The sequence below is a fragment of the Odontesthes bonariensis genome, chromosome 1 (assembly GCF_027942865.1).
Source record: "Odontesthes bonariensis isolate fOdoBon6 chromosome 1, fOdoBon6.hap1, whole genome shotgun sequence".
Lineage (NCBI taxonomy): Eukaryota > Metazoa > Chordata > Actinopteri > Atheriniformes > Atherinopsidae > Odontesthes > Odontesthes bonariensis.
In genome coordinates, this window is record NC_134506.1 from 14282297 (window position 1) to 14522346 (window position 240050).

The 240050-nt window shown below is 40.1% G+C and overlaps 10 protein-coding genes across 13 annotated transcripts; 5 read left to right on the plus strand and 5 right to left on the minus strand.

Moving 5' to 3' along the window:
- Positions 1-3855: 3855 nt before the first annotated feature.
- On the minus strand, positions 3856-10717 carry fgf7 (fibroblast growth factor 7). The gene is made up of 4 exons (XM_075470421.1): positions 10486-10717; positions 9443-10086; positions 5963-6069; positions 3856-5778 (listed from the first exon to the last, which is right to left on the minus strand). Exons 2-4 carry the CDS (start codon positions 9726-9728, stop codon positions 5563-5565), a joined length of 609 nt encoding a protein of 202 aa, XP_075326536.1. The 5' UTR covers positions 9729-10086; positions 10486-10717; the 3' UTR covers positions 3856-5562.
- A 28853-nt stretch (positions 10718-39570) lies between these two features.
- cops2 (COP9 signalosome subunit 2) lies at positions 39571-47240 on the plus strand. Its single transcript, XM_075478183.1, has 13 exons — positions 39571-39715; positions 40168-40281; positions 40385-40462; positions 40554-40679; positions 40772-40861; positions 40960-41037; positions 41458-41632; positions 41742-41920; positions 43658-43710; positions 45081-45178; positions 45284-45366; positions 46260-46318; positions 46703-47240. Exons 1-13 carry the CDS (start codon positions 39662-39664, stop codon positions 46845-46847), a joined length of 1332 nt encoding a protein of 443 aa, XP_075334298.1. The 5' UTR covers positions 39571-39661; the 3' UTR covers positions 46848-47240.
- A 94-nt stretch (positions 47241-47334) lies between these two features.
- Positions 47335-65782, plus strand: secisbp2l (SECIS binding protein 2-like). 2 transcript variants are annotated; one of them, XM_075478163.1, is made up of 18 exons: positions 47335-48239; positions 52231-52421; positions 53428-53755; positions 53867-54005; positions 54559-54782; positions 55126-55150; positions 55257-55369; positions 56038-56148; positions 56275-56385; positions 58039-58206; positions 59506-59647; positions 59799-59974; positions 60116-60248; positions 60361-60523; positions 61450-61670; positions 62146-62300; positions 62518-62737; positions 63145-65782. In XM_075478163.1, exons 1-18 carry the CDS (start codon positions 48219-48221, stop codon positions 63789-63791), a joined length of 3288 nt encoding a protein of 1095 aa, XP_075334278.1. In that variant the 5' UTR covers positions 47335-48218; the 3' UTR covers positions 63792-65782. The 2 variants fall into 2 exon arrangements, with proteins under 2 accessions (XP_075334278.1, XP_075334287.1); XM_075478172.1 differs by lacking the exon at positions 47335-48239 and adding an exon at positions 49018-49325.
- Positions 65783-68682: 2900 nt separating this feature from the next.
- Positions 68683-86390, plus strand: LOC142384293 (SHC-transforming protein 1-like). Its single transcript, XM_075470433.1, has 14 exons — positions 68683-68941; positions 69156-69225; positions 69310-69860; positions 71079-71149; positions 75543-75603; positions 75694-75813; positions 75919-75972; positions 81213-81264; positions 81381-81501; positions 81584-81776; positions 82561-82633; positions 84573-84669; positions 84783-84930; positions 85028-86390. Exons 1-14 carry the CDS (start codon positions 68936-68938, stop codon positions 85154-85156), a joined length of 1746 nt encoding a protein of 581 aa, XP_075326548.1. The 5' UTR covers positions 68683-68935; the 3' UTR covers positions 85157-86390.
- A 22795-nt stretch (positions 86391-109185) lies between these two features.
- On the plus strand, positions 109186-184561 carry fbn1 (fibrillin 1). Its single transcript, XM_075478071.1, has 66 exons — positions 109186-109484; positions 109681-109956; positions 112826-112908; positions 114644-114742; positions 115593-115688; positions 117312-117407; positions 126577-126774; positions 127676-127801; positions 128861-128986; positions 129996-130148; positions 130255-130488; positions 134202-134357; positions 134449-134568; positions 134661-134786; positions 135278-135400; positions 136289-136411; positions 139009-139161; positions 139693-139746; positions 139871-139996; positions 140100-140225; positions 140334-140453; positions 142589-142726; positions 143336-143386; positions 143492-143617; positions 143723-143950; positions 144041-144166; positions 145176-145304; positions 148320-148445; positions 150238-150363; positions 150479-150601; positions 151380-151505; positions 152102-152227; positions 157263-157385; positions 158592-158714; positions 158813-158938; positions 160578-160700; positions 160884-161006; positions 161117-161284; positions 163933-164001; positions 164084-164209; positions 165602-165724; positions 165821-165979; positions 166057-166128; positions 166220-166345; positions 166499-166621; positions 168645-168770; positions 168874-168990; positions 169074-169199; positions 169293-169412; positions 170039-170164; positions 174142-174294; positions 174417-174479; positions 174573-174692; positions 174823-174942; positions 175020-175142; positions 175663-175794; positions 177231-177356; positions 177881-178087; positions 178765-178890; positions 179129-179251; positions 179743-179859; positions 181162-181290; positions 181385-181504; positions 182109-182340; positions 182417-182588; positions 182918-184561. The coding sequence occupies exons 2-66, from the start codon at positions 109763-109765 to the stop codon at positions 183302-183304; spliced, it is 8706 nt and encodes a 2901-aa protein (XP_075334186.1). The 5' UTR covers positions 109186-109484; positions 109681-109762; the 3' UTR covers positions 183305-184561.
- Positions 184562-184946: 385 nt separating this feature from the next.
- On the minus strand, positions 184947-187820 carry dut (deoxyuridine triphosphatase). Of its 2 annotated transcripts, XM_075470446.1 has the most exons (7): positions 187672-187820; positions 186889-187045; positions 186559-186650; positions 186386-186430; positions 186219-186293; positions 185272-185342; positions 184947-185087 (listed from the first exon to the last, which is right to left on the minus strand). In XM_075470446.1, exons 1-7 carry the CDS (start codon positions 187784-187786, stop codon positions 185031-185033), a joined length of 612 nt encoding a protein of 203 aa, XP_075326561.1. In that variant the 5' UTR covers positions 187787-187820; the 3' UTR covers positions 184947-185030. The 2 variants fall into 2 exon arrangements, with proteins under 2 accessions (XP_075326561.1, XP_075326570.1); XM_075470455.1 differs by lacking the exon at positions 187672-187820 and having other exon boundaries at positions 186889-187616.
- Positions 187821-188753: 933 nt separating this feature from the next.
- Positions 188754-206334, minus strand: slc12a1 (solute carrier family 12 member 1). Its single transcript, XM_075478195.1, has 27 exons — positions 205679-206334; positions 203108-203395; positions 202143-202283; positions 201778-201853; positions 200974-201069; positions 199296-199435; positions 199079-199189; positions 198870-198981; positions 198627-198754; positions 198340-198424; positions 197978-198144; positions 197777-197884; positions 197552-197675; positions 197028-197129; positions 196286-196441; positions 196099-196198; positions 195861-195972; positions 195460-195600; positions 194713-194819; positions 194524-194606; positions 192578-192697; positions 191920-192048; positions 190719-190830; positions 190437-190523; positions 190157-190292; positions 189989-190056; positions 188754-189878 (listed from the first exon to the last, which is right to left on the minus strand). The coding sequence occupies exons 1-27, from the start codon at positions 205709-205711 to the stop codon at positions 189746-189748; spliced, it is 3195 nt and encodes a 1064-aa protein (XP_075334310.1). The 5' UTR covers positions 205712-206334; the 3' UTR covers positions 188754-189745.
- A 5046-nt stretch (positions 206335-211380) lies between these two features.
- Positions 211381-214013, minus strand: ctxn2 (cortexin 2). 2 transcript variants are annotated; one of them, XM_075470469.1, is made up of 3 exons: positions 213700-214013; positions 213287-213512; positions 211381-212813 (listed from the first exon to the last, which is right to left on the minus strand). In XM_075470469.1, the coding sequence occupies exon 3, from the start codon at positions 212742-212744 to the stop codon at positions 212499-212501; it is 246 nt and encodes an 81-aa protein (XP_075326584.1). In that variant the 5' UTR covers positions 212745-212813; positions 213287-213512; positions 213700-214013; the 3' UTR covers positions 211381-212498. The 2 variants fall into 2 exon arrangements, with proteins under 2 accessions (XP_075326584.1, XP_075326593.1); XM_075470478.1 differs by lacking the exon at positions 213287-213512.
- A 5205-nt stretch (positions 214014-219218) lies between these two features.
- myef2 (myelin expression factor 2) lies at positions 219219-228723 on the plus strand. The gene is made up of 17 exons (XM_075478219.1): positions 219219-219405; positions 220374-220576; positions 221341-221393; positions 222294-222301; positions 222414-222507; positions 222895-223086; positions 223168-223321; positions 223418-223467; positions 223561-223621; positions 225445-225546; positions 225917-225958; positions 226041-226145; positions 226260-226355; positions 226560-226625; positions 227834-228009; positions 228086-228137; positions 228335-228723. The coding sequence occupies exons 1-17, from the start codon at positions 219290-219292 to the stop codon at positions 228496-228498; spliced, it is 1734 nt and encodes a 577-aa protein (XP_075334334.1). The 5' UTR covers positions 219219-219289; the 3' UTR covers positions 228499-228723.
- A 508-nt stretch (positions 228724-229231) lies between these two features.
- On the minus strand, positions 229232-236730 carry slc24a5 (solute carrier family 24 member 5). The gene is made up of 9 exons (XM_075478208.1): positions 236574-236730; positions 234376-234555; positions 234144-234227; positions 233805-233908; positions 233544-233644; positions 232656-232939; positions 232320-232526; positions 230221-230322; positions 229232-229801 (listed from the first exon to the last, which is right to left on the minus strand). The coding sequence occupies exons 1-9, from the start codon at positions 236728-236730 to the stop codon at positions 229479-229481; spliced, it is 1542 nt and encodes a 513-aa protein (XP_075334323.1). The 3' UTR covers positions 229232-229478.
- Between the last annotated feature and the right edge of the window lie 3320 nt (positions 236731-240050).

Here is a 240050-nt window from a genome sequence, read left to right on the forward strand (position 1 = left end):
CAAGGTTCAATTCCCAGCTGGGGCCTTTCTGTGTAGAGTTTGCATGTTCTCCCCGTGTATGTGTGGCTTCTCTCTGGGTACTCTGGCTTCCTCCCACCACCCAAAAATATGCATGTAAGGTTAATTGGTGACTCTAAATTGTCCCTAGGAGCATGGATGGTTGTGTGTCTCATTTGTCTCTGTGCAACCCTGTGATGGACTGGCGACCTGTCCAGGGTGTACCCCGCCTCTCGCCCAATGACAGCTGGGATAGGCTCTTATGGGAATTTTGTAATGTCTGTCCGTAGTCAAGTTCCTCAGGCTTCCGTGTCAAGACAACTTTCATTGTGTTTCATGCAATTTGCCAGAATATTCAGCAATTTCCCCCACTCAGAGTCTGTAGTCAGGCCTCTCTGCCATAACAACCTTACGTTAAAGCATTGACCAAAAAACAGAAAAGTTTTTCACTCTATACATAATAAAAACTGTTTGGCATTTCTGTGAAATATCCAGATAGTCTAATTTGTGATTTTCTAAAGCTCCACAAAAATCTGGATGTTATACAACGTTTAGTTCTCAAAGCAATATTTTACCATCTCAATATAGATATAATTTTGCACACTCCTAAGCCTGCTGTTATTGCTGTAGGATGCTGTGCACGCGGCACATGGTCGACTCCCTCCGTGACTAAGAGACACAGGGATCTACAAGCTTTTTACTGTTTTGGAGCTGGTAATATATTTCTTGGATGGATAGGCTACATTAGCTACAAAAACTAACTAACTGATGCTTTCCTTGACACCAAGAATATATCAGCATTACCAGTCGTCCAATTTTACTCACACCTTTCTATTAAAGTGCCGCCTCTTCATCTTTTCTCCCGTACAATTTGTGGTATGACATCTCCAGGAGTATTGTGGCGTTCATGTCATCCTTACTGTAATACAGTTACAGTAAAACAAACCATAGGTGTACTAACTGAAAATTACAGTTTGTAGGCCGGTCTGCAGCAGATTTTGAGAGAGAGGTTTGGTGGTTAATTCACTGACTTCTCTCGCTTCACTAACTGTCACAAGATGTTTGTGAAGCAACAACTTTAACAGACTGTTGCACACTGTGTTAAGAGTCAGTGACTCAGTACCTCTAATCCACAAAACCTTTCCTTTGCTTTTCTTACTGGAACAAATACACTTAGGGATCCCTGTAAAAAGCTATAAACATAGAGGGGTAATTTAAAAGCAGAGAGATTCATGACGGGTCAGAGTTGTGTTACTTTACCAAGTGTAAAGACATGTGTGACTCATTTGCTTGGGACCTTTTCAGATTTTAAAGATGTGGCCCTTCAGATAACGTTACACTTGAGTGAATGTAATGGACCACTTGCGCAACATTTGAGAAGGGTTTTGAGGGAAAGATCATGCTGTACGTGGAAACATACAGTAAATTGGTTTGCAGCATCTTTTGCACAATTGAAGCTAAAACTTCCATTAACTGACTACATGTATGAGCTAGATAATTTGATAAAATAATGCTTAAATACTTATTCACTTGCAGATGTTACCTTTTTAGATTTTTGTTTGGTTGTTGACAGTTAATCATTCATCTCTTTTGAGGCACCGGATGAAGGATATGGTGCTTGACAACCTTTATTGTTGACTGTTTTATATAAAATCAAAGTTGACACTGAGAGTGACATTGTAATATTTAAAGGGATATTCAAATTTATGTTTGTGTTCATGTCTGTACTTGCAGTACACAGCGGTCAGAGCGCTCTCAGTTAGGAGGATCGGAGAAAAATTCTGTGTGGAGTTTGCATGTTCATCAGAAATTCTGATGTGGGCGCTAAGCTAATAGTTATTCAGAATGGGGCAATAGAAGAGCAAATTTTCATCATGTAAAACCAACTCAAACCTAAATGTTGTAGTGGTCTGTGAGTACGCCATAGATAGCGATTTTTAAACCTTATCAATTCTGACAGTTGTTTACTTTGTCACTATTTTCTCAAAAGAAGAAAGGTGCTATGCCTCACTGTATGTGTATGTATGTATAATAAAAATTAGTTTAAAAAGCCTTGAAGAGACACTTCCCATATTTTAAGTTCTTGCAAGCTATCCAACACGTCTGACACTACTCTGGATAGACTCAGCTGAATAACTTTTGCTCAAATTGCTGTGAAGTATTTTAGGTTTAGGTTTATTCCGGCTCTGAGTAACTGTTAGCATAGTCGTTGTTAGCCTGACCTCATGGTTACTGAATATGTTGGGTTGATTCTTGTCTTTAAAGGTTTCAAGTGAGGAGAAACATCTTCTTTTAATCATAACGTCTTTTCTCTCTGTGGTAATTCAATTCACTTTCAGTAAAACCATGTTATTGCAATGACTTGCTGGGGGTCCTGACCTTCTTTTCCCTCTGCTCTGCTTTTCTGGGGGTTCCGTGATAAAGGCTGCAAACAAAGAATTCCCCTGGTTGCATAACAACAGATTTCCTCTTGGGAAATGAAGGTTTACGGCTCTGAGATGTATCAAGTTCAGTTGCGTGTTCCCTCTCCCCCTCAGGGCCTCCCCTTTCTCCCTCTGCCCCAAAACCAACTCTCCACGTCGCACGAGACTCCCTTTCTGTTTGTCTTCGCCTGCCTTACTTCTCATTCCCCCCCTTTTTTGATTTTCAGCTCTGTTGTTCACAGCTAGACTCAGACTTCACTCTTCATGTAGACATTGCCTTTGTCTGCACATGCAGCTTCTAATATGGGACACATGTGGTTCTCTGTTTATGCTTCCACAAAAATGCTGTTCTGCTCTTGTGAAGCATTGCAATGAAGAGGGAATTATTGTTATGGAATTATTCTTATTCCCAGGAGGTCCATCAAATTGCACAGTAGCTCTGTAATTGAATTATTCATGTCATGAAATTAAGAAGTATAGATAAGTAGGTAATAGAACATTACTCTAAATTGATAAGTTTTGCTTTGTGCTGTACTTTGAAGCCTAACAGAGTCATTCATTATAGAATTTTGAGTTTATTATCATAAGCCTCATCATTTGACCTGAAATTATTGCTACATCTGGTAAGAAATAAACGGCATGCAGCTATTAATAAAACAAAATAAAAACTATTTAGACAAGCAGTTTAAACAGTTTACTTGCCTTTGGTCATTGACGGTATTATGAGGCAATATGTTTTACTGTAATTTAACTGTTGTTACTGGTAACAGCTCTGTCCCTTTTTTTTTTTTCTCCAAATAATAAAATGGTTTGTGTTTTCAGGAGCATTTTGATAAACAATGTTAATACCTTTGAACACCATGTAAGTAACAATTTATGTGCCCAGTGTGACGATTCTCTCACAAAGTGGTTGGCTGCAGCTTCTCCTCGCCCGGCTGGGAATGCACAGCCTTGAGTCGGAAATTTGTTTACATTTTGAGCATGTTACAAATTATGTGCTAAGACTAACTTTGCGTGACTTGGCAGAAGCCTTCACCTTGCTCAGATGTTGTTTGGGTCAAACGTATTTCAGAGGTTTGCTCTCTCAGTTTGACTGTCTTTATCTGACAGTGGTTCTCCAAGCCAGATGTGAACCCAGGCAAAAGGTAAAACTTCTTGATGTCGGTGAGCTTTTTTTGAGCCCGAACACTTGTGTTTACATGAGTATATGCATGCGATGGCACCCTGCCAATACGTCTGCAATATTTTCCTTCACTGACACTTTTACTTTATATTGTATAAACTTTGACCAGCTCGATATACTTTTTACATTCCATCATAAATTTATAGATATATTGTATCTCTGAGCAATATCTCATCTCAACCTCCTTTGACAGATCAAAATATCTCATATTTTGTTTTTAGGATTTTCCAAGGACACAAAAGATTTTCCAAGAGTTTATTTGTGCTGGATAATTAATCATCTTAAAGCCAACTTCAGCATCTCAAATTGAAACACTGCAGTTGCTTCATCAATGATACATTTTCACCAAAGGATTATGTGAATTCTAGAGTTAAAGTGTACAGTAAGCTCCCAAACAGTCATTTAGTCATCTAACAAGATCAAAATTACAGCAAATAACAGATCAGACATTTTGTTTAAAAATTAGGCCAAGTTATGATTAAAGAAATTCAAAAGGTTCTGGTTGAATGACAATGTTGTCATCGTTATTAGCGATAGACAGAATAAATAGTTCATTCAAAATGCATAGTGCTGTTGCAGAGATGTGCTGATTTTTTTATTTTTTCATCACAGTATGTAAGCAAAATACAATTCTTTCTTTTCATTTTGCTCTCTAAAATGTTTTGTGCTCAATAGCATAGTTTCATTAACGGCAGGATGAAGGCTTTGTTCATATGATTCGCGTGCAGCTTTTCTTCATGAAAGTGCAAAAGCACAAAGTCTCAGAATAGAGCAGGTAAAAATACTTGAATATGTTGCAAAAACGACATCTTTCTTTCCACTGGATTTATTGTTGGGCAGACACTTGTTGACTTGTCCAAAAAAGGAACTCTATAAGCTAGTGTATATGAGTTTATTTTAAGGTCTGTTCTAGTGGAGAAAAACCCATGAATACAGACTGTAAAACGGCTTCAACTGTTTCACAGTAAACGATCAACAATGATCAATGCACATTGTAAGAAAAAGTGACACTTTAACATATAACAAATCTGCTTTATGTAAAGAAAAAAATAACTTATGATCATAAATGAAAAAGCAATTGCTGGGATAATGTTGGTGAAATGAGTATTTGATCATTTGTGGTGAATTAAATGGATCTCCTGGTATATTATTGATTGGAATGTCTGAACAGAAACGAAAGAAAATCTCTATACAAATAAATATGTGATCTTTTAGTGTACAAGATTATTAACTTTGTAAGAGATTATATAGTCTACACATTAACTATGTTGTTCAATTTGTGTTTAAATCTAGAGATCTCTTAAGCAGCAGCAGAATGTTTTAGCATTTCAAAATCACACCTTTATAATGAAAAGGGAGTCAATGAGCAGCTTCAGTGTGTTTGACCAGAGTCTGGTCTTCTGCAGAAAGGACAGACAGACCAAAACACATCATTCACAAATGGCTTGCTTTATGTGTGCTATTTATTCATTCTATTAGTGGATATGCTATTTTCGTTTATTGCGCAGTTGGGTGTACTTTAAGCATTTGTAATTAAAAAGACAAGTCCAGCTTGCTTCAGCACTACTTGGTCAAGCCAAAGATTCATTCTGGACCTTTCTATTGATTATACAGGTCTCCTCATCTCGCAGGGTGTGGATTTTCTTTGGAAAAGGGTTCTGTACTGATTGTGTGTAGTACATTTTTCTGTTTGGAAAACACTTTACATATTTTACTGAATTAAAAATGCCAATAACACTGATATTTTGGGATGGTGTTGTCGTACTTGAAGTTGACTGGGGCAATTTAATCCGAACATCTGAGTCTTGTTGTTTTCTGTTATTAAAATGATATAAACGATTTTCTAATCTATAATTCAAAGAGAGTGGAGTGTGATGTTGGTAATGAGGCTATGTGTGTCTGCTAACATGTATATGTGACTGAAATCATAAACAATTTGCAGCTCAGTCCTTTGCTTTTTCACTCCACTCTCCTCTCCTCTTCCTTGCATTGCATTGGGATGAAGTGAGATGACACATGCTCCCTCCTGGTCTTCTTCCCTCGCATTGGCCTTCCTTTCTGAGACAGGGCTATGAACATTGCTTTGCCATTTTTAGTCCACTTTGCAGAGGAGTAAGCGTTGAAGTAGTTTTCTAGGAAAACCTCCTTGAAGTTGCAGTTTTCATTGTAGATCCTCTGTAATGGAAATATAACAAACCATTATTGCTATGTGGTGCGCAGTTTCCAGCATTTGTCTTTGTTGTCAGCTCTTGGTCATGATGATTACAATGGATATAATGAACTCTTGTTTTCTGTTACTGCGGGATCACGGAGTGGCTGAAAAAAAGCACATGATTTTCTCATTGAGGATAAATATTACCTTGCCTTGCAGCTGTCCAGCCTTGTTCATACAGATATAATACTGGCTTTTCACACCTTTGATAGCCAGAATGCCGCCCTCAGAAACAGTTCTGATCTCCAGGATACCTGCCAGATAGTCAGACGGTCAGGAAAAAGAGACACATTGCAGGACAGATAAGAAACTGTCAACATCCATCCTTCACCCCAGCTCTGCGCTGCACTCTACATTCATCTTCATTAAAAAAGGAGATGGAAGTTCCTGTGATTAATCAGTCTGTGGTCTCTCTGGCTTTGTTCAAGTCCTGTTAACTTGCCTGGGTGGCCATTACACAAACCACAACCTATGCCATTGCACATATGGGAGACAGATTAGGCCTCTCTCCCCTGGGATTGAGAAAACTACCTCCTGGCATGTGCTTTGCACGCTACAGTTGAGGTCTGCTCTTCAAATTTGTGGAAGGGTAAAAACACACATGAAAGGCTATTTTGCTTTGTGATTTTTAAAGATTTTGCAACTTATGAATAAATGATAGTGCTTTGTTAGATTTGTAAAAACGCAAACCACTTTAGTAAAGCCACAGTGTGCCCCGTGGAATGTGAATACATTTTATGTATCATGTAATCTAACAAATACACTGGCCAAAAATTATTTATCCAGAAGTCATATGTCCATAAAGTTAGATGACAATAGAGTGTAATTGTGGACGCCCTTACACACATCATACACTGTTTGCCTTTTGATTAAGGGTATGATGTTTACAAATGACAGATATGTAGCTGTAAAACTGAAAGGCTTTGTGTTACGCAAATATGTATTTTGGAAAAACAACAAGCTACAGATGACAGATTTTCTGGTACACAAAAACCTTGTAATTTCCATTGTTTCACTGCTGAAATTTTCTCATTTGACAGGCAGAGGGAGAAAAAGGGGAAAAGTCTATCAAAGCTCTTCAGAAAGACATTGAGCATGCATGCATTTTAGTGTTTGCTAGATCACAAACAGATGGCAGTCTCCCAATCGTGGAATGTTGTTTTAGCTCTGCTTGCACTTTATATTGGACTTAATAAGTCTGCCCTTTCACTGTTTGCTCATATTCGCTTAACTTGATTGAATTTTTTCACCATGACTTTAGGTGAACTTGATCTCAAATCCCTGATTCAATTAACGCCAGCGGACCATTTGTTTCCTAATAACGCTTACAAGCTGAAGATGTAACTGCATCTCATACTGTGTCAGTGTTTACCATAAATGTGTAACAGATACAGGCTTTTGGTGCGCAGTGAAAATATGAAACTCATTTTCACTCACGTCCATGCACATTCTGTAAAAATGTTGGCGCTTTAGCAGTCCTCAGCTTCAACAGATTTTGTATCACACACTGAACATTCGTAGATAAACAAATAAGTGGGTAACGCCTAATTGTGCCTTTTCTGAACAGAGTTCAGCTTTCAGGCTTTTACATTTACTGGTAAGAATGCTGAAGACAGCAATGCATGATTGTGCTAGTTGGTATTCATTTTGAATGCTTTGTATGAAGTTCTATAGAATTATACTGAGAGGATTTCTGATCTGACACATAGAACACAGCTGATTACCTGTTGTCAGGTTAAAATTTGCAAAGCAAGTTTAATCCATAGTCCCACTTAAATTACAAATACCCGTTACATTCATTAGGTAGAACGTCAACAGTGACGAGAGCAGTCAGAGCACAACCTCCACCAAAGCCAAAGCTGTGTTTAAACCTTTTAACTAAAGCTATCCTGATCTGCACCCAAATTTAACGAGTGCCTCATTTGCCTGTGCTCTGAATCTTCACCAAGTTTAACGAAATTCAGCTCAGCAGTTTTTGCACAATCATGTTAATGAACACAATGAAAGATCGCACACTTCGACTTTCGCTTTTCCTTGCACTGAAAAGTCTTATTAGAGATCTATTAGAGATCCTTAGGCTCAAATATACTTATTTTTTGCCATGTGGTTAAGTTTTTAGTTTAATCCTTTTAAACTTTGCCATTTGTAGGGTTTAGAGATTTTTGACTGCATCTTTGTTGTTTGTCTATTTTTGTTTGCTTTTGATGTGTTTATACATTTAGAGCAAAATTGTACAGGCAGATAGCAAAATATTCCTAACAATATACAGTTTTAAAGAAACATCTGTACATAATCTAATTTATTTGATGATGTCAAGTACAAGCATTAGATTTTAGCTCTCTCAACAGAAAGTTTCAGGAAAACACAACAAATTCACAGGCAATTAGATTTATGATCCAAGCAACGATTTGAAAGATAATAAAGAAAGAACAAATGTGTTGTTTGGTGAAAACACATAAGCCTTTAGTTACAGAGGAAAAATGAAAAGCAGAAACCAAAAAGAAGATTCAGATTTAGTTTTTTTCTTTTTTTTCTTCCTCTTTTTTGTCAGAAAAACCTTTATACAAACGACTTTTACACTTCTGTTTTTAGTGCAGTCAGAAATATGAGTCCAGATCTATGTCCAAACAAGGCTGGCAACATCAAATAAGCGTTGACTAAATTTATTGAGCCACATATGGGTCTTAATTCTTCTGTCTTTCATTGCCAGTTGTTGCACAAGCATCTTTCCAATGAGCCGTCTCTCTTTAAAGCCAACATTCCAGTCTTCGCCACATTGTCAGATAGGAGGAAATGATAACTATGTTAAACATCCTTGCTTTGATTGAGACATGTTTTTGTAAACTTTAAATTTTCGAAAATGTTGGACACTAACAACTTGCTGTTAAATTACAGTTATTGTAGCTAACTGTAAAATAAAAATGTCATTCATTGATTGTATTAGTCATAAATTTTGCCTTTAGTTGTAGCAAACGGTATTTTTGGGTCAGACAAGGCATGTTGTCTGTCTCTGTGAGAGATGTCAGATGCTAATCTTAGGTTAGTAAGACATTTGAACTTCATAGTTTTTTTTTTCATTTAAAGAAAATGACTAATTCTTTGTTCCCAAATCTCAATCTGACACCAAGTTTATGCAGCCGTAATTAAGCTGGACAAATGTGAGTCATTGCCATGTGGGTCTGGGACCGCTGATACCTGGCACCCTTAAGTCTTCAAGAGCCTTCAGTTTACCTCATTGCAGCCTGTGTTTGGTGTTAACAAGCCAAAACCCCCACCTGCTTTATTTTACCTCTGTCACTTTGGCTGCTCTACCAAAGACAAATGACTCATTAACACTGTTATTACACTGAGGCGAGTGCGATACAATAACATCTCCCACGTGCTTCTGTCACCTTGACAAGCAGAAGATTCTTTACTGACTGAGTGGAAAGATCTCAAACCTAAACATTCAAAGTTTCATACTCTAAAGTTTAAGTGAATCCACATTTAGAACATTTTTTTCTGGCACATTTGTCATGGCTGTATTAAGTAACACTAACAGAGAATATCCTAATGAACCTCAGCTGTTATTATTGGACACAACGAAAGAAACAAGATTTGTAAATCTAAAGAAAGAGTGATACTCACTGTGGCAGTTGGTGGGATCTTGAGTCCCGTTGATATTGCCAGAGTCATCAATTGTTAGGAACCACTGCGTGCGGCTGAACAACTGTCGAATACGCACATCTCCTCCCTCCATGTAATCATAGTTCCTTGTGTGGCGCTCATGTTTGGAGCAGTTCATGATGGCGGCAAGTTGTTCTGGAGTGCAGTCACTATAGACCACACACACACTGCCAAACAGGAAGATTGCGTGCAGGTAGAGTCCCGAGAACAGATTCTGAAGGTTCCATGTCAGCATCCATTTGCGCATTATAATACAATACAGTGGGGATCAATGAACAACATACTGAAATGCGAGATTGAGAGCGATGTGCTATCCCTCAGCCCAGCAACCCCCCTGATCCCTGTCTTGTTAGCTTCAGATCCTTGTTTCTGTAGAAGGGATTCCTGGTGGGATGTTGTGACAGAGCGTTTAATGAGAAGACTTTGTGAGGCTGGCTTTGGGTGGCTGGTGAGGAGTCTCACGAAGAAGACAGCTGACAGTGTCAGGAGATGATGTTTGCGGTTAGTCCTCAGTAACAGTGCATATTGACTGCTCCATCCTCTTGAGACCATAGTCCGGCAAACAGCGTCATAATCCAGGTTAAGAATTGTTGTAGAGGATGTCACTTTAGAATAGAAAAGAAACAAAGAACTGTTTCATTTTTGAGAAATGGTATATTTACAAATTAAAGGACAAATTTTAAAAAAATAATTAAATGAGAGCTGGAAAAAGCCCAGCTCTGTAGTGGAGCTGTTGCAAAACACATTTTGAATAATTTCTGGTTTCACGTGTCTGTACAATTTTTCATTGTATATTTCCTAATAGTGACGAAAAAATGTTGTGGTGCACACTGACAGACATGTGGCTCCCTGTCAAAGACCCAAAACAGGGAAATATTTCATTCAGGCTATTGAATTGCTCCCCAAACCATGCTCTCCTCTGTGTGAACATATGTACATATGTGAATAAACAAAATACACTCCTATTCTTAAAATAAATAAAAATCTGTAGTTTGATGACTTACACGTGCTCTTAGTGATGATAGGAGTTGTCAGATGTGTGTTCCTTTCCAGCCAGAATTCTAATGCGAAGACTCTTTGGGTCTAAAGCCGTGGTCTCAGTGGTAAACCAAGTCCAGTGATGCAGTAAAGTAGAGCAAGAGCTGGGAGCTTCTGTCAGGTCCCATGTATGTTTCTCTGATTCTGGCAGGCTGACTCTGTGCATCATCTACTGTTGCTGTGTACTCTGCTTAGATAAATGCCTCCTGCTGACCTCACTTGAGAGCAATTAGATCCCAACCAGTCAGCTGTCCCTGGCTGAGATGCAGTGGAGAAACACCCTCTGCCTGCCTCTCACTGTCACTCACTCACCAGACATGAGAGGGAGCTATAAACTCTTGGAATACCAGACTCTCCTCGGTATGCACTCATAAGTACTTTAAGAACATTTGCATACACACTCATTCTTACAGAATTTGCTATGACCCCTCTGAGCTATCCTTGTAAAACCTTAGATAGGTAATGCTTTGCATATTAGAGATCTCATAGGGACTCACATTCTTTTGGATGTTTTTTCATATATGCTCTTATGACAAAGAATTTACTTCCTATCATTTTAAATGTCACAATTAATTAGGGGTTTTACTCAGCCGCTCTATATCATTGGTAAGGATTTATTGACTTGAGTAAAAGACTTCAAAGAAGTCCTTTAGTTCTCATTCTTATAGAGTGTAATAGTGGGAAGCAATAAGTTATGGCTGGCAGGTATCCATCCAAGGGGAGAAAAACAGAAGACATCACTGCTGAGAGGTAGTCATCTCCATGTCAGGGGTCATGCACTCTTTCACTTTTCTTGTTTGTATTTAAAGTCACAATTTATTGCTCTACATACCTGGCCTTTCCTTGGACTCACTACTTCAAAAGTTTATATGGGCCCTAATGATCCGCTCCCCTGGGAAGGTCAGGACTGCAGGCCTGAGAGAGGGGGACTTCTGGCCGCAGCAGGTCTCCTTCTCATCTCTAAACTGATGGTCATAAAGACCTGATCTATTAGTTGTCACTTTGGCCTGTTCAGCTGTCCCTTTTATCACCTCAGATAGTTCATGCTCTGTTCTTTTGAATGCATAGGCCATGGGAGCACCACATCAGGAAAACACCATTTTAGAAATACTAGACAGATTCACATAAAATTGACTGTTTATAGCCTAGATTTTGATAAATCCATTTTACTCCTGAACAAGAATATTATTTCATATTGTACAAGTGATTGGGAGAAAATATTTTACGAATATATTTAACTTTCGTGTGTCGAAGGGAATTGCTTTCCCTGAGGAGGTGTGTTGTCATGGGCATGTAGCACCTGGTAAGTCCCCTGGGGCGTATAGTTTCAATGAGAGGGACCAGGCAAAGTGATTCCGAAGCCAATGTGAAATGGTCTCAAAAGACATGAATGACCTTGCCTGGAATTTGAAATTTGGACTCCCCACCTGTAGACAGGCCTGTGAACAGACTTTGCAGGTGAGACCTTAGTCGAAGCTTAAGACAATGCATAATGTCCATGTTGGCTGATTTCATGTGAATATTTGTGTATGGTTATACCTCCATAATGAGGCCAGTCCCTTGGCTTTGAAATATCACCTTCTTGCAGAGAAAGGACCTGTAGACAGTTGTGCTAGTGCAGAAGGTTGATCGAAATCATCTTTTCGATGGAGACTGATTTCAGTCCCCTTCACATATACCTCAGATGACAGGCAGTGAGGAAATAAGAGGGATGTAAGGTTTCATTGAACAACCCAGAGGGCTGCTGTGTTTGTTATTCTACAAGAGAGCAAGAAGGTCACTATTGTACATCTTTATGTTTGAGTGTTGAAGGCTCTGCCTTTCATCTGTTTTTAGGAGTATCCGGCCCTTGTGGTTGGTGACCGGAGACAGTGTTAGGAAGACATAACCTTGTAATAACCATGTCTATCTTCTTCTAGAGGTCAATGATTTAAGCTCCATGCTGTCATTATTCAGTGGTACTTGAAGGTCATGAACTTTTCTTTTTGAATTAATTCTATCCCAAATTAGTTAAAATCTCTTCAGGTCTTTTTCCAAGTCAGTCTTTATACACCAAGCCAACAGTCTGCGGTCTGGCATATCACGAGCATCAGTGAACACTAAGACCAATAAAGAAAGTCTAAGTCCTAGACTGTCTTAATCTTCTTGATCAATGTCAAAATCTTCCAACACTCTAGGTTATTTTCACAACCTATTACCAACATGACTTTGACCTGCATGCATTGGAAAATACAGGGAATGATCACTTTTTCAATTACTCTGAGAGATCTCTTCCGCTTATCTCTTTGAGTGCGTATCCACATACAGAACATTTCCACACATGAACACTAAAGATTTCTAGGTGAAAGTGCAAACAAATTGGTACAGTCTTTTACCACAGTTGCTGTTCACACGGTACATCATAGCTGGAAACAAGCTGGAGCCAGTGTGGGGGAACGGGTGTCTAGAGCACACAAGACGCAGCAAGTGATGCAGAAGCGACAGTGTGGAAATCACTGTGTTCTCTTGCAACAAGTTGAGGATGGATGTAGGCTATATCTGTACGCAAAAGTAGGTTGCAGGTGGAAAGTAGCATAGGGCCTACAGGTCAGTAGAACGGACGAACTCCTAAGTCCTAAGGGGCTGGGTGGAAATTTGTGTGTGCCATTGCTCTGGAACACCTCTGGAACACTGAAAGACTTCTGTTCAAGTGTGAAAGAGGCTATAGATTGTTTCTGATACAAAAGCACTGGCACAGCACTGGTCTGTGCTTCCTGACAGCTTTTCATCAAAAAAGACACTGAGGTTATTTGTCTGTTTATCTAATTTCTATCTATATTACAAACATTGTGTCAATACAAATTCCCAAATCCAAAACAATTGTTTTATGATAAAACAGCATTAGCTACCTCTTTGCTACGTATGATCCATTTGGAAGTCTATCATTTGTTTCCATGAGCACCAAAAGACACTTGCCCTCATATTGCCAATGGATTAGCTTTGATGCAACTTGATATGACCGCTTTAATGCAAGGAGATTTTAGGTGCATGACACGATTTGGGACAGCAATATGGTGAATCGGGATTTTGTACAAGAACCCTAGCCCGGTTCCAGACTTGTTTTAGGTTAAATGAGGGGCAGTTTTTTAGGAGGGCTTTCTGTTGGCAAGTGGTTTAATTTCCATAGCATATAGTTCAGGGAGAAGGTTAGCCCTGCAGCGTGCCTGTGTGTTCATTACTGTCACCTGGTGGACAGATGGCTGTTCGTTTTCATTTTAACAGGAATTTTCAGCTTTGTCCTCATCATGTTATTAATATTATCTCCAGCATCATTCAGTGTCTTCCTGATCTGGGCTTTTCTGTCTCTGTAAGATAGACACAACGACAATCAGTTTCTCAATCTTGCCTCCGGTTACCATGGTGATGATCTTTTTCAATTGTCATCAGTTCTCTGAAAAAGATGACATAGCCAGCATCTATTTGAATGCTGCGCTATTAGAATTATCCAAATGCCTCTAGTTCAGAGCAGCAGCACAAAATAAGACAGTGAAAAAAAAGATACTGGGTGCATCACTTTCCCCCTGGCTGGCCAGAGGGCAATCTCCTGACCGGGAACAATTGACAGAAACAAACAAACAAACAAAAAAACTCTGGCACACAGCAGAAAATAAATCCTATATGGAGATGAGCCTTTAAACACACACTGATCATTTCATGGTATTTGGTGTGAAGTTAAGAATTGTTCAACCAAGAACTTTTGTTTCCCACCAATGTTTGATTTTTGAAAACCAGAGGATGATGTTTTTGGCGGCTGCTTTAGAGGCTCAAAACTGGGTAGCTGAAGAGTTAAACAGCAGCTTTAAATGCAGCCAGAGCTCCTTCTGAATAGCTGATTTCAGTACTCTAATATCCTCATTTTAGAGTTCTAAGGTCAACAGCTGCATCACAGACCTTACAAGATGTGAAAAGGGGAGACACGGAGGTTGTAGACAAGGCAGATTAGACTTTTTAAAAACATATTTTAGCACCCCTTGCACTTTCTGCCCCTTCTTTGTTCTTCCAAGATATATGGGTATACCCAGGTGACCTTTACCTTAACATAAAACATACATAAGATTTATTCTCTGGACGTATAATTTAACTTTCCTAAGAAATAAAAGTTTGACACCGGTTTTGTGTGTCAAATTTCTCTTAATGTTGCATCATGTCCTCACCTATGGGGTTTTACCACCAACCCTTTGAGACTGTAAAATGATCCAAATCAAGCCTTATTTCCTGTCACACCTGTTTCTCACTGTTTTGTGCTCTTTTTCTTCTTTCCTTTAATTAACAGTAAGTAATAACACCACTGCTATGTGTAGTTTCACGTGTGAGGGTTGTATTTTTTAATGTAATTGTGAATTTGAAATATTCTTAAGAATATTAGTGCTTGCCAACCATATAATTAGTGGTAGTAGTATTATTGTAATGGAAGTGAAAAAGTCCAATAAAACGATGCAGCGATAAAAAGCTACTTGAGTGTGCAATTAGCATTCCTGGAACTGAGACTTGAAAGATGTGTGTTGGTTAATACGTCATGCAAATACTGTCATCAGAAATGACTTTTACTTAAATCTTGTGTTTAGGTGTGCACACGCATTTCTACTCTTGCATGTACATGTGTGTGCAGGTAGTTTGGTTTTATAGGCTAAATGGCTGCCCGCTGCTCCTCCAGGATCAAAGTCCCAGCACTGTCTGGAGTTTACAGTAGCATAGGAAGTGCATTGGCCGTGAGGCAGGCACACTAGACCTGCGTGAGTGAGGCTCTTTAAATCTCAATGACTGAATTCCTTCATTCCCCATCTGTCCTTCTTTATTTACTGTATTTCTCTTTTTCTCTGTTATTTGTTTGCTATTGTGACGGCATTTAAAATTTAACAGCTTCTCCTAATTTATTCCCACTGTTGATTATTTTGTCAAATGTTAAAGCCAGCAGAGAGTCTGTAAGGGTTTAAATAATTGCAGGGTAACACGCAAACATGTAAGCTTCCATAAACTTAAATCCAATTCCAACTACAAAAAAGCAGACTTACCACCAGCTCCAGTTTCTGAGCCTTTTCATCCAGCATAAACCTTTGGTAAAATCACCATTAGTTAGTTTCATTGTTGTGAAGTCTTTTTTAGACATATTTTTGCCATCAAATAGCTATAAAGATAACTGAATAAAATGTAGATGCTTATGAAGTTTTGTAAAGTTTCGATATTTTTTAAAAGTAAGTTTTTTAGTATATTGCTGACAGACATCACACGCTCACACAATTTATGGTCTTTTGTATTACCGTTCTAAAACAAATACAGTGTTGTGGGGTTGATCTGGCAGCTAACCAGACATGCAGTTGTTCAGATAGCTGTTTATTAGTCTTCCTAGGCTGACAGGAATATTGCTATTTGATTTATACCTCTGTTATATCTCAAGAACTTCTTAGATTGTTAGCACATGAAGCTACATCCAGAATTTATTATACTTTCCGCTATTACTGCAGAGACATCTGCCTATACACAATATCTGTTCTCGACACTCTAAAAGCATTCCTGGAGAGAGAAGAGCCTCCGTGTCTGTGTCTGTGTGTGTGTTTGTGCTTTTACCCTGTCTTCCAGTGATATGACTGCATTTTTAATCTGGGAGAATGCATCCTCTCTAAGGTCTCTCTATTTTTAGTACCATTTTAGACTGTTTGGGTTTAGCTTTTGCTTTCTAAATTCCATGATAATTGGGGATCTCTTGGGATGGAGCCTCACAACATTAGCTCCAACTATAGATATACGTGTAGCTTACAAACACACACTCTCATGCATGCAAACTACTCATACACAGACTCAATGACTGCTTTAAAAGTTTCCCTAAACAACCCTTGCAGATAATCCGTATGTATAAATATTCAGATTCTTTACAGATCTGGGCAGAATTGCATTTGTGTTCACTAAAGCAACATGTTTCCCATCTTGAGACTCTACTCACCCTCAACGACATTGTACAAGGAGTAATAGTGAAGCTTTGACTGTGGCAGTTAACACAGATGTGTATACAGTGTCACACACTGCCACTTTGCTGGGCTCTTTGAAGCATCTCTTCCTGGGTACTGCTGTCACGCTGAGTGTTAGTGCTGTAAAATACAACACATGGCCACAGCTCAGTAAGTCCCTGCTTCCTCTGTCTTGTCTGAGGTGAGAGATTAATGTTTCAAGTGTTGCTTGGTGTCTCTCAGTAAATGTAATAGTCGACGGGGGTTTCATCTGGAAGCAATCTGTATCTGTAAGATGTATTCAGTAGAACTTAATTGAATGCCATGGAGGTCATGTTGCTGGATTATACAAGTGACAAATCAACATTTGGGCAAGGGTGTGTGCTGCCAAAAGTATTAATACCAAGTATACACAAACAAAGATTATTGCAGTAACTATTGTGTCCCCATTCGTTTTACATTGTGTCACATTGTAAAAAAAAAAATAATAATTTTGGCGCTTGTACAGCCATGTGAAAAAGAAAGTACACCCTCTTTTAATTAAAAAAGTTTTACAAAACATAGCACGATAGTAATAAAACAAATCATCCAGTCATTGCCAGATATTAAAATGAAGTAAATACAACCTCAGATGAACAACAACACTTTATGTATTACATATTTTCATTGATATTTAGCACTAACTAACTAAGCCAAAAAGTAGAAGCAATGTGTGAAAAATGACGTAGAAACCATTCAACAGCTTGTAGAACCACCTTTAGCAGCAATAACGTGACATAATTATGTATGATGTTATCAATCTCGCACATTGTTGTGGAGGAATTTTAACCCACTCTTCTGTGAAGTGTTGGTTCAGTTAATTGATGTTTGCAGCTATTTGTTCATGCACAATTCTCTTAAGGTCCCACCACAGCATTTCAATTAGGTTGAGGCCTGGACTGGTGTGCTGTAGATTTGCTGCTGTGTTTGGGATCATTGTCCTCTTGCATGACTGAATTTCATCCCAATTTTTGGCTGTCAGACAGATTTGACACTAGAATACTTTGGTATACAGAGGAGTTCATGGTTGCTCAATGACTGCAAGGTTTCCAGGTCATGTGGCTGCAAATCAAGCTCAAATCACCAGCCCTCCACCACCGTGCTTGACAGTTGATATGAGGTGTTTGTGTTGATATGCTGTGTTTGGTTTTTGCCAAACAGGGCACTTTGCATTATGACCAGACATCTCCACTTTGGTGTCATTGGTCCAAAGGACATTGTTGCAGAAGTTTTGTGGTTTGTTTAGGTGAAACGTTACAAACCTAAACTGTGCTGCCATGTTATATTTAGACAGAAGACACTGTCCCCTGGAAACACTTTCAAACGATCCAAACAGTCATTTTCTAATCATGCTTTCATGAACTTTAACACTAACATGCTAACTGAGGCCTGTAGCATCTGAGATGTAGTTTTTATGTTATTTGCAAATAAGCTTTGTTCAGTCTGAGCTTGTGGTGAACTTGTTGGGACATCCACTCCTGGGAAGATTGGCAACTGTCTTGAATTTTTTCCTCTTGTTGATAATCTTTCTCACTGTGGTACGATGTACTTGTAACCCTTCCCAGAGTGATTGGCTGTAACAATCGCTTCTCTGAGATCATTGCTGATGTCTTTCCTCTTTGGCATTGTGCTAACACACACCTGAAAGCTTCAGACCAGCAAACTGCCAAAACTTCTGCTTTTATAAAGGTGCTCACACCTGCTGGTGATCAATTGATCAGAGTGTATTTGGTCAGCAGCACTTGGCTGCTTGTAACCTATCCTTTAAAATTCAATGGAAACAGTAAGGGTGTACATAGTTTTGCACACGCAGAGTAATATGTCATTGTTGTTCATCTGAGGTTGTACTTGCCTAATTTTAAGACCAGGTAAGGACCAGATTTTTCTGTTATAACGTGATATGTAGAACTGTAGAATTGAAAGAGGGCGTACTTTCTGTTTGACATGACTGTATACAGGTTACAGCTATCACATTTGATGAAAATAGTATGAATTTTCTTAGAATGTAATGACAACACATCATGGCTGCATGCTGATGTGATCAAATGAGGAGTATCAGTTACTGCAGAGATTTTCTGTGAATTATGTATTTAGTTGTTGCTAGGCACACTTCAAGTTCTGGGCTGTTTTGGTGCATTAGAGCCGACATAATCAGCCTTGTTTGAGAATGTGAACTGGTGTTGTGCTTCAGTGTCAGGGGAATATACTGATCCCATCTAATGCAGGAACAGCTGTTAGGGATCACAGTCTTAACCACTCACCATATCTGCTTATGTATCAGAATAAGCAGAGCTCTGCTTATGAAAACATTCTCTTCTTCAGTGGCTCTAAAGGAGAAACGGGTTCTAAAATAAGCACTTTTAAAGTTTCTAAATCGAAACAGTTGACAGTTTACATAACCTCTAATTCAGGTCATGTTTATAATTGTGTAGATGAAGAAAATATACCAGCTTTTTTCTGTGGTATAAATATGTAATTTTTACACCCTGTAATTTTTTCTGCTTCTGCCATTTTCCCTCATATTAGGTTTTGATAGCAGATTCATTTGATGTCAATACAGTATATAAATATATATATCCTGTACATTTAATGTGGACTAAAAATGTTATTTTAACATTTAAAAATATGCTTGAGGTCGACGCAGGCTATAGTTGTGGGGCTTAATATAACATTTTAAAGCCATATGGATAGCTTTTGCATGAATAAATATCTTCAGAATATTCTCATGTCAGTAGACGATTATCCCTGTGTGTGTGGGTTGTATGACATTTACATACACAGTATCTCCAAGTGGCTGGTGCAAGATTAGATGTAGAGGCTTGTTAACACTTCAGCGGCTGACCTGTAAAAGAGTTTAGGAGTAAGATTCTTGTTATTTTGTGTTTTGAATACCTAAAATGTCATTGTACACATTTGAGTATTACAAAACCCAGATGGTTCCTGAAAATGTCTGTTTTCTGTCTCATATAATTTCCACTTTCCACTTTCTGTCTTTTCAAATTTATCTACATTGCTTTTATAGGTATGAGGATTAGGGTAACATGGACTTTACCGTATGAGTTAGTAGGGACGTTTAACGTCCAACCTATCTTCAGTCCGTGTATAGAAAACATGAAAACCTGTGATTTTTTAAGAGAATGTGCAAAAATAGACTCTTTCCATTGTTGCTTTTCACTTATGTACTTAAAGATGGTAGATTTTCTGTTGGAGCTGAGCCATCACAGCATGAGACATGGGGGAGAGGATGACAAGCAGCGCCTATCCAGAGAGCCCAGGACTTAGGGCATGATGCAAACAGTATGGTGTGGAATTCATTGTATAAATATGTCTAGAACACATTGAGAACAGAAGATGAAGCTCCTTGATGAGTGTTCATATACAACGCACATCTGAAAACAATATTAATGAGTTAAAAGCAAGGGTGTCCAACAAAGTAATAGATCATTGAAACTGTCAACATTATTCCCAACTCAAATTAAACCAAAGTTCTTGGCAGACTACTCCATGTTTTTCAACTGAATCCTTAAAACGGAGACATTTCAACCAAGAAAACCGGGATTACTTAAATAGTTCATCTTTAAATCAAAGGTTGCTTGGGGAACTGCTTTATGCAACCATTGTTGTGTATGCTTCAGTCATGTCTTATATGACCATACGTGGTCCACTCAGATTTTCCTTTTGACTGAATTAGGCAGCAAAATGACATGTCATTTATAGTTATGCTAATTGTATTTGAATTGCCCAAAAAGTAAAAATGACCAAAATTGTTTAACAACCTCACCAGGATTATCTAACATCCAGTCAGTTACTTCTTCTTTTTCATTCTATGGTAGTTTCCAGGACAGGTACAGTTTTTATTATTTAATACATACATTTCCTACATCTCACCCCCTCTTTGAATACCTCACCTATTTCCACGATGCTTTTGGAGTTTTAAAAAGATATTGTGTCTTTATGGTGAGTTAAGCATCAGTATTAGAGTATGTAAATAAGTTGTGATCATGACCAGCAGCCATGTGTTAGCTAAACAGAGCTGCATTTCAACAATTATCTGAAATGAGTATGTCAGATAACAGTTTGTGCTCAAGGAGATTCCTGTCACGACCAATTTCAGAAATATAGTCGCTTTCCTCTTTGACTCAAAACGCTTCCAGATGAGTGCCCCAGTTACTCCTTTACTCCCTGAGTTCTGTTTTCCTCCTTTCATTACCATTACCTCTTTGTCACATTTACTGTGTTTATGTTTGTGCATTTGCCATGCAAACCCCTTCTCGACACGCTTTTTAAAAACAGACTCAAGAATACTGTGCTAATAAAATATCATGGCTCATCTAGGTATAGCACTTTAGATTCTAGTCTCATCATAAAAAGAGTTTGAGGGGTTCCAAGCAGCAGGGTGCAATGATAATAACATGTGTGGGGTTCAAAAACACAGAGCATGCTTACTTCATAAAAAAACTCAAACATGGGGCTTTGTGGAGTTAAATGGGGCTGTTAATGAATCTGGCACGAAAGGGTTACATCGTGAAAGGGCGCTGGAGGGTTTGGCGGGACAAAAAACAGTTTTTCATGGTGTTTTCAGTGTTCCTCTTGATTTCAGTGGCACTTGATCAGTGGGGACTTTGCCAAACTCTTATCAGTTAACTAGAAATTAGGGAAATTTAAAAGGAATTAAGCTAAATACACGGCCTGACATTTCCTGTTCTTGCACACTTTGTATGCAAGGTTGGGAAAATGTATTTGTATAGCCCTTTAGTAGAAGGCTGTAAATCGAGTCTACAGTGACCTACATTCACAACATATGGCCTATGTCATTAAAGCCTCTATTTAAATAGTCCTAGTTGTTATAGTTTTATTGGATGGATGTAAATAGTTAATTTGCTAATCATACCACTGTTACATACAAAAGACTGCTGTTGACAGACCGGCGAATTGGTGAAGAATTGTCGTTAATTCCTTAACACCAGTGGGACAAAAAATTCGCTATAGAGTGCAGCATAAAAACTACATTGGTTGCCTTTTTCCATCCATCCATTTTCTATACCCACTTAATCCAATTCAGGGTTTTGGAGGGGGGTCTGGAGCCTTTCCTAGCTGTCATTGGGCGAGAAGCGGGGTGCACCCTGGACAGATGACCAGTCCATCACAGGGCCACACAGAGATAAACGAGATAAACAACCATGCATGCTCACACTCACTCCAAGATACAATTAGAGTCACCAATTTACCTAACATGCATGCTTTTTTTGGCCAGTGGGTGGAAGCTGGAGTACCTGGAGAGAACCATTGTCTTTCTTAGTTTCTTATATTTTCCATTTTTATTATTATCTTTTTAATGTTCTTCTCCGCCTTATATTGACTCAGCACTGTGTTTCCATGTACATTGAACCTGATCTGTAGATCAGAGGAACTATCCAAATCTTTGGCAGATTCATCTGTCATGCCACCTACCTATTGTCTGTGTCTATTTTTGCATGACATTACACAATGATCCACTCATAAACCAACTGCTCCAAAGACTACACTTTCAGAGACAGGCTCAGCTTTTATTGAGCTTACCTCTACATAGACTGATTATCCATCATCTTCTGCGCAATTAGCCCTTTTTAAACTGGTCAAAAAACTGCTAACACCTGCTAACATTTGGCTTTTTTTACTTGACTGGCTCAAGCTGCTATATTGCCACTGAGGGGATCAGAGCCTGCAGATGCACACTCTCATATTCAATTAGGGCGCTGCGTTCAGGGCTACTAGAGTGGCCTAGAGAGGCAAATTTTTTCCATATAGAAACTCACTTCCACAGACCATAACAACTCACGTGTGTGCTGTGAAACTAACAACAGCAGCAACTCACAGACAAAAAAAGAGACAAAATTCATTCAAATTGACTTAAAGGGAGTTAACATCTCACTGTCTGCTTGTGTAAAAAGTTATAAATTAGCTAAAAAAAACTGATCATCAGCCTGAGCTTTATTTATTTATAAGTTTATACTTTTCAACATTTGCCATCAAACATGTCATCAGCATTTACCATAAGGTTAAGTAAAAATTTAGATAATTCAAATAGATGGGACATTGATCAGCTGTAGACAGAGAAAAGCAGCTGCATCAGATGCAGGTATGTTTTTATTCATTTATTCTATCAGTGGCGACAAATATTATATCCTACACCATACAAACTCACAAGTGTTCTCTTTTCAATCTCATGCTGTATATGATTGGCACTACATAAAACATCGATGCAAAATCGTATGATCCAAAAGTGCTGAACCTAGGTTTGATTTGAATTGATAACAAATAAACAAAGTGAGATAAATAAACAAAGTGAATGCTCAGGGAATTACTTGGAACACTTGAGTTATGGTGTGGTTTGGATTTGTCACAGATATGCAGACAGCAGCAGGGGCCAGCGAGGGAGGCAGTGAGTCCAGACGCTTTCAGCTTGTCATAAGGCACACGCGCGCTAATCAGCTGTCCTTCACTTTTTTATTGGCACTGCTAATTAATGAAAACAATAAGCACACAAAACAGACTCATGATCACAATTAATCTCCCCCGAATGAAAGTCCAAATAAAATTCCCTCTGGGCAGAGCTCGTTTTGGATCCATCTGAAGTCCTCCTTAATCTTCTCATAGCTACTGGCTTTAGTGGAGCCATAACCATAACACTGAGTCACTCAACTGTTCATTGGCTTCTCAGAGGAATGTCTGTGTCATGTGTTATGACAAAAGTTAATGAGAGACATTTTTTTCTGTTTTATTTTCATAACCTTCATTCTGAAAGGCTGACAAGTTCCCGACATATACACACACATAAGCAACCGAGAGTTTGTTTGCAAGCATATTTAAAAACCTGTAGCAAAACACATATGTTTTATCAAGTTTCCATCCATTTCTTTCATCACTCGACATAATCTCTGTGATATTTGCACATTTACTTAGTCATCCTTCATGTGTGAAACGGTTTGTGCGTGAACATGCTGAGGCACATCTATGGCCACGAGATGGCATTTGTGTGGTTTTATTTTTGACAAGTAAAGGACTGCGGTCTGTGTTTTTCAGATAACAGTACCTCTCTTGTGCCTCCCCTCTGTCTCATTGTAAGGACGGATGTCTTTTTAATGGTGGAGGTGGGAGAAACAGAGTAGAGCTGGAGAACGGGAGCTGATATCAGAGGGAGAATTACCCCCAAGAATAATTGATAACCACTAACTCTCTAGGAAATATTTCAATCTGTATCCTGTGATTGGCCTTGAGTTTGCTACATGATAAAGTGACGATCTATATCATGGCAACACACCAGCTTTTCCTCCATTACTATAGCCTTAATTCCATCCTCCTTTTCATCATGACTTTTATCTTGTTCTGGCTGCTTTGTGTTATTTTCTGACTTATTCTCGTGGGGTTACAGGTCACAGTTCCTTAGTGTTTCATTAAAGTCTTCTTTCACTTGTGAAGCGGAGTCATGCAATAAATGGAGGAGCTGAGATATTGATGGATGAATTACAGTTGTTCGTGTGGAGAACAGGTGTTGTCCAGAAGAAAGGGACGAGTGCATGTTGGTCAGTTATGTGTTTGCATGTGGGCGTCCAATAGAAACCCATGTGAGGGAAGATGTAAGCAAGAGGCCAGGCTACAGGCCAGAGGAAATAACCTCTGTGAACAGTTATGTCCTGGATTAGCCTGGTTTATAACAAAAGGTGTGCTGCTGTCGTCTCCATGAACAAAACAAACCCACAAGGGTGACATGTGTTTCTGTTTACCCGAGACATCTGTTGAAGGGAATCTGTCATAAAAAGTACTGAAAACATTTACTGAACTGTCACTCTGTTTAGTAACAAAGCAGGCGAAGAGAAAACACTTAACATTTTTGAATGAAAATGTTAAAACAATTACTAAATTAGTGCAGAAAAACTTGATTTTTTTTGAGAAAAAAATGTATTTATTATATTTATTTATTTATTGTATTATATATTCTTTTTTTGTACTAAATTTCCAGCTATCTCTGCCAGGTGTCCAAAGAATTAAAAATTTAAAAGTAGATTGTATGTAGTGGTTTGTTGCATCTTAAAGCAGAAACATGGAATTCTATAGCATAGATGGTAGGGATGTTGATGCTTATTGTTTGTTTGTGGCAGCTCTAACCAATCTTTCAAATGTGGCAGCTATACTTACAGTGAAATGCATTAATTCCAGTGTGCTTTTTTAAACCATGTTTTTTGGGATTGTCAGGCTGTACAGGTGCAGCTCAACAAGCTAAGCAATGTCCACTTGAATCTTACTCGAGGTAATAGAAGATGCCAGCTTGTAAGTATAAAAATATAAGTATATAAACCTTAACTTGTTTTGTTAAAGCAGAACCCATTTTAAGGGGATAATGACAATTTGATGGAAAACATTGTGGTTTTTTTCAGTTGTCCAATATGTTAATGAAAGTATAAAGTGATTAGTATTAGTGATTAGTAGTTTGTACCTTTCTTTCTTATTCATTATCATTGATCAACCAAGTCAAGATAAGTGTCATGTCCAGTGTTGGGCAAAGTCATTTAGATGTCCGGGAAACATTGATAGTGTAATAACACTTTATGTAAGGCAGTGGAAACCACTGACATTTTGACTGAACTTATCATAGTTTTCAAGTATATTATGAAATCAGATAGCTTATTTTATTTATGAGTTAATACAGTATAACACTGGTCAGCATCCTTGCCTCATTGACTACCATTCTCCCTAAAATGATTTCAGCCTTGCTCCCCTCATAGAGAAACCTGAATTTCCTGTCTTGCTTGCATGCTTTTTCCATTAGCCAAAGAGGGCATTGTTACCCTTATTTCAGAAGAGTGGCTGAAAGGATGAAAACACTGAATAAACAACCTTGGCCAAAGAGAAGGATAGCATGAGTTTACAGATTAGTCCTTCCCACAGGGCAGAGGGGCCTGGTTCACAATGTGCTTTCACTCAGCCCATATCTTGAGTTGCGTGAGAGATTTCCATATCTCACACACTCTTGTAAATCACAATTGAACAGTAGTAACTCAGAGAATGAACTCCAAACACGTCTGTTTTCAATTTGGGCCCAGGGGTCCTGCCAAGGCTGGGGCAGCCTCAGAGACCACCCCCTCAGTGCAGATTTACGGGCCTCGTCACCTCTTAAGACTGCAGAAGTGTCTGCCCTACTCCCATCACACCAGGACACACGTCTCACTCCTATAGCTGGGGGTGGTGCAGGAGGTGGTGGAATATTGTAACCCCACAAAACTCACTCTGATGACATGCACAGTAAGAAGGATACCACTTATTGATTTGGTAAAGCATGCAGTTTTTGTAGTTTGTTCTCCTCCTTTACCTCTCACTCAAAGCTGCACACTCCGCATATGTTTTAGAATTTTACAATAGAAGTAGAAAGAGACTTTATTAAGAGATTTTTCCTAAGTATGTGAGGCATCAGCTTAAAAGTATCAGGTGCACTTGGCATGCTGATCTCTAGCATTACACAGTTTTTACAAGCCTTATCAAGACAAGTCTCATCAGCCCCTTGCTCAGCAATTGGAGACACTTACTCACAGTCTGGACATGATAATCTCTGGTAATCAGATTGAACAGATTCTGATCCTATCAGAATACATGCCTGTATCATTTTCCGAGTTTGTCAATATAGTTTCTGCTCTGTGACCACGTAGAACTCATCTGTACCATTAACTCAGAGTCCATACCGGAGGAGATTACAGTAATGTTTCAAAGTAAGCTGAGATTTTAAAAACGCTGATTTTGTATCAAGTTCACTTTGCTTGTCATGTGCTTGCCATAACCCAGAATGCGGTCTTGCAAGTTGGAATCTGCATAAACAGTGGGTTCGGCGCTCTGTTAGGGCCTCTTTTAAGAGGGCTGAACAAAAGTTTTAGTGTAAAGGAATACACATACTAATGCAGCTGGCAATAAGTGTTGGATTTCTTTGAAATCTCTTCAACACTGTGAGGGTTGTCCACTTCAGTAAATAAATTACAAAAGCAAAGTTTTTTGTGAGAGCTATAAAATCTATCATGGTTTGGTTGAAAACCATGACAACTCTGACAGAGAAAGTGACACGAAGAAGACATTACAAAACCACATTCTGCATACATTGCAAAGGCATGGCTTAGACAGAGAAGGGTATGATCCAAAACCTGACCTATTTTGGGTTCATACTGTCTGCAGTGAATTAAGAGTAAATCTTAGAGTCACTGTTTTGTTTCTTATTTACATATTCTACAAAATACAAACTTTTTTTTATGATTTTGGTTTGTAAAAACAATAGCCCCTGATGTCTACTGCTTGCATGGTTACTGGGACCTCACAGGAATAAAGTGTCATTACACTGATTGAGTCATTGGCAGTTTATGGAGCAAATTCCAAAGCAATGAAAGATATGAGTTTGCCATTATAGTATTTAATTTCACATTTCAGTTGTCCTCTAGTAAAACCATGAAGGAGTTGTGGAGTGCCTGCCAAATTTTTGGCAGATCAAAACCCACAGTAATTGTATGGCTAGGAAAAAGGGAGGTAGGTAGAGTAAACATAGTTACATGGAACCACACACAAAGGTCTTGTGAGAAGTGAGGGGAGCTTATTCAAGCACCCAGAATAATGCATGAGAGAGGGTCAACACCACTGTGTGTACAACCTTTGCAACCTGTGACAGCTTCATCATGCAGAGGTGGCTCGCACGTGGCGGTTTTACAAGGATGTATGTTAACGCATTTCTTGGAACACATCATTCCTTCTAAAGCTAATTACTAAACCCCAAAATAGCTGACTGTATTGAATAACGATTAAAAAAATGCCCTCATGCTCTGTCTGTGCAGTCATTGACGGATGGGAGTCTCACATGAAAAAGTATGACAGAATTTTTCTAAGACCCTGAATAATCAGCTTACATTGGAGCTAAGTAGGAACAGAGGGTGGTGGACTCGTGTTTGCTTTCCACTTTCAGCTCTGGCACACATTCAGGCCACCTTGAAGAATCTGAAAACCATTACCCGGGACAGTTGGTCAAAAGTGCAGACTGTATAGGATATCCCAGTGCTGTGCCTCACAGAGAGACAGGGTGATGAGAATGAGGATGGGGACGGGAGGGAGGGAAGGGGTGGGGTGGATGGGGGTATCATGGAAGAGATATCGTGCGAGAAGAGGAGAAATTGAGACTAATAGATGTTCAGCATGCCTTCCTGCATAGATGTCTCAATTACAGCCAGCTCGTCATGTCATTCACATAGATGTGTTGTGTTTCACAAAAACAAAGGCATCCTCACCAAGTGATGTGATTCAGAGCATCCATGCCTTCATGGTTGTCTGACACATCACATTTAGCATGCAACAGCAGATTAGCTTAAGACAGACCTGCAGACAGGCCTCTCCCTCTCTATTGTTTCCTCCACACGCACCCACTGAACGTGCATAAAGAGGGGTCACGCATACAGAGACAACATCAATCGTGCTCTTATATGACACCCAGTGAGCTGCTGACTGATGCCTTTTAAAAGAAGCTCGTGATAAAAATAGGTGTGTGCAAATGTAAGAATGTGAGTGTGACCTGATGTGGGCTTCTTTCATGTGCATGGTGTAATTGGTTTGGCTCCACAAATATGTTTATATTCTAGCGTGCCACTGGATTTAGGAAGCAGGTCAAATAGTGTTGTCCCTTTTTACATCGTTCCTTCAAGGAAGGATTGTTGCATATTTGTTGCCACTCTATTTGCACAGATACAGAGGTGGAGTGGAGGGCCAAAGTATGTGGTGCGTGTAAAGGAGAGCCAAAAATGCAGAACCTGTCACCCAAGACAAAGACAATGTTGTCACTCCCTTGATTCTGGCATCTTATTTGGAATCACAGTGCAGTGAGTCACCACTGTGACTCACTGCACTGTGATGCAGTGAGTGCCTGGGAGTTCTTTGCTGCTTCGTAGGACTGCAGTCCCCGAGACAGAGACCTCAGATGTTATAACTGAAGGAGCCGATCTCACAATTTGTGGGTTATATCCCCTAATGCTCCTGTTACCTCTGGGATAACTTACAACTTCTCCTTCCACATCTGTTCCCGTTGTTCCTACAGCCCCTTGTACCTCTCGCTCTTCTCATGCTATTTTTTCCTGATGTTACCATCAGCTGGAATTGCCACATCTATCATTACTGCCATTTTCTCCTTGTCCACCACCACAGCATCTGGTTGCTCTGCCAGCAGCTCCTTGCCTGTCTGGAACTTGAAGGCCCACAGGTTCTTAGCAATGCTGCTGTCAACTACTTTGTGTGATGTCACAGCTGGGCTTCTAACCCGTAGTCACAGATGTAACTGCACACTATCCATTTGTTATGCCTGTCAGTGTATGCTTTCTGAATGCTTGTTTCTTACACTATATTATATGGGTGGACTGACTTTGTGTTTCAGGGTCAAAACATATAAGTTTAGATCATCTCTTTTAGCCTTCTATATTGAAATTATGCAGCTTACATTGAGTCTTATGGGTGTACAGTTGTTACAAGACTTGCTTACAGAAATATTGAGAACTTTTCCAATATGCAGCAAGAACCTTAATCTGTAGTTTGTTAACTCTGTTGAACTATTATTTAACTGACACAAGTGCAAAGGAAGTTTTCAGTGTCCTCACACCATCTTTATTGCATTTACAAAATATGAACAAATCTAGAATTTGATTCTAGCAACACATGACAAATCTATTGTGTGATTAAATGGTTCCATTTAATTTGACTTTTTAATTTTGAACTTTTTAGGCATTCTGACAATAGGTGGTGTAATGGTTAGCACTGTGGCCTCCCAGTTCCAGTATGTGCATGTTCTCTCCAGGTACTCTGGTTTCCTCACTCAGTCCAAAAACATGCATGTTAGGCTAATTGCTGATTCTAAATAAGAGTGAGCGTGTGTGTGTGTTTGTTTTGTTTTTGTGTGGACTTGTGACCTACCAAGGGTGTACCCTGCTTCTTGCTCGATAGCAGATATACCCATGATCTTGAACATGTGATGGCCACACCTGCAGCCACACAGTCGGTAACCCCACACACCAACACTTTTTCATTCTGAGTTTACATATACACGCATACTGCAGCACAAATATATGGGTTGTTTAATTTCATTTGACAATATTGAAATACATTAGTTCTAATTGTAGCACGCACATTTAGTTAGCTTTTGTATGTTTAATTTTGTCAAATACTTAATTTGTTGTGCTTTCTTTTGCTGGTGCTGTGGGGGAGTACAGGCTCGTGTATACTTCGCAGCAGTGTGTCGCAGTGAGCTTGTCGCAGACACGACGCAGTTATTTTTGATTTATGCCTTGAAGCGCTGTCTGCGCTATGTTAATCCCACGCCACAACGCAAGAGGGACAATCACGAACAAGCTAGGATTGTGGGTGTTACGGTTACGGAGGTCATTCAACAACAATGGCGACTGGACGAATGCGCACTTTGATTGAGATGCAGCTGATCGATCTAGAAATAGAAGAAATATTGCTACTACTGGAGCTGGCAGAGAGGCGAAAGAATCGTCACGGTTAGCGTCACCATTAGCCGGTTAGCAAACCGGAAATACGCATAGTGTAGAGCGGATGTAGAGTTGACCAATCAGAGGCCTCCTTTCTCTCCTCCCTGCGGCGATGTCTGCGTAGGGGGCGGGGGCATGTCTGCGTTAACTGCGACACACACGCAGACGACCTGGTTTCCGACCATAAATCAGGCTTACCTTGGACTGCGCTGAAACAATGGACTCTGACTGGCCCACTCCAATCCCAGATTGACTGGCTGATACCATCTGGAGTTCCATGGAGGAAGACCATGGAGTCTTCATTCTAATTTTTGCATCAGTTCTCTTTGCTTTTGTGATTTGCTTATTTTGTTAACTTTGTTTAGTTATTAGTCATTTAAGTTGATTCTTAAGCTAACTGTGTTTAGTTACTTTTGTTAGTTAAATTTGTGTAGATGTTTCCCTTCCCTCTTCCTCAGTGTGTCAATATGGACTGATCAGCCAGTATTTAAGTCCCCTTTGTTTGTTGTGTGTCAGGTCAGTTTTGTTTGTTTTTGAGCTGTTAGTTTGAGGTTATGTTATGTTAAAACCTTGATTTTTGGCTTTGAGTTTAGTTTCTTCATTTGACCTCTTTTAAGGGCCCTGCAACTATTGTTTGAAGTTTGTTATTTTTTGGGGAATAAACCCATTTAAAAAAAAAAATTATTTCTGTGTCCTCATGCTTGACCGGCTGTTGTGAGGGCCCTCACAACATGGAAAATAAATTATCGAACAGACGGTGTTAAGTGTTGCAGTTTTGCATGAGTAACCTATGTTAATTCTTGCTGAATGCAATTTCACCTGCTCAACAGTCCACTGATTCTCCTCTTCTGGACTGAGACAGAGTGACTCAGAAACAGATTTGGACTGCAGACAGGTTGGTCAGATACGTGCACTTTGTGTCCATAGACTGTCCCGGGAAATTATGTCATCTTCATGGTATCATATGTCTCTCCAGAATTTCAATATACTGTACACTTACAATGGTACCTTAACACATCATCCATTCCACAGACACAGATGCATCTCGATACCATCACAAATACTGGCTTTTGCACCTGTCACACTGACAACAGCCTGGAAGGTATTTGTTGCTATTGGTTAGCTTGCTGAACCTGATCTCAGCTTTTCCCAAAAGCAGAATGCACTGTTTCTCTGTGCGACAGAGGTGAGCCCCTGCTCAGAGAACTCAATGCTGTTTCTGCATAGAGTTGATATATGGCCTCCTCCTTGGATAACATAGTTTCAGGTTACATTTGTAGATGGAGCAGGGGACTGCTTTAAGTGACAATGGTTTTCAATGGTCCAATATAGCCAATGTGGCTATACTTATGATGGCATCATGATGGTTTCTCATGCAGTGCTGCCTAAAGGGCTCGAAGTGGACACACCTCCAACAGTGGTGTCTGACCTTGGCCTTTACAGCATGGGATTTCTCTTGATTCCCAGAATATGTTCACAATATTTTGCACTGCAGATGTTGACAGACCAAAGTTCTTCGGTATCTTGCATCGACAAATTGAAATTGAAATTTGAAATAATCAGTGATTCTCTGACAGTGTTTGGGACAGAGTAGTGAGCCACAATCCATCCTTGCTTGATAAGACTTTGGTGAACACTCTTTTTATAACAACAAAAAGGGCATTGTCACTGACACCCTCGCCTATCACCGATTAATATGATTGTAGAATCATCCAGAATGCTGTTATCTGTGTCATTTATAAACATTTCTGTCTTTCTTTGCCTCTATTCCTATTTGTTCTTGGTGTGTTGCAGGCATCAGATTCTGTTTGTATTTAATGTATTTTCTAAATATAATGGAATTTGAAAGTAAAATCTTAAGTCTTAAGTTTTTTCTGTAGTTTGGAAAAGGTTCCAACCTCTCTGCAGATGAGGTTTGTACATACTTTTTTTTGTATAAATACCTAGGGTAAGCATAAATGTACAAGAGTTTTATGTTTTACTTTATCTCACTTTATTTTCAAATATTCTGCTAGTTAGTTTAGAATGTTTTAAAGATGGTTTTGCTCTCTTTTATATATTTTCATAATTTGCCGACATTTTCATTTTATGTACATTCTTCATGATATCAAGGCATAGCACAGTTTAACTGAACTTTGAGTCAAAGTCCATCACGAGGAACAACAGCTTCAGGACATTGAGCAACTCCTGTACTACGGTGGTTTTGGGTCAGCTGCTTCAGTTATTTTGTTTGAAATATGCAGAAGTGTGTTTTTGCCTCTCAAAGTGGACATACATTGAATTCACTTCTATTCCCATGTCACCATATGATATATCGAAAACTTTATAGCCAAGTGATTTCCACAGAAATAGAAAATACAGCTGTTCAGACTGTAAATCCTAAAGTTAAGAAATAGTCACTGGTAATTCAGTGTTGTCTCTTTCTTTCTGTTGTAAAATAAAAAGGTGCTATTTCACAATGTTTTTAATTTTAGTTGATGATATTCTCTGTAAATCAGAGGAGAAGAAAAGGAGTCCAGGCTGATCACAAGAGGCTATCTCCAATTATTATTGGACTGTAGGGTGATATTTTTTAAAATGTTAGATCATTAAATGAGATCATCTTAAAGTAATCATGCCTTGACAGCAATCATGAGAGATCCTCAGCAGTCTGCCTCTGACTCTCACGCTAGCATGCTGATTCATAGTTTTTATGTACTTTCATAATTGTTTGCCATTAGATAACAAGCAGGTACAAAAAGAATATCACGAGCAAATGATGAATAATTGACTCACTGAATGCAATGATTAAGAAACTTCATATCACATGTGACAGGTGATGAAGCCCCCTTCCCTCCTGCAGAGAGGCAAGTGCAGAGAAGTCTCCAATATGTTTTTATTCTTTTTCTTCATAGTCTGACCACCTGCAACTTGCATGTGTCATGCTTGTGCCAATTAAGACATAAAGTAAATGAAAGCCAGACTTGTGCTTTGGGGTCCAGAGGGTTGTAAGGCGGACGTGTAATGGGAAAGCAGCACACTCCCTCTGCACTGTACACAACAGTCATTAAGCAACCCATCTGCTCAATGCTTGCATGCTAAGCTGTAATTTTCAGGCTCTGCTGTGTGTGTGTCCATGTTTCTGTTTTAGTTTTTTTTTTTTTTTTGGTTGATGTTGTTTGCTGCATGTGTGTGTGTGAGTGTATGCGTTGGAGAATCCAGTGGTGGCAGACTTGAAGCGGCAAAGATGCGTGTGTGTGTGTGTGTGTGTCTGTGATTGTCTATTATCTGGATGTCATCACAACCACAAAAATCAGGGCCTGATAGTATCTTCCCCTTCCCCTGCTCCTATCCGCAGCCATAGTCACGAGAGCCAAGGGTCCCTTTGACCGCACACACACACACACACGCACACACACACACACACACACACACGCACAAACACACACACGCATAGACACTGCATCGTGCTTGCACATTTTGTAGGGTAAACATCTCCAGATTGGTGAAGTGGGATGGAATTCCCGCCTTTGTGGGAAATTTGCCCAGAACCATTTGTAAACCCTCTTCTCCGCCGCCTCCTAACTCTTTACAGATTGTAACTCTGGATTTCTATATTAGGTTACTTTGCTGAGGCTCTTGACCCTTCTTTCCAAAGGTTTTGACAGACCAAAAAAAAAAAGAAAAAAGAGTGCAGTGAGAAGATGCAATATCTCTTTCTGACTGAAACGTCATAGGTTTAGTCACATGTATTAATTTCCAGCATCTTTTAATAAATGTGCACCCTATACTATACTCTAGCGAGCTGCCTCTATGTAAGTATGTGGTAAGCAGCCTTAAGCATTATATAAACAGTTTGCAAGTCATATCTATATAATTCACATGAAAGTAATTTTAGTTTATTATGTTTTACAGGAAGGCAGTGAGTTTGCTCCAGAGGGAAACTTGACTGTTTCTCTTTACAAACAATCACATGAAAGAATTGGCTGATGGCCACACTTTCCTGTGGTCATGGCTCAACCTGAGCCATATGCCAAATTTAAATCAATAATAGATTGTGATATGTGGAATAATATTTGTTTTATTATACTTAGCACGAATCCTGTGCTCATAAAGATGGAATATTTTGGCAACTGAGGTTGAGAGCATAAAAACATCTGCACGTAAGGTGTCATCTGAGGATCCGAGGCAGCACTGGTCCTTGTATCTCAAACACTGGGCCTTCACTAAACCCCAGCGCTTGGTTTGGTCCATGTTACAGCTCCAGTTTTGCTTCAACACCTGCCATTTTCTGGGCTTTTCTCTGTTATTCAAACTTATCCATGATCAGCAGGCTCTGACTCATACTGTATGTAATCACAGAATGCTGAACAGTTATTTGTCCTTTTTATTCCCCTGCCTAAAACTTGTCAACCACAACATTAAGTTTTGTAGTTTATACATTCACTGCATGCACAGGGGAAAACAAATGTGCGTTTGATCATGCTTCTTGTTTAATGTCTCTGTTTATGATAATCTGAGATGCCTGGAATAATTTGGTGAGTTGACACTTGCCTCATAACAGCGGCCTGAGGGTTGACAGCTATGCGTGTCACCTTCACTGCAGCTCTTTATCTAATCTGAGCAGTGATCTTATCCTGTGTCAGAAATTGAAATCCAAAGAGGATCATTCATCTTCAGGGAAGTTGTGCAACATAGACAGATACAAACTAGATCAACACACTTACTTACCAACTAACACTTGTGCACCAACAGGCAGATGGTCATACACTTACATGGCCACTTGTTGTTGGAACATAAATAAGGCTTGAGCCAATGAAAGGCCATTAATAATCCACACTAGGATCAAGATGTATTCTTCCTACTTAGATGCCTTTCCAAGAACTGTAATATGGTTCCATTTAATTCACTAAGGGCAGAGATAAAGTTATCTCTCAGCAAGTACCCTGGCTCTATGTAATGGAAACTTACTATTTGTGAGTGACTGTTGGAAATTTCCCATGCCTTCCTGGTCTTAGATAACCGGTCTCGATGCAGTTTAAGAATGAACAAAGTAGATCCTGATGGATGAGTGTGAGGGCTTTTATCTGATCCAGGAGACGCTCATGTAATTTAGCTGCAGGAATCAGAGCCTGCGGTGGAGGCAACAGGTTCGACGCACAGGGCTACAACAGCCTCTGTGCCATATCTACAGTAAAGTTTCTCTCACTAACCATATTACTGCATAATTCCACCATTCAGCTGTGAACTATGGCAAAATGTAAAATCCTTGTCAACAAAATGTTTGAGATTTTTTATTGCTTTGTTCTTTGAGCACAGTTATACTTTGCAGCTCAGAGTTTAACACATTGTTGTGGTGGGAAAATCTGTTCCGCACACTGATTTTAATTTAATCCAGTTATGTTAAACTGTGTTACTCATTAAGCATTGGATCACATACAAGCAGTTACTCACATATCTCTAATCATGAATTATCAGCTTACAGAGACACACTGATTAAATCCATATCACTGCCAGTACGCGGCTTTTATTATTGACTATTCAGACCACAGTATGCAGTAAATAACTGAAAACAACACATTAGATTACACAGAGCCAAGACAAAACAAACACTAGAAAGCATATATTGTATGTTTCCAACTTTATTTTGCTGAGAATAAACTGCTTGATGAACCAGTCTAAAAACAGTGTAGACAGTGTAGTATAAACTACAATAAAGTATGCAAGATAAATATTATAGCTGCAGTTTTTCTTAGCTCGTTGAAATGTTTCTACAACAGAGAGTATTGTTGCACCTGTAATATTTCTCTCAGTCTTGTAAAGCCTGCTGTCATTTTCTTTCCCATGACAGCTGCAAACCAGCGAGAGGTGACAAACAATAGACTGTAAACCAGACCACATGGTGAAATTTGCATGAGAAAGACACCCAGAGGAAAACAGTAATCTAAAGATAGCAAACACGGCTGGCACTCCCAGAAATGGGTATGGCATGTGTATATTTACAGTAAATGCGAGCTCAAGACACATGAAACCCTTTTAACCGAGGGAAAGTTGTTTGCAAGTGGATGTTTTATTACTACGCCGCTGTCAGGTACTTTCACAGCCGTACCTCATCTGTGATCGGCTGTCAGCAAATGTGCATAAGTCATTCTGCTTACCCTGACAGGTCAGCACCATGACAACGGAAGGTAAGTTTACTGTCAGGGGCTCAGTCTGAAGATTTGACCCTGTTAATGAAAGCATCTAAAGAGTCAGAATGTACTCCTTTTGCTTTGTATAAATGTAAAGTATGAAACCATCAATCCCAATATTCATCAGTCTTGGCATTTGAAATATGTAAGGGTGCCTTAATATACACAATCTCATTGCAGAGGGGACAAACATACACAGATTGGACAGGACGAAAAGTGATACTCAGTATGTTACATAGCTTTGTCTTGCTTTCTTCATCATGGACCTGACCTAAAAGCTGGACTGGCCTTTGAACCACATCTGTTATATTTTTATCAGGAGAAGAAGACTGTAAAAACAGAAAAGCTTTTAACTGTTCGCCCATCATCCCATTGTTGGGGAGGAACTCACGTCAGTAAGATTTGCTGTTATGAAAAATAAGAAACTTAACAACAGCATTAGTACATTTTGTAGAAATGTATATGCAAGTTGAACTTCTCTGAAATTTTTAAAAGTTGGAGAATTGTTTGTTGACATTCATCTGCGCTGTCTTCCTGTAGTTCTGTCACAAATACAAGCCAAGAAATAGTACAAAACATTTAGTACCAAGAGCAATTCATGTTTACTTCATCACAGTGTAAAATAAGCGTATTTGACATGTTGAGTTCTAACCCCAAAACCTCTACCCAGATGACTTCAGTGAAGATCAGGCATGTCAAACCTAGTTATAAGTTACTCTGATCTCTGCACTGTGTACTAAATTATCTTGAGTACCTTGTTTTGTCCTAAGCCTACCCAAATTAAAGCAAATTTGTCCACTGGGTAGTATTTCTCAACTTCTATACATTCATAACACACACAAAATCCCAAACCCCCTTCAAGCCCAGACTATCAGAGCACATGCTGTACCACAGTTTGCTCGCGTGAGATGCAGGAGGAGTGCGTGTGGATGGCGGCAGTGACTGTTACTACCCTTGGAAGTTGGAGTTCATCTGGAATAACAGCCCCACATCATGGAGTTTGTTGCATAAAATTGAGACATGCTTCAACCTTCCTTGTTAAAATGAAAGCAAAAAAGAAAAAAGAAAAAGAAGAGTAAAACAAACATGCAAGATGCGTGACTGGCCAAAGTTGAGAAGGGAGAGCAGCTATGATGGCCTAAGGGTAGGCTGTGTAAGACCAACTTTGCAGAGTGTGATTTTGTGAGTGTTATTGTTAATGTACAAGTAATGATTTACTAGCTAGTTGGCAGCAGGACAGCAAGAGTTAGCAGCCTCATCTGAGCACTCAAAAGTAATGGCAATTAGAATATAAAAGCATTTGCCATGCTAGGAAATGTACACTGCATTTTGTTGTCAGATGCACAGTTAGAGATGATTAAATCCCACTGGATACTCAGAAGACAAGGGAATAATATTACTAAACTAATTTCATGAAATGATTCAAAAGCAAGTATCTGAAATAAGAGGAGCTGCTTTATAAGATTTACTGCCTCATATTTCGATCTCTACATAGTTCGTAGGGTTTCATGTTTGCGAATCACAAGTTTGTGTCAGATAAATACAGTATAGGTCTTTTGCACTACGTGGGTCCCTGATATGTAGCTGTCGGAGCATAATTAAGCCTGTGCTGAGAGGGTTCCTCTTTGCCTTTCAAATACAACCACAGCTGGGATGTGCACGCTTTTGTGGTTTTCACTGTGTAGAGATTTCAGCAGGGATAACAATGTATTTCAGGTATTTGAATAAGCCTTGTGCCATATAATTTGAGGAGGTTGTGTGGGCGTTGTGTGATTACAAATCGTGGCATATTAGCACCTACAGTATGTGTCTTTTGTCTCAGAACCCCAGCTTTTCTGACATTGATTCTTTATGCCATTACTGTTGATGCCAACCCATGCAATTAATGAAATGCTGACAGACACAACACACACCACTGCCGCTAGCATTATACATCTCATGAATGCAGCGATCGGGTGTGCATCAGCAGTATCATGTCACCACAATGAACAAACACTGACAAACACATCACTAGTCTGTGGTTTTTGCTTTATCCTGGTTTCCATGTAAAGCTGGTTGACAGCCACTGCATGACATTATGTAAAATAATACAATAACCCTGTCAGAGAAAACATGAAAGATAACATTGCTGCGGAAAGTGCGCTGTCTGTTACACATTTATACACACACACACTTGCACAAGTAATATTATTCTAGACATTCTTTTTGCTTATACGGTAACTCATTCTGTGAATACATTCATCCCCCTACTATTGGTGTTAGTGATTTGTGTCTGGATACCGTAAATATTATGGCCAAGCTGAACTGTGAGTCTTTGATAATATAATCATTCATATGGTCCAAAGTTGAATTAATCCCAGGGTGAGGCAGAGGGGTTGTTGATGGGATTCTGCCAACAGTCTCTCTATGTGGCAGCCAACGCTGTCGAGAAGTCACGAAATCCATTTGACATAAACCTGATTCACCAGGCTGACTAAAATCTGACACACACAATTGGAGTTTATGAAATATTTTCAGTGGTGGGAATTACCAAAGTACATATCTCCAAGAATTCTATATAAGTACAACGCTGTACCTTTACAATTAATGAATAGATATGTAAGTAGACTATGGTTCCCACCATAATTTATATCACTAAAAGTTACTAGTGGCACTATGACCCAACAACAAATGTAAGTTATAAAAAGTACAGATGAACTTTAATCATAATTCATGTTTAAGTTGTTTTGTTTTACTTGAAAATGAAACCCAAAGTGCTTTAAAGACTAAAAACAAAACTTAAAAAGTACACATGCAAAAGCTATTTGAAAGAAAGAGTAAAAGTTAGATCAAATTAGGAAAACAGCTGTGCAGTAGAATGGACAGAGGAGCCAAATGTTTCACGACTGGATCATTATTGATGTATACATTATTATTTAATTTAAACTACTTTATGTTCAAATCTATTACACTGAATAATGTGCTCTAAACTGATAGTGTGGTATCTGAATCTTGAGAGTAAACACCTATATGTTTTTCATTAGTATGGTGGAGTAAAAATTGACAAATTTTAAAGAAAATGTAGTAGAGCAGAAATATGAAATGTCATTGAATCAAAAATATAATGTCTCAAATTTAGGTACAATACTTAAGTAAACTCAGGCAAATAATTACCAACACTGAGCGCGTGTTTAATACTACTGATTGTACAATACACTGGAAAGAGAGAGAAAAAAACATGTTAAAACCTTGTCTTGTTACAACACAGAAGACAAGAAGATTCTATTTACAGGTTGTATCAAACGCGATCTAATAGCGCCATCTACGGAGGGAAATATGTCCCTGCGTCCTACCGCACCGACTCACCACTTCACCGCTGCAAAACACTGCACAGGCCGAGCTACTGATTGTCTCTGAATAACGACAAGGAACACCATCAAGATGTCTGACATGGAAGATGATTTTATGTGCGATGATGAAGAAGATTACGACCTGGTATTTACAACTGATATGACTTGGCTTACTTGTAAACTTTAGACGTTTGTCCGCTGAGCGTTGACAGTTAAGTACCGATAGCACGGGTTAGCTAACATTAGCTCTTTAGTTAGCCTGTTTGCTAATATCAAGCTGTCAAGGTAATAACGTTAGCTTCATAGCCGGCTAGGGATTGTTGCTAGAAGCTATTTTACAGCTAAGTAATGTTAACAGTAAACTTAACGGATATCTAGCTTTGTGTGCACGGGTTTCAATGTATTTAAATTGCTTTCTCTGAGTTACATTTCAAGCCATGGCGTGGGCTAACTTAACGTTAGCTCATGAGTCATATCTGCAGAATAACATTAAATCTGCCATGCTTGGCTTGAAGTTAGCTATCTGAGAGTTTCTAGCAAACGTGCAACTAAGATGTTGTGACTTCAACATTGACATGTTTGTATTGTCTAACTTAGGAATACTCAGAGGACAGTAATTCAGAGCCAAATGTGGACCTGGAGAACCAGTACTACAACTCCAAAGCTTTGAAGGAGGACGATCCCAAAGCAGCGCTCAGCAGTTTCCAGAAGGTGGAGTTGCACTCCATGAAAATGATCTGTTCTGCGTGGTTTTCGGTGTATCTTATCACTTATAAGCGCAATATTCACTGACCTCTCTTGATTTCATGTTTAGGTATTGGAACTAGAGGGAGAGAAAGGTGAATGGGGATTCAAAGCACTTAAACAGATGATCAAAATCAACTTTAAGCTGGTATGCTATGTAAACACATGCAATACTTTCTTTCACCTTTCTCGTCAAATCTGACTTATTGATTTTGGTTTCCTGTTTCTCAATTCTACAGACCAATTTCCCAGAGATGATGAATAGGTACAAGCAGCTCCTTACATATATCAGAAGTGCTGTCACCAGGAACTACTCAGAGAAGTCCATCAACTCCATTCTCGACTACATATCTACCTCCAAACAGGTATGGAATGCAAGTAAAAGATCCATATGTTGTTTTCTTCTTATAATGTTATAAATCAGCGCCTTTTTGAAAATCGCCAACTATGTTAACAGATGGACCTGCTACAAGAGTTCTACGAAACCACACTGGAGGCTTTGAAAGATGCAAAAAACGACAGATTGTGGTTCAAAACCAACACAAAGGTATACAGAGATACCTGAATTTAAGGTCGTTTTGCATGATTATTGATGGGCACTCTGATATCTTTTTCTTTTTTTTTTTTATGGTTAATTTCCTTTAGTTGGGGAAGCTGTATTTGGAGAGAGAAGAGTATGGAAAACTGCAAAAGATCCTTCGGCAACTTCACCAGTCATGTCAGGTAATGAATCCCTTTAATCTGTGCTTTTTAGTATTGAATCATTCCTGTATCACTAGAGATGTGCAGGAAATTGTGTGGACAATTTCTCAGACTTTTTGAGCAGTTGCATGTTCATACACCCCTGTGCAGTGGAGATACACAGATGGTAGAGCCTGGCCTTGGCATAGGTGGTCATCTTCTATTCTCGTGTTTTAATGTTCTTTGGCAAGACTGGGAGCCCCACATAGCCCCTGATATGCTCATTGTGTATTCTAGAGGTGAGGAAAAAGTGCTAAATGTAGAGTGTTAAAATGTATAAAAAGAAGTGCTGCATAAGTGTGTGAATGGGAACACCCAAACCTAAAATACAGTTTAATGGTGCTATAAAAGTGTGGCATATGTAGTGCTGTATGTAATATTTCTCACATTTATCAACTGTAGACAGATGATGGAGAGGATGACCTGAAGAAAGGAACACAGCTGCTGGAGATCTACGCTTTAGAAATCCAAATGTACACTGCACAGAAAAACAACAAGAAGTTGAAAGCGTTGTATGAGCAGTCACTTCACATTAAATCAGCCATTCCTCATCCACTCATAATGGGAGTTATCAGAGGTAATATTATTGATATTATTGGAGCAGTAGTTTGTCTGAGATGTGTCTGTCACATTGTGTGGGCCCAAAGCTGTTTGCTGAGTAACCTGTTCTTGTTTGATCCTTCTAGAGTGTGGAGGAAAGATGCATCTGAGAGAAGGTGAGTTTGAGAAAGCTCACACAGACTTCTTTGAGGCCTTTAAGAACTACGATGAATCCGGAAGCCCAAGAAGGACGACATGCCTGAAGTACCTGGTCTTAGCAAACATGCTGATGAAGTCAGGAATAAACCCCTTTGACTCTCAAGAGGTATGGAAGCAATTTTCACTATGTTAGATTTGAGCTTTTGGTAAACGGGCATATACTTTAACCAAGATTGCAACCAGGAGCGAGGCTGGCTGCTTTCAGTCATTTAAAATTTTTGTTAGAGCACAGCTCAAAACTTTAAAAAAAAATTTTTTAATCAGATTGATTTGTTTGAATACAACCAAATTTCCAGAAAAGTTGGCATGCCCTGTAAACTATAGATAAAAACAAAATGCAATGATTTGCAAAACCGATATTTCATTCACAATAAAATACAAAAAGACATCTCTGTGAACACGGGATACGGCCGAAAAACAAAATTCGATAAAAAAAAATTTCATAATTAAAAACAGTCATAATTCCGTCCGGGAAATCACTGCATGGGCTCAGGAACACTTCCAGAAGTCATTGTCCTGTAAACCATGCCATCCACAAATGCAGGTTAAGCTTTAGTCATGCCAAGTAGAAGCCATATGTGAACATAATCTACATTTATGTGCTGAGGCAAAGTTTAAAACTGCTCTGTGGGCAGACAAATTGAAACTTGAAATTGTTTTTTTTATTTTTGGATGGGGGTGCATTAGTAGCCTGATTAACATAGACTTTCAAATCTCTTCGAGATTCTGGTCTGACCAAGACCATAACGAATACGATTCGAAATGGCCTGGTCAACCCGCCTCCCTCGGGTTGCTACTGGTTGTGGCCAGAAAAGGCTGTGCCTAAGCTTAAGCCAATCACACCACTCTTTCCTCTGACGTATGATTTAGCTACCAGCGGGGCTAACTGGTAGATTAAACTCTTACCAAAGCCAGTAGGGAGCAAGGCGAAAACGTCTTTCCTGTCAAGAAATGATTCAAGGGCTGTTCTTTGCTCGATTTTTAACGAGAATCTCCCGTCGAACACTTTCATTACAGCATCTACAGCAGTGTCAAAAGCTTGACGCTGCTCCATGTTGATATTGAATGAAGCGCTTCCGTGTACAATCCATGGGTTGAGTGGCAGTTCAACCACGTCACTACCTTGAACACGCCTCTACCCTGGGCCGTTGGCGCTGCTCAAAGTTGATTGCTTCCCGACAAAGTGGGTGGAGTTCCCATTTTTTCGGGAACTCGAATCCACCTGAATGAGCAGTTTGCCTGAGTAAGTGTAGCAGAGCCGAAGGTGTTGCGTCACTGCGAGGGCAGAGCCTGGGTAGTGCATTAGTGCCTGTGGACCTTCTGAAAAGGCACCGTCGGTGCTGAGAGGCAGATGCAGATTTTAGAGCAGCATCCACACAATGTGTTTTGCACGCATGTTTTGCATATTTCAGACAAATACAAAGCTCAACCACAACAGCATGGCTTTGTAGTAGTAGAGTGACCTGCCTACTGTCCAGACTTTTCACCAACTGAAAATATTCAGAGCCTTGAAACTCAAAATGTAGACAGAAGAAGATCCAGGACTGGATGTTTGCAGGCAGTTGTTAAAAGAAGAGAGGATGCTACACAGGTGACATGTTGCTGCCATTGAATTCGGGATGAGTTGATATTTTTTATGAAATAGTAAAACGTCTCACCTCTAAAATGTTTTATTGTGAATAAAATATTGGTATATGAGATTTTTCAAATGAATGTATTTGGTTTTTATTTACATTTTGCACAGCGTCTCCACCTTTTTGGAATTGGGGTTGTGTACTCGGTGACAAACACTACAGCGGTTTAACTTCATCTCTTCTTTGTTTTTTGTTTTTTTTCTCCAAAGGCCAAACCATACAAAAATGACCCTGAGATCCTAGCGATGACCAACTTAGTAAGGTAAGTGCCAATGTGTGTTTAAATGTTACCAAAAAAAGAAGAAAAGTGTTGCTTACAGGTTGTAAATTGCGCCGCTGATTTATTCCCGCTGTGGATGAAAAGTGTAATGCACACCAGTCTGCTTGCAGTACCTGAAGACCAGGTCCACGCCTACTTTTGTCTGGGACTTGGTGTTTAGTTTTGCACTACAAAATTCACCATGGTGTCTTTTGCATTGCTCTACATTGTGTTGACTCGTGTTGTATTAACTAAAACTCTGTTGCGATGGGTAGTATTTGTAGTTTTTTGACATGTATCTTGAATAAGCTGGATTTTTATTTTATTTTATTTTTTATTTTTTTTGGATGGTGACGCACATTCCCCGTGTAGAGTTGTTAAGGAGGCGTGGCATATTATCACCAGTTCATCGTACTTTATACCTTAAAGCTGCAGTCGGCAGGTTTTCAAAATTGCGAGTCTAAAGTCGGAAAATTCGAACTGATACAACTTTCAGGTCCCTCCCCCAACCTCTAACAAGCTCCGAATCGCCCCCCCAAACCCCTCCCCCTCTGTGGACGAGGTTGTGCACGTGAGTTCACACCAGTGTGAGCGCACACAAGCTGGGGCAGACTCACACTCAGCAGCGTGTGCACAAGCTGTGATTGACAGGTAGGATTCCTCCACCCTAACTTGATTGGTTAAAAACAGCCGGGAGCGCTCGGTTTTTGCAAGCATGATTACAGGCTTCAGAGGGAGCTACAGATTTCGTTATTTTTCCTAAACAGCCTATTTAATATTCTACTTCCAGAATCCCATGACAGTTCAAGCTAATATGACTAAAAAAAAGTTGCCGACCGCAGCTTTAATTTCCCAGTGCAAGAAAGTTGGTGAGATATGATAATTGCATAGTTACTTCTCATATCCAGATCTGTTTAATGTGTGTTTTTGAGCTGTTGCACACTTTTTAAAACAAATGTGAGCAGTTCACTTGGTACACAGCGAAACGGTATTAATATTAATGGCCATGATATCATTTATTACAGTTGGCTAAATGGGTGAACACATTTCAAAGAATTATTTTAAATCACTATGAACCTCAAATTACTTTTGTCTTGGCTCGTGCTTTCACTGATCTTTTGCTTCTTTTGTTCCCTTATTTACATGTATATGAGGCGCTGGCTGTGGTTGCTTATGTTCCCTGCATATATTTATGATTTTTATTAAGTAAACAAGAAACTAAGAACGCACACCCAAGTCTGTCGCAAGAATGGTGTTTAGAAGAACGCGCAATGTTTTGGAATGTGTTTGATGGCGATCAGGATGAGAGTTTTTTTTTTTTTTTTACACACAATGTATATCGTAAAACAACGATGACTGTTTTCCTTTTTCAGCGCCTACCAGAACAATGACATCACCGAATTTGAGAAAATCCTGAAAACAAATCACAGTAATATAATGGACGACCCCTTCATTAGAGAGCACATAGAGGGTGAGTGGTGACCGTGACTTCAGTCCAGATATGTTGGGGAAACATTAGGATTTCATTTCTTTTCCATTAAGTGTAGCCTATTGATTATGTGATCATGTCTTTCAGAGCTTCTACGTAACATTAGAACTCAAGTGCTTATCAAACTCATCAAACCATACACAAGAATACACATCCCTTTCATTTCTAAGGTGAGTCGAACGTATCACAAAGTCTCCCATGAGGTGACTGAACTGTCATCTTTCCTCTTTTATCACATTGTCTTGAACAGTTCTCAGATGAACGTTAGTGCTCGTGGTTCGAGTTTGTATATTAATTTGAAATAATGTAATTATTTATACTTTGACTCATGAATGCTAAACGTTTCTCTGTCAGGATATTAGAATTAAAGCCGAGCTTATGTTAAACTTATTCATCTTTTTGTACAGTAATTATTTTGAATGTACTTTTTATGTCTTTAAAACTTTTGCTCCATTGCTGTTTGGCAATTTTTTTTCATGTCTAATAAGCTTTGCTCATCTTTTGGGTTTAGTTTTATTTTTGCTCCATGCTTTTAAGCTGTCCTTTTTGTGCTGTAAAGCGCTTTGGGTTGCACTTGATCTAATAAAGTGGAACATAAACAAAGTTCAGTTGAGTAGTAATATTGCAGTTGGCTGTTTTTTGATCGATCGATTAGCATTCTGCTTGTAAATAACGCTCTTTTCCCCATTCTGTTTTTTACTTGTTAAACTTTTTTTTTTTTTTTAACTGAATTTGTCTTTTTCTTATAGGGAAATTTATATACATCTTATTTTTTCAATGTCACAAAGTAACTACAGAAAAGAAACATAAAGGACAGCATTTACATGCTGAAGATTGAGTGAGATTACTTTAGTAATAAACAAACTCGTCAACAGCTGATGGTGTCTTAATGCTTTTTCATTCCAGTCTTTGCCTTAAATAGAATTTACATGGTAGTTTGCATTGGATGGGATTTGTTCCACGGGTTTATAAAACATTTGCAGTCATTCGCAGTGGAATTACTGTGAAACTACACTGCACTAAATTCCGTGCGTCCTTAAATGTCTTTTCCTGTGTGTTTCAGGAGCTGAACATTGACGTGTGTGACGTGGAGAGTTTGTTGGTGCAGTGTATCTTGGACAAGTATGTCTCTCTCGCGTATGCTGAGACGTTGACAAAGACAAACGCTTCCCTTCTTGTACATGGCAGTAGTTCCCCATAGTTTGCATCTTTTGGCCTTGAAGGGGGTCATGCAGAATGAGCTGAACTTCAGCTGTGTCTTTTGCTTGATTGATAGCGATCTGTCCTGTTCTATCCGTAGTGTTACGTAAATGACTGAGGAAGTAGGAAGTGAAAACACTTACTGTAATGTTCTTTTAAAACATGCCATTTATATCTTTCTTTGTCTTTGCAGTGTTGTGCATATCTGATCTTCTGGCAAAATAATGGAAATTAGATTGACTTTTGATGTTCCAGATGTGAATAATTTTTCTAAAAACTTATCTTTTTTTTTTTTTTTTTTTTCAGCACAATCCATGGACGAATCGACCAGGTCAACCAGCTACTAGAACTGGACTACCAGAAAAGAGGTGGAGCCCGCTACACTGCGTTAGACAAATGGACAAATCAGTTGAACTCCTTGAACCAAGCCATTGTTAGCAAACTCACATGATGGCACTTCAATTCAAGAGACAAAGAAAACGGCATGTTCGCAGACATCCACGAAGTATACTCCTGTGCTTCTTCAAGTATATCTGGCCAGATGAGATGCACACCACGTTTTAAGAATGCGTCAGTTTCAAGAAGACTCAAAGAACCCCAAGAACATGTTAAATTTTTTTTATTATTTCTTTTTTTTTCTCCCTTTCCTGATGAGAAGAAATCACTGACACTGTTTTTTTTGTTTTTCTTGTTGATTGGCAGATTCTTCCATGTGCAGCAGACAAAAGCTTCAGTTGTTCAAAAAAAAAAAAAAAGTCCAAATGTGTATGAAAGCGTAAACACGGTATTTTAATGTATACTGTTGCCTGTTGGTAATAAACAGATGTCTCTCAGCACTAACAGAGCTGCCTTTGACTAGTCATGGGCTGAATATGGAAGATAGTTGGTGTTATTATTATTATTAGTGGAAGTCGTAGCAGTATTTTCTCTCTAAGCACTGGTCAAGTTTGAGACTTTGTGCTATCTTGTCATACCCTCTTTTAAACTAAAGGAAAGAAAACAACAAAAAACAACTTTTTTTTTGTTGCAAATGCAAAGTTTAAACATTCAATGACTAATTTTCACATTTAGTCACAACAGATCTGAACAACTGTAATTTACACAGTTTTGAAGATGATGTAAGAAATTGGTATGGGGGTATTTTGTAGTGAAATACATTGATAAAATCTTTACAGGTAAATCTGTGTAACATTTTATTCCTGCAGATGACCCTTTTTAAAAACAAACAAAGAAAAACTGATTTGAGCGGTGCGATCACGTATACTCTAAACAAAATGTTACAGATTTTTTTTTTTTTTAAGTTATTTTGCAGTGATCAGATCTCTGTTATTGAAATTTTTACTTGTATTTTTACATCTATTTCAGAACTAATACAAAAAAAATCAACAGGGGAAGTTAAAGGACTGGTTGTTCTAGGCTGAATGTGGAGTTGGAGTCAAAGAGGGGTTTTTAAGTAGTTAAAAAATAACACAGAGTACTGTCTTCTGTCCTTGATTTGAACATATTTTTTTTTGTATTTATTTCTGTGGATTCGTGACGAACTGTAGTTTGCACTCAGTCCGTACTTTTTGGCCTTCGACGGCTTTCGTTTCAGGTGACTCCCATTTGCTCACCAACAGCAGTTTTTCTCCGCCAGGGCTACTAGCTAGACTGAGGCGAGCACAGCTAGCTGACGCAGCAGCAGTTAACGGTGGGGTCCAGTTAGTGAGTCGCTCTAAGCCTTTAGTATTATTTTTTTTTTACAATGAAGAAACTAAAAGGGCCTTCACCCTGACGTCCACATTGTGGTCAATGACAATCTGCAGCGGCGCTGGTGACTGACATGGACGCTGGTGACATTAAGGTATTTTTATTCTAAAAATTAACTGTTTCTGTTGGAAGCTGCCAATGTTTTAGCCCATGGAAATAAGGCAACGTTAGTTTGAAATGTCGAGGCCGAAAATGGGACTCACTTAACGTGATTAAGAAAGGAGCCACTCTGTAAATACAAATAAAAGCGTTACTTTTTGCTGACTAAAATGATCTACTTGAGTCTTTATCCACACTAACACCCTGATGGGTTTACGTGTTTATCATAAGCGAAAGCTTGATAAGCAGTTATCCCGTTTGGCTAATAAGCTAACATTAAAACGGCAATAACGTATCCAACAGCACGCTATGGGGGGGTTACCCACACCATAGTCATTTTATTTTATTGCAGTTTTTGTGGTTTTTTCATGTTTCAAAACGGTGTAGAAATATTCAGCACTGTATTGAAGTGCGTTTTGTTTAGTGTTGGTAAAACATTAGCTTGGCTAGCTGGCTAAAGCTAACTTAAACTATCTCTGCTGACTTTTTAGGGCGATCGTCATTTAAATCAGTGCCAGTTTAACTGGAGCAGTCGGTGGGTTTTTTTTTTACATTCAGATTTGTGTTTCTATCTTTAGAGCAAGACTTGTCAAAAGGGTTTCGGTCAAGAAGGAATGCATGCATGAATGTTGTTGTCAGGAGAGGCGGAGACGTGTCGTGGACCGTCAGTAGAGGAATGTCTGGTTCTTCTGCATGTATGTCATTCCTCTGCTGCTGTCAGCTATGCAGAAAAGGTGGTTCGTTTGCGGTTGAAGTTCCTATGTTTCCTTTTAAATACCAATGCCTTTAATTGACCTGTTACTTAAAGAGCTGAACGATTGTGTTTTTACCGACTGAGGAGAGGTCACATAAGTCAGATTTCCTGATGGACTGCATTTGGAACTCGTCAAGTGTTGTTCCTCCTGTCATTTTATTCAAATAGCGCTTTTAAAAACTATACATTTATGTATATATATTTTTATAGTAAATGTTGACTAAGGACCTGTAAAACTTGAGATAACATTTTAAAAAGCAGTCTAGAGCTTAAGAGAGAGCAACAGGTCTCACAGATAATTTGGGACTGGACCATTTAAGCACTTAAGTAAGTAATCTACTTTATTTTATATTTAATCCTGCTGTTAAGAGGTAGTCAATGTGACAATGTCATGATAGGCATCAGTTCTGTTTTCATTAATGTGAAAACTCTTAAAAGCTTTGATGCACACAGCCTGCCCTGCGTCAGAATGGAATCAGGTACTTTTCAGTGTTGTGTGTGTGAGAATAAATGCTTGCACAAACGGAGGCCTGTGAGATCAGTAAAACCCAGTCGATTCAGTCGAGTTCTGTCATCCCCAACGGATGCACATCTGGGTCTGACCTCATTGTCTCTTTCACAATCACAGCTATTCTCAATCACCCTCTGACAAGCACACAGATGGTTGAATCGAGAGATGAATCGCCTCACCAGCTCTGTCTTTCTCCACATTTTCCATAAATGGTTGGATTTCTCCACCATTATCTAGAATTCAAGATTCACTCTGAAAGAACATGAGGCATCCATGTTGAGGCTTGATGGATAATTAGCTTATCCTGTGCTGCTGTTCCTGCTTTATCCTCTCAAACTAAATCCTGTAACAACACACTACGCTGTAATATTGTACACGTCCAGACCAGCTACTGCAGTGCTAAACCCTGTAGCTTTATCGGTCTGAGCTTGGAGACTGCTATCACTCTGAGGTTTGTGAGTTTCAGAAATCTCACTTTAGGGCTGTGATTTGGTCCTCTGTACTGAAACGGGCTTTGCAGCCAGAACAGGCTTCATTTATCTGAACTAGAAAGGATGGGATCTTAAGATCACCTCAGGGAAACCACCCAAAAACAGTAGCAGTTGAAGACAATAGCTGTCTGTGTGACATCCACTGGCTATACTGATACTCTATTCATACATACCAACCACCATTTCAGAGAGAGGGGGTGCCTTTGTGTGCTGAACCCTGTCACCTTTTCTCATCGTTTATGGAAAAAAAAACACATTTGAATTAGACAAGTGGCACCATGAAATAAAACAAGGGACACTTGGTGTGAATCATGCTCACTGATAGCAGTGGAAAATCCAGAGGAGGGCAGTTGAATTAGTTGTGAGGTTAAAGATGAAAAATAATTAAGAACGTAAGAAAATTGGGTAAAGGGAGGCATTTTTGTCTGACAAAAATAAGCGTAATTCTTACTTTCAAGGAGTTATTTTGATAGTTTGGTAGTCTAAAGATGAAGTTAATGCATGTATTAAAGCTCTAAAATCCTGATATTGTGTTGTTAGGACTTTAAAGGGAAGCTCTTCTAGGTTTCAAGTGAAGTATAATGTGTGGAACGTGACTCAATTACTTTTTACTTGTAATGAGTATTTTGTAGTGTAAACTAATGGCCTATTTTAATCGCTACTTTAGATAAGCACAGTGCTCAGAGAGCACATCCTCACTTGAATGGACTTGATTTTTGCCTGTTCTCAGCTTTTGAAACAAATTTCCCTAAAATTCAATTCCTTCGTTATCTAACAACAGGCAAACAAACAAAGCTTACCCATTACATAACGTCCTTTACTGAGGTAATCATTCATCAGGTGTGTTGGCTACGTATTAGTTTTTGTTATCGTTCATCTCACCCTCCTCCTTTGGCTCGGTGCCTCGACAGTAAAACTGTCTCATGTGACCCATTGAGATCGAGGTACTCCTGTGTTTTAGTCTAAAACTTCCCCCGCCAATGCCATTTTTGTGTTTTGCCACATCACATTTCTTACAGCCTAGCTGCTCACTTATCAGCGGAGTGTGTTGGCACCATAAATCTGGACACCCTTAAAACCAGAACACCTACAAGTGCATTTTTTTTTCCCTTCTATTTTTCCAGCTAAATGACATCACACGTTGACTCGGTTGCTTTTAATTGAAAGTGAAAAATATCTACATAGAAAATGGGTTTTCTCAGTGCTCCAAAGCTCTGTGTTGTCCACTCTTTCAAATAGAAGTGATGCGGCGGGGTCATCGTTCCGTTGGTGTCTTTATTCCCCAAAACACATTGTAGTGACCGAACGGTGCTGCAGATTTAATTTTTTGTGGAGAAGTCGAATCCTTCTGTTCGTGTGCTCCTTCGAAAAAAGATTCACGTGTGTGTAAAATATTTTGGAGCCTGTGGAAATATGTGACGGCTTTCTATCGTGGCAGATCAGTTACCTTGTTGTTTTATGCATGTTGTGTGAGAGCTCGGAGCTGGTTCAGAACTAAAAACTTTCAGTTTTCAATAACATAAGCAAATGTACGGTATGTGTCTCGTAACGAGGCCGGCTCTAACGTTTGTCCCGTGGCACACTTCAATCATTTGAAGTTATCATTATCATTGCTATTATTATTCTTATAATTTATTATTTTTTTTTTTTAATGCATTATAATTTTCTTCATTTTTCACCTCTGTTTAGGTGATTCAAAATTTCTCTGAGAAACTGGGTCTCAGAATGGTTGGAGCCATTTTTGATATGTCGGGAACTTTGTTTAGAGCCTCTGAGAGTTGTACGTCACGGGAGATATATGCGTTAGCCTACGTCATATTTGAACTAAAAGTGATTAATGTCCTGGTGTTAAGGCACTTATCTCTTTTTATTTTTATTGGTGATTGTACGCACTCAAGCCTGTAAACTCAGTGGATTAGATGAAGAAACAAGTTGTTCTACCATGATTACTTTTAAGCATATTGGAGTTTGGTCAATCTGCTTGTAGACTGAAAAGCACTCCTGTTTCTTATGGACGCTTCGAGATGTGTTTAGTTGTGGGATTGCAATAAAAAAAAATAAAAAAAATGGCAAAGACAAACTGTGAGCGTCATTTTAAACAAGCAGAGAATGTGCTAACTGACAAACAGAAGAGAAAGACCGTTTTTTTTTTTTTTAACAGATGCATGGTGTAATTGCCTGTCTTCGCTCACACTGTGACTGTAATGGCTGCTTATTTGTCTTTGAGCAGGATGTGAAGCTTTCACCTGAAGTGGAACCATTCATCCCACAGAGGAAAGGTCTCGAAGGATCGCTTGTCAGCATGAGTCTCTCTGGTGAGGCCGGTGGAGGAGGAGGAGGCAATGGAGGTGTGGAAACCACACCCATACCCAGCTACCTCATCACCTGCTACCCTTTCGTCCAGGAGAACCAACCCAACAGGTGCAGTCACAGTGAAGGGGACATTTGGCAGTGGATAAAACTCTAAAGGCAGTCGATTTGAACCCTATTTGAATATGATCTAATGGCCCCAGTGGTTCAGATTCATGATGATTATGGATTGTGCCAGTACTATTGCCCTTAAACATTGTCATTCTCTAAAAACATTATGGGTGAACTGCCCAAGAATAACCATTTTTCACCTGGACGATTCCCCACTTCTATTTACAAAGACACTCGATAACTACACTCTCTCAGTTCTAATCCGAGGACGTGATTGTCCCGCATTTTGTTTCACAAAAAACATTGTTATTAGACCCTGTTGACATGAGTCTGAATCATTAGATTGCTCTGCACTGTAAGAGTGCTCACGTATGAATGGAAGCCTCCCCAGTTTTGGAGTTTACTTCGAACCACAACATACTGTATGTTTCCAGTGGCTCTTCCTTTGTTCACAGTGATCTGCTGTATCCTGCACACATCCGCTCCTTTGTTTCCTTCTCCACTATTTGAATGCAAGGAAATGCCCACTATTGTAGGCTGGCTGTGAAAATGTCAAATGGATCCTTATCAGCATTTGTGCATGCTATGTACATACCTCTAACAAACTGTAAACATCAGCGCTGCATCACAGATGTTAACCTCTTTAGAAGGGGTTGACATCTGATTAAAGAATCTCAGACAACGTTGATTGGGAACATTGATTAAAGGAACACTGCTGTATTTTTAGACTGTTTAAAAAAAAAAGAAAAAAAAAAGGAGGAAATGAAGTTGAAAACATTTTGCACAATGCCCTCTTTATTATGTTTTGCATTTCTCACTTAATTTGGGTGCACACTTGGCCTAAAATGGTCTACTTTGAATTAAAATTTAACAGTTGAATACATAAAGCATAAAGTTAACATAACCGTCTGGTTATGTTAACTCATGCTCAATGATTTTTCTATACTTGTTGAAAACATGAAATATTAAAAGCAATCCAACACGTCACCTTTCTTCTTCTCTCCAGGCAACATCCTATGTACAACGGAGGGGAGCTGCGCTGGCAGCAGCCTAACCCCAATCCTGGTGGTCCGTACCTGGCGTACCCCATCTTGTCTTCCCCTCAGCCTCCTGTTTCTAATGACTACGCTTACTACCAGATTATGCCAGCTCCTTGCCCGCCTGTGATGGGCTTTTACCAGCCCTTCCCTGGCACCTATGCTGGTCCAGTGCAAGCCGGAGTGGTCAGTCCTGTATCAGCAGATGTCAGTGAAAGGCCTCTTTCACTTGGGCCAGCTTATGGGATGGCCAGTCAGAGGGGGAGAGGCATGGTCCGATCTAATGTTCTCCCAAAGGTACAGAAAATCAACAGTTCCAGTGGGATTCTGTCACAGCATTGGTATTTGTTATTTGTACTTCGTCATTCTTAATCTGTTTAATAAGGGTGCCCTTTTTTTCTCCTGCAGCAACATTTGGGTGTGTGTCAGCCTCCAAGGGGTCGTCGGCCTCCTACCAGAAGTGTCGCTGTGCAGAAGGAGGTGTGCACCTTAGGACCTGATGGCAGGACTAAGGCTGTCATGTTGGTGGATGCAGCACAGCAGACCGGTAAGAATAATGAAACAATCACCAAAGATTAATTTAAATCACAGCATGCAAGGCTGTATGCAACATTAAAAAAAAAAAACTTGATAGCTGTCACAGTTTTGAAAATCTGAGTTTAACTATGGCAAATGTCAGGGAAGATCTTCAGCCCTGTGACTGAAAAAAGAGGTTTAGCTGAATGCATTCCAGATTTCCTGCAGGTTGATGATACTCGTGCTTAAACTTTGGAAGAACTGGAATGCTGAGATTCCAGTCGGAGAAGTTGACTTTAGTGCAGCTCATTGCGCCACCAATGATATCTCTGTTCTTCGGGGAAGTTGCTGAGCTTGTGCAAGTCCTTTGTTTTCTCTGCTGCGACACTCTTAACATGTTGCATAACAAATGCGACACAGGTAGCATAAGCAAACTTTGTCCCGGTTTGTTATTCAGTGACTCTCCGTAGAACTATTGTTGTTTTCGTAAGAACAAACTTAATGCCATTTTCTTTATGAGAATTATAGCAGTTTTAGAAATACTGTGTGATTTCATGTCTAAGTTTCCATTACCGTGTCCTCAGATTTCCCGGGTGATGCGTCAGGGCGATGTGCTGCTGAGCGGGTAAGTCCGCTGCTGTGGAAAAACCGAACAAAGAGAAGACGGGCTTCCCAGCCGGCCGAAAACTACAACGAGCAGGGCGCCAGTGAGGCAGACATAGACAGTGATAGTGGCTACTGTAGTCCCAAACACAACCAGGCAGCTGGAATGGCACAACGAACAGCAGAAAACGCAGCAGCACCTATGGTACGTTGGGTCGTTACCGCCTGGAAAGGATGCATTCGCAAGAGTTAAAGAAGACAGAGAGTGGCACTTTGAACAGTTGTTGGAATTTTTATTTTCATCTGGGGATCACTCTGTGACAATTATGCATTACACATTTTAGCAGATATGATAGATATAGATAGATTTGAATCACACTCTGAGGATCTTAGTTTGGGTCAGATGAACAACTTGGACATGTGAAAATATACTGCACACTCAGACTGGGGAGGTGTAATCCAGTCGTAGAGTTTTCTCAGCTCTGACATCATTTATTTATTTATTTGTTTCTATTTTAATAGCCTCTTTTCTGTGTGTTCTCCTTTAGGGAGTAGAGACCGGTGTAATGACAGGTAAGATTGATTCAAAATGTCTTCTTTTCAGACCATGTTTTCATTGCCAAATTTTTATGAACCCAGGATTTAACATATTACAAAACTGTGTCTCCTTTACAAATAGGTAACTGGGTAAATGTAGCATCTCAGGCTACAGCAAAATCCTGGGGCGACAGAAATGGACAGTTTCACAGAGCAGATCAGAGGAAGAATCCTGAACAGAGAAACTTTTCACAGGTAAAGTGGATCACTGAGTAAAAGGCAGCTCTGTGTCTACTGAACAACTCTTTAATTAAGTAATGGCAAAGCAAGAGACGCTTAGAGTGTAAAGGCTTTATTTTTTTAAGCATCACTTAATACCTCGAACAACAGAGGAGTATTGATTTACACTTTACAGAAACCCCACTTAAGGTATCTGTACTTTTCACATATGCCTCTCAAGCGGAGACTGATGTGCTTTCATTGCACATTGATGCCATTTTTGAATGTACAGAGGCGGTAGGGGGGGGGTGAGATCTGCTTCTGATACATCTCCAACTTCGCCACTATGTGGAAAGGGCTAATGAATGTTATAGCAGGAGAGAACTGAGTTTTCTTTTCCTCTTATTTGACATCACAAAAAGGTGATTAGCATTTCCAATTAGCTTAAATTAGAGATGCAAATGAACATAATTTTCTGACAGTTTTGAGTAATTATAGACATATGGGTGCAGTTCCAAAATTACCTGATTCATGAGCATCGCATTGTGCTATTTTAGGACCCCTTAATTAGCTTGCAAGCTGCTATACTCTGGCCTCCTTTCCTACCATGTCCCCCTCAGTAGACAGTTTGTGCACAGGGAACGCATGCTAGGGAATAAAAACCTTTTGATTTGTATGTTAATCTCTGTGTGTCTGCCTTCCAGGATTTCCACAGTGGCTATCCAGGACGTTTGCCACCCAACCAGTCAGAACAAAGGACACAGCCAGCAGCTGTCACCAGCAGCAATCTCACTCCCGAGCCCCTCTACTTTGAGGTGAGAAGAGACTTTGTTGTGAATTTCAGTGTAATGCGTTTTCAGCGCCGCACTGTTACAGTCACACTCGTGTATCTCTGAGAGAATTTCGTTGAGCTAAAAAAATGGTTTCCGCACATTTGCTAGGATGAAGATGAGTTCCCAGATCTTGCTGCTGGAGGGTCTGTTCAACGCAACAACAAACCAGAAACTGCTTCCGCTCAGACACAAGCGCAACCTAAACTGCCCAAAAACCTGGTAAGGGAACGTGCTTTATGAACACCTGAAGTAGCGAAATACAAAGCGTCTGCAGCATATTTTCATCCGAGATGATTTGATACTTATCTAGATAAACAATGCAAGTAAATCTGTATCCTATAATTCAACAATACAGATGTTTTTTTTAAGCTATGGATTTGATATTTGTACTTTCATGGTAATAAATGTGGCTAAAGTGCTTTTTTCGCTCAGTCTTATTCCAAATACTCAATCAGAAATGCCCCCGAAAGTAATTTAGTCTTTACTTGAACATAACTGAGTTGTAATCCATGAATTTATTCTTGACTGATGCCACAAAGCTTCTGTGACTGTTTTGCCTTAAGTCAGCAGAAGCTTTAAAGTAGCTTCTTCTACTGACTGTTGCTTTCTGCTGCGGTTTTAACTGTGGGTGTAAATGTCAGCATTCTGAGTTGGTAGATGACCGTAACTTCAGGAACTGCTCGTCCTCAGACGGTACTGAATGCGCTGACAAAAGCCGCTTTCGGACTGTAGGAACCTTTGGCAGTTCTAATAACCTTTTAATCCGCGGGGCCGTTTTCTCCCGTGTTCGGACATACAGGAACTCGGGGCTTTCTCCCTTAGTTCCTATAACTATTTAGCTCCTTCTCCGAGGTCGGGTCTTTTCATAGTTCTATAGAACTAATCTGACGGAGGTGTGTGGTGGTCGGTAGCTACGCCCCATGCCATGCTATCACGGCTGAAATGTCTCCTCATATGACACAGACACAACCGGCGGGTGTTCAATAAGTTAAACTTACACTGGTCTCATTTGTCTGCAGCGCTCTGCTCTCCTTTCTTCCTTCATGAAATAAAAAAGTATTGTCTCCTGACTCTCTCTGTGAGCTTTTCCAGCCTCGATATTAGACGCCTGATGTGATTGTCCATGATTAATATCACCATCATGCAGATCATAAACACAGTGGCCTCCCCGCTCTCCATATTAGCTTCTTGGTGGTGTTTTTTTTTACTCTCATTACTTTTACCGTTTTGTTTTGTGTTTGAATGTAGCGCTAACGGCTAACACGTCACTGAAGCAGACGGCTGCGCGCGGCGCATCAGTCCCTATCAGGTCCCGACTCATGTGCGAATGCAGACTGAAACAGTTCCGCTGGGGAAGGAGAGTTATCAGAACGAAATTCGAGGAGGGTAGTTCTGATAACTACTTTCTTAGAACGGTCTGTCCGAAAGCGGCTATAGAGCACTGAGAAACATGGACCGTTTGTGGTTGTTAACCTGCAGAAGAATCGGGTACTTTATCTCCAGGATTTCACTGAATTTTGCTCCGCTGCATCGTGTCAGTGATGCCACACAACTTCTCCCCACTTTGGGGACATGTCGGAATTGGAAGCTTTTTTTTTTTTTTTTTATTCTCTTAGCAGTTACAGTGTCTTGCTTCCTGCCCTGCTCATCCACTCTGTGTAACCTCACACAACTTTTAGCGACAATAGTCAAGTCACGCATTTTTTATTTTTTTAGAAGATCCTTCCTTCTGAAACGTACCATCCCTTATGGTTATAGGTGGTGCACCGTTGCAGCCTGAATTAAACTGGATTTGGTGGAATCCAGGGGTTAAACGGCTTAATCTTTACATTTCTTCTCAGTCATTGATGTGTGTCTCTTTGTGCATTTCAGCTGGATAACCTACCAGAAAACTCCCCAATCAACATTGTGCAGACGCCCATTCCCATTACTACTTCTGTTCCGAAGAGAGCCAAGAGTCAGAGAAAGAAGGCTCTGGCTGCTGCCTTGGCCACTGCACAGGAGTACTCTGAAATAAGCATGGAACAGAAGAAATTGCAGGTATAGACCAGAGTTCGCGTTAACCGACAATTCTCCGTCATTGACGGATTTTTTCAGCTATGACGGAAAAATTTGAAGGACGTCCGTCATTTTGACGGATTTGACCATTACCATTACCAATAATAAAAAAAAATAACAATAAAACACACAATTGAAATCATAGGCAAGTTATGACATTTTTCTTACTCTACATAAGTTTCATTGCCGTCACCAACTTTCAATCTGAGTCGCAGCTTTGGTGTTCAGTGGGCCGATACATTGTAGCCAGCTGCGCGAGGGTGTTCTGATAGCCGCCCGTCTGTAACTTTGACAGATGATGAATCATAAAAGTAGCCTACCGGTAACCTCACACCCGACCTGGTGGTGGCGAGCTCGTGCATATTTATTAGCGATTGATTAGCTGTCATCACGTTCAGAGGCTCTTGCCGGCTTCTTATCGTTTCATTGGGAGACATGTTTCCCGACTTCAGAGCTTTGGCTGAAGTGGCGCTGGTCATTCCAGTCTCCAGCGTCGCAGCTGAGCGTGGGTTCAGCCTTCAGAATAAAATTAAAACCTCAATGAGAAGTCGTCTGTCGGAGGCAAGGACGCAAAATTTAATGACAATCGCCTCGGCAGCAGTCTCAATTGATGCGTTCGATTACACACAAGCGAGCTCCCTATTCAAATCAATGCGGGCCAGAAGGAAGGTTTGAGCTACAACAGGTCAATTGCAGATTACCACTGCAACCATTCTAATTGGACTGTTCATATTTCACTTCAACTGTTCTAAGTGGACTGTTCGTATTTTCACTACAATTTTCTTCGTTCGACTACGTTATAAAATAACATGTTCATATGCCCAACAGCCGCAATGTTTTTAGCAGCGAAAAAAACGAGTTCACAAGTGACCGAACGTCAATCTCTGAAGAAATGCATAAATAAAAAAAATATTAGATAATACACACGTGTTCTGTGAATTATTTTTTAAAATTAAATAAGTCAATAAAACACGAGTTATTATAAGCATTAGGATATAGCCTGTATATTAGCCTACCATTTAAAAGCCTGTATATTACCATTTAAAATAAAATGACGGATAATAATTGGCAATGACGGAATTTTTACGACCCTGTCCGTCAAAATGACGGACAGTGAAAAAGTCTAGCGCAACCACTGGTATAGACACAACCTTCTAGTCTTCACCACTGCTTGGCTTAAGAGTACCAAACTGATCCTCACTTGCGTTTAACCATTTTGTTGTACGATTTATTTATTTTTGTTTGTTTTTTTGCTCTGCCTTTTCTGTCCTCGCTTGGCAGGAAGCATTCACCAAAGCAGCAGGGAAAAAGAGTAAAACCTCTGTCGAGCTGGATCTAGGAGACATGCTGGCAGCTTTGGAAAAACAACAGCAGGCTATGAAGGCCAGGCAACTCACCAACACCAAGCCACTGTCTTTTACAGGTATGAGTAAACACTAAAGTGCAAAACACATCAACAATCTTGCATCTAAGGTTTGACTTAGAAGAAGATGATTAAACCCAGTATTCTTTTTTTTTTTATTTGAAGTCCTTGCACACAGAGGCGCTCATACTAACTTTGTGTTTCTTTGCAGTTGGAACAACCGCTCCGTTCCACAGCTCGGGCTCCACCAGCATGCCGTCCATGATGAGGGGTCATCAGCAGCCATACGCGGCCGCACACAATGCTCTCGATTCTACTGCGCCCCGTATCAAGAGAGGGAAGGAGAGAGAGATCCCCAAAGTCAAACGGCCAACGGCTCTTAAAAAGGTTGATTGTTTAGAGTTAGAAATGCACAGATGTTGAGAGGGAGACGTTGCAGGGCCACATGACAAAAATTGGTCAAAAGGAAGGAAAGTGTTTGAAGTGCTTTCGTCCCCAACATATTTTTCTTGTTCTGGGTTTCTGTAGATTATTTTGAAGGAACGGGAAGGGAAGAAAGGGAAGCCAAATGTAGAACAAGAGTCTGCGGGCCATGAAGAGCATGGTGATGAGGCTCTGCAGTTCAGTGATGATCTTACCTGCGAGCCTGCCTCCCAGGAAGGTAAATAAAGTTTGCGTATTACCAATAAAAACGTGTCGGTTGGAGCCACTTTCTCTTTTATTTATTTTTTGAAACCTTTTGACTCAGTCTGTAATTAATGTTTGCACCACAGAAAACGGTCTGAGTGTGCCCAGTGATGCATCCCTTTCCCCGGCCAGTCAGAACTCTCCATACAGCATCACCCCAGTGTCCCAGGGTTCGCCTGCCAGCTCTGGTATTGGCAGTCCTATGGCTTCAAATGCCATAACCAAGATCCACAGCAGACGTTTCAGAGAGTGAGTGCTCACTCTTGCCCTACATGGAGGTTTTCTAAGAATCCCTGGCATTGGAATGTTTGAAAAAAATGCACTATGTGGTAACAAAAATTGTGACTGAAGCAGATATTTGTCCCACTCAAACATCACAGGGCATTGGCTCCGAGAAGCATCCTCTGAAAGTTAACGGGTGGTTTTAAGGTTGCAGCTGTACAATAAAGAATTGAAGAGTATGGCACATTGTCCTTTCTCGGCAAAAATGTATGCGAGGCGGCACAAACAGTGCTTTGTCCCTCTGTGCCCTCCGCTGAAGGCCCATTGTCCTAGCCCACCCTTCTCTAACAGATTTTGCATTTAAAGCCTCCAAAAGGCCTCTGTAGCCAAGCTCCTCCTCTTAGCTATGACCTCCAGGACACTTGTTCCTCAGACCATACCACACAAGTGTTCCAAAAGATATTTCAAACCCCAAAGCCGTTGTAAAGGTGCAAGATAATTGATTGGTTCTGCTTTGCTTAGTATGATAGAATAACAACAATAGAATAAGCTTAGCTAACAAGCAGTTAAGGGTTGCCATTTACATTTGTGTGAGATTTGAGTTAGCCGTTTTAAGGACGACAAAGTCTGAAGGTGTGCAGACCTAAACTAGCTATTAGACTACTCCGGTCATTTTTCAGGTTATAAAATATCAAAAAATGGTGATAATGGCATGATTCATTAGACTTACGAAAAAGGAGCAACTTTAAAACATTTGAAAGGACCCAAGCAAACAATGGTTCTCAAAGTTACAACAACAAATTTGGGCAGATTTCTTTGTTTTAGCAACTGAGTATGCAAGTCCTGAACCTTTAACATGTTGCTGCATCCTTTGTCCTAGTTAACATAAATGCCACAAACATCTCAACCTCCTTTATCTTTCCCGTCTCACTTTGGTTTTTGTCCTCCCGCAGGTACTGTAACCAAGTGCTGAGCAAGGAAATCGACGAGAGCGTGACCATGCTGTTGCAGGAGCTGGTTCGCTTCCAGGAGCGGGTCTACCAGAAGGATCCCACCAAGGCCAAATCCAAACGTCGCCTGGTGATGGGTCTCAGAGAGGTCACCAAGCACATGAAGCTGCACAAGATTAAGTGTGTCATTATTTCTCCAAATTGTGAGAAGATCCAGGCCAAAGGTAAATGTTGTGAAACGTTGTGTATTTAATGTTTACATCGAGGGTTACTGGTGATGTTGAGTTTGAAGGAGAATTATCTCCTCTACCTGCAGCTCACCACTGTTCTGTGGAACATCACACCACATATCAGTGATGGCTTGGCTGTCAGACCTGCAACATACTTTGAATTTACTGCAATTTCTGTTTCAACAAACAAAACCTTTTAAAACTCTGCACACCTATTACTCAGTAATATGTTTTTTTCTCAAGGGCAAAAAGTACGACTCAAAAAGACTTTAAATGTTTCTAGTGTGTGTGTGCAAATAAGCAAGAGTTTGCTAACAAGTGCAAAATGGATTTTACAGAAACGGCTTTCTTGCTGCTTTCTGTTGTTGAAGCCATTTTGTATTTTTTTTGTTGGTATTTTCTGTTCCGTTGTTTGTTTACTCTCTCAAATTTACCACTTGTGAGCCATCAAGTGTTTTCTGTTTTGCAGGTGGTTTAGATGAAGCTTTATATAATGTGATCGCCATGGCTCGGGAGCAGGAGATCCCGTTTGTGTTCGCCTTGGGCAGAAAAGCTTTAGGACGCTGCGTAAACAAGCTGGTGCCTGTTAGCGTTGTGGGCATTTTCAACTACTCTGGAGCTGAGGTAAAGCGCTGCTATCCCTCTGAAACCTTTTGATTTTAATCGGTTGTTGTTAAGATTTTATCCACGGAGTCTAGCCATCTTCACACCGGATGATTGAATGAACAAAATGAATATAGACAAATCATCAGAAAGTAAAGCAATAGAGACACAGGATCATCTCTAAGTATCTCTAAGTATCCATTTATTATTAATTTTGTTGACTCTGCTCTTTCTTCAGGAGCTGTTCAACAGATTAGTGTCTCTGACAGAGGAGGCGAGGAAGGCCTACAAGGACATGGTGTCGGCTCTGGAGCAGGAGCAGGCAGAGGAGGCTCTGAAAAACGATAAGAAGGTCCCGCATCACATGGGCCATTCCCGCAACCACTCTGCTGCCTCGGCCATCTCCTTTTGCTCCATCTTCTCCGAGCCAATTTCAGAGGTCAATGAAAAGGAGTATGGTGAGCTCATTTCTTATTTTTGACTCTTTTGAATCGGTTTCATAATTTAGCTTTATTTATAATCACTGAAAGCAAATATTCAAATCCTTCACTTAAAGACAATCAAACGATGTTAAAACCGATGAGTCTTTGTGCCCAGTACAATTTATCATGGCGGATATTTGTTGTGGAGTTTAACTAGTTAAGATGTTTGTTCCCTACTTACTCGCCAAGTTGAGCCAAAATTCTGCAGCCAATATTAAGGTTTATGAGACCAGTAATTTGATGAAAAGATGAGGACACAAACTTCCAGTTGAACGTTTTTTTTAAGATTAATCTTGCGTTTGTCGTTAAGCAAATTTAGATCATTATCACCTGTAATGTTTCAATATCTGTTGCATTTTTTAATTTTTTTTTTGTTTCTCCAGAGACCAATTGGAGGAGTATGATGGAGTCCTCAGATGCCCCGGAGCCCGCAGAGGCTGAGCCAAGTCGCCCTGCTCCTGCCACAGCTGCCCAGAAAGACACTGAGGCCCTGGCAGCCACCACCAACAGTGTCCCGCCTAGCTCCGCTGCTCCACAGCCCAGGACGGGGCCCCTGACGCAGGGTACCAGCGACAGAGACGAGGTCCGAGTCGACGACCGGCTAGAGCTAGCTTCTCAACAGAGTACAGAGACGGGCTCATTGGATGGGAGCTGCAGAGGGCCGCTGAACTCCTCCATCACTTCCACAACTTCAACCCTGGTCCCAGGAATGTTAGAAGAAGCAGAGGAGGAGGAGGAGGAGGAGGAGGACTACACTCCCGAACCTATTTCTGTGGAGGTTCCTACCCTTAGCAGCCGCATTGAATCCTGGGTGTCTAAGACCTTAGAAAACCTGCACCTGGGAAAGAGCCAAGAAAGTACAGAGGAAGAGGAAGAGGAGGAGGAAGAGGAGGAGGAGGAGGAGGAGGAGGAAGAAGAGGAAGAGGACAGGGGGCAGTCTGACCAGGAAGAGGACCTTGAATCAGCAGAAATCACAGAGGCGAGAATGGAGGACAAAGATCAAGTGGAGGCTAAGAAGGCCACCGGCTGAAGTCGCTCCTCCATCTGCTCTTGCATTGGTTCATTCCCGCTGTCCTCTGTCGCTCTCACACACCCATCTTTCTCCTGTGTCTCTAACCCCTGACACCAGGCATTATCTCAGGTATACAACCAACTGACCAACACTCACACACTCTGCAGAGAACCCGACCAGCTCACAGGCACACAGGGTCACCGACCAAACAACACCTAACACAGTTTGAGGGGTTGTAACCAACACATCTTAAATATCACCACAAATAGAAGAGTGGCCTCACATCTTCGGCCCATAACCTGCAACACTTGAATCCAGAGGGAATCTTTTGATTTCCCTCCTCCTCAGCTGAACTCTTTTAGAGAGATTTGTGGGAGCAAGTGATGGGAGCTGCTGCGTGTAGCTCACAGAGGGAGTTTGGGGTCTCCATTCAGAGCTCTGAAGGTTTACAGCTCTGCTAGTATTTGCGTACTTTGCATTTATTTTGCTGTTCATTGGCTTTATCTTTGTAGATATGTTTATTTTGACCTCGCTGCTCCACGTGGGAGGGAGACGTGCGCTCTTCCTAATAACAGCTGGCTTTCACCGCACGTTGTTAAAGTGTCAGGGGTTCTGTCTTTGTACCAAAACCACTCCCACCCATCAGTCTTTCAGTGTTTTTTTTTTTTTTTTTTTTTTTTAATGTCCAAATAACGAGTGTTTCATTCTGTATTTAGATTATTCAAGTGACTTAACTTCTAAGAAGCAAACCAAGCTTTGTGAATATAACCTCGTCTGGGTGGTTCTACTACATCATGTAATGGTTTGTCATATTGATCTTTCCTAGTGTGAATCTGTTTGAGGTTATCCCCTAAATGGAATTGTCTCGAGTTTCAGATGCTGTCTGTGCTTCATAAAGGAAAAAAAAAAAAAAGCTCCTCCTTTTGTTCTCTCCAGTGTTTGTTCCCCAACGGGATGAGAGACGCCCTCTAACTGCATATTTTCAAGGCTCCGAACACCTTTTTTCTATCGTAAACACGCAGATCTTTTTTCCATCCAGAGATAATTTTGGCGAGTGTTTTGGTAAAGAATCGGGCACAGAACTTGGTGGTGAGACTTCCTTCACATAAGAAAGCTCTATGTGTGTCGTTTACAACATTATTAACCAAGATGCTAGAAAAACAAGCAACAAGTTTACTGTTATTCGTGAAGTATGCCCAAAAATACAGTCGTGGTCGTTTATAAGTGACATGAATCACTCTTCTACATTTTGTAAGCAGATTTTTAAAGGCGCGCAGCCGCTCGTGAAGCGAGTTCACCACAGCGGAGAAGCTCCCTTGGCATGCGGAGTCGCCACTGTCGAATAAGTCAACACAAAGTCATGCACATACTTTTGTAAATACAAATGTATAAAAGAGATTTTGATTTTGCATTGTATTAAAAGAAAATGCAATCACCCGGTTCTCGAGGCCATTTGATAGTTTTAACATTTTAAAAGTTGGAATCTAATTTGATAATGGTGTTTGATGTTGAGTCATGGTGAGATTTCAGCCTGTCGATAGTGATGCAGTGAGTTACCGCAGTATGTTGGGCCGTATGCAATGTGACGCCCTGAGGTGGGAGATGTCTGTGTGCTGAATACTTTGAATTTATTGAAAGTATTTCTGATTTGATTTAAGGTACGCTCTGTGTGTGCGTGCGTGTGTGTGTGTGTGTACTTTTTGTTGCTATGACTTCCATCAAAGTGTTTCAAGTATGTTAATTGACAGCAAGTGTGTTTTTGCACTATGTAAATACAGTTCTGTTAAAGGTGTTGCAACTAATGTGAACAACAAAAGAAAAAAAGAACGGTTCAATGAAGTACTTTTTATTTTGAGTGTCTTCCTCGTCTTTATATGGATATTTAAGACCGCCTCCCTCTGACTGTACATCACTAGCGACATTGTTAGAGGCTGTTTCTCATAATCATGTTATCACTCTTAACCTATATGAACTGATGATTAACATCATTAAAATGTTGTTTAAGTAAATCCTTTGGACTGATGCCTCGTCTTTCCTGCAGCATGCACACAAACACTTTACAGTGGAGCAAACGATGTATGTTACATTCAACTAGTTTGATAATAAATTCAGTAAAAAAATAATCATCCATCATCTTCCGCTTCTCCGGGGATCGGGTCGCGGGGGTAGCAGCTTGAGCAGAGAAACCCAGACGTCCCTGTCCCCGGCCACTTCCTCCAGCTCTTCCGGGGGGACCCCGAGGCGTTCCCAGGCCAGCCGAGAAACATAGTCTCTCCAACGTGTCCTGGGTCTCCCCCCGGGCCTCCTCCCAGTGGGACAGGCCCGGAACACCTCACCAAGGAGGCGTCCAGGAGGCATTCTCACCAGATGCAACTTCCAACTTATACGTTTTTTTTTTATTTTTAAATTTTTTTTTTTTATTTATTTAAAAAAAAAAATAATAATAATAATTGAAAAGAAAGCCAAACTCTTTGCTTCCAAACCCTGATATTGTAAGATTGTGCACTGATGGTCTACTAAAACAAGCAGTCTAAATAAGTTGGAGCCTTTTTTCAATGATGTATTTTTTTTTTTGTTGTAACACTCCGCAAATTGCTTAAAAAAAATGAGCCAAAACAATTCTGAAATCATATAAAGTGGGGTAGGCATACTAGGGCCGACGCATCCGTTGTTTTGGAAGATTAATAATTTTGAATTTGATGTCAGTAAAAATGTTTTTAAAGAATGCATGCAATAAGAGCCCGTTTACTACTTTGTTGTAATATCAAATCTTTTATCAACGCTGCTTGCTTTAGTTTTTATACAAGAATGTTTTTTCATTCTAGGGTGACATGTGATTTCTTCTTTTTTCATTGAATGTTTCAACAGTTTTCTGTGGGATTGGACTGCAGCTTCGCTTCCTCAGTCCTCTCCCACATTGTGATATATTGTGGTAAAACGTGTAGAATTTGTTTTAGCTTTGTCTTGCTGAAATAAACAAGACATTCCCTGAAAAAAACATCTGGATGGCAGCATACTTTTTTCCAAAACCTGTATATTTACAGTGAATAAATTCAGCATTAACGGTGCCCTCAGAGATTATTTTTCTACTTCACCTCAGTCCAACTTTAATTAATTCAGGCTCAAAGAAGGCTTCTGTGCCTCTGCCTATCTTGAGAATCTACCTCCCTAAGATGCTTTTTTTTATACCCAATCATGTTACTGACCTGTTGCCACTTAACCTAATTAAGTCCCAACATGTGCTTCCGGACTGGCGGCCTGTCCAGGGTGTACCCCGCCTCTCGCCCATTGACCGCTGGGATAGGCTCCAGCCCCCCCGCGACCCGACCGACGGATTCAGCGGTATAGAAAATGGATGGATGGATGGATGTGCTTCCGGCTGTTTATTGGGAGAATCGTCTACTTTACCCGCCTTTAGCTGCCTGTCCCAAGATTTTTTTCAAACTTGTTGCTGGCATCAAATTTACGATGAACAAACTTTCAATTCAAAATTTACTATGAACATTTACTATGTTTTCAATTATGAGTGAGATATTGGTTTATCTGTTCATCTTTATGTTCTGTTTTTAATCAAATTTTACTCAGAGCTCAGCTGCTCTTTGGAACCATCTTAAATACGATGCAGTGATTTGAAAATTTTTAGCTGTTTTCATTTATATTTTACACATCATCAAAGCATTTTGGAGAAGTTGTAGCAAAAATAATCGAACAAATAATCAAGAACTTGGTCATTAGATTAATGAACTGAGTTGTTGATTGTTGCAGACTTAGATTGCACTTATAATGAATGACCACTAGGAGGAGACAAAGCTCGCCGTGCTTTTTTTCCATAATCATATCCGACTTTTTTACAGGGTACAGTCAACAAGTCATAGTAATGAAGTTTTTTTTGGTCATTTGTTTTAAAGGAAAGTCTGAGTTCATACAACACTTCATACAAGACCACCAGAAGAATGGAGGAACTGTTACATTCTCCTTCTTAAAAGATAATAGTCTTCTTATATTGACTGAAGCTACTTGTTGACCAGCTGTTTCAAATATGAAGCCTGTTATACAATATGCTTTCTTATAGGGGAATACATTTTCAAATCCACGTTTTATATATAGAAACTATGAAGTAAAAATAGATAACTCCAAACAACAAAGTCAAGAAGAGCCACTAGAAATCAGAATTATAATGTGCTCATTACGTCATGTTAATTTTTTTTTAATCATCATCTATTTAAGTCTATGGTTTGCGTTATTATCGCTACTGTATGTCGTGTGTTCCTATGGCAGTGTTTATTTCTGTGTAAAGGTTTGCATATTCGATGTCACTATATTTGTATAAAAAGGCAATAAATACAGTTTAATAAAGGAACGCGATAATCTTTTAATCAGGAATGAATACCATATGTAAAATACTCTCGCTGGCGCCTGGCATATTGCTTTGATCGGAATCACACGGAAATGCAAATGTTTCTCTTAATCCCCTTCCTCTTGTGTGTTCATGCCGGTCATGTGAATAATACATTCACATGGTGCACTATGGGATGTGTATCATTGCGTAGATCGGGTCAGTCTGAGTGATTTCTGCAATGCAACAGATAAAATCCCCTTTTCCTGAAATTAGGTGAAAACATTTCAGGGGGAGTAAGCCAATCTAATAATGTATTCATAATACACTTTAAAAGCATCTCTGAGGTGCAAGTGATGTCGGAGGAGAGGGATGAAGCACTCTGGCACTCTATTGGCTCAGCCTCAGTGTATAACTGTAGGTGCGTATGTGTGTGAGTGTAGAGCATGAGTCACCCTGCCCGCCTGTGATTGGATGGTAGTTTATGGATGAGGGAGGGGTAAGAGTGCCTGAGGGGCCGTCTGTCAATCTCTGCTCTGCTCCATTCACACATTCATCTGCGTGCATCGTCATAGAGGGACAGGGGGAAGTGAGCCAGAGCCTCTCATTCATAAAAAAAAAAGAGAGAGAAAGTTCATTCATAAAAGCTGCACAATTCTGCGTTGTCTCAGAAAGAAAAGAGACTGGAGAGAAGTTGATGTGGAGGTGAAGCAGAGCTGGAAGCCGGGAAGCTGACTGAGAAAGTGTATGGTTCAATGGGATGGTACTCAGCATGACCAGAGCGAAGCAGACTGGATTTTAGGCTACACAGGACAACCTCAGTCCCATGCGGGTGAGTCGGATCTGGTGTAATGTGCAGTTGCATTCCCATTAAATAATCTGAGGACACTATCTCCCAAACACATCGATCATTTTCCAAAGATCATCTTATTCACAAGACAACCAAAACTTAGAACTTTATGTTTTTTATGCCTCTCATTTCATTGCTGTGACTGTTTATCTAATTCTTGGTAAGATTTCCTTTTTTCTTCCTCACTTTATCCCAGTGTTCAAGTCCCCTGATTATGAGAGAGCAAACCGTACCCTGGTTCAAATCACAGACAAGACTCTTACCAGGCAGGTCCCTTTTTGTAGTCATTACAGGCATAAAGAAATCACTGTGCTGCACATGTGATTGTAACCCTCTTTCATCCTCTGCAGGTATGCTGAAGCGCACTAAATACAGTCGTCTGCGCAACGATTCGTTGACGTCTTTGGAGGATCACCCCCAAAGAATGCTGCCCCTGAAAAGGGATCTTTGCTTAGACTCTGATTTTGCTCAACTGGATCCTGGGACGCCCCATCGCCATGGGCCATCCACCCTAAGGGACTTCATCCCTCGCGTTGCCAACATCCGACTGCAAAGTCCAATTTCCCTACGAGGCCCGCGGGCACAGGCAAACACAACTAGGGACAGAGCCATTAATGGACACACTGAGAAGCCTCTGTCCAGAACAGATTGGCGCTCAGGGCTTGATGAGAGATTTTGTAGCCACCCTTCCCTCAATGTGCCCTTCTGCAGTGGCCAAAACTCAATTCACCCATCTCTGCCCTGCACTAAACGACCCATCACGCTGCATCGGATCGCCAGCCTCCCCTGCCCTCCGTGCTCACAACACAGAGGTGGTCTGTGCTGTTTGAAGACTTTATCTGCAGCAGATGACTGTGCAGTGGTGAGGACAGCAAACAGAGCAGTTCACCATCACATTAAGGTACTTCTGACCTACACATGTCAACGGTGCATAAATACACACTGCTGTGCACAAAAAGAAGTCTTGTTGTGAGACTGCAACAATGGTGTGAGAGACTTTTCATGCCTTACTCTTCACTTTGACAGTTTGCCTAGATTTAGTGACGCAAATAAGCATCACTACAACAGCACTTGCGTGTCAGTGGGAAGCTTCTTTACCTACATGTACTTGTGCAAGCAAGCGTGGATAACTTCCTGACAGCCAGTCACACCGCAGAGCCGAGACACATGGTTTAATTCCAACCAGTGTCAAAGCAAACAGACATATTTGAACATCAGAAATACACAGAGACTCACTGCATTTCTCTCTGCTCTTTCCGCACCATCGCACTCACTTTAGTGCGTTCACCCCCTCCCTCTCAGATAGAGCTTCCTGTGTAGGCAGTAGTGACTCATCCTGCCTCTCTGCTCCTCTCTAGATCAGCTCTGCTTGTGTGTGTGTGTGTGTGTGTGTGTGTGTGTGTGTGTGTGTGTGTGTGTGTGTGTGTGCGTGCGTGTGAGTGTGTGGGTGTGCGTGTGTGTGTGTGCGCGTGCGTGTGTGTGTGTTTGTATCCGGTATCAGCAGGGCTCACGCTGTCCTAGAACCCGGAGGTGTGTCCGTATGGATGATTAGGAGCGGGGTCTGAGAGCTGACGACTGATGGAAATGAGAATGGACTGTCTGAATGTCCTCTATAAACAAGCACACACACATATCACACTTCCGCCCTCTGACCCCACCCACATGCACACTTATTGATTTAAGTCTGGTTTCATCAATGGACTTACTCATCCTGCCTCCAGCCTATAGGGTCTGCTTTACTCAAACTCCCGGCCAATGGAAGTGGGGCTGGCAAAAGTGTATTCAAGCACATGTTGCCTTGGTTGCTTTAAAGGCTCCTCCATCCTCTTCACACTTTTATACTCAAATACAAGTCAGCTTTTAGTAGTATTTACATTGTTGTTCGCATTTCCAAATGTTAGAATTCTAATCAGCTGTATTAAGACTGTGAATATTTCACTTTCTTCTGAATTTCATTCATATTATTCAACCCTTGTGAAGGTTATGTTCAGCAAAGGAATGACTTTGTTAACATCCCCACTCTGTCTGACACCACCCAGACTCTTACTGTGATTGTTTCGCAGCCTTTATTTTACTCTTCAAACAGTGAGTAAATGTTGTTTCTGTTGTGTTTTTCAAGTACATGGGTAGCGTGGAGGTGACCCAATCCATGAGAACCCTGGACTTTGACACAAGAATGCAAGTCACACGGTAGGGGTGCCCCCACAACACACATACACGCGCACACAGACACACACACACACAAGCAAAGAAAAATTAAAAAACTCCAAAATGTAATAATTTCCGATCAAAATATTTGCGTTGGTATGATCAGTTAAGTGAGCAGCAGGTAAATTATCTTCAAAGCACGTACAGATGAAACATTCATTCAAAAATGTGTGTATTATTTTTGGTTTGTGCAATTTTTGAATGGGAGAAAAAAAAAAGGAAAGGTGCCCCTTGCAGAAGTTTTGTTTCAGACCTTAATGAGCTTGTTAGCCTTCTCGTTGCTGGACAAAGGCCAGCCAATAGAAGTTTCAAAGATTCAGAAAAACTCAAACTGTTATCCAACAATCAGCACACGCCACAAGCTCCTCTAAGCAGCTGTCTAGCATGCAAGCAGTTCAACCCCACATAACTGGAGAAGTTTATAGGATAGCTTTTTTCTTCAGTAAGTAATAGGATTAAGAAATGTCAGTAAACAGGAATGGTGGAGTTCAACTTGAGGTCTTGAAGAACAAGAAAGAAATTTCTTTCTTTCTTGAGAACTGCATGTAGGATTGCTAGAAAGGCAAGTTGCAAACCCTGATTGACTTCAAGACAATCAGGAAGGTTTAGCAGATTATTTAGGTGCACAGTCATATCTGCTCAAATCAGAGGAAAGCCTTTTCTGTGTCTGTATGACAGACTTCAATGTCAGAAGTCTAAAATAAACATATCAACAAGTCTGACGCATTATGCAAAGAAGTCCTCTGGACTGATGATGAAGGTAAAACTAAAAGTATTCGCTCATCTGCTTTTACACGCATATGAATTTAAGTGGCATCCCATCCTTAATCCATAGTGTTTAACATGATGTTAGCCCACCCTTTGCAGCTTTAACAGCTTCAACTCTTCTGGGGAAGATTTCCACAAGGTTTAGGAGTGTGTTTATGGGAATTTTTGACCATTCTTCCAGAGGCGCATTTGTAAGGTCAGACACTGATGTTGGAGGGGAAGGCCTGGCTCGCAGTCTCCGCTCCAACTCATCCCAAAGGTGTTCTATCGGGTTGAGGTCAGGACTCTGTGCAGGCCAGTCAAGTTCTTCCACACCAAACTCCCTGATCCATGTCTTTATGGACCTTGCTTTGTGCACTGGAACGCAGTCATGTTGGAACAGGAAGGGGCCATCCCCAAACTGTTTCCACAAAGTTGGGAGCATGAAATTGTCCAAAATCTTGGATTGGTTGGCTTTTCCCAGCTGTCATTAGGCGAGAGGCAGGGTACACCCTGGACAGGTCGCCTGTCCATCACAGGACAACATAGAGACAAACAACCATGCATGCTCACACTAGGGACAATTTAGAGTCAACAATTAACCTAACATTCTCTTTTTTGGACGGTGGGAGGAAGCCAGAGTAGCCAGAGAGAACATCCAAACTCCACACAGAAAGACCCCTGTTGGGAATTGAACCTGGAATCCTCTTGCTGTGAGGCGACGGTGCTGACCACCGCACCACCTTGAAAACCAAGACATTTGTAGCTTATTTAAATATGTTTCAAAGAGAGGAAATCAAATTAAATGTATAATGTTTCATAAACCGGGGCTTTCTCGTCATCATTTGACATTGACATCCTAGTGCAGGATGCTAACACACAGCAACCTCTGTTCAAAACAGCAATGCTGAATGATGAAGCAGAAAATCCAATTAGATGAATTTCCTCCTAATGATCTCTCATAGTCTTATTAAAAAGAAAAAAAGCTGGAGAAAGACTGCAATCCAGTACATGCAATTTGTTTCCAAGGAAAAGAACGTCTCTGCAAGGAAAACATTCTTGCTACCTAAATAGCTGGATGGTACTTCTGCGTGTGCTTGTATGCTTTGACATTTCTGACCCAAGTGTCTGTTCTCTGAACACAGTGACCGCAGTGCTAAAAAACACTTAATATGAAGACACAGTTCCACCTTACTATCATTGAAGCTTTTATCAAATAAGCAGAATGAATGAGGTGGAGCTCATTTTAACTACTTCATGGTTGGAAAGTCCATCCATCCATCCATTATCTATACCGCTGAATCCGTCGATCGGGTCGCGGGCGGGCTGGAGCCTATCCCAGCAGTCAATGGGCGAGAGGCGGGGTACACCCTGGACAGGCCGCCAGTCCATCGCAGGGCCACATAGAGACAAACGAGACAAACAACCATGCACGCTCACACTCTGGTTGGAAAGTATTTTTTTTTTAAAAACCTTGAAGAACCTTGACAATGGAACCTATAGATATGCTATATTTCTTGAAGTAAGATATAGATTTTACATAAAATAGGAGTTCATAAAGTGTCAGGACTTTGTCTTGAGAGATCTTGAAAAGCTTGTGTAACATAAGCTTGTTTTTTTATTTCTTCTTTTAATGTTAAAAAATTATATGAATTAAGGTCATAGACATGTGATTTCCTTAATAGACATTCTTATTCTCTGTGGGTGACAGATCTGGACTGTGGGCAGGCCAGTGCAACACCCAGACTCTTTCACCGGTGACATCATATTGTTGTCAGTTTCTTGCTATAATAATCAAGGGAATGCCTGAAATAAACACTTTGAGCATGGTTACATGCTCAGTTGAATCTAGCTGAAATCATAGTTCAATTTGGCCAGTACCATTGTCCTTGTCTCAGTTTACATGCATGGGAGGCTGGGAGCAGAATCAAGATATTGACTGAAGTATGTCTGACACCTGATACTGTTTACTGCTGCACATTCGGCTGCTTTCAACTTTGTCTGTGGGAGATGATGTAAGTACATCTGAATTCACTGCACAGATGTCGTCTTTAAGTAAAGAAATCAGGATTTTATTAGAGCAGAGCTACATCTGAAAATGCTTTAACCAACCACAAGTTGACAAGTAGTCTTAATGGGCTGGTTTTTAATCGGAATTTCTGATGTGTCTGTCCATCTGACAAAACAAATAAAACAATATGAATGGGAACAGTTTACTGGTTTTGGCCGTGTGAACAAATTACTGTCTGGACTGTCTTAAAAAGAATTTCAAATTTTGTTGTCCTAACTACAGAACAGTTTTCCTCTTCGTGTCAGCCATTCATGAACGGGCTCAGATAAAACGGCAGCATGTCTGAACATAGTTTTAACTTGCATTTGTGGATGCAGCTACCAGATGTGTTTACTGTCACTTGTTTTCAGAGGTGTTCCCTGAGTCCATGCAACGATTTCCACGACAGACTCCACCCCTTGTGTACCAAGATCATTTTGTATTCTCTGAGTCCATTTCATTCCTGTCCTTGATATGAGCTTGCTTCTTATTTTTTTTAACCAATTAACCCATTCTTTTAAGAGCACAGTCTTTTTGTAACAGCTTGCTGATGTACAATTCTGTTTTTATTTACGATACTGTTTATTTATTTATACAAAAAGAACTATTGTGTCAGTCTAACTAAAACTGAACTTTGAAAGTACACGTGAACATGCACTTTTTTTAGTTCAGCTTGGAAAAGTGTGATTGACTATGATATTAATCAGACTAACACACCTAGATAGTGCAGCTGGGAGTCGAATTACTGCTGCATGTAAACACATAACGGAACTCTAAATGGCCAAAGTTTTCTGCACATGCTCCATAGTTTCCACTCCAGGTTTTGGGCAGGAAATCCAGAGAAAACCTGAACATAAAAGAAGAAGAAGAAGACACAAGTGACAACAAATAATAACCACAAGGGATGGCATGCATCTGATTAGTAAACCTTCCAATTCATCATTCAACATGGAACCCATTTGCCCTCAGCTAGATTTCTTTTGTCTGCTGTTTTGCTCTGTGACTTAATAAGTCAACTTGAAAAAGCTGAATACAAACAATATGAAAAGGGGACATCTCACCACCTTTCGTAGTGAAGTCAGGCATAGTTCGATCAATAAACAGATTCTCATTGCATGCTTTTATAGTGGGACAAGGAAAGTAGTCCAATCAAATCTCCCAGTCAAGATAAAACCAAAGCTATCTTTACAGTGCATGTAAACATACTGAGAATCTTCACTTTATACAGTTTGTTGCATTTGTACTATTTTCAAATATGAAAGATAAATACTAAGTCAAGAAACAACCAATTCTCATTATTGTATTTATTCATTGAACTTTTCAACTGTATCTACCGTAGATTCATTCTTCATCGGTATACCAAGCTACATGGATTAAAAAATGTTGATATGTTTTATTTCACTGCACAGCTGATGAGCAGCTTGTAATGCAGTTTCCTCCCACTCGTACTCTCACATGCAAGTCACAGGGTGCACCGGATCAAATATATACAAAGGTATCTCTGTGCTTGTGCACTTGAGTGTGTACATACTTATAATCTGTTTGTGTACATGTCTGTGTGTGTGTGTGTGTGTGCAGAGAGGCAATCAGTAGACTGTGCGAGAGGACATCAGCGAAAACAGCCGTGAAAAATAAAAGGGTACAGCACACACACACACACACACACACACACACACACAAGTGCAATCAACATAGGCATCTCTGGAGTAACAGTGACTCTTATCATCAGCCTGTGTGCAAGGGGCTGTCTGCTGTTCTGGGTCAAATCAACATGCAGTTTTCTGGGAGCAGGGTCATCCTCACTATCTCCACAGACAGCATGACTCTGATCGCAGCCTCCTCCTTACAGGTAACAGCCTTAACATACTTCACTACATTATACCTGCCACAAATCTGGATTGTTGAGTAAAAACCATCCCTGCCTTTGTATTTTCCCCTTCATTCTCTTCCACAGAGGATTGCCCACCACCCCATGCAGGCCATTTCATTTGCCTCTGGAGGAGACCCAGTATGTCCATGTTCTCTAATGTTTCACATTCACACACACGTTCATGGTCAGAGAGGGACAAAAAACAGCATGAGTAGCATGTTAGCAAACCCACGCACAGTGAGTAATTTGATTTAGCTTGATTACCACTCAGCTTCCTACCATGTGTGGAGGATTATATTATTTCCTACCTCAACTCTTGATCATAGTAAACTTTTAAAAGGTGACGAGAGGTCAGATTTGCCATTATCAACTGACAAAACTTAGACTCGGACCTAAGCGTGAGGTGAAATAAGGTCACAGACTTTCTTGTTGGTCAAAGCTTGGTGTGTTGAAATGTAAACGCCTTGCATTTGACTCAGATTTGAACATTTGATGGGATGTTACACAACTTGTTTTTTTCTTTGTAATTGGCATTTAGGAGGAATGCAAAGAAATAGCAATGCTTAAAGCTTTCCAAAGTACTTGTCCATGAGACAAGTACTTTGTCTCGTGTCTGATTAAAACACAATTTGCCACTATTCTAAGAAAGGTTTGAGCATGAAAGACTCTAATTGACAATAATTAAAGTAGATGTTCTCTGTAAAGTGTAACATTTTACTCAATTAAGTATGTTTAGTGGATAAAACTTAATTTTAATCAAGTTGTTATTTACACTCTTCTTAAGCAAGTCATGTGCACTTTGGCGTAAAAAAAAAGTAAGAGAAAAAATGCACTTGAGTTGAATATGTGGTGCAGTAGCTTTCATGACACTTGGACATTTTATGATCATTTCAGTAAGAAATAAGGGCTTAAAAACAAATGATAATGTAACAACTCATCTCTAGTTTAGTTTTCTTTTTTCTTATTGAATCAGAATCAGTTTTTATTGTCATTGCACAAAGGCCGTACAATGAAATTTAAAAAGTGCTTTCAGTGAAACGTCATACATTCGCAAATGATACACAATAAATTGCAATAATCAAATACAATAAACAAGTAAAATGCGATACGTTGCACATCAAGACGGAGGGAGAGAGTTGAGCATGGGGGTCAGACACTGTGTCTGTTTAATTCAGTAATGGCTCAAGGGGAAAAAAAACTTTTTTAGTCTTGATGTGCGAGCTTTAATGGCTCTGAAACGCCTCCCTGGTGGAAGTAGGGAGAAGAGGTGATGGCAGGGGTGGGTCCCATCTTTGCAAATGCTGTTGGCTCTGCGCAGACAGTGTGTCTTGAATATATCTTCCGGAGAAGGCAGGGGCAGTCCAATAATTTGATGACCCTGTGGATGTTCTTCCTGTCTGCAGCGGTGCAGTTCGCACACCAACCTGTTATGCAGTATGTCAGACTTCTCTCAACACAGCAGTGGTAAAAGGCCTTGAGCAGCTCTGGCGGTAGTTTGTAGATCGTCTCTACCTCTTCTCCACCGATAATTAGAGGAGCAGAGTCTGTGCATTGCCTCCTAAAGTCAATGATGAGCTCTTTGGTGTTGCCGAGTGTGAGGTTATTGTCTTTGCACCATTCTGTTAATTTGCAGACATCATTTCTGTAGGCTGTCTCGTTGTTGTTTGAAATCAGTCCCTCTACAGTATTGTCATCTGTGGTTTGCTTTAAAGGCATACTGGTACTGGTCCAGGCATACAGGAAGGTTGGATTTGAACTCTTTTAAAACCAGTCTTTCAAAACGTTTAGCAACAATGGGTGTCAGTGCTAACAGTCTGTAATCATTTAGGCAAATAATGTTACTGTGCCTGGGAACTGGTTGGGAAATGATTGTGACTGTTTTTAGGCATGTGGGAACAGTGGCGTGGCAGAGTGACAAGTTAAAAATGGCCGTAAACACGCCTGCGAGCTGGCAAGCACAGTCACTGATGACCCTCCCAGGGATCCCATCTTGTTTCTCGCTGAGATATTATGATAAATGAAACAATATGTTTTTCTTTTGCTTTTGCAAACGAGCACTTCCGTCACTTCCAATGAAAAGCTCAAACTCCGCTTTTAGAGTTTTGATGTGATGCCTACTTTCAACGCGGTTTTTGGTAAAGTAGTCAAAAGAAAAACATTATTTGGTCATCATGTCAAATGCCATAATACAACTTTCACTGTAGTTTCAGCTATAAGCAAATTGCCCCGAAATTAAGAATACAGCTCACCAGTTGTGATGATAATTGATAATGAACTATTTTCAGTTCATTTCAGCTGTTGCATGTGACTGCTCTCACAGCTGGGTAACTTTCATGTCTTCACTTTTTGAGTCATATCCACCACAGAGCACAAAAAGCTGTAATTGAGAGATATCCTGTTGTTTAAAAAGCAGCAGTTGCTGCACCACAACAGAGAGGTCAGTGGCGGGGATCCACAGGTTAGCAAAGCGTGCTCCCTGACGCACGTCATGTTCCCCATGTGAAACTGGCAAGGAGAACAGTTTAAGTCTATCAGGAAAGTGAAGTGTCAATTTAGTATCGTCCTGTGCATTGACAATGAAAATAAGTTTTACCATTAAAATGCATGGACTTGAAAGTTTTCAACCTTATGTAATTACAGCATACACAGATTTATCAAAGTTTTTCAAGTTGTCATCTAAATTGTTTAAGTCACTGTACACTGTAGAAATGATTGGCATGGTTTTAAAAATTCTTTCAAGTAATTTTCATCTTATCAAACTTTACAGTGGTGCGCTTCAACTGTGTTCAGATTTGGTTGGGGAGCTGAGAGAAATTCTGACCTTACCTATATTCATTCACTTTTGAATCCACAGAAGTAAAACTCTAAATTATTCCTGGACTTCTTCAGGTCTAACTTTGACTGGTGATGAAGATGGGGAAACATTTTTGCGTGTCAAATAGTTTTCCATCAACTGAAGTAAACAGTCAGGCAACAGTCACATTATTATTATGTTTACTGCTATAAGGTCTCTGAAGTACCTGAACAAACAAGACAAAGAAACGGAAGTTATAAACAGCGTGTAGGATAAATATTTTCCCCTGATTGGCTGTTTCTTCGATAAGCACAACAGTGACCGATCATTTGTTCTACATGAAAAATTTAAGCCAGCAGTCTCAGACCCTTAACTTCACATAATTTCATCCTCACTTGTTTACAAAGAAAGTCCATTGGCAACCAAAAAAGTCAGGGAGTGGGAAGTTTAAGTTTTTAAGTTCCAAAAACTGTCAAATTGATAGCGAGTGACCATTAACAAAATGGAAGTGCTTCACATTCTTACATAAATACTTCACAGCCAGCAAACAAGTATTTTACCCCCAACTGTCTTCCTAAATGTATTTCAACAACCTTGTTGCTCAAAGTTGTTGAAATCTTCCCCTGTGACATAATGCGCCCATCAAAGCTATTATGTGGTTTTAACCTCACCAGATGTTCTAAAGTAATTACGCTTATCTTGTTTCCCTCTCTTTCCTCCCGTCACTGCACGTTGTTTTCAGTTGGCTGAATTCGGGTCATTAATGCTGAGCTCAATGCTTATAATGCATATAAAAATCAATTCATCCCTGTTAATTCCTGAACAACCAGCAGGAAATCCCAGCCTAGGTCAATCCCTGCAAGCAGCTTGACAAGCAAAAATTTCTGGCATCCATGTTCTCAAACAAGGAATGTATGCTGTGCAGACACTAATATTTCATTGCTGTTTTAACAATGGGGAGTTGCAATGACAAAAGATTAGAGAACAGGAAGGAAATATCTCTGAGAAACAAAACACTAGCAAAACTATGGATAGGATTATAGCTTAGTGCTTAATTAATTAGCTAAAATAATCTTGCAGTGCGCTCTAAACTTTTGCTCAGTTGTCTTGGGCACCCGAGCAAAAGGAATTAAAATCAATCTGGTACAGAGGCTTTGTGTTGACACATATTCAGCTGACTCTGTTCCTGTATCAGTGCCAGTCTGATAGGGAGGGAATTAATCAAATAGAGGATACACATGCATGACTGTTTTACTGAAAATGTTGGCTGTGTTTCCAGTGATTTAATGTGCCACCACAAAGGTTATTAGCTTATTAGCACAAAGTTATTAGTTAAGAGATAACTAACTAGATGAACAACTTTTAAACTTATAGCCAACAATTAGTCCATTCTTAAACATGTAAATATACATATTTAATTACATATTTTATTTAGATAATAAGAAATATCAAATCTTCAACTTGGAAATGCAATTGTACTCATTTCACAGGTCTCTAGCTAATGCTAATAATTGTCCGAAAGGCTAACATTAGCAAACTTTCAACAAATACTGTTGTGCAACTGAAAGTCAGTTTTCTAACTTTTTAATTTTTTCAATTCCATAACCAGTCTGCATGTATATGCTTTCACAAATATCACTCTCAAAGTGTCACTACGTTTCGTCATGTCCCTCTGGCATCACAAATCAAGACAGAGGGTAGGCTACCCTTTGACTATCCACTTGGTAAAAGTTGTGAAATGATGGCATATTTTAAGATAGACCACAGTATTCTATGAATGCTAACTGAGTAGTTTTGGCACATAAACCTTAGGTGGGTCTATTCGAACTCACAACTTAAAAGGTAAACAGTGAGTGAAAAAGCAAATAGAAAACACAAAGAAGCTAAGTGCTAGTTGTTACACAGTGTTACGTGAGACTCAGTGGATTAAAGTTCTCTGACTTAAATCCCCCATGACCAAACCATGAATTCAGAGCCTTTGCTCTTAGCATTAAATATTGCCGTGGCCATATTGCCAGTGGAGACGTGCATATTTCTGGGATGCCAACAGCATTGACACATGTGCAGTAGTCTTCACACGATGGAATGAGAACTAGATCCCATTAAGTCTAATCATGTTGAGGTCTTTGTTTGTTAGCCACAAGCAGCCGGTGTAATGGCAAACTGAACAGGCTGCACGAAAGGGACACTTGTACTGTTTTTACTCTTAAAAACAACATGTGTAAATGTTTTGTTTTTCTTCAATTGGAGGTACACCCACTAAAATAAGCCAATTAAAGCTTTTCCTTGTGACCCAAATAATGACCCCAAGAAACAATCAGGCTTGCATACTACTTTAGAATAAATGGCTACCAAAAAAAATTCAATTTTTGTTTTTTTTTGTCTGCAAGTTGTTGCTGTCTCTTACACTTAAAAGTGTAAAAGTGTACAAAAAGGTTTACATACACTTTTAGTATACTGTACATAAGTTCACTATGTCACTGTTACCATTTGTTGCCACTGTGGCCACTGCTGAGCAGAAGCTACACCACACTGCCTTGCTTTTAGCCTTGTGTTTGTGATGTTTATCTTAATTTATTTACAGGACATGGCAGACTACATCGCCTATGTTGCAAAGGACGACATCAATCAGAGAGGTAGGTTGCACTTTGGACTGCAATAAGCTGGCCATCTGCTCAAGTTTCTTGCTTCATTGTGAAAACACACAGGATTTGCAGCAATTTTCATGAACACATGATTCACTTTCTGGTAGCTTGTCACATCCTGGAGTGTCCCCAGGGTCGGGCCACTGAGGTTATCAACAGCATCGGTCAGGCCTTTGAGACTCGTTTCCGGCAGCTTCTCAGCCAAACATCAACGCTCCTCTCTCCACGGTTGTCCAAGTGTTTGTGTGACACAGCATAGTGAATTCACTCGTCAACAAGGTCTGAGCTTTATGCTATTTTTTGCATTCAGGTCAGCGGTGACAATCTGTCCCAAATGGTGTCCTAAGGAAACGACAACAGATCCAAAGGTCATGCGGGAATGTGAAGTCAGCGATCGGCGGGACTACTATAATGTCATCCCAGAAAAGACGCCACCACCTGGTGGAAAAGATGACCTATGGGTCACCAAGGAGGAGAAAAAACTGGATGCAGATGTAGAGGAGGTGAGAGTTTATTGAAACACTAAAAAAAAAAAAATAACGTTATGTTGTCAGTTGAGCTTTTTATTTATTTTTGTGAATTTTTAAATTAGAAATCATAAAATCGAAATTTTTAGGAGGTTTCTGACCACGTCTTATGATCTTCTTCACATTATAAGTTGTTCACAGTTAATAAGATGGTTTAATTGTCATCACACCCTAATGATGTAATGTTTTAGTCAAATTATCAAAGCATATTTTGTATTGTAAAAAATACGTGTCCATTAGTCAATGAAGCAACTGACTAGCTCCGCTACTATGTAATAAACCATGATTTACTCCACTGTGTGAGGTGTTATATTCCTGTAACTGACTTATGATGTTTGCATGACACCCTGAAGAAATTTTCATTCTAAATTCAAAGGGAAATAATATTTCCTAATAATCATACCAGCATGATTAAACATATATTGATGACAAACTTTTGTCATTCTTTAACCGAGATTAGTTAACTGAGCGCAACTGTTCGTAATTGCACCTCACAGCAGCCCACTACAGCGTGATCATTCATGTGTTGATCGCCTGGGAAAAGCAAGGAAGTGCCTTACTCTGTGATTGGATATAGAAATGCTCCTCAGCATTGCTCATTCACTTCTCAGAATTATTGTGCCTGTTTGTTATTGAATAAGCGACTTTCCTCACATCTCTAACCTTTAGGCCATCACCGAGCACACGCACACTTAAACACACACACGCACAAAGGTACCTGTCATGTTCGGTTTGAATGACTCATCAAGTGTTGTTGCAGGTCTGTTTGTCTCCACCAGTTTCATTGTATGAGAACTGCTCCATCACAGAAGAGGCTTCAGCTCCACCTGCAGGTGAAAGTCATTTGTAGTCTCCAGAGCCAGCTTAATATTTATCTATACACTGTCTGTGTGTGTTACTGTATGGATGCACTGTTGTATAGGCACACTGTTGTATCGGGCAGATTTACTCAAGTATTGCCTTTAAGTACCATTTTGTGGCATTTTCATTACTTTCTTTCATACTTCATTCTTCTACTCCACAACAGTTCAGAGGCAAATCCGTATTTCAATCTGCTGCATATTTTTAAAAGCTGTAGTCCAACTAGTTATATTGCATGATAAAATTAATTGTACCAAAATATAATCACAAGATAATTTATTATATGTTTCAGTTGATTGAAAGATATTTGCAGGTTGGACTAAGTATCACTGTACTTAAAGTGCCTGTAATTCAAATGAGTTCAACCTTTACTAGCAGCTTAACATTAAATCGATCCAAATATTTATGCAGCATTAATTAAAACATATCAATAAAATATGCATGATTAAAAAAAACATTACTTTTCTGCATAGCAAATACTTTTACCTTTAGTAAGTATTCTGATGTTAATTCTGGTGTATCCTTACTTGTAAGGGATATTTTTGATAATGTGATATTGCTAATTTTACTAAGATTAAGATCTGTGGGGGTTATTCCGGCATTGTGTTTATATATCAGGTAAACCTAGATTTGATTAAATCCGATCTAATTTTAGTCAGATTCAGTAGATGTCACTTCAAATATCTTAATCCTAAATATAGAAAAGACAACCATCACTGCTACAAACATTAGTAATTTTTTATTAAATTATTACAAAACGTGAATTTCAGAGCTTTTTTTTTTTTTTTGCTTTTCCCCCCTAAATGATGCAGACTTGTGGGTGTCACCCACGTTCAAGATAAAGAGTTTACACAGTCTATGAAATAAAAAGCTTTCAAAGTCCAATACATTTTTACAGATTCAAGTTACAGATTCCAGGATTTTTGGTTTTGGTGGTCTTGAAACAAGCAGTTAGCAGCAAGGGTCCCATTTCAGAGTTAACAGTCCCAACAAATACTGAATTTCCCTTCTAAATTTCAATTCAGTTCAATTCAGCTGAGCGCCAGTTCCCAACACGTCATTTAAAGGCATTTCAAAAAACAGTCTAAATCCTTACAGTTCATTGTAATTCAGTTATAATGCTATCAAATCAAATATTCAAGCTATATTAGTCCAATTCATATAACGCCAGTTCATGACAGGGCAAGCATTATTTTGTGAGTAATATTCTTACAAAGTAATGAATATTTATGCATGACTTTCACTAGCTCTTCAACACTCAAGCAAACTGTGGTCAGGCTGTCAAGTGCTTTTTACACAACTTTAGTGTTTATACATGCTCTGTGTGTAAGTGGGCACACATGGAAAATGAAGGTGGAAGGCTAGACTTTTGTGATTTCATTAATATGAACCATTTTAAGATACAATCACCACAGTAAAGGCCAATAAGCAGTTAATACTAATTACAGCTTAATTGATAAAACTTTAAACCATGGACGTGAGCGTCGATACCAACGTTCCAAAATGGCAGATGTCTGGACAGACACACACCTATAAAAACCTGTGTAAAATACTTTAATTTCATTTTTTAAATATTGACATCATAGTTGGACTAGAACTCTGTTCGGTATCAGGCTGTGATATGGATGTGCTTTCCAGCAGAAAGAAAAAAATATAAATGTGTGTTTAAACATCCTTTACTCTAAGTCGATCTCACTGTCTGAGAGAAATATTTGGAGTGTTGCCTTTTATATCAGTTTGGATATGCTAATGTGGATGAGACTCTGTTAAACCAAAAAACCTGATTTTAAGTTGGAGCTGGTTTAAATGTTGCTTTGGTGTAAGTGTGAAGATTTGGCATAAATGCATGACTTGTTTGAGCAACTCACTGATGTTCACTGTTGTATTCCTCTTGTATTTTGGCTCCATAAGACTCAGTGCAGTCTGAGGTCAGTGCTGAACAAAGCACACTTGTCACCGAGACCCAGGTCCAGAAGTTGATCCAGGAAGAAGGCTGGTTTCACGGCAGGTGGATACCTCTGTGCTTTTCCCTATCAGTGACTTACAATTTTTAATGTGTTTGTCTGCAAATGTACCTATCTATGTCTTCCTTTCTCAGGAGCTTTTTGTTTTTCACCCCAGGTTAGGCAGAGAGCAGGCAGAGTCTCTTCTCACCTATAGCGGGGATTTCCTGGTCAGAGAGAGCAGCTCAGCCTCTGGTCAGTACGTGCTCAGCGGTATGGAGGGAGCCACTGTGCGACATCTACTACTGGTTGATCCACACGGGCAGGTAGGGCTGTTGTGTTGGACTGTGAACATCCAAGCATGTCGAGAGGAGGATGGCTGCAACATTTAAGCATGTTGTCTGTGCTTTTTCGTGTGACCAGGTGCGGACACGTGACCAGGTGTTTCACAATGTCAGTCACCTGGTGCGGTTCCACATGGAGAAACAGCTGCCCATCGTTTCTGGAAGCAGTGAGCTGTGTCTGAAGCAGCCAATCCTAGAAAAACACTAACACACAAATCCATAGACTGTCACATGTATATATGAGATCTGAGCAGCTGATTTTTGAGCTGAGACACATCAGGCAGAAGTAAAAAAGCCTGATCATATTCAATCAGCATGTTGAACATGATTTCTGGTGAGCTGTGATTGTTTGTGTACAAACTGCATCAACGATAATACAAACGCTGTATTATTTGATCATTATAGTACGTGTGTTGTTTATGTGATAATTTGGTATCCATTTGTTTCTTCTGTCATGAGTAAATTCTCAGCTCTTGTTCACACCGTGTTGGGAACAGCGGCTGGCCTGCAGACCAGCAGAACATCCGGTCTCTCTCTGGCTAAATTTGCTGTTGTTTACTCAAAGTTGAAGCACAATCTCTGGTGCCAGGAGGAAATTACCAGAATGTTGGCTGACTTTCCAGATATTTTTTTGCAATGTGCTAAATTTGTCTTGTGTTCATTTGTCTAGATTTCTTTTATTTATATATTTTTTGTTCTTGTTTCATTTCTCGAATTTCCATGCTTGCTCTTTGAAAATAGCTTGTCATCATTGTCTTGGTATGGACTTCAAATCCTCTTTGTAATGAGAGTATACAAAAAACAGACATGTAGTTTGTCTCAGATAAGCTGGCAAACATTCAGATAGAATATGTTAACCATGAATTCTTTGTCATTAACTCTTCTCCTAAAAACACAAGTTTATTACCAAAAGCACTCATCTAGACTCACCCTAATTGCCGCATGTCACGACAAAAAGATGGTTTTAACTTTGTTTATTAGTTCATAATGTCAAAGAAATGATGTTTTAGCTCAGAAAACAATTTTTGACCCACATTATCTCGGAACAATTCAATAGTCACTTTATACACAACATAGTTTAAACTATCATCAAAAAGCCAATTTAAAATTTCAAGTGAGTCTCTGGAAAAGTTTAATTTCTTGCCGCTTCGTGCTTTTCTTTGAGTGCACTACAACAATTTTTCTTATAGACATCTTCTGGTTAAGTATCAATAAACATCTGGTTTTCATTTCTACTGGTGACAGACATGTAATAACACCAATAAACGAATTGTACGCACTGTATATAACACCACTCCTGCAATGTGCTGTTTGGGTTCTTCATTTTAAAGTACTTAAAGACAAAAGCAGAGAAAACGTAGCTACTGTTTTAAGGTTCAGACCCTCTGTTTAAATGCATATTTATCTGCATTAGTTTATGATCGTAATTTCAAGATTATTATTTCAGCAAAAACTTTTTTGTTTGAAACATTTGAAATTAAAAAATCCCAAACATCATGGACATGATATTTACTTTCTTGTGTGTAGTAGAGCCCACCAAAACTAAGACCTGTTTTAGTCTGGCATTCGGCATAAAGTCTGTTTCTCGCATGTATAACAGATAGTTAGGAGTTAGACTCGGGAAAGAAAAGGAAGACTGAATTGGTTTTGTGATTGTTTTACATTACAGCATCAAACCTTCATTGTCCTCACTATCAAAATCAGAATCAGTGGTATGTTCACATGTGGTTGGGGTGATCTTTTATTGTAAAAGTATTAACATTTTTAAAGTCTCGGCATAACATATACTTTCATTTAGCATTACATAACTTAATCAAGTGGTATTGCTTACTGAGGCAGGTTTGTATTCACTCATTTTGAATAAGATACACTATATTCACTGAAAACTGTGCTTTACCAAACTGTAGAGTAGGACATTGAAGGTTTAATAGGACAAGGGACACATAAAGTTTTAAAATTTCTGGTCAGAGTTTTTGAGACGCACAGTTTCTGAGATGCAGGTAATGGGACTACAGTATTCTCAGGCTGAACTCCATCATGCTTGCTTGAATGCAATTTTGATCAGTCAGCACAAACTGGGATAACATAACAGCTAAGTTTAGCTTTATTTCAGTTCAGTTTACTTATACAGCACCAAGTCACAATAAAGGTCATCTCAAAGCATTTGATAAAAAATAAAAAAAACTTCAGGACAAGTCCAATTCCATCCATCCATCCATCCATTTTTCATACCCACGTAATCCAACTCAGGGTCGCGGGGGGGCTGGAGCCTATCCCAGCCGCCATTGGTCGAGAGGCAGGGTACATCCTGGACAGGTTGCCAGTCCATCACAGGGCCACACAGAGACTAAAGAGACACACAACCATGCACTCTCACTCTTTGCATCAATTTAGAGTCACCAACTAACTTAAAGGGAAGGGGAAGGAGGGAAGCTGGATAACCCAGAGAGAACCCATGCATGCACGGGGAGAACATGCAAACTCCCCAGCCTGGATTCGAACCAGTTTGTTTGGAGACCTCTCTATGACTATTTGGACACTACAGCCACAAGATGGTGCTGTGAGTCTTTGAAGGAGGACTCTCCACTGCATGTATACCAGAATATGGTGGGTTCTCTTCATTGATCAAAAAACAAATGGCTGAAATTCAAAAACTGCATTTTTCTATAATCATATTTTGTACACAGTCCTTCATGATGAAATATGGCTAGCACATGTCATATAAACAACAATAACTTCCTGCAGTTTTATAGTGATTTCAGTCTTGTTGAAACAGATGTGAAAACGGCTGGTAGTAAACAGCCTATAATAATTGCTGCAACACTTCTCTTTCAGATTTCAGCGCCCTATAAGTTATAGATTTGGATGCAGTGAAGGATGACTGTGTGCTGAAAGTATGCACTTGACAGATTTGGGGCTGTGGCCTCCAAGTCTCTCTCAGAGGCTTTGTGGGTCTCGCCCATATTTATCACCCTCAGCACAGCTTGTTAGCCTGAGATTGGGAAAAACCAGCAGCTGATGGGGAAAGAAGCAGCTCTGCTTAGGACTGATACAAAATTAGATCAATTTGAAAGGGTATCTAAAGAAAAACAACACTTGAATCCCTTCTGTTCAGATAATCCCCTAAGATGTTATCACAGAATTCACATGCTTCTCAATTTCCCACAATTCCTTGGTTATGGGGACGTCTAAAAGAACAGGAACTGGACATGGTTGAAATGTTATCTCTGCTCTTTCCTCACTAGTTGAACGTGATATTGCGCATCATTTGATTTAGTCAGGAAACAAACAGAGGCTGAAAGCGGTTTCTCCTCAAACTGAATGTCAGACAAAAGAAATAACTTCTATTGCGATACAAAACAATCACAAGTGGGAAACATGTTAATTTTTCAACCGAGTGAAGCAGTTTTCCTGTTTCAATTCCGTCCCGACGGATCTTCTCTGAGTCACACGGACCTCACCCAGAACAGCTCACCAAGAACAACAATGATCTCCTCTGTGATGCCATTCTGTCAACCCTGTGAGGCCTGCTGATTGTCACATGTTGTCAAAGCTGTGAGGTCATGGTTTGACCTCTGACTCCACAACAACGTGAAAGCAGCAGCTGGCAACCTGTGTGATGTTGGTGCATGTGGAATATTTGGCCACTTGCTCTGCTACTTTGACAAAAAGCAATTTTATGTTGTACAAACCTGTTTCCAAAAAAGTTGGATCCATTGCAAACTCTAAATTAAAAAACATCATGAAATGATTTGCAAGCAATTCAAACCCTTTTTCTGATGTCGAAAATTGGACCAGCGCAACATTTCAAATGATGAAACACTTTTCTGAAAAATTATTGCTCTTCAAATTTGGAAAGGAACATCGCATAACAAAACTCTGCAAGTGTTTGGGAGCTGAGGAAACCAATCGCTCTGACTTTTAGAGCTAAATGGTTCTCAATTCTCATTCGAAGGGAGTAACAATTCTGGATTTCAGGAAGGGCCGGTTTAGCAGACGGACTTTTCCACTTTACCTCAGTCTACGGCTGTTGCTCAGTGGTTAGAGTGGGTCATCCAATTACTGGAAGGTTGGCGGTTTGATTCCCACTCTCACCACTCAAAGATTGGTGAAACTGACAGCTGGAGGGGCGTCAGTCCACCTCCTTGGCACGGCTGAGGTGCCCTTGAGCCCCATGCTCCCCGGGCGCTGTGATTGGCTGCCCACCGCTCCAGTGTTTGGCATCTGTCTCTATGAGTGTGTGACCATGTGCATGTGTGTGTTCAACTGGTGCCAACCTGGATGGGTTAAAAGTGGAGGACAAATTTTGTGTATTCAAGTGTACATTTACATGACAATAAATCTGATCTTAATCTCGGATGACCTTAAATAATCTGGAACATTTGAACGTTTAAATTAACAATATTTGCAGTGATTATGTGAGCAACAAGATACCTGTGCTTTATGTTCATTTAAATAAAACAATTACAAAAGCCTGTTTCTATTTTTACATTTTGTTCTCCATGAAAAAGCAGAAAATAATAACCATTTCTTACTATCAGAGCAGAAACAGTTTCTTAAAGAGTTGCAAAAAAGGATTGGAAATTCATCAGTAACTGTGTGTTTTTAAAGCAAATGTGAAAACATGTGCAAAAATCGTTGGATGCTGCTTCCTAATATTTTCTGGTCTCACATTATGTGTTATATTGTGTAATGTTCATACAAATATAGCAATCAGAATGGGACTCATTCTCTTGATTTGCTATCCTTGTAGAGACCAAATCTGGGATTAGGTTGAGGATTTTTGAGATAATAATTTCAAAACATTCCATTTACAAAAAATAAATAAATTGAAGGTATTGATATTTGAAGTCCAGTAACTATTATCTATGACTGTTGTAATAATTTAAACAAATAAGTAAGACTACAGAATCACAGCCATATTGAGCTGTAAATAATTTTATAGTGTTGATTAAAAACATACAGCAGTAGCACCAGTGACACATGTAGACACTATTGCACATGTGCTTCTCCACCTCCACAACAAGATATGGAGAGGTCATGAGTTTCCTTTTGTCAGTAGTTTAATGAAAGGCTCTGAGAAATTAAAAGTCTGCTACTGAAACGACAGTAGGGACCTTAATTATGCAACCATGTGTTGTGTGTGCATTTGTTATTGTGTGCAGTCTTTGAACCCAGCAAGTGACATGACAGCACCAAAAACAGGAAATGATAAACATTCAGTATAATCTTCAGATTCTGTGGCTTTGGTTCAGATCCAGGTTGTAAAAAAAAAATCCTGATCTCATTGAATTCCTTTGCAGAATAAACTAAAGTGCTGATGAGCCTGAGGGTATCAACTTAAAACACACACGCTTTGCACGCACATATGACAAAGCATTCCCAGACCCTGAAGCGCCTTGATGGAACAATTAAAGCCATAAAAAGCGCCCCGAGTGCGAGAGCATGAAATTGTTTCTCGAATCAATGTTATCAGAGTCACACAGAGTTCAGATATGGAAGGAAACAAAGCAATACTTGGCCGCTGAGTGGGCCGTGTTGCAGCAGTTTCTTCCATGCACTGCATGTATGCTCCTCTAGAAGCAGTTCAGAGGAGGAGACATGTGAGTCATGTGAGGTTTGCAAACAAATGCACATCAACACAGAGACCAACGGGTTTTCTGTGCCTGGTTCTGTTTCCTGTTTCCACAAGTCAGGAACCAGTGAGGGCGTGCAGTGGGGCAGCCTGCCAAGAGTCTGTTAAATGAGTATTCAGAGTTGCTGTTGGCCGGAGACAGATGTGTGTGTCTGTGCGAGTGTGTAACGATCGTCTCACTCCTTAGCAGAGCTCAACTTGAGCTGTTACCTTGCTCTGCTTTCAGGCCTCAGCCCTCAACCCAGGCTTAGGCTGACAGCTTGTATCTGAAACTTTGATGGGTGTGTGAACTATTAGCCCTTGTGAAGAGAAACACACACATGCACATCACACTTTATCCTCAAGCACAATGTGCACTGGAGTTTCTTTACCTCTCCCAAATCTTCATCTTTCCACTTTGTCTTTATCGCTGCTTTGTTGGAAAATAGGTCATTGGCAGTTTAATGTTATTAGCTTCTGCTCCAGCTGCGCATGTGTGTCCGTGTGTGTGTGTGTGTGTGTGTGTGTGTGTGTGTTTGTGTGCGCATGATCATGTTCAATTAGCAGCAGCCGTGCTTATCTGCCATTTGGCTAAAGAACTTCTTTGAAAATGTTTGTTTTCATGCTCTGTGCCGGAGGATTGGAATAGAGTTTGTACTTCTGTGTGTGTGTGTGTGTGTGTGTGTGACAGAGTGATGATGAGGGGGTGGGGGATTCCAGGATTCTTGCATGAGGCAGCAGACAGATGTGGGAGACTTGAATCTAAACTGTGTTGTTGGCCAACTTCAAAAGGCGACTTTTCTTCCACTACTGCTTTCCATTCCTCGGTCGTTCCCTCATGCTTTGGCCAGCAGCTCACGCTTCTCCTCTGGACTTCAAGTAGAGGCTTGGATCCTACCAAACAGCAGGAGGGATGTTTCTATGATCCTTTCTCATGCAGGACCTTCTGTTCGTGGTTGTGGAGACCCTGTGGCCTTTTCAGCATCTCCCAAAGCAGCTTAATATTGTTTTTATCACTTCATGACTTTTTCTATTTAGTTTCTTATGATGATCTTGAGTTGATGACATGTTTTACAGGTGGCTTGAATTTAGAATTGTTACTGCATAGTCTAAAAAAGCAGCGAAGTTAAAACATTAAGTATAAAAGATATTTATTTTCCTTCATGTGTTACATAGCACTCTCAGTACCCAAAAGGCTGATTAAGATTTCTGTTCTCTAGTTTCATTGCTATTGAGTCCAGACAGCACAGTGAAGAATAATAAACTATACAACCATTTTGTGCAACCATTTCTTTGTGTATGTACTGCTTTTTGGCAAATCATCTCAGTACAATACAAAATAAGCTGTGGTGATTGCAGCATTGAACATTTAGTTGGTCCTTCAATGTAACCCAGGTTTAAATACGCCAACTGCTATTAGACATATCCCAATATCAGATTTTCGTGGCCAAATGCATTCATGATGCTTATGATATCACAATATCTTTAGTAAACTCTAATAAAATATCAGACTAACACACTTTGATTTCTGATTTCTTTGATTTTTTTTTTGTAGTTGAATAACAGTCAATAAATAGAAGGTTGGGAACTATACAAAAACCCCAATCGCTTATCATAAAGTTTTGATTTTATAAGGTGAGATCAAATCATGACATCATCACAGTGATATTTAATTTCTTTGATATTAAGATTATCATCAATACTGGTCTGTTGAGACTGTCCTCTGCACAAATACGTCCACGAGGCATCCTACGCTTACATAAGAAGAGGTCATGAGCAACAATCTCTAGTGGTACTGAGAGAAACTGCATGTAAAGTGTGACTGGGACAGTTGCACTGTAAAGTAAAAAGTATTCTAGTCCTAACCATGTTTGTTTTATAATTAACCAGGAAAGGATAACGTTTCATCATAACATGTGGTGTTAACGTGTAACCAAGGCAACAAGCATCTTTTTTCTCAAACAAAACACTTTCGTGTTTTTCTACCAAAAAACTTTGATGAAAAACACCACATCTCATCTTTGTTTATAATTTTTTTTTTAATTCATTTTTCCATCGGCATCAAATTGCTCTACCAAAGAAATGGTATTGTTTATTTTATCGGGAAAAAGAGAGACATTTGGAATGTTCTTTGTGTGTTTAGAGTTGATCTCTTAATGGCACAAATGAGGACTTCTTAATCAGAAGTTTTGAGTGTTTTCATATTACTTATAGCTTTTAAGCTGGTTTTAATGGTAGGGTTCTTAGAATGTTTCTTCAATGTCCTGTTTTAATCTTCATCGATGTGTCTTTTTCTTCCCTTTAAATTCAGTGGATTTAAAGAATATTCTTCTATTACAAACTGGAATATCAAAAGCAGAGTTATTCTCAATTCAAACATGGGAGAGTGACATGCTTGAAACTATAATAGGTCAATATATCTATGTGGATGCATCTGATTGGTTAAATAATTTTTCAGTTGGATACTTGTCCTTTTTAAAGATGGTTGTTGGATGTTTTACGATGACCCTGATGAAGGTCACAAGCCGAAATGTTTTGGTCTGTCATTAAAGTTTTTTTTTTTTTTTTTCAAAATGCCTCAAGTTTTGCTGAAGTTCTGACTTCTTTAGTTAGTGTTTGTGGATTTTCTGTTTTGCTTTCTTAATTTTTATGTCTTGCCCACTTTTTCTGTTGTAGTCTGAGACCTTTGCTTTGGTTTGGTTTCTGTGAGGGGTTTTCTTATCAGTGCATTTATTTGTTTCTTGTGTATCCTGTTGAGTTTTTAGTTATTTACTCTGACTTGATCTTTGCTCAGTTTCGATTTTATTCTCTTTTAGTTTAGGTAGTAGATTAGTACTTGTCCTCAGTTCCCCTGTTTGGTCCTCAGCTCCATACTCACCTATTCATCGTCAATCTGTCACAGCTGCAGTCACTTATTTATTTCCCACAGTATATATGCTCCTCTGTTTGTCTCAGACTTGTCAGATCCTTTCAGTACTCTCATCATTGAGCTTCTCTTCAATTCTGTTCCTTGTTCATTAGATTTTCTCCCTGACTGTTTTGTTCTTTTATTAGTCTTTTGTTTTTTCTGGTTTTGTTAATGGTTTCCCAGCTCAGCCACGCTTTTGGTTTAAAAAAAATCTTCTGTTTAATCGTCCATTACCCTCTGGACTGCTGTGCTCTGCATTTGGGTTCTCCACCACCAGCAACCTTAACACCAGACTTTTTTACTCTCCAAGTACCTTTGAAGTAGATAAAGTTGTGCCAGCAACTCTTTCGCTACTCTAACAAACAATCAATGTTACGGCATAAATCCAGTCAGGAAGGGACAAAGGTGTCTCGTAAAATGTTGTGTTATTACCTCAGTGGAATGATTGAAAGAGCTGCACACCCCCAACCTCCTAATGAGGATTTTGTTGCTTCTTAAAGGAAACCTATGAGAATGATATCTGCTCTGTGGAAACGCTCATGTGAGTCACATTTCCCTCCTGCCGCAGCAGCAGTACTTTAAAGGACCTCATTGAAGAGTGTATTTAAGGGTATGAACAAATAACCTGTAGTATCATTTCAGCTGGAGGACCTATTAGGTAGATTGACAAACTATTAGACAGATCCAACAAAATTAAAACACACATCCAAGAAAATGCATCTTAAGAACTTTCATGATGCCTTAGCTTTCACTTTAGTGTCAACAGAAGTTCGTACAATTCTCTTCAGGTTCCCTTCATCTTGATGCGCCACCATCAGACTAGAATTTCAGTTTGTCCTATACTCCGAGCAAAAAGCCTGCAACATTTGTTACGTATTTGGCAATATTTTACTTTCAACTATGGTTTGGTTGAGGAATAAATATCTATAAGCCACATGTCAATATAAAATGTGTCGTGAAAAAATGTGCAACAATAATTTAATTATTAACGTTGTCACGACATGCTGATGTTCATGCAGCACAGAGTGCTGATAAACTCCAATGAGATGCAGCCTGAGGTCTGTTTTATACCTTCATGAAGGCTTTATTTTCAGCACAGACAGACAGACATGTAGTCCTCCAAAAATCTAACAATGCATAGGCTCCAGAGATCGTATGGTAATTGGTTGAAAGTTAGCTCAAGCCAGCAGGAGCCACAAAAAAACAGAAATAGCAAACAGACAGCAGCTGCACTGCACAATCTTCATTAGCAGACTTTTGTCCACTTTGGTGTCTATCTTTTCTACAACAGAGCAAAGTCAAAGGAACAACAACTATGTCAACACAAAAAAGATCAGCCCACAGCTCAGATGGTTTCACATATCTATGACACTGCTTCGAAGTGGCAGTGAAACACTTCGACGTGTTTGTATGACACCAACAGTGTACAGAGAGCTATGGTCAGTCCTTCAGAGCTGGTAGCATGGCTGATAAATCTTACTCTAGTTTTACACACACAGTCATGCGATTTGGTCCTCTTTTCATCACTTTTGAAAGCTCTCAAACTCTCAGGCCTGTCATCCTCCACAGCCTCTCCTCTGCCCTAAATTGTGCGAAGAAAATGTGTATTTATATTTAGACTGATGCCTTATCATAAAGGGATCTCAGTAATACTGGGCTTACATGAATACTGGTATAATTCTCTGTTTGTATGGAGTATGTTTATAGGTCTGTCCATCTATGTGTTTCTTTTACAGATGGTCGCAGCAAACCATCAAAGGGGAAAACTCGAAAGGGAATGTTTTCCAAACCTAAGATAGTCAGGTTTGTGTGAGGGGACTCAGATTGCATAAATCACATGTAGAGGGGAGATGAGTAGGCCACTAGACCTGGATACTATCCAATGTGCCCCATAAGGGACAGAACCTGAATAAATCTGTGTGTATTCAGACACAGGGTGTGGACAGCACAACATTAACACCTGATATCATGTTACAGTTGAATATCACAACCTACAGTACAGCTTGAAAAAATGCCGGAGTGGAATCAATACCATATGGATAACAATGTATTATAGACTTGCATTATTCACTGCTTGACATTTGTAATTTAACATGTCAATACTTTTTAGGTTCACCTCACACAAGACTTCCTCATTGTGCTAATGAACATATATGTTTCCGTCTCCTCTGCAAACCTTCAGCTCCCAAAACGACAGCTGTGAATGCAGGAATAAAAACAGGGTTTGCATGGTGGCAGTATCTCTGGTTGCAGGTAAATGAATGAATATAAACAAATATAAAAAACAGACTTCAAGTTCCATTTAGTAATTAAAAGGGGATAAGGGAAATCCAGCAGTGGTCTGTGTAGCAGGATCCATGTGTGAACCAGATACTCCAGTTTAAAGTGAACTAATTCCCACATTTGTATGTTTTTTTTATTCTGCAGTCGTTTTGCGAGTTTCATAGAAAAATGTACAATTCCATTTAAGAAAAAGTAGAAATCCCATTCAAATCAAACCTAACAAATTTATCCTTCAACATCAGATCAATGCAAAGCCTACAAAGAGGCCTATAAGAGCATGCCTGTTGAGCATGACTAATGTTTGGAATTATGCTGAAAATAAATCACATGATTTGATTGGCTGGGCCGTGAAATTGGAACAAAGTGAAGCAATTTATCCACAATTCAGTTTGCCAGCACAAGACGTCACCTCATTCAAATTGAAAGCAAGCATGATAAAGCCTGAAATGCACACATCTGGGTGTCTGTGTCTTTGTAAGCAATGATATTGGAGTAATTCAGCCATACTTTTTATGCATCAAATGTGTCATGGCTGTGTGCTTAATAGCACTCAGTTAAAAGGAAAACCATACATACCGACCAGATAACTCTCAAATTACCTAAAGGAATAACACTGTACAAGGTCGTATGCAAGTGGAAGTATAATTGTAATTTATTCACTTTGATTGCTTTCAACAATCCAGGAGTTACTAGGTCAGCTTTTATTCAGAACTGCTAGCTAGACTAGCACTCTTAGAATAAGTCCAGTTCTAAGGTTTAGTGGCATACATGGCCAAGTTAGAAGTGAGCCGCAGGGGCGCAGATAGGATTTTGGAACTGGGGGGGACAAAGCTGCCAGCAGCACCCCCCCCCCCCCCCCCCCGCCGCAACCAGCCCTCAACCATGTGTTGTGTGTAACAATATACAGCCATGACATAACCCATCAAACTCAATTGCCCATCAATGCAAGAAATAAAGCGTATTGATTGTGGATTTGTAAATAAGTACTCGACATGAGTTTTCAATAAATGGCCTCAAATGCAAATAGATTAAGTGAAGGATCCAAAAACCTCTCTCCTCCGATCCTTGCCCCGAATAAACTGTTGGGCAATGTCTTTCCTGTTCAGATTGTCCAGCCTTTCTTGATGGATGTGGCACACTGCCATTCCATTCAGCCTTTTTTGGGTCATGGTGGACCGCAACCACGTTTTAAGCCTCCGCAAGCCACAGAAACTTTGTTCTGACAGGACATCTTCAAATGCGAAATACCCCTCGACATTAAGACTATGTTTTTCGAACACATACCTGAGGGATGGCTGAAAAGAGATAAGCACCTCATAAATATCCTGCTAATGGCTTGCAAAAAGAATATTACCAGGAAATGGTTATCACAAGAGAGCCCAACTGTCAACATCTGGATGGACATCACAATAGACATATATAAAATGGAGAGAGTAACAGCATTTGTTAATCTTAAACTGGAGAAATTCACCTCATACTGGGAAAACTGGGTCAACTGTGTCACGCCCCATAGGCCTGATTTCATTTTTACAAATCAATGACTATGCCATATAAAAAGGGTCACTCCCCACTTTTTACATATTCTTGTGTGTTTTTGTTGTTGTTTGGTTCTTTCTTTTTTTTTTTTCTATCGTTTAGACATAAAACAAAAATACCACTTTGGCATTTAGGACAGACAAGAGATGCGAGATATATGCATATGTACCGGATGTGAATGTTTGTTTCTGAATGTCAATAAAAAAAAAATTTAAAAAAAAGAAACTTCGTTCTGCCTCAGCAGACGATGCGGGCACTACCATTAACAACACGAACTTCAACGGGCATTGCTTTTAAGATCTGTGCAGCATCTGCAGTGGTTTCGAAACTGTAGGCTACCTGTTATTGAACATGGCTAACTGAATTTTCAAATCTTGCCACTGCAGCTCAGGGTAACGTATGGCACAGTTTACTTACAGTTGATGCTTTTTGAAAAAAGGATGCAATAGTTTTCTGCTTTTTCGGTTTGGCTGGCCTCATCATAGACATGTTCTATGTCTATAGAGCTTGAAAGTCCCGCCTCCTTGACGTCATTCAACTTCCTCCCCATGGGACCTCGGAAGTGTAATAATTTGACATTCAAGTCAATGACGGAGCCATGACGGAATAAAACTATTTTTTGCGCTTGATGGAATTGAGTCTTGCATTTCACATATGTTGTGTAGGACATTTTTTAATATTTTTTCATACCAGTAGCGTAACAGTTTAGCGGGCATAAGTGCTTCATTGTTAAGTTATTTTTCTGAGCAATTCTCGAACTACAGCATGTAGCGTTTGGCACGGAAAATAAACGTCATCACGTTTGGGCGCGCGGAGGAGTGGAAGAAGAAGAGCAATCATGGCGCTGTCGTTGGCCAGTTTCACTCAGTTTTTCGAGGGCGAACGAAAACTTGTGAGCCGAGGAGAGAACCACTACCAGTCGGGGCACGTGGAGAGCTTCTGCTATGCTGGTGGTGATATGTCTGGCTTCGTCCATGGTGGGAAATATGATCAGTGACGTAGCATATGCGACGCAATGTAGTCTTTTTACCCTAACTTTTTTTTACAACGTTTAACCAGGCACTCCTACGACAAATCGCCAATGTTTTTGCATGAACTCATCCATATTTAACCCCAGAACATCATGCGTGTACTGTAAAAAGGCATATAATGACTGGGAACAGAAGACATCACCCTGCCCATGTTAATAGATCCAGGCATGAGGTCCCATGGGGACGACGGAAGTAGGAAGAAGAAGCAAAAAAGGGGGCGGGACTTTCAAGCTCTATGGGCCTCATCATGCGTGCCGTGTTGGTAGGTTATGGGGTCCTGAACTAGGAGCTGTCCCACTGATGCCTGTCATACGCGTTCTGGGTAACTATGGCAACCAGGCTCTAGACGACGACGTAGCCTGCCCAGCTCAACAACCGAATATTAATATCTGTCTTTGTTTGGTTTTATGTGAGTTGTTGCAAAGCATGCACTGACATGCAATAAACCTAATGTTAATTTATCTTTTGATTTCCCCGTGAGGTTTGCCTTAAGCAAAGAAAGAAAGCAGAGGTTGTTTTTTTTTTTAAGGTGAGGGGGACGGATCGAAGGGGAAGCCAGTTCTGGCTGGATGCAATTGAATACAGGAGTGTAATACCGTTTCTCGCCACATAGCCCATATGCGTCCGGGGAGGCGCTATTTCGCACATTGCAAAATGCGAAGAAAGAAAGCAGAGATGTGTTTCTCCATAAAAGTGAGGGGGACGGATCCAAGTGAATCAAAATCTGGGTGTGTCGAGACACACCCGTCCCACCCTCTATCTGCGCGCATGGTGAGCCGTGCAAGTCGACCCGAGGCTTGCCGAAGAAGCTCCAGGAGCTTCCTGGAGCTAGCGGCTAGTTGGTTTGTAAGCAAGTAAGTTTCCTTCTGGCTCACAGCCTCGTTGAGACTTTACTCGCTAGCTCCCTGGTTAGCACAGCCAGTGCTAACTGGCCTGTGGCGTAGTGGGTTGAGCAGGCACCCCATGTACAGAGGCTATAGTCTTCCCTGCAGCTGGCCCCAGTTCAAGTCCTGCATTGGACGGCCCATTGCTGCGTGTTGTTCCCCCCACTGCTTCCTGTCTCTCTCCACTGTCCTGTCAAATAAAGGCACAAAAAAATTATATAAAAAAAAAAAAAGAATGTTCAAATGACCCAGCATCTAATAACACAGAAGACTGGGCAAAAACCTTAAAACAGACAATTTGTATTCTCCCTTTAGTCATCAACCCTTCAGATTAACGTGGATTCCCTGTGTAACCTTATCTTGTGATTCAGTATATTCTCTATACTCAATAATTACTTTTACTTCAGTAAAGGATATAAAGTCACTGCCACAAACAGTTTTTTATAAATTGGATGCATATGTGTTAAAAACTCTCCACACATAACTTTATGTGATGTGTAGAGACTGACTCATTGTTACATTACGAAGCTGTCAGTAAGGATTAAATAAATGAAGGGTCTTTTTATAACGTTCCTCAATCAGTGGTAAAAATGGGTGATTGTTCAGTTTTCATGTCCTTTGTGAGTATGTGATTAAGGAAAAAAAACGTCCAGGTTAAGTACACCAGCAATTAAATCATGCTCTCAGGGCACTCAGAGATGACTCATGTTCATCTATTCCCCTTCTCATATTAATTTCTCAGGGGTAGAATCCTCATCACAAAAAGGAACATTTAGAAGTTTTTACAACCCCCGCACACACACACACACACACACAAAATTCAATTTCACTCCTATGGGGAAACCATTTTCAGGGGAAACGAAGTACATAAGGCAAACGATCTGTTTGAAGACAAAAGAGGATATTCCTCTAGGTTATTTTGTGGTTATGTTTACACTGCAGTCCAGGTCTGTATATGTGTAGGGTGTGTGTGAGTGAATGAGACCACGTGTGATATTAGATAGCCAGTCCCAAACAGTTGGTAGAATTTTATCATTACATTATGCTCATAACATAAAAAAGAGCAGGAAGCCAAACTCTTAAATCCTAAATCACATGAAACTCCATTACGCACATGCATTTTTGAGAGAAAAGAGGAGGGGATGGGGCGAATCGTTCCTGCTGCAGCTCATTTTCTTGAAATATTTCACATGAATATTGGCAGCAGTTGCGCTGCAGAAGACAAAAGGAAATGAACCGTGGCTGCTGGAGCCAAAGACAACACACAGTGTGAGAAAGTCTCTCTGCAGTTGCTGCTTACAGCACAGTGAGAGACAATCTCAATCTAAGCTATTAAAGACTGCTTTGGGATATAATAAACACAAGAGGATTAGCTGATTAGATAATATTTGTGATGCAGCAAATTAAAAACTGTCTTCTGCTACAATAAAGCAAGAAACGCGTAAATTATAGAACATGAGTTGCGTTGTTGAAGACAATAACCTGTTCGCCTGTGAAGTTCTCAGAGGAAACAAGCAGGCTACTTGTTAGATGTTTATCTAACCTCCGTTTCAGTCTTGCTATTTCAGGCTTTTTAATTCAGCCATTTCAGGCCAGAGGAGTAAACATTCCCTGAAATGAAACCCACGCTTCGCTCCAAACAGTAGGGAGAATAACTGAGCAAGGGATGGGGTGAGACACAGAGGTGGGTGGATGGGTGGGAAGGGTGGGGCTGCGGGGTGTATCTTACTGTAAATGACGCCCCCTCTTCGTCGAGGAAGAGCAGAAGGAAGCCCTGCTCTACTTGACATCAGCTTTCTCCCACACTTTGTCTTCTTGAGGGAAACCATGACTTAAATCTTCTCAAGAAGCAGACTCAGCTCAGACGTCACTGTTACCACTCAGTGTAGTGTTTGCATGTGCTTCTCTGCATGAATATGCTCAAATTTTTAGCTCATTATGACTTCTGCTGAGGATATCGGTCTTACTTTTTGTTGGTTTGTCTGTTGGTAGGATTACACAAAAACTACAAAAACCAATTTGCTTGATAGTTGTGAGAATATTGGCCCGTGACCAAAGAAGAACGAGATTTTGATCCCACTCCAGCAGCTATTAACCACCTGAAAATTCACCTTTGTTTCTGAAAACTATACATTCTAAAGGTTTTGCCACACAAAAGAGCCTCAAGGTCTTGTGTGATTCTGCACCCTCTTCCTGATTCAGTGATGGGGACATATTATAATGTAGCCCCATCTATATCCCCGCCCACTAGTGTTTTTTGACCCTTTTAAATGAAGCCTGCAGACCCATGTCCTCTCTGATTTTTTGATGGGACTCAATTATCATTTAAACCAATAACCACTAATAGAATATTGACACAAATTAAATAATGTCCACTTTTGTCGTAGCTATCATCTTTGGACAAGAGATAGAGGCTTACACAATCAGATTTTTTTTTGCCATTGCAGCAATAATTGGAACATGTCAGGCCTGGCATCTTCACAACAAGAGCACAAGACAAGAAGCTTCTCCAGCCAGCTTGGCTAATTTCTCCTTGTAGCTTGCAAGTTTTTAATTCATCCATACCTCACAGTGCATGCAAATTATCTCTCCACCTTCCCTCTACAAGGGGTCAGAATCTTCCAATGTTCTATGTAAAACATACGGTTGTGTGCCTTTATCTCTCTGAGACTGTTGGTGTTGCAGACATCAAGCACTGATAGATGATTTTATTAATGATATGATTTGTAACACTTGGAAAACACCTTATGGACATACTAACAAGGTTTAAAACTTGATTTTTAACAGTGGATATTTGTTTTGTCTACGCTAAGCAATATAGAGCTACTAATATGTTAAATTTGGAAGTGTTTTGTAAATCTTTTTCTTCTTCTCACTAATGAAAACCTAATCACAAAATTTCTTCAATAAAGCTTTTAGTGACATAATTTGTGTAAACTTTGCATAGACTTAAAAAAAAGGGATGTGTGATTATATCAGCCAGATAAATATATAAAAGGAAAAATAACCATTTTTCCTCCAAAAAGGAGGGGGGTTTATAGAGTTATATATATAGTATATAGTATAATGGCTCTAACTTCACATTTAATGGATACATGTGGTAATGGTATTGATCTTATCGACAAATTTTTCCCCAAAAATGTATTTGTTCTACAATTTATAACCTTTATTTATGCAGTGAAGTCAATTGAGAGCAAACTCTCTCTTAATGACTCAGTAAGAACACAAGACAGAAAAAGCGCAATAGCACTAAATTAGAATTAGAATAATTCAGAATACCTAAAACAGCACAGAATGAATCCAAGAAGAAGTTTAAATCCAACAACATTCAATTGAAGCGCATGCATCTAGTCTTTGTATAAAAGATATGTAATTCCAGAGGTTTTCCAAAATGACTCTACTTACAAGGACGACTGAAGATAACAAACTATTTTCCAAGCTCAGTATTGACGCAGCGGTTTGCATGGAAGAAAATCTATTTGTGGAATTTGTGGAACAACATTCAGTGGATATATAGTTAAAGGCATGGTTGGTAATCCTGTTCAGAAACACATTTTGTAATACTGGGTGAAATGGTCCGTCTGTCCTGAGAGAAATCTATACAAGATGTATTTAGAAAAAGGGACGAAAATAATCAGACCTCTGTGGCAGCTGCAGGACTGAGAAAAAGCTGATTGGAGCGCCTACAAAAACCAATCAGATGCCTCTGCTTTCTGCCTACGCCCCCCTCTGTCGGCTCCCTGCTCCGTGTGCGCATGCGGTTCTACCGGCTTTGGATGACGCACTGACGGAATGGGGAGGGGGGGGTGGAGCTTAGAGGAGGGGACACTTTCGAATCTTGCTAGCTCTCTTGCTAGCTCTCTAGGATTACCTACCATAGCTTTAAGTAGAGATGTAAGAAAACCATTTAAGAGCTTTACAGATTAATAAAATCATATGCTCTTTTCTTATTCTTGAAACTATTGTAAGCCTGTTTTATTAGAGAACACATTATGAAGAGTTCTAAGACATCTCCTTTTATGGACCTGAGAGCAAAGCTATATTCAGCATCAAAAGATGTGGCAGAATACTGCAAAGAAACCATATCACCTTAATCAAGGATGGATACACAAGAAAAATGCCAGTTTAGCTTGAAATGATTTTGCCACCTTGTTGATGTATTTTTTTCAATTAAGCTTATCATCTATTTGATATACCAAAAGGACCAGTGTTCTTCTAGTGAAACCAAATAATGCCATCATGCCATGGCATGTTGTGCACTGTATGGATAACATTAAAAAAAATACTACCCTCATATCAAACTTTCTTTTCAAACATTAACTCCCTACAAGTTGCTGATGTAGATAAATCTTAAATATATTCTAGATTATTTTGAATATATATGTATGTTGTGTTATTGTGTTGTATGTTTCTGTTATTTTGTGACCTTCTTAATCTGCCGCTGTTTGAAGCTTCATATACCAACATGAGAGAGCCATTTTTTCTTTGATCTTATGGAAAGAAGATGAAAATATCAGTACTGGTGAAAGAATTTATGATTAATCTCCTCAGCAAACAGATAAGGCTGCATTGAAAGCCTGTAACTGCCTCATGATAGAAGTTTATTAGTGTCAAAGATGGTGCCTGCCTTCCTCCACACTCCTAACCACTGTGCACTCTTGCACTCAATGTTTCACCCTCATTTTAGCTCCCACCCAGGTCATGCTCATGTTGCAGAGGTTGATCTCAGCTATGCTACGAGAGCGCGGATTGAGGCTCCAAGATGATGAGGGAGAGGCCGTCTTACTGTCAAAACAACCACTCCAATCTACAGCAGACCCATCTACCCTCTGCTTCTCCCCCAGGCTCTCTCATTCCACACCTCGAGACCTTTTATGCTGTGAGCGCTTGTCTCCTCTGTAAACATACCTCAATTGATATGAATACCATTTGCAGAAAAATATCTGTTAGTGTCCTAAAATGAGTCCAATGTGAGATCCATTTCGGTTCTCATTTACATTCACGTTTGGAAAACACACTTACCAGAGCCTCCATGAATATGATAAGGCCATGTTTTTTTATGGAGCACAGGAATGTGGACTCAAATTATACTTCAGTAACAGGATAAAAGTAATGTAAGAAAGAACAAGAACTGATGCATTAATTAACTGAGCAAAGAGCAGAGAGGAAGGATATTGAGTACAGAAGGCTCAGGGGACTCTGACCATGATTACTCCAAATCAATGTCATCAAGAACTTGATGAAAATGATATTCAGAAAAGAGTGGAAAAATGTACCTTTCCAACAGCTCCGTTAAAGCAACACTAGAGAAGCTTGTGAACCCTTTTTATGCACATTTCTGGGCCCCGAAAACTGCCTCAGAGCGCCTGGGAGCTGAGATACCACAGTTCACGACTTTGGTCTCTAGCCAAGCACCACACCATTTTGCTTTATGGTCGCTTGACATTTTTGTGAGCTTTTGATGGCTGCTTTGTGGACTTTTCAACATGACAACAAATTCTCGTGTACAACTGTACATGAGCAGGACTCCCACAGAGATTTGTTTCATGACAGCGGTGTTACATCCCACAACTGTAGGTGGAGCCAAAGAGCAAAAAAAAAAAAAAAAAAAATGGCCAAATTCTCCAATGCTACTTAAAGGGGAACTCCGGGGCATTTGAAGCGCGTTTCCATTGCTAGAGGTTGTCAAATACTGATAGTAGGACACAGAGAGGTGCAAATCTGCGCTCCCTGTGTGGAGATCGCGCTGTTCGCACAGCGTGTCATGCGAGGCTAATACGTGGTGGCTAAGGGGCAAGAGCTAAACCTTCCACGTAAAACAACAACTTGCACACTGCAGAAACGTCACACCACTTTATAAACCATCCGACAATAAAGTCACAAGCCTTACCATCAAAACCATATGCATGGTTCTCACATTACTGGCATGGGGAAGTTACAAAACAACTTTATAAACAGCATGTCACTTACCTCTTGTCGGTAGGCGTGTGCATGTGAAAGCCCAAAAGAGTCAATGGACGATAATCCCATATACAAAACAATTATCTTCTCTAGAAAAACTGCGTTCAAGTATTTAAAACATTACAACAATATTACTGGGCATGTATTGTTGTAATGTTTTAAATACTTGAACGCAGTTTTTCTAGAGAAGATAATTGTTTTGTATATGGGATTATCGTCCATTGACTCTTTTGGGCTTTCACATGCACACGCCTACCGACAAGAGGTAAGTGACATGCTGTTTATAAAGTTGTTTTGTAACGTCCCCATGCCAGTAATGTGAGAACCATGCATATGGTTTTGATGGTAAGGCTTGTGACTTTATTGTCGGATGGTTTATAAAGTGGTGTGACGTTTCTGCTGTGTGCAAGTTGTTGTTTTACATGGAAGGTTTAGCTCTTGCCCCTTAGCCACCACGTATTTGGTTAGCATGACAGGCTGCGCAAACAGCGCAATCGCTTCACAGGGAGCGCCGATTTGCACCGGTCTGTGTCCTACCGTCAGTATTTGACAACCTCTAGCAATGGAAATGCGCTTCAAATGCCCCGGAGTTCCCCTTTAAAAGGTTCTGGTCCTTCCTTTGTGGTTAGAGACAAAGTACATGATGAAAGAGGCTGTTTTAGAACTAACTATAAAACTTGATGAGATACTATCGTGGAAGGAAAAGGAATTTTCCTGAGACAATCCACAGTTTTGACATAAATCCCAAATAAATCTTGTTTGACACATTGGCTACTGCACACACACTGTAATTTCTGTTGATGAATTTACGAGTAAAATAGATCATTCGTAGTCAGGATAATTGTTATTTTCTATTATAGCAGTGGCTGAGACATGATATTGACAAAGAAAATAAGCACATTTTTGTTATTTTTCAATGTAAAATAATTCCCCTGTTGTCAGAGATCCAGAGAGACTCAATCAATAATGTGAGTGTTTGGATTCTAGCAATATAACACACAGTTAACTGCATAAAAATTCCCAAAATATTTGTATTCAGAAGTGCAGGCATTCAAACCATACAATTAAGCACCCGTTTAGGTGAAAATCGATGCAGGGAATTTCAGGTTTCTGAAGGGATTGAAATAGTAAAACTGAAATGGGGCAGCAGCTGTTGAGGGTTGACTTACCTGAGGGTTCAGATTTAGGACGACTGACTGTGAGAGAGCTGCATCAGCCCAAACAGGACATAACAGTAAAAGTAAAAGTGATTTGTAAAGACTCTGTTTGGGAAAAGAGCAAACCTGCAGGTTCACAGTGGTTGAACTCTGGATGCTGCCTGACTGTAGGCTGTCTCGATGCGGACAAAGATTCCTGGCAGTCTGTTCAGGAGCAAACACGATCTTGTCAGCAGTGATGGAGAGGCCTTGCAGAGGGCAGGATTTCATAAAGAAAAAGCAGTGCGGAATTGTTGTGACTAAATTTGAAGTGGTGGGCAGACGCCAAGTGAGGTTGTCAGCAAGGCTACAGGAGATTTCATGCCTCAATCTGAGTGCCAGAGGCTGGGAAAGGAAAGTTGGGGAAGTCAAGCTGATGTGCTGCCCTGCGTACCAGATGAAATGCTATGAGGTGCCCATCGCAGCAGCTGAGGCAGGTCACCTCACTCTCTTTTGCCAAGGAGGTGAAAAAATGGCCTGAAAAGTATAAACAGCACAAATTTGTGGATCAACAAAAATGGAATATTTGTCTTAATCTTTCTCTTGGCCAAGACTATTGAATCTAGCTTACCTCAACACAGAATTGAAGTGTAAGTTGGGGCTGGGTTTGAATGTGTGGGAGGAGAAGCTGGATAAAGAAGAGAAGAGAAGCAACACTGACAGGGAAAACCTGTATAAGTGTGAAGTTGATGCTGCTAGATTTAGAGTGATAACAAACTTCAGAGAAGAAACAGGCTGAGTCTTTATTAGCAGGGTGTGGCAGAAGACATGAGGCAGTGTGTGTGAAAACTATCACTGCGCTGGACAAAATTCCTCAATTCACAGTATGCAAACAGTAAATGTAGGACATTCTATTTAAAGGAGAATAAAACCTTTGCAACATTTCTTATTCACTGAGCTAAAAACTGGCACGTTGTGAACTGAAGCATGTGTGATGTGGACACTCAAACGACTGGAACTCAAAAAATCTTAAGACAAATCTCTGACTCACATAATTTGTGAACAAAACAAGACCACTTGAGCAATAGTTCTACAGGCTTTCTGAAGTGGACATTGGCTGCTTTTTCACTTATTTTCAGTGCAGTCTCGTGGCTGACCATTTTCAAGTGTTTTCTACTTAAGATGATTAAGACTGACCAAGTAAGTTTGTTACTAGCAGCCTGTCACAAAGACACGCATCTATTGCATAATCTATTGCTTTTTCTTTAGTTGTCATCATGAAAAATGCTAACGATAACACAGTCTGACAGACATGAAATAGTGTTTATGCACCAACAAGGTGATTCCCAAAGAGCTATTAGCTGAAAGCTTTTAGGAAACTGGGCGAGTGGAGGACAAAAGAAGAAGTGGTAGGACTAAAAAACTATCTACAGCAGATAAACAGTATCTGAGAGTAAATGTCTTCAAGGAATAGCAAAAATTCCAGCAAAGACCTGACACAGGAGGACATCATCGACGCGCACCGCTGCAGCACAGCTCATTCCCTCTGTGCTCTGTGACAGTCGGCTATCTTTACACAGAGTTTGCTACTGCTAGTTTTGTGCAACATTGCAATTTGGAAATATGAAATTACGAACCATGTTACCAGCAGCAGTAGCGAATTCCGTGTAAAGATGCTGCTGCGGCGGTGCGCGTCGATGACGTCATCCCAGTAGATGCGTGTGTAGAAAGCCCCCAATAACAACAACACGGCAGCTCTGAACTAACGGTGCAATAGTGCGCGTTAATTCATTCATTCGTCTTAAAGTATTGGTGAAATAAAGACAGATAATGCCTTATTTAGAGGCTGTGTTGTCTATGCCCTGTTCACTCCTGTTATATGGATATACGCGGATCTCGAGTTATCTAAATAGCGTCCCAAGGACACCGACTTTCACCAAACTGTTATTGGTAAGTAGATGAACGTATTTTATGCCAGAAATAAGGTCCAGGTTTAAAAAATGAACTTCCCCTTTATGGAAGGAGGTATGCCAAATGACACAAGAACTGTACTGAAAGTCAGGGGCAACAGGTCTAAGGAGTGATGAATCCTTCAAAGAGCCTGGACCTCAAAGATATTGAAGAAGTGTGGGATCATCTTGGAAGCCAACATCCAAAGAAGAGCTTTGGAAAGTCCCTCAGAAGCCTGGAAAACTATTCCTGTAGACTACTTGAAGAAATTACAAGAAAGTTTGTCTAAGAAGGTTCAGGTTGCGTTGAAGGACCAAGGTGCTCATACAAAAACTTTCAAGAATTGCGGAAACTCTGTTTTTGCCCTATATACTGTATTTCCATTTCTGGTAGGACATGTTTCAGTGACTCGCTGCGAATATTTCCTGTTTTCCTTGCAACATAAAGAAGTGAGAGGTGGCTCAAGACTTTTGCACAGAACAGCACAGAAAGTTGCAGAGATACTGGTTTACAGCAACATCCACTGTTTCTTTGTCTTTTAGTTCAAGATAAAGAACTGAAAAAAGGAGTCCAAACAAAGCAACCTTCACTTTTGTTTGTTTCTGAGTTAGAATTAATCTATAAGTTGTTCCACTTAAATGAATTCTCAGTCACATGAGCTACTAAATCAAATCTACTCTTATGTAACATTTACCACATTTAGATATCAAACAAGTACATTAGAGCCTAGTTAAAGATGCAGAAAGATGAAGTACAATATTCTTTATCAAACTCTGAAAGTGATTTATGAGTGGCTTTGCCTTTCTGGCTTGACCACAGCATTTCTGTGACAGTTCAAGTTCAGGGCTTTAAGTGCGTTTCTGAGCTCAAGCTTTTGTATCGCGAGAGCAGCACACAAAAGGAAAAAAAAGTTTTGGGGAAAGTTGAGCTGAGCAGGGATGAGGAAAGAGTTCTGCAGAGAGGGAGAGACACTGTGAGTGTTGCCATTCTCATCCTCTGGAATGCATCAGTTCCTCTAACTTATCTGCGCAAAATCAACACTCAACTGGATGCGCACCAGCAGACTCCAAAAGTTACAATGCGCATCTATTTATAGCAACTCAGCGAAAGGTTTGAGTGACTTTTCGTCTTCTCCGCAGTTTTGCTTCCAAACGTTTATTCAGCTGTACCTGCAAGTAAAAGTGAAGCGGTCCTCAGTCGGGTCCCAGGCGAATCTCCTACTCGGGAGACAAGGTAAAGTAGCGACTCACTTACATTTTCTTAACGCATCGTCCTTCTGCGACTGTCTGCTAAATCATTTTCTAACTTTAAGACTTATTAATCCAAGTAATTAAAAGCAGGGGAGTTTTCATTCTGTGCGCACTATTTCTCTTACCTTTTTTAATAAAGTTTTCTTCTTTTTTTTTTTTTTTTCATCATTGTTTTTCAGCTTTGACTCCAGACTGCCGAGCTCCGACGGGGCTGGGAAACTAGTGAAGATTTTAATTCTACCGAGCACTGGGGGTGTACACATGAAAGTGGATATGCTGGACAGTAAGCGTGGAGGACGGCTGCTGCAGTTGGCCGTGGCTCTGTTGGCCTTGCTGTCGCTCTTTGTCGGTCTTGGAGCCGCTGCAGAGGTGGTGGAGACCGAGGTGGTGACCAAGCAGACCGACTCCAGAGCCAGCAGAGCAAAGAGGAGGGGGGGAACGGACGTCCTCAGAGGGTAATGTGGCAATGATTATTATTGCTTGTCCAAATTCGGAACAACTTTTTCTTTTAATTTCTTTGCTTTCTTTTCTTTTGCATTAAATGCCTGCTTCCCTCCATAATTTTCAATCTAAAAGAGCACCTTTGGACTATCTTGGTCTTGCAGCAGGTGTCTTTTCTTCTCTGGCCCTTCAGAAACTCTGAAGGTCAAAAACCTGTGTGTGTGTGTGTGTGTGTGTGTGTGTGTGTGTGTCTTATTAAGACGGACTGAGACCTGTGAATGACATTGTGTGTGATGGGAAGTTTGGAGCAAAGTTTAGTAATTAAATACTGGCAAGAATACCACATTCCTGCTGACTGCAATAATAAATTACTTCCAAACAAAGGAGGCCATTGGTCTTGTGTGGCTGTGGCAGAGGGGGAGAGAAAGAGACTAACAGCCTAATCCTCGGTTTAGCCAAATACACCACACCCCAGTTGTGGATAAATCACATCTGCAGCTGTACACAGTGGGTCACTGCTGGAGAGGTTGTGTGTGTGAAAGAGAGAAAAGAAAGACAGACAGATGGAAAGCTGGGAAGAAAAGACAGAACGTCTGTGTCCAGTGATGACAGCAAACAGCTGATGAAGGTCATAGACAGCTCAATGAGCATTCTCCAGAGGCATTTTAATTTGACATGCTTTATGTTAATCTATCGCAACATCTGGGTTCTGAGGCAGGAAGTGCACACAGACTACATACTGTGTCACGCTGACTTACCACTGTTTCAAACATCCAAGTGGCTTCATTATTCACCTCATGGATCTGTTCTGAGACTGAACAGTGTATACACTGACCTCTGGATCAGTGTGTACACAGTGGGTGATCACAAGTTCACATATGCAGACTTGTTTCAGACCTGTAGGTGGCAGGATGGCTCAGGTGTTGGCTCTCATGTCGGGTCAAATATTTCTTACAGGTGTAGAAGATTTATTGAAGCATACAGAGAAACGCCATGTCTAGTTGGAAGTATATGCCAGTGAGATGTTTGCAGACATCAGGCATCATAGCATAGTCACTGGTTCCAGTGGGTTACAAGAGAATTTTGGAATGGATTTATTAAAAAAATTCTGTGCTTGAGTTTTACAGTGGTCCCTCTTCAGAAATAAAAAAGAATGGAAAATCTCTGCAGTTTAACTGCTCATGTGGTCACAAGCAAAAACAGCCTGAGAACCTCTGGCAAAGAAGATGACAAATGTTGTACTGTAAAGCTGTTGCACAAGATGTTCTGGCTTTTGGGGGGCTGGGAAAACATGATTTTAGCATTTCGAGTGGGTCTGTGTGTTTTCAAACACAAGAAAATGTCACTAAGATTTGATAAAAGTAGAGCTGACGTTTTGAAGTGACCTTGAGCAATGTGCCATTATTCCTGCTGCTGATGAGGTGTGTTGTACAGTGGGCCAAGTAACACGAAATTTATCACCCAACTATATATGATCTAGTAATCAGTGGAGAGTGACTGGGGGTCAAAGGCTGTTTGTTATATTGACTTTAAAGTAATTTGGATGGATATTTTGGTCTTTTTGAGGTGTTGTTATATAAAGTATATCATACAAGTAGTTATTATCATACCTGTAGTTGATAGCTGCCGGAGGGCTCTCAGTTTGGAAAATCAGGGGGAAGATTCTTATGGGGGAGCTAAGCTCACCGCTGCTCACAATGGGGTCATCGAAGAGCAAATTTTTGCTGTATGGTGAATTTTACACTGCAGTTGTTTACATTGTCACTATTCCTCAACCAAAGAACATCAGTGTTAATTCGCATGTTTGCATGTGCGATGCCCAGTGTATATATAAATATATATGTATATATATATATATATATATATATATATATATATATATATATATATATATATATATATATATATATATATATATGTACTGCTGCTGCTGTGACTCAAACGTCAACCTCCCAAGGTTTAATGTACGAGACTGCATACAAAGACACATAGCAACACGGATGTTCTTTGGTTTAGACAATGTTGACAAAATAAACAACCGTCTGATGCTAAAATGTAGCCCCGTACAATTAATTATGTATAGCGTTGCTAAAACTGCCATAGCCCCATTCTGAGTAGCCATTACTTTAGCTCCCGGTCAGATTTCCTCCTTGCTTCTCCAAACCGAGAGTGCTCTGACCGATGTTTACTGCAGGCAAGACACTTAGCTGTGTTCCTTTGCCTTTTTTAAAATTCATATTTGAATGTATTCATTAGAAAAGATGAATGGAAATGGATCAAATCTAAAAGACTACTATTTGTGTGCATAAGAATTTATGTGCTCTTCGTTCTCGAGGTGGAATTTTCCCGGTTCAAAGAAGAGTTGAAGTGCATTAGGGGAGCATGGAAATAACTTTCTGAATCTCGCCTGACCTTGCAAAGATTAAAATAACGAGACTGACCGGCGGGACACAGTAAACTCTGGCGTGAAATATTGGTGTCTTCCTAGATATAATGTCCCAGATATTCACAGAGGGAAATGTAATTCCCAAAGAAGAACTCCCTCTATTTTATTCTCGTGAGAGTCCACTGCAGTAGTTGTACTTTGTTTGTTACCAGTTAGTTTGCTATGGTGGTGGTAGCTATGGTAGAGGCTACGGAGCCTAGTTTTTTGTGTCAAATCAGTCATGTGTGCTATTCACATTTCTTTTATGCAGCTTTTCAAAGGATTGCTTCAGGTATGCTTCAGTAGTGGATGACTGCTCAGAAGTACTGTACTTCACACCCCAATTAAGAAAAAAAGTTCCTTTAAGGCCAACTGATAGTGCACATAAATATAATGCAATGAGTGACTTTGAACTGTGTGATGTGAACTTTGACCCTTTGATGCTGCATCTTCCACAGACCGAATGTGTGTGGCTCCAGGAACAATGCTTATTGCTGCCCAGGCTGGAAGACTCTTACTGGAGGAAACCAGTGCATTGTTCGTGAGTATCAGCTCCATTATTCTCCTGTCACTACTCATGCTTAAAGTTCTGTTTTCGGGACAGGAAAAACTGAGTCCAGTCCCAGATCTATAATTGGAGCCATTCGCTCACGTTTATTGTAATGTTGTTTTTTGTCGGGAAATAAATCAACATAAGTGCAGCTCATGTACACCAGGAATAATAATAACAGTCAATACATTCAGAGGGCAGCTCAGATGGATTGCTGGATTATAATAATATAATCCCACATGTGTTGTTCTCTTATGGTAATCATTAGATCATTGTAATAACGAAAACAAAAAACAAACATAACAAAATGTTAGTAATCTTGTAAACTTGCTGGGTGAGATTTGTCTGGGCTTAACTGGCCTGTTTGTTTAGCAACACAATATTTGCTGTTCACATTATTTGTTGAAATAGTATAGTGAATATGAAGAATCAGGAGCGTTTGAGCAAAGCAGAAGACTCTGCTGAAAGTGATCAAAATGGACTAATTTACATATTTTTTAACACCCTGCATATGAAACAAGAACACTCAGAAAGTGCATCACCCACTAAGGTCAGTGCTGAGAGTTTTTATAAAACAATAGAAAACAGCAATCTGACATACTTCTACCTTGGCTTTGCTGTGGTGGAGTAATGAGGGAAAATTATGGAGTTTTACCATTTTAAGCCATTTTACGTCAAGAGGGGATCCTTTTTCAGAAAATAGACTTCTTAGTCTGAATTCCGATCAGGTGAGTTTCTTAGGTATTAGATCAATGCCAATGCTTTGTTAAAGGGTAAAGTTTTTTTGCTTTACATACCAAAGACAGACTTTTTCTTAATGGGTTCATTATAATGACGCAGTATTGTCGTGTATTTTTATTCTCATGCTTGATATTTGCCCCTTTGCCTAAACAAACAGGATTCACTTAATTAAGGGAGTCACTCAGGACTGCAAGCCAAACATTACCATAGACGTGTTTGAAGGTGTTTGGATAACAGTGATGTGAAGCAAGTGTCATGACCAAAAAACAAACAAACTGACAATCAATCGTGAAGATTGTGCTATTCTGGCAGCGGTTTCTCTCTCAGGTGTACTTTGTATTTACTTTCCATCCTTTACTCTTTCCCTCAGCAGACAGGAACGTCTGAGAAGCTGAGTTGGGTGATTGCACTCCGGCTGGTCGGCTGGCCGGATGCCATCGCAGCTCTAATGACATTGTTTAGCAGTGGGGTTCAGGGAGAAGGGGTCAGCGGCTGGACTTTACCTGACGGGAGCAGGGGGCAGTGGACCATGCCAACAACAGTCTGTGGGAAAGGGAACAAATGAGCAAAAGCAGACAGTGCCAACTAAACTCCCTGGCACACATTTATAGCAGCGAAGCTCAAAGTTGAAAATAGCTCAGTGCCAGTGCCAAAGGGGCTTCTATAACTTGACCGAGATGAAGGTTAAAAAGAAAATTTGGCTCTTTTTGAAGGTTTTCTTAGAGTTTTTTTTAAATATGACAGATTAGGTTTCAGTTTGGGGTTGAGATCATAGCCTGAGTTGTACTATTGAAATTCTAAGCAGAAACTGAAAACCTGCAGTGGACAGGCTGACGAGCAGCAGATGCGTAACATTAATTTTCTCTCACGCAAAATATAGACAACTCCTTGCACAACAGCTTAAGCATTGCACTGTTTTTTTGCCTTGCACCTGACAGAGGACATTTTTATGTTGTTTCACCTGGTGTCATGTTCCCATTTGCAGCGATCTGCAGGAGTTCATGTGGAGATGGTTTCTGCTCCAGACCCAACATGTGCACCTGCCCCAGCGGCCAGATTGCCTCATCCTGCGGATCCAAGTCAGGTCATTCAGAACCTCCTCTTTTCCAACTCTTTTAAAGTCTGGCATGTTTTTGGTTATATATTGTGCACAGGTTAGGGGTTAGCTGGCACAGAGCCAATAGATAAGCATGATTTATGCAAATAGGAGCGTATGTTGAAACAGTTTTTTTTGGAGAGCTTGGCCCAAACCCAACTCCTATCTTTATATTTTTGATTAAAGGACTTTAATCTTTGGAAAAACATTACACTATATGACAAGCAGTGACAGATGATAGATAAAAGAAAACATGCAATCTTGTCATCTAATTTTCTCCGTCAAATACAAATTAAAGAGAATGTAAATGGATCCTATTCTTTAGGTTTGAAAGGCCCTGTGCCTTAACTTCTTTTCTTTTTAGTTTTCCCTTTCCCCCTTAATAAGTAATGGACACTAACTAGCATGATACAAAATGATACTAGGCCAAAGAATCTCCTGAAAACATCCTTTGAAACTGTCCCAAGATTGTTGCAACTGATGTATGTTGCAATCACGTTTTTGCAAACAGCGGCCAGTCTTTTGGGTTGTGTGTGTGTCGACTGTGTGTGTGTGTGTGTGTGTGTGTGTGTGTGTGTGTGCTTTCTGGAAGATGTCCACAGTCAACGTCTCCATGTTTCTCTCTTGCAGCTCACAGCACTTCAAACCAGTGCGCTCATCTGTTTGCACACCATAAATTTCTAGGAAATTGCATCTGAGCTTGACTGTTAAGAAATGGTTCAGAGTGAATTGTTTATGTTGTAAATATAATCCACAGAATACTTTTGAGTACTCTGAACTTAACTCCAACATTGTTTTGGGTGTATGTCCGTGTGTGTTTGCGTTGTTCTGCCCACAGTCCAGCACTGTAACATTCGGTGCATGAATGGTGGAACATGTGCAGAGGACCACTGCCAGTGTCAGAAAGGCTACGTGGGAAACCACTGCGGTCAACGTAAGGATCACTGTGACTCACCTCAACTTTGTCAGTTAATGTTAACGTAATTTCTTTTGTATGAGGATTAGTTATCCCACCTCTTTTTCTAACATTTTTTTATGTAGGAAGTTAGTTTTTAGTGCTTTTTTCTCACACTTTCACATCCATTTTCTCGACCAGTGGAAAACAAATTCTTGATTGTTAATGCTGCGGCGTAAAAAGAGGAGACTGTCAGAAAATGTTTTAAGCTTCTATCTTTCTCTCTGGGTAATCATCGTATATATATATATATATATATGTGTGTATAGCCAAAGTCCCTGCACAGACGTTGTCTTTAATCTCCAAATGCTTTGATAGTGACTTTGACACATAATTGGCCACTTTTCAGTCACACTTGTTTAGCCATTTAACAAAAGAAACAAAAATGGGAATGAGATCAGCTTCATTGGGGATATGGCTGCATTGTTGTTCAGTATATGTGAGCAAAGAAAGCAGGAGAGAAGCAAACAGAAGTGCAGGGCTGACGCAAAGAGGAATGCAACATGAATGGGACATTAAAGGTTGGCATAAAATGCTAACTTTATCAACAGTTAAGCTCCATTCCTAAAGGCTGTGCTCCTGGATACCATATTTTGTGTCCTGTTTGTGATACTGTTGGAATGATATTTACTTTTTGGTGATTAGATTTTCTATATTAGATCAACTACTATTCAATTTCACAATAATTTCTTGATTCGTTAACTATTAGCTGATTTATTTGAGACTACCACAGGCATTGCAATGCCTTAGTCCCTTTTTATGTTTGGTCTGAGGAAGTAAAGGTTTCCCTTTTTTCCTTTAAATTTTTTACAAAGTTGACATTTGCCACTGCTGTTGGAGCAGCTGAGAACTGTGCAGGGTTCTCCTGACTTACCAGACATTGTTGTGAAAATGAACATTACACAGAAAGTAAAAGCAAAAGAAAATTGTACTCTTGTCATGATGGGTTGCAGTGCAACATGCGCATATAGTAAGCAGGCCCCACCGCAGAAATGGCGACATGTTTTCCTATGGTGCTTGCCTGTATTTGTCTATAGAGGGCCAATTTTCCTTTCATTTGAAAATGGAAGTTGTGGGCATTTTAACCAAGAATAGATTGGTTTGCTCATGTAGTCTTGGCTCCCCATAAGCACTGGCGTGTCGCTTAGCACTGGTGCTGTAGGTTGTCGGTTAAGGTAGCAGTCAGACGATTGGTTCTGTTGTTCCCGAGCTGATGTGCAAACAAGAATTAAACAGGTTCTCTTCAGATCCACAAGTTTTCTGAGTAACTTATTTGCAGGAATAGCCCAGGATGATTAAGGAGATTATTAGTCAAAACCTTTGAAACATCTATCACAGTGTACAACAGCATCCTGATGACGAAACCTTCATTTTGAATCCTTACTATATTCATTTAGTGTGTGCACTATAATCATTTTTCGAGCTACTGAAGGAGAGTCGCCAGGCATCTAGCACATGTCTTCTCATGTGAAATACAACAAGAAAAGAAAAACTATAAGCATTCTACCAGAAGGACATTTAAACAGCTCACACTGATATTGTGGCTCACATTACAGTCCTTGTGTCGTCTCATGGTTTGTTGGTATCTCTTTTCATCCCCAGCGGTTTGCGAAAATGGCTGTCTCAATGGAGGAAGATGTGTGGCTCCCAACAGATGTGTGTGCACGTACGGCTTCACCGGGGCCCAGTGTGAAAGAGGTAAGAGTGCCACACGACAGAGCTCAACATCCCACCATCTCAGTGCTCTACATTCACTACTCACGGCTGCCGGTGCACTTTTCAAATCCACACGTGCTGCATTTGTGAGAACGTGACTCAGTGTTGAATGGTGGTTCTTTTATGTGACTGCTTAGTCATGCCGCCGGCTGGGACAATGTGGTTTGTTGTGGAATATTTGCATGTCAAGTTTGAGCTCAGAAATGACCATTATTTTCCACATGTGCTCTGAAACAACGCTCTGGGGTATGTAATGTCTTTCTGAGTGTGCGCTGTTTGTTAACTGAAGACCTCCCATCCTCCTGTGGTTGCTCTCCGGCACATGTGAGCAAAGGCTCCAAAGTATACACAAACCGAGGGCAGCCTGTCCTCTGTTTGAGGCAAATGCGTGTGTACGCCTTTCTGTGCATGTGTTTTGTGTATTTTCTGAGTGTCTGTGGCAGCAGTGACCTACAGAGGTCAAAGTGTTGGCCTTGTAACACTAATATTTAGATTGACAGCAGAGCTCTTAATTAGTAACATCCCCTTTAACAAGGCCATGTCTCAGAGACCTGTCAGGCGGGTCTGCTCGAGGATTTGTCCTTTGGTTTACTTTAGTGTGTTCTTAAAACCCTACAGCCAATAAGCACTATCTGGTCGCCTGATGTTTTAGTAGCAGACCTTATCTGGTGGAACACATACTTTGGTATCTGCTCTTTCCTGTAGAAGTGTGGCCAGATGGTGTATAACTGTTGAGGAATTCAAATTGAACATTTTTTCAGCACACATTATCTTCAGGATGTTCATAGTTTTCAGGGAACATAATGAATCTCAGAATCCCTGTGCTGTGGTGAAGGAAGTAATGCAAATACCACATCTGGTTTTGAAACTTAGATTTGCCATGCAAGGTGAGGAGAATGCAAACAGGCCACTCACTTTTTCTGCTTTATTGATATGTGTCTCTGAGTGAAGCTAATTGTTGTGCTTGGAGGCTGGTTTCCATCTCCACTCGGTGATCATAACATGGTGTTGAATTTAATTTGGATATCCGTTGGTGTCATTGCACATTATGCTGTTACAAAAGCTATGTTAGCTACGCTGAACTGGTCAGCACAGAGTGTTTTTCTTTTTTACATATCTGTATTTTTTAAACTGCTGAATATCTCTAGTATAATGTAGTGCTCAGAAGTTTCACAAACAACCAGGGATTTAAGTTGTTTGGTTTTGTTTGGATCCAGCATTTCAGGGTTGAGCTTTTTCTATGATGTTATTAATTGAGCATCTTCAGTTTTGAAGCGTTGGGTAGCAAAACAAGCAATTTGAAGACATTATGTCAGGCTCTGGGAGCCCAAAAGGCTCTGTAAAACAAGCCAGAGATCTGGAATAATCTCCTTTCCTTTTAGATAACATTAAACCAACAGTCAAAGTATCACCTCCTTTTCTCACTGAAAGATAAGGCAGCAGCCTTTGTTGACTGCGTCTCCCCAACCACTTTCTAATTCAGCCACATTTAACCCTTGGCTTAGGCTTTATATCAATGCAAAATCTTTATTTTTTTAAAAGTCTGTTTGCATCTGAGCTCATATGACATTAAGTTAGATCCACAGACATATATACGTAGGCGCCACACTGGTCATTGGTTCATGCATCAACAACACTTCCATAGTGGTAGTGGCAACTCCTTAGAACTCAGGAGGACTGAACGAGGTAAGGATACCTGGAACCTGCACAAACTGTGTATGTTGTACAGAGCGTCACACCACTAAAATCAGACTGCGTAGATAGTAAGAGTACTACTGTGGTTTGATATTTTCACACCATAGCTTATTGTATCTATAGGCTATCAATGATAGTACCTTACAGCTGTACATCGTCTACATTGTTTTTGTACTAAATCTCTTTGTATATGGCCATTTATGCTATATTAAACCTATAGCCTGTGTTATTTTGGCGCTGTTATATTTGCAACATGTCAGGTAGATGCTATGCTGTTGTTTGTGTTTATTTTGGAGTCTTTCAGTAGTATACATGTAATGATAAAATGCTGGTATTGTTTCATTTTTTTCATTATTCTTACTAATGATCGTTGTACATAGGAATGCTTTGTTCCTTTTTTTTACTGTCTCCAAATGAATGAGTTGTGTGCTCTAACATGAAACACACAAAAAAATTAAAATAATGCAGACAGGCATGATAGCACATTTGTACATTTAATTTGGCTGCATTACTGTGTAAAGTGACGCCTCTTAAAGTTTTAACCAGGGGAAATGAGCTAAATCAATTCCTGACAAACAGAAGGTTTTACACTTTTCTATGACCACATATGTATTTCACTCTGTAAATCTTGATCTCTCGGCAGCATTGACTATTTCTTAACTGTTAGGTTACTGAGGACCAAACTTTTGAATATAAAAAGCAAATTCCCATGAAAATGTAAAACTTCTTGTATTGTTTTCCGGTAAAAAGAAAATTTCCTGTTCACTAATGTCATTTTAATGGCCTGTCTTGCCCTGACAAATATTGCAGACATACTGATGTAGTGCAGAAACAGGCTCAGGCTGTCAATGGTGAGATCACATTAGATGACACATTGCTCCTTGATAGCACACCTTGCCTCGACAATCTTACAGATTTCCCATATTGGCTGATGCACCGTTATTTTTAAATCTTTTAGTGTGAGGATGTTCAAGATTGGCAAGAAGCCAGTTAGGACTTGACCAACGCTGACAAGTTGTTGTTGTTTTGTTTCCATTTGGCACATAGTTGGCTGATGAAGTGAAAGCAGCACACTTTTTGGTTTTCAGGTACAGGTGATTATAATTTTGTTCAATTTTATGTCTAGGTTTGTTTTCCCTTTTCATTCAAAATAGCTCTAAATAAATTGATTGATTAATGACGTGCATTTGTAACCCACCCATATTTTGTTGTTCCTTCATTTCACCTTTGGTTATTTCAAGACAGGTAGAGAATGTAGGCGTGTGGATTCAGTGGCGTTTTAGGCTAAGTTACTTTCACTGGAATTTCCTTGGCAAGGATCCATCACCTCCCAGGGGAAAGTCATTGTGCTCTCACATAAACACTAGCACATGCATAAAACACATGTGTATGCACACCCCACTAGGTATTTAATGTAATTTACAGAACCGTGCCCCATTATGGCTTGATCTTATCACATTAGCAAGAACACGAGCTTTTGACAAACATGTGATCTGACCAGGGGAGAAGTAGTTGCACTAGGGACTCTGAGGCTTTCTTGAATGTAGAAATATCCTGCTGCTCTCAGGTCTCGAACACATCACTGCTGGAGAGCTGCATGCTGCCCAAGTGACTGGTTATCTGCTGACCAGTGATCCTGCCACCATACACTGCTGACTTGTACATCAACGTGTTCTTTGTTGGCTACAAATGTGATTTAGGTTGGAATGTGGAATTTGTGAGAATGCAGCAGGCACAGTGCTGCTGCATTCAAGGCTCTCTCCTCCTTCTGCAGAGTCATTTAACAACAGAGCAATAAAATCTAGCTTTTGCTATGACGCCACTGAGTTCACTTGGGATGGTGGTGAAAGACTGGCCTGAAACGTGGCAACACGTGAGCTACACAGTCAAAAAAAAAATAAAAATCAACTATAGCACCAGGAGGAAGTCAGTCAGTCAGCCGAGGGATTCTCTTGTCTCTTAATGCCTTTTTGCCTATCAGCCCCTGTTCTATCCCAATGCAAACCTCAGTAGATAGATTAACAAGTGTGTGTCTCCATGTGTGTTTTAGTGCATGTTTAACTTGTTAGTTCTGGGAGAATGGAATAATCCTGATGACCTGCCAATAGGGAAGACCCCACCCAGATATATGACCCCAAAACTTGTGCATGCAAGCACAAATCACACAAACACATGCATACACAGATACAGTGGTATAAACTATTTTTATGTAAATACATGCAAGATGTCTTTAATAAGCATCATCTGCAATAATATGGAAAAAGTGCAAGATTTTTGCTTGTGTGAATAAATTCTTGAATCACTCAAGGAAACTCTTTTGACCCACTCCCCAGCGGACCTCCTTCCAGTAAACGCACCTCCACCTAAACACAAACACAAGCTCTCCATTACGATATGTGGGTACATGCTTGCCGAAGCTACAATAATATGTTCCCCACATTTTTTTACAAAAGTAGAACAGTAAACCAAAAACGGTGGAGGAACATTTCTGTAAGTTTCGGTGTGCTCTGAGATCATCGCTGGCCAGATTTTGGCTGAAATGAGCTGACATACCATGTGTGTGTGTTTTAAGTGTGTGAACACGTGCGATTACTCTCAGATGTACAGGACATGGGTGGATCCCCCAGCTGTATGCAGTACACAGAGACAGAAAGATGACGAATGAAATGACACAATTTTCACCCAACAGCTGTCTGCCTCTCCCTGTTTACCTCAGCTGACTGTTAAAATGCTGTGCTTGTATTTACTTTATTCCTTTCTCAGATGTTTGAGTTTCAATACTTGCTCTCCTTCAAAGGAGGCTATGATAGGCTGGAATATGTCAGATGTGTACTATGTGAAAAAGCTTCCAGAGTTTCTGTAATTGATTTTCCTAAACAGTGTGTTGCTTTGTTGATGCCGGCTTTACGTAGACAGAAGATATCTGACAACTGGTTGACTGTTTTAAAGGCGATATATTATGGAAAAATAATTTTTCTTACTTTTTCTGTTTTTGAGAGAATATTTGTGTATCTGAAGTCAGTGTAAAGTGTAAGTGTAAAACTCCAAAAACACAACCATGGCATTTTTTTTTTTAGTGCCCCTTTGTTTGAAAGTTCCTAATTTAATGAGCCATTTTGATTTTCATTTCAAATTTATGTCACTCGTCAAGTTTAATCTACCTCCTCTGCTAAGCCTTGACCTCTGAGCCCCGCCCGCTGGCATCCACCCTGCTGTACCGATGAAGACAGCTGTACTGTGGAGAATGCATCTCACATCTACCACCAGCCTCAGATGATATAAGCGCCCAGTGGATAAACTATAATTGAGGGAATGTTCCCGTAAGAAATAGCGAAACAACTTGGTCCATTTGGTGCAAGAGGTAGTAGCTGCTGACCTCAGCAGAGAGGCAGACTGTGGGCAAAGTTGAGCACATGCTAAGTCTCCACCTCACCAAACAGAGACAAGAGCCACTGTGCTTAAACCAACAGGTATTTTGACCAAAGCCCGTCTCTTATGTCTCTTAATAAGACTTCAGAAAATTGTGTCAAATTGTTAAAAAAAGGGGGGCATAATGTATCGCCTTTAAAGCTCACTTTGTTGAAAGGACACCAAACCGACAATCAGACGTTGGGCACGTCTGGAACGTCTGTGATTATCTGTCTCTCTCGTATTTTTGGAGTGTGTGCCCCTTTGCCATTGTCAGATTCAAGTAGTAGATTCAAGTTGTTGTCGCAGCTGTCGTTTAAAGAGCTCGCTCGATTCGCTGTTCAGTGTAGCGAATGGCCGCATGAGAAGGGAGGCGGTGGTGACGAGAGAAAGCAAACAACAAAGTGGGTTAGCCATTGTTTAACTTTCCAGAAATGTATTTCACAAACAGGTTAGTAACTTACTGAGCAGACAATGCTCGACACCACCATCTGCTCAGCTGTGATACTGTATGAATGCACTATGCTTCATGTGCTACAAACAGACTATAGTATACAGTTGAGAAATCATTTAAAAATGACCCCACACATGTTTTTCTTATTATTACTGATATTGCCCTTTTATAGGGTTATATTTTGTATATTGGGAATATAGGTATAAGCACCACTCAGAGCTGTATGTCAGCATTTCTGGTTTACGTACTGTATAAAACAATGGATAAAGTAGTCTGCTGTCCTGAAACCAATGCAGAACTACCTTAAAGTTTAATACCACTGATGGCCACTAGGTGCTGACTCCAACACTTTTTACTACAGTGGAACCCCATTAAGAGAGCATCAATTTCTGTCTTGAAATACTGACTCAACAAGTTTTTCTTATGGTGCTTATGTGCTAGTGATCCCTCTTAAAATAATTCCATATTTTAAAAGAAACATGTTTTTGTCCAACAAGCATTTAAGCACCACTCTCCCACTCCACCCTCTTGTCCAAATTTGGTAGCTCCAGACAGACACTGACAGTGACGACCAAATCCTGAACTTGAGGTATTAAAAACAGCATTTCACAGGCCATTTAGTGACATCACAGAGACTTGGTTTTTCCTCGTGACTCAAGCACAATCTTGACTCTTTCCCAACACACTGAGTATCCTTGGGACCAGGATCCAGCATCTGTTCATGATTGCAGATCTGGATTGTGTGAAGTAGAGCCACACAGAGCAGCACAGTTGAGAAACACACACACATGCTGGAAGAAAATGAGAGCAGCGAAACAACTGTAGAGACTCTTACATTGAGCTGAAATTAAAGAAATGCACCAAGATGATATGAGCCGTCAACCTGAGTATGCATGCACATCACTAATAAGGCAAGACGGTTTATTTAAAAGCGTGGTTAAAGATAGCAAGCTTTTAACAAAATGCTGTACAACTAAAAGAATATGAGTAATCAAAGCTGAATTAGTAAAAGCAACACAAACCAAGCAAATGGATTCAAGCAAAATTGATCAAAAGTCATGAACTTGTTTGATTAAAATACCAAAGAATAGAAATGAGTTTTCACATCTTTTTGGAATGTGTAAAGTTAAAAGATCTTAGAGATAAGATCGTAATCTCTCCAATTACTTGAAACAAACAGGAAAATTTTAAGATCAGTTTTTAGATTAACTTGGAGGCAAAATGTGATCACCCTTGTGTGTGCCTGTCAGAAGTTGAGCTGCAGCCTTTTGGACCAGTTTGAGATGCGAAAGCAGGGACTGGCTGATGTCTAAATAATGTTTCGCTGACTGCTATCGTTTGATAAATCTTTTTCCAAATTGCCTGTCCTGAAAGTTAGCCACCCACTAGGTTAGGGAAATGATTCTGTAGGTTGGTTATGTATGAAAGTTTAAATCTGCAACCCCAAAGTGGAAATGTTCTGCTGTTTGGTTTTGACTGCTTGTTTCACACACTACACGTCATCAGGAATCTTTAAAACCTATCCAAAGATCTGTCCTGGTTCTTTAGCCTTTCTGTTGTTAACGGGAAAACACTGATCGCATTTCATCTTTGATTTTATCCTAAGACTCCATGCTTTTGTCATTCACTATTTCCTCTTATTTTTGTCTGGGGTTTTTGTGATTGTTCTTTTTTATATCGATGTGAATTACTCTAGTCGGTGTTTTGTGTTTAGAAATATGCTCTATCCGTAAACTGACACGAATGGGCTAAATATGAAACTGGATCCAGAGGACTGCTAGTTTTGTTCTGGTCAGGAATATTTAGGAAACAATGAGGTTTGGATAGAGACTGGCTGGTTGTTGTCCTACTGCTAATGCAAGCTGACTAACAATTCAGTTGACTTCATGTATTATGTAGACCTGAGAATGGTATCAATATTCTAAACTTTAGGATATAAAATGAAAAACTGCATTTGATAGAATGCTACATTTTTCTATTATGTAACTGTTATAACTGGTGTAGCAGGTACAATGTAAAGTTTTTGCATTACTGCAGCTCCACAAGTAGTTGTTCAAATTATTTCACAATGTGCCACATAATGAGAATTGATATAGTAATGTTTTTGTGGTTGTTAAGGTAATGAAGTGGGTTTATAAGTGGGACATTTCCCTCAGTGATTGTGCAGAACATTCCCTAGTTGGAAAATTTGTAAAACATACAGTTTCTTCCAAATTGTACTTGGTTATATGCACTTAGTTAATTTCCAGCTCTTGGTGGAAGGAGAAGTCGACAAAGAATCAAAAGCATTTGGTCTCCAGTAGAGTCAAAGCAGGAGGGAGTGAGAAAGAGAAAGAAAGATGACCCAGTTCTGTTTCACACAGAGCTGGTGCCAGAGGCAGAGAGACCGTGGAGGCTGTGGTGCACGTGACGGGTCTGGGCTGGGCCTCGGTCCACACGGGAAACGCACAATGTCTCGTTTGTTTTAAACGACTGCACTGTTGGAACTGGTCTCCCTCTTTCCTCTCGCTGTCTGTTGTCTGCTGTGAAATGTGGAAATGATTTTTGCTTTTGGATCACATCCAGATTCTTTTGGGAGTGATGTGTTTTTCCTTCTCTCCTCCTCCCGGTCCCTATCTGTGTTTCACCATCTTCTAATCTTTCACCTGATAAGATTCAGTGATTTTTGTTGAATCAGGAGGGAGTTTGTAACTAAGGAGTGGTGTTTGGAGAGAGAATGATGTGAGGGGATAGATGCATGCAAGCAGCCGGCTCAGGGGAATGAGGGTTTAAAGCAGTTTGAGAGGGAGGAGAGAAGAACCTTCTTGATGAAGGGACTTTCTTCATGCGATAATATTTGTTAAAAGCTATTTAGTTTTAATTCTAGGCTGCTGTGGCTTGTGTGGAAATCACCTTCTATGTTCCATAGATCACATCAGCTGGCCTTAGGGATAATGATCTATCCCACTTGGATCATATATCACTAGAAAAATAACAAATAGCAGCAAACTACATGCTACATTTGCCATTTCTCTGCAAAGACACAACACAGTTAACTTAATAGCCAATGCTCATATAATACTGCAGCAGACTGATTTTTCATTGTCTGGGTGTATTTTTTTACTCTCCACAGCCACCCACACACCTTTAAAAGGTTTTCCAGACCTCCTCTTTATCTCACACACACATACACACACACACACACACATACAATGCACCCGAGGGCCGAGCTGATTGAAAAAATCAAGAACAAACAATGTATTCTTTATGGAGTATGTTCCTGTCCACTCTGAGGCACTTGCATCACATTGTGTGAGTGTGTTATAGATGTCATGCAAAGTTACTTTCAGTTTGAAGGTTTTTGTTAATGGCATCAACACTGCATATGTAATTTACACAAAAAGTAAAGCTCAGGTTACAGGTTTTTATAAGTGCTGCTAAAGGTTTCTTTTTCACAATTTTGGTTAGAGAAATTTCACAAATGATTTCAACTTCTGTTTACATGTTCAACTGGCCACCAAATACTATAATCCACAAAATTTCTTGTGTTTGTACTGGAAGTAAAGAGACTAATCTAAGTTTAGAGAAAACCAACCTCCTGGTTTGCTTCTGCAGACTACCGCACTGGGCCATGCTTCGCCTCTGTGAATAACCAGATGTGTCAAGGCCAGCTCACAGGCATTGTCTGCACAAAAACTTTGTGCTGCGCCACAGTGGGGCGGGCGTGGGGTCACCCCTGTGAGATGTGCCCAGCCCAGCCTCACCCCTGCCGAAGAGGGTTCATACCAAACCACCGCACCGGGGCGTGCCAAGGTAAAGTCTGTTCCTCAGAGCCTCTGTCTCTTTTTATGTTTTCGTATCTTTCTTTTCCTGTGTCACTCTCCCCCGCCTCTCGTTCTGTCAGTAAAGTGCTGCTTTTATCCTTTCTTCCCATTTTAACTCCTTCTTCCTCCTTGTCTGCCCTTGCCCCTCTTTCTCTGCCATCCCCTCTCCAGAGGATTAGTTCTAATTGGGTTAAATTGGGGTGGGTGGCAGTGCCTCCCACATGTGTATGGAATGCCCTAAAACACCCGCTGTGGCGGCACTGTCAGAGTCAGTAACACGGGTCAGTGGCGGTGCCACGTGGGAGAGCTCATTTTTGGTAAGGCGGCCCTGCTCCAGACCCAACAACGTCAGAACCTCTGCAGGGGAGGCGGACCTGAGCCAGAACCCAGAGGAACATGGAGTACTCTGAGACTGCATCAGGTCACAGCCTCCTGTAGGTTTTCAGCCTGAGACCTGCGTTTTAGTTGGTCAAATTCATTACATTAATTTAATAAAGTCATCAGTATAACTCACAAAATAGCAGATTTCAAACCTGGTGTGCCTAATCAATGACATCATAGTGTCATTCTTTATCTTCATAAACAGCAGCCGTTTCACGTGATTAACCCTTTAACCTACTCTTTTACTACATACACTCCTGTGTTTTATACATGCATACATTTCCGAGGTCAACTTTCCTCAGGTTTAAGCTCCTCCTTCAGGACACATTCATCTTCTTCTACTTTGTCACTTTCAAAGAATAATCAGAACCTGAGTGTTAAACAGACCCAGTGTCTGTCCATGCACATGCAGTGGTGTGTACATTTGTGTATTAGTATTAGTTGGTATGCATGTCTTTGATGTTGCTCATGTGAATATTAGTTATAAACTGTATACTCTGTATGTTCAGATGTGGATGAGTGCCAAGCCATCCCTGGAATCTGTCAAGGAGGAAACTGCATCAACACTGTGGGATCCTTTGAATGTAAATGCCCCGCTGGGCACAAGTTCAACGAGATCTCACAGAAATGTGATGGTAAGGATTAAGCCAGAAGCCGTCATGGTAAAGCTGTGCCACCAGTGTCAGTGGCTTGAATCAAAGAGTAGTCTTAAAAGTATTTTAAAAGTTTCTAAAAGTTGAGAGAGTTCAAAGCCACATCCGTCTCTGTGTGGTTAACTTCACCTCAGTCGTGGCATTCTGATTATTACTTTGTGGGAAGAAGACCACACATAAGGCACTTTTTTTGCTCTTCCCTTGAAATAAGTTTAATTAAACCAAAGTGGCACCCAGTGTTCTGTCAGCTGTGCTGCTCTGACATGTGAGGTTGCTAACCTAAAATGTTTTCTTTCCTGCTATATGTTTAAGTTCCTCAGCTCAATTTATTGCACTGCACATCAATCAAACGTTGAGGAAATGAGGGAGGATTATGTTGTCGTGTATGTTTTAAAAAGACACTTCTATCAGCTGAGGATTGTTAACTATCAGCTTCTGACATACTTTCATAATTATTACATTTTAATTTTCATCTTATTTCTTTCTCAAATGTGGCCTCTGAGAGACCCATGGTGTGTTTAGTATTTGAATCCAAAAAAAAGAGAACCATTTATATTAAAAGTTTTCTCTCTTCATCGCTTGCAAATACAAAAAAAAAAAAAAAAAAAGCCCACAGTAAGCCTGTGAAAAATACTGGCTCATTAAGACACGAATTTGACGATTTCCAGACCAACTTTGACTCCGGTTGTCTGGCACCCATTTTCAGAGTAAAATATGTACTAGTTTATGCCCAGTTATAATTGCCGGAAAACTTCTGGAGTGTGTAAAAGACATTTCAAACGAGTTTAAGTTACAGAGTATTTCTTAAAGGACATTCTGTCTGATTTTGAACACTTTATGGAAAACGGTCCTAACGCAGGAACAGCTGCAGTGGACCCTGGTTTTAATATCCTGTGACCATGTCTCATTTCCATATTCATAGCCAACGTGTGCTTTAGTGGTGAAGACATTCACGTTTTAAGTTTAAACTTTTGTTTTTACTTTGTTTGTATTTATTTAAAAGTTTGATAACAGTGCAGACCTCTGTTTTTTTCTTCTCAGATCTGGATGAGTGCTCAAACATTCCAGGTCTGTGCAGTTCGGGTGAATGCTCCAATACTGTAGGCAGCTACTTCTGCAAATGTCCTCAGGGATATTACAGCTCCGTTGATGGATCCAGGTGTATAGGTGAGTTCCCGACTATTCTGCTTGTTAATAATCAGCTGGGTTTTACTTACTTTTTTTTTCTTTTTGCTGGTAGAAGAGATCATATAAGAGACATAATTTAAGTTCCTTCTATGTCTGGCATTAAGAGCAGAACCTACTGAAATCTATCCAACGTTCCAGCTGGTAGAATTTAGGTCAGTTGCCACTTGCTTGTTTGTGGTTCCACAACAATGAGCCATACTCTCTTCAAAGAGTGAGGAGCACGTGATGAGAGTGGTAAATTGAACTCAGTGGACATTTTGGAATAAGTAGAATGAAAAGGCAGAAAAGAAATCTGTAGCGCTCCCTAGTCCAGCTCAGTTTCACACAGAACAGATCAGGGAAGAATGTGGGTAGGAATAATCCATTAGACGTTTGTGCACATTGTTACACTTGCGTGCACGCACCTACAAACATATGCAAAAACACATTCACATTGACACACACACACACCCCCCCCCCCCCCCCCCCCCTCCCCGCTTCAAGTACAGCATGCTTGTGCAGAAGGAATGTCTGAGTCCTTCGTGCCAGAAAACTGTTGTGCCGAACATTTTAGTCTTGTTTTACATGCAGTAACACCACTTATCTTGACCCATAAGGACTGAACTTCTTTTACCTCCATCCAAATCCATCTATCTCTGAGTTTGTGTCAAACTTGCCCAAAAATCAGTGGTGTAGTCTGTCAGGTTCTCTCGCCGAATATCTTGGATGAGCAGAGTGTGAAACAATACATGAAGTATTTATGTTAATAGGGAGCTTTAGTGTGAGTCATGCTGGTGCACAGTGCCAGAAACTGCAGGATCAAGGAGCAGCGCTCATAAATATGAAATGATGACTATTGCAAATGGCTTCCATCCTCCAAATGATGGAAACTCTTAAAAAAAAACAAAAAAAACTTTTTGATTGTTCTCTGGCCAGTTTTCTTAACATGTAGACAGCACAGGCCATTTTCCATACAGCACGAGACTTCATGCTGTGTTGTTTCCTACAGATGCTCGTGGTGGGTACTGCTACGCTTCCCTGCTGAATGGGCGGTGTGCCAACCAAAACTCGCAGCTGTTGACCAAAATGCAGTGCTGCTGTGATAGTGGGCGCTGCTGGTCTGACAATTCCACCCCTGAAATGTGCCCCATGCGTGGAACAGGTTGAGTCCCTCATCATCACAATGCTTTTCAATTTTCCTTTCTCATGAGTCTCAATGTCTCAACACAGAGCAAACCTTTCTTTGTTTTTCAATGTGCTCATTTTAGAGGAGTACCAGAGACTGTGCATCCAGACACTTGATAACAGAGAGGTGCTGATACCTGATCGTGTCCCTGGGTCTCCGGACATACCATTCATCTACCCAGTTCCACGTCCTGACCAAGTTCCTGGGCCAATACCTGGATTTATTCCTGGTCAAATTCCCAACCAATATCCAGGCCAGATCCCAATTCAAATACCGGGTCAATTTCCAGGACTACCTATACAGCCTCCTCCACCAGGTATACCCTTACTTTCTGCTTCTCTTTGGTTGTGTCAAAGTAGTTCTGAACTCGTACTGGGTTGTGTATTGCTCAACCTACCAGTCTGGATTGTGTCTGGATTATCTAGATCCTCTTTTTGAGCTACAACAACCCATGCTTGCCCTTGAGCTAGTTAGATACATGCTAATGATGGAAAACTTTGACAGCTGATTTAAAAATATTCATAGAATATGTTGCAGAACGAGTTTATTTTAAATGACAATTTTCTGGATACATTTGTAGACCGCAAATGTCTCACCTGTATAAGTCCTTAATATTGACAGGATTATTAGTGGGGGATTTCAATATCCATGTTGATTTTAGGAATGACAGTCTCAGTACTGCTCAGATGGTGACAAAACCCACATACTGCCACAGTTACACTCTTGATCTTCAATAATTTCCGCAGATGTCTTTCTAACAATGCTGTGTCCAGATTCAAGAAACAATTGTTATCATTGTTGCCTACATCTCCATATTTGAATGCTATAGAAGACATTTCCCCAAACCTTACTCCCATGCAACTAGTCTGTCTGGTTGACAGTGCTGCAGTCTATCTGTGTTTAACTCTTGATGCTGTCGCTCTGTTAGGGGAAGAAGTATTGGCTCATAATAGGTATTCTCCTTGGTACGATACACAATTGCGTATCTTATAACAACAAATGAGAAAAAGGGGTTCCATCAGTGTGAAGAATTCTGCCTAGCCTGAAAAGATAGTTTTACAACATATCAGAAAGCCTTGCCCGGGGCCAGAACAACTCATTATTTATATTCATCAATTTTTTTTAAGATAGTAAATAGTTGTGTCTATTAGAAATGTTTTATCTTACAAAAAATAATAAAAAAGGCGATTTTAAACCTTATTTAATCTGTTTGTTCCCTGTTGGTTTAACTGGGTTGTAAAGGGATGTTTTACTCCTTATCAACACTTCTTTACTCCTTCAAAACAATCTGTATTGAATGGCTTTGTACCAGCCGTGAGTTAGCTGTAATTAAACCATAGCTTAAAAAGTCCCGACACCTTAGTGTTGCATTTGACACCATTGACCACAACATCTTATTACAAAGACTTGAACTCAACGTTGTGATCATGGGAACCTCTGTGGACTCCATCCATCCATTTTCTATACCCGCTTAATCCGTCGGTTGGCTCCCGGGGGGGCTGGAGCCTAACCCAGCGGCCATCGGGCGAGAGGCGAGGTACACCCTGGACAGGTCGCGAGTCCACCACAGGGCCACACAGAGACAAACGAGACAAACAACCACACACACGCTCACACTAGCTGTTTTCACACTGAGATCCGCTACCATCGCGGGTCCAAATTGCCACTTCATCCTGCGTCGAGCAATGTGAAAGCTTGGCGTATTCGGTGATCCGTGCCGCCTGAAGCCGAGTTCCGGGGGCGTTGCCTAGTGGCAGAGCGTCACACGAAACACATAAAATGCTGGGCGTGTACAATGACGTAGGCACAAGCCATGCGTCGGAGGTAGGCCTAAATACAACTCAAATTTTTCAAACCAACGATGGCGGGACACCTTGAGGACTTGTTTTTGCAAGTGTATATGCAGTTCATGGAGATGTTATTTTACGGGTGTGGATGGTCACAACGTGGGATGCCGCCGAAGAACAAATGCGAGACAAATGGAGAATACAAGAGCACTATAATGTCCAAGAAGAACGCGAACAGCGTCGACGCAATCGACGAAGACGTTTAGCTGTCATGGCTCTGAACACACGTGTCTGCAAGAAGAGTGTGGACGACGGCAAGACCACAAGGGTTGGTGTTTTGGTCAAATGCTCTGAACAGTTTTGACGACGACGAGTGGAGAAAGCATTTTCGGATGTTGCGGCAAACCTTCGACTTTGTGGAACTTGTTGAGCCACATGTGAGGCGCAAGGTAACAAAAATGTCTCGAACTTGCAGAGTAAAACTTGAAGTGAAACTGTCCATCCTGTCTTAAACTCCTCACGTCACGCCACGCCCACGTCCATCCCGCGTCAATTTTATCACATCAAATTCGGCTCGGCAAAAAGACTTATCGAGTTGACACCCCAGCCCGGATCGTCAGTGTGAAAGGAACAGCGAACACACTAAATTTGCGAATTAAACGCGGGTTCTTCCTCAGTGTAAAAGGGGCTACTCACTCCTAAGGACAATTTTAGAGACACCAATTAACCTAACATGCATGTGAGGAGGAAGCTGGAGTACCCAGAGAGAACCCACGCACACATGGGGACCTCTGTGGACTGGTTTAAGGAATATCAATCTGACAGATTTCAGTTTGTTAATGTAAATGGTTTCTTTCACACATAAGAGAGTTATTTATGGTTTTCCACAGGGTTCTGTTCTTGGACCAGTTCTGTTCTGTCTACATATGATACCTTTAGGAAATATCATCACGAAAGATGACATACATTTCAGTTGTTATGCTGATGATACCCAGCTCTATATGTCTATGAAATTTCAGGAAACTAATTGGTTATTGAAGTCACAAGCTTGTTTCTGTCATATGAAGGCTTGGAAAACCTTGTTCTTGGCCCTGACTTTCTCTGGATGGTATTAGTTTGGCCTCCAGTACTACTGTGAGGAGCTTGGGTGTATTTTTAAACAGGATTTGTTTTTTAACTCTCATATTTAACTCTAGAGTGGTCTGCTTTTAGCTGCAAAAGATTTCCAAAATCAGGAACATGCTATACCAAAGCTACGCTGAAAAACTGGTTTACACGTTCATTACATTTAGACTATATTACGGCAGTGCAATTTTATCTGGGTGTCCAAATAACTTCCTTAAAATATCCCAGTTGATCCAGAATGCTGTGGCCAGAGGACTGACTGCTACTGCCAAGAGAGATCACACTTTACCTGTGTTAGCCTCTCTACAGTGGCTCCTGGTAAAATTTAGAGTAGAATTTGAAATCCTCCTTATGACACGTAAAGCCCTGACTTAGTTCCATCTTACCGTAAAGATATTTTTGCTCCCAATAATCCTACTACAAGTCTTTGCTCTCAGAGGGTAGGTTTACTTGTGGTCCCCAGAATTTCCAAATAGAGCCTTCAGCTCTCAGGCTCCTTACTTGAGGAACCAGCTTCCTGTCTCGATACAAAATGATAAACCTGTAAAAATCTGGTTTTAAGTTTTAAGACTTGGAATAAAATGTACCTTTTTAAAATAGCTTATGTTTAAGTCAATCAACTTCATTCAGAGCTTTTATCTTTCAGAGTGTTTCATGTACTTTTATTTTATTTTCTATTTTCTGAATATTATATTGCTGCTTGCAGGCTGCCTTTTAGAGTTGTTATTTAAATTGTTTATTTGTCCGTGTATGTGTGTACTCATATATTTTGCCTCTGCTCTGTAAAGCACTTTTGGTTGCATTTTTTGTTTGAACTTGGTACTAATCTAAATCAATCATTTTAACCCAAATTGGAAAAATTTGGCTCATACCAAATCTCGATACATTGCAAATGCTGCAGGCAAACAGGCCTGGCAAGGCCACATGCTTATGAATTACCAAGCTTTTGCAGGCAGGTGAGATGTCACTTTTCTTCTACTACTTTGTTTGTACTGCTATGTAAGGATTATCTGTAAGTGGTACCTCAAATTTGTTTGGACCAAATTTATTTGGCAATGAATAAATCTTTTCACTTTATGATTCATTGGTAACACATTAATTTGATTGTTTCTGTCAGGTCCTATCATAATCCAAACACAGAATATCACCAACATGTGCCAGGCCTATCGCAACCTCTGCCTGAATGGCCGATGTATCCCCATGGCGGGTGGCGTAGGATATCGCTGTGAGTGCAACATGGGGTTCCGGTTGGATGGAAGGGGCGAGTGCATCGGTAAGTTTTGAAAGAGTGTGATGCGGGTTTGTTTGATATCAAGTTTAAGTTAGACTAAGAAAGTTTTTGTAACTTTGTGTCTGCTCTCCAGATGATGATGAATGTGAGAAAAGCCCATGTGCGCACGGAAAGTGTGTGAACACCCCCGGGTCTTACATCTGTCAGTGTCCTGCTGGTTTCCAGTCAACTTCAACCAGGACAGAGTGCCGGGGTGACACATACGCACCTCGATACAAACACACATACAGACACTCTTAAGAGGATGCATGTGTTTATTGTGCTTTGTGTGTTTGTTTCTGCCAGATCTGGACGAATGTGTGGCCAATGGTCGTATCTGCAACAACGGCCGCTGTGTGAACACGGAAGGCAGCTTCCACTGTGTCTGCAATGCTGGCTTTGACATTTCAGCAGATGGCAAAAATTGTCAAGGTCTGTTAAGTACCTACATCTGCATTTATGGAGTAGAAACATATTTAAGGAGTGTTTTTTGTTAAGAACCACAATATATTTAATGTTAATGTTTAATGGACCATGGATCTGTTGGACGTGGTGATTTAATATGAATGCTTGCTGGAGGCATGTAATTTGGAAGGTGGGATTTAAATGATCATACTTGTGGTTTTGTGTGTTTCAGCTCATTGAATACAAAATATGTGCATTTTATATTGCTAACCATTTTCCAAAAGAATGAATATTATTAGTATTTGCTTTTTAGTTTCGAGCATCTATTTATTTTGTGTCATTTTAGAAAACTTAGAACTCAGGACGCCTATTCTTTTCAGTTAAAGCGGTTCGGTTCAGTGACAATCTGATTGTCAAGGAACTCATGTCATTTATACATAAATAGTTTTTAGTAAACCATGCAAAACCACTTGAACTAATTACTTGCAAATTATCATTCAGTCTCTGTTTGTCCACAGACCAGGATGAGTGTTTGATTAGGAACATGTGCCTCAATGGACTCTGTATCAATGAAGATGGCAGCTTCAAATGCATCTGCAAACTTGGATATCTGCTTGACACCAGTGGACGCATGTGTGTTGGTGAGACATTTGTATTTGTACAATAGATTAGAGTCATATATTCTCCTGCTTGCTCTCCTGCAGCTTGAAGGGTGGCTACGTCTCTGGCATGTTAGTACTTCTGTTAAGTGAGTCTTAACGCACAGAGTAAAAATCCCCCTAAAAGCCTTGGAAAAATCCCTCAACATCCTGGCTTGCCAGCTGGACGTGTTGATAGTTGGGGCCCGCCTATTTTGAGATTTTAGCAGACAGACTTCAGTAAACTGGTCTGGTGCAGGATTAAGTAATTTGGCCATCTCCTGAATTGATAGAACAGCATGTTAACAAAGCCAACAACCAATTAATCATCTCATTGTAAATGACAGTATCAGATGCTGCAAAGAACCTCAGATTGAGATGCAGTTTACAGTCATTTCAAAGATTTTCTGCCGCCCAACTACTCTCACAGCCACAGGGCTTCATGTACAGACGTTTGATCTCAGAGACACCGACCTTGTTAAGCCATATTAGAATAAATAAACAGGAAAGTAGGGTGTGGGTGAAGTGTGCTTATGTATGCAGTTGCTAATGAAATGTGTAGTCTAAAGAGGCCTTGGGGCCTCATTGTCTCTCTCTTCAGTCTGGATGTCCCCCAACACACCCAAATAGCACTTACATACACACACATATACATAAACACAGAGTTGTGCACGCTTGCCATATCATTGTTCACAATCATTATCTTGATTGTTGTAATATCGTGAGGCGATGAAGTTTAAAGTGAAGAATGTTTTCTGACTTCAGATCATAGAACTGAAACTGCTGCAGTTTGGCTGCATCTTGATAACCATCATTTCACTGATTTAAATGTATTTTACATTTTGTGAAGAAATATGAGGGAAAAACTGATTTTGCTCTGTGTGATTGTAGACATCGATGAGTGTGAGACTCCGGGCATGTGTATGAACGGCCACTGCGTCAACACGGAGGGATCCTTCCGCTGTGAGTGTATGGCTGGGATGGCAGTGGGCCTGGATGGACGAGTCTGTGTTGGTGAGTAGATATAGAAGGATTTTTTTCTTCAGAGGTGGTTCATTTTGAAAGACATGGCAAGCATACTCTCTCACACTTTTTGGCTTTTCAGCTCTAATTGCAGAATTTTATAAAGTTTTCTGTTGCCCCACATGGAATGCCTTCTTTTGGTTTGATTTTTTTTGTGTGTATGCCCCAAAAATTATTATTATTTTTTTTTTTTTCCTTGTCCTGTCCAGCATTATGGCAGCAGAATTGTAATCTGAATACCGTTTATGCTAAACACATGGGAAGCTTTATGAATGTAAAGCTCCCCTTGACGCCCATCAACTCCTTATTTTTATTTATTTATTTTTGTTACAATATTTAACATGATATGATAATAGTGCCGAACCGGACCGGGGGACAGAGAGAGAGGGAAAGCGAAGAAGAGAAAAAAAGAACAGAAACATGAAGAGACAAACATAAAAAACAATGAAAAATCCGACAACCAGCTGCTACACCTGTAACATGCAATACACATAGATAGTCCCCAAAAATTAGTTAACTACTTTGATTGCAGCACCCCTTTCTTCTAAAGTTCCCACGAAAAGCCTAGTAGAGTGCTATTTTCCTCTGCATATTCCCACGTTTCCAGTTAAAACAGAAGCTACGTAGGCAGCAGCACTTCCATATAAGCGTAGTTTGCTCTGAATAAAGCTCCAATGGCCTAAGAAGGTACTTCCCACCTTTCCACCTTTCCAGTTCTACTAGATTTTAACACCCAAGAAAGTGTTACGTTTGACACAAAATTAAAATGCGCCTCAGAGAACTAGAAAAGTTATAAACATTTTAAATTAAATTACAGGAGAGTTTCTAAACAACCATAAGAATACCTAACAATGACATATTTTGTCATTGTTGGGGCGGATACTGGAATAGACTTAAAGAAACATACAGGGGTTGGACAAAATAAAGAAAACTAGAATAATGAAGTTTTTGTTTAATATTTAGTTGGTTTTCCTTTGGCAGCAGTAACAGCTTCAATACATCAGTGAATTGAATCATGCAAGTTTTGGACAGTTGCTAGGGGAATTTTAATCCATCCCTCAAGCAGAACCTGCTCCAGCTCTTTCAAAGATGATGATGATTGGGGGAAAACACCAGAGATTTTTGATTGTGTTAAGATCTGGTGATTGTAATGGCCAATCCAAGTGTTCCACATCACTGATGGGCTCTTCCTGCCAGATTTGAACTATTTTGGTTGTGTGAATCTGCTCATTATTGTCCTGAAAAAACAGTGATCTCCTACCTGTTTTGACAAATTTGCCTTAGAAATAACCCTACTATGCACATAGCCGCCTCTGTGTTTCACAGTTGGGGTCAGGCAGTCAGGATCAAAGGCTTTGTTGGGCATCCTCCACACATAAATTTGTTCTGGACAAAAAAAGTATGAAAAATCAATATTGAAGAGCAAAGAGATTTTTTCCACTAGTCTTTCTATTTCTATTTGTGTATTTCTTGTGGTCTTTAAACTATTTTATGAGTTGTTCAACACTGAAGGGGGAAACAAATGGTTTGGCAATGGCAGTTGTTTCATATTTACTGTCGTATTGAACGTGGCTTCACTTAGCAGTCACTTTAGTCGCCGTAGTCCTGTAATTTCTCCACACAGTAAATTTAGATTCTTTGAAGACTGTCACTGGGTTTTGCTTTTTGTCCTGGGTAACACTTCCCAGAGGTATCTTTTCCCTGTTTTTTTGTGCAGCGGCTTGATTTTAGGCACAGTTCCTCTTGAAATCTGTAATAACTTGGCGCTTTTGGTTACCAAGGCCCCAGCCATTCAAGCTCAAATTTGCTATCTTTGGAAGTCAGAAAGGTCGCACATTTTGATATATGCTGATGCTCAGATCTGTAAAAAAAACATTTTTACATCAAGTTCAGAATATCTGCAGCATGTATTAACATGATTTACCTGCTGTTGGAATTTTTTAATAATTTCCAAACGTTGGAAATGCATTACTTGTTTCCTTTATTTCTGTCCAACACCCATAAGTGTAGAATGTTTTGTAGGCGTTTTATATATTAAACGTGATTCCATGGGGGATTTAAGAAAAGGCTCTCCAAAAACCACAGATGGCATACTTACAATTCTGTGATGAGATGAGAAAATGTGATAAACCAGAGGATAGTCATAGCCTTTTCCATTGAACCTGCTTTAACCACATACTCTTTTTCAGAAGTGTATCGGTTAGTATTGATAAATAATTCCTTGCGTCTCTGTGCTCCACTCCCCCTGAGTGGTAATTAGAAAGCAGACCTGTTTATGCCTTTTTTTCAACATTCCAGCATTTCACAAATGGCACTCCTTTGTGTATTGTGTCAGCAAATGTTGAAATGTTGTTATTCTCTCTTAGTGAGTATTCTTCAGGATGATATAAGTGCTAGAGAATGCCTCAAATCCCTGCATTTTATACAGAGAGAACAACCATTTGTTTTTGCCAGTGTTATTGTTTCTTGTAGCTGCTGACTCCTGCCTCTCTCTTTCTGTGTCTTTTGGTCCGTCTCCAGCCTGTTTCGGAATCTCTTTCCCCATTTCTGTTTCTCACATACATGCTGTCTTGTTTTGTCTAAAACAGACACACATATGCGAAGTTCGTGTTACGGTGGCTACAAGCGGGGGCAGTGTGTTAGGCCTTTATTTGGAGCTGTGACCAAGTCGGAGTGCTGCTGTGCCAGCACAGAGTACGCCTACGGAGAGCCCTGCCAACCCTGCCCACCAGAAAACTCTGGTACGGATATTCAAATTGCTCAACCCTTTACACTTATAGAACCACCTCCTGCTGCTTGACACACGCAAATGTAGACATTCACAGCTTGTGTTTAATTCAAAACACAAAGTCGAAGCGTGAATCACCAGATGAAACACTGCATCTTCTCAGAATACCACATTAAATTTCATAAATGACAGAAGAGCAGTCATGAAGTCAAGTTGTTTGACATAGACGCCCACGGTGAGGAGTTATAGACAGCCTCCATGTGTACCCACAACACGCACGAGGACACACACGTCATCCAGTCACTTCTCATTAGTCCTGCAAATTAAAGTTTCTATATCAAAAGACGTCAGAACTGCACCAACCACATTAAGAGGTGGTTTTATATACATCAAGGCTAAATGGGAAAGCCTGTAAATGATAATGACCTGGTATTAAATCTCCCTGCTTTGACTTTTCTTGAATTTAGGCAAAGTGACATTTTCTTAGACACTGCCGTTTCTTCTTTTATCAACCAAAATATGCTGTTTGTGTGTTTTATTGCAGCTGAGTTCCTAGCTCTGTGCCCCAGCGGCATTGGTATAACCGGCGATGGAAGAGGTGATACGCACAAGCTCATCCACATGTGTTTCGCTGGTTTTAAAACACCAACTGTGAAGCAATCAAACTGTTTTTTTATCGTTTTTCCCTCACATGTTTAACAGGCTATTCTTTTTCTTCTCAGATATTAACGAATGTGCCCTCGACCCTGACATATGCCAGAATGGAGTGTGTGAGAACATGCAAAGGACCTACAAATGCACCTGCAATGGAGGCTTTGAGGTAGACACGACAGGCAAAAACTGTGTTGGTAGGTGAACTGCTCCACGATGTCCTCGTCTTTTTGGGAAATTGTATATCAAAAGCTAGCGTCAGAAAAGTCATCATATCTCCGTGTCTGTGGTTCTCCTCAGATATCGATGAGTGTCTGATGAACAGGCTGCTGTGTGACAACGGTCTGTGCAGGAACACACCAGGGAGTTTCACCTGTCAGTGTCCTAAAGGCTTTCGCTTTGACCCTGAAACTGATGTCTGTGAAGGTCAGAGGAGCCTCATTCTGTTGTGCAGTGCAGCGTTATTTTTTTTTACTGTTAATTACTGTTTTAAGGAAAAAAAAAAAAAAACGTGTCTGTTTTTGTGCCCAATAGATGTGAATGAGTGTGAGTCTAGTCCCTGTATTAATGGAGAATGCAAGAACAACCAAGGGTCCTTTGTGTGTACATGTTCGGTGGGCAGTACTTTGGACAAGACTGGTCTGGAGTGCATAGGTAAGTGATTCTTAGGTTGTTTATAGTTAACATCATCACTAAAACGGTACTTTAATTCACCAACCTTTAACTTATTGAGTAAATAAAGTGTATATGAAAGAAAGTCACTCATGGATCGTCATTTAATACCATCATGTATTAAAATAGATCTAAATGGTTTCCAACCAAAACTTGAAACAGTGGAAGAAAGGAGCTTCGAAGAAATAGAGATTAAATTTAAGAAGCATTGAGTTTTCTTTCCACAGCCTGTTGAGTAGTGAGCAAATTGGCAATCTCTTATTTATCTGAACAGCAATATAGTCAATTTAATGTCAGTTTTACAAAGCGAATGATATGTACAGGCATGCGAAACCAGCCATGTTACATCAATCTGTTTGGTACATCTAGCAGTGTTGAGTAAAAGTAACTATAGTCTGATGTTAAAAAGTACTTGTACATTACTTGAAAATTAACTTATTAAGATTTATTTTGTATCACTAAATATAAACACTCCTTTGCACTTCCTTGTGCACTTTAGTTTTGGCTCTATCTCATTACAGAGCCTATTCTGTGGTGTATAATCTGAAGCTCTGCAGGGTAAAAAACAGGAATCATAGACACAATACACCCTGAACAGTGGGTCCACATCATTTAGACACTGACATTAAATACTGTCATAAAAACAAATCAACCTGTGAGCCCTGCACATGTACAACCATACACAGTAATAATAATAATAATAACTTGGACTTATATAGCTTCTTTCAGAGTACCCAAGGTCGCTTAACAAGAGAAAAGAAGGGGGGAAGGGTAGGGCCGGAGGGGTGGGTTTAAGAAGAGTAGGACATGGAGAAGAGATGTGTTTTTAGATTCTTTTTGAACTGTAGTAGAGAGGGGGCAGAACGGATGTGAAGTGGCAGATTGTTCCATAGGGTAGGGGCAGTTGAACAGAAGGCCCTATCTCCATATGTTTTTAGTCTGGTACAGTAGTATGTTGTCATGCTGAAGAGGCCACAAAAGCCTACGAAAAATGTCAAGCAACCCTAAAACAAAACAATGTTTTATATTTCAGCCCCCGGGCACTGTGGGGCAATTTCAGGCCCTGAAATGTGCCTAACAAAAATCAATGCACTTCAAGTTAAAAGGACATCATTTGAATTTTCACAAACTTCTCTCGTGTTGCTTTAAATAGCATATCAATCAGAACCTATGGTCAGATCCAGCTGAGAAAGCAGCATTTACTCCCACCTCAATCATATGGTTGATACAAACACAAAGTTGTTGGTATGATGTCAACAACGAGGTAGTATTAAATGGATGAATAAAGTAATTGCCTCTGCTGAATACATTTAATACCAGGCTGTGCATATACCTGTAAATGAATTTCCCTTCTATGGCACATTTATCTTAAAAATGATTAAGAACACTATACACTTTGTTGCTCGGACATATTACGGGTGTTTTACAGTGAGCAAGTTTACATGGCACAAGAAAAAGGGAAAAATTGTTTAAGACAGACCAAAAGTCAGAATTTTAAAATATATGTAAACACATTTGTCTGAACAAATTGAATTTCTCCGCACTTGTGTAACACTCCAGGATTGTGCGTTTTTTTTCCCTCGCATGTATTCGCTCAACTAAAGTCAAATGGGCCGAAGCGTTCTGTACATGCTCCAAAGTTCCACCTTTTCTCATCTTTTTGTAAAAACAGTTAAGTTTAAGTGTATATTAACATAGCCAAATTTCCAAAAAGGCTGCTCTCGTTTACATGTTTTTTCACTGTAAAATTATTCTTGTCATTTTCACACACAATTCAAAATCATGAGAGTGCTTCTTCTACGTAAACACCGTCCTTTCTGCCTTTTTACTAGTTAAGTGAGCTGCATGTGCGCACTAATGCATGCAAGACTTACTGCCCTCTTGAAAGAAACAAAGTCTTCTTAGTCACTTTCTGTGTTTTCATTTATCTTTAGGCAGCAAAATGCGCAGATTAATCCGGTGAAATGTCAGCATAATCGTTGTTTGAAAAAGTAAATAATAATTGATTATTTGAATTGTGAAACAATGTCGCTAAGTCCGCTACTACAAAAAAGTAATCCAAGTATGTTACCCCCAACACTGGTGCCTAGTAACTGAGGCTTTTTTTCATGAAACAGAGACGATTAAGAGCACCTGCTGGCTGAAGATAGTCAACAATCGCTGTGAGGTCAACATCAACGGAGCTACACTGAAGTCCCAGTGCTGTGCCACACTGGGAGAAGCCTGGAACAGTCCATGTGCCAAATGTGAAAAAGGTGATCGAAGTTTAGTTGGATTTCAATTTTTTTTAAGGAGAGATACAACAAGCAAAACAGTAATTGAATACAGTTTTTTTGTTGTTGCATATTTTCTGCAACACATTTAAGTAAATCATTACACATATTTTATTTACGGTAATAATGCTGCATATGCCAAACTGGCCAATTTGCAAGACAAAAGATTCTGGTCTTCATGTGAGTAATCGAGTGGGAAAGTTTCACAGTGATATTGATTTGTTAAAGCAGATTTAATTGTATGGAAATTTAAAATCTGTCTGTTTGAACGGCACAAAATATTTTCTATTCCAGTGAGCTCCTACATCATGTTTTTATGTCTTTTTTTCTGAAGAGAATTCATAGTGGATTTATAGTAGTTTATTCCTGTTGATTAAAAAAGCGATTTCCAAAATACTCCTTTGACCTATATCTCAACAAAAATAGACAATTTAATTTTTTTTTTATCTAGCATCATACAGTAATCTCATGTAACGGCTGTAAAATCTTCTCTGTTAAACTCAAGAGTCTGCCTCAACTGTTTTTTCTCATAAGTTTCAACACACTCTTGTGCTGATTGTTAACGTTTTTTGTGCTCTTTTCTTTTTTCAGATCCAATCTGTGGAAAAGGTTTTGCCAGAGTTAGAGGAAATGTCTGTGAGGGTGAGGGCTGCTTTGAGGACATCTTGACACAGAAAGTCATTTGAGTAACGTGAAGCTCTGAACTTGTTGGTGATGTTGTTCTTTTCTTTCTGCTGACTCTCCCAGATGTGGATGAGTGTCAGGTGTTTCCTGGCGTGTGCATCAATGGGAAGTGCGTCAACACACAAGGCTCGTTTCTGTGCCAGTGCCCTCCAGGAATGACTGTTGATGTCAGCGGGAGGATGTGCATCGGTCTGTTCTCCATTGGACTTTTCTTTTTAATGTGGATTTAAGTACTTTATACCATATTATATTCATATATCAAATGCATGCAAACTATGTGTCTATGACTTCCAGACCTGCGTACGGAGCACTGTTACCTCACCCACGATGATGAGCGTTGTGGGACTTCCATATCAGGAAAGCACCGTGTGGACGCCTGCTGCTGCTCCGTTGGCGTTGCCTGGGGCCCTGAATGTGATGAATGTCCAGAAAGGGGAACTCCAGAATTTGAGCAGCTATGTCCTCGGGGCCCAGGCTTCTCGCACAGGGGTGACTTCATCAATGGTAGACCCTTCCTGAAAGGTATCGTGTGGTTCATAGACAACATAGACTGCGTGGTATGTCCCATCACTGGTCTCTCACCTGTCTTTGTCCCTCTTCTCTAAATGTTAGACATAAATGAATGCAGGATGATAAACACCTTGTGCTCTAATGGGAGGTGCAGGAACACCATTGGCAGCTTCCGTTGTCGCTGCGATAATGGCTTTGCTCTGGATTCTGATGAAAGGAATTGTACTGGTGAGTTTTTTTTTGTTTTTTTTTTTAAATTTGTCATCAAAAACTGCACGAAGTGCAAGTATAAATGTTGCTTTCCTAGCTTTGTAAATCACATGTTTTTAATTTATCTTGGATACTGTTGCAAATATTCAATATCTTTAGGTTTGAAGTCATTTTTAGGCAAGGGGCCACCCATGGCTCTGGTGGATTAACAATACACATTATAACCAAATTAGTCAATGAGAAATAACTCACACATTAATCACAATTGAAAATAATCATCAGTTACAGAAATAAACTGTTAAAGGACTGCAATAACTCAGGAATCGATAGTTCACAGATGGATGCCAGCTGACATATATGCAGCCTCTATTTTTAATTGAAATGACTGCTGAATATCGCAGCTCCATTGTTTTTCCACAAGTCTAGCCTCTCTTCATCATTCCCCCTTTCTGGATCCCCTCGCCAACACTAATTGCAGTAAAGTGGTGTAAAGCCGTTGCCTGCATTCAGCTCATTCAGTCTTTTGGGATTTTGGCTGCTTTGGACTTGTTGGAGCTGGTCCCATATTGTCTGGTTAGCTACAGTACTGCTCAGGTGAAGTGAGCACGCTTAACATGAGGTTTAAATGGCAATATAATTGATTTATTCTGAAATGTTTCATAGGCTCCTGGTAAGTAAATGATACCTGAGACCTTTTAAGCTCATAAAGAGTTAGATTCAGCCTGATGTCTTTGTGTTAAGCGTTTCAGAATGTGGCTTAATACTGAAAGGGGGCAGATATTTAAGCTTTAGACTTTGGAGGAATCTGCTTGAGGAGCCATTTAATCTCGTTTAATAGATTTCCTTTCATGTTTTGGGCTTTTGTGCTCTGCTTGTCCTGCACTTAAACTTCAAACCTAAGCCTCTGGGTTTTGTCTGCTGATCGTATCATATAAGACAATAAACAACATGATTTCTTTTCTGTATGCGTGGTGGAAGTTTGAAAATAAACTCTGGCCTGTGGTCTTGTTGTGCTCCCTCTCTGCAGACATTGACGAGTGCCGCATCTCTCCAGACCTTTGTGGACAGGGAAGATGCGTCAACACACCAGGAGATTTTGAGTGTGAATGCTTTGAAGGTTACGAGAGTGGCTTCATGATGATGAAAAACTGCATGGGTGAGTAATGAATCCCACACCAACACCTGGAGAAACTAAATTTGCATAAACCAGACCACATCTGCTGCTTCTCATAATGTGATTCAGCAATATGCGCGGACTGAATTTCTCAAAGGGATATATATTTATTTATGTTTTGTGATGAGGTTTTGTATAATGCTTATATAATGCTTATATTACCTGCGATGTCTTAACTTCAGTAGACGGTGCTCTCAGTTTGGAGAGTCGGAAAGGATTTATGATGGGTGAGTTGAGCTATATGCTGCTCAGAATGGGGCTATGAGAAGAGCAATTAGGAAGAGGTGTTAAAGTGTCTGCTCAAGCTGCTACACAATTTTTGAGGTTTGAATTGTTTTAAATATTTGCTCTTCTCATGTCCCCCTTCTGAGCAGCTGTTAGTTTGGCTCCCCTGTCAGAATTCCTCCCCGCTAACCCATACTGAGAGCCTTCGGGTCTGGGACTGGCTGCTCTGTTATATATTATTGTGACATTAGCTGTTATTTTTCAATGTATTAGGCTTAAATGCTTAATCAGTTTATACATGAGCGAAACAATGTTGTGTTAGTTTAGTTTGAGTCTGAATACATTAAAGATCCTATGGCATGAAAATAAATGGAGGCTTTTATGTATTTTGATAGGCTTTAGTGGTCCCCTAATACTGTATCTGAGTTTTTTTCCCCAAAATTCTGCCTTGGTGCAGAATTACAGCCAGTCCCAAAAATGAGCTTTCCTTAGGATCCTCAGAATGAGCTGTTTAGTGGGGGTGTGGCCTTACTTACGCCCGTGGTACCTTGCGCAAATGTTTTGTGAATCGCTATCAGTGTTGCCAATTTAGCGACTTTGTCGCTAGATTTAGCTATCATGAATAAATATACCCATTAAACCCCATAATGATGCTGACATTATTCTGTCTGACTTAAATGATGCACTAATTGAAGGTTAATTTGACTCTGTATATAACAAGGTCAATGGGTTATCCTTGCGTAAACAGACAAATGGCTGACATCGCAATTTAGATTGCCAAGGACTGTGCTGCTGCAAATATGCAGCTTGCTAGACCCACAACTCCAGAGAGAAACACTTCGATCAAACCCAATTCCACCACATGTCCAGGTCCTCACCACTCTTGGATTTTTGGCCCCTGGAACCTTTCAGAGGGAGATTGGAGACAGATTGGGGGTGTCCCAGTCCTCCGTGAGTCGTGCGCTCCCCTTGGTCATCAAAGCTCTCATCAGTTTATTACCCATGGTACATCAGATTCCCATACACCGCCGTCCAACAAGTACAAATTAAACGGGACTTTCATGCCATGGGTGGACTGCCAAACATAATTGGAGCAATAGACACACATATACGCATTAAAGCACCCGTAAAGTTGTGGAGCGCGCCACTGAGCTGAAGGCCAGGTGTGTCTCAGCGGGGGGGGGACTATTCCATAGCCCAGAGAAGGCATGCCAGAGTAAAGCCATTTTCATATCAAACCATTTCTTCTTTATTTCGGTGACATTACGAACTACAGGTGACACGGAATTAACAGCACTCGTAATTGCTTCCCATTTCTTCGCTTTAGCAGGTCCCGTAATTCCACTGCTGACACTGCTAAAAATGACAGATTTTCCTTTTTGGATCTCTGAAAGCAGAACTTCAATCTCAGAGCCCCTAAAGTTGTTCTTTTTGCGCCTTGATGCCATTCTCATGACAACACTTCCTGGCACAGGAGAGAGGAAGCACAGCCTTATATGGTATTATTTTGGGCATGGAGTATGCAAATTTACTATCCTCGTGCACGTGCACTTAAATACGCACAGGTGACATTCATCATTTACGCAGGTCGTTTACACACTTTTTCTGAAGTTAAGAGCATTTGTTGAATCTGACGTGGCGTGTTCGTACGAGACCTTCTTACGAAAAAAGTGAGAGAAATTTAGAATAAGAATACGAAAATGTTCTTGCATGAGGCCTATTGTTTTGTTCACATTTTATAAAGTTCTATTAGATTTTAAACATTCTTTTCTGCAAAGTTATGTCTTCTTACACAGGCATAGATTATGCTTCGTAGTTGGCGGTGTTGGCAGGATGTCTTTGCGGCGTGTTCAAGTGTAACAACAAAATATCTATTTTACATCTCCCTTCGACACCCTGAATGGTACAGAATCTTAGAGCAGAGAGCTATTCTGACCAGTAAAGGTCTCCAACTACTCCAACTACCTGCCACACAATCTCATCCCCGGGTCACGATCCAGCCATCTCCTCCATACTCACTCTTCGGTCTTTGGATGAGGTGCTTTGACAGAAATGCCAGACCTGGAACTCACTCTTGAAGTGGATGATGTAATCTAATATTTGCAAGCTGTATTCATTTATTCATATATGTGCATGTGTATTGAGTTAAAGAGTTAAATGATTTTAAGTCCCTCTGGTGCATTGAAAGGGTCCTTCCTGGGCAGCCTAAGTGTCGTCAGAAAGGCTCCTAAAACTGGCCCATTTTTACGATGATTTGAAAAATAATTGTCCTCTATTATATACGGTACTTGACCCGTGGAGTCAATCAGCTGGCCAGCAAAACGATTTTTACATGCGGCTTAAAGTTCTAAAGCCTGTGAAAATACTTTAGGCTCTATTTCGGTTCTGCTCTGCCTTTGACTCTGTTTGATTAAATTCTTGGGAGTCTCAATAATTGTGTTGGCCTGCAGCTCCCATCTGACCAACCTGGCAAGAAAAAACTTACTTGCATGCTGAACTTAAATGACGAGTTTGAAATGGAAAAGATGTGGGCATTATTGCAACCATTCTTCCAGTTCTATAGACATAGGACATAGGACATAAACACCTAGTATTTCCTGACTGTCTGTTCAACAAACTCAAACTAGTTTGAAAGTGACGAGTTCACTGGGTTTCATAAGTAATTGTTGAGAGGTGAAACAAACATTTGCAGAGGCCAGTTTTAGTGTGACTGAACCCTGACACTAACTGCATGCGTCTGTTCTGTATACGTGTGTGTTCTTCCGCCATCAGACATCGACGAGTGTGAGAGGAACCCTATGCTGTGCCATGGTGGTGATTGTATAAACACAGAGGGCAGTTTCCAGTGTCAGTGCCCGGAGGGACATGAGATCGCCCCTGATGGCTCGGCCTGTCTAGGTGAGTGAAAAAGTCTTCAAAGAGGAGAGTCTTCCCCAAACATTGACCTCTTCTGCAGTTTTTTTCTTCTTTGTCTTATCTGTGTGATGCGCGGTGCACTATCTGTGCTAATTTCTAGAGAGGTGGAAGGAGGAACAAAAGGATGAAAGTATGATCAAGTGGAGATGTTGTCACAAAGGTTTAGAGTACAAATGATAAGTGAGGTTTGAATCATCTCCATCCATTTGTCCCTGTTTCTGCCTCTGTGTGTGGGCTCACTGAGACTTATCGCAGTCAGTCAAAGGATTATTGCAGGCAAATGTGTAGGATTTGTATTGTTGGATAGATGGCCTGATAGGAACACCGAATGACTTTATTTATTGAAAATCCTTCATTAATAATCTTTGGGGAAAAAAACGATTATTCCCAACAAGGGAAATCCCTGTTACTGGTGTATAACATTTTGTTCGGTATTTTTATTTTGAGGTTTTTGTTGTTTGTTTCTAGTTTTGTTGGGAAACTGACCAAAAAAAGTTTATTGCACTCATGTAGATGGTCATGCATTAATCACCAAGAGTCCCTCTGAAGACCTAATGCAAAGTTTAAAAGAAATCTTTAAAAAAAAAGGAAAGCTTTACTGAAAAATACCCAAACATATCCTCTGAAACAAGGGTCTTTGTTCCCTCTTGATTTTGAGGTGTTAGCTCATTATTATGATAATAAACTACAGTTTCTGACATCTCTTCTTTGATATGGCCATTTATCATGATTAATATTTTAATCCACCAAGCGCTCACCAGGTGCCTGTAATTGCAGTGTACAGCTATTAGACAATTTAAAAGACATAAAAAAAAATCAACTATTATGATCAGCCGATTAAGTCATCCCTTAACATGGATGATTAATGAGCTAATCAAGAAAAAAAAATCAGATTAATGTATAATGAAAATTTTAATCGGTTCCAGCTAAAGGTGGGTACTTTGCTCAATTGCTCTGGTTTAGGCTTCCTACAACATACAGTCAGCTTCAAATGTGGCTTAATCTCACAAATTTTATGCTCTTTTTTTATATTTAGTTTGCGTTCAAAACAAACACAAAGCTGACTTTCACCGTTGCACAGATGACACACAAATGCTCAATTCACTTTAATCACCACACACTATTGTATGTACGTATTGGGCTATTGACATTGAACCTAACACTCAACTCTGTGGTGAAAGGCTGCTATCTTCAGATGAGCAACACCGTTAAACTGGTTTCTATCCTTTCTCTCAGTAATATGAGGAATGTTATCGCCACACTAATCTCCCAAAGGCTGGATTTTTGCACCTCGGTACTGGTCAATCCCTGTTTTCTTGTTTGTAGCTGGTGTAGAATACTGCAGGGATTTTCCAGACTTGTACCAGTAAAAGAGACACTTTTACCCCTGTAAAAACATCCTTTCGCCTGCTCCCTGTCAAACAGAAATGATTTCTGAAATTCCTTTATTTGTTTAGAAAGTGATGGATAAATCTGCAGCCGTAGGGATTTCCGAACTTCTTTACCTCAACTCTAAATCAAGCCCTCTTAGGTCTGAAGAACAGTTGCTTTTAAATGTACCATGATCAAGGCTAGGAAGACTGTTTTTCATGCTTTTTTTTGTTAGAATTTCATCTTCTGTGTTTTCATTTGCCTTCTTTCGCTTATCAATGGACATTTTTGATGCTGGTATGTATCTTATCATGACCATTCATAGTTGCTTCTTGTGTTCTGCCCACTAAGCTATTGCATGTTGTTTTTGTGAAAAGCTAATAAATGCTTCGTCATTTCGCAGATATCAATGAATGTGAGTTGAGTGACAGGCTGTGCAGGAATGGCCAGTGTATCAACATGGTTGGCCGCTACCAGTGTACCTGCAACACAGGATACAAATCCACTGAGGACAGACTGGACTGTGTTGGTATGTTTGGAATATGGGACTGTTACCTTGCACACACGCCTTGCTGTTTCATTGTGCTATATGAATAGGTTTGTCCTGCTTTCATGCCACTAGCTTGTGTTTTTCTGTTACTCAGACATTGACGAGTGTACGATAGAGAACGGTGGCTGTGAGACTTTTTGCACCAACTCTGAGGGGAGCTACGAGTGCAGCTGCCGCAGTGGATACGCTCTGATGCCTGATCTGAGAACCTGCACTGGTGAATATCTGTCTTTTTTTTAATCATCACTGCATATTTTTCTTTTAGTCAGTTGTTACATTTTTTTATCTACTTTTTTCCCCCTTTCATCATGATTTGTGATAGCAAAAGCAAACTGTCTTTCATCGACATGCTTTGTTCTTCAGAATTTCTCACATATTGCGGTACTAAAGTACTGCAACACTTGTTTAAATAGGCAGACCAAAGAGCAGCTAGAAAAAACACATCATGAAAATATGTATATACAATAGACAGACACAGCAGTAATCTGGGTAACACATGGTTAAAGTAAAAATACATTCAAAAGGTTAAAACTGAATCTGAGGAATTTTCATTATTCAATTTGAAATGTTGATAGGCAATGAAAGGTGGTGTTTATTGACTATTCTGGCAAAGGTTTACAGAATTTCTTTCAAGTCTCAAAGGTGTTTATTTGAGAGAATGACAGCAGGTTTCATGTGCTGTTCATAGTCTGACTGACTCTTAATCCTTCAATTACCACAGAGACAGACAGATATCAAGGCATTACTGGGGTCTTTTGAGAGCAGTGATTTAGAGTAATGGTCATTTTATTACACAAGCTTCTTCCTGAGTTCACTTTACTTAAAGATAAAGAATCTTTTGTAAAGCTCTGTGTTCTATCTAATATACACCCATGAGGCAGCACTCTTTTCTGTTGTAAACTTGATAGCTCCTTATTAATTGGTGTAAGATTTTTCTTTCCCTGTCCTGCTCTTTGCTTTCATTTTTGATTTGCCTTTCTGCCTTCAATCGTCAGATATTGATGAATGTGAGGAGAGCCCAGACATCTGTGACGGTGGCCAGTGTACCAACACCCCAGGAACTTATCAGTGTCTGTGCTTTGATGGCTTCATGTCATCTGAAGATATGAAGACCTGCCTAGGTAACAAATGCACATTTAAAACTCAAAATGAAACTCTGAATCAACACCCTCTGCAGCGCTGCACTTATGAGATCCAGAAGGTTTGAATTCCCTGAGACTTACCGAAACAACGTAATGATCATTTTCAAGGTTTTCCAAGACATGAGTCATGAGAGTACAAGGTCTAGTGACTCAGATCTATGGGTCTATGCCCGAAAAAGAAGGGAGTAGTGTTGTTGTTGATTTATAAGATAGTGAACACTGTATTATAGTTTGGCTGAGTGGGGAAGAATGTGTGACATTTAGACGTCTGGTTCCACTGAGTGAGAAAACAAAAGCTTGACATCCGTGATGTAAGGATGCCTAAATGAGTCTGCACAAACACCCACTCTATTATTGCTGTATTTATTCAAAGTAAACACATTTTATAGCCTCAATATAGTTCATGATGTAATTCTTCTGTGACTCACTTTCATGTGTCATAGTTTATCAGAACCAGGCAGACAGAATCAACAAAAGCTTTTATTAATTGTCATAAACCTTTCCTTTGTTGTAGTTTGTTTAGCAGACTAACATTCTTGATCGTTCTTTTTCCCTCTGCTTTTCCCTCTGCCTAGATGTGGATGAGTGTGAGCTGAACCCAAACATCTGTCTGAGTGGGAACTGTGAGAACACTAAGGGATCTTTCATCTGTCACTGTGACATGGGATATTCTGTGCGCAAGGGAACCACAGGCTGCACAGGTGAGTGAAACAAGCTGACGCGAGCTTTCAGAGACACAAAAACACACTGTTCTGTCTGTTTTAGAACACGGATGGAAGTGAAAGGGTGGTGGTGAATCAGTAGTGGTCTGCTGCTAATTAAATGCTGAGCGAGGTGTGTTTGTGTGTGTGTGTTGTTTTGCATGAGTGAAAGAATGTCAAAAAGAGAGGTTAGAAATGAGAGGATAAAAGGAGAATGTCTGGTTAACCAAAAGCAGGTCTGACAGCTCATTACTCACATTCACTCAAGAGCTCCTGTCTGGCCTGACGAGAAACACGCTCACAAACATACTTATGCTAACACACACATGCAACATCCGCAACAGCAGCAGGAGCAGTGAGATCACTATCTTTCATCAGATGTACGCATCACATTGCACCTTTGTTTATTTCTGTGTTGCTCTTTCATTAAAGTCAGTTAAACATTACGTGATGGTTGGAGAGTTCTGCAGTACGTAATCGCCTGTAACAACTCCAGAACACATAAATATTAAGTCCAACCGGCTGCTAGAACCTAGTGCTGGTTTGAACTCACTTGTCATCTATTGGGAATTAAGTCTGATTAATAATAATGCTTAGTTTTTGATTAAAGTCTAGTTGTAAGTTTGGTCCCTGATTTTATCTGGCCATGTCTCGAAAATGAGTCAGACAGCAGCAGCACGTCTTAGATCAGACACAAATAAACAGGTTTCCCTGAAGTTTGACTCCCCCGCTCATTCGTATACAAGAGCACTTATACACACAGACACACACCCTTGCTCATTCTTATCCCATTAAAATGTCCACACGGTATTTTCCTTGTATTGGGAAAGCTGGTACTGCAGCAGCCGGCTCTGAATCACTCGTTTGGAATTTCAACCTCAGACCAAGAAATCAAGACTTTAATTTCTCTCAGCCAGGCAGGATGTCTTCTAATAGACAAGTGAACAAAACCTGCTACTCTTTTTGGAACAGAGCCTTCTCCAATATATTAAGACAAAAAATGCATAAGAGATCCCCTCTCTTTGTTGAATTGCCTTGTGTTACCATGTTGGTATGTGTGAGATATCTTTGTATTTCTGTGAGTATTAATGAGTCAGAGCTGCTCTTAAGCCCAGATCTGATCCAGCTGTCGATGAAGCTCCCACAAGATTTAATTCTCTTTTTATTCTGAGAAAACACTTCAGTACTTTTTTGCCTTGGCATGTGTCTCATAAAGTTAGAACTGGGTGGGGATGTTCTGGTTTAAAAGGCTGGTAATGCCTCAGGATAAAATCAAGTTTCAAACTTTGTAAACATGTCCTTATATTGTATTTTATATGCTAGAAGATATCTGATTGGGAAAAAAACGGTCATCAACAAAGCATTTCAGCCGTCTTGCTTCTTTGAAACCGAGTAAGGAGATGAAAACCGTGAAAACGACACATTCCAGTTGGGTATAGTAACTTGTCAGTCATACGATAACCCCTAAAGCATTCCCTTATTGTCTGTTTAACTCTAAATGGGACCATAATTTCAAATAATTTTATGTCTGTATTAAAAAAAACTCAAAATCAAACTTAACAGTGATGTGTTTCAGGAGATTTAATCTTTCCGTTTTTATATTTTTAAGCAAAATGACTGAACATAAAACAATTTGACTTGAAGCTGGGCTTTGTGACTGTAAAAACAACAAATATTAGCCCATTGCGTATAAAAATGTGAAAAGTTGAATTGAGAGGCAGTTCTGAGAACTTGCCTCTGCATTCTCACACAGTCTTATATGACTTGTAGTATTATTTATGTTTGCTAATGTTAGCAAGCTTCATATGAATATTGTCACATGACTGAGTCACTTTGGCTAATGTTGCACTATGTTGAAGGGATGCTCCGGCATCTGCAAAACAATCCATATCGTTGCTGTTGTACTGGAAATCAGATACCACCAAGCAACATTATTGTAACTCTAACAATGGCTACTTTGATTGTGGGAAACAACTAATTGCATAACATTTTGCATAAGGTCCAGCAATTTAGATTGCTGGGGTTGAATTTGAATAAATTGCATGATAATTCTCATGTTGTCCTGGGTTAAGCAAATCAGTTGCTTTCACGTGGTAGACTGTTTGGCTGAAATAGCCAGAAGTATCGAGAAATGTATGATTTGCATTTGCTATCTTCAAAGCCTTCAACCGTTGCTGCTTCAAGTCCTTATTATCCTGATGATTAGGCTACTCCTGTGGTCACATCGTCTCACTTTAACCACCAAGACAAGCAGTTTATGCTAGCAATTGATGTTAGTAAATTTCAATAATTTATGTTGTGTTGTTTGGTTTCTTAATGACTCTCTCTCTACATGAACTCCGAGTATAACATATTTTTTTTATCATTGCCTTGTCAGTGGCTCATAGTCTTGCATTAACTGATTCTGCTTAGGTTGGTATAACTGGCAGCTTGGGGTGACAAATGTTAGCTTAAGATGAATCTGGAAATCTATCAGCTGTTGTCTGATGATTATCTCTTAGAGCAGCCAATTCTCCAGGGCTTCTAGATAACAGATATCCTAGACTTTCAGTGAAAAAATATGAATTTACCAAAGCTAACGTTGAGCTAACTTGTCCCAAGAGGTAGCAGACAGTCTGAAGATTGCAAGGTATCCAGAAATGCTAACCAGAAAGCTTCTGGTTAGAAAGAAAAAAAGAAATACACGTGTCTGGGTAAATAGAAATAGAAGGATATATGGAGACTGTGTACTTTGACTTTTAGCAATGTAGGTGGAACAAAATATGTTTTTAATGTTTTGAAGAGAATTTAATGGATTCTCCTTTTGCCCACAATCCACCTCTCTAAAAAGTTGAATGGAATTCCAAGTTATCTTCGTTACTTTATCCCCAAGGAACTCCTGCCTTGGCAAAGAAATGAAGAGAGAAGTGAGACATTCATATGTTAGTATGGGCAAATATAAAGATCTTAGTCATCAAAACAGGCAGGCAAGACACATACACAAAAAGGCAATCAGGCAGGCATACAAACTCGGAGACTAGACAAGCAGACAGGCAGATGTATAATTCTCTGCTATCTCTTTTCATGAGTTTATTTCATCTGTCAAACATTATCCTAATTAAATCAAAATTCCTCTTTGACACCAGCTGCGACTGCTGACACACTTCGCAGATGCAACAATCCCTTGTTTGCACTTTGCTTTTCCTAGTGTGTGTGTGTTTGTTGTACTTTCTGTGATCAAAGGCTTGTTGGGGGAAATGATCGTTAATTCTGTCTGTAATCCAGGGAGATTTGTTTGGTCTTAGCCCTCATATTAACCCCATCATCAAATGTAGTGTAAATATACCGTACCCTCTGCTCAGGAAGACTGTAAACCAGCAGCGCTGTAATCTCTAATTGACAGTGTTTTGAATTACTACCCTCACTAGGAGTGTGTCTCATTGGCTGATAAGGCCTAACATCTTGATCGAGTGCATAGCATGGCTTCCCTTGATGTGCAGGGACACGCCTCAACAACACACACACACACACACACACACACACACACACACAGCAAAGTCATTCTATCAAAGCTCCAACACCCATTCCTCAGGCTCAAGGTCAGTTATTTTGTTGGTCAGTGTTTCACAAGGTTGTTTTGGCACAGATTAGCAGTCATCATTGTTGTGCCGTAGACCTACACAGAGTTTTTCCATTGTGCCAGTTCGTCGATCATGTGAGAGCTGCCTGAGGACCAAGCATTGCACATTCAGGGTATCTTTTCACCACCAGCTTCTGCTTGGAGATCTTTATTAGCTCTACCCTACAGGATGTAAACAGCTTCATAGGAAGGGCAGAGTTCAGTAGTAGCCAATAGTAAGTGTTCCAATTATTTTTTAGTCACTTTTGAGTCATGGGACATGCACATGAGGTTAGCAAGAGGGTTTCATCCACTGCGCAGTTCAGATACACTTTTTTGTGGTTTTGCTGTGAAGGAATGTTTACTTATGGTGATGGAAACTTACCAAATCACGTTTTATATAGATTATGTTTTGGAAAGATTACATTACTAAACATGACATATTTGGTGATAAGGGAAAAAGAACAAACATGAGCATCAAAAGATGTTTTTTAAATGACAAAAACCTATATGAAAGATGCAGAGAGTGTAAGTGAAGAGAAAAATCTTTGTCTAAAATAACCTCGGTTCTGTCAGAACCACTCTAGTCAAAAACGAGACGAAGAACAGAGATAAATTTCAGAAGCTTTATTTCTGAATGCATACAATTGTGTTTGGCGGTATGGCTCTGTTCGGAGGAAGTTCCCGACTTTCCCATGAGCTCCATGGAAGCCAAGACAGGGAACAGCAGCATCCTCAGGTGGAGTGCCTTCCATTTGCTGTAAAGGCAACAAACCCCCTAGAACAGAGCAAGCAACAATGACAACAGTATGACATTGTTTGGCAATGAGAAGTCGGTGGAGCAGGGGAGGTGGTGGGTGCAGCAGAAGCAAAAAAGAGCAGTGACAGCAAAACAAGTTTGGTAGTTTAAATGAAGTGCCTCAAGTGCCAGCAGCCAATTGCGAGCTGCCGCTGATTACCATAAGCGCAGTTGATTTGTGGACAGCCATAAGGGTTGGGTCGGCGTCAGCCAATAGGCGCGTTGACTACGTGGCCTGCCAGAACTAACGCGTTGCTCCATTTTTGGCAGAGCAAGGCCCATGCATTAGTGTATTGTTCTCCCAGATGGCATTTTCCTAGCTTTCTGGACCCACTTGGACAATGAATATCCACCCCATTAAACCCTCATTGTATGGCTATTCATATCACAGACCAAGAGAATGCCACAGTGTCTCATGTCCTGAAATAAAGCTCTCCAGGGATGAAAACAGCGAGCCAGAAAGACTTTGTTCTGTCGCCTTTCTCCTGCTGCTACTTTTATACAATTCAATCCAAGCATCAACTCACTCCTCAGTGCCAAGAACTGTGCTGGAATGAGAAAACAGACCCAAATCATCAGACCATCAGAGCTGCATCTGTTTTCTTTACATGGCCTGTTGTTTGTTTCCTTCTTCTCAGATATCAACGAGTGTGAGATCGGTGCCCACAACTGCGACAGAAATGCAGCCTGCACCAACACAGCGGGCAGCTTCAAATGCAACTGTGCTCCAGGGTGGATTGGCAACGGCCTCAAATGCACAGGTAGTCGCAATACATATGAATAAATACAGAGGGATATTTGAACATTTCAGCAGTTTTTTTAATAGAGAGCTTAGGATATACATTGAAATTGAATATTGTTTAATTTGACTATATCCCTCACACAGTCCTTTTGCAGCCAAACAGTCCTAACTAATATTAATATCAATTTACGGCTGATTAAAGCCCTTACATATATTTATATTCTGTTTATACCTTTTTACGTGATGTTTGTTAAAAACTACATTGCCCAGCTGTTTTAGAAAGTTACATTCGCAGTTACATAGAATTGCCTCCCCCAGCCAGTTGCCTGCCAGTGAAAGTGTCTCACGTCATTGAGGGATGTCGAAAAACACAGCAACAACAGAAAGCTGACTTAATGTTAGCCCGTGGTTCTCCTAAGATCAGATTGAGGAGAATCATGTCCTAATGTTAAAACAAAGTTCACAGAAGGTTAAGTTATTGTAAAATGTCTTGTAAACATTTGGGGAACTTAAATTGGTTGTATTTTCTGAATAATACAATCCAAGAATATTCCTAAAACACTGTACAGAGGTTGACAGGTTTAGATGTTGGACCACCACAATTATATCTAAACTGTCTAACTGGCAGATGGCTTAAATGAATATTCCTGAATGTAACGTTGCCATAAGGTTTTCCAAAGGTTGATTACAATCTTAAGGTTGGGGGATACATTAAAACAACCAAATGGGAAAGTTCTGCAAAGGTCCCCAGATTATAAATATCAGGAGAATTTTCAGAGAATGTTACGGGAATGAAAACATGAAAAGTAAAATTATATTTGCAACTGTGCTTTGAACCATACAACAAACCAAAACAAACTTTTTGGGAACATTCTTGCAACTAAAAATCAACATCCCTGGAACATTTTAGGAACCAAAATTTGTTAGTTGGGTACAGCCATGGACCTGGCAGGGAATCAGCTGGGAGGTAAATAGCACATGCATGAAGCAGCCAGCCATTTCTACTTAAAAAACAACAACAAAAAAAACTTTTGAGTATTTTGTTTATGAATTTGATGTCTCCAACTAAACTGAATTAACTTTTGTAATGGACATATAAAGATGGAGAGATGAACATAGAATATGTAATATGGATTTACACCAGACTTATCCTTTCTCAACATCTGGATGAAATAGTTCAACATCCACATAAATGTACTTATTTACCAACTTTGTTATGTTTCAGACCTGGATGAGTGTTCAAATGGGACACACATGTGCAGCAACAACGCTGATTGCCTCAACACCATGGGCTCCTATCGCTGTGCATGCAAGGAGGGATTCTCTGGAGATGGATTCTACTGCTCAGGTCACACTAACAAACCAAGATCTGCGCCCACCTTTTATCTCATTAAAAGATACGTGAATACATTTTGTGTTTACCGGCTGTGTATGTGATCACTGCAGACAGCGATGAGTGTGCAGAGAACAGCAACCTGTGTGAAAACGGCCACTGTCTGAATGTGCCTGGGGGCTTCCGCTGTGAGTGCGAGATGGGCTTCATCACCACTGTTGACGGCAAGGCCTGTGAGGGTAAGGACCTGCTAAATATAGCTGTCCTGATTTCAGGCCTCTGAATCTTTGCCCACATCCTAAATTTTTTCGAGTTATTTAAAAAGGTCTGGTATTCACTCTTCTGAATGGCTGTTTGTTTTCCTGTTTGGAGACACAACAGATTCAGACAGACGCTTCCTTCAAATAGAACTCATGGGATAGCGTTTTTTCACTCAGGAAGTGCACAACATGTTCAGTATCGAAGTGATTTCAGTTCTGAGAACATTTCCATGACTGACGAGAGCAGTGGATCTTGCCTTGCTTCCTTTTCAAATTTGGTTTCAGCATCAGGTGGTCAATCAAATGCTTCTTTGTTCTCAATTTTAATGACTAGTAAGTTGTATTAATCAACAGACCAATTATATTAAAGGTTGAGTTGTAACAATTATTAATGTTTTCTTCCGTTAGCTAAACATATCATTGTTTGGTTGGAGTCTGCGTTGCAGAAAGTAATACATGTAAGTCGTAAAAAATTATTGTAATCCCTCCTTTTCCTCAGAGGAGAGGTGTTAAAGTTGTTTGCACAGCCATGTCAAACAAAGATGCCCTCCTGAAATTCCTGATGCATCCTCATCAGGGCTCCATTCTCATCTGTTTTATCTGACAGAGATCTCACACTTCCAATGATGATCAAGTGAAGAAATGGTTTAAACTTCCTCCTTTTTTTTCCTGTTTTCTTTCTACTCTACATCGTAGACATCTCCTCTTCTGTTCAACTGTATTTGGGGTCTTGTTTTAGGCATTACTTGGGCGTTGGTAAGCTCAATCAGCTTCTTTCACAGAGCCACTAGTGTGGCGCCATTCTAAAATAATTTTTTTATTTCTGCACAGCTTGATGCTATAAAGCTTTTAACATCAACATGAAATAAATGTTGAGCAGGCCCAGTTCAATCTGACTCTGTGTCTGAAAAACAAAGAAAGGAGGGTTAATTATTATGGCAAGGATTGCAGGAATCTCAGTCATGAATCCTGCCAAACTTGCAATAGTTTCTGTAGAAACAATGACGACAGTGATGTCTCCATTTGGATTAGCGTGGAAAGCAGCAAATAGGATTAGAACTGTGGTTCCAGGCAAACATTTGATGATGACGCACCCTTGTGCGCTAATTTAATTTGTGAATAACCACAGAAGAGCAGCTCTTCCTCAGCTGACCGAGAAAGTCAATGAAAAGTGTGTTGATAAGAATAGGCTAATGACACCTACAGAGTGTTGTTATAGAAAAGTGCAAATACATAGACCCCTCATTACAAAGATGAATGCACCTTTGAGAGTTTAGTGGTGAAAAAGGGACTGGTATACAGAGATGTGGAATTATCAAATAAGTCATTAAGCTGAATGAGCGGATTGGCTTGATTGTGCTGATGTGTCAAACATCCTGAATTCACCTGTCGAGTCCTCCCTGTCTCAGCACAGGCAGGGCTGGACAGAAATAACTTGAGATCTGTGTATCTCTGATAGCCAGTGTGTGTCGGTTTTCTGTCCTAAAACTGTCTTCCTGTAGCAGAGGTGACTGGCCTTCGCTTCCCGTCGTTGACTGCCAGTTTTCCGCCATCATCCAGTGATCCACTAATCCCTCACAGTCGGTTTCCTCTCTTTCTCTGTCCATCTCCCCCTCAGATATTGACGAATGTACCTTTGCTGGCATCTGTGTGAACGGACGCTGCCAGAATATTCCAGGACTTTTTAGATGTGAATGTAACCCAGGTTATGAGCTAGACAGGAGTCGAGGCAATTGCACAGGTAAGACAAGTCAACGCATCAATCTAACTGGCCTCAACCCTTGGGCTCTCTTTTAGCATGATTTAATAGATACAAAACAAATGGAGAAATCACATATCCTCTCTTTGATGTTATGGCAAATAATGATTTATTTATTAAAGGGGAAATAAATCATATCTGTATATATTTCTCTTTTTTTCTCAGATATCAATGAATGTTTAACACCGACCAACTGTATTAATGGAGTGTGTGTTAATATCCCTGGAAGCTACGTCTGTAACTGCCCACCAGACTTTGAACTCAGCCCCAATCGGATGGGCTGTGTAGGTAAGAATCAACAAGCTTGCGCTATAAATTGTTAATGTTTGTTTTTAGTTTAGCATTAAACTAATTCCAAAGCAAAGGCTACTTCTAAGTACCTGTATGTGTGGGAACAGACACTCGCTCTGGAAGCTGCTACCTGGAGGCCCGTCCACGAGGAGACTCATCGATAAATTTGGTCTGCTCCAATGAGATTGGCATTGGAGTTTCCAAGGCATCCTGTTGCTGTTCTAAGGGCAACGGTTGGGGAACTCCATGTGAATACTGCCCCTCTGTCAACACAAGTGAGTCAGCACTTTGTTTATTATTTTATTCTTTTTTTTTTTTTTTTTTTTTTTTTTTTTTGTTTCTTTATTTGTTTGTTTAATTCAGACCCCCAAAGTGAAGCCCTACTGCTAAACGGAATGCTGATATTCAACATAACAGAAATTTTCCAAAGGAGCCACATGTGAAAACAAAAATGTTGACGCGTGGGAGTTACTAAAAATAATTTCTTTTATTTAACAAAAATTTAAATGATCTTAAACACTATATAGAAAAATACAGAAAACCAAAACATTAAACATAAGTGTGGCCTGGTTGGTGGAAGGAGGCCCCAGCTCCCAGGAGAAGGTGGATTTTAGATAGCTTGGACTTGGAGACACTGACCAGCTGTCTCCAATTGCCATCACACATCACCTGGGGTCCTGCAACACAAACACACACACCACAGGAGCCTAAGGAGAAGGTCTGGGAGCGTCACAGTACAATAGATTAATCTCTAACTTTTATTTTAGTCAGTCTGCTTGTTTGGCAAAAAAAAGAACATGAAACAGTGTTATACTTCATGTGGAGTGAACATGCAAACAGTTGGACTACTGAATAAGAATAGACAAGGCTCAATCATCAGTGCAGCCTCAAATGATACAATATGACTTTTGCTAAGCATATTTAGTAGAGATTGTTTTTTTTTAGTTTTTTTTTATCCCTTACGCCTCTGTAATTCTAATTAGTATGATGTGCTTTCCCAGAATTAAGCCGATGATTTAAGAGACATATGATGCCTTTTTTTTTGCTGACACAGTTTTTTGAGGTCTTAATGAATTGTCAGTGGCATTCTTTGGTCGAAATATCACAGGACTTTACACTTCTGTTCACATTGATCAGCTTTAGGGTGTGAAGTGAGCCACTCACTCCACCTTGTCTCTTCCTCAGGGTCCGTCTCTTTTGAGATCTGTGGTACTCAATAACCCTTGAAAAAGGTTATGACAATATGAGAGAATAAAGAGTAGATAAAACAAACCAAGCTCAAGCTACTACCAAGTCAAGTGAAATATTTGACTGGAAATTTCATTGTCAAATACTGACATTACCACATATCAGCCTCATAAACTGTCAATCCATACGTCAGTGTTTTGTTTAAGTTATTAGAGGATTTTTCCATTAGAGCTGTTGCTTGTATGCATGTCTGTTCACTGAAGATAATGAAGATAATGATGTCAGGCGCATTTGTCCAACCCAAAAAGGATTTTATATCTGTCAGGTTTCCAATATGTGCCCCCCCCCATGTTAAACTCATTCCTACACCCTTGCCTAAATTCATGTCTACCCCTTATTTCTTTTTTTGCTGCTTAATACATAATCAGGGGTTGAGAAAATGCTGTCCAATTCAGCGCCATTATAACTACCTAGCAACCTACCTTAGACTTTATTGTAACATTTCCCCTTTCAGGGCATGCAAACTAAACACAACTTACTCTCTTGACTGTAGCCAAATCATGATGAAAAGTGGCAACCTGTGTTAAGGTGCAGTACTACCTCTTTGTTTTGTTGGAGAGTCAGCCATGAGTATTTACGATATATTAGGCTGTTATAAGTGCGTTATAAAAACAGCGAAAAATATATATTTTTTTATATAATGGTTGTTGACAATATGGGTATAATGTGACACACCTAATGCTGCAAATATTTTGGATCTTCTCCTACCTCCTGCGTGCTCTAACCAGGTCACCGGGGAGTATTTCCAGCTGCGAGAAAATTGGCAGTAAATCCACACCTAATTTCACAAATTTTCATACTTGAAAAGACAATAATGAAAAGTGTTTGGACAGGACATAACAGAAGAGGGTAGAGGTTGTGTTTTCCCAAGTTAAAAACCTCCACTATAATTATTTGAACTATTTTGTTCATTTTAGTTTTATGCCAGCAAACAAAAGAAATGTTCAATGAGTAATACCGTGAGGAAATTTCTTCCACTTTTGTCCAGTTTTTTTTTTCTTTTTTCATGAAAGTTAATCTGCCAATGGTCGTTTTTCACGAGGGGATTTCTGTTTTGACATGCGAGTGGTACCATAGATCAGAGTGATTCTCTTGCCCTTAATTCCATTGAAGTGGATTAAGGTTTTCTCTCACTATGTCAACAACCAGTAACTCCAGTATATAAATAAACGAAAAATAAAGCAGTCCTCATAAGGTGTGAGTTTGCTGTTCTACAAACAAACAGACTCATATGCTGACCTCTCTTGTCATGCGATGAATGTTTGCTTTAATTATTGTTGCTGGTAAAGATGAGACAGCTTTGTGCAACTTACTTAGAAAATTGCCAACAGATGGTTCTGAACATTACAGGCAATGAGTCATCCGTTTCAGCTTCAGGAAATTCTTGCTTCTGTGCTTAGAACATATTTTCTTTTTTGCTTTTTGCTTTGTAATTCTGAGTAGCTGCAGTCATGTCCGGCCGTCTGGGCTCTGCAGAAAACTCTTGGATCAGAGGCGGCTGATCGGAAAAGGCATCTTTTTTCAGTCATCTTTATTGACTGAACATGTGGCTTAATTTAAGCATCTCGATATCAAACAAGTGTTCCTGACAAATCCTGCCATAAAACAAACCTGGTTTGGTTTGTGTGTTTTCTTTTAATTGTTGTTTATTGTTATTTGATGTTCTGTGTTACAGCTGAATACAAGACGTTGTGTCCTGGAGGAGAAGGCTTCAGACCAAACCCAATCAATGTCATCTTGGAAGGTCAGACAGAGACATGCTATCAAGTGTACACACTTGAACACACCCACAATGCCATTAAGTGTTTCCTTTATTTCTGTGGCAGACATCAATGAGTGTCAAGAGCTGCCAGGCTTGTGCCAGGGAGGACGGTGCATCAACACCTTTGGCAGTTTCCAGTGTGAATGTGAGAGAGGCTTTGCCCTCAACCCAGACACCAGAGTCTGTGAAGGTACTTAGCATGCGCATATGTTTCTATGGAGCACCACATTCACAGGAACACACAGGTAACCCATCCCTCCCGATCTCTAGCCCTGGGATGTTTTCGTGGGAAGGAAATTGAGTCCATCCGTTGAGGCCTTTGTTCAGAGACACACATTGGGTGGAAGGAAAAAGCTCTGAGAGCAAAAAGACAAAGAAATATTGGACCATGTATTCCAACTGCAGCTCAGTATACCTCAATATATGTCTGCTCTTGTTCCTATCTCTTACTAAACCAGCAAAACTCAGTCAGGGCGATGAAGCAACTGAGTGCAAACAGTCTCGGAGTGAGGCTCTGATGTGGTCAGGACATCGAGTCCCCGTCCGGATGAGCTCGAGATGGAGAAATGAAAGATATGGGGGGGATAAATATGAAGGGTGTTTAAAAAAGAAAAACAGGCCCGGAGAGGAGAGCAGGAGGTTAAGATTTCGACAGTACATGTGGCTGGTGGCATTTTAATTGGTGTTTGTTTGTTGGCTGGAAAAGCGGATGTCTGCTCTGTGACGTTAGTGACTCCACTCAGTCTGTAGTCAATCAACTGTTGATATGTTTGTTGGGCAAAAAGGATCAACACTGTGTTTGCTATTTGGATGTAATTTTTGTAGAGAATTAATTTAATGTAATAGAGAAATTATAGAAAGAAGCAGCAATGGTTGGTGCCCAACCGATCGAGCTATTAGCACCCGTTAACCTTCTTAATCATGTGAAAACGAAAAAATTAGTGGATTCAAAACCTGAACCTTTACATTCCTAAAGAGGGTGATTTCCTGATGGTGAAGTGGTTTTCTATGTGTCTTTTCACAAGTTGAGGCTGCAATGTCACATATGACATGAGGTATTTCATATAAGAATATCAGTGTCAGTGTGGTAATACTAGTGGCCAACTTTACTGATTATATTATTATTACTGTTTATAACGGACAATGTTTTTTTTGCTTTGCTGGATGTGCCTGTTTAACGAAAAATGAAGAAATGAAGAAAGAAAAAGCAGAATTAAAGACTTTACCCACCTCTCTAGGCACCCCTACATCACTTGATTCAGATAACTGTAAAAATGTAAAACCTTGATTCATACAGTTCAGTAGTAGTACCTCGAGTTTTTGGGGTCTGATTTAGTGAGAGGATTTGATCTTATAAGTTTCATGTGTCTGGGTCCATTTTTTTCACATTTCATCATTATCAACATCATCATTGCTGCATAGACCCTTAATAATAGGAATCTATCAGAAATATTAAAACCATATGAATGGAAGACATTTGGGGATAATTCTACTATTAGCTACAAATGAAATTTCTACAACTATGATTAGAGGATTGCCAGAAGTAGATGTGACAGAAAGAACCATCTCTTCCTGTGTTAAGATATCAATGAGTGTGAACAACCAGGGATCTGTGGCCCAGGCCAGTGCTACAACACCATCGGCAACTACACCTGTATCTGCCCTGTTGACTACATGCAAGTAAATGGAGGGAACAACTGCATGGGTAAGTCTGCACACTGCGCTTTAATGACCATCGATTGGTAAAATGTTACCATCTTGCATGTTTTTGTTTGCCTCGTTCTTTCCCATAAACGCACAGACATGAGGAAGAGCTACTGCTACAGGAACTTTTACTCAGAGAATGGGACGTGTGATGGAGAGCTGACCTTCAACATGACCAAAAAGATGTGCTGCTGCTCCTACAACATTGGCAGTGCGTGGAACAAACCTTGTGAACAGTGTCCTGTTCCCAGCACTGGTAAGGTCTTATCCAAATGTTTACCCGTGTAAAACTAAAAACTACCTTTGACATCTTTATATTTCGTGTGCACTCAGATGAGTTTGCAGTCCTGTGCGGCAGTGAGAGACCAGGATATTATATCGACATCACCACTGGACGAGTTATTGGTAAGATTTTCCTGTTCAACAGATTGTTTGATTAGATTGAAGGTTTTTTGTTTGACTTATGTTTTAACCTCATCTCGTCGTCATGTGATAGATATCGATGAGTGCAGGGAAATCCCAGGAGTGTGTGAGAATGGAGTGTGCATCAACATGATTGGCAGCTTCAGGTGCGAGTGCCCCATTGGCTTCTTCTACAACGACAAGCTGCTGATCTGTGAAGGTAGGAGCCACACTCACGTTTCAGCCCCACTTAAAGTGAGGCTGAGAGTCCCTGCTGTGTTTCTAAACAAAGTTATTAAATGTATTTGAACCAGGTGAGTCACTGTTATCAGTGTATGACTTTGTGTGAATGTATCTGCTCCGTTGTTTTCAGATATTGATGAGTGTCAGAACGGGCCGGTGTGCCAGCAGAATGCGGACTGTCTGAACATGCCTGGAAGTTACCGCTGCGAGTGTAAATCTGGATATCGCTTAACCCCCACTGGACAGTGTCTAGGTATGGCTTTGTGGGTGCCCAGTTCAGCAATTTAAGGAGCTAAAATGTTCAAAATGTCAGCAGCACATTTACTATGTTAGTGTCAGTGTTCATTCATCCTTCAGCTAATTGGTCAGCCCTCATAATGACCATAGTAAACATTGTATAGAATGGATTAAAGAGAATATTTTAAAGAAGCAGCCAAAAAACTGCTGCCTTCCATGAAAATGATTCTGAATTCTCTTGGTCTTTCTGTGGCCTCATGCTGTCTGGCTTGGTTATGTGAAATTCTTTGAACTGCGCTTCCCTGCCAGTGATATGCCAAAGATAAAGCACCAGAGGCACCACAGTGACAGTCTGAGAAAGAATTTTTCATGGTGGGCTTGTTATTAGGGAGGAGAGAATGTGAAGCATGTGTTGAGCTGCTAAGCATGTGCTGCAGCGTATCTGAAACGTGTTGCTGTCAGTCTGGAGGGCCCTAACCGATAAGCAAATGTTAAATCAACATCCTGTTTTGTTTCCTGCTTTTCATGAAAGTCCTAAGAGCAAAACAGACTTCAGTGAGTCTAAAACTGTGGCTGGAGATCAGAATGACCTGTAATAGCGACGTATTTCTGACTTAAATTGAATGATAAATTCCATGACTGTTATTATTGGTCAGTTTCCCAGCCTGTGTAGAAATAAATGTGCATTACTGATTGTAACGAATGACTGCTATCTTATCAGTCTCTACATTCACATTAAGTTCTTATTTCTTTAGCAACTTTAATGGCACATTTGATCTATTCTTGACTACTTTGTGCCATTTTGGACGTATTTTTAGGATTGTATGATATTATTTTTTTCACATGCATTGTAACACTTACAAATCACTTAAGAATTTGTATAGTGTAATGGGCGGGGTTGTTTGTTTAACCTCAAACCCAGTACATATGATACACACAGCCAGCTTTGAAATATTTAAGCCTAACAAGGCGTCAGTTGGTCTAATAAGTAAATGTAAATAGAGCAATTAATTTTAGAGACATCAATGTAAAACCTCAGATCTTACCTATTCTTTGAGTCCAAAAGGAGAGTTGTTACCACTTTTATGTTTGTGCTGGATTATGATGGTGTGTTCTAGATTGTGCATTTCAAATACTCTCTACCGCAAAGAATTCATGCTCAGCACCATTCTTAAAACTACTGGTTGGACTCAAATATTGACATATTTTTTATTGCACAGCTGTTATATTTATTGTGTTATATTTAAATGTGCAGCTTCAATTGTTTCATGGGCAGATCAAGGGGCAGCATCAGAGGGAAATCTAAAATCTGATTGGTCCCTGAAGTGCCCATGTCCACTCTATGGTGGCTTTACTCTTTACAGATGAGTAAAAGTTACAAACTGACACTTTAGCTGCTCCTTGTGACTAAAGCAATGCTGTGTTTACTTGGATATCTTATGGGAAATAAGACGGTAAAAGAAATAAATTCAAACTGGTGTTGATAATAGATTGCTTATACGTAAGAAACTGGTATATCTAACAAAACATTGATGCAACTATTTCCAGTATATTGTCAGGCAGCATGATGGTGCGCTCCATTTGAACTCCCAGGCGGAAAGAGGAGTGCATTTTTATTTGCATTTATTTCTAAGTACACAAAAGTGCTTGAACAGAGAGCAATTTGCAAATTATATTCAAAGGTAGAACTTTATTCAAATCTCAAATTGTAACCATCAGCAAACAATGAATGGCTGGTGAAATATAAGTCTTCCTTACTGAAAAAAGAATCGTGCAAAGACTTTGGATATATAGTTAATCCCTCTTTTTTAAATGTGGCCCCAATATGGTTTCTGACTTTGAATGAATTGTAGATCCACCACTGTTTTGCTTGAAATCAGCCATAAAACAAGTTATTATTCTGGCAATAATTAGATTTGTATTTATCACTACAGGAAGCCAGATAAGACTTAAGAACAACTCCCAAATTATGAATAAAATATATTATCTATGTTTTACAGTTTTCCAAACACATTTTTATTGTTTTCCCCTATTTTCAGATCGTAATGAGTGCCTGGAAAACCCTGGTGTATGCAACCCTGGTCAGTGTATCGACACGCTGGGGAGCTATCGTTGCCTCTGCCCCAATGGCTACAAAACAACTCGGGACAAGTCGATGTGTATTGGTAAGTTTTGTTGGATTTCTTTCTGCTCTTGTTTCTCACCTGCTCATGTGAAAGATGTGACTACCATCTGAGATAAAACGGTGGTGCTGCTCTCTGTTTGCAGACGTGGATGAGTGTGAGACACAACCCTGTGGCAACGGGACCTGTAAGAACACGGTGGGCTCCCACAACTGTCTGTGCTATCCTGGCTTTCAGAACTCACACAACGGCGACTGCATAGGTGAGTGCATCTGTGAAGGTAAGAGAGGGAGTCAGGGAGCTGTCGGGTTTATTAATACGCTGTGGTGTTTGTGTTTTGATCAGATGTCGATGAGTGTTCGACGCAGAGGGGCTTGTGTCGTTACGGGCAGTGTTTGAACACTGTGGGCAGCTTCATCTGTCAGTGCAATGACGGTTATGAGCTCTCACTGAACGGCAGAACGTGTGTCGGTAAGGGCCTGTCTTTTTTTTTAGTTATTGTTTTTCCAAATATAATTCACACTTTTATGCTATATATCTCTTGTTTATTGCTTTTTGCCTCAGATATCGATGAATGTGCAGTGAATCCAAACACATGTGGTGTGGGAACTTGTATAAACAATGATGGCTCTTACAAGTGTATTTGCCCACCTGGCTACTATCTACATGAGGAAACCTGTGAAGGTACGGCAGCTTAAGGCCATTTCTGCATGCACTGTGGTCATAAACATGGACCAAAACTTGAAAAAGGAAAAGTATAAGGGGTGAATTTGACTGCAGAGATCACAGGCTTACATCCAAAACATTCACTCTCAGATACATGCACTAATCTTAGCTTAGACTAGCTCTGCTTGGAAAGGAAAGTCGACAACTCCTTCCCCTCACATACACCCCCCTTCTCCCTTTCACACGTGGGAATGGGCCCAAGCCAGAACGCCTGGATTGTTTACACAGTGGGGCTGATGAAAAGATATTCGGCAGACTTCAACACATTCCTGCTTTGTCCTCTGTTCCTGGAAACAGGGAGGAATAGCAATGAATTGTGAGCAGCAGCGGCAGCTGTTAATTTTGATTAGAGAATACAGGACGATGAGGATCCTCCAGATAAATTTCCTTTTATCCAACCCTCTATTAGAGTGATTTAATTCTGCCTGAGCGCATTGGATATTGGGATAGGCACTTACATTCAGCTAAGAAGACATAATCCCTGCTGTTCCAATAGTAGTTCAAAGGAAAAAAGTTGAAATCAAATGTATTTTTATGGATTTGATCTGTAAGTATGATGAGTGATGTTTTTCTTTGTATGTCAGATATTGATGAGTGCTCCAAGTCCCCTGAGATCTGTACATTTGGAACCTGCTCCAACACTGAAGGCAGCTTCACCTGCTTGTGCCCTGAAGGCTTCCAGCTCTCTGATTCCGGACGCAGATGTTATGGTAATTGTGAACCTTTGTATGGGTAGAGAAGAAGAGGAAAACAGAGTATGAATTTATAACATGCATCAACCCTACAGTAAAAAAGGGGAGGTTAAGTAGCAGGCAGTGGTGTTAGACTTTTCCAGCTCTTTCATGATAGCACACCATGTTCCAGCTGGTTCTGATGCTGCTGCCTTAACAGGGCCAAGGGTGGCTCTGAGCAGATCAGTTTTCCATTTCCTCACTTGTGTGTGTGCTGTTATGTACATACGTCTATGTGTGTGTGTTTTTTGGTCGGGCGGGGCCGTCCTAAGTTTTCTGTTAGGGAGTTCCCTCTCCGAACACTGAAGTGATGACTTCATCAGTTCAGTGAGGCAGTTTACAATTTGCATTTCACTCTTTGCTGCAGTCTCAGAAGTGCTCGAGTGAATGTTGGGGAATAAATGGGAGGAGCTGGGTGGAGAGTGAGCAGCATTGGCAATAAAAGAGCTCAAGGTCGAAGACAAAAAACGTCCTGCTGAAACAACCCTTGTCGTTTTTGAATGATAAAAATCATGATGAAAATCGACATCTTTTGTTGGCTTTGTGTTCACTTACATTGTTGATGACTTAAGTATTTCTTATTTATTTAATTTATGTGCAACTTTAAAAAAAACTTTCTCTATTTAGTAAAATATATAGCGTATTACATTGATATATAATGATCACTAAAACTTCCTACCTGAAATGATGTCGGTTGCTCATGTGCTGCCAAAGCACAGCACAGCATGGGTGTCCTGTGCTGTCTGACAGCAGGACGTTGGCAGTTGAACCTTTGCGTCTTGTGAACTCTGGGATGAAGCCTCAGTGAATCATCGTTGTTCCACTAAGGCTTAGGTCAGCTTCAGAGTTCAGAACGTAAAAAAAATTTGTCAGACGTCATTTTAAACAGACTGAGATACACATCTGCTGTGTGATACATGTGTGTCAGCCATGGTTTGAGCTGCCTTACATCCAGTGTTTTGGGATGATGCTTCTTTTTTCATACGTAAGATAAGTGCCAGAAAAGCCTTTTTTTTGCAAAATGCACAGCTAAAACATCTGTTGTTTATCGTATTGACCCCAAATTAGCAACAATAAACATTTAGCTGTAGTTTCAGGCAGCAGGCAATGTGTCACAGACATTACAGGTTACATGTTGAGATGATGATTGATGATGGGCTTTTTAATTGCAATCACATGTGACTGGCCTTAAGTTATAACTAGGCAACTACCCTGCCTTCGTTTTTAGAATTATATGAACTATGGATTACTCAAAAGGCTCAGCCTATTTTAAAATGACTGTTCAGGCAGTAGATGTGCTGAAGCAGCGTTGTGACACAAGGTCACTGTGCACACCAAACTGCCCTTGTGAGACAGGCTTTAATCAGGTTTAAAATCAGCACGTTTGGTTCTTTGCTGTGTTCCTTGAGCTGCTACTCAACCAGTTTTTCTTTTTAGATCAACTTATATGTGGGAAACACTTTTTCTTATACAGAAATATGTCCGAATATCTTTTGTCATTATTTTATGTGGCGTCAGCGGAATGATTTATGATTTCAGGTTTTTGTTTATAAGAGCCTTACCCCAACACCATCCACACACACACACACACACACACACACACACTTGCCCTGAGGAGAGCTCACTTCAATTGAAGTGATGGATTACTACACATTTACTTTGCCGAGGAGAATTTATGGTAATAAATCAAATTTGGTCAGTCTTTGAAGACAGACGCATTCAAAAGAGACAGGTAATTTTTGAACGTTTATTGGGAGGAGATAGTTGAGAAAAGGGAGATTACATGCAACAGAGTAAATGGTATGTAACTTAACCACGCAGCTACCATGACTCTTGATTATTGACATGTTTGTAATTCTAAAGCTGTAGTGGTTTTGCAAATCAGTCATTACCACTTCATAATTATGCACACACTTACAACGATAAGATTTTGGTCAGCATGTTCAGTGTTAATTTATTGTAAACCTAAAATTTGAAATTGTTTCATTTTGTGCTATTTTTAAGCATCATACTCGATTCCTGATTTTAAAAAAAGAGGTACCATCGACTTGTTATGAGGGCATATTAAGTAAGCACATTTTTGGAATCGTATCTTTTCATTGGAAAAACTAACTTACTCGCTCGTAGATGATGATCCACTTGTGTGTGCGCTCATAAAACAGCTGTGCACAGAGCACTATCAATCTCCTAAACAGAATGGCTGACAAATCGGTTTTACGGCAGGAAGTAACATGACACTCTTTGACATTTTCCTCAAGATCCAGGTGTCTCTGTATGTGATCTTTGCCTCTGAGCCAGGTGTGTGTGCAAGTGTATTTGATCTATGGTGGTCAAAAAGCTTATTTGTGTTGAGTTCACTGAAGGCCAGTGCTAGCAGGAGAGCATGGCCATATGCTTCTCATTACAAGTAAGTGCCTGCCTAGTCCTGGAGGAACAAGACAAACACAGATCCCTGAGAACGGATAATCAGCCTGTCTCGACCCTCACTGCAAATTCTTCAGGAAAAAATGATTATATTCAAGAAAGAAAAATAGTTGTTTCCTTAAAATTGGTATAAAGCAAAACACTTCTCTCTTTATCAAGGTTGTTAGCATAAGCGCTAACTTGGACACAGCTTTACAATAGATTCCTATTTAGCCCCAGAAACATGATTCTAACAATTCCTTACCTTCATAAAAAACTGTTAATTTAATGGATTTTAATATAAAATCCTGCTCTACATTGATCAGTCCTAACATCAAAAGGTGCGGTAAATCTAATTTATTATGCCATTATAATAGCACCTGTTTTTGCAGCAAGTAAACATCCAGGCAGTTCTTGAAGTTGATCATTTTTCTTTGGACAGACTTTGTCATGAGACAAATTGTGATGGCTTAATAACTGGATCAGAGCATCTCCAATATTGCATGTCTAGCTGTGCGTACACAGCGCCAGTGAAGGACAGCCGCTAAACCAGGCAGGTCATATGGTTTGACACCACAGAAGAAATACAGTTGCACACAATGCTCGCTGCGATGCACCTACATTAGGCAAGTGAACGTCCAAAGACAACCACGAAGCTATTGAATAAGTTTAGCTTGACATGACATAGCAGCAGCAATGCCCTATGGGAAGATGACAGGCTAGCTCTGGCCAGCCTTCTGCTGGGAATTGTTAGGTCGTGCAGTGCAAAGATAATGAAAACCTATTCATTGCAGCTGTATTCCCTGACGGCAGCGGCCTCTTGACAGGTTAATGTTTTTGGGGAATATATGAAGAGTTCACAATGCTGACATAACTTTTAAATTCACTAAATCTCAGTCCATTCCAGCACCTGTGGTTTGTGCTGAAAAAACAAGTTCAATCCATTCCAGCCCCTCTTCGCAACTTGCAGGACTTAAAAGGTCTGCTGCTATCATCTTTGTGGTAAAAAAACAGCACGACTCCATCAGAGGTCTTGTGGAGTCAATGCGTTGAGCGTTCAGAGGGGTTTTTCTAATGGGAAAGGCATCTACATTATATTAGGCAGATTGTGGTAATGATGGAAATAGAATATTGTACTAACCAATGAAACTTGGGTCAAAAGTTTAACAAAAAAGACCAAAAGCTTTATGCTTTGTATTCAAACATTGTTGGAGATTAAGTAGATATTTGCTGTAATTCATGAACAATTTGATTTAGTGGTTACAGTTTCTTAATATGAGAATAAATTTGAATTTGAATAAATACAAAGTTTAAGGTGTTACTTTGGCATCTTGGTGGTTTTGATTGGGATTTGTTGTAATTTTAATCAAGTTTTTTTTTCTAATTTAAATAATTAGAATTTTCTTCAGTCGTTAAATGGCTTGTTGATTGAGGGGAAGATATTCCAGGACCCTCAGTTGTATTTTGACAAAAAGGAATTAGTATTTTTGCATAAATACACTCCATTGGCTCTGTTCACTGGATTTATTACCTGTCTGTGTGTCACCCCTCAGATAACCGCAAGAGCTACTGCTATACCAAGTTTGAAAATGGGCGCTGCCTGGCTCCAAAGCCTCAGAACACGTCAAAGGAAGCATGCTGCTGCACTGGAATGCCTGGTCAAGGCTGGGGAAACCCCTGTGAGATCTGCCCCAGCAAAGGAGAGGGTGTGTATTCTTTCCATCATGCAGCTGCAAAATACAAACACCTCACATGCACACAAGTTCATTCGCAAAATGATGCATATTATTCACTGGTATTTTTCACTCCTCTCATCTCTTGCTTCCAGGGAAGTATAGTGCTCTCTGTGCTTTCAAGGGATATGAACTTGAGAAAGAGGAGCATCCAAAAGGTATATGTGCTATTAACATGAAATCTACATTGTCCTGTGTCTCTTGTATTTGTGGCATATTATTTGATCTTGTGATGATATTTTAAATTGTAGATATTGATGAATGCCTCAATGACCCTTGCACCAATGGCCAGTGCATCAACACGGACGGCTCCTTCCGTTGCGAGTGTCCCATGGGATACCGTCTGGATATAAGTGGAGTGACGTGTGAAGGTCCGTTTTTTCTGTCTTAATCGCTCTGTATCCTCATCTTCTTTCTATCTTAGCCCCTGTCATACTGTCTCTGATGTATTGAAATGGTCGATTTTTCCATCCAACATTTGTTTAACTCTCTTTACTGCAGACATAAATGAGTGTGACATCGGCAACCCTTGTGGCAATGGCACGTGTACGAATGTCATCGGCGGCTTTGAGTGTGCATGCGATGACGGCTTCGAGCCTGGGCCAATGATGACCTGTGAAGGTATGTCAGACTGTACCTGAAGTCCCACTCCTGTCATACAGTCTTTTTTTACTTGTGTCTTTCCATTCCCTGTCCAGACATCAATGAGTGCGCCCAGAATCCTCTACTCTGTGCCTTCCGCTGTGTTAACGTGGTGGGCTCCTACGAGTGTAAATGTCCCACAGGCTATGTGCTCCGTGAGGACAAGAGGATGTGTAAAGGTACCGCAGTGAAATGACTCACTCATACACTCAGCTTTCTTGAGAATGGTCCAGTTGCTGGGAAGTGTTGGTTGAAAAAAACTAAGTACCTCAGACATATTGGCTCCATCTATAAAGTTACGTAACTCACTATCTTAGCGAGATCCTCAAGGGCTCTCTGTCTGGGATGAACTTAAAACAGTCTGAAAACTGTTACCGGTCAAGCCACTGTTTACACCTCCACTCTCAGATAGCTTGGTCGCCATAGCAACAGATGTATTTGGAGGGAAGCACTGAGACAGGAGGAACCTGTCAGTGTCTACAGCGTCACTGTTTACATTAGAGCTCCAAACAGACCACCAGTTCTCCCACTACAGCCCTGTTAGCACTACAGAGCTTAGTGTTGGATTGGGTGGTTAGATTAAACTCTGGAGTACTGTGCATCAGTGTCTGTGTTACATCACAAATTGCATCACATGCACACGTAGACTTCTTCAAACCTCTGGAAACTCTCTGTTTAAGTGTGCTTTTTGTCTTCCAGACCAGAATGAGTGTGAGGATGGTATAGACGACTGTGCCAGCAGGGGCATGACCTGCAAGAACCTGATCGGTACATACATGTGCATCTGTTCGCCTGGATACACACGCCAGCCCAATGGAGAGGGTTGCATGGGTAATGATTATATTATCCTAAGATTCATTTTACTTGAAGAACTGTTTTGATCCACTTTTGTCTAGAAAATCCTTTTAATTCTACATTTAATCCTGTTTCATGAGCTGTTTGTCACATTTCCATCATTGTCAAAGTCATTATTGATATAAAATGATTGTTACCGTCGGACAAAAACTTAATCAACAAGTAAACTTAAACTCAGAATTCTCCAAAACTTAAGACACAATTCTCTTAAGACCTGATTAAAAAGCGGGTGCCTTAAATAAAACATAGGCAAGACTCCTGCACGTCGACTGGCTTACTGCTGAAGTCCTACATACAACCTGTCAGTCTATCCAAACTCCATTCAGTATATCCAGGGCCAGACTGGGAGCAAAATTCAGTCCTCGCATTTTTCGTTCATATCAGGCTAATTTTCCATAAGTTGTGCAACAGTGAACAAAGCAATTTTTGATATAAGCAATACGATAGTCTATCATGTTTGACAATGCTGCCGTTGTTTCAGAGACACAAGACTTATAAGTGGTGTGTGGATGTCACTGATGGCTTAGCAAAGTGCCAGGATAAGTAAATGTCCTTTTCCCAAAGCGATGGGACTGGACACAGCAGCGGAGAGCTGAGGGGTAACTCCATAAAGTAGGAAAGATGTCATCTGTGAGCTCATCTACCTACTCGTCCCCATTAGTGGTCAACTTCCATCCTTGTTAATCAGACTTTATCCAGGCTCCGTCTACACCTCCTTATTTTACATTTATGGACTGTTAAAGTTGACCGAATTAAACATTTTGTAGCACTTTGACATTTTGTGCCCCCCCCCCCCCCCCCCCAGATCATTTCTGCTCCACCTATTGTCTTTTGGGGATTTTTGTCCATTCTAAATTTGATTACTTCCCACTGATCACTGACATTATCATGACCAGATTCACTGAAGTGAGTGGGGAGAGGAGACAGTAATGCCTTCTTCCTCAGGCTTACATTTTAGGTAGCCTATATGTGGTAATGTAAAACCCCCTACTCGGGTGGGCTGTTTCAACATCGAGCAGCCATTTATTTTCCCTCTAATTTTTCCCTAACATTTCTGGTGGCCTTTCAGACGATGATGCGGCCCTTCTTGCATTTGCTAGCATTGACAGATTACCAGTCTGAGCCTGGGTGTATCTGATTTACTAAAACATAAGACTTTAGCATAAATTGAGACAGTGTTTGGGAGTCCAAACTCAGAAGACCGAAACCCATATGGATATTCTGCATTCCTCCCATTTTTGCCTTGATTTTACTCATATGTTATGCTCATATAGGAGTTGTGTGATGTGTGAGCTCCTTGGATGAAATTTCACCTGAGGTTCATTTATCTAAGTGGGACATACAGCAGAAAATCCTGTTTGATGAATATGTCGGTGTCATCCCTTCACTGTCTGTGTGTGTGTATGCGTTAGACCTGAATGAGTGTACAGCTAAACCAGGAATCTGCAAGAATGGCCGCTGTGAGAACACAGTTGGAAGTTACCGGTGCAGATGTGATCAAGGATTCATTGCTAATCCCACACAGACAGAATGTATTGGTATGTATTTTCTTTTCAATTGACTGTATAAGCATTTTATTTTTACTTTGATCCGCCTCATTTTAGTTTTGTTTGAGGTTTTACCCATCTGTTGTGTTCTCACTGCTTCTTTACTTGGGTTAAATGCAGTTTGGGGGGGGGGGGGTGTTTGTATGAAGTCAGCCTGTCTAACTGACTGAAAAGACCTTTTTTCCCTCAGTCAGAATGAAACTTTTCAATGACAAAGAGCACTGTCTGCTTCTATCAAGGCAGCCAGTGAAATGATTTCCTCCCCTGTCTGAATATATACCTCTTGACAGCTGTGATGTGCTGAGCTCTCTGAGGAAACCTCCTGGGAGACTGTGTAAACCTTATGGCTCTTTGGCTATCTTACTCCTCACAGACAGTAGTGATAGAGCATTGTGGGTTATCTTTCTCGTCTGGCGTGTGAGGCCAGGTCCTGTCTGGGTGGTATCGTCTGCTTCCCTCAGGCTCTCTCGGTTTGCCCCTAACATCCTTCTGCCTGCGTTCCTCTTGCCTTCCAGATAACCGTGAAGGGTTCTGTTTCACCGAGGTTCTGACCACCCTGTGCCAGATGACTTCTAGTAACAGGAACTTGGTGACCAAGTCAGAGTGTTGCTGTGATGGAGGTAGAGGTTGGGGTACCAACTGTGAACTCTGCCCCCTGCCAGGCACCACCCAGTACAAGAAGATGTGTCCTTTGGGACCTGGGTACACCACTGACGGCAGAGGTATCTCGATCAAACTATACATTAAATCTAAAATGTGAAAAGTTCTATAAGTTTTAACTTGATTCAGCCCAAAACTTACTTGAAGGAAAACATCTTGTTTTGTTGGTTATATCAGCTGATTGTGCCCAGAAGACAACAGTCGAAAATAAATGTCATGAAAATAGAACCTAGATGTTTTTGCATTTAAATAATCCTGTTAATGTCAGTCTGACTGGATTTTCAGACTACTCCTTTGCTATTATAGCATACCCTGACAAAAAGTGAAGAAGTAAACTGCTTGTTTCTACCTGAAGAATACTGCAGGGCGTGGATTTTTTATGCTTTGTAAAAAAATATGTCAGCAGCAAAGTGGAGGCAAGAAACTGCCTGTGTGGTCCTATAAAATTACAAGAGTTGAGCGTTACAGCAAATAACAGATGGTTGGTGCTGGTTTTGTTGAAATCACCTGCAAAGCAATTCTTTTTTTACTTTGCTGGTAAAAATCACTGCTTTTATAATTAAGATGTTACTGGTGAATAAGGCTGTATAGAACTATTATTCACTTTTAAAATCCAGCTATTGGCAGAATTATTTCCTAAAAGGAACTAAACATACGCTGTTATTCCAACTCAGGAAACTGACCAGTATTTAGGCTGTGATAACTTTATCTGGGGCCGACTTTTCTTGTTTCCATCCAGACATCGATGAGTGTCGTGTGATGGGAAACCTTTGCAAGAATGGTCAGTGCATCAACACCTTGGGCTCCTATACCTGCGTCTGCAAAACTGGCTATACTACAGACATCACCAGCACACGGTGTGTGGGTAAGGCTGAAATTCACCTCTATTATTTACACTTTATGGACTCTTCTCCTGCCTCCTGTTCTCATTCCTGCTGTCTAGTAAAGAGCTGAAAGTATGTGGGTGGACTGCCCACACTCTCCTCTGAAAAATGCAGCCCAGGTCTGTCTATCTCATCATCTCCCCTTATGGAATTGCTGGCTACAGGATTCAAGATCTGTCTCTCTGTCTTTTATGATTTTGTCTCACGCTCACTCGCTAGATGTGGACGAGTGCATACAGGCACCAAAGCCATGTAACTTCATCTGTAAGAACACAGAGGGAAGCTACCTCTGTTCCTGTCCCCGAGGATACATCCTGCAGGAAGATGGAAAGAGCTGCAGAGGTGACATACAAAACTCAAACACAGAGTACAGAACCTCTAAATAGTCAGAACTAGTCCACAGTAAGCCTAGTACTTGGTAGACTGGGTAAACTAATCAACGTTCTCTTCTTGCATGTGCACATGTTTGCTCATGAACATGTACCCAGTGTCCAGGGTCTGTGACATACTGCATCTGTCTGTGTCTTTGTTTATCAGGCTTGTTTACAGGTCTAAACAAGCGTGCTCACAGTGTTCAGTTTTTGAGGGCCTCTTTCATCTTCATTTACCATAGCTTTAGTTCCCCCCTCTACAGTACCCCCTCTGTGTGTCCACTGTCTGGTACATTTGCAGTTCATTTGTAGGTCAGTGACTTTACAACGACTGGAATTTTAACTCACACGGGAGCAGCCTTTATACGCTCGAGTCCGATTGCAGTATCTCGAATGCATTATTTAAACTTCTGAGCGTTTCTGAAAACATGTATTTTATGCTGTGAAACTTCTCGTTTTCAGATCTGGATGAGTGTTCAACCAAACAGCACAACTGTCAGTTCTTATGTTTTAACACCATCGGTGGCTTCACCTGTAAATGTCCTCCTGGCTTCACCCAGCATCACACTGCCTGCATTGGTAAATACACACTCATACATGCAAAATACAGATAGACTGAATATCCAAATGTTTTGTAATCTGTTATTTTTTTTCTTTTTAAACCACCTGTGTGTTAATTCAGACTCTGCTCTCACATTATACACTCTTTGCATTACGCAGACACAATTTAGTCTCTCACTGTGTAATTTCTTGTAGCATCTTCCAGCCCAGCTCATAATAGACCACTGATAGCACCCTCTAACCATTAAGAATTTAGTGTTAATGGACTCCAGCTGATATCACACTGATATTATTAGGCGAGACTGGGTTGCTGTCCTGGTCGCTGAGCTATTTTTTTGTTATGGAACTTTTCAGAAGATCGTCATGACAACCGCATGCTTTATTTTTTTAATTGACCATAAAGCAGCTCCCATGACCTCATGTCAAATGAAAGACAGGGAACCCTCAGTTTGGACTGTAGGAGTGACCTCAGGCATATGACACACAGTAGGTGTGGATGTGTTAGGAATGCACAAGTAATGAGATCAGAAAAACACGGGTGTGACATGAAACCCTTGTTCAAATCATACCTTGGCTGTTGTAGCCAAGTATGACACAAGTGTAACCTGAAGAACCTCAAACTCCTTCAGGACAAATCCTTTTTAGAAAAGAGATGTGGATTCTAATAAAGTGTAATTCAGTTTTTGGTATCTATTTTATGACTGGTTACCAATTCATCTTTCTCGAAAGCAATAAGTGCTTCTCACTTTGATTGCTTGGTGGTACTTTGGGAAAGTAGATGCTCACTTTATTCTTTTTAACACTATCTCCTGTGTGTGGACTGTTTCACCAAATGGAGTTTTAGTTGGGAACATATCAGAGGACTTATAAAACCTCAACCATCTGTGAAAAGACCTGGGCTTGCACTTTTACCAGCTGAGATTTAGAGATCGCATTCTTCTCTGCTTTGATTTTTGTTCCCTAACAGCTTTAACAGCATGATTGTGTTCAGATTTTTCCTGATTCCAGTCAAAACAATCAAGCATGTTGGTCAAAATAATTTCCTCAAGGTTCACTTACTGCCTTCTCCCTGAAAAGGAAAGTAAATTGATGTAGACATTTTTCAAACTAATATTCCCAAGGATGAACTTTCACACTCAAGTGTTACCTCCTCTGGTTTGAGTTAGTTGTGCCAAAAGTCCATGGTGATCTGCCCCAGTTTTTGAGAGGGACAGGATACATTTTAAAGTGATTCAGCACATTCAAATCAGGGTCATGAGCAGCTTTTATATCATGTTTCCAGATTTACAGCAGTCTGAACGTTCCCTCCTCTCTATGCAGACAATAATGAATGTGCAACAGATGCCAATATGTGCGGCTCCAACGGTGTCTGCCAAAACACTCCCGGGAGCTTCAATTGCGATTGCCAGCGGGGATTCTCATTAGATCTCGGTGGACAAACTTGTGAAGGTTTGAAAACAATTGATACCAAACACAGTATCAGCTGATTAATAACTGAATAAAGACTCTTTCAGCCATTTTGTTCTGTGTTTGTGTCTGATAGATATGGATGAGTGTGATGGAGAACACAGGTGTCAGCATGGCTGTCAGAACTTGGTGGGTGGATACAGGTGCAGCTGTCCCCAAGGCTACCTGCAGCACTACCAATGGAACCAGTGTGTTGGTGAGTACTGTTCTTTTTATCAGTAAATATAAAAATTCTTGCCTTTTGGGTCCTGGTGACCTGATTGCTAAAATATGTACCATGCAGCCTTGCAGTTCCAAGCTAGAGTGAGGCTTGGAGCTTTTTCCCATCCTTTATCCCTTTTCTGACACTCTTACAGTGTACTAGCCTAGCAAGCCAGACCCGTACAGCAAAAAGCCCCGGAGCAAATTCCATTTGCGGCCGCTAGGGGCGTCTAGATTTCTAGGCTAACAGTGTACCAAATTACCAAATGTTTTTCCTTTATCTGTTGAGGGTTCCAAACATTCCCTTACAAGAAAAGGAGAAAAACAAATGCTCGCTCCGTGTACTTGCTAAAACACTACACCTTTGGGTCACAAGAGGCTGAAATGTTTCTCTCTTAATTTGGAAAGAAAAACAACAGTAACAGTATATTTAGATATGAAAAGTTTTAGAAATAGCTCAAATGTATTTAAAGCAATTGTGCCCCTATTTTCAGTTTGAATCTCTCCACATATTCACAACATTCAGGGCAGACTTTCCCAGTATCATTTGTGTCCTTTAACTGGAATAACCCCTTGTTTGTTTACTTCCTGTGACCTAGATGAGAACGAGTGTCTGAACAGCCAGATCTGTGGGGGAGCGTCATGCCACAACACCCTGGGGAGCTTCCGCTGCCTCTGCCCCACTGGCTTCAACTTCGAGCAGAACAGCGGAGGCTGCTCGGACATCAATGAGTGCTCCACCAGCCAGAACCCCTGCAAGTTTGGCTGCTCAAACACAGACGGAGGATACCTCTGTGGATGTCCAACTGGATATTTCCGTGCAGGACAAGGGTATGAGAGTTGCTTCATGTCAGAGGTGTTGCACTGGTTGGTTTAGCGTGCTTATGGCCTTTTGTTTTTGTCTTAGGCACTGTGTCACAGGTTTGGGCTTTACAAGCAGTGGACAAGGAAGTGAGGTGGATGATAATTCACTCTCACCCGAAGCCTGCTATGAATGTAAGATCAACGGTTACCCCAAGAAGGGACGCAAGCGTCGCAGCACCAACTCAACACAGGAGGAACCTCTGGAAGACATGCAGGTAATCTGCATACGCAGCTGTTGCTACTACTGAGGGCACAGAAGGATGATCATATGTACTTCTTGAATAGAAATTCAGGGTCATAACACCGTTCATCAGTTAAAAACATAAATAGGGGAGTTTGTTTTCTCTAGTTCCTAGTTTTAAACTTCTTTAACGGAAGCCTGGCTGCTTTTAGGCTAAAATGATAAATGAATACTTCAGTATTTCTTTCTTATTTTTATTTCTAGCAATGTGAGAAAGGCCTTGTAACAGGATTTAAAACCTCAGAAATCAGCCTCTCAGCCTTTATCTGCTAAATTCACATGGACATCTTCTTCTTTCTTCAGCTTACTGAAAAGGAGAAGGTCAGCCTGGCCAGTGTGGACGTCGAAGACACTCTCCAGCTCCACCTGAACATCAGCAACCTCAGTAATCGCGACCACATCCTTGAATTCACGCCGGCCTTATCCACACTCAGCGACCATGTGCGCTACAGCATCGAGTACGGAAACGAGGAAGGCTACTTCAAAATCAACCAGAGGGAGGGTGTCAGCTACCTGCATTTGATTAAGAAGAAGGCTCTCCTGCCAGGGGCGTACTACCTTCAGATCAGCGGTGTGCCCATCTACAGGAAGAAGCAGCTGGCTGAGCTGGAGGACCAACATGATAAAGACTACCTCACAGGACAGCTGGGAGACATACTGAAGATGAGGGTGCAGCTCATCCTCCATTAACCATCACATGACTGAAAGAGGCAGATGTTGCCAGCAGCTGCTGATCCAGGGTCAGACTCACACTCCCCAGAAGGCCAAACATTTCTGACTCTGGGTCAGTAGTTAGGTGCAACCTCTACTTTTCCCAACAGTGAGAGAAGGGCTCACCACCAAAGAGACAAGAGAGGGGTTGGGGGGAGGGACCGCGTCATTTGATTACCAAAGATGATTCTACATATCATAGATACAGTTTCTGTGGAAAATGCCAGCTGAGTCAGGCAATATTTCAGTCAAATGAAACACATATTGCCTTGACACACAACTCCAGCTGTGTTTAAAGCACTATTGAGGGTGTGAATAGGTTTTTAATTTAGGGTTTAATGTTGTATAATGATATGTGGAATCAGATGCCTCTTTGAAGGGCATGTGGGCTGCAGATAGCTCTATGGGCTGAGTTTGTTTAAAACTCATCTTAAGTGGAAGAAAATAAGGTTGAGTCACAATAGTCTGAAATACATTCATTTCCTCCCCTTGAGTCAGTGACTGACCAAACCTGGGCACATGGAAGTTGTCACATTTCTCTTTCGCCAGACAGTAATTCAGTGAAGATGACAAAGATTGAGAATGTTTAGGAGAGGAAAGGAACCCACTATGGACTATTGAGATGTAGCCATGTCTGAGCTTGAATGACTCCTACTGCATATTTTAACTATGCTTTTCCATCTTTCCTACTGATAGAATAATTCATATCTACTGGTGCTAGCAACACATTCACATAGACTTCTGAATGCACTGCACTACTATACAAAACTCAGTAGTCAACAAGAAGCCCGTCGGTCATTCTGAAGATTTCATGTCCTTGCAGCTGCAACAGCTAGCTTCAAAGCCTGTCTGCTCTCCTCTATACTACATGTAAATTGTGTTTATACTGTAATAATCAATGCCACTTTTAATCTATGAAGCATTTGTAAACTAGAGGAAGCCCCTGGAATAGAGGGGGGGTTGTAATGGTGCTTATAATGACCAACTACTTCCTTCGTAAACTGTGTATACATACACACCTGTGCACACACATACACACACACAAACACATTTGATGATGCCAAACCTGGGCCTTCATGATTATGCACTGAGGTCTTCGTGGCCACACATTCTCTCACAAGTAAAATCAGTGCTGCATTGCCACGACCAGCCTGACACCAGTCTGTGTTCCCTGTTCACATCCGTGAGGGTTTAGTTGTAAATTCACAATAAAAACATATTTTTGGTGTACATGTACTCGGTGCTTTACTTTTCCCGTTCATCTAGGTGGAAGTGTCATTACATCAGGGTTCAACAGGGAGCAGCTTGCGTCATCGTTGCTCCTCTGCAGTAATGTGTGACCAAAATCAAGTGCAACACGATTTCTGTACGTTTTGGTGAGTGAAACACAGATCACACTAAATAATCTGCTCTGAAAGTGATTCTGGCACACCTTCCAGATGCTGAAAAAGCTCACACCCCTACCATCTGTTTAAGAGTCACTGCACAGCTCCAAGAATGTAGTTTAAGGGTTTCTGAGTGGAGGCTGAAATTAAATTGTCCTACACTGCCCTCATGTGGCGACTTGGAGGATTTCAGAACATGTCAACGTCTGTGGCAGTAGAAACATCAGACTCCACAGTACAAAAAAAGAACTTTAATGTCACCGCTTTCATAAATCTACAACTTATACAGAATTTTAACACACAAAATATAGTTGGATCTTTCAGTTGCGTCCAGTTGATCCAAAACCTCCAGCACCACGCTCCGTGTCATCGAGTGTCTGAAAGAACAGATATGATTAACAATCTGAAAATAAGTGACACTTAGACTGTAATGTTACATTCAGGAGAGTTTTGAAATGCAAAATATAAGCATGTAAGACTGTGGCAACGACTAAATATTACAACCTTTGTAAAGCTTTAATAACTTTAGTTTTAGTTAAATGATGATGGTTTGCAATTTACCTCTTGTTCAATCAGATCTGGGTAGCAGATCCTCTCACATACCAGCTGAGCAACTCTGTCACCCTTTTTCACTGTGATGAGGAACAGAACGAGACAAGACACTTAGGACACTGTCGATAGAGATCTTCATATCTGCATTTCGATATTCTGCTTTACAAATACAGACATGACATCTGTATAGGATGCAATAAGCTCTACATAAATGTGGACACAACATTTGAACAGTTAGAATTCCCCGTTTAGAATAGAGGAAATAGAATAGAAAAATACTTTATTCATCACCCAATGGGGGAAATTAAAAAAAATGACAAGTGTTAACGTCAACAAAATTATTTTACTTTAAGGCATTTTTTTTTTTTTCTTTCTCAAAAATATCTTACATGGTCTCCGGTTTTATTATGGATGTGTTTTAAGCATCAGAGTTGCAAGGACTTAATTAATTTAACTATGTGTGCAGAACATTAGAAATGCTTCAAGCACTTTCACCGTTTTGATCCATATCCACAACACGAAGTCACGAGAGGTGTCTGACCATCCAAAATTAAATTCTGCACCACAGCTTCAGATATACGGCCAGAGTCATAAAGACTTATCCTCGGTGACAAGGATAAGGAGTCCTGACATAAATTGCAAGACAGCATGCACCCTGTCAGTGCCTCAGCTGTTGCAGGGCTGTATTCATCTGAGTTTTGTGCAGCATTTGTCATCTGCCTGAAAAACATGACGACATAAAAAGGCACTAGGGGCAAATATAAATCTTAAACTGTGATTGCTTCGATTGGCACACACAAGCTGTTGATTAAGCGACGAACTCAACACTGGGGACAACATTCTCTCAGACTTACACCATGATTTTCCTGGAGGAGCTTGAATATTTTTACCCAGTATAATTATCTTATAATTCAGCGTGTCAGCTGATAATATAATCGACTGATGCCACAACACACCTTCAAATGTGTCCTTGCTGAAGTTGAAGAGCACAACACCCACATTTCCCCTGTAGTCCTCATCTACGACACCAGCTGTGAACACACAGACCATGCAATAATCAAAATGGCTGACCTCAACGGTTAATGCCACAGGTTTAGAATGATTTGATCAGGTAAAGACTCACCACCAACGTCGATGAAGTGCTTGGCAGCCAGTCCAGATCTTGGTGCTGTGAAGCAAAAATAGCAACAGACGGTTACAGCCCGTTGCTCATAGCAACTAGAATCGACGTGGACCAAACAGAACAGTAAACACTAGAACAACATGTAATGCTTGAACAGCAGATCAAAAACTCACCCACTCTCCCATAGCAGCCATGTGGAACTGCTATCTGAATGTCTGTCTTCACAATGGCCTTATCCATTGGGCCAACGGAGTAGTCATATGCACTGTTTTAGTTTAGAGAAGTGCAGTTAGATGCATTATATCCATTGCAATTAATCGATAATTTGTTTTCATTTTAGGCATTTTATCTCAAGCTAAGTGACTACGGTTTTCTACATTTCAAAACACATAGCTAGTTATTCATATTCTGCAAAACAATGTGTGGTAGCAGAATTAAAGCCATATGAAGGCTCCTCACAAAACAAAGCCCTGTGCATATTTAAATTAGAAAATATAACCAACCTGTAAAGATCATATCCAGCTGCCTTAGCTGAACCCCTTGTAGGGGCCGTTGCATGCTCAGAAAGTTTGGCAAATCTAAGCACTGATGTTTCCTCTTCAAGCCTTGCTTCTATCCTTGATCTCTTTGATGGGGAAACTGCGGAAGCATCTGTAACTTCTAAGACGGGCATGTTGGCAAATTATGCACAGTTAAAAACTGATGATAAATTAAATCAAGTATTTAGACTGAAAACTACCTATCTGCTAACAAAAGGGACAGCACTACAACCTACTGCTCCAGTTTCTTGGCGCTACTGATGAGCAATTTGAACGAATTTCCCGCGCAGTGGAGTAGCTCCTCCTCAACAAAACGGAATCAGTTACGAGGCGGAAACGGAATTACACAACACAAAATAAAGTGAAATAAACTTCAATAGCTTCAATGTACTGATACCAAAATAAAGTTAAACAATTTTGGGTACTACTAAATCGTCACGAACCTGATGAAACACTGTAACTATGGCGACCCTTTTCGTTACCATATTCTCGCGATAGTTACTGAATGAAACCAAATGTAACTTCTAACTAGACCGATATCACCGGACTACATTAGCCTGCAAAGCAAAAAAGTAACAAGTGGACGAGACAACCGGATTCATTCCAAGATGTTGACGCGATCAGTACATAATGTGCAAATCAGTGCAAAGCCCAAAACAAAGCGTCAGTCACAAAAATGCTACGCAGGCTAGCAAAGCTAACGGCAATAAACACACGACATATTAATGTCTATTATGTCTTGCTTGCCTTTGTTTTCAGCGTTCATGTGCGTGTGGAATTGTCGTCCCAAGAAACGTGGAGCAAGATGAAAACCCAACGGGCATAGCTGAAGAGCCTTTAAACTGAACAACACTCGTGTCATTTTTAGTTTTTTGCTAACACATTTAAAATGAGCAGCTCACCTCGGCTCTCAGCTGATCGCGTTCCTACTCCCGCTTCCTTTTTCGTGCAATCCCTGCGACAGAGGAGCAAGCGTGTACGTGCACAGAAATGTGGATAGATGTTGGAACTAATCGATCCAGATGATAAAGTGTGGGTTTTTTTTGTCGATTGTTTTTAGTGCGGTGGGACTTCAGGGTGTGTGTTGTTCTGGAACACGATTTACTCTTTGGCTAAGATCGTTTTTTGAAAGTAGTTCACAGTCATTGATGCGCAAAACACAACATATCAGAAAACACATGGAGATTTTACCAAGCACACCGAAACAGAAATCTTTACACATCTTTATATTTTTAGTGTGTGTTATAAAATGTTCGCTCTTTCTCTTTTTTTAAAATGTTGTTTTGCTTTGCTATTTTCATTTCTAAAATGTTTTCTGCTTTCTTTATGTTGTATTTTTCTCCCTCGGGCCTGTCTAAATACCTGATGTAACAAGTGAATAAAAAATGCCTAAAAGCACAAATGTACAACAAATTGAGTCTTGACTTTGTCCAGCAGCTCTTTTATCGTCAATTGGGAGTTTTCAGTCTGATCTCAAATTGCTGGCCTCCACTGAGAATATATTAGCATTGCCTTTTGATGTGTTGACTGTTGCGATTCACATTTAATGCAGTTATGTGCCCACATGGCACTTAACTCTCAGATTAATTAATAAATCATTTCACTTTAATAGGTATGGTCTTGTGATGAATTGTCCAAACTATGTTTTGTTCATACTACATTTCCAAAGACACTGTGCCTTACAATTGATGAAACTCTTGCCAGATTTCTTATTCCTTGTGTCAGATATGACAGGTATTAAGATATCTTGACACTTGGCACTGACACTATACTTGTGTTTTGCACATAAAATCGTATCTGCATTTAACTGGGTGTACATAGAAAGGCATGCATGTAGTTGTACAAAACAAGAGGCTAAACTTGTGTCTCAACAACATTTTTTTTATATATACTTGTTTATTTCAGGTGATCATAATTATTTATTTAAATATGAAGAGATACAATTGGTTAAAATATACAGAATTGTTTTTTTTACAGTGTATTTCACTCGATTTTCCTTGAACAAAGACTGGCACTGTGACAGTAACATAGAAACTGAAATGATAAGATGAAACAAGCAAACAATTGCATAATAGGTGTGTATGCCACACACTTTGATATCAAGACTGTTTAAAAAAAGATAATCAAACCATAATTGCCAAAGTTTACAGAAATCTGATAGCAATGCACCACATATCATGTTAATCATTTATTCTATTTTTTTTCTTGTTGAAAAAATATCGACTTCGTATACTTTGTGTACTATATACATTTATCTTACAGTCACAGTCACTCTGTGTAACCAACACAGCAACCTTGTGGCACTACCCGTGCCCCAGCAGCTCATTGAGCTGATCTGACTTGGATTTGGCTTGGCCCTGACCCACAGCATTGATAGAGAAGTCTGGATGCAGCAGAACAGGTTGGTGGTAGCCACAAAGTGTAGTCCTGCTAAGAAAAAAGTTTTGCTTGTCGCCAAGCGAGCTGCAGTGTCACACGGCGCAAATCATGTTGAACATAACCACACAAATTGCCACAAATCCTTTGTGAAACAGCTACCAGACCAATAAATGAAACCAGGTAGAGAGTACAAAAAATCAGTGATTTAACTGGGACGGAAATGTAAGCTTCACGCGACTGTTGTTTTGTTTTTTTGTTACTGTGGGTGTTTCCTGCTATTTTCTCATTCAAAGAAAGATTCATTTTGGACTCTGGTGTTGGTCTGGAAGACTGAATGTTATCCACGTTCTTGTACACTTTATAAATATGGTTCATCGTTAACGTAATCCCCTTTTTTTACTCCTTAGATGCATAGTACTTTGATGTTTAGCCAGCAAGGTGCTCACGAGTAGAAAGTAAGCACACTCTTGTGGTTTCCTCTGATGAGCAGAGTGGGTGGAAGGTCCTTTGTCAGAACGTCCAGCCAAACCATGTAGAGGAGATCAGAGACACCCTTACGAGCAATGGGCATGCTCCTGCAGAGGGTTAATGGTACAGACAAAAAGCCAATTACTTGAATTTTCTTACAGGAGTCAATTACATTTAGTAGTTAGATATTATGCAGACATAAGCTGTTTATGCTTACACTATGATCAAATTGGCTGATTTGGAGTGTTCCTGAAGGAGCTCATTGAGACGTATTTGGAGGTTGGTCTGTAAAACACCAAGAGTTGTTTTAGACAATGACGTCCAACTTTATTACCACCAAAGCAAGATGACACACTACAACATGTTAATAGTATCAGGTGTTTACCTTCTCCTCGAAGGTGCTGAGCTCTTCATCAGTGATCTTCCATGGGTGCGCCTTCTTCATGTCTTCAGCCTGAGCAGTGTCTTTCAACCCTTCTTGCAGAAGGAAAGGCTCAATCATGTCGTCTAACTTCTTCAAGCTGGAGGAATGCAATTAAGAACATGAGCTGACTGTGGGAGATATTCATTCATATGCACAATGCAAATAGGAGTTTATTTATATGTACAATCACTGTTGCACTATTTGGCTGGCATTCACGACTTTAACTGAAAAGAGTAGTTACCTCTCAGAGCGGGGTTTGATATGGATATCATCAATGACATTGATGTCACTGCAGTTAATTCTGAATTTGTGCAACAGGGACTTCATCCTGAAATCAAATTACAACAAACTGATGAACTTTCATACAAATGTAGGTAATCATTCTGGGTTAAATTCAGATTGTTTTTCTTTCAGTGTGATGGCTTATAACTATTCATATAAGGATTTTGCAAGTTTATCTGCCCAGTTCAAATTCCACACATGAAGTCAGAACAGATATTGAAACATTCATTTGTTCACTCACTCCTCTTTATCCAGCTCACTGCGTCCAGGCTGCCCTGCAATGAAGATCCTTAATTTACAGTCTTTCCACTTCTTCCTGGTGGTGAGGATGTAGGGGAGCAGCAAGGTAAGACCTGAGAGAAGATGGACACGTTTTTCAACTGTAAAACCAATCCAACTGATTTTATCAAACCAAGTATGTTACAGTGTTCCATATCGAGCTTATGTCTTGGTTAGTAATTCATTCTATAACATTTATATCCATTGAATGTTATATCTTACTCTATCTACATTTACATTTACTTTTGGCACACATGGAGCTAATGTCTTTGTCATAGTGCCCTCTGTGGGTTTGTATACAGGGCCATACAGGTTTTGCGTGTAATGCCAGTCGCAGCTGTTTAATTCGGACTGACCTAACGTACTTTTCACTATGCTAATGTGTCTCCTTGCTTCAGTCATTCTAATCTTCTCCTTTCATCTTAGCTTCTCTTAGCTAGAAAGTGAGAGAAAAATGCAAGGAAAATAAGTGAACAACTTCAAATGTTTCATACAACATGCCACTTGACTAAACACCTCTGCAATAGTTTTTTTTAATGCTCCAACAAAAAAAGTCCATCTTCTACCCAGTAAGGTCCATCTAAGCTCTCCTTTTTTCCTTTCTCCACCTTAAAGCTGCTCTACAAGGTCTGGCCCTTTTAAGCCAAACATAATAAATTCTAACCAGGCAAACAGAGGTAATGGGAGGGCACACTTTTTTCACATTCTTTATCGTGTTGAGTGAGACTTCCTGGATCTGTTTTTGGTTGCACCTTTAGGACAGTGCGACTTTAAATTGTTCTAATGGAAAAAAAACGTAGGAAAACCTCAGCAAAAAAAACTTGCCTCTCTCTGTTTGATGATTGATCGGGGGAAAAAAATTCCGTTGAAAATAGATGCACAAAGTGTTCAGAGCTATTGTGAATGATATTCAACAAATATTTAACAGAATTTTTTTTTTAATCAAAACTGAACCAATTTCTATTTTCTCCAACAGTGGAACTTAATAGAGCAACAGATTTGTACATTTTGAGCTTCAAGCCTCAAGAAGATTGCAGTTTGGTTTATTTAGCTATTATTGGCTGCTTTAGTATAGAGGAGGATGTTAAGTATTTCCGTGTTCTGTTACACAGTCTACAGGCAAAGTACAAAACAGGAGGCTGCATTGGGGAACTGACACCTACCTCCATCGTCAAACATCCACCACACATCAAGGGTGCCTTTAGGCTGTTTCTCCTTAAACTGAGCACTGGCCTCCAACAGCTTCTCATTCATCTTGGCAACCTGCGGAGGTGGAGGGCTGCACACCGACACTGAGAGGGAGAGAAACGAGATACAGGAATTGAGAACTGTATGAGGGAGAGGAACACTAGGAGGGAATGCAAGGAAGCTCTGAGAGTTAAGTTGGATGGGAAAAGTAGCGCAAAGCCACATTAGAAGATGGCTTGACATCAACAGACACAGCCATTTCTCAGGTCTAATGTAGGATGCAGATCTACATTAACGGGCATCGCCAAGATGCAGCTCAGTAGTAAGTGTGTGTTTGTGTGTGTGATGCAGAGACAGAGACAGATCGAGTGAGAGGCTGCAGGCACCCTCTGCCCTCTGGGCTAAAGGACTGCTCTTCTCAAATGTTCTTCAAAGTGGAACAAAAGGGGCCATATTATTGGATTACACCCGCAGAGATGTCTTTAGTGGGAGTGGCTGATTCAATTATATCTCAATGTTAGCGGGGAAAGTTCCAGACGAGATGTGAGTCATTGACTTCATTTGTTAAATGTATGTTATTTCAAATCGGTGGAAAATTTTAACGTTAACAGATAAATATCTCTTGACAGATACCTCTGGTCATGAGCACTTGAGATGATTTCCTAGACCTCCTGAAGAGTCCTTTTGATTTCCCTCCATTCTGCATGTCATTGTCCAGTGCCTGCTGCTCCTTTGCTGCCTTTAGCATCTCATCTAAAAGACACGAGCAGATATCAAGTCAGATGCTACAAGTATCTGTTTCCATCCATCTACTTTCTATGACCTCGTAATCAAATTCAGGGTGAGTAACTGTTTCATTAGTTAAAATTATCCAGTGATAGAAAGTAACTAATTACAGTACATTTACCTAAATGTTGTGCCTGAACAAGAGTTTTAGACTATAAGTTTACTATAGTAATACTGGAGTATTTTAATTTCATGCCTCTTTATTCATCCTGTCTTCTGCATATCAGCAGTAAATATTGGAATTTATTTTCTGCCAATCTTTTCCAGCTTAAGTTACTTGTTATATCGAAGACATATTATTTTAGACAATGAATTACAAAATGAGATTTTAGAATATAAAATACATTGTTAAAAATAAATTCAGTAGTTTCCAATATTTTTTGTGCAGAATGAGTCGGTAACATTTTTAATTGATCTCCAGGCACTATCACATTTTAAAATGCTACCATGAAGAATACCAGCAGAACTACTTATTTTTTCGTCATCAATGGACCAGATTATGGTGTCTGAGATGCTATCACGAGACTTACATATATGAAAACACTTACAGTAAAAGAGTCCTTCTGTAAGGGCAAAGTTCTCTCTGAGACTCTGATGTTTTATTTTATTATCTTATCAAACAATTACCCGACTGTTATAAATACTTCATAATCTACAGAACAAAGTGCCCTGACTTATCAGGGTTATTCTATCAATTTCAGGTACTCTGGGTTGTCCTGAGAGAACAATTGCAGTTTCTGAAATTTGTTTTCGGTTAAAGTTTAGTGGCTAAAAGAGTCCAAGCTTATTTAAAATCATCTGAGGTGTGTGGCTTTCTTTCATATTGTATGTTCCTCTTCACAATGATGTTTCAAACCTAACAAAGCTATTCAATGAATGATCTGGCATTTGTGCAAATAGTTAAAGCAATACTATGTAACATTTCTATTATAAAATAACAGCTTGAAAAAAATTGTGCGGCTAGAATGAGTTTTAATATTACGATTGGCCTGTCTCCTATGCCCTTCGGGAGTCTGAGTCCAGGAGCGGCCCGGTAGCGGCCCGGGAGCTGAGCGGAAGTACTTCGACTTGTTTTCTGGCACACCTACCGCAAAAACAAATAGACCGCTCTCACGCTCCCAGGTACATTTGATTACTCTTACCTTCTCGGTTGACATAGCTTGCACCTTCTGACTCCTCACCGGTTCGTCAACAAACGTGAAACGTGAAAGCGAAAGGGTGTTGTATTTATGACAGTGTAACCGTACATTACCTCCAAGCCTGTAGGGGGAGCTCCATAATGGGCTTTTTGAGAAGTTACATTGTATTGCTTTAAAGATAGGGTAGGAGATCCTGGATTTTGAGTCCAGCAAAGCTGCATTTTGAAAATACACAGGTAAAAAGTCCCAACCCTTTTCTTCACTTTCCCCCCGAAGGCACGCCTCTAGAGTACATGAACGCGCACGAGCACGAAGGTGCACGAGCGCTGTTCTGACAGCAAGCATCGATCGTTGCCGTATTTAGTATTTAGTATATGATAACTATACGTTTAATAATGCTAGGTGCTAGCCAAGCTGGCTCTAGTTTAGCTTCCTGCCAAGCTTCTGGACGCGTAATTCGTTCACACACAGGGTTTGCGCACAGGGGGAAGGAGGGGGAGGGAGGAGCAGATTGCAGTTTGATAGACGGCATCAAAACTGCAATCTGCTTTTTTCACAACTTCTTTTACTTTTTATTTTACTTGGAAAATTGTCCAAAAACCAACGAGGTCCCGCTTGTTAGATCAAACAACCAAAAGGAACATTCATACTGACCATCTGCCTCATTAATATGGGACACATTCAGTCCCGCGTTCATCCTCAGCATCACTGTCCCGTACTCAAAGTCAAATGCATCGCTGTCATGAAGAGAATCAGGACATTAGTTCAACACACAGATCTCTTTTCCATGTCTAAGTATTGAGCACGTTATTGCTGGATATGCATCTGTATTTTCTGACTCACTGCAATATTCCCACATAATCCTGCATTTCCTCTCTGCTTGCTGTCTTCCAGTTCCTCTTGAAGCCTATCATCAGTATATTAGGCTTCATGCGGCCAAGACCAGTAGCCTGCAGGGAAAAGAACAACACCCATAAAAAAACGTATCAGAATGAGCTGTAAACTCTCGGAACACGAGCACCTCCTTACCTCAGGCTACTAAAACCTGCTGTATTCCTTGAGCGGTGAAAAACTAAAACTATTCTCTAAAAACCTCCAAAATTCAGATAAAAGAAGACTGTGTAGCCCTTTTACTGCCAAGAAGTTAAGACAAAATCATTCAACAGAAGTCGCTTTGTCTGCAAGGACTCAACCAATGCAGTGTTAATCAATTATAGTCTTTAATCTGCCCGGCTGTTTGAAGACAGCAACCCTGACAATAAACAGCTGTCTTATCTCAAAAGTGCAATAGCCGGAGCCATAAGACTGAAGTTTTCCTGCTCATCATTAACTCTCTTCTCTTCTACTGGCGGCACCAATTTCCTGGCAAGATCTTTAGGACAGGTCTGAGCCAGAGTCATAACCGAGCAATATATAGGCCTACTCAGCATCGAGACGAAGAAACAGGTCAATGAAAGCTGCTTCTATAAATCTGCCATCGCCCTCTGATGAAATCTCACAGGTTACACTTTAATCAAGGGAATTATTATAGGTTAGTTTTCTGTTTCTTATCTATCACAGAGGTGTTTTTTCAACCATGCCCACACTGACCTGCAGTAGACTCTCAGTTCCTTCTCTGAAGTTTTCACAGGCCACAGCAGCGTAAAATGCCTTGCGTTTGGTCTTCCTTAGCCACTGCTGATTAGTCTCCATTCCAGCGTTCATCTCCTCAAGGACCTCTGATCTGGGGCCCTGAGAAGATCAGACCGTACTTTAAGGGCATGTTTTTTGAGAAGTAAAGAGATCCCACATCCATCTTCTTTCATATTCAAAATTTTAGTCTTTAGTGGCTAAAGTGTTGGCATTTTGTCTCATCTGTGACTAATATTCAACAAAACATCCACTGATTGTGAAGTCAGCTCTTTAGATTATTAAATTTGCTTAGCTCTCATCAGAGCCTAGACTTTAATTGGATTTGGGGGTATTGCTAAGTACATTTCTCTAGGACCTACCACAAAAACTTCACAGGTGAGACAGAGTCCATAGTTCTTGGTGAAGGAGTGAGCCAGGTCCAAGAGAGCTGGCCTGGTTCGTGCAGACCCTGTCAAGGCTAAGATCTGAGGCCTGAGGAAGAAACAGGGATGTTTTTGTGTTATTCTGTGTTTATTATCAAAATTGACCTCGATTTTAATGGGTTTATTATGTTAGTCTGCATATATGTGCCCAGAGGGATGCAGTGCAGGATTTCACCTGAAGTTCTTGACATGGTCCTCTACACCAGACAGAGACAGAGCATTGCTGACTGCACTCACAAATGTCACTGCCTGAGTGGATGAACCCCAGTTCACATCTGGACATAAAGAAAGTATCCCTACAGGTTAGTTCTTCTAACTCCTGAATACCAAAGAAGTACTTCCAAGCATGTAAACAAGCTCACCTGGCTTCTTGACGGTGACATACAAATAGAGGAGGATTTCAATTCCATATGTGAGTAGAGCAGCCCACCAGTTGATAACAAACATAACAGCACAGCAGAGCAGAGCCCCCAACAGAGATAGCCACATGTTGTAGTATTTATATGCAGGTCTCCAACCTGGGGGGAGCATGACAGATGAGGCAATATGTTGGAAAGTGATGGCAAAGAGGCTGTTCTATCGAGTCTTAAAATGTATATAGAATTAAAAGACAGTCAATAAACTCATCAAAATACTTTTTTTTTTTACATTTAAACCTGGTTTCATTGGATGGGAACTAGTAAAATTCCTTAAAGGCATGGTAGGTAATCCTGTTCAGAAACACATTTTGTAATACTGGGTGAAATGGTCCGTCTATCCTGAGAGAAATCTATACAAGATGTATTTAGAAAAAGGGACGAAAATAATCAGACCTCTGTGGCAGCTGCAGGACTGAGAAAAAGCTGACCAATCCGAGATCAGCGTCGCCTACAAAAAACCAATCAGATGCCTCTGCTTTCTGCCTACGCCCCCCTCTGCCGGCTCCCTGCTCCATGTGCGCATGCGGTTCCACCGGCTTTGGATGAAGCACTGACGGAATGGGGAGGGGGGGGTGGAGCTTAGAGGAGGGGACACTTTCGAATCTTGCTAGCTCTCTTGCTAGCTCTCTAGGATTACCTACCATAGCTTTAAGGGTACGATTCATGAACTACTTTATAGACTTACCTGGAGACTTGGCATAGGACGCATGGAAACAGGAGAAATTGATGAGAGCATAAGATGCCAGGAAGAAATTTGAGTTGATAGGTGCGATGGTATTGAGGTTGCCTTTCGACAGAAAAGAGAAACCTTAAAATCTGTCTGAACTTTGACAAGTTTTGGTCATTAGAGAGTATATGTCAGACATAATTTTCAGATTATTCAACACTGATATTGGCCTGTGAATATGCCTAAAATGCAGCTGATTGAAGGGGAAATCCCTGTTTTATGTTTTTTCAGTGATTACAGTGAAATGTCTGTAATGCTGTTTGGAAACTGTTAAAGTTCAAAGAAAAAATGTGCATGAAGAGTGATTTATCCAACACAAATGTAAGATAAATGTTTGAGTCCTTTTCTTTCAACTTGATAACAATTAAAAGTCTGTATTTGTTCATGTGAAGCTTAAAATGAATTGTAGGACAAGGTATAACATGTTAAGTGATGTAAGGATGTTAAAATATTATGTTGAAGCAATGGACCACTGAACTGACCGACGAGAATGAAGGCCACAGAAATAATGAATGTGAGGATATAGGCATAGACTGGCTCATTATTCTTGCCAAATCCTTTGGCAAAGAAGTGCAGGGCCGTGTAGATGTTGTCTTTACACAGTGCCTGTGGAACAACAGAACTTGAATTAGAGAATAGGATTGCAACAGTTATTCTGAGAGTTAGCATTTTGATTGCACTGCATTTAGGAAAGAATGTCAGGTTACCTGGAACACTTTAGGTGCACTAACAAGGGAAGCCAAAGCAGATGACAGAGTGGCTGAGAAAGTTCCTGCAATGATGAGAGGACCAAACCCTGACACCATGGTCATCACCTAAGTTAGAGGGGACGAAAGGAGATGTTCGAGATGGACAAAAAAAAATAAAGCGCTCCTTTTCAGTGCAGATTTGTTTGAAAGGGTGATTACCTGGAAGTTGTTCATCGAGCCAAACCTACATGCACTGTCTGCATTTTCTGTGCAGGAAGAAAAATCATAGCCCAGTTCACAGGCAGCCGCTGCTGAACCGTTACATGGTGTGCCTGGCGTGATGAGGTCAGTTATGTTTCCTGTGGCATCTCGGACAACGGTAGCAGCTGAAAATGAAAGGAAAGAACATGCATTGCTTCTGAGTTTTGTTTTCAATTGAATGTTTGCACGAGATATCAACACAAATGTTCTGAGATCGGAATCTGCGGAAGTCAGCGGATGACTTATATTTTTGTTTGCAATATGAGCAGCAAAAGGCTGCATTGCTGTTCAATTAGGTGCAATTACTGTAGTTTACTTACAGACACAAACAGCCACGCCAATGTAAGTGACACCAGTGATCAGGATGGCCAACAAGGTTCCTTTGGGTATGGCGGCTTGGGCATCCTGTAAAATGAAAACGGTTGGCATCAGAGAATTTCATAATCATGACTAAATATAATTCAAGCTGAAACTAAATGTGAGTATATTTCTATATTTTGAATTAAATACAGCCTTTTTGTTTCGAGGCGTCTGCTGTTCTATTGGAGCAAATGATGTCTGTGCCTGACTCTTGTGCAGCAATGACCTCTGTATGAAAAAAAATTACCCGCAAGTCTCCAGAGATGTTGGCTCCTGCCATGATCCCTGTTGCCGCGGGGAAAAAAATAGCAAACACTGAGAAAAAGCTCTCCCCACCCCTAAAAGCTGGCGTAAAATTTTCCATGAAGATTTTTGCTGAAAAGAAGTGAAAAGAAGAGAAAAAAAATATGTTAACAGTGTTTTCAGAATTAGTTATATATGTATATAGAAATTGTGATGAAGATGTGCAATGATTTGAAAAGTGTCTTACCGTTATAATTGAAAAAGCCTTGGGACTTCTTAGACTCAGTTGCAGGAATAGCTGTTCCTACAAACACGTTCACTATGGCCATAATCAAGATGATAAGTAGAACAATCTGTGCCTGTGGGGATAAATTAGTGAGAGCAATTAAAATGAAGGTTGGAGGTTTTACCACAACATGCCCAGAGTCAACAACAAACACAGTTGTCATTTCTCACATTGGCCTCCCATTCCATTCCAGCAAGAGCTATGCCCAAGAGCAGCAGAACCGTGATGCAGCCAACGATTCTGATATCATTGATTTCATCCACCATGATGGCATTATGCTCCTGAGTGCAACAAAAAAGACCCAAGAGGTAAGAGGGAAGTTAGTAAACAGTCAACTCATTTTCACGATTCTTTTTGCTGTCACCTGATCACAATAACATCACACACCTTGAGTAAGTCAACCACGGTCTCGGCAAATCCCACCACATTCATGGCTACAGCCACTGCATTGGCAAAGGCAAAAATGAGACCGATCGACCCACCAAATTCTGGTCCCAGACTCCGAGATATCAAGTAGTAAGCTCCTCCTGACATAACAACATGAAGCATACACACACGTCATCTTTGTTTTTGCATATTATTGTTATATTTGATTGGTTTATGTGGTTCAATTTTAAGGGATCAGGTAGCGAGTAGTTAAACGTTGGTCATGTCACAGAAAAAGATGCCTGAATAGAAAGATGCCTCACAGAAAGAAAATTTACAATTGCCTCATAAAGCTTCTCTGGTGATTCTGCTGCCACTCTTTAAAAATGGAGAAGCAATGTCATGAAAGCATTTAAATCCAATCTTTAAATATTAATTAAGTTCACAATATTTAACTAAAATGATGGCAATAATGGTTTGGCTGTCATAATTATGAAATCTTTCTTTACAACAAATCGTCTTTTTAGAGATTGTGAATAATGCATTAATGTTCTGTGCTACTATTATTGCATAAGACTTTCTGATGTAATACACATTTAGTTATACACTTTTTGATGATTAACGGCAATGTCAGTATGAAAATATTAATTTTGAAAGTTTTAGCAATACATTCTGGAACACAAATATTAAATTTATGTTTGACTAAAACAAAAACCCATGGCGAATATGTCATTTTTACAGCAGAAGACAAGATATAATTTAAAGGGCGTCAGCTCTATCAAACATCAAATAGTATGGGCAAGAGAGCATTGTTGCCAGTTTCAACCAGCTGTTTTCATTCAGGTGAATGAATGGTTGTGACGATTATGCAGAATGATCTCGACCTTCTCAAATAATTGTAAATATACCATTAGGTAATGATTGCAACAGACCTCATGGGACCATGTTTTTATCCAAGATTTTCAATGCCAAATTCTAGAGAAGCCATGTGGATTTAATTGTGTAATTTGTTTTCCTGAGGCCAGATGTTAAACAAAAAAGGTGTAGTTAAATGCCAACCATACTCTCTGCCTTAAATGTTTAGAATCTCTTTTTAAAATGGCTTTTACAATTTAGTGAAGTGTAAACTTGTACCTCAATACATTTCCTTCTGTTACTTGTCAAATGAGCTCACCCGTCATTCTAACATTTAGTGATTCTGTTGCAGATAGCTTTTTCATATTGAGCACACTGACTTTCTTCTCTTGATATTTGAACAGAAACCACCGGTTTTCTACACCAGAATAACACGTTTGGCCAGATACATGGACGGCCAGCTTGTCAGTGTACATCTAAAGAGAAGTGGATGATTAATCACCGCATTTCTCATTGATTGATTTTCTGTCAAGGCAAGCTGTAAAACAGAGAACAGGCATCAAGAGGTGACAGGTGCAGCTTTGGGGCTTTGTGTCTTTATCTGCACACACTGTCCTCCTGGTCATTTCGTTCTCTGACTGAAATGGTTTGTGTCAGAATAAGTGTGTGTCATCTCAGGGAACATTTATGAATAAGGTTTTAGCTGCTGCGGTTGGCTGGATACACTTATAAGTTATGGATGATATACCAGCATGACAGGTTAGTCAACACCTGTGTTCAATTATCTGTCGCTGTGCGTTTCTGAATATTAAGTCGTCTCATGTTGGTTGATGCGTTGACCCACCTCCTCTTACCACACCATTCGTACAAATGGCAGACATGGAAAGACCTGTGATGGTGGTGACCACACAGCTGAGAACGATGACCACAATTCCCAGACCTGAAAAGCGATAATATTACAGCCTCAAATTAGTATTTTTATTACATTTTACTCAGGTATTACTTTCAGTAGGTCAGTCATAAAACACCCTGTGTGTGAAAGGGAAGCTTCCTCCCCACTTTTACCTTTAAACACTGTAAGATTTCAACTCCCTGTGGAGCCCGGAGGCCATACGTTACAGTCATATGCAATACCTGCTCTGTCGACTGCAGTGACGTTCACTGCCTTTCAAACCCTTTTAGCTATTCTGCCTGAACAAAAGCCGCTGTTGATAGATAGATTCGTCAGAAGTGGACATACTCGTGAAGTCATTCTCACAATCATTCCCTTTTTCTCTCGCACTTTGTCACACATGCTCAACGAAGTTTGGCTCTCAGAATAGACTTACAGTAAGTACATGGTAACTTAGAAAGGCCACTGTGCAATGCTATAATTGTCTGTAGTCCTTACAATTACAGGTAACTAAAGTGTCCTGAGAAGGAATACTGATATGAACTGTCAGCTGCTGCCCTTAAGAAGACTGAGCCCGAAAAATTCAATAAAAAAAAACTTCTCCAAATAACTACATTAATGGCCAAGGAAAGTTGTGAGTGTCAAATAGAAATTACAAAAAACTTCAAGGAAAAATACTAAAAGTATTTGATAAGGCTGCAAAAAACAATTATGTGCTTGGGATGTGTCCCACTGGACCACCCGTGTTTCACTCACCCCAGCCTGTCTGAGCAAAAATCCAGGACAGACGGATGAACAGCATCACACCCCAGATGGTTAGCATGCATCTCACCTGTCGGAAGAGAAGAACAATTCAACTACAAATTCCTCATAGAAGGTCATGGTGTTCTTTTACTGTGAAGTAGCACAGTAATGTAACAGCAAGTACATGAAGGCAGTTCTTCCTTATTTAGTTTTCTGTGGATTTATTTTTTTCAAATGAGTCCCAGACTCTGGTCTTGAAAGGCACAATAGCACAAAGAGGCACACTGTGTATGTATTGAGACACCTGTAGCCACTTTTAGCCAGGTCACTGTATTATTGAGTGAACTATTTTATATAAAGCAGCCAGCAGAACTCACCAGGACACCCCTTATCCAGCCAAACTTTGCACCTCCGTTTTGTTCAGTAGGAATTGCACACTCCAGATCATCTGAGGGGGTCGTCCCATCACTCGTCTCATCATCATCCTTTACTGTCTCTGGCACAGAGATGGCTCCATTCTTTTGAGAGAACGTAAAAGCAAAAATTTAAAGGAAGGGAAAATGAACGTGTTGATTTTAGCAGTTGTTATTAAAGGAGCATTTTTACTGTTATATGCTCTATTGCAGGACACAGAAATTGTACTTTAATGTTTGGTTTTCTCGTGCCTTCTCTGAAACATATAGCTGTGTTATTTTTGGAATACTGTGACATAACTCACTAGTTCCCTGTGAAAATGGAAACATTCTTTTGACCAAATGCTGATGGGCCATTCATATTCAAATTATACTTTCCTCTTTCTACTGTCTCAATGATAGAATGTTATTTTCTTAAGTTCCTATTGGCAAGAGTGCTGAAAAATCTATCATTTTTATATCTACTCAGAAAATAAGATCTATTCCAAGCTATAAACTGAAATGACCTAGGACCCCATGTCTTTTGCTATACAGTTTGATAAATAGGAATAAACACTCTAAAGTGTGTCAAGTGTTTTAATGACATTGAGTTCCAAAAATAACTTTATTAACTTTATTATAAATACTAACTGTATTCTTTTTAGTTTTTACAAGTTTTTAGATAAAGAGATAACAGCTAACAATTGTGGACGTTGTGAGGAATTTTGAATAATTGAACAGCTGTAAAATCTCTCCTATCACTATCTTTAACCTGAGTGAATTAAAGGTGTATCTCAGGAGCAGAACAAGGTCTGGAGCCTGTTAAGAAGTTATTTTTTGTAGAAGGGATGTTTATATATGCATAATAAAGGAGAACATAGGCTCCAGACAGACAGAAACAAAGCATAACCGACATTTGCATTTACCAAAATCACTATTTATGCACTCACCTTCTGAAACACATCGTGGAGCTCCTGCAGGGACGGTCTCACAGCTCGGTGACCACTAACGCTGCCTTCATTTCGATAGAAGTCAATGTGGGGCAGTCGGTCTAAAGTGTCATGACCAAAGGCACTAATCACCGAGGGTCGGACTTTCCGATGCTCCTCGTTAGAAAAGTTGTTGTCATAGACCGGGGGTTCATCCAGCGTGGGATCATAAGCAGAGTTAACGTGCGCCCCTCTGTTAGACTTCAGCCTCTCCATCAGGAATGCTGGAGGGGATTCTCTGATTTTAAACTGTCAAGGATAAAAGAGCAGCGTAGGTCTTAAGTCTTCAGTCATCCAAAAGTGTTTTAAAAGAGAACAACACTGCTTCAACTGGCACGGTTATCCTTGTTTATTGATATGATGACTTGGCTAGGAATGAACTCATAGGTATTTTTTTCTGCTGTGCTGAGCTTCTTGAGCATGAACTTGATTTGTTTCAGCTTTTATACTCCGGGTCATACACTGGCTACCAGCTATTGGCTAGTTCCCTGGATCAGCCCTCAGAAAACTGAACTGAAGGGGTGTCAGATATGTCCTTGCTCCATCCTAGGGGACACAAAGGCGTTGCTTAACGATTAACCAAGTCATAAACCACAAAAGAGAGATAAAGGTGCTCATTGCTAGAGTTCAGGAGAATTGATTACTACTATTATTGTCAGAAGTGCAGAGTAACAGCACAAGTTGTTCTGCAGTTGCATTTTATGGGGCCATGAATAGTGTTTCCTCAGACCTATGAGCCCTCTGGATGAATCACCGGGAAACATCCCAATTTAGGTTCCCACTAAAAAAAGGCCAATATGAGCTGGAAAAGTTTCAAGGTTTCAGAGCCTTTATTATGTATATGACTTGGAAGGGAAAATATATAACTAATATGGCATTATTTAAAAAACAACAACATTTAATTGCAGATATGTTTGTAACAGGGTACAACCAGTGAAACAAGTGTGATAACAGCAACATTTTACTACACTGTAAAAAAAAAAGTAATTTTACAGGAAATATTCTGTAATTTTTTTTCCTGTTTTCCAATAAAACAATGGAATTCCAGTAGATTTACAGATATTTTTTTAGTAATTTTAGGTTTTATGTTTAAAATTACAGTTAATTATCCGTAATGTAAGATTACATTAATACTATGTTTTTAATGACAATTTATTGTAATTGTACATCTTTAACTTTAATTTTACATACAATTTTCTGTATGTTTTTACGGGTTTATCACCATTTTCCTTAAAACAATGTAATAACTGTAAATTGACGGATACTAGTAGTAAATTCAATATTTACCTTTAGAATTACATGTATTGACCAATAATATAATTTACATTATTACTATGTTTTTTTTACAGGTAATTTAACATGTTTCTTTCATATTCAAATGTAATTTTACATCAAATGTGATGTAATTTTACAGATCTTTCTTAATAATTTGAATCAAGAAATGTATATAAAATTACAGAAATCTATAGTTATTTACACAAAATTTCAGGTTATTTAGCATTTATTTGAAGTGATTTCATGTTTTTTAACTGTACATTACTGCAGAAATACAATTGAAAATATTATTTTACGGAACGTGTACTTTAAATAATGCAGTTTTACAGAAAGTATTCCGTATTATTTTTTTACTTTTAAAAAACAATGAAATGCCTGTAGACTTGAGTCATTTATTTTTCCCATTAAAATTATGCAGTGAAAGGCAGGCTAATGACTGGAAATCTGACCTTGACTGTATCGCTTGCTGACAAAAAGACTCCAGCACATGTTTTCTTATGTAGATTGAAAGAAGACAACCAAATGCACATCAGATTCAAAACAAACTTGAAATTACTACAATGTGACTGTGACTGACAAAGCCTTGCCGGAGACATTTTTCTCATGGAATGCTCAGACTGCTAAAGTGCAACTCCCCTCTCGCCTTCAGCTTCCTGATCAGACCACAACGGGTCATTTTCACGAGTAATGATGGCATTAATCCGCTTTGCTGCTTAAGCTCATTGTCAGATTTAGAGATGATTTGGTGGTTTTGTCTCATACTTGGGTCTTGTTTCTTCCATGGTCTGCTTGACTTTTACCTGCTCTGCTTTGGTTATTTCAGAGAATACAGATCTCCTCAGAGATCTGTTGAGTCTTTATGGGGAGCCTGTGGCACCAGGTGCACATGCGTCAATTTGTAAGTAAAGCTGCACTCTAGTTGATATCCAAAGGGCTTAAAGGTGAAAGAAAAAAGTCCCTTTGCTGCACTCATTAAGCTTTGCACTTCTCACTGCAATGTTAACAGGATCCTTCATACTACATCTTAAACGGGTCAGCATGACCCATAAAGCATGAAAGAGAGCTCAGCTATTTACCTATAGTCATTATTGCCCTGCTTGTTCTAAATAAAATTCAGAAACAGAATTAGATATTTCCAAAGCAACAAGCCTTATTCAAAAGGGTATCTTGGTAAAGATAGAAGAAAGAGGTTCACATAAAAAACAGAGATCAAAGATATTATATAGATATATTTTAGTAAAGGGCTAATTAACTCACCCTGAGAGTAAAACTTTGCATAGATATTGTCATGCTCTGCCAACTGTCCCACAGCCTGGAACAGAGAAAAAAGTAACATCTTAACAATCTAAGAAAGCTGCAGGACTGAGGCCTGCTTTCTCAACGGTACTGTTTGTTCAGGTTCAACTGAGAGTTCAGCCATTCTAATCCTAATTTTAAATGAACTCATGAACATGCACAACTATGTTTGGTGAATCCCACACTGCTTGAATTGTTAATTTTCAAGTTGAACAAGCTTTGATAAAACATTTTTTTTCGTTTGAAAGTAACACAAACCTGCAAATAACCAAGAAAAGGTTATCCAAGAACTAAATGCATGAGCTCAAACAATCAATTTAAGGTAAATAATTAATCTTAATTGCTTTCTAATCATTAATGACCATTATAAAACATTAATACTGTATATTTCATTTATCGCTAAGCCGTTCACAAAGTCTTCCAGAAGTGGTCAAAGGTGTTAAGTCCTCGTCTTAAGATCAAATACAGCCATTCAGCAGACTTCAGGGGCTCCAGCGTGAGATGATTTATACTCGGAAACCAGGTCGTCTACGTGTGTGTCGCAGTTAACGCAGACACTACGCAGACACTCTGGTGCACCTCCTCAAAATTGTAAAGGGCAGATTAAAGTTCTGCGTCTATCGTCTTGACGTGTTGCTTTGCTCTGGTCGCGAACCACTTTTCATGTTATGGTTCTGCAACCTCGGTCTGGAATTTCTCGGGACGCACAGCAGTTTCTCCTCGCGAAAATTTCGGTGGGCGGTGACGAGAACTTCAGCGGTGCCGGCGGAAGTGTTTATCTTTAAAAAAAAAAAAAGTGTATGCAAGATATGGATCTGGAGTTGCTCGACATCGAAGAAGAACAGCTTATTTTATTGGAGTTGGCGAAAATGCAAAGGAGGAAGCCACACAGGCAACCGGAAATTCACACCGAGGACCAATCACAGCCGCTTTTGTCTGCGCACTTCCGTTGGTGGTCTGCGTGCGTCTGTCGCGTAGTCAGGATTTTTCTGAGGTGCACGAGGACGCGCGCAGAGCCTCTGCGTGGGGGAGTGGTCAAGATTTTGACTCTCGCAGAGGCTCTGCGTCTGAGCGTCAGAGGCTTTGCGTCTGAAGCATAAATCAGGCTTAACTCACCGCAGACAGTGCCGCAGACATCGCCGCAGGGAGGAGAGATTGGTCAACACTACACTATGCGTATTTCCGGTTTGCTAACCGGCTGACGCTAACCGTGCTAACCATGACGATTCTTTCGCCTCTCTGCCAGCTCCAGTAGTAGCAATATTTATTCTATTTCTAGATCGATCAGCTGCATCTCAATCAAAGTGCGCATTCGTCCAGTCGCCATTGTTGTTGAATGACCTCCGTAACCGTAACACCCACAATCCTAGCTTGTTCGTGATTGTCCCTCTTGCGTTGTGGCGTGGGATTAACATAGCGCAGACAGCGCTTCAAGGCATAAATCAAAAATAACTGCGTCGTGTCTGCGACAAGCTCACTGCGACACACTGCTGCGAAGTATACACGAGCCTTAACGCAGACACTACGCAGACACTCTGGTGCACCTCCTCAAAATTGTAAAGCCTGATTTATGCTTCAGACGCAAAGCCTCTGACGCTCGGACGCAGAGCCTCTGCGAGCGTCAAAATCTTGACCACTCCCCCACGCAGAGGCTCTGCGCGCGTTGTCGTGCACCTCAGAAAAATCCTGACTACGCGACAGACGCACGCAGACCACCAACGGAAGTGCGCAGACAAAAGCGGCTGTGATTGGTCCTCGGTGTGCCTTTCTGGTTGTCTGTGTGGCTTCCTCCTTTGCATTTTCGCCAACTCCAATAAAAGAAGCTGTCTTCTTCGATGTCGAGCAACTCCAGATCCATATCTTGCATACACTTTTTTTTTTTTGAAAGATAAACACTTCTGCCGGCGCCGACGAAGTTCTCGTCACCGCCCACCGAAATTCTCGCGAGGGGAAACTGCTGTGCGTCCCAAATTCCAGACCGAGGTTGCAGAACCATAACAGAGAGTCTCTATTATGAGGAGAGGGAAAACTGGCGGCTATTTCCGGGTGGTACTGCACTCTAGGGGCGCCAACGAAGCAGTGCAGAGCACGCCGAACTCTATGGTGGTACTATGAAATCCACATTAGATCCAGCCATTGCTTTCGATAGAATTTTTTATATTTTTTTATTTTCATTTTCCTAAAGGAAGGATAAATTATCCTTTCAAACGGCACTTGGTTTGATTTTTTTAGACTCGCTAGATCTTTTTAAAATACACATTTATTGTCAGTATTGCCTCACGAGTGACGTCAGGCATGTGGCATCACTTTACGGCATGGTCAGTCCTAGCGCTGAGCTAGCAGAGAGGTGTTAGCTCAAATAGTTACAGATTTCAGCACATCCCTTTTACATACTCTCTGACTAGCCTCTGGTTTAGCTTTGGTTGTTGTTAGCAGCACCAGGTTAGCACTCTGGCACAGTGGACGAGTGCCGTAAAGCAGCCGGTCGTAATCTGCCGTGCGTTCATCAGATTCCGTTAGCAAAATGCTAGCGGAGACTGACTCGCAAATGCCAGACCTGTAAGAAAACAGAAAGATATAACTCCCAGGTTATTGTACTTTTGATATAAATCTACATCCCGCTGTCAGAAATCACAGTAATATTTTCAGGTTTCAGTCGCTAGCGGGGACATTTTTTGAGTTATTAGCGCCAGCCCTATGGAAAATGGTCATTCTGCACTCGCTCGCCAGCGCCCCCAGAGAAAATCAACTGAACTGCAGCCAAATTTTTTATAATGGGGCGAATAGGAAGTGGAACGGCTGTCTGTAAAAGGGCTGTGACCATAACATGAAAAGTGGTTCGCGACCAGAGCAAAGCAACACGTCAAGACGATAGACGCAGAACTATAATTCGCCCTTCACTCACCGCGGACAGTGCCGCAGGGAGGAGAGAAAGGAGGCCTCTGATTGGTCAACTCTACATCCGCTCTACACTATGCGTAGTTTGCTAACCGGCTGACGCTAACCGTGCTAACCGTGACGATTCTTTCCCTCTGCCAGCTCCAGTAGTAGCAATATTTCTTCTATTTCTAGATCGATCAGCTGCATCTCAATCAAAGTGTGCATTCGTCCAGTCGCCATTGTTGTTGAATGACCTCCGTAACCGTAACACCCACAATCCTAGCTTGTTCGTGATTGTCCCTCTTGCGTTGTGGCGTGGGATTAACATAGCGCAGACAGCGCTTCAAGGCATAAATCAAAAATAACTGCGTCGTGTCTGCGACGAGCTCACTGCGACACACTGTATACTTCGCAGCAGTGAGCTCGTCGCAGACACGACGCAGTTATTTTTGATTTATGCCTTGAAGCGCTGTCTGCGCTATGTTAATCCCACGTCAGCTCCAACTCTAACATCTTGCAACTACTGCTGTGTTTTTGTTTTTCAAAGAAAAAAAAGATAAAGTAAAACATGAATGCTACAATATTTTCAACTTTACTGAATGGCTTGCCTAAAGCTATTTTGGATATTACTGTATTAAAGGTATCACATTACTTTGGATAACTAAGGTAATAAAAAACCTAATAAATCAAGTGGTCTTATCGCAACAAATCAAGGACATAGCGTGTGAGGTCAGAAATCCACAAGTCATCAAACTAATGATTCATAATCAGCAAAGTTAAGGTTCATTATTCTGCCTTCTCATCAATGGCAAAAAAGGCATATATTGCAGATTTTTCTTCACTAAAATATGTAAACATTGGCAGTAAAATGTACGGAACTCTTAAAGCCTAACTATTTTTGAAACTTTCACCTGAAAAACACCCTCAAATTCATTAAGAAAAAATTCCACAACTGTGTCTCCAGACTGAACAATCTCCTCATCCCTCAGAGTGAGTGGGGTTTCAAAATAAATCAAAATAGACATTTATAAAACTGTCTCATTACAATGAGTCAACGATAATAGTGTTCGGTCTTATTAAAAAATTCTAAGCTTCAAGTCTATTAGATTAGTTTTAGGAAAGAAGAATTACACTAAATGATACATCCATTTAAGTAATTCCAATACTGTAGAGGGTCTTCCATCAGAATGTTCCAGCCAAAGCCAGCTCAGGGGCCCCTGGAAGGTAGAGTTTAAAGTAAAAGTAATCATTACAAACTACAACGATCTCAGTCAGTGTACTATCTGCATATGTTGTGCTATTATTATTATTATTATTATTATTACTATTGACATTATGGAAGAAAAAAAAGGGTTTACACACAACGCTTTTTTCAGTTGTTGGATGATTTTCCCCATGATTTTTGATAAGATGTTTGAATATTTGTTTTCATTTTTAATGAAACCATATGAAAACTCTATGGACAAAAATGGTGGAGCCGTCTAAATGCGACGCTGACATACATTCTGCTTTTTGTAAGACGCCAAAAAGGTTGCAGAAGCACTGGTTTAATCTTTAACAATGTCCTTTTTTTTTTCAAACGGACGTAAAAATGTATTATTTAAAAGTAGCTAGTAAGAAACTATGTGAAATAAATATTGTGAAGCAAATAGTACCGTCTGAAATTAATCGGAGTGAGTGTTAAGTTGCATAAAATTGAAAGCCTCAGTTAAAGTACAAATACCATGAAGTTATACCTTGTAGTTAAAGTACTTAAAGTACTAAAATGTAATGAATAACTTTCCACTTTTCTCTGACTTTTAAACAAAACTCCTAACAAAATACGATTTAACTGTAAGATGCGATAAAATAATCCAGAGCAGACATGATTATTGAAACTGGATAAGAAACCCTTGACACTTGATACTTGTCGCCTTAGATTTTCTTGTAAATTGTCTTGTAGGAAGAAGAAGAAAAGCACTGTGTTTTTCCGTTAAGAATAGTTTCAGATAAGGATGTCACATAGGTGACAGAGATAATGGTGCAATAACGATTGCATTCCTGACGAATGATGTGTGTCGAGGGAGGCGTGCACGGTGGCCTATGAATGTGAACTGACCGTGGGAGGAATAGCCAGTGGGCTCTGAAGCTCAAGACCTGCCATATGTTTTCTGAATTCCTATCAGTTTACCGTCTTTACTTTGATGAAGTCTCAGACTATTCTTATTGTTGTTGTTTTTTAAAGCAGATCCCATTTCTCCAGCCGTGTTCTAAGAGTCTAATGCACTGACTTACACCCTCCCTGGCTGTTGCTGCATTGATGTTGGACAACTGCTGCCAGTATTTGGAGTGGAGAAAAATGTTTGGAGTTTTGACCCTCTGCTCTTTCCTGTAAAATTACGTAAAACTGATCTCTGCTTTGTCACAGATTATGTTAAAGAGAGCCAAATTGAAAGACTGGAACAGCAATATTCTAAAGTGAGTAAATTCCTTTTATTTCACATCATTAAATCAAATGAAATCAATGAGAAATCTCTACCACCAACGGAGCAAGCAACAGGTCTGTCAATATGATATAAGACACACTCACACTCACACTTCGCACACGCACTCACCCACAAACAGGTGCTCTAATGTTTCTAGATGAAGGCACATAAACCCATTAAAGGTCACAGTAAGGCAGATTCACAGCACTAAGGAGAAACCGTAGACCGTAAAAATTAGCAAAGGAACAGTTCCAGACTTTGAGCGGCCTGCTGTTTTACAGAATCTATGTATAGGACTGTCCTGTCTTCCTCTGTCTGGAAGGAAGAGAGCAGGGGAGAAGGGTTGAGGATGGTTGAGGATAGAGAGAAAAGATGTTCACGTGTAGTGCTGACACACGTCCCACCCCTGTTTTCCTTGTGACCTTTTCCTTTGCAGACAGGGAGTGAGAGTTTCTCACAATCATTAGTAAACTAGCAGCACTGAGAATGAAAACAGTCTTTTTTTGTTTTTTATCCACATCTCCCATGAAAGTCCTTAGCGTTTTTCTCATCAGTCGACCTTAAGACAGAGTGTTTTTCGGAAGGAACATTTGACTGCTCACAAAGCAACATTTTTCATACATTTCTGTCACCCAGATATGTAATTTTGGCAACATACAGTATATACCATCACTCAAAAAGAGCAGCAGTACTCTGAAAGTTGATTTTGCATCATTTTGGAATCAGCAACACCGTAATATAAATAACAGTTTGTTCAGTTGCCATTCATTCCATTACCTCAGAAAACAAGACACCACAAAAAGAACCAATCTACACACACCAGCAGCTGCATTCCTTTTGGTCACCAACAAACTGGATTTGATTAGTCAACAAAGCAGTAGTTCGACATAGTACCCTGTATCCACCCATGTACATTCTTATGCTTTATGGTTCTGCTGTGCAGAGGTGTAACCACTCTGTCCTCTATTCTGAGTTCACATTAGGAATCTTGTCCCTGAGTCTTCTAACTTTATCTAAATAGACCTGCTGCGCCTCACTGTCCACCTGTGTTCCACAATACATCCACCTCTTATCACCTAAAGACATTCAACTTGTAGGTATCGGTTAAAGGGAGCTTACGCCAAATTCTGTGTCAGTCGATGAGCTTGAATACACATCCCCGAGCAGAAGGGCAGAGAATACTGCACAGCATCTGCCTCACACTTGGCTGTACACACACAACAAACATGTAGTCACATACTGCAGAGAGACTCTGAACTAACAATGCGTACACATCAAGCTTCAGTGTCTCAGTTCGGTGTATCACACAGAGGTGTGTTAATGGAGTGTCAGGTTGTGCAGGGTTTTGGCTTGGGGTGTCTTTGCATGTGTGTGTTCAGGTCCGCATGTACGCATATTTCTGTTTGTGAGGACTTGTATGGACGTGTGTTCCTGTGTTAAGTAAGGGCGTACTCAAACGTCCCTTTCTCCAGCCCCTCAATGCCATCAGCCCAGTTGGAAGAGGGCATGCTGCTGTAGGGGTCCAGCAGGATCCTGAAACATCTTACTATCAGCAGCCCCAAGAACACCAGTAGCATCCCCACAAAAGCAAATGCTGTCTTCTGCTCCAGTGTCAGAGAGTGCGCCATCATGTCGTTTCCGCTCATGGCAGCAAGGGAGTGGTTGTAGTGGACGCTGCTCATGGTAAACCAACATCTAGGTGCCTCATCTCTCCTCTGATGGGGTCAGGCATTTCGAAGCCTGCATGTTACCTGGACAGGGTTTAAATGATGGCTTCCGATTAGTTCTGTTTTGTCACTCGTGCGGCAGTCTGTTTTATCCACTTATTAAATCACAGTAAATGCAGACACCGTGCACGCTGAAAGGAAGAAGAATACAGATTTTCCACATTTAAATGTGGAGCTACACCAAAGGCTACTGGTGTCTAAATATAGCCTCTTTGAAATTAGGTATAAAAGAGATGTTCGGACATCTCTCCCACTGTGTCCCTCCTGAGATTTGACCGACAATTGCAAAAAAAAAAAAAAATCAGACATAAAACAAATAAGTGTTAAAGACTTTCTGAAAACAGATGCAGGGAAATGAGCCAGGTTAGAATTGCAGTGTGTCGCAGTGCATGGCCAGCTGTTAAACGTAAACAAAGCTTGAACTTCTAAATGAAAACAACACATCTCATGAAGATGCAATGTTCCATATTTTTGGTTTTGAAGAAGGAGATCTCTACCTGTTGCGTGTGAGCAGATGCCTGCCAGACAGTGTAATTCCATGAGGCGGTGAAAGAGCGACAGTAATTCACCACACATAATCACAAAATTGGTTCGGTCACACAAGTGGATGTCTGCCTCTGTCATTCTTTTCCTCCCAAATCTTTCATATGAACACCAGCAGCAGGTGGCTCGAGAGTGAGGAGGGGGGCTGGATGAGAGAGGGAGGATGCATGTAGACAGCGGCTGGAAAATGAACAGAGAGAATGGTGAAAGAGATGAGGGGAGAAGGAAGTAGAATGATGAGAAGGACACTGCACAAGTATGCTGAGGGAGACGAGAGAGGGAGGGAGGGAGGTAGGGTGAAAGAGAAGGACTGCATTGACAGATTCTCCAGTGAGGATGTCTCAAGAAGAAAAGGCAGGCATCTCACCATCATTATCGTGCCATCCTTACAGACCTGTTGCTGCCGTTTCTTGTGAACAACTCCTCCTTGGAGCTCTCAAACATATTTCCATTGTTCTGTCCATTGCTGGCATAGTGGATCCGCGAGACTAACAGTCCATCTAAGCAAAAAAAGCAAGAGGTAAAGAGAGAAACAGAGGAGCAAGGGAGAGGCAGGGTCAATCTATTATACGTGTCTCTTTTAAAAGATACAGCTCCTGTCCTAGTGCTGCTTTACTTGCTGCCTCCCGCTCATTATCATTCTGTTTCTCTATCTCTCCCTCTAGAAGCACGCACGCTTGCTCCTGCTGCATGGCAACCACTTGTTAGTCTCACTCAGCTGCTTTGCTGCCTCAGTCATTCACAACAGTCCCCCCCCTCAGCAACACCATGATGGATGCAGCAGCATAAACAAGTAATCTTCCTCTACTGTGTCTTCACCCCTTGTTTTCTCCTCCCTGGCTTTTTGTCTCTTCTCAATTTAGTCAATTCTAACAGGAATAACAGTGCTTATCCAGCACGAGAAATACTGCCTCTCTCTGCTGCTGACTACTACACATGCTGCTGCAAAGGTATTTTTGGTACACCACAGCATTATGCTCTGAGCCTGGTTTGATGATGTGTGTGTAATTGGTGCAGTTTGCACTGGACAAATTTAGTTAGCCCCCCTGCTCAAAGGCATACAAATGCAGACTGCGTAAAGACGCTAGAGGAGAAAAGACTGATATTTAAGCAGATTTGACATTAGTCAAGTTGCATAAGAAAACAACGAGCATGTCAGTTGATTGAACACTGAAAGAGAATGCAGCAGAGATACGTCTGGCCATAGGTTTTGTTGTTATGCAGTTCAAATTCATGCAGACTCAAAACTAAGGATAAAGCATGTCATGAGGGAGCTGGTCACAACCAGTGTGTGAAGTGCAATAATTTGTGACATCATTTATTTTTCAGATGTACACAACTTGGTAATTCCCGAAGAGAATATTCACTTTCAAGTTCATGCAGATTCTCAATTTCTGGGCTTGCTGTGCTTTTGATTCATATCTGTATTTACGACAGAAACAAGCAGCGAGGCTGATCTCATAAGTGCATTTTTATTTCACTCTTATTTCACTGATAATTCCTATGAATTAAAAAGTATTTATCACATTGTTCTGTCATGAGACAGTTTGCCTCATTGATATCATGTCATGTCATTGTTAGATGGGAAGGTCTTTCAGTAAACTTTTAATGTTAGCGATTTGGCTATAGATAGTTTCTTTTTAAACCATTACAGTGATTTTGCTTACAGATAGCGTTTTATAGGTCCAATATTTTGACAGAGATCAGGAGTTCAATGACTTATATTAGACACATGACCCTGTATTGCCTTTATCATATCTTTCAACAGGCAGAGCCGGTTACAGGCAGCCTTTACTTGAGTTTCAAGGTGCAGTAAAATGTCTTTGGCTCTTAGAGAGAACCTGCTGAGACATGAACTTGTTGCATAAAGCACACTCTAATATTATACAGTGTCCAGAGGACATATGGATAAAGATTGTTATCCTTTATCTTAGCTAGACAACAGGTTAGGAGCAAAACTAATAATGGAAACTATAAAACAATGTTTTTAATATCTGCCTCAACAGCATCCCCTTTAAAGTTATCAAACACTATGCTAGACCCCTGTGTGATAGTATAGTCTTACAAGAAAGTACAAAGACAGACACCGAGAGGTTGCACAGATTTTGAATACTTTATCAAGTCATTCCATTAACCTAAGTGGAGCCATTATTAATTCTGCCTGGGTTCAGAAGTCTATCAAATTTACATGGTCTCTTGAGAAGGGAATGGTTGACGTTTTGAATTATGAATATCATAATAGCAAATTTGGTATTGCCAACATATTCTTAAGGAAGCTGATAGAAAGGTTTTGTTTTGTTATTTTTGTTAACAAAATACAAAATAAATAAATAAAATCCAAAATTGCTGCCGTAGTTTCCACAGTTTATACTCTGCTAGGGTTTATACATGCTAGCAGAGTATAAACCCAGTAGAGCTCTGAGATCTGCTGACTCAGGTCAGATAGTGGAGCCCAGAGTTCAAACTAGACATGGTGAAGCAGCTTTTAGATGTTTTGCTGCTCACAACTGGAACAAACTACCAGCAGAACTGAAATCAGCCCCAACTGTAAGCACTTTTAAATCCAGGTTAAAAACATTTCTCTTTTGGTGTGCTTATCGTTGAGTTTATATTTTTCTTTTTCCCTTCTTCTTTGATTGCTTTTAACTGTGTTTTTCTCTTTAAATTGCTGCTTTATGCTGTTCTTTTAAATGCCTTGTCTTTATGTAAAGCACATTGAGTTGCCTGTGGTATGAAATGCGCTATATAAATAAAGATGCCTCGCCTTGCCTTGCCTATTACGTTATATTTAATAACATTGCCTGACAGGTTATTAAGTTACTTTCCAGTAGTTCAGGTATGAACTGTGTAGCATTCATAATGCGTAAAATATGGTGCAAGAACATTTAGTCATCCAGGAAGTGTTTTATCAGTTTATTGACCTGATTTTTCTTTACAGGGTAACGCATGTTCCATTCTGCATGTTAAAGGTTAACCTACCAGCTGCATTGTAGGTCAACAGCGTCCCAAGCTGTAATGAAAAGTTGCCACAGCCGTCCCTCAGGGCTGTTATTGGACAGAGTGATTTTTTTCCACTTGTGAGGTTGCACAAGTTTTACTGTGCAGTGTAATTAACATTCTGACGCATATCGTCACAATTTTAATTGTGATATGTACCACTTTGCTGGCTTGACAGTGAATAGTTTTCTCAAAATTCATATAAAGATCCATCCATTCATCCATCCAGTTTCTGCTTAATCCAACGGTCGGGTCGCGGGGGGGCTGGAGCCTATCCCAGCTGTCATTGGGCGAGAGGCAGGGTACACCCTGGACAGGTCGCCAGTCCATCACAGGGCCACACAGAGACAAACGACCACACACACACTCACACTCACTCCAAGGGACAATTTAGACACACCAATTAACCTAACATGCATGTTTTTGGACAGTGGGAGGAAGCCGGAGTACCCGGAGAGAACCCACGCATACACGAGGAGAACATGCAAACTCCACACAGAAAGGCCCCAGCCGGGAATCGATCTTATAAAGATCCAAATGTAAAAAATGATTTGCAATCTTGAATCAGACAGTTTGACGGTGCTGCAAAAGCAAAGATTGTCATCCACATACCTTCAAGTTGACATGTTCTTGATACTTCTTGTATAGACAGCTTGAGTGCCATCATTTTGGCTCTATAACTGTTAACAAATAAAGGTTATTTTCTTAAGAACAACTGTGGATTTTGAAAGTCAGACTTAAAAGTATTTCTTTGTCAATGGAGTAGTCTCAGACTTTCTGCAGATTCTCTGTGAATGTCAAAGCGTGGTGGATAAAGATATTGAAATGATTCCTTTAGTGGAGTAAAAGTGCATAAGTCAATAGTTTCAGGGATGATGATGAATTGGCTTGGCACTTTATCATAATCACTAAGATGGAACATTTAATCAGACACTGAGAGTGCTGCCTGGAATAATGTAGACTTAAGGTATTACTGATACTGTTGCATAAATTGTCATCCAAAAATGAAAAAGGAATAGATTAATAAAATAGATTAGCTTACTTTGAAACCAAAAACGATAAGAGAAAAGCAGATATATCATGCACTGCAGCTCCTCAAAGTGCCATTGTACAGTATATTGGTATGGGCACCTCCTGTAGGAAGTAGTCTCTCGCTGCAGGTCAAAGCTAGACTTACGTGCCTGTATGAATGACCTTCTGTACTGTTTATTATTGCAGCAGAGCTGAAGAGGCCTCTGCCCTAAAACCAAATATACCTAACTAAAAATGGTGCAAAGACAGCAAAAGTAAATGTTCACTTTACAGTGTTGGAACTCTGAATTTGAATTGTTTTTTGAAAAATATATGCTACATGATTAAAAAAGTCAGGACAGGCATGTTTATCACTATGTTGCACAACTAATTCATGCTACATGTTGGGTTTAAGCCGCTCATCAGGTCAGGGTCTCCTATGCTGTATTTATTCTTCAAGAGGAAAAATGTAATGTGCTTTAGTTTTAACATAGATTTGTGTGTGTAGTGATAACCTGCGTTAACTGGCAATGGTTTTCAGAAGGGTTCTTCAGCCTATTAGATTAGATTAGGTTAGATTCAACTTAATTGTCATTGAACAGTAACAAGTACTTGAACAACGAAATGCAGTTTAGCATCTAACCGGAAGGGCAGAGTAGTAAAGTGCAAAGTATCTGCATATGGGCAGCGCAGGTATGAACTGAATGTACTATGATATATGCAGTGAATGTGCTGAAAATATACACAGTGTATTGATTTGCACCACTGTATTTTACAACCATGACAAATGATAAGTGGTTTTCAACCTTACATTGGGAAATGGTATTCTTCAATTGTTTTTATTCTTAAACTATTTGTGTTGTAATGTGAATGTTTTAATTAGTGTATTCATGCTCAGCTAAAAGACTGTTGTATTCTTTTTCTACCCTCTCATGTTATTGAGCTGTTGACAATTAAGTGAATTCATTTTCAGATTTTTTGGTGTTGCATATGACATTTCTTGGTTTCAATGTTTGGTATAGTCATCGTTTAATTTCAAACAAACGTAGGGTTTGATGTATTTGCAAATAACTGTCTTCTATTTTAATAAAATTTACACCTGATTGTCTACATTAGCCTACAATGTAGCTGCTGCATTATCGTACTGATAGAGCAAAGTTTGCAGGAAAGTTTGAATGGACTGATGTGGTGGACTGAATTCAAAATGAAAACAGTTAACACTTATTAATCATAATGAAAAGTAATTGTGCAGAGTCATTTCTGTGGGCAGAACTCCTGTCATGTTCTTTGTTGCAGAAGAGCTTGAGAAGAATGTGACTGAACAAACGGCGTTGTTTGATCACTTTGGTAAATATGCGGTACGGTATGCAGCATTGTTCAGCAGCTTTTGCACATTCCTCTTTGCATAAACAGTTCCACAGGCTAGACGAGTCCGCACTACAAAACAAGCCATCTTTATAATTTTGTTTAGTTGCGAGCCACTGGTCTCATTAATGTTGCCCCAGCAGCTTTCACTTTCTGCCACAGACTTACTGACAAAATCCAACATTTCTGCAAACATGGAAAGCCCTACGCTTACACAAGAAGCAGAGTCTGTTATTTAACTCCTCGTAAACGACGTCAGTGTTACATTTCCGTCTTGTACAGGTGAGCACCCAGGTATCTGTAGACCTCCCGCACCTCCACCTCTTCTCTCATAATTAGATTTTTCAGAACTGTGCCGTGTTCAGAAACCCATTTACTCATCCACCAGTGACCATTACTTCACTCATATTCAGTTGTCTTTGAATTATGCTGTAATTTCTGGCATAATGTGAGCAACATTTTTCGATTCTTTTCTATTCACATAGGCTGCCTAGCAACAGCTCCAAATCTCGCGTTGGAGGCACAAAGCCTCCCTGCACATTTTCAACTGCGTAGGGGCATCTTGCGTTGTGTGTAAGCTCAACATGGCAGATGTTACAACTCCTGATGAGGCTGATGAGCCACAGCAAGAGGAATCTATTGCATCCGTCAAGTCCGAAACCGATGAGACCTCTCAGGAAACACCCAATGGCGTGAAAACGTGGGTAACAATAATGTGCTCTTCTCTTAGTCCGGTCTGTGTTACTGCTAGCTAGCTTAGCTAAAATGGAGTCTTGGGATGCTAGCTATTGTTAACCAAGAAGCCTCTTACCTCTGCTGCAAAAACTAATCCGTTGGATACCTATTGGGTGGATATTGGATTTAAAGAGAACACAAAAGCTACGCCAAATTTTGATACAAGTTTTAAAATACCACGGTCTTGGCCAAACCTTTAGTGCAACGGGTACAATGGTTTAAGCTATGCTAATTGTTGTCTGTTGCTGATGTTAGCTACAGCTTGCTAAAATGAAAAATTCAAAGCAAGACAAATCGACAATTTAAGATTTTAAAATTGGATTATTTAATCACATGGCTTTACTTGAACTTAGACGTCTTTATTAGCTAAAGCCTCTTTGTGAATTTGAGCGCAGTGTCTTGTTGTTCATTGAACCAGGTGCAGAGCGTTACGTTAGTAGCTAATGGCTCCGCGATGCTGCACAATAAACCCATGTTAAAGGAACAGTTTTTATATCATTTATGCATAATTCAGTAGTGTAAAAGTGGTTTATGATAACGTTTTTAAACGGGCAGGGCAAATGTCAAAGTTACTCTTATAGAGCTTTTTCAAATTCTGATTAAATGCCTTTCATCTGTGTACTCATGAGGAATTTGTGGAATTATCAGTAGGATGTCCAAGCTGGTAAGATTAGATTTAAGGTAGGATATAGGCTTTACTGGCCTACTAAAGGTCAGGATTGCCCAATGTAATTGGAAAAAATATAATAATTTGAGCCCCCAGATACAAATCTGTAAATCTAGGTTTCATTTAAACAAAGTGTCAGATAAAGCGTGATCTTATTTGTTAAATACTATTTGTTACTTAATAATTTCCAACATATAGATCACAAGAGGTTATATTGAGTGGATGTTGATGCTGTTCTTTGACCTGTGCTTCTGCGTGCTTTGTAGGGACAGTGATGAAAATAAGTCCACCAAAGAACAGCATGATCTTAAAGAGAAGTCGGCAGGCAGCAGAAGAGGAAACCGCTATCATCCCTACAAAGACAAACATGGTGGAGAAAAGAAGAGCGCTCACAGGAACCGAGTGTTCATCAGCAACATCCCCTATGACATGAAGTGGCAGGCAATTAAAGATCTAATGCGTGAGAAAGGTAATGTCCCCAGTAATGGGGATGGTGTCTCACCCTCCTCTCTGTCTTCTCATCTGATTAGAACTTTTTGATTTTGTTTGTTTACCAGATGGAACATCATGCTTCTAGCTCTAGTCTTTTAGTTTGTAGTCTTCTTTGGATGTACTAAGTGCAGATACAAAGGAAACAACATAGTGTGATTGGTTAAAGGTGTTTTTAATCTATTTTTTTCCTCCTTTCTTGGATGGACACCATTTCAGTTTTGGGCTGATATGTATGTGAGAAAAGGAAGATGAACTTAGTTTTACATTGTCACTTGTTCTATGGCATTGTCAGCTCCAAAATGTAACCTCAAACTAGTCGTAGAATTGATTGTTGAATGTTTTTGTTGCATCTGCTGCAAGGTGAACCGTGACTAAAATATTGTAATATTTTACTTTCTGAATTAAGGGGATCTAAAGAAGCCTATTGGTTTCAAAGGACAGTGTCAAACTCTTTACTGCTATGAATGGAATCTGTTGACAAACTGATCATGTTGAAGTCTTTTGAATTTCCCAGGTTTGATGTAGCTGTGTTTCTCTCTGGCCTTGGCCTTTGGGTGTCTCAGTCACTGGCCCAACAAGGCAATGTTGTTGTCTGGTGGGATGTTGGTTTGGGCTGACTGTTGATCATTAATGGGACATCTCCATCCGTAGCGGCATTGCCAAGGCCAAGGGTGACTTGAAGACTTGGTGACTTGAATTACTTTGTTCTTTTGGTATTTTTCCTTTGTATGTCTCATGTAGTTGGTGAGGTTACATACGTGGAGCTCTTTAAGGATGCAGAAGGAAAGTCAAGGGTAAGTGACGTGGCCAACTTGCTGCACGAGGTTTTAAATGCCCTCAGCAGGCTCTCATTAATCATGTGCTCTTCTAGGCTCTGATCCTTTGGGTCTACTGAACTGGAGATATTGTAGGTTGTGTTTAGAGCCTGATAGATAGATAATGATTGATATTCATTTGAAAGGGAGATGTCCTGTTTTTTTTAATTTTTTTTTGGAAAAGTAGCCTAATGAACTCATCTAAGAGTACATTTTTGTTTTTGTTGTTGTCATTTCAATTGGTTTAAACGTTTGTTTGTTTGGCCATTTTCCAAAGGGAAATGCAGAGTTGTGTGTTTTTTACCTGATTGATTAACCCTCATGTCTCAAATATATTTATTTCTACAATTCTTTTACCTTTCACATGTAAAAAAAAAAAGTTTATCTTCAATGGCGCAAAACAGCTTTGATGTTTTATATTAAATTGCACAAGTGCATATTCTGGATTTAAATGTGAACGACATCATTAATGACACTATTAGGCCTGAACAATGTGCTAAACATTTCAAGGCTTTTCTTTATGATACCACAGCAGTTTTAATCCAGTTCAAACCCCGTAAAAAGTTAAAGGTAAATTGCACTGCATTAGTTACGTTTTAAACTAGAACTTTTGGATACTATTTATTATGTATTTACGATTAAAATGTAAAGTTAACTTTTTTTAATAATTTAAATAAGTATCCCTTTTATCTTGTTTACAATGAAAACAATCACAAACCTGCTGGCTCAAGCCAGTGGGAGAAGTATGGCCAATGTGTACTCTAGAACATAGAATCATGTTGATAGATTACTTTTATAATGTTCTTTGGTCTTGATTTAAAATGCATTTTGTTCACTCCCCGTGTGCCACCTGGACTCCTGTGATACCCCGTTGATCAGGGCTGTGGGTAAGAATTGACCTTTCTTTCTCAAGTAATACATGAAACATTTTTTTATGAAGGTTTTCGTCTTGTGCTTCCATGGACTCACGTTGTGCCTCTTGTTTGCCTCGTGCAACAGTGTGGTGGAGTTCAAAGATGAAGAGTTTGTGAAGGCGGCAGTATCGGCTATGAACAAGCATGACCTGAGTGGAAGGCCACTCAACATCAAGGAGGTGAGAATCGAATTAATTGGATCTTCGTGATAGACTCTTGCAACAGCACATGAAAGGTGTTATTTTAGCATTAGTACAAGTTTTTTTCCAATAAATATTTAAGGTAAACAGTTCTCATGGTAATGTTAACCTATTTGTAAGTGATTCTGTGTCTGGATCTCCTGTTTAACATTGCACAAATACATTTCATTTGCTCTTTTCTGTAAATTGTATTGATACAAAGACAAAAAGCGTTTTGTTTAATTTATCTTTTCGTAGAGCTTGGTAGTATAGTGACATCTCATCAGCTTTCCCAACTAAACTTTCACCTGACTTGCTCTTAATGTTTATCTCAAATTAATTTGTTTAATACCCCCCCCCCCCCCCCCCCCCATATTTTTATTTTAGGACCCTGATGGGGAACATGCCCGGCGTGCGCTGCAGCGCATGGGAGGAGGTCAGCAGGGAGGCCGTGGGCAGGACATGGGGCCCGGTGGGATGAACATCCCACCCTCCATTGCCAACAACCCAAACATCCCACCTGAGGTCATCCATGCACTTCAGGCTGGTCGACTGGGCAACACGGTGTTTGTGGCTAATGTGAGGACTCAGTTCGAAGCCTTTTCTGAATCTGCGTGGTAATGATCGTTGATTAAAGATGTTATATTCTGTGTTCTTCAGCTGGATTTCAAGGTGGGCTGGAAGAAGTTAAAAGAGGTGTTCGGCATGGCCGGTGTGGTGAAACGAGCAGATGTAAAGGAGGATAAAGATGGCAAGAGCCGCGGGATGGGAACAGTGACTTTTGACCAGCCACTGGAAGCTGTACAGGCCATATGTATCCTTTAAAAAAATTCAACATTACAATAAAAGAGTGCATATAGAGCAATGGTTAACAATTTGGATGTATGCTTCTCCTTGACTCTGGACCCAGCCATGTTCAATGGACAGATGCTGTTTGACAGACAGATGCATGTTAAAATGGTATGTTATTTTTAAGTACTGTTGAGGTCAGGTGCTGTACAGGATGTGTAAATTAACCCAGTTAACATGTCTGTTTTTTGTATGTGTTTGCAGGATGAAAAGTCTCTTCCGCCTGATGATTTCCGTCAAGTAGAAAAACCACATCAGTTACCACGTGAGTACACCGTTATCAGTCTGAGAGGGATGTGAACAGAACATGTTGATAGAACTGCATACGTATTTATAGTGATGTTTTAGAAAATCCCAGATATATTGCTGAAGCAGGAAGCTGTTTGTCTTTATGGTAGGGCTGCACGATTATGGAAAAAATCATAATTGAAATCACGATTATTAATCACGAATATGGAACAACAACAAACAACTGAATTTTATTGCACTTCTTTCCAAACAAAAAACAATTTTCAGTGCAGAATGTAATTTAAAATCACGAAATTAAATCTAGCTAAGAATGTACTATGTAAGGAATAAACAAAATAAAACTGAAATGCAATTATTATTGCACAGTCTTTGCACAACACCTGCTTTTGTTGGACTTCGCTAGCCCTGAATCCGAAGTAACTCAACACAGCCGAAATTGAGCCCCTTCGAGGAACGAGCTCGTCCTTCTCACCAGAGAGACCGGCTGTGGGCTTACCTTCTGCCGCAGCTTCAGCTTGGCTCTCGGTCATTTCAATCATCCTCACCACCAGTTTTGTCTTCCCTTATATCACTACTACTCTGCTCTCACCACTTGAACTTGACACCACTGCTGGCTGCACTAGTGAGGAGCTGCGCGCTTAACTTGCTTGTGGATCAGTTAGGCGGCGTAACAAATAGGTCCATGTTCACCCCCTGGTTGTTGGCGGACTATTGGTTAAATGCTTGCATGCTAGAGTATAATTCAACTGAACCCGCATTAAGAAAATAAATGTAAAAAAAATTCGCATTTTTCATAATCGTCACGGCCAAAATCGCGATTTTGATTAAAATTCGATTAATTGTGCAGCCCTACTTTATGGGATGGCTGTAGCTCAGGAGGAAGATCGGAAGGTCGGTGGTTCGACTCCGGTTCAGTGGCCTACTGATGCATGTATGAATGTGGGTGAATGAGTAGTAGAAAGTAGAAAAGCGCGTAGTGCTAAGATATGCTGTGTGAGTGATTGGGTGAATGTGACATGTAGTGTTGGAAGTGCTTTGAGTGGTCAGTCAGACTAGAAAAGCATTTACAAGTAAAGTCCATTTAGGGATTTTACCATTCATATGTTGGGTAGTAGTGAAAATGTTCACACCGTCATAAGAGAGGTACAATGCAGTAGGAAAGAGAATTGAAGGGGAAAATAGAATATATAGTTGTAACACTTTGGGCCATTATGCACAAGTTTGGGCAATTTATTACTGGGACAGTCAGTTTCTATCATATGAAATTTTCAATAGTCAAAGCCGATCACACATCAGCTGCTTTCACACACGCACTGGAAAGAGCCCTGAAAGAGACTTTTTGCAGAGTTTCCATCCATCCCCCTGTAAATTCTCCATGACATCAGCGGGTGAGACGATGTGTAAATGTGTCAGCAAATGTTTGGGTTCATTTGTCCTTTCTGCTGACCTGTTTCCGCTCGCTCCCTTTACAAAATAAATACATTCAGTACACACCGAGGAGCCTCATCTGCTATTCTCAATGCATTGTGAAGAAAATGGCGATTTCCACGTTGTAATTTCTGCATCACGCGCTCCCCTGCTGCCTGCTCGAGACAGCAGTTTCCCCTCCGTTGCATTTCCTTCCGGGAGAGCACATTTCCAGCAGAAAAACGAGTTTGTGTGAACAGTAACTGCGTAAAAAGACCAGAGCAAATCGTCCACTCTTTCTCCTGAATATCTGCGGGGTTCATGTGTGAAAACGGCTGCAGTGACGTCATAGTGTGTGTCGTGTTTGGCTTGGTGTTGTCAGATCTTTGTCATAAATGGGTGTGTTTGTGTTTATTTTTTTTGCTCTTACAGGGGGTCTAGGTGGTATTGGAATGGGTCTGGGGCCAGGAGGACAGCCAATAAATGCAAACCATCTGAGTGGAGGTGGAGGGATGGGCTCTGTGGGACCTGGAGGTCAGTAACCTCTGGAGTATTTTTATGTAGTGTTTAGCAGGACAGGCTCACACATGCCCACATCATGGAACATCATACACATATGTTTGTGCAAGCAGCTTCTTATTACTAGCTGCACAACACATTAGCACCTTATTGCAATGGATGCAATCAGAAGCTAAAAGAATGATCAGATAATACATAGACCATCAAATCCTGGGTAACATTTATGTGGTAAATGCTCTGCAGCAGTCTTCATTTTAGAGGCAGAGGCTAGTAGGACACTTGCCAGCTCGAGTTTTGGATCACTGGGTAGATTTTCATGGGATTAATCAAAGTAGATGCATTTTGCACTTTGACGTGGACTTACTAACATTTTCTTCTGCCGCAGGTATGGATGCTTCAGGTTATGGTGGAATGAACAGACTCACAGGTAAGATCCTTGCTACCTGTTCGTTTCCGTGTGAAAAACTATTTCTGATGGTCGTGATCCAACTTGGTGCTGCTTTTGATAGGAATGAGTGGTGGTGGAGGCTTTGGTGGCATGGAAAGCATGGGCAGCATGGGCGGCATGGGTGGCTTTGGAGGCAGAGACATGGCACCTGTTGGTAGAATGGGAGGTAAGTGAGTGCCCTGCAGGGATTAGGGTCATTTCAAGATTGTTAAGCTGTGAATAGTGAGCATCTTTGGTTTTTGGAAAATCCGGTTCAGTGTTACTTTTTATCTGTGTTGAGATATGTACCGGTCAGGAATGGGTGGAATGGATCGGGACTTTGGCCACAGTGACATGCCAATGAATCGAGGATTTGGAGATTCTTTTGGAGGAATGGGTAGGTGATAAGAGTTCAGTCCTTCATTCCTTTCATATTTAACATCAAACACCGCAGAGATTATGCACATTTCTCCTTGTAGTTTTTTAGGAAGTTTAGGATGAGATTGCCTTCATTATATGTGTTCCTCTGGTCTTTAATTATTTGAATTTGTTGTTGGGAAATGGTCACATAATTCAAATTACTCTAAATTCTGTCCTTTAGGTGGAAGTTTTGGAGGAGGCATGGGTGGTGGTGGCGGCTGCATGGGGCACATGGGAACTGGATTAGGTAAAGTTAAATGAAAAACTACTTTTTCTGAAGGAGTAAGTGTGTTTAAAACAACAACAAAAAACACACACACCATTGGCAGACTTTGGGTACTTATAAACTGCTGCAGGCTCTGTAACAATAGCCTCTGTTTGCTGTTGACATTTTACAGCATTTTTCACAGTTAATGCAGCCAATCGCGTGAGAGCGGGAAGAATATTTTAACGATCAAGAAAATTTATCATGAAAACAGTCATGTTAGTATGCTGACTTGCTGAACATGTGATAGTCAACAAGTAATGATTCGGGATTCGAGAAACCTTCCTTAAGCTCGACGTGATTAGTAGAAGTGTTGGCCCTGCTGCTGCGTTGTGTTTTCTCCTGGCTGTTGGAACTTAGTGGCATGATGCATGTCCTAAATGTTCTTACTGTTTTCGGTCTTGAGGAATCGAGACAAATATTCCAAAATGATCATTAAAAAAAGCCCCGTAAGCAGACGGCAGCCAAGTTAAATTTTGTTCCACTGTTAAGTCAAAGGTAAATTAATGACAGCTAACATGATAAAAGTTTTTTTTTTTTTTTTTTTTAAGTTAACGAGGCAGTGTGAATGCTGAATTAATTGCTGGTGCCACTACTTTTCTCTTGCATACCCGGTGACTTGCAAAGAGTGTCCCTGGTGAGGAGGGTTGCATGCTGCAGCACCTGCAGCACGACGCTAATAAAACGCATTGAGGGAGGACCTTAATTTAGTCTATTTAGTTTATTTTAGCACATAGAATCACCTAAAAGATACCCTATTTTATTGTAAAATAAACTACCGTGGACCAATATGAAAAGAACGTTGGGAACACAACAACTCAACATTTTATTGTTGTGTCCGTCATGTGTGGGCAGCCACCAATATAACTTTTTTTTTCCTGGAACTTAAAGAACATGGCATCATATGATAGAAATGTAATTCCATCCCAGCTCAGTGCAAATACCTGGACGTTAGGTCTCTATGAACGACAAGCGTATGCTTCAGCATTTGTTTTATCCTATTTTATAGATGTTTTACGGTAACGTGTCTTAGTGATTCTGTTGTGTTTGAGGTCAAAGTCATTGTGAAGTGAGGTGTCGTGCTCTTAGGAACTCATTTATGCACATTTTTGTTCAGGGTTTGCTGGGACTTGTTAAAGATGTACAGTAAGTTGTACTGCTTTCTCACTGTCTATGTGTGTTTATTACAGGTGGTGGAATGGGCAATATGTCGATGGACAGAATGGGCTCCAGTTTTGACCGTGTGGGCATGTCAGGAATGGACATGAACCGTGGCTTTGGTGGCTTTGGAGGCGGTGGATCAGGCCACATGGGTGGAGGCATGTCCGACAGATCCAAAGCAGGCTGTCAGATATTTGTGCGAAATGTAAGTGTGGGATCAGTCTTGCATCAGCTATCTTAAAGCTTTCAGATGTACTAATTGAGAAATTTCTGTGTTGCAGCTGTCCTACGACCTGACATGGCAAAAGCTAAAAGAGAAGTTCAGTAATTGTGGTATGTTTTTTTTTTCCCCCCTTCGTTTTAATTGCTCCGTATCAATGACATCACTTATTGTTTAACTAACAAATCACTCGCAGCCTTCTGGCATTTCCTCACAAATTGATTAGCAGGCCACAATTACAGGCTTAGTGTTAATCAAAACTTTGTGAACGATTCTAGTTTCAGAATTCAGCAATTTCTCTGTCCCGCAGGTCAGGTAATGTTCGCAGAAATCAAGATGGAGAATGGAAAATCAAAAGGATGTGGAACAGTGAGATTTGATTCTCCAGACAGCGCTGACAAGGCCTGCAGGATGATGAATGGAACCAAGATCAACGGCCGAGAGGTGGATGTCCGCATCGATCGCAACGCTTAGAGTTTTTGTAGAAGTTAAAGTAACACACTCACTCATTCAGCCCCTTTGCCAATGATCTTTTGTTTTGTTTTAAAAACACAATTAATTCATATCTCCATGTGTCCACTGTTTGACTATTTTCTTTTTGGTTTATATGTACTTCATAGCTATTTTATCTCTGTTTTGTAAACCCTTTATAATTTGTCTGGCAGTTTATTTGAAGAAATAAACTTTTTAATTTTTAAACCCTGGCTGTAAACTTTTCTGAGGTCAAAGTCTCAACATTGTTCTTTGCTGTGTAAACCGAACCTGAAGGGGTCACTGTTTTTGGTCTTATTTCTCAATCCCTCTGCATATTGGCCTCTTTGAAGTTGGGGAAATTCCACATTAATCATAAAGGTAGACATATTTGATCGCTTTTATCAAGTGGACTCGAGAGCGTTAATAACGGGAAGCCAGAATAAGAAATAGGATTTCGACTGTTGATTATCTAGGCATCATTAAGTGTCTGAAATCCATGCAAACTTAGGAGAGGTAGCTGTAAACAGGACTGAAACACGTCAGTAAATCTCTTTTAGTTGCATGCGTTTTTTATCTTTTTAAACTCTTTCCACCTTTCCTCCCTGCTCATAAAATGTGTCAAACTGTTTTATTGTCCCAATTAAAACGTAAGCGGGCCAAATAAGTTCAGTTGACCTGTGTATTTCTTGGCATGGCATTGATAAGATGACACATTTTCTATTTATAGGCCTTTGAGACGGGAAGCACTTGAGAATTGGCCTTCGCTTTAATCACGTTCGGCACATACAAGAGAATGATCTTTGGCACGTATTCACCTTTGTTTCAAATCTATCACAAAGAGATCTTCCTCCAGTGATGGGACCAGCACACATCCACCGTGGTGAAGTATACTTGGAAGTGGGGGTGTGCTTTTATGACCTTTGGAGGTTTTAAAGGCTTAACATTTTTCAGTTTGGCGTACAACTCTAAAACATACGGCTTCAGTCGCTGCAAAATCTTATAGGATTATTCCCAATGATCCCCAACTCGTACAGGATAGACAGAGTGGCAAAAAGGATGTAGCAAAAGAGACAAATGAGTCCCAACTTCCAGTCCAACTTCCATCCATTGATGTGCACTGATACAAAAAGGAAGACTATTGAGAGGAGGAGTGTGGCGGCAATGAAGATCAGCCCTGTGCTGTTGACTTCTATGGGGTTGTTGGTGTCCACAAAGGCAGTCTTGATGAACCAAGGCAGACCCAGGCACAGCATGTCAAAAACATTAGAGCCCACAATGTTGGACATGGCCATGTCAGCTTTCCCTAATAAACAGAAAACATGGTTACATGTAGAAATTGTGTCTACTGGCTTAAGTTTGCCTTTTTTTTTGTTACATGACGCATGAAGATTTTCTACTGGTTTTCATAAGTAAGCCAGAAACTAGAGTTTTGATATTTAGCTTGTAAGAAGTGTTTACTTCAAGATTTACTGCATTTACTGTTACTGGAAAAGAAACTGCTTTTTTTAAAAAAAATTTTTACACATTCTAATAACTTTCTTTTAACTGTCTTGATAGTATTATCTCTCGAAGGCTTTGCTGTAGCAGGTAACTCCTTTTGTGAGCTCACGAGCATTAGTGAGCAGATGCCTACTTGACTGCAGTCTTTTTTTTACACTCCATCTTATTTTGCAGTTCTCTTTCAACCAAAAAATTCTCTTGGTTGAAATATGTCAGTCTTACCTTCTCTGGCTACCATGACACTGGCCAAAGTGTCAGGTATACTGGTTCCAGCAGCAAGCAAAGTGAGTCCCATCACTGTATCGGGTATGCCAAGCGTCTCACCTGTGTAAACAGAATCCAAGACAATTTTAAGATGTAAAAGTATTGCGCTTTGAATGATATTTCTTTTTGTTTTTCACAACAATTGAAAGTTCTGTTAATTAAGGAATTAAAAAACAGGACAGTTTAATTTGATTTATCTTCTTTTCTCTGTGTGCTCGTCTGACAACTATTTGATAATAAGCTCATTATACTTAACCCTCTATGGTACGACGTTACCATTTGGCAACAAACCCATTTTAAGCCTTCTACTCATAGACAATATATACCCAGTTATGATGCAATGCATTAAAAGAGAGGTGGGGTTCTAAGTAAACCAATAGCAGTGTTTAAATCTGTCACATGACTTTCTGGAGGCTATTTTGAACCCCTTTTCTGCAGACATCTTCACAGGGAGGAGCCTCAACAATTGACTCCTCAAAAACAGCTAAAAAAAAAAGTGTTTTAATGATTGCTAGCCTGGCATGTTGATAATTTTTGTATTTAGTTATAGGCCTATATTGTTCAAAAGCATCAATCAACCATCAATTTGACAGATACACATTTGACTGTTGTAGTAAAGTCAATAGAAATTTCATTGATGTACACTGATCTTCTATAGTCTACTATAATAATGCACTTTGTGAATCCTTTCGGCATTGCATATGATGATATTTGACACATCTTTCTTCACATCTTTCTTCCATTTACATAATGAATGCAACAATGTTTTATGGTTTCTCACGGGAGAAAGCAAAACTAGCCCTCCCAGTAGATGGTAGTGAAGATGAATTAGGATTAAGTATGCAAGTGGCAACATCGTTTTACGACTTGCGAGCATAATCCCAGCCAACCAGTCCCACAAGCTGTTTTTTGATAACTGGTTCAGCAGTGTAGATCTCCAAGTCGCTATAGCACACAGTGCTATAGCACAAAAATTTGAATTAAACTATGATAAATGTCTTTTTAAATGGTTTTTACTTTCAAATTAGATGCATTCTTAACTGTTCAGGCTACTGGGGATTGTTGAGACTATAACATGAGTTTTTAAATAAGTGTTATTACAATTTTAAACAAAACTCTCTTGTTTTCATTACTTTCCACTATCGTACCATGTTGCCGTATGGCAACAAACCCTAAAAACTACTAAAAAAATAATGTTTTTTAAAAATGTCTCTTGATTAAGTTTACTTGGTCTATTTTAAGACAAAAAAACACCCAAAACATTTTTTTACCAACTGGGATCATAATGCGTACCATAGAGGGTTAAAGAGATCTAATGTCACATGATAACTTTGTCCTTTAAGCTTGCTCTTGGGTCAACTTTATAGTTTACATCTCCATTGTAGATAGAGGCTGAATCTGTTCTTAAACCCATGCCAGGTTCTGTATGTACACCCAGTCCTCACATGACTGTGTTTCCTCAGGGGTGAAGCTGCTTTAATCCTGCTGTGGCTGGCCAGGCACACAGCCCACTGGAACTATAATGACCCCCATTCCTTAGAACAATGGCATCTTAGGAATTAGCCAGCAGACTAACATGTGACTGCAATATAGACGTTTTTCTCACAAGTTTCAAACACTTGTGATTCGCAATGGCTTGCTGAGGGATGGGGCTGATTTACACCTGTCTCTATACTGAAAAGGCTGAAAGAACACCAACCAAGCTCATTTAAAGGCTCTTGATTTTGAATGAAACAGTTTTAAATGTTTAAATGCCAAAGAAACATTCTTTTTTTTCTCATATTCTACATTTGTTGCAGCACCTCTTGTCATGTTAGAACTGAGAATCCTCTTTTGAGCCTCTGTCTCTTTAGACAGATGGTGATGTTGTTTTTTAAAAGAAGAAAAGCTTTGACCACTAGTAAAGCTTTTCATGCAGTTCAGGAGAATATATTTTGTTGTAACTCTCTTTGATGTAGACTTCTGGCAATTTTTGTCTTTCAGATCTGTGTAGCAAACTGAAAGAAAGCCAAAACCTGAAAAAGCACATTATGATGTCTTTAAAACAGGCATTTTACCGACAACAGTGACCATCCAGACCAGCACGTATGTAAAAGCTGAGATCCAGACAGCTGACATGAGGAAGGTTATCATGAACCACTGCTTCCAGAACCTTCTCCTGCAGTCAGGGATGGTCATGAACAGCAGAGTGATGGCAGGCAGCGACAGAACCCAGAGGATCCTTTTCACGTCGCTCTCAGGAACCGAAAACACACTTTTATGCTCTGGTGGATAATGGCAGACAACAAGATTTATTTATTCAGAGCATCAGGGCACAAGCAAGTAACTGACTCCATGTGGACAATTTCATGACAAAAACGCTAGTAAAAAGTGCTTTCAAAAGCATGCTTCACCTTCAGGAATCTCATTGAGGCCATGCAGGCTGAGGGAGAGGTGAGAGTACCCAGAGTCATCTTGGAAGATCCCGCTGTCCGTTCTGGAGCGTCCGTGGACACGCAAACTGGTGTCATCGTGCCAGCCCATCAGAGGCTGTGTCTCGATCTTCTCAACAGAGCCGGAGCTCAGACAGGTGCAGCAAGGGCTCAGCTTCATCAGGACAAACTCACTGATGCGGAGGTCAAAGCACAGAACCACAATGTAGATGCCGTAGACCAGCAGCAGACAGGCAGCCTCATACCTGTCAAGATTGAGCATCAGAGATATTAAGTTGTGACTATGCCTAATATAATGTGAAGTTCACATTTTAAGCTGCTCCTTGAGCTTCAAACCAAAATTCTTTTGGCACTTTTTATGAATGAACTATATAAAGTGTAAGATGGTTAACCTGATGAAATTCTACTTGCAAAAGAATACAGAATACGGTAAAGCTATGACAGCATCTAATCATTTGAATAAGCTTCATACACTTTAATTCTTTCCAAATGTGGGATATTTCTCTTGTTCTTTTACCCAAAATTTGTTACAGTTTTTTTTCACATGTTTTTGTGGGCTGCTTGTGATTTAGGTTGGTTTAGATAACTTTTTTTATGACAGGACCAATACAGTTCTGGCAGTACAGATATCACTTAACCGTCAATATAAAAAACACAAGTGAATCATAAAACTGCACAGAACAGTTGTTTTGTGATCTATTTTTATATTTTCAGTGTCACAATATGCAATAAGCAGTTCTATTTGACTTTGTCTTTTATAACAAACCACCTTATTGGTTTTGTAAGGTCTGAAGATCATGTAACCATATAATGCTGAGTCACTGCACACAAATACACAAGTACACTTACCAGTACACCTTGTTATCAGTAAGTATGGCAATAACAGCAGCAACACTGATTCCGTATGCCAGGCAGTCCCTGAACAGGGGCCAACAGGTGAGACGCCCTGCCTGTTAAAGGAAGCAAAAATAAATGGTTTACAGCTTATACAACACCATGAGCACAACAGTTCTTTCCCTTTGACTCAGTAAAGGCACCGCTCTAAAAAACAAGTAGTTACTAAATGGGTAAATCTTGTTTGCAATATGTAAGTATGTTGTTAAAATTTACCATAGAGGCCAAGAGTCCACAAGCAGCACAGATTCCGAGCAGGTTGTAGACAGCTGATCCTACAATGGTGCTGACACCAATGTCCCCCTTTGTCACAAAAACACCTATGACACGAAGCACATAAACAGCACACTGTAGTTTTAAAAGCAGCAGCAATGTGAAAGTTGCTGAAAAAGATATGCGAGATGGGAATGAGAATGGAAATGTCCTCCCTTTTAGACCCCATATGGTGACGAGGGCACAGTTGAGTGAGCCAGAAAGTGGTATAATGATACGAATGCTGATGAAAGTGTCATTATCATCGCTGTTTATAATTATTGTTTTCTTATGCATGATTACCCAGAAATGCTGTGACCAGTTCAGGTGCAGAGCTCCCTGCTGCCATAAACGTGGCTCCTGCCACATCCTGAGACAATCCCAGACCTGAGGGGGTCCCAAGAGACAAAACAACACAGAAGCTGATGAAACAAAAGCTAGTTCATCATCATCAACAACAGAGTGGTAATATGAATTTACCCTCTGGAACACACGGATACTGGACATGAGCTAGAAGATATTTCATGCAACTTACGTTCACTTATTACTTCTAGGGATGGCAGAAAGTAATCGTCGCAGACTATAGAAACAGCCAAAAACATGTAGAAAATAAGCAAAAAATAAATGACCAGCCCCCCATCCTTCCTCTCCTGCACAGTGAAGAAGCCTGCAGGAAACTCGGAGGCTTGTGGTGAGATGCATTCTGTTTCATTCTCTGAAAACAGCAGAAAACCCACACATACACACTGCTTAGTGATCATCGCTGATATAATCTGTCACCCAAAAACAGCTGACAAGTAGCTTCAGGGAACAGTCAAGATTGGTTTGGACTCCCAATGGTAGTTACACGCTAATTCATGCCAAAATGAAGAAGAGCAAACACTGTCACGGCTGATGAGCCAAAACTGATTAGAGGTTGGCTGGTTGGCAGCTGGGGTCAGTTAGAGCAGAGATATTTTGAAGGTCATGGAAATAATTCAAAAAAATGTAGCATCAAAACATTCATTTTTATTCAAAGCAGCCTTGACTCACACTCATTAAAACACCATTAAAACAACTGACAAGCCATTCATTTTGGTGAGGGTTAACATCTTTTTAAATAAGCTGTAAAAAACGGGATGAGTTCATTAAATCTGAAAACTAAATCGTTGTTGAATGGAAATGGAAATGATGGCTGATGAATAAGAAAAGTTTGATTACTAAGCTGTAAAATGAATTAAATTAGCATGATTCATTTGGAGTTGGTTGACTTTTAACTGGAAATATTCAGATTCAGGTATACTGTATTGTTTTGGAGTAGTGCTCTACTAAATTTGCAAAAAAATAATAATAACTGGAATGAATGGATACTGGGAACTAAAATAGTAAATTAAAAATGTTGTTTTATATTCACAATGTACAAAAATGCCTGCTGCACATACGGCGCTGCGCTGTAATATGCATTGATGTATCACTGCATGGTTATTACACATGTGAACAAGCTTTCCCAAAGAACGAACAGTGTAAACAAAATTGTTGAAGCCCTCATCACTTGGGTAAAATCACCCCAAAACACTTGCATATTGCTTAGCCCGATTAAAATGTGAATTGTTAGAACTGTCTGGAGACAAATGTGCGTTTGAGGAATCCAAACAGACCTTTGACAAAACTCAACTCACATTTGTCAAATATATGATTATAATGTTATCAAGTGTGTGAATGTTTTGGTCCACAACTAGTCAAATCATTACACTTATTTAATGAATTATTGTTTTGTGGCATTTTGGAGTTGTCATCATGTTTTAGTTGGTTGAAAAAAGTGCATAATCCCACAAAAATCAAAACCGATATTATAGATTGACCTGATTGTCTTGTCTCTAAATGGTCTGCCATCAACTTTACATCTCCTGGTCTGCTTGACCTCTAAACTACTTCACATTGCACCTTTCTTTTGCAGTCTTCAGACAACTCAAATGTATTGTTGGTCCCTTTAAGAAAATTATGGTTTCTGTCTGGCCTACTACCCAGTCACCCCCCTCTTGTAAATTCAAGGTAAAAGTAAGCCGAAGTGTTACAGTTACATTGTTCTTCTACTTTTATTTGATAATGAAATATTTATTTGATTTTACCAACAGGCAAAAATAAAACAACAATAGAAACATAATCCCCATATCTTTTATAATCCTAAACGACAATAGTCAAAACAATAGTTGTGAGTTGGTGATAAACACATAAACAGAAGTAGGTTATCATATACGGGTCTACATAATCCTATATTTTTTTTTTACAACTAGGCATACACATATAATATGCACAACCATGAATACACACAGACAGACGGACGTTTGTAACTAAGAAGCTTTTTGTGAGCAAGCTTAGCAAGCAAGACTTTGTTCAAAATCAAATCTCATTTTTGAAAATGGTTATGAATAGAATATTTCAAAATGTTGTCAACCAACACCATATTTTGCACCTGAGGAGGTGCCTTTGATGAAGAATCATCTTAACAGTGTTAAGAAATTGTACATTAAAACATTTATTTGATAGTTTATAATAACCAGCTGCTTTGATTGCAGCTGATTAGAATACGAGTATATGAATATAAGTGAACAGTGTGCAAACAAACTCCAGCCTCCTCATTCATACTTTATCAAACACAAAATACATTTACACTGTTGGATTAAACAGACTCAATGCAATAAAACTCCTCTTATGCTTCAAACTAACAGGCACAAAACATTAATAATAACTTACCCAGGGCCCGGCGCACCCTCACAGAGTGGGTTTCCTGAGTTGTTTTTGCTGTCAGTGATACTAGATGAACAGTGGCATACAAGAAAATGACAAAGCCCAAAAAGTAAGGTATAAAATCCTTTCTCCTCTTTTTCTGCAGAGCTGCAGCCTTACCCATAGTAATTTGAAAGTTAAATAAAAACAAATTGAAACGAACGAGTTTTCTAAGGACTCATGTGTCTTATTTAGTCCATTTAGCTTGCAGAGATTCAATGCGGGCTGTAACAGCTTATAGAAGCTGCATCTAACACTATACTAAGCTACAAGCTGCAAAGAGATTATTAGGGGGGGAAAAGCATCTTTTAAGGTCTGGCGCTACCGAGAGTGGGGGGGGATCACGAGTTGCGAGTCATTCCAGCTGACTTGAAGTTACTCTAGCCTGAGGCTCATCAGGGGTGTAATTCATCATTAGCGGACTTTGAAATAACTCTACCACATCTTAAATAGGGAGAAATTAGTTATTTCTACAGTGGTAATCAAATTATAGTAAAGTCCTGAAGCTCTGCAGATAGATTTATTTTAGTAACCATGCTTGCACCAACCAAAAGAACAAAAAAAAAAAATCTTTATGATGTGCTGGTGCTATCTGTAAAAATAAGGATAATTATGTATGATTAGCGACTCGGTGTCAGGTCCTGACATATATTAACATGACATCACAGAGTGGCCCAACAAAGACTCAATGCTTACTCCTGTGTGCAATTTAACCCCCATGCATGATCGTGATATATAAACTAATAAATATTCTTATACTAGCAGACATGTGACAGAAAATGTGGTGTGTCTGAGCGAGAGGAGACAGGGTGTCGGGCCTTTTTGGACATGCCTCAAGTTTCTCCACTTTACCAGCAGTCACACTTTGAGGCCTCTTCACATCACCTGCATGCTCGGAAGAAATGAAACAAATGGAGCGTCAGACTTTGCTGCAAACAGAAACCTGCAGACCAAGTCGGTGCTTTGCTTTGTTTGTTTTCAGAGGTGCTGCAATGACGATTAGCTAAGCTTTGCTTAACAGGAGCTTACATAAAGATCTGCTGAATATTTTAAGAATGACATAGATACTTATTTGTCTTTGGATTTTTCAACTTTCTTTTTTCAAACAGTGCACACAAGTCAAATGCGGCTGCACATGTTTTTGTTGTTGTGATGGGTGATACTGAGTTCAAACAATGGGCCTCATGCAAGAACATTTTCGTATTCTTATTCAAAATTTCTCTTACTTTTTTTGTACGAAGGTCTCGTACGAACATGCCCCGTCAGATTCAACAAATGCTCTTAACTTCGGAAAAAGCCACCCGTGCGTATTTAAGTGCATGTGCACGAGGACAGTAAATGTGCATATTCCACACCCAAAATAATACCATATAAGGCTAAGCTTTCTATCTCCTGTGCCAGGAAGTGTTGAGTCATGAAAATGGCATCAAGGTGCAAAAAGAACAACTTACGGGCTTGATTGAAGTTCTGCTTTCAGAATTTGATGTACCATGGGTGATAAACTGATGAGAGCTTTGATGACTAAGGGGAGCGCACGACTCACAGAGGACTGGGACACCCCCGATCTGTCTCCAATCTCCCTCTGAAAGGCTTCTGTAGACAAAAATCCAAGGGCTCACCACCCTTGGACCTGGACGTGTGGTGGAATTGGGTTTGATCGACGTGTTTCTCTCTGGAGTTGTGGCTCTAACAAGCTGCATATTTGCAGCAGCACAGTCCTTGGCAATCTAAATCGCGATGTCAGCCATTCGTCTGTCTCCGCAAGGATATCTACACGGTCTCGGAACACACGCTCTCTTCCAAGAGCCTGAAGCGCTAAGGCATCCAAAAGTAGCAAGTCAGCCGCTGGTTACACTTCCCATTGACCTTGTTATACTGTATACCGAGCCAAATTAACCTTTAATTAGTGCATAATCTAAGTCAAACAGAACAATGTCAGCATAATTATGGGGTATATATATATATATATATATGTTTTCTTCAAAGTAATTAAATATACAATCCATTAGTCATGCAAACTTACTTTGAAATAACAGCGGACTATTTTACAAAACTCCTACAACAGGTCTGGATCACTCGTAAATTCTGTTCATACCTGAAAGAAAACGTAAAATACAAAAAAATTGGCGAATGCGCATCACTCAAGCGTATCAATCTCTTAAATCACTCGTACGCACGACTTAAGAACAAAACTGGACGTACAAACGGTTGTTGCATGAGGCCCAATATGTTTGTGTATCATGACAATCCACACGCATGAGTGAGTTAATGGCGCCCCTTTGTGGTGTTGGCTGCTCATGGTTTGTTTAGACAGCCTGTTGATAGACTCACAAGAACAGGGTTTGACCCTTTACTGCGTCTCAGCTCCATTATTATCACCACATTTCAGCAGACTCAGTGTTTGAGCTGAGATTTTTTTTTTTCAATTCTAGATCCATACTTGTCTTATTTATTGGTTGATTGATGTCAGTGTGGATAGTCCTGCCTATAGGACTTTGGGTCAGTTTAATTTATTTTTTAATGTTTTTCATGGCAGCCTTTTAAACTGGACCAACCCAGGCTCAGTGTCGGCTGTGCTCTAGTTGCTCTAGTTACCAGTACTGGTTATTTTATTATTTTTTTTTTTTTTGGCACTTGGGTGCCTTTAGCTCCATTTAGACCAATAGTGGACAATGTGTAGTGACCTGCATTTGAGCAAGAAACAAACATGGTTCAGCTCTGGAAAACTGTGGATGGGCTACTTGTGGAGCATCCTTCATACCATCCTCGATTTTTTTTTTCTCTCTGTGTTCTGGTTACTGGATTTGGATGGTCATAGTGCCCAGCCATTGGGGCCATCCAAGTATTGTTGAAGTGGATGTTTTGGTTTAAAAAAAATAAAAAAATAAAAAATCATTCACAGAATTGCGTACTGCTGAAATTCCTTTCATTGACAAATAAACTGCTGGCATTCTTATTCATATTGTTCTCAGTGAATACCATAACCCTCTTATGGTGCTGCAGTTTGTTATATATATTGTTAAACACCCAGAAGAAACCAGTATTTCTGCATAGTTTGCCAGATGTATCAAAAATGGGATAATTAACTGAGAACGCTGTAGCCAGTCATTTCACGTTGCTCCTGACTTTCTGTCCGATGATTATTTCAGGAATGTAGGCTCATAATATTGCCATTGTTCCTGTTATCAAGAACCGTGAGCTGCAGCTGTGCAAAGAGCAAATATCAAGCTCTTTTTTATTTGCTTTTTTTTGTGCCTCTGAATTATTTGATGACATATTATTCAGAGGTTTTTGTACAATAGTTTTGACTAAAGTAAAGAGGCAGCTTGGCAAGAAACCTCTCCACCTTATTTGTCATTCGAAGCCTCTCTGTTCCTCTCAGTGTTTGCGCTTTCACTTGTATGTAAGAGGATACAATGGAAACTTTACAATGCCCTGTTCCAT

What these genes read in the sequence shown, in the direction of transcription:
- fgf7 (XM_075470421.1), bottom strand. Translation starts at nt 9,728, where the DNA reads ATGCGCAAATGGATGCTGACATGGAACCTTCAGAATCTGTTCTCGGGA. An exon ending in AGATCCCACCAACTGCCACA is followed by an intron (nt 6,070 to 9,442) that starts GTGAGTATCACT and finishes ACTATCTGGCAG; the next exon opens with GTATCCTGGAGATCAGAACT. An exon ending in CTGGACAGCTGCAAGGCAAG is followed by an intron (nt 5,779 to 5,962) that starts GTAATATTTATC and finishes TTTCCATTACAG; the next exon opens with AGGATCTACAATGAAAACTG.
- cops2 (XM_075478183.1), top strand. Translation starts at nt 39,662, where the DNA reads ATGTCTGACATGGAAGATGATTTTATGTGCGATGATGAAGAAGATTAC. An exon ending in TCAAAATCAACTTTAAGCTG is followed by an intron (nt 40,463 to 40,553) that starts GTATGCTATGTA and finishes TCAATTCTACAG; the next exon opens with ACCAATTTCCCAGAGATGAT. An exon ending in GCGATGACCAACTTAGTAAG is followed by an intron (nt 43,711 to 45,080) that starts GTAAGTGCCAAT and finishes TTCCTTTTTCAG; the next exon opens with CGCCTACCAGAACAATGACA.
- secisbp2l (XM_075478163.1), top strand. Translation starts at nt 48,219, where the DNA reads ATGGACGCTGGTGACATTAAG. An exon ending in GATCTAATGTTCTCCCAAAG is followed by an intron (nt 53,756 to 53,866) that starts GTACAGAAAATC and finishes TTTCTCCTGCAG; the next exon opens with CAACATTTGGGTGTGTGTCA. An exon ending in CCGAGCCCCTCTACTTTGAG is followed by an intron (nt 56,149 to 56,274) that starts GTGAGAAGAGAC and finishes CACATTTGCTAG; the next exon opens with GATGAAGATGAGTTCCCAGA.
- LOC142384293 (XM_075470433.1), top strand. An exon ending in CAGTTCACCATCACATTAAG is followed by an intron (nt 69,861 to 71,078) that starts GTACTTCTGACC and finishes GTGTTTTTCAAG; the next exon opens with TACATGGGTAGCGTGGAGGT. An exon ending in TGGTTGATCCACACGGGCAG is followed by an intron (nt 84,931 to 85,027) that starts GTAGGGCTGTTG and finishes TCGTGTGACCAG; the next exon opens with GTGCGGACACGTGACCAGGT.
- fbn1 (XM_075478071.1), top strand. Translation starts at nt 109,763, where the DNA reads ATGAAAGTGGATATGCTGGACAGTAAGCGTGGAGGACGGCTGCTGCAG. An exon ending in CTGCCCCAGCAAAGGAGAGG is followed by an intron (nt 174,295 to 174,416) that starts GTGTGTATTCTT and finishes TCTTGCTTCCAG; the next exon opens with GGAAGTATAGTGCTCTCTGT. An exon ending in AGATGGAAAGAGCTGCAGAG is followed by an intron (nt 179,252 to 179,742) that starts GTGACATACAAA and finishes TCTCGTTTTCAG; the next exon opens with ATCTGGATGAGTGTTCAACC.
- dut (XM_075470446.1), bottom strand. Translation starts at nt 187,786, where the DNA reads ATGACACGAGTGTTGTTCAGTTTAAAGGCTCTTCAGCTATGCCCGTTG. An exon ending in TGGCTGCTATGGGAGAGTGG is followed by an intron (nt 186,431 to 186,558) that starts GTGAGTTTTTGA and finishes TTTGCTTCACAG; the next exon opens with CACCAAGATCTGGACTGGCT. An exon ending in CAGATCTGATTGAACAAGAG is followed by an intron (nt 185,088 to 185,271) that starts GTAAATTGCAAA and finishes CTGTTCTTTCAG; the next exon opens with ACACTCGATGACACGGAGCG.
- slc12a1 (XM_075478195.1), bottom strand. Translation starts at nt 205,711, where the DNA reads ATGACAATATCTATGCAAAGTTTTACTCTCAGG. An exon ending in GTGCACCTAAAGTGTTCCAG is followed by an intron (nt 197,676 to 197,776) that starts GTAACCTGACAT and finishes GTTGTTCCACAG; the next exon opens with GCACTGTGTAAAGACAACAT. An exon ending in GTCCTATGCCAAGTCTCCAG is followed by an intron (nt 196,442 to 197,027) that starts GTAAGTCTATAA and finishes TGCTCCCCCCAG; the next exon opens with GTTGGAGACCTGCATATAAA.
- ctxn2 (XM_075470478.1), bottom strand. Translation starts at nt 212,744, where the DNA reads ATGAGCAGCGTCCACTACAACCACTCCCTTGCTGCCATGAGCGGAAAC.
- myef2 (XM_075478219.1), top strand. Translation starts at nt 219,290, where the DNA reads ATGGCAGATGTTACAACTCCTGATGAGGCTGATGAGCCACAGCAAGAG. An exon ending in AGATCTAATGCGTGAGAAAG is followed by an intron (nt 220,577 to 221,340) that starts GTAATGTCCCCA and finishes TGTCTCATGTAG; the next exon opens with TTGGTGAGGTTACATACGTG. An exon ending in AAAACCACATCAGTTACCAC is followed by an intron (nt 223,622 to 225,444) that starts GTGAGTACACCG and finishes TTGCTCTTACAG; the next exon opens with GGGGTCTAGGTGGTATTGGA.
- slc24a5 (XM_075478208.1), bottom strand. Translation starts at nt 236,730, where the DNA reads ATGGGTAAGGCTGCAGCTCTGCAGAAAAAGAGGAGAAAGGATTTTATA. An exon ending in GTGGACTCTTGGCCTCTATG is followed by an intron (nt 233,645 to 233,804) that starts GTAAATTTTAAC and finishes TTCCTTTAACAG; the next exon opens with GCAGGGCGTCTCACCTGTTG. An exon ending in CCTCAATGAGATTCCTGAAG is followed by an intron (nt 232,527 to 232,655) that starts GTGAAGCATGCT and finishes ATTATCCACCAG; the next exon opens with AGCATAAAAGTGTGTTTTCG.